A 271,419-nucleotide genomic window follows, 5' to 3' on the forward strand; every position below is an offset into this window, starting at 1 on the left:
GCCAGAACATCTTCGCATTTGAATGGAGAGACCCGGACTCTGGAATGACGGGGCAATTGACATGGACCCGACTTCCACAGGGGTTCAAGAACTCCCCAACCATCTTTGATGAAGCCCTCTACCAAGACCTAGCTCACTTTCGCGCCAGCCACCCTCAGGTAACGCTCCTACAATATGTAGATGACTTACTACTAGCTGGAACGACAAAGGAAGAGTGCCATCGGGGCACAGAATTGTTACTGGAAGAGCTAGCCCGCTTAGGATATCGAGCCTCCGCCAAGAAAGCCCAGATCTGCCAGAAAGAAGTAACGTACCTGGGTTACACCCTAAAAGGAGGGCAGAGATGGTTAACGGAAGCCAGGAAGCATACTGTGACTCAGATTCCAGTTCCCCACTCGCCCCGCCAGGTGCGAGAATTCTTAGGGACTGCGGGGTTCTGCCGCTTATGGATACCGGGGTTTGTTACTCTGGCAGCCTCCCTCTACCCTTTGACCAAGGAAAGCACTCCCTTCGAGTGGGGTGCCAGCCAACAGCGGGCCTTTGACAACATTAAAAAGGCATTATTATCAGCCCCGGCCCTGGCTCTACCAGATAAAACAAAGCCCTTTGTCCTATACGTAGATGAGAAGAGAGGAGTGGCCCGAGGGGTGCTGACGCAGCCTTTAGGGCCATGGAAAAGACCGGTAGCATACCTCTCCAAGAAATTAGACCCCGTCGCTGGTGGTTGGCCAGCCTGTCTGAGGTCTGTGGCGGCAGTAGCGGTACTGGTAAAAGATGCAGACAAATTGACTATGGGGCAGAAGTTGACAGTCATTGCCCCCCATGCCTTAGAAAGCATCATCAGACAGCCCCCTGACCGGTGGCTGTCCAATGCCCGCATGACACATTACCAGAGTCTCCTATTAAATGAAGACAGAGTCCAGTTTGGCCCGCCTGTCATCCTCAACCCGGCTACCCTACTACCTGATACCTCTGTCCGGGAGGATGTATTACACACATGCCAAGAAGTACTGGCTGAGGAGACTGGAACTCGGAGAGACCTCTGTGATCAGCCCCTGCCGGATGCCCAATTGACCTGGTTCACTGATGGGAGCAGCTGCATAATAGAAGGTAAAAGGGTGGCCGGGGCGGCGGCGGTGGACGACAAGCGGACCATCTGGGCAAGTAGTCTGCCTGAAGGGACGTCGGCCCAGAAGGCCGAGCTGGTCGCCTTGACCCAGCAGAAGGACAAAAAGTTCACATATACACCGATAGCAGGTATGCTTTTGCTACAGCCCATGTCCATGGGGCCATTTACAGACAGCAAGGACTGTTGACTTCAGCAGGAAAAGAAATTAAACACAGGGAAGAAATCCTAAGTCTACTGGAGGCTGTTCACCTCCCTAAGAGAGTGGCCATAATCCACTGCCCTGGACATCAGAAAGGGGGGTCCAGAGTTGCCGAGGGAAACCAAAGAGCCGACTGAGAAGCTAAGCGGGCGGCTCAAGGGCTCAACATCCTACCGCTATATGAAAACACTTTAAGGCCTAGCCTTAAAGAAATAGCACCCCCCCTTATCAAAAACTTTAAATATTTGGAGCGGGATCTCGAGAGAATGGACAGATTAGGCCTCCACCTAGAATCCCCAGAGGGGATCCGAGAAACCCCGGAAGGGAAAAACATCCTCCCTGAGGAGCAGGCAATCACCTTTCTCAGGCAACTTCATAAATTAACCCATCTGGGCCCCAAGCATCTGAAAACCATTGTTCAGTCCTCTCCATACTATATTATAGAATTAAGTAAGCTGGTTGATGCAGCTGTAAAAGAGTGCAGACCTTGCCAATTAGTAAACACCCAGCCTAGCACACTACCTCAGGGAAAACGACTCCGAGGGGATGGCCCTGGAAGCTACTGGGAAACAGATTTTACAGAGATTAAGCCGGCTAAGTACGGATACAAGTACTTGCTAGTGTTCATAGACACTTTCTCAGGATGGGTCGAAACTTTTCCTACAAAGAGGGAGACTGCTGAAGTTGTGGCCAAAATAATATTAGAAGAGATTTTTCCAAGATTTGGGCTACCCAAAGTAATCGGATCCGACAACGGTCCCACTTTCGTTGCCCAGGTTAATCAGGGTTTGGTCAAAATCCTGGGGCTTGAATGGAAATTACATTGTGCTTATCAGCCCCAGAGCTCAGGGCAGGTAGAGAGGATGAATAGAACCCTAAAAGAGGCCATGACTAAATTATCCTTAGAGACTGGCATTACTGACTGGACAGTCCTCCTTCCCTTTGCCCTGTTCCGTGTGCGCAACACCCCTAGTACTCTCAAGCTGACCCCCTTTGAAATCCTATATGGAGCTCACCCCCCGCTCGTTGCCATGCAGCACCTCCCTTCCCCAGAATCTTACTCCTCTCAATCTCTGTACACCAGATTAAAAGCCCTTGAAACTGTGCAAAAGGAAGTGTGGAGCCGGCTGATCGAGGCCTACAAGCCCGGAGATCTGCAAATACCTCACCAGTTCCAGGTTGGAGATTCAGTGTACATCCGGCGCCACCCGACAGCCAACCTTGAACCACGGTGGAAAGGACCATACCTAGTACTGCTCACAACCCCGACCGCAGTAAAAGTTGATGGCATCGCAGCCTGGATCCACGCGTCTCATGTCAAACCAGCACCGCCGCCAGACTCCGGGTGGAAAGTGGAAAAGACGGACAACCCCCTCAAGCTCCGCATCCGCCGCAGTAGCCCTGCTCCTGCTGATACAACTCCCGGTGATAAGTAGCTCTGGTCCCAATCCCCATGCCCCCCAGAGGTTAACCTGGCAGGTTCTCTCTCACACTGGTGATGTAGTATGGAGTACTACAAAAGAGGACCCTCCTTAGACCTGGTAGCCGTCCCTCACCCCAGATATTTGCGCCTTAATAGTAGGGCTAGATAATTGGGATATCCCCGATGAGACCTTTAAAGAGGTTCCATCGAGCCTTGATCACCATTTAGCAAAGCGCTCACTTACCCAAGGCTCCACATCCCAAGGCCAGTACGTTGCAGATGCCCCTGGCTGTGGCAACTCGCCCGCCCAGCACCGGATGCGACAAACGGAGTTCTATATCTGTCCCTGGGATGGGAGAACGAGAAGCCAGGTCAACAGATGCGGGGGGATAGAAAATTTCTATTGTAAGCAATGGGAATGTGAAACGACTGAGCAGGCCTCCTGGCACCCCATTTCCTCTTGGGACTTAATAACAGTACCTTTGGGCCCTGCATTTTCAACCGTATAGTCACCTTCGTCCGGGAGAGAGTAAGTGCTGTACAAGTGTTAATGCTCAGACAGCATTACCAGTCTCTCCGCTGGGACGATAGCCCTGAGAATGAATACATAGAGCCAGAAGTTTCATGATTAGAACTTCCCAAAAAACAAATGGGGGAATGAAGGAAAGTACTACCAAATCCAAAAAGGGGGGGGGGACCAGATATGTAGCAGCACCCCTCGCCCCCTACCATAAGAATGTGACCTTTTGTAACTGTCCTAGGAAATAGCCCCGAGCTGAAGCAGATAACCGGTAACTGGTTCTGAAAGAAAAAAGCTAAGCAAATGTTTAACTGCTGATCTTGTCTTAAGACAGATGAGTAATGAACCAGAGTTCTTTTTATCTGGAAAAGCCCCTATGTCTGCTACCCCTCCCTAAAGCCCCTGCTATGTCTGCTACTCCTCCCTACTTTATGGTTTTTACCTTTATAAGCTTGTAAAAACTGCTGTTCAGGGCTTGACTCCTCGGCTCCTAAAAGAGTTGCGAGTCAAGCCCCAGCATGCTGGAATAAAATCCTCTTGCTGTTTGCATCAAGCGCCGTCTCTTGCGGTTGATTGGGGTTGTCATCGCTCAGGGCAGAGTGGGGGGTCCTGCCCCAAGTCTTTCACAGGCATGAGCCACCACACCTGGCCCTTTCAAAACTTTTTAAAAGGCCACATAATTATGAATCTATGAAATAAAATGTGACTGTGAAACCACATTAAGATAATGTATAACTCATTAGCAGAGGTTTTACCAACGTGCAATGCAAAGTAGTACAACAGAAAGAACTTTGGGGCAGGAGATCAGCTCGGCCACTGTACACATAACAATGCTACTTCTTAACACCTCAATGTCCTCATTTGTGATATAAGGGGTTGGCTGGACTGCTTGCTAAGATTCCCTTCTATTTTCACATTATGTCATTTTTTTTTCTTTGAAAGGGTGCTACTATTTTTAAAAAGATATAGAAGTATGCTATAAATGCATTTTATTTTAAAACATTTAAGTAATATTATAAGGTGAAAAAAATAAAATTCCCCTCTACAACCATCCTCTTCCCATCAGTACCTTTCCTCCCCAAATGTTACAACTGGTACTATACGTACAAATAAGTATATGTTCTTCCATTTTTCCATTCTTCCAACTGTATGTTCTTCTTCTTTTTTTTTTTTTTGAGACAGAGCCTCAAGCTGTCGCCCTGGGTAGAGTGCTATGGCATCACAGCTCACAGCAAACCCCACCTCCTGGGCTCACGCGATTCTCTTGCCTCCAACTCCCAAGTAGCTGGGACTACAGGTGCCCGCCACAACACCCGGCTGTTTTTTGTTGTTGTTGTTGTTGCAGCCGAAGTTGTTTGGTGGGCCCAGGCCAGCTCAGGTGTATGCGGCTGGTGCCTTAGCCACTTGAGCCACAGGCACCAAGCCTTCCATTCTTTTTCTATGCTTGCATAATATGTCCAAATACAAATGTGCAATTAAAAATAACACTAATAGGATCATATCATATGTATTACTCTGAGGTTGCTTCTCTCCTCCCATTTCCCCACAAATGTGATACATCTTTAGGGCTCTTTTCCAAGTTAGTACCTGGAGATTGATTTCATTTTGACCATATGAATGTATCATTGATTATCTAACTATTCACTAACAATAGGTATAGTGAATAGTTTTACACTATAGCTTTCTAAAGACACTATAGCACTGTAGCAAGGCTACAACAAATATCCTGTACTACATAGGGATAGTAGTTAAAAGCATGAACTTTGGGATCAGTCTGGCTAGACTGCAGTGGCATCAGCCTAGTTCACAGCAACCTCAAAACTCTGGGCTCAAGATGTCTTCCTGCCTCAGGCTTCTGAGTAGCTGGGACTACAGGCATGCACAACCACACCCGGCTAATTTTTCAATTTTTCTTTGTTTTTGTTGCATTTTGGCCAGGCTCGAACCACCCTCGGTATATGGGGCCGGCAACCTACCCACTAAACCATAGGCACCACCCAATTTTTCTGTTTTTCACAGAGAGCCTCTCACTTTTGCTCAAAGCTGATCTCAAACTCCTGAGCTCAACTCAAGTAATCCTCCTGCCCAGGCCTGTGTGTGAACCCTGACTCTACCACTTTGTAGCTGTTACTTAGCTTGTTTGCAAAATGAGGATTGCTACACCATGTTACCACCATGTTATGTTTGTTTGTTTATTTATTTATTTATTTTGAGACAGAGTCTCACTATGTCGCCCTCCATACAGGGCCATGGTGTCCAACTCTTGGGCTTAAGTGATTCTCTTGCCTCAGTCTTTCAAGTAGCTGGGACTACAGGCTATTATTTTGTTGTTTGGCAGGCCTGAGTGGAGTTCGAACCTGCCAGCCCTGGTGTATGTGACTGGTGCCCTAGCCGCTGAGCTACAGACACCAAGCTGCCATACTATTTTTAGAATTAGATTAATCAGCATAAATGAAGTTCTTGAACTGTGTTAGGCCCATAGCAAGTGTTAAATGCTTATTGTCATTATAATTATTCTACATAGCATTTTTGGGTACATGTGCAAGCATTACTGGGGAGCTGAATTTTAGAGGTGGAATTGTAGGGTGGAAGTTATGCTTTATTTAAAATTTTCAGGGCGGCGCCTGTGGCTCAGTCGATAAGGCGCCGGCCCCATATACCGAGGGTGGTGGGTTCAAGCCCGGCCCGGGCTGAACCGAAAAATAGCTGGGCGTTGTGGCGGGCGCCTGTAGTCCCAGCTACTCGGGAGGCTGAGGCAAGAGAATCGCTTAAGCCCAGGAGTTGGAGGTTGCTGTGAGCTGTGTGATGCCATGGCACTCTACCGAGGGCCATAAAGTGAGACTCTGTCTCTACAAAAAATAAAAAAATAAAATAAAATTTTCAATATTTTGTCAAATTGTCTTCCTAAAGGGCTTTAATGATTTTTTTTTTTTTTTTTTTGAGACAGAGTCTCAAGCTGTCACCCTGGATAGAGTGCCGAGATGTCACAGCTTACAGCAACCTCCAACTCTTGGATTTAAGCGATCCTCTTGCCTCAGCCTCCCAAATAGTTGGGACTACAGGTGCCCGCCACAACGCCCAGCTATTTTTTGGTTGTACTTGTCATTGTTTGGCAGGCCCGGGCTGGGTTGGAAACCGCCAACTCAGGTGTATGTGACTGACACGCTAGCCGCTGAACCAGCTTTAATGATTTCTACTTCCATCAATTAAGGTTGAGAGTACCAGACATCTTACAATCTTGATACTCCAAATTTAATATACATTTTAAGCATTTGCCCTATTATTTAGATATCTATGCACTTTTCAAAAGGCTAATTAGCTGTTGTCATTCTTAATGTCCTTTACTATCAAAACTAAAGTGTAACATTCCTGGTAGTTATTCAGATAAGCTTGGCCTATTAGCTTTTTACCAGGGCAGAAAGAGATTAGAGATTTTTAGGTTGTGCCTTGTCAATATCCTCCACCTTCTCTTCTTAGCAGAGTTCACGTGCCCATGAACGTGTATGGTGATTCTTTCCTGCTGTGTGGTTTATGTAAAATATAATTACAATCTTGTATTTTCCTTTAAAACTTACAAACAGATTAATTACGAAGCTCTTGTAACTGGGTTATGCAGTATAATCAACAGTCCAATTTAGTGACTATGTGAAAGTCTTAGTCCTTAGTGCATTCTACGTGAATCCTCTGACATTTAGACTTGATTTTTGTTTTTTCAGATTTATTACATTTGTAAAGTATTTTTGCATATCGAGTCATTGTTGTTTTCTAAAGTATATGCGTGGCACAAATATTTTTCCACACATTTATTATATTTACAGGACTTTTAATAAAAAATATGATTTTAAATTTTAAAAAATCTTGTATTTTGCTCAAAAGAAGCTAAAAACAAAAGCAGAACACAGAAGTACCAGGAGGTTGGTATACATTGTCAAAGGCTGAAGATTTAGCAGAACATCACGACTGAGGTTAAGGAAGTAGTAGACCTTGGAGAAATGTGCCCGAGCTTGTCCTTTAGCAAAGCGCGGAACAGCTTCTGAGTCAGGGCAGCAGCTGCGCCCCCGGGCTAAGGAATGCTTCAGGCTCCACCCAGCCCTTTGGGATTGGGGCCCTTCGCCAGCCCGAAAGCTGTCCAGTGCCCTCCTCTGGCCAAATGAGGAGATACATACTTCAAGGAGCTGTTCTGGTTATCACCCTACTGTTTACAAAGGCAACGACAGGGTTGAGGAGGAAAAAGTTAAGAGTCTTAAGAGAGGAAAGTTATTTGAGAATAAATTGCTGATCCGGACGTTTATGAATACACGTTTATTTGTTCTATGGAGGAAACCAAAATGAAAAATAAATACAAGTATATTTCACAGCCTCCTCTTGTGTGCATCTGCAAGCAAATCTCCACCATACAAAACTTCCAAAATTCCAAAATCCCCAGATGTATTCAATATGTTTTATGACCACTGTGAACCTTATTTAAGTCTTTATGTAGGCAAATATGAAAATAATATGTGAGTACTCAAGACTTTCTAAAACTGTAGTTACTCCTTCTCTACCTAATGTTCCTTATATCTGAACTGTACTCTGGGAATGATTTAGTGATAGGGAAAACTTTCTTTCCTTTGTAGCTGTCAAAGGCCAAGCTTTTCCTCCTGACCTCCTTTGGAGCTTTACTCAAATTTTACCTCATGGGCAAGACCTTCCCTCTCTATAATCTATATAAAAATTGTATCCTCAGCTCCATTCGCCCAAATGTCCTCATCCCTGCTCTGCCCATCCTTCTCCTTATTTTATTATTCTTCCTAACACTTAACTATCATTTAACATACTGTACATTTTACTTTTTAAAATTGAGGGATAATGCACATACCACACAATTCACCCATTTAAAGTATATAAGTCAATGGTTTTAGTTCATCCCACAATTAATTATAGTACCTTCTCATTAGCCTAAAAGAAACTCTGGACCCATCAGCCCCCAGTTCCCCTCAAATGCTGCCCTTTCTGCCCCACTCCCCATCAGCCCTAGGCAGCCACTAATCTACTATTTCTCTCTATAGATTTTCCTATTCTGGACATTTTATGTAAATGGAATCATGTTCTACAAGCTTTTTTACACCACATTTTGTTTGTCTATTATTGGTTGATGGAGGTTTAGGTTTTCACCTTGGGTTGCTATAAATATTTCTGCTATGAACATTCATGTATATGGTTTGGGGTAGATACAAGTTTTGTTAAAATCCTGATAGTATTACTTATAAAAAACCATATTTAGGCTGGGCACAGTGGCTCACACCTGTAATCCCAGCACTTTGGGAGGCAAGGTGGGAGGATCACTTGAGGCCAGGAGTTTGAGACCAGTCTGAGTTTGAGACAAGGTCTTGCTCTAAAAACAGAAAAAAATTAGCCAGGTGTTGTGGTGGGTGCCTATAGTTCCAGCTCTTCAGGAGGTTGAGGCTTGAACCCAGGAGTCTGAGGTTGCTGTAATCTAGACTGAGGCCATGGCACCCTAGCCTGGGCAACAGAGTACAAAAACAAAAACAGAAAAAAAATCCTGCTTATTGTCTGTCTTTAGTGCCAGCTAGTGCCAAATACTATGTCAGCATAGGTAGTCAATAGGAATTTGTAAAATTAAGTAACTCCTCTCTCTCCCCTGTGGAAGCTCAAGTCTGCTGCCAATGGGGTCTTTCAGTTCCTCTTAATTCTGGTCCCAACTTTTACCTAAAGCCAAATTAGTGGTCACCACTAGGATAAAGGGAAAGTAGGTCACTTCTTTCTCTCCAGTACACCCCCATTCCAGAGCTGATTATGTTACATGCTAGCCCCTATTATAGTTCTGTTCTTACATCAGGTAAATCTGCCTTGCTCCCTACCCCAAGTCACTAGTCTAGATAATAATGAAATATCAAGTAAACTCTGAGTCTGGGTGGGCCTCTGAAATGTCAGTGACTTATCTATTTTTTGTTTTGTCTAGGTCCAGCTGTTATTACTTATCCATGTTTTGTTCTTTCCTTCTAAAAGAAAAAAGACCTCAAAAAGTTCTATGCTCAGGGATCACGGGGTTGAAAGAATTTATAAGCCTGCTTTCTGCTTCACAGTGAACCAGGAAGAAAAGAAGTTTTGATCAGAAATATTCTTCTGGTAGAAAATAATGAGTTATAGTTTAAAAATAAGCATTTTTAACTTAGAATATTTGTATGGTGGAGACAGCCTGTCAATTTAACTTAGAACTCCCCCAAATAGCCCAACCTAAAGATATCAACGGGGTACAAATATTCACACTGATGTAGGGAATGTAGCACATATCTGGTGAGAGCCCAGAATGTGACAGCTCTGTCTTAAATAAGATGAGGAGAACCTGATTCTTGCACCAAGAAACTAACACCCTGGGGGTGGGAGGGAGAAGGAAGCATACACATTTTAGCCCAAAATTTGGGAAAAAAAAAACCAAACACTTGCCATTTCCCCATAGTTGTACCATTCTTAGACCTTTCTCATTAGATTAGATGCCAAACATTATGTTAAATACTGAGGATAAAAAATAAATACGAATATTACTATCTCTGCACATGAAGTGCTTCTGGCATCGTATAACAGTGTGTAGAGTCCTCTGAGAATATGAAGGAGGGAAAGTTTAGTTTTGACTAGGGCCGTGTATTGGAACCCAAACTAGAAAGTTTTCAACAGGTGGAGACAAGCAGAAGGGACATATCAGGCGAAGAAGGCCTGAGCCCCAGGGCCCACACAAGCCCTTGCTACCCACGCCCCCACTCAACTACCCAGCTCACGCATCCTACCAGTCCCATGGCAATGAAAAACCAATTCAAGGAAAAGCCGCCAAAGAAGAAAAGGAGAAATGAATTTTTTCCTTAATATACACAGCAGAGCTAGCATCCTTTAACCTTGCTAGTTAGAATCATTAATCAAACACGAGAATCACCTTACCTGCTTATAGAAAGCACAGACTGACTTGACATTGACGGAGTGCCTTGTCCTGTAGCACTGTTACATACATTGCACTTTACGGACAAGGAAACCAAGGTCTTAGAGAAGAGAAACTTCTAGTTACACCCTAGCCAAGCCACTGACCCTACACAGGCTGACCAGAGTTCATGCTTTCCATCATTCATTCATAATATGTAACTTCAGTGAAGGAAGGAACCGAGAGGAAGCACTAGAGCAGGCATCCTCAAACTTTTTAAACAGGGGGCCAGGTCACCGTCTCTCAGACCGTTGGAGGGCTGGACTATAGTTTAAAAAAAAAACTATGAACAAATTCCTATGCACACTGCACATATCTTATTTTGAAGTAAGAAAACAAAACGGGAACAAATACAATCACACCGCCTCATGTGGCCTGCGGGCCGCAGTTTGAGGACCCCTGCACTAGAGGATAGGAGAGTCTAGTGAGATCAGCTGTGTGAATGTTCAAACTTTTCAAGTCCTTTGCACGTTTCTATCCTTAAGTCAGTTGAATCCCAGACTAAGGGATTGGGTGATGAACACTGTGTAATCTAGTACAGTTGCCTTTTTTTCCATAAATATACCCAAAGGTAAGGTGAAGTGACTTCCAGACAATAGTCACAAATGTTGGCACTAACCCTGGCTTCTGGGTCAATAGCTCAGATGAGTCAGCATTGAGTTCACTTTGGTAGAGCTTTTTTCTACTTTCTAGAACATCTTTCTTCTTCTGAGAACTGCGTGTAACGGATGTTGTGCTGTGCTGCCTCATTCTCCCTTTTGGGTCATCCTTGTGCAGGGGCCATGCTCATCTTCTCTATATTGTTCCAATTTTAGTATATGTGCTGCCAAAGCAAGCACCCTCATTCTCCCAAGCCAAGACGTTCACTCTCCCAGCCACTGGCAGTGTTGGCTGCTGAAGACTCACTGCTGAATCCCTATCTGGGAGTTACCTTCGGTCAGAGAGATCTACCACAACCAAGGTTGTGCTTCTTCTCAGGCAGCCCATATCCGGTGATCAGCAGATATAGAGAAATAAGGCTGCACCCTTCCTTAATGTTGGACAACTTCCAAGGGCCAATGCAGTTCAGAGCTTCCAGTAGGAATGGCTGAGGACAAATGCAGTATAGTTCAGTAACTCTTTACCCATTCTTGTTTTCTATTCCCTTACAGGTGTTATTCTCAGAAGCACTGTCCCAAAACCTTTTTCTGCAAATTCCTGCTTCAGAGTCTGTTTCCTAGGACCTTTAACCACAGACAGGCAGTACGGAAGCAGACTATAAGATACTACTTTGGAGCTGGCTCACCTGTTAGCCACTGTGAATGAGGATACGGGGTCACTGGAGATATATTACCAATAGGTCCTAGCATGCTATTGCAGATGCATTTATTAAAACCTTTGTAGTCAAGGAAAGGCAAGGCAAGGCAGTGATGGCATAATATCTCAGGAGTTTGAGAAAGTATGTGCAAGTAGTAATTATAAGGACTATGAAATCAAATGTCTCTTGCTGGGTGTTATTAATTTATTGGCAAAACGACAAAGAAAGGATAAGGTGGTTCATCACCAATTTAAGGGGAACTGTGAAAACCGGAAGGTCTCCACTGTAATACATAAAAACTCTCATTTCCTGCTTGTTGGGCAGAAAAACCTGTTTTCCCAGGTTTTTATAAGGATAATGGTGTTCCAGAAAAAGGTGAGTTCTTAGTCTGAGCAGGCCAGTTACACTTAGGTCAGGTCCTGATGGAGGAAGGCGTGGGACCCTAAGATGTGAGGGGGACATCTTAATTAATGCACTTGAAAAGATTGAATTCCCAGATTCCCCTGACCCTCTGAACTCACTTCTTCCCACTGAAAGCTAGAGTCCTCCGTGATTGAAGATTCTGCTTGCAATTCTGAAGACTACATGCACCACTTCTGAAGACCCACCCCTGACCAATAAATAGGGCTAAGACACAACGTGGTCCAGCCAGGGAACCACTGATTTGGCTAAGGGAGGCAAAGGATTGCACACTGAAGGAGCGGGTCATATGTGCCGGCAGGTGCTGGGGTAGTTTATCTGGAACGAATACTGAGGGCACAGGAACAGGGGGTGAAACTAAATTAGATAAGGGAGAGTTTATCAATATTTCTAGAATTCAACTTCTTAACATAATAAATGTGACCCTTTGTGATATGGATTTTGCATATCTCTCCAGCCAAATTTTTGGCCCAATTTGTCCTCTATTCCAGTCATACTAACGTACTAAGGTCAAGTCTTCTATTTCTGTAAAACCGGCGATTATTAACCCTGCTTGGAATGTTACCCCTACTCCATTCTGCCCTGGCCTTACGTAGCTATAGTTTACTTCTCTTTCAAAACTCAGCTAACCAAGGATCTGCTAATGGAAGTGGAAATTAATATATCCCTTCTGAGAAATAATTGGGCAATAGTAAGGGCCTTGTGATGTTTATACATCTTGATTCAATCCCACAGTCCCCTAGGGAAAAATCTAATGTATAAGAAAATACTGTGCATAAATATATTCAAAATGATATAGTTGATATTATAAAAATGAATGCAACCAAAACACTTGAAAATATGGGATTATACAAATTATGTGCTTAAATAATTTGTAATTATACGAAAATGCTTAAAGAAAACCAAATTTACAACTTAATATGATTTAAACTTTGTAATAACGTGAGGTAAAAAAATATTGAAAGAAAATATACCAAAATCAGGTGGTGTCTGTGACTCAAAGGAGTAGGGCACTGGCCCCATATACTGGAGGCAGAGGGTTCAAACCCAGCCCCGGCCAAAAACTGCAAAATAAATAAATAAATAAATAAATAAAATAATAATAATGAGTTTTTGGGCAGCACCTGTGGCTCAGTGGAGTAGGGTGTCAGCCCCATATGCCAGAGGTGCAGGTTCAAACCCAGCTGTGGCCAAAAACTGCCAGAAAATAAAAAAATAGAAAATACACCAAAATCTAACAGTAGTTGTTGCTGAGCATTGGAATTACAGATGATTTAGTTTTTTTTCTTTCTTAGACTTTTCTGTCTATTGCCCAAATCAGCTCAGAGTATGGGCATTGCTTTCAAAATAAATACAAAACAGTAAAAGTTATTTTTTAAAAGTCTCAGCTTAAGTATAACTTCCTCTGGGAAGAAAGGTCTCTTTCTTCCAGAAAATATACTTAAAAATATGGGTGTATACACACAATATGTGTTTTTAATTTATATATAAATAAAATCATGGTCCTTATTAAACAATCATCTACTGATCCATCTGTACCTTTCACTAGGAATATGAGGACGGGAATTTTGTCTTTTATCTTTATAACTTTGGCATCTACTATGTACTGTCTGGCACATAACAGGTTCCTAACAAATATTTGTTTGCTTTTTGGGACAGAACAGGGTGTTGTTTTTTAAACTTTGGGCCAGGACAGGTGATCCTTATTATTGTTAACAATTAAAAAACCCATAATTTATTAAAAACAAACTTCTGTGAAGAAACACTACAGCAATAGTTTTTAGTTTAGGTGGGTGAAATCCGTATAGTGAGGTATGGTTTTCGACAAAGTCCAGAACTCTTGACAAAAGGAATAAACTGAGAAGAGAGCCAAAACATGATGCATGCTGTAATTATTCCCTGAACCGCAGTAACATGACATTAATACTAATATTTTCCTCAAAATAAACTTGGAATTTCACACAGTGTCCTTCCAGATGAGTGTGAAGGAAGGCAGGTGTTTTCCCAGTGCGGTTCTGGCTGCGAGCTGTCAGCGCGGTGCAGGATTTCACAGCGAGGCGGTAAACAAACCTTATTCCAACTGGCTCGATGTACATTCAATAGCAAAATACCAGAAATGAGTGGTGTCTGTTCTACTCCAAAATGTATTATCTCGGGTAGACTTTTACTGTGAAAATGTTCATTGTTTGCTCTCATTACTCCCAGCCGGGAGTTTGCATCCAGTCTAACAGTTACATAATCCAGTCTTTTATGTAAGAATTTTGAGACATGAAAACAGATTAAACTGTCCTTGTATTACCACATCAGGGCAAAAAGTGAGCGTCCTGTTTGAAATGGAAAGGAAATCTTAGGGAAGCTGTCAACAGGCAGGTGGGGAATGTAGGTGGCTGGCTTCGTCCCTAGGGTTTCCTGTAGTGACCCCCAGAGGGTTCCAGTTATTATCACCCACCAGTGTGAAAATTAATTATCTTTCAGCTTTTGTTTGTACGAACACGCGCGTGTGGAGGGCTAGTTGGAGCGTGTGTTAGGTCCCGATGACCTGGAGGGTGATTCGCAATCACCCCGAAACCTACGTGCCCCTCAGGAAATCCCTCCTTGAGAGGGAATTCTGTTGCTGGATGGTTCTGAGGAGACAGGGCCGGGGTTAGAGCAGGGGCCCCGCGGCTGGGATGGCCCGTCCGGGGTGGGCACTGCCCTGTGGTCAGCCCGGGCGTCCGCCGGCTCCAGCGCCGCTCTGACCCCGCCCCCCGCGCCGCGCCCTCGTCCCCCGCCCGCCACGCCGCCGGCGGGGCCCCCTCGAGCCGCCGCGCTCGTTGCGGGCGCTGCACGCGCAGCGCGGGAAAAGTGGGTAACGGCTGCGGCTGCTGTCAGGGCCGCGGAGATGGCGTCGGGGGCCAGGGCTAGCGCAGCTGATGACTCTGTCCGAGCCGTCAGCCCCGGCAGGGCAGGCGACAAGGTGGTCTCCGCGTCCCCCGGGGACACGGCGGCGACCGCCACCCTGAGAAGCACCGCGTCCGGGGTGCGCTCGGTGGTGGCCTCCCCTCGCCCAGTGAAGGGGAAGGCGGCCCGGGAGGCGACCCGGCGGCGGCTGCAGCTCCAGCCGGTGTCCCAGGCCGAGGGGCCGGGGGAGGCGGCCGAGCAGGAGGAGGAGGAGCCGCTCCTGTCTGTGCCCGAGGAGGAGGAGGACGAGGCGCAGCCCCTGCCCCCGGTCTGCGTGTCCCCCATGAGGGGCATGTGGCGGGATGAGAAGGTGGCGCTGTATTGCGACGCGGTGCTGCAGGGCTGTAAGGTGAGGAGACAGAAAACGGACGAGTCCATCCCGGGGCCTGAGAGGAGAGGCACCGCGCTGGACAGTGACCGTCATCTCGGGGTGACAGGGATGCGAAGGGCACAGAGAAAACCCGGGTTCACATTTCATCTTAGTGGAGACACCCAGCTCCCGGCCTGGAGGAGCTGAGATTAGACCTGAGGAAGTGTTTTCTGAGAGCCGCTCGGCTTTATCATTACCCAGGCAAGCATCTTGGTGTTTTTATTTATCAATTTGTGCCCAAAAGTAAGGGTGACATTACTTAGCCTTGACTTTTACACTTTAAGAGTGGTTCTCAGAAGGCAATCTAGGATGCGACATGACACTTTGTACAAAAAATACCTATTAACACTTAATAAAGCAAGTATTGCATGTTTTCTAACCTACCAATTTTGTTTATTTAAGTTATACCAGAGGAATTTGTGTAAAAAGATAGTCATTGCAGCAATATTTATAGAAGATTAAAAAGTGGGAACTGAGTTTCCAACAGGGGCAGTAAAGGATTTATAGTGCCCTCATATAATGGAAAACCATGCAGCTGTAAACATCATGTTTTCGAGAACTATAGATTTGCTCATCCTACAATTAAGTTAAAAAAAAACAGGAAACAAAGCAAAACATGATCTGTATGTATAGATAAATATATACATAGGAAAATACTGGAAGGGAATACATCAAAATATCAACAATGGTTATCTCTGGCTGCCAGGACTAAGGGTGATTTTTGTTTTACTTATATTTTCTGAAAGTTTATCATATTTTATAATCAGAAGAGAATGTTATTTTAAATAACATTTCAGCCAGGCACAGTGGCTCATGCCTGTTTTCCCAGCACTTTGAGAAGCTGAGATTGGAGGATAGTTTGAAGCCAGGAGTTAACAAGCAACTTGGGCAACATGGTGGGAACCTATCTCTACAAAAAGTAAAATGATTGTGGCGGACGCCTGTAGTCCCAGCTGCTCGGGAGGCTGAGGCAAGAGAATCGCGTTAAGCCCAAGAGTTAAGAGGTTGCTGTGAGCCGTGTGACGCCACGCACTGTACCCGAGGGCGGTACAGTGAGACTCTGTCTCTACAAAAAAAAAGTAAAATGAAAAATTACCCAGGCCTGGTGGTTCACACATGTTGTCATATCTACTCCAGAGGGTGATATAGGAGGATGGGTTGAGACTAGTAATTAGATGTTACAGTGAGCTATGATCCCCTGGGCAAAAGACACACTCTGAAAAGTGGGGAAGGGGAAGGGAGAGGAGGAAGGGAGAGGAGAAAGAAAGAAAGAACACCATTTCCATAAAACTAGGACAGTATTGGCTCCGTGATTGTAGCTCAGCGGCCAGGTAGCCAGCCACATACATCAGAGCTGGTGGGTTTGAACGCAGACCGGGCCTGCCAAACAATGACAACTACAACCAAAACATAGCTGGGCGTTGTGGCGGGAGCCTACAGTCCCAGCTACTTGGGAGGCGGAGGCAAGAGAATCGCTTAAGCCCAAGAGTTTGAGGTTGCTGTGAGCTGTGACACCACGAGGGCCACCAATTGAGACTCTGTCTCAAAAAAAATAAAACCAGCTAGGACAGTATTAATGACCACCCTACCACATCTGATAATGAGGGTTGGAGAAGGCCAGGTCTATTATAGGCAATGGAAAAATGTTTATATAAATTATTGTTTTTAAAAATATTTATATAAATTACTGTTTATATAAATTATTAGGCAGTATCTAATGACCGACTTACATAATAATAGCTAGATTATTTATCATCAAGAGGTAGATGAATTTATTTATTTATTTTTTTGTTTTTTTTTTTGGGTTTTTTTTGGCCAGGGCTGGGTTTGAACCCGCCTCCTCTGGCATATGGGACCGGCGCCCTACTCCTTGAGCCACAGGCGCCGCCAGGAGGTAAATGAATTTAAATTAAAAAATCAAATGGCAAATATTTATCAAATGCTTACTATCCTTGTTTGTTTATAGTATGGAGTGCTATTTTAAATTGTTATGAACTGAATATGTTTTAAACAGATTATTACATCTTTAAAGTTCAGAAAAAATAACTATCTGTTTTTCAATATCGTAATTACTAGGTTTTTAATTGGTATAATTATGTTTATTCTGCTCAGTGAACTAATAAATTACTTGAAGACATAAATAAGTGGCTGTCTCATCTCTGAATTGCTCTATTGAATAAATAGACCTCTTTAAGTTTATTCTAATTTTTTTTTTTTTGAGGCAGAGCCTCAACTGTCGCTCTGAGTAGAGTGCTGTGGCATCACAGCTCACAGCAATCTCCAACTCCTGGGCTGAAGCGAGTCTTCTGCCTCTGCCTCCCAAGTAGCGGGGACTACAGGCGCCTGCCACAACGCCTGGCTATTTTTTTTTTTTTTTTTTTGGTTGCAGCTGTTATTGTTGTTTGGCGGGCCCATGCGGGATTTGAATCCGCCAGCTCAGGTGTATGTGTCTGGCACCTTAGCTGCTTGAGCCACAGGTGCCGAGCCTATTTTAATTTTTTAAAGTTTATGGTATTTTTCTATTAAATATAGTTTCAGTTAAAATGTATAATTTTCCAGATTTGCCATTATTTAAGGCCAAATTGTTTCCATTTTTCAATAGAAATGTAAAAATAGTTATACATTTATAATATAAGGTATTCATATGTGCACATTTTTTCCCTCTGTTTAGGCAGAAGATGCTGATGAGGCCATGAGTAAATACCTATCAGAAAAACTAAAGTTGAAAGACAAATGGTTTGGAGTCTGGAAGACTAATCCTGAGTTATTCTTTGTGAAATATGAAGAAGCTTCTATACCTTTTGTTGGTATACTGGTTGAGGTAAATAAATTGCATTTGATCTTTGTTCTTTTTGAATGAAGTGATCAATTCTTTCAAAGACTGAAATATGGACCTTATTCCTTTGGAGTTTTGGTACTTATACAGGGGTTGACAAGAGTATGTTTCTATTTTAGGTTGCTAAAAAATTAATAGTGTAAAAAGAAGGTAAGGAGTTATCATTAAGTGGAATATTTCTTGCTCACATATTCAAAATGGCAAAAGTACATTTCTTAAAAAATTAGTGAATTTGTCTTTAACAAACTTGAGCCTTCTTTTTTCTTTTTTTTTTTTTTTTTTGTAGAGACAGAGTCTCACTTTATGGCCCTCGGTACAGTGCCGTGGCCTCAAACAGCTCACAGCAACCTCCAACTCCTGGGCCCAAGCGATTCTCTTGCCTCAGCCTCCCGAGTAGCTGGGACTACAGGCGCCTGCCACAACGCCTGGCTATTTTTTTTTTTGGTTGCAGTTTGGCCAGGGTCAGGTTTGAACCCGCCACACTTGGTATATGGGGCCGGCGCCTTACCAACTGAGCCACAGGCGCAGCCCGAGCCTTCTTTTTTCATCATTTTTCCTTAATCTTATCTGAATTAATAAGGTTTAGTTAGTTCAGACAAGGAAAGAAAAAGAAATGGGTCAGAAAACTGTTGGTAAAATTTGAAATTTTTTCTTTTAAAAGGTACCCATTTAGTATAATAACTTCCAAGCCTACATTTGATAAGATTTTGCTTTGTTAGGTCTATAAGCTAAATATTATGGAACATTTGAGTCCATTAAAGGTTAATTATCTGGCTTGGCATCTGTGGCTCAGTGGTTAGGGCGCCGGCCACATACACACAGGCTGGCAGGTTTGAACCCAGCCCAGGCCTGCTAAACAACAATGACAACTATAACCAAAAAAAAAAAAAAAAAAAAATAGCCAGGTGTCGTGGTAGGTGCCTGTAATCCCAGCTTCTTGGGAGGCTGACGCAGGAGAATCGCTTGAGCCCAAGAGTTGAGGTTGCTGTGAGCTCTGACTTCACAGCACTCTACTGAGGGTGACATAGTGAGACTCTGTCTCAAAAAAAAAAGATTAATTATCCTTACATAGAAATGAATGTTTATAATCACAAATGGTACCCCTGCGTTAGATAGGTATTGTAGGGCGGCGCCTGTGGCTCAGTCGGTAGGGCACCGGCCCCATATACCGAGGGTGGCGGGTTCAAGCCTGGACCTGGCTAAACTGCAACCAAAAAATAGCCAGGCGTTGTGGCAGGCGCCTGTAGTACCAGCTACTCGGGAGGCTGAGGCAAGAGAATCGCTGAAGCCCAGGAGCTGGAGGTTGCTGTGAGCTGTGTGAGGCCACGGCACTCTACCGAGGGCCATAAAGTGAGACTCTGTCTCTACAAAAAAAAAAAAAAGATAGGTATTGTAAGTCTGTAGTTTCAGTCACAAGAAAAACTTTTATTTGAAACTCATTACATTATACACTACTTGGAAATAATTCAAAAATACATGTATTGTGGCAAAGTGAGTGGCAGTTTTATAGATAAAGAATGGAATATTTGGCGGCGCACGTAGCTCAGTGGGTAGGGCGTCAGCCACATAAACCAAGCTGGCAGGTTCCAACCCAGCTTGACCATTTAAAACAACAATGACAACAGCAACAAAAAAAATAGCCAGGGGTTGTGGCGGGCATGTGTAGTCCCAGCTACTTGGGAGGCTGAGGCAGGAGAATTGCTTAAGCCCAAGAGTTTGACGTTGCTGTGAGCTGTGACACCACAGCACTTTACCCAGGGCGACAGCTTGAGACTCTGTCTCAAAAGAAAAAGAATGGAATATTTTCAGTCATAGAAATTATAAAGGAATATAAAGAATACTTGGGTTTAGTTAATTTTCCAGTAATACTCTTATTTTTATTTTATTTATTGCTATTATTTTTAATACTCTATTTTTAGTGTTTCTTGGAGGTTTGCTCAACTTCTGACTTTGAGTAGCTTTTGCATGGATCTTTTATAAGTTCTCTGGACATTTTAAATCTGGATAAAATAAAGGGAGGTAGACGATATCAGTGGCTTTAATGTTTTGTTTTAGTAGTATAAATTTGCAGTTTTTTTCTTTTCTTTTTTTTTTTTTGTAGAGACAGAGTCTCACTTTATGGCCCCCAGTAGAGTGCCATGGCATCACACAGCTCACAGCAACCTCCAACTCCTGGGCTTAAGCGATTCTCTTGTCTCAGCCTCCCGAGTAGCTGGGACTACAGGCGCCCGCCCCAACGCCCAGCTATTTTTTGGTTGTAGTTCAGCCGAGGCCGGGTTTGAACCTGCCACCCTCGGTATATGGGGCCAGCGCCTTACCGACTGAGCCACAGGCGCTGCCCAAATTTGCATATTTTTTTCAATTAATTTTATGTGGAAGCTCAACACATACAACACATTGAAACAGAACATTTATGATGGACGTGAGGAATGGTACCCTAGCAATTGCTTGTCTTCTCCCTCGATACCTCATGATTCCCCTCCATGCCAGGAAACTTTTTGAGCTCTGTATAGTCCCGTTGATTAGGTTAACCTAGAGTCATATCAAATTCCAAGGTGTTACATGTAATACATTAATTATTTAACTGTCTCTGCCTTCTTGGAGAATAATAAATAAAATGACAGATGATAAGATTACTTTAGAATCCTTTAGCAGCTACTGATGTCCTTAAACAGAAGATGAAACAAAAAGGGGAAACAGGAAAAAGTAGAACAAAATATAAGCAGATTCTAGTTCCTTCAGTTATTCCTTCAGTGAAACAAATGACACAGTACCCCTTGAGACCTCTTAAGACAGTGCTGCACAATTCACACTTTGTTGTTTTGTCTGCTTCTGCTTCCTTAGTCTTATTTGAACTGAAGTATCAACAATGCTATATAATGCTCTGTGTTCTGAAGTCATAATAATTTATTCCTGTCAACTCCAGTCTTTTTTTCTTTAAAACGCTGTATTAGTTTTCTATTGCTGCCACAACAAATTACCACAAACTCAATGGCATAAAGAATACAAATTTATTTTCTTACAGCTCTATAGATCAGGAGTCTGACAACAGGCCTAACCGAGCCAAAATCAAGTTGCCAACAGGCCTAACCGAGCCAAAATCAAGTTGTATGTGAAGCTGCATACCTCTACAGAGGCTCTAATGGAAAGTCCCTTGTCTTCCCTTTTTCAGCCGCTAGAAGCTGCCTGCATTCTGTGGCATGTGGCTGTCTTCCCCTATCTTCAAAGTCCTTCTCATAAAGCATCTTCTGCAGGCTGCAAAGGTGCTCCGCTTTCAAAGAACTCATATGATTAGAATGGGTCCAACTGGATAATCCACTATAACCTTTGCAACTCAATGTCCTTAACTATGATTACATCTGCAAAGTTCCTTTACCATGTAGGATAAACACAATTCACAGCTTCCAAGGACATCTTTGGGGGCCATTATTCTGCTTATTATAAATTCACCCAACCGGGCGGCGCCTGTGACTCAGTCAGTAAGGCGCTGGCCCCATATACCGAGGGTGGCGGGTTCCCCGGCCCCGGCCAAACTGCAACCAAAAATAGCCGGGCATTGTGGCGGGCGCCTGTAGTCACAGCTACTCAGGAGGCTGAGGCAAGAGAATCACTTGAGCCCAGGAGTTGGAGGTTGCTCTGAGCTGTGTGAGGCCACGGCACTCTACCGAGGGCCATAAAGTGAGACTCTGTCTCTACAAAAAATAAAAAAAAAGAAAGAAATTCACCCAAGAAAGCTTGGAAACATAATACTGTTGATCCTTGAACAATTTGGGGGCCTGTGCAGTCAAAAATCCATGTATAACTTTTGACTCTCTCAAAACTTAACTACTAATAACCTACTGTTGACTGAAGGTTTATTGATAACACAAATTGTCAGTTAACACCCATTTTGTATTTTGTTTGCATTATGACTGTATTCTTACAATAAAGTAAGCTTGAGAAAAGAAAATCTGTTAACAGTCTCAGAAGGAAAAGACAAACAAAGCATCCACAAAACAAGAACTGGAACCTATATCATGGGAACATTCCAAGAGAGAAAGAGCTTTGGAAATTAAAAATATGATAGCAGAAATGAAAAACTAAATACCAGAATGAGAAGCATTGAGAGATAATGTTGAGTGAATCTCTCCAGAGTAGAGCTAAAGATCTAAGAAAAGGAAAGAAAAAAAGGAGAAGAATTAGGGGATCTTATCTAACATTTAAATACATGTTCTAGAGAGAGGGGGAGAAAGGGAGAGAGAATGAAGAGGAGGAGAGAGGGGCAGGGGATGGGGAGAAGTTGGTGGCAAGAACGAAAGCAGAAAGCAAACTGTCAAATTGTGAAAGTTACCAAGAACCAAAGAACATGAATTTCTAGACTGAAAAGGCCCCACTTAACATCCAGCGTATGGTGAAATTTTTTAGTGCTAGTCTCAAAAAAAAAAAAATTTTTTTTTTTTTGTTTGAGACGGTCTCACTTTGTCACCCTGGGTAGAGTGCTGTGTCGTCACAGCTCACAGCAACCTCAAACTCTTGGGCTTAAACGATTCTCCTTCCTCCACCTCCCTTTTAGCTGGGACTACAGGCCCCTGCCACAAGGCCCGGCTATTTTGTTGTTGTTGTTGTTGTTTCAGTTGTCATTGTTGTTTAAGCTAGCCCAGGCTGGGTTCAAACCCACCAGCCTCTGTGTGTGTGGACCTCAAAATTTTTTTATTCTATTTTCCTAGTTTTCTTCTGTCTCATAACTATTTATAAGGATAGAATTTATATTATTATAAAATTTGTATTTCAAAGGTTGCTTAGTAAGTAACTTCTTATAGTTAAGAAGTATCATTTTTACATTTTTATGAACAATAATGTGAATACTGTTATATAGGCTGATGATGCTGCTGATACTTAAAATGTTTTTTTTCAAGCTAACTATACCTAAAAATAATTGTATTGAACGTGTACTTAAAATTTTTCAAAATTGATCTTGGAAGTGTTTGTGTTAATGTTTGATTTTGTGCCAATATTTTAAAGTTTGCATTAATATAATTTATTAAATTTTTGAAACATTAAGTAATGTTAATCTGGTTCTGAAGCACAGATTTTTGGCAAGTGCTGGAGATCTCATCATTATGGTGAAATAAGGTAAATAAACAACATGTTGTTTATAAAGCTAAATTTATTCATCCTAAGGACTTTATTCTTTATGTCCTTTCTACTTTCTTCTGGTATTGGAATAGTCTTTCTTTTCTAAGTAATGTAATATAGATAGTTGAATTTTTTTTTAAAACATGCTTTGATGCCAAAATTAGTTCAAAATTCTTCAAAAATACCAGCCAACCAAGTGCAGTGGCTCGCGCCTGTAATCCTAGCATTCTGGGACGCTGAGGCAGGAAGATTGCTTGATTGAGCTCAGGAGTTTGAGATTTGCCTGAGCAAGAGTGAGATCCTGTCTCCACGAAAAATAAAAAAGCCCAGGCAGGCATTGTGGCAGACACCTGTGCTCCCAGCTATCGGGGAGGCTGAGGCAGGAGGATCACTTGAGCCGCAGAGTTTGAGGTTGCTGGGAGCTATGATGCCACTGTACTTTACTCAGGGCAAAGAGTGAGACTCTGTATCAATAAAGCAGAACAAACAAACAAAAAAAAACCCAAGGCAACTACAAAAATACCAGCCTGGCATATTGGCATGCTCCTGCAGTCCCAGCTACTCAGGAGGTTGAGTTAGGACGATTGCCTGTGGCCGGGAGTTTGAGTCTGTGGTGCACAATGATCACACCTTGGAATAACCACTGCACTCCAGCCTGGACAACAAAGTGAGGCCTCTCTGGCAACTCACACTTGGAAATAAATAATGTGGTCAATGCCAGAATTCCTTCCATGAAACTTAAAAAATAATGTGCTTAAGAAGTGGGATTTTAAAAACTATATTTAATATTGATCTGTTTATTCTAAATGTTGATTGTTGGAGAAGTCATAAAAAATTAAAAAGAAGAAACCTCATAATTAGCTCAGTTATGAGAAAGAAGTCCTTATCTCTTACCTACATTTGTAATTATGTGTCTCATAATATTTATCTTAGGTAACTTGTAAGCCAAGCCAAAACTCATCATCTTGTTTCAAAGTCACTGTTTCTGTTGCTGATCCCTTTTCTTCCAACATTGCGAATATTCCAAGGGATTTGGTTAATGAGATATTGGAGGAACTGGAGCACAGTGTGCCTCTCTTGGAAGTGTATCCTGTGGAGGGACAAGATGCTGATATACGTGATATTGCTCTGGCCTTGGAGGTTGTAAGGTATTAGGGCCCTTTGGCTTCTGAAAATTAAAAGAATCACATTCAAAAGTGAATGTGTACATTTTGCTCATGTGAATATTTTATAAATATTTATTAATTTAACTCTTGCTCACTTCTGGATTGTTTATCCATTTAAAATTAACATGTTATTTTTGTCTCAGTTGTAGAGGCATGTTAAAAAAAAAACGACAAAGCACCATATTGTATTTTTAACTCTTAGTTGCAGAATCACAGAATTATAGTAACATAGGTAATGAAACATTTATCATTTTTGATCCTGCATTTTGTGAAAATTGAAAAAACAAGTTCCAGAAACAAATAGTGTTAACCTCTCTTCATACTTAAGCAAGTTATATATATTAGAATTTATTTTTCACATTTAAAGACATTACAAATTCTATATATCATCATTTACATTGTGATCGCTTCTTATAAGTTCATACAATTAGAAGGAAGGTATTGATAAAATATAGACTATTTTATGGCATGCTTTTTTTTTTTTTTTTTTTTTGTTGTTGTTGTTGCAGTTGTCATTGTTGTTTTAGCTGGCCTGGGCTGGGTTCAAACCCGCCAACCTGGGTGCATGTGGCCAGCGCCCTACCCACTGAGCTATGGGCACTGCCATGTTTTTGTTTTTCTAATGCTTCTTTCTTTCCCAACAAATTTGGTTGTCTTTTTTAATACATATTATTTCTTTGTTGGACAAAATCATAAACAAAATCTATGTAGTTTAGAACCTAGATTTTACAATCATTTAAAAATATGTTTCTTGGCTTGGCACCTGCAGCACAGTGGTTACAGTGCCAGCCACATGCACCGAGACTGATGGGTTTGAACCGGCCCGGGCCAGCTAAACAACGACAACCACAACAAAAAATAGCTGGGCGTTGTGGTGGGCACCTGTAGTCCCAGCTACTGAGGCAAGAGAATTGCTTAAGCCCAAGAGTTGGAGGTTGCTGTGAGCTGTGATGTCACGGCACTCTATTGAGGGTGACATAGTGAGAGTCTGTCTCAAAAAAAAAAATATATATATATATATGTTTCTTAAGATTTATTAATCTGAGAATTCTGACATGAAAATATCATTTTAATTCTAAATATAGTAGTGGCTGGTTTTGATTACCATCGTCTTAATTTGTTTTATTGCAGGTTTTTTTATGACTTTCTTTGGAGAGATTGGGATGATGAAGAAAGTTGTGAGAATTATACTGCACTTATTGAAGAAAGAATTAATTTGTAAGTATAGTTTAGAAAGTACTCAGCACGTTACAAAAGATAATCATTGTAATTACATTGATACTTTTCAGGTGGTGTGATATACAGGACGGAACAATACCTGGTCCTATTGCACAACGTTTTAAAAAAACTTTGGAGAAATATAAAAACAAGCGTGTTGAGCTCATTGAGTATCAGAGCAATATTAAAGAAGATCCATCTGCAGCAGAGGCCGTTGAATGCTGGAAAAAATACTATGAGATAGTAATGCTCTGTGGATTATTGAAAATGTGGGAAGATTTACGCCTCCGGTAACAATTTGCTATATTTTAAATAGAAACAAAAGATTACAGGGTTATTCTTTTATCATCGCACTTGTCATAAATGTTGGTCTGATTAAAATAGATTATAAAATTAGATGTCTAACTTATGAGGTAGGCACAAGGTACAACTATCATTATTGGAAAATTACTTTTATATTATCTGAGATCATTTTTTTGACTCCCAAAACCTTATTAATCCAGTCCTTTCCTTATCTTTCATCTTTATCTTTTTGTGATTTTTGTCAAAGTGTAGGAAAAGAGGAGGTAGGTCTCCTCTGCTTAATATATGATGTTTTAATTAAAAAGAGAAGCTAGTTTCTCCTGAAATTTATATTGTAATTTCTGCTTTTCCAACCAACATTAAGTTAATAAGTTATTTATGATGATAAATAAAACAACGTAGACTTAATCAGCATCATTGGCCAGAATGCTTAAAACTCTACTGGAATATTTTTACATTACTATGCAGTAAAAAAGTATTTATTTCTGTCTCTGTTTTATATATAGGGAAAGAGGAATTTTTGTTCATGGTCCCAAAATTTTTTAAGAACTGTACATGAAGCCAGGTGCAGTGGCTCACAGATATAATCCTAGCACTTTGGGGGGCCTAGGCAGGTGGATCTCCTGGTGGGCACCTTTAGTCCCAGTTACTCGGGAAGCTGAGACAAGAGAATCACTTGAGCCCAAGAGTTGGAGGTTGCTGTGAGCTATGACGCCACGGCATTCTACCCAGGGTGACAAAGTGAGACTGTGTCTCAAAAACAAAAAAAAAATAAAAAGAAAACTGTATCTGGAGCCAAAGGACATCTGATTATTTCATACTAAATTGTTTAACCCTTGTCTTGTTTTCCACCTTTACTTATTCTTTGCCCTTAATAAACAATTACTTGATGAACAATTTTTGGTTGCATTTTTTTCTTTTTGTATTTTCCTACAAATTTGACCTTTTTGTTTTTTTTTTTTTTTTTTGTAGAGACAGAGTTTCACTTTATGGCCCTCGGTAGAGTGCCGTGGCCTCACACAGCTCACAGCAACCTCCAACTCCTGGGCTTAAGCGATTCTCCTGCCTCAGCCTCCCAAGCAGCTGGGACTACAGGCGCCCGCCGCAACGCCCGGCTATTTTTTTGTTGCAGTTTGGCCGGGGCCGGGTTTGAACCCGCCACCCTCGGTATATGGGGCCGGCGCCTTACCGACTGAGCCACAGGCGCCGCCCTGACCTTTTTGTTTTTAACTTTTTTTTTTTTTTTTTGAGACAGAGTCTCACTATGTTGCCCTGGGTAGAGTGCCGTGGGGTCACAGCTCACAGCAAACTCCAACTCTTGGTTTTAAGTGATCCTCTTGCCTCAGCCCTTGGAGAGATTGGGATGAGGAAGACTACAGGTGTCCACCACAATGCCCGGCTATTTTTTGTTGAGGGGGGAGTTGTAGTTTGTCATTGTTGTTTGTCAAGGCCCAGGCTGGATTCGAACCTGCTAGCTCCGGTGTATGTGGCTGGCACCCTACCCGCTTGAGCTACAGGTGGCGAGCTCTTTGTTTCGATCACTAAGAATCTCATTCAAGTGACTATTTTTGATGCTTTATTTATTTATTTATTTATTTATTTTTGAGATAGAGCCTCAAGTTGTCGCCCTGGGTAGGGTGCCATGGCGTCATAGCTCACAGCAACCTCCAGTTCCTGGGCTCAAGTGATTCTCTTGCCTCAGCCTCTCTCAAGTAGCTGGGACTACATGTGCCCACTACAACGCCTGGCTATTTTATTTTTTTGGTTGCAGCCGTCATTGTTGTTTGGCAGGCCTGGGCTGGATTAGAACCCACTAGCTCAGGTGTATGTGGCTGGCACCTTAGCCGCTTGAGCCACAGGCGCCAAGCCGATGCTTCATTATTATTGGGATTTCTATGGTAAACCTTAGATTACTTTGGGAACCCAATATGGATAAAAGTTTTAAAATCCACTTATCTAGATATCCATGGATTCAGCAAGTTTGATTTGAATACAAATGAGCATCACTAGACATGAGATTCTTTATTTTTATTTATTTATATTTTTGAGATGGAGTATCCCTCTATCTTCCTAGGTAGAATGTAGTGGCATCATCACAGCTCACTGCAACCTCAAACTCCTAGGCTCAACTGATCCTCCTTCCTCAGCCTCCAAGTAGCTGGGATTACAGGTGTGTGCCTCTGCCCCCAAACAATTTTTTCTGTTTTTAGTGGAGTCAGCGTCTTGCTTTTGCACAAGCTGTTCTCAAACTTCTGAGTTCAAGCAGGCCTCCCTTCTTGGCCTCCCAGAGTGATAGGATTATAGGCATGATCCACTGCCCCTAGCATAGACTTTAGATTTTAATGACAAAGAGCAACATGGAGTTCTCTCATCTTGGGAGTTATAATTGCTGAGAGTTTAGTTCCCAGAATAGTAGAATGAGTTGATTGTTCAAACTGTTTATAACATAACAATTATAAAACCTGAACAAAATATATTAGTAGTGTCAAAAAAAGGAGGAAGACATGTCCAACTCTTTGAAATCACTTTTATTTATTTATTATTTTTTTTTTGCAGTTTTGGGCCAGGGGCGGGTTTGAACCCACCACCTCGGGTATATGGGGCCAGCGCTCTACTCCTTTGAGCCACAGGCGCTGCCCTCACTTTTATTTATTTTTTAAAATGGGATCTTGCTGTGTTGCCCAGGCTGGCCTTGAGCTCTTGAACTTAAGCAATCCTCCCTCCTCAGTCTCCCAAGTAGCTGGGATTACAGATATATATACTGCCGTACCTAGTTATGAAGGCATTTGAAAGTGACCAAAAGTAGGCAGCAACCAGGAAAATTTACCCTTGAAATTGATTAATCCTTGGAATGCGTAGGAAAAGGGAATTTGTGGCTTTTTGGTCTGAGGATAATTCCCAGTTCTTGTACCTCTGACGGCACAATATACAGACTTGCTGTTTGAAAAAGACAAAGAACAGAGTTTGGGACTGGCAGAGTGGCCAGAAATTTAGGGAGAATAGTCTGAAAGTAACAGAACTGCAAAAGGGGTGAGGTAAAAATTTGAGCATAAACTCTGCCCAAATCCCATTCAGAGTAGGGAGAGAAGGGAAGGAATCAGGGAACCACACTGAAAAAGGAACAGCTGGAATGCGAAAGAACTGAGCAGCAGCATACTGCAAGGGAAACCATTTACAGTTTGAGGCCAGGCAAGTTAACTTCCAGCTAGAATACTCGTAAAACACTAGCAATCCTCAAAAGAACATAACATAGTCGCTAAAATGTGTTACCTAAAATCTCCAGTTTTTAAAGCAAAAAGACAACTTCAGAATGAGAGAAAATATTCGCATGCTACACATCCAACAAAGAGCGGATAACCAGAATCTACAAGAGCTCAAGTAAATTAACAAGAAAATATCAAACAACCTCATTAAAAACTGGACAAGAGACATGAACAGAAACTTTTCCTATGATGACAGACTAATGGCCAACAAATGTGAAAAAATGCTCGTCATCTCAAATCATCAGAGAAATGCAGATCAAAACCACATTGAAGGGCGGCACCTCTGGCTCAGTGGGTAGGGCGCCAGCCCCATATACTGAGGGTGGTGGGTTCAAACCTGGTCCCGGACGAACTGCAACAAAAAAATAAATGGGCCTTGTGGCGGGTGCCTGTAGTCCCAGCTACTCAGGAGGCTGAGGCAAGAGAATCGCCTAAGCCCAGGAGTTGAAGGTTGCTGTGAGCTGTGTGACATCACGGCACTCTACTGAGGGTGATAAAGTGAGACGCTGCAAAAACAAAACACATTGAAATATCACCTAACCCCAGTGAGAATGGCTCACATCATAAGGTCCCAAAGCAACAGATAGTGGCGTGTATGCGGAGAGAAGGGAAAACTCCTACACTATTGGTGGGATAGCAAGCTAGTACAACTGCTATGGAAAATAGTATGGAGACTCCTTAAGAACTAAAATAGACCTATTATTTGATCCTGCAATCCCACTACTGGGCATTTACCCAAAGGAAAAAAGACATTTTATAAAGGCACAATTCACAATTGCAATGTCATGGAAACAACACAAGTACCTTTCAGTACATCAATGGATTAATAAATTGTGGTATACGTATACTATGGAATATTACTTATATCTTTTTTTTTTTTTTTTTGTAGAGACAGAGTCTCACTTTATGGCCCTCGATAGAGTGCCGTGGCCTCACACAGCTCACAGCAACCTCCAACTCCCAGGCTTAAGCGATTCTCCTGCCTCAGCCTCCCGAGTAGCTGGGACTACAGGTGCCCGCCACAACACCCGGCTATTTTTCGGTTGCAGTTTGGCCAGGGCTGGGTTTGAACCCGTCACCCTCAGTATATGGGGCCGGCGCCTTACCGACTGAGCCACAGGCGCCACCCTACTTATATCTTTTTTAATAACCTGGATGGAATTGGAGACCATTCTCCTAACTGAAATATCACAAGAATGGAAAGGCAGACATACTGGAACTAGCATAACAGCACCTTAATGCTCACATGTGAGAATAGTGCAATGGAGTTCAAGCGGGGGCAGAGGGAGTAAGGAATGGGTAAATTCCCACCTAAGGGGCACATTACACAGGTATATTGCACAATTCCTGGATGAAGAACACAACTACAACTTGGACTTTAGCTTTACTAAAGCAAACGATATAACCAAATATGTACATTTATCACAATCTGAAGTTTCAAAAATCTCCAGTTTCCATGAAAAATTAATAGAAATGAAAAGAAACCAGAAACTTTGATACATGGTCAGGAAAAAAGACAGTATAAACTGACTTTTGGTGGGTCCAGATATTGGATTTATCAAACAACAGACTTCAAAGTAGTTGTTATAAATGTGTTCAAAGAATTAGAGGAAAATATGATTACAGAAATAAAGGAAAATATGGTCTTAATGAGTAAACATATAGGAAATCTCAGTGGAGATATGGATATTGTACTCTAAAAACCCAATTCCAGATGAGCTCTGACATGTAAAGAGCTCATGAGGCATCACTCCCATTGTTACCATAAGAAAAAAGCTGAACAAATGGAAAATGACTTTATTGGACCCATTAGAGAATGGAGGTCAGAGCAAATCCTGAAATTTAGAGAGACAGATGAATTCAGAGAGTCCCAGCCCAGATTGGCTTACCTGGCACAGAACCGACTAGAGCTAGAACTATTAACCCAAGCCAACATCTGAGATGAAAATCTCAATGGAAGTTTATTAAACCAAGATTTTCAGGAAGTTCCTGGGAAAAAATCACAAACTGCAGATAAGCTGTGGCTGTTTTTCTGAAAGGAATCTTGGAAACTTCCGGCATTTTAAAGGCATGCAGAGAGAAGGAAAAATGTGGGTTGACTGAGACATGAAATAGCAGAAGACATTAACAAATGGAAGAACATGTAATGCTCTTGGCTGGGAAGAATCAACATCATTAAAATGTCATACTACCCAAACCAATCTACAGATTTAATGCAATCCCCATCAAAGCACCAATGTCATCCTTTGAAGAACTTTAAAAAGTAGTACTTCATTTCATATGGAACCAGAAAAAACTCTGACTAGCCAATACAGTTTTCAGAAACTGGTTAGCCACGTGTAGAAGATTGAAACTGGACCCACACCTCTCACCATTGACAAAAATTGATTCTCACTGGATAAAAGATTTAAATTTATGAGATGAAACAATAAAAATTCTAGAAGAGAGTGTGGGGAAAACACTTGAAAATATTGGCCTGGGAAAAGATTTTATGAAGAAGATCCATCCCCCTGGCAATTGCAGCAACATCAAAAATAAATGAATGGGATTTGATCAAGCTTAAAAAACTCCTGCACAGCTAAGGGCACCCCAATGAAAGCAAACAGCCTTCAGAATGGGTGAAGATTTTTGTATGTTATGAATGTGACAAGGGCTGATATCTAGAATTTACAGAGAACTCAACAAGAAAAGAGTAAACAACCCCATTTATAAATGGGCAGGAGACTTGAATAGGAATTTCTTTTTCTTTTTTATTTGTAGAGACAGAGTCTCACTTTTTTTTTTTTTTTTGTAGAGACAGAGTCTCACTTTTTATGGCCCTCGGTAGAGTGCGGTGGCCTCACACAGCTCACAGCAACCTCCAACTCCTGGGCTTAAGCGATTCTCTTGCCTCAGCCTCCCGAGTAGCTGGGACTACAGGTGCCCGCCACAACGCCCGGCTATTTTTTTGTTGCAGTTCTGCCGGGGCTGGGTTTGAACCCGCCACCCTTGGTATATGGGGCCGGCGCCTTACCGACTGAGCCACAGACGCCGCCCAGGAATTTCTTGAAGATGACAGACAAATGGCCAACAAACATGAAAAAATGCTCAAATGTCTTTAATCACAATAGAAATGCAAATCAAAACCACTCTGAGATATCACCTAACTCCAGTAAGATTAGCCCATATCACAAAGTCCCAAAATTTGCAGATGCTGGCATGGATGTGGAGAGAGGGGAACACTTCTACACTGCTGGGATTGCAAACTAATACAACCTTTATGGAAAGAAGTATAGAGAATTCTCAAAGAACTACAAATTGACCTTCCATTTGATCCCTCAATTCCACTATTAGGTTGCACCAGAATGTTTCTGCAGCCCAATTCATAATTGCCAAATTGTGGAAACAACTCAAATACTCATCAACCCATAAATAGATTAACAAACTGTGGCATATGTATACCATGGAGTACTACACAGCCATAAGAGAAGATGGAGACTTTCCATCTTTTTTTTTTTTTTTTTTTTGTAGAGACAGAGTCTCACTTTATGGCCCACGGTAGAGTGCCGTGGCATCACACAGCTCACAGCAACCTCCGACTCCTGGGCTTAAGCGATTCTCTTGCCTCAGCCTCCCGAGTAGCTGGGACTACAGGCGCCCACCACAACGCCCAGCTATTTTTTGGTTGCAGTTCAGCCAGGGCTGGGTTTGAACCCGCCACCCTTGGTATATGGGGCCAGTGCCTTACCAACTGAGCCACAGGTGCCGCCCGGAGACTTTCTGTCTTTTATGCTTACCTGAATAGAGTTGAAACACATTCTTCTAAGTAAAGTATCTCAAGAATGGAAAAAAATCTGGTATACTCAATACTAATATGAAACAAATATGTAAACAATTACACGCCTACACAAACAATAAAACACAAATATAGTTTAGCAAGGGAGAAGGGAGCAGGAGGGTGATTGGCAGGAAGACGAAGGACAATTGATGAGATCTTGCCTAATGTGCACAATGTGTGGGTGTCAGCACGCCCCTTGGGCGAAGGACTCAAGTACAACTTGAACTTTGTTTTTTTTTTGAGACAGAGTCTCAAGTCACCTGGGTAGAGTGCTGTACCATCACAGCTCACAGCAACCTCCAATTCCTGGGCTTAAGCAATTCTCTTGCCTCAGCCTCCCAAGTAGCTGGGACAACAGGTGCCCTTCACAATGCCCGGCTATTTTTTGGTTGTAATTGTCATTGTTGTTTGGCAGGCCTGGGCTGGATTTGAACCCGCCAGGTCTGGTGTATGTGGCTGGTGCCTTAGCCACTTGAGCTACAGGCGCTGAGCCTTGAACTTTATTTTGGAAGTGAGAACAGTGTAACCTAAAAATTTGTGCCCTCATATTAATTTGAAATTAAAAAGAAAAAGAAAAAGGTAGGTTGAGCTGAAGAGGCAAAGTGGTTACATGTTTGTGAAGCCCAGGAAATTTACATTTTACTTAAAATATAAAGGTGGTGAAGGAAGTTATCAGTTATGTAGATGGAAGATTACCTAATTCTGTTTTGTCTCTGGCTCTATCTCCTGTAAGAAAAACTTGCATTCGTTGTTAGTGTGGAGTCAGGCTTTGGGTTTAGGTGCTAGACGTAGGTACAACTTGCAGGTCCTTGTTTGTGGGAGCTAAACAAGAATTTGGGGGCCAGTTTCCACAAATGCCTGAGACTTTTTTACCTTCTCTTTCGCATAAGCAGTTGGGGTGGGTGGTGGCCCTGAGATTTTGATTTTCTTTTTTACAGGACATTTAAACAGTAATTTTGATAAATTGGTACAGATTGAGTGTGGAGTGGTATTAGAGTAAGAAATGTCTATGTGGCTATAGCATTAAAGAAACCTCCCCCTTTGTGGGTTTTTACCTCAAGGAGACTCAAGACAGATGAAGAGCCAAGGAAAATCCCACAATGACTCTGGCTGGTGGGGGGAAAGTAACCATTATGAAATACACCCAGAATGTTCTCCATCACACAACCGTGCTCTCCAGGGGGAAAGACTGTACCTGAATCATATCTCACTTAGAAGGGCATTTCCTTGATTCTAGTCCCGTCTAGAATTCCCTGGAGAGACTAAAAAAAAAAAACCCTGCTTGTCTTCCAGGGATGTAGGCCCTCTGAGACCTGGTTATAAGATTATAGAAGACTTCCCGTTCACCCTGCCTTCCAACCACATCAAAAGGGCTCCAGTATAATAGCTGGATTATAGTTTAAAGAGTGGCAGCACACGGAAACTTCTGAAAAAGTTTTTTTTTTTTTTTTTGTAGAGACAGAGTCTCACTTTACTGCCCTCGGTAGAGTGCCGTGGCCTCACACGGCTCACAGCAACCTCCAGCTCTTGGGCTTACGCGATTCTCTTGCCTCAGCCTCCCGAGCAGCTGGGACTACAGGCGCCCGCCACAACGCCCGGCTATTTTTTGTTGTTTGGCTGGGGCTGAGTTTGAACCCACCACCCTCGGCATATGGGGCCAGCACCCTACTCACTGAGCCACAGGCGCCGCCCCTGAAAAAGTATTTTTAAAAGAAGCACAAAGAAGGAGAATGAAACAAGGAAACTAGAGGAATTTGAAGCTTCTGGCACCTACAGTTACAGCAAACATTAAACACAGCCAGACTTCATCAGTTTTTTTGTTTGTTTGTTTGTTTTTTAAGACAGAGCCTTACGCCTGTGGCTCAGTCGGTAAGGCGCCGGCCCCATATACCGAGGGTGGCAGGTTCAAACCCGGCCCCGGCTGAACTACAACCAAAAAATAGCCGGGCGTTGTGGCAGGCGCCTGTAGTCCCAGCTACTCGGGAGGCTGAGGCAAGAGAATCGCTTAAGCCCAGGAGTTGGAGGTTGCTGTGAGCTGTGTGAGGCCATGGCAGTCTACCGAGGGCCATAAAGTGAGACTCTGTCTCTACAAAAAAAAAAGGACGGAGCCTTACTCCTGTTGCCTGGGATAGAGTGCCGTAACATCATAGCTCACAGTAACTTCACATTCTTGGGCTCAAGCAAATCTCTTGCCTCAGGTTCCCAAGTAGCTGGGACTAAAGGTGCCCACCACAACACCTGGCTATTTTTTGGTTGCAGTTGTCATTGTTGTTTAGCAGGCCCGGGCCCCGTTCGAACCCACCATCCCTGGTGGCTGGTGCCCTAACCACTGAGCTACGGGCACTGAGCCCTCAATATTTTTAAGATGTCAGTTCTTCCCAATTTGATTGGCAGATCCAGTACAATCCCAGTGAAAATTCCAGCAAGGCATTTTGTAGATATTAATAAACTGTTTCTAAAATTCTTATGGAAAGGCAAAACCCTATCTTAGTCAACAAACTGGGAAGACTCATATGACCTCATTTTAAGACTTAAATATAAATCATATATAGTAATCAAGAGAATGTGGCAAAAACTTGCATTTGGCAATGAGTTTTTAGATACAACAAAAGTACTGCATGATATGTGAGATTAAAAAAATCTATAATTTTTTCCCTGGACTTCGTTAATATTAAAAATTGCTCTGCAAAAGACACTATTAAGAGTATGAAAAGAGGCGCCTGTGACTCCGGGGTAGGGCGCCGGCTCCATATGCTGGAGGTGCCGGGTTCAAACCCAGCCCTGGCCAAAAACTGCAAAAAAAAAAAAGAAAGAGAATGGAAAAAGAAGCCACAGATGGTGAGAAAATATTTGCAAAACTTATAAAAGACTTGTACCCCAAATATTCAAAGATCTCATAAAACACAAGCATACTAACAAATAACCCAACTAAAAATGGGCAAAAGATCTGAATAGACACTTTGAAGATACATGGATGGCTAATAAACATATAAAGAGACACTCACCATCATTTGTCATTTTGAAACTGCAAATTAAGACAACAATGAAATTCCATTAGGTACCTGTGAGAAATGGCTGAAATTAAAAAACAAAAACAAAAAAAACCCAAACCTGGTAATACCAATTGCTGGTGATGGAACTGAGCAACAAAAACCCTCATTCATTGTTGGCTGGAATACAAAATGACCACCTCTTTGGAACATTGTTTGGCAGTTTCTTGTAAAGCTAAACTAGTTTAACCACAGGACTTGACAATTACACTCCAAACTGGCATTTACCCAATGAATGTGAAAACATGTTCACATAAAAACCTGCACAAAAATAAAAAGGATATAAGGGAATGTTACAAACAATTCATGCCAATAAATTAGATAACCTAGATTAAATGGGCAAATGAGTAGAAAGACACAATATACCAAAACTGATTTAAGGAGAAATACATTATGAATGGACTTATAACAAGTAAGTAGATTAAATTAGCAAATAAACTCACAAAGAAAAGCCAAGAGCCAGATATCTTCACTGGTTAGTGCTAACAAATGTTTAGAGAATAAATATCAATTCTTCAAAAACTCTTCTAGAAAATAGAGGGGAACACTTTCCCAACTCATCCTATGAGACTAGTATTACTCTGATACCAAAACCAAAGCTATCACAAGAAAAGAAATTTACAGAGTAATAATCCTAATGAGTATAGATGAAAAATGTTCAACAAAATATGTTCTAGCAACATATAAAAAGTATCAGACACTATGACCAAATGGGATTTATTCCAGGAATTCAAGTTTGGTTTAACATGGAAATCAATGATACATAATATTAATAGAAAACAAAAGCTGCATGATTATCTCAATAGACAGAAAAAAACATTTAACAATTCAACAGACTTGCTTGATTAAAAACTCAAAAAACTTGGAATTGAAGGGATTTTCCTCAATCTGTTTAGGGCTGTCTATGAAAAACTCACAGCTAGACTCATCATTCTTTGTGGTGAAAGAATAGAGATTTTCTTCCTACGATTAGTAACAATAGTGCATAGTGTATTATCCATTTTAAAATTCCATTAAAAAATTCCAAGAAGTGTGGGATGTTAGAAACTCTCATTCATTGCTAGTGGGAATACAAAATGGTACAGTTGCTTTGAAAGATAGTTTGGAAGTTTTTTACACAACTAAACATATTCTTCCCGTATGATCCAGCAATCATGTTCCTTGTCCAGATGAGTGAAAGCCTTTTGTCCACACAAAAACCTGCACATGAATGTTTATAGCAGCTTTATTCACAATTGCTAAAACTTGGAAGCAATCAAAATGTTTATTAGTAGGTGAACATATAAATAAATGATGGTATCTTCATTTGTATAGTGGTTGAGTAAAAATTTAAAAATAGGCTGGGCACAGAGGCTCATACCTGTAATTTCAGCACTTTGGGATGCCAAGATGGGAGGATCACTTGAGCTCAGGAGGTTGAGAACAGGAGCAAGACTCTGTCTCTACTAAAATAGAAAAATTAGCTGGGCATAATAGAAAAGAAGAAAAATATGGTGGGTGCCTGTAGTTCCAGCTTCTCAGGAAGCTGAGGCAGGACTGCTTGAACCTGGGGGCTTCAAGTTGCTGTGAGCTAGGCTGATGCCATGGCACTCCAGCCTGGGCAGCGGAGTGACACTCTGCCTCCAAAAAAAAAAAAAAAAACCAAACCATTCCCCCCAAATTTATAAATAAATAAATAAACTATGGTACATCCAGACAATAAAATGATATTATTCAACACTAAGACCTATCAAGCTATGGAAAGATATAGAGGAAACTTAAATGCATATTACTAAGGGAGAAAACAATCTGAAAAGTCTACATGCACAGGGAGGGACCCTGACAATAAAGAGATTGGATCCTAACCCGCTCTGAAAAAAAAAAAAAAAAGTCTACATACTGTTTGAACCCAACTATATCACATTCTGGAAAAGGCAAAACTGTGGAGGCAGTAAAAAGATCAGTGGTGGTCAAGGAGTGAGGAAGGGGTGCAGAGCAGAGGATTTTTAGGGCTGTGCAACTATTCCGTATGATACTATAATGGTGGGTACATGACATGGTACATTTGTCTAAACCCCTAAATGGACAATACTAAGAGTCTACCCTAATGTAAACTATAGACTTCAGGTGAAAATGATTGGATGTATTGAAGGTTGGGGTGGCTGAGGCATTGGTTATAGTAGGGTGCATGCAGATTTCCAGGTGTAATCAATTTTAAAATGTAAAGAGTTTCGAGTTTTTGGGTTTAGACACACAGTTATCTACAAGATCTTAATCCCTGTATTTCTCTCAAGTCGCTCAATGCTCTCAAAGAGGGATTACATTGCTCACGCCTGTAATCCCAGCACTCTGGGAGGCCAAGGTGGATGGATTGCTTGAGCTCAGGAGTCTGAGACCAGCCCGAGCAAGACCGAGACCCTGTCTCTAAAAAATAGCTGGGTGTTGTGGTGGGCACCTGTAATCCCAGCTACTCATGAGGCTGAGGCTAGAGAATCACTTGAGCCCAAGAGTTTGAGGTTGCTGTGAGCTATGACGCCACAGCACTCAACCCCAGGGCAACTGAGACTGTCTCAAAAAAAAAAAAAAAATCTATTTAAAAAAATTCCAAGAAAGGGAAATTTACAATGACAAAAAGCAGAACAGTGGAGGATTAACTGCAAAGATGCATAAGGGGAGTTATCAGTCTGGTGGAGATTTCTATTTCTTGTTTATTGTGATTGAGTTAAAAAAGTATACATACCTGTGAAACCTGATAAAAATTAAAAATTATTTTTTAAAGCACTTATACACACACATATATTCCTTTGATTTTAAAACTAGGACAGCATGATAAACTCCTGTGATTTCCCAAATATTTAGGATGCTTTACTCTTAGAACAGGTAGTTATCTGGTATAAAGCCAAGAAAACGTATGAGTGGTTCTCTGTGTCTCAAGATCAAAAAACCACTTGCTTAAATAAGTATAAAAATGCTGAATGGATTTGATTTTCAAACATTTAATGAAACTTTTGGAGGACCCTGCTAATATGTTCAAATTCAAATTTTAGTAACTTGCACGGAAAATTATTAGAAACAGTTCCCTGAAATCTTTTTTTTTTTTTTTTTGTAGAGACAGAGTCTCACTTTATGGCCCTCGGTAGAGTGCCGTGGCCTCACACAGCTCACAGCAACCTCCAACTCCTGGGCCTAAGCGATTCTCTTGCCTCATCCTCCCAAGTAGCTGGGACTACAGGCGCCTGCCACAACGCCCGGCTATTTTTTGGTTGCAGTTTGGCCGGGGCCGGGCTTGAACCCGCCACCCTCGGTATATGGGGCCGGCGCCCTACTGACTGAGCCACAGGCGCCGCCCGGTTCCCTGAAATCTTAAGCTTCACAAAGTATTTCTTAACTGAGATACAGCTCAGACATCCTGGTACACGCAGTAAACCCGTATGTCCTTAGCATCATGCAAAAACCAGAATGCTACAAAGAACCCAAATGATTATGTCTAAGGGGATCACTGGTCAATCTACATCTGCTGGTAAAAGAGTGTTCATTTTGACTGAGTAATAGTAAAAGCCAACAATTATACTGAGTTTTTTTTCTCTGACTTTCTTTCGGAGACACTTAAATGGTTAAGAGACAAGAAACAGGAAACATAAAGAAAAGCAGAGGGCGGCGCCTGTGGCTCAAAGTGGTAGGGCAACAGTCCCATATGCCGGAGGTAGCGGGTTCAAACCCAGCCCCGGCCAAAACCCACAAAAAAAAAAGCAGAAAGAAGACAAAGAGTAGATGTGCTGAATAACAGACAATATAAAAACAACTGAGAAAGAAGCTGGAATAGTTCTGGGGAGCCAATAGCCAACTATTTTATGGAGACCATATTCTTTGAAACAAAATAATCTGTTAATTGAAATAGTATCTAAAATTAGGCATGTCCTCAAACATAAGAATATGCCTCACTATCACAGACATAACCCATTTCTGCTTTGTGTGAGTCTCCAGTCAATTGTGAAAGCACAATCAGGAAAGTTTTGGAAGGTTGAGGTGGGTGGGGCAATGGTGGTTGAGGGTTGCATGCAGATTCCCAGGTGTGATCCGTTAAAATGAAAAGATTTTAGAGTTTAAGGATTTCAACACGTTTACCTAAAATATCTTAATCAAGATGTTGAGATCTTAAGTTGCTCGTAGCTTTCCAGGAGTTTATAATTAATGAAACCTGTTTCTCAAAGAGGCTTAATACAAAGTTGCTATTTACCAAGAATGGACGGGTTGAGCCTTTTTCATGTTAATTTAATCACAATTAAATATTTTCAACTATAGAGTTCATGGACCTTTCTTTCCAAGAATTCTGAGGCGTAGGAAAGGAAAAAGAGACTTTGGGAAGACTATAACACATATTGTAGCAAAAGTGATGACTACTGAAATGGTAAGAAATATACTCTGTTCTATTTGTTCACTTAAGGTTTACGTGCATATAATCAGGGAAGAATCTCCCTGAAGATAGAGTCCTTGTCCAACTGACTCTGTGATGTATTATTTTCCCTATCACATCCAGTTTGGTTATTGATATATTAAAGGTAATAAGTAAATAAATACTGACAACTATTTACTGAGAGCTAACCTTGCTGCCAGGTACTATGCTAGCTCCTGTGGTGAGGGTAAAACACAAATGTGAGAGATAATGTTGAAGCAGATCCCCGGACCCCCGCCCAGTCTGGCTTCTTCATACATTTGACGGATTTCAAGTGTGATAGAAATACAGACAAGTAGGGCGGCGCCTGTGGCTCAGTGAGTAGGGCGCCGGCCCCATATGCCGAGGGTGGCGGGTTCAAACCCGGCCCCGGCCAAACTGCAACAACAACAACAAAAAAAAATAGCCGGGCGTTGTGGCGGGCGCCTGTAGTCCCAGCTACTCGGGAGGCTGAGGCAAGAGAATCGCGTAAGCCCAAGAGTTAGAGATTGCTGTGAGCTGTGTGACGCCACGGCACTCTACCAAGGGCGGTACAGTGAGACTCTGTCTCTAAAAAAAAAGAAATACAGACAAGTAAATAGCAAAGTACATTTATAACACAGAGTGATAAGTACTGAGATAGGGGTATGTACAGGGTGCACAGAGGAAGGGTCTGTAAGACACAACTGGGAATTAGGCAAGGCTGGCTGAAAGAAGTAAATCAGCTAGAACCTACAGGATGAATATAAAGCAGCCCCAAAGCAAAAAATGTTCTAAGCCACAAAGGAGATATTTCTATTTCGTTTGCTCTCTCAGTAGCGTTTCACAGCTCTCTCATTGAAATATTCACTTTCCTTGTTTCATTTTAATAGACATTCCTGGCTTTCATTCTGTCTAGTTTCTTTTGTTTTTTTCCTCATATACGCGAAATGCCTGGTACTTGTGTTTTCTCTGTACAACATTATCCCTAAATGATTTAGTTGCTCTTACTCCATAACTTTGTTGACGTGTCCAGATACTTACCCACAGTTTATGTCTGCGGCCCAGACTTTTGTTCTAAGCCCAAACCTATATATATGTCCAACTCATCACCACTTGATTGTCTTGCAAGCACTTCAACTCAGACATCTGCGATTAAGTTCTTGACCATACACATTGACTTGCTTATAGTCTAGAGTTCCCTGTTTCAGTAAATGGCACCTGGTTGTTAATTAGAAATTTCTGGGAGTTATCTTAATCATGTCCCTCATCACCTTCGGACAGTCACTCTTCTCTCTCACTAAACCCACGTGTTAGATAAGCCATGTTGTTTCCTCAGCCTGCTGAGCCACTGCTCATCCTTTCGGTCAATTTGAATATTATTTCCACAGAAAAAGGCCTTCTCAACCTATCAGAATATATTAGACTGCTATATACAAAGAGAGCATTCCATGCTTTATTGTCACTTTCCCCTATCATGAGTGTATCTAATGCTTTCTGTGGCTGTCTGTTGAATATCTTTCTCACTAGAACATGAGCTTCTTGAGAGCAAGGAGTATTTACCACCCAATCAAGTCACCTAGCACGATGCCTGGCACATGGTAGGTGCCCAGTGGTTTTTGTTGAATTAATAAATGAATGTTGACAAAAGAGGATGCAACATGTGAGGAACTGAAAAAAGGCCACCACGGCTGGCGTTTAACCACTAAGAGGAGAGTGGTGAGATAAAGCTGGCTTATTAGACTGGTCTTGTTTGATATTTTACCCACTTTTATTAGTCTCACCAAAAATTTAATGTTCCTTTTAATTGCTTATTGGCTCAGATTATTCAATAATGTGAAGTATTCTACCAGTATCTTTTTTTTTTCTTTTTGCAGTTTGGCCAGGGCTGAGTTTGAACCCGCCACCTCTGGCATATGGGGCCGGCGCCCTACTCCTTTGAGCCACAGGCGCCTCCCCTACCAGTATCTTTGTTAACATCTTTTAAAACATCCTTATAAAAAGTAAGGTATAAATTTTGCTTTTAGTCCCAGTATCCTTATGTCAGTTTTAGCTTTAGCTCTCTGTTTTACTTTTAAATATGTTCTTGTTTTATTTTCTTCACTTTTCCGGTAAGACAGTGAGAAATTTGTTTGATTCTTATCTCGTATTGTGCCACCCTATCTTCATTTGTGTGATTATCCCTTATTTTTGGAGGCCAGCATAATGAGAGGGAAACTGCTCAAAAAAAACGGCAGCAGTATCAACTTTCACTTGGACCTTTGATCTTAGATTCACCTTTGAAGTTAAGAAAATATTATTATAGTTTTACAGGTGTCGTAGGTATGCAAATAACCTTTAACAACTTTCTCAGCTTTGCAAATTCTTTACTCTGAGTTCTCACTGTATGCTCTTTTCCTCTTCAAACAGTCTTATCTATGCCCATCACCTTTATGTTAGTGATCTTTACAAGTAGTGTAGTAGAAAGACATAGACTTTGTGGTTAAATACTCAATGTTCAAATCCTCTATCTGAGACCACCGGGTAACTACGTAATCTTCTGCAAGATGTGTAACCTCTCTGAACCTCAGTTTCCTTGTTTGCAGAGTGCTTTAAAAGAGAGAGACAAAGAGAGAGAGAGAAATTGTGTAGTGTGCTGGATAAGAGTATGCACCCTGAAGCCAAATGCCTGGATTCTTGGCTTTGCCACTTACTAGTTAGGTGATTTTAGACAACCTATTTAATCTAGCTGTGCGTTAGTTCCTCATATGTAAAAGGGGGATAAATGCTATGTCAATATTTACAGAGCTGTTGTGAAGGTTAAATGAGTTCATCTTTGTAATGTACCTGTCATAATGCCCACCATATAGAAAGTGCTCAATAAATGCTTACCACTTATTCCAGTGCCTGAATTGAAGTTAAACATCAGTCATTCACCAGATCTAGGAGATCCAAGGATCTCCAAGGATGTTTATCCAAGGATATTTGATTATTGAGAATAGTGTTGCTATGAACACTCATGTACAAGCATTTGTTTGACCACTTGTTTTCAATTCTTTGAGGTATAATACCTAACCTTAGAATTCCTGGTCATTACCAGTGATTGTTGATCACAGGCCTCCATGCTGTTCCTTCTTTACGTCTGGAGACAATACTAGTGTGGTGGTGAAGAATATAGGCTTTGAGGTCACAAAAATCTGTGTTTGATTCTTAATATTGTCTATTAATATTTATATAAGATGAAATACATTAATGGTTTCTCTTTTATTTCCTTATCTATAAAAGAGATTAATGAAGTCTATCCCATAGGGTGTTAGGTTAAAGTGAAAAGATTTATATAAACCTTTCAGCAGAGTGCCCAGCACATAAATAAATATCAACTGCTATTATTATTACTGTTTTGTATTCATATCCCAGTATTATAGTCATCATTGTTGTCAGATTTTCCCTGTAGTACTATGAATTGTGATAACCATTTCTGAAAACATACCAAGTACAAAGAAGAATTTATCCAAAGTCTCAAACAATAGAAAACTAATAATTATAAATAAAAATAGAAGATAATTTCAAAAAAACAGATCATGCCAAATCTTATAGACAATAGAAAAAGAAGAAATACTTCAAATTCATTATACTTCATCTGGATATACCTGATATTAAAATTGGAAAAAATATATTATTATAAAGGGAAATTACAAACATATTTCACTTATAAATGAGGATGCAATATCCTAAACAACATATTAACAAGTTAAATTAAAAATTATTGTTCAAAAAAATTATTGTTCAAATAATGTACTTTGGTCAAAATTAAATCCAATTTATGTGAGAATTAGTCACATAAATGACTGAAAAAAAAAATCCTCCCATGACTTTGCCCTTTACTTTTCATTTGCACAAAGTCCCCATTTGTCTAGAACGATGAGACTTCTCTCATTACTTTTCATTCTGAGAAAATTCTTGGCAACTATTGCTTGCTTATTTTTCGACAGAAGATTTAGAATCACTTGTTCCGATTCCTAAAATAATCTTATTGTTTGTATTTAGATCTTATGAAACCTCTAGGTTAACTTAAAGAGATTTGAAGTCATTATGATGTTGAATCTTCTCATGTTAAACTATGGTGCTGCCATTTGCTCTAGTCTTACCTGTAGCATAGGAAAGTTTTTTCTGCATATTAAACTTACTTAATTCTTATTGATTATATGCCTAAATATTTTATTATTTTATTGCTGTCATAAAGGGAGATTTTCAGTCTTTGTACTTTCTAATCCTATTAGTGTACAGACGCTGTTAATTTTTTGATTAAGTTCATGTACTGAATTATTTTACTAATTGTGGTTATATTTTAGTCAGATTTCCTTTGGTTCTGGAGAGATAAAAGCAAAATAATCTGTGTACAATTATAATTTCACTTCCTTCTTTCCAATTTGTATACCTGTATTTTCCTTTTCTTGCTTAACTGCTTTGCATAAAGCTTTTGAACAATTAAAAAAAAGAAGAAGAGTTTAATCAATTCCCTCCCACCTTTGCTACAGATTCCATTGTCACCTGCCTTCCTAAAGACATTGTGCTATTTTTTCTCTTTCTTGTATCTTTTTTCCCTTCAAAAAAAAATTGAGGTTAGATGTAGGGTTCATGCCTATAATCCCAGCACTTTAGGAGGCTGAGATGGGTTGAGGCAGGAGTTGGAAACCAGCTTGAGCAACATAGCGAGACCCCCATCTCTACAAAATAATAGAAAAATTAGCCAGGCATGGCGGCATGTGTTTATAGTCCCAGCTACTCAGGAGGTGGAGGCAGGAAGATCACTTGAGCCTAGGACTTTGAGGTTGCAGTGAGCTTTGATGGTGCCTCTGTACTCTAGCTAGGGCAACAGAGCAAGACCTTGTCTCCAAAAATATATTTCCCTGTATATATATTTGTATATATATTTGAGTTGAAATTCACATTAAAAAAGTTTTTCATTTTCAAGTGAAAAATTCAGGCTCAGCGCCTGTGGCTCAAGCAGTTAAGGCGCCAACCATGTACACCTGAGCTGGCAGGTTCAAATCCAGTCCGGGCCCTCCAAACAACAATGATGGCTGCAACCAAAAAATAGCTGGGTGTTGTGGCGGGCGCCTGTAGTCCCAGCTATTTGGGAGGCAGAGGCAAGAGAATCGCTTAAGCCCAGGAGTTGGAGGTTAATGTGAGCTGTGATGCTATGGCACTCTACCCAAGGCAACAGCTTGAGGCTCTGTCTCAAAAAATAATAATAATAATAAGTGAAAAATTCAATGACATTCAGTACATTCACAATGTTGTGCACCTCTTTCTAGTTCTCAAACATTTCATCATGGCAAAATGCATAAAACCTCTTTTTCTTCTTCCTTTATCTCCTGACAACCAGCAATCTGCTATCTCTATAGATTTGCTGATTCTAGATATCTCATATAAATGGACTTATACAATATGTGACATTTTATGTATGGCTTCTTTCATGTAGCCTAGTGTTTTTAAGATTCATCCACACTGTGGCATTTATCAATACTTGATTTTTATGACTGAATAATACTCCATGATATGTGTATACCACAGTTTGTTTATCCATGGATGTTTGATCACTGAGAACAGTGCTGCTATGAACACTCATGTACAAATTTGACCGCTTGTTTTCAATTCTTTGGGAGTATAATACCTGACTATAGAATTATTGGGTCATATGGCATATAATTCTGTGCTTAACTTTATGAGGAATTGCCAAACTGTTTTCCACAGGGGCCGAACCATTTTACATTGTGACTCACAATGTATGAGAGTTTTAGTTTTCTCCAGTACTAATTGACACTTGTTATTATCTGTTTTTTCAATCACAGTCATCCTTGTGTGCATGAAGTGGTATCTCATTGTGGTTTTGATTTCCATTTCCCTAATAATCAAGTTTAACATCTTTTCATGTGCTTGTTAGCCATTTGTGTATCTTTTTTGGAGAAATGTCAATTTATGTATTTATTTTGTAATTGGGTTGTCTTGTTGATTTTAAGAGATCTTTACATATTCTGAATACTAGACTCTTACTAGATGTAGGTTTTGCAAATATTTTCCCATTCCATAGGCTTTTTCACTTTCTTGATAATGTCATTTGATGCACAAAAGTTTTTAATTTTGAAGAAGTCCAAATGGTTTAAATATTTTTGTCCCTTCTCAACTCATGTATTGGAAACTTAATCTTTAATACAACAGAGCTGGAAGATGGTGCCTTATGGGAGGTGTTTCATAAGTCCTCACGAATGCATTTTATGACCCTATAATAGGGCTTGCATGAGTGGGTTCTCTTTTTTCTGCTTTACTGTCATTGAGCATGCAAAAGTCCTCTCCAGAGTTCTTGCCCTTCTGATTTCTGCCATGAGAAGATCCAGGCAGCATGCAAAGTACAATCTTGGAAGAATATAGCTTGCTGGCCCTTGGACCTTAGACTTCCCAGCCCCTCAGGTTCCTCAAACTTTTTAAACAGGGGGCCAGTTCACTGTCCCTCAGACTGTTGGAGGGCTGGACTATAGTTTAAAAAAAAAACTATGAACAAATTCCTATGCACACTGTACATATCTTATTTTGAAGTAAAAAAACAAAATGGGAACAAATACAATCACACCACCTCATGTGGCCTGTGGGCCGCAGTTTGAGGACCCCTGCTCTATCTAGACTTAGAGCTAATCAATTTGCTCATAAATTACCTGGTCTGTGGCATTCTGTTACAACTTCACAAACAGACTAAGACAGAAATGTATCTATGCTTCTTTTGTTTCTGATCCTTTTATGTCATAGCTAAGAATCCACTGTCAGATGCAACGTCATGAAGGTTAACCCTTATATATATATATTTTTTTTTTTGTAGAGACAGAGTCTCACTGTACCGCCCTCAGTAGAGTGCCGTGGCGTCACACGGCTCACAGCAACCTCTAACTCTTGGGCTTACACGATTCTCTTGCCTCAGCCTCCTGAGCAGCTGGGACTACAGGCGCCCGCCACAACGCCCGGCTATTTTTTTGTTGCAGTTTGGCCGGGGCTGGGTTTGAACCCGCCACCCTCGGCATATGGGGCCGGCACCCTACTCACTGAGCCACAGGCGCCACCCAACCCTTATATTTTCTTCTAAGAGGTTTATAGTTTTAGCTCTTATATGTAGGTAGTTAACCCATTTTGAGTTAATTTTTGAATGTGGTGGGAGGATGGGGTCTACTTTTGTTCTTTTTCATTTAAATATTCATTTGTCCCATTCAATGGGTTTGGAACCCTTGTTAAAAATCAGTTGGACATAAGTAGGTTTATTTCTGGACTTTCAGTTCTATCCCATTGCTCTGTCTGCCTATCCTTATGCCAGTACCACAGACTGATTAGTATAGCTTTATTAGTACCTTCTTTTCTTTTTTTTTTTTTTTTTAAAGTCAGTTTTGGTAAAGTTTGGTCAATTTTGTTTTTCAAAAACTAAGTTTTAATTTCATTGTTTTCTGTTCTATTTCATTGATATCTTCTCTAATCTTTATTATTTTTTTCTTCTTCTGGCTTTCAGTTTAGTTTGTTCTTCATTTTTCTAGTTCCTTAAGATGTAAAGTTAGATTGTTGATTTAAGATATTTTATTTAATTAATTATTTTGAGACAGAGTCTCATTTTGTCGCCCTTGGTAGAGTGCCATGGCATCATAGCTCACAGCAGCCTCAGACTCTTGGGCTCTAACAATTCTCTTGCCTCAGCTTCCCAAGTAGCTGGTACTACAGGTACCTGCCACAACACCGGGCTATTTTTAGAGGCAGGGTCTTGCTCTAGCTCAGTCTGGTCTTGAACTCGTGAGCTCAGGTGATTTGCCTGTCTTGGCCTCCCAGAGGTCTGGGATTACAGGTGTGAGCTACCGCGCCTGGCCCTGACTTCAGAACTTTTTAATTCTGGCATGTACTGTTACAAATTTCCCTCTGAGCTCTGCTTCTGCTGCATCCATTAAGTTTTGACATACAATGTTTTCATTTTGATGCATCTCAAAGTATTTTCTAATTTTCTTTGTGTTTTTGTCTTTGATTTGTTGGTTGTTTAAGAGTATGTTGTTTAATGTCTAAATATTTCTGAATTTTCCTGTTTTCTTTCTGTTATTGATTTCTACTTAATTGCACTAGGGTTAGAGAAGTTATACAGTAGAACCTCTGTAAATTGACCACCTAAGGGACTGTAACAAACAAAGGTGGTCAACATAAGGAACTGGGCCTACTGTACTGATATGTGCATGTGATACATATCCAGTCTATGAAAATTAGTTCAGGAGGCGGAGCAAGATGGCAGCCAAGTAACAGCTTCCTTGCATCTGGGCACCGTGAGTTGGGGGAGATAGGACTCCAGGCATCTCTGGCTGGTGGGAACTGCCCATCATCACTCCTATGAGGCTACAGGGAGTCAGCGAGAGACTTCTGGACCCCAAGAGGAGGACTAAAACAGTGGAAAACCGGCAAGTGGTCGCGTGTGTTCAATCCGTCTAAACCCGCCCACAACTTCCACAGGCACAAGATCTTAAAGAGCAAGAGGAAGTGAAAGGAAAATTAGGGCAAGGAAACAGATAAAAGAAATCACTCATGAGGAAGAATCAGCAGAAAACTCCAGGCAACATCAAGAACCAGTCCAGAACAACCCCGCCAAGGGACCATGAGGTAGCTACTGCAGAGGATTCCACCTATACAGAAATGTTAGGAATGACAGAAAGGGAATTTAGAATACACATGTTGAAAACAATGAAAGAAATGATGGAAACAATGAAGGAAACTGCTAATAAAGTGGAAAATAACCAAAAGGAAATCCAAAAACAGAATCAAATCAGAGATGAACGATACGAAGAATATAAAAAGGATATAGCAGAGCTGAAGGAAATGAAACAGTCAATCAGGGAACTTAAAGATGCAATGGAAAGTATCAGCAACAGGTTAGACCATGCAGAAGAAAGAATTTCAGAGGTAGAAGACAAAGTTCTTGAGATAACTCAGATAGTAAAAGAGGCAGAAAAGAAGAGAGAGAAAGCAGAACGTTCACTGTCAGAATTATGGGACTTTATGAAGCGTTCCAACATACAAGTTATAGGAATTCCAGAAGGGGAAGAAGAATGCCCTAGAGGAATGGAAGCCATACTAGAGAATATTATAAAAGAAAATTTCCCAAACATCACCAAAGATTCTGACACACTGCTTTCAGAGGAATATCGGACCCCAGGTCGCCTCAACTCCAACCGAGCTTCTCCAAGACACATTGTGATGAACCTGTCCAAAGTCAAGACAAAAGAAAAGATTCTGCAAGCTGCCAGGAGTAAGCGCCAGTTGACCTACAGGGGCAAATCCATCAGAGTGACCGCAGACTTCTCTAATGAAACTTTCCAAGCAAGAAGACAATGGTCATCTACCTTTAATCTACTTAAACAGAAAAATTTCCAGCCCAGAATTCTGTACCCTGCTAAGCTAAGCTTCAAAATTGATGGAGAAATCAAATCATTTATGGATATACAAACATTGAGGAAATTCGCCACAACAAGACCAGCTCTACAGGAAATACTTCAACCTGTTCTGCACACTGACCACCACAATGGATCAGCAGCAAAGTAAGAACTCAGAAATCAAAGGACAGAGCCTAACCTCCACACTGATGCAAAAGATAAAACTAAGCAATGGACTCTCACCAAATAAGACGAATAGAATACTACCACATTTATCAATTATCTCCATAAATGTTAATGGCTTGAATTCCCCACTGAAGAGACATAGATTGGCTGACTGGATTAAAAAACACAAGCCATCCATTTGCTGTCTGCAAGAAACACACCTGGCTTCAAAAGACAAATTAAAGCTCCGAGTCAAGGGATGGAAGACAATTTTTCAGGCAAATGGAATTCAGAAGAAAAGAGGAGTTGCAATCTTATTTTCAGATACATGTGGATTTAAAGCAACTAAAGTCAAAAAAGACAAAGATGGTCACTTTATATTGGTCAAGGGAAAACTACAACAAGAAGACATTTCAATTCTAAATATTTATGCACCCAATTTAAATGCTCCCAGATTCTTGAAGCAGACCTTACTCAGTCTGAGCAATATGATATCTGATAATACCATCATAACAGGGGACTTTAACACACCTCTTACAGAGTTGGACAGATCCTCTAAACAGAAATTAAACAAAGATATAAGAGATTTAAATGAGACCCTAGAACAACTATGCTTGATAGACGCATATAGAACACTCCATCCCAAAGATAAAGAATATACATTCTTCTCATCACCCCATGGAACATTCTCCAAAATTGATCATATCCTGGGACACAAAACAAATATCAACAGAATCAAAAGAATTGAAATTTTACCTTGTATCTTTTCAGACCATAAGGCACTAAAGGTGGAACTCAACTCTAACAAAAATGCTCGACCCCACCCAAAGGCATGGAAATTAAACAATCTTCTGTTGAATAACAGATGGGTGCAGGAAGAAATAAAACAGGAAATCATTAACTTCCTTGAGCATAACAACAATGAAGACACAAGCTACCAAAACCTGTGGGATACTGCAAAAGCAGTTTTGAGAGGAAAATTCATCGCTTTAGATGCCTACATTCGAAAAACAGAAAGAGAGCACATCAACAGTCTCACAAGAGATCTTATGGAATTGGAAAAAGAAGAACAATCTAAGCCTAAACTCAGTAGAAGAAAAGAAATATCCAAAATCAAATCAGAGATCAATGAAATTGAAAACAAAAGAATCATTCAGAAAATTAATGAAACAAGGAGTTGGGTTTTTGAAAAAATAAATAAAATAGATAAACCATTGGCCAGACTTACTAGAAATAGAAAAGTAAAATCTCTAGTAACCTCAATCAGAAACGATAAAGGGGAAATAACAACTGATCCCACAGAGATACAAGAGATCATCTCTGAATACTACCAGAAACTCTATGCCCAGAAATTTGACAATGTGAAGGAAATGGATCAATATTTGGAATCACACCCTCTCCCTAGACTTAGCCAGGAAGAAATAGACCTCCTGAACAGACCAATTTCAAGCACTGAGATCAAAGAAACAATAAAAAAGCTTCCAACTAAAAAATGCCCTGGTCCAGATGGCTTCACTCCAGAATTCTATCAAACCTTCAAGGAAGAGCTTATTCCTGTACTGCAGAAATTATTCCAAAAAATTGAGGAAGAAGGAATCTTCCCCAACACATTCTATGAAGCAAACATCACCCTGATACCAAAACCAGGAAAAGACCCAAACAAAAAGGAGAATTTCAGACCAATCTCACTCATGAATATAGATGGAAAAATTCTCAACAAAATCCTAGCCAATAGATTACAGCTTATCATCAAAAAAGTCATTCATCATGATCAAGTAGGCTTCATCCCAGGGATGCAAGGCTGGTTTAACATACGCAAGTCCATAAACGTTATCCACCATATTAACAGAGGCAAAAATAAAGATCACATGATCCTCTCAATAGATGCAGAAAAAGCATTTGATAAAATCCAGCATCCTTTTCTAATTAGAACACTGAAGAGTATAGGCATAGGTGGCACATTTCTAAAACTGATTGAAGCTATCTATGACAAACCCACAGCCAATATTTTACTGAATGGAGTTAAACTGAAAGCTTTTCCTCTTAGAACTGGAACCAGACAAGGTTGTCCTCTGTCACCTTTACTATTCAACATAGTGCTGGAAGTTCTAGCCAATACAATTAGGCAAGACAAGGAAATAAAGGGAAGCCAAATGGGAGCAGAGGAGGTCAAACTCTCCCTCTTTGCTGACGACATGATCTTATACTTAGAGAACCCCAAAGACTCAACCACAAGACTCCTAGAAGTCATCAAAAAATACAGTAATGTTTCAGGATATAAAATCAATGTCCACAAGTCAGTAGCCTTTGTATACACCAATAACAGTCAAGATGAGAAGCTAATTAAGGACACAACTCCCTTCACCATAGTTTCAAAGAAAATGAAATACCTAGGAATATACCTAACGAAGGAGGTGAAGGACCTCTATAAAGAAAACTATGAATTCCTCAGAAAGGAAATAGCAGAGGATATTAACAAATGGAAGAACATACCATGCTCATGGATGGGAAAAATCAACATTGTTAAAATGTCTATACTTCCCAAAGCAATCTACCTATTCAATGCGATTCCTATCAAAGTACCTACATCGTACTTTCAAGATTTGGAAAAAATGATTCTGCGTTTTGTATGGAACCAGAAAAAAACCCGTATAGCTAAGGCAGTTCTTAGTAACAAAAATAAAGCTGGGGGCATCAGCATACCAGATTTTAGTCTGTACTACAAAGCCATAGTGGTCAAGACAGCATGGTACTGGCACAAAAACAGAGACATAGACACTTGGAATCAAATTGAACACCAAGAAATGAAACTAACATCTTACAACCACCTAATCTTCGATAAACCAAACAAGAACTTACCTTGGGGGAAAAACTCCCTATTCAATAAATGGTGTTGGGAGAACTGGATGTCTACATGTAAAAGACTGAAACTGGACCCACACCTTTCCCCACTCACAAAAATTGATTCAAGATGGATAAAGGACTTAAATTTAAGGCATGAAACAATAAAAATCCTCAAAGAAAGCATAGGCAAAACACTGGAAGATATTGGCCTGGGGGAAGACTTCATGAAGAGGACTGCCATGGCAATTGCAACAACAACAAAAATAAACAAATGGGACTTCATTAAACTGAAAAGCTTCTGTACAGCTAAGGAGACAATAACCAAAGCAAAGAGACAACCCACACAATGGGAAAGGATATTTGCATATTTTCAATCAGACAAAAGCTTGATAACCAGGATCTATAGAGAACTCAAATTAATCCACATGAAAAAAGCCAACAATCCCTTATATCAATGGGCAAGAGACATGAATAGAACTTTCTCTAAAGACGACAGACGAATGGCTAACAAACACATGAAAAAATGTTCATCATCTCTATATATTAGAGAAATGCAAATCAAAACATCCCTGAGATATCATCTAACCCCAGTGAGAATGGCCCATATCACAAAATCTCAAAACTGCAGATGCTGGCGTGGATGTGGAGAGAAGGGAACACTTTTACATTGCTGGTGGGACTGCAAACTAGTACAACCTTTCTGGAAGGAAGTATGGAGAAACGTCAAAGCACTCAACCTAGACCTCCCATTCGATCCTGCAATCCCATTACTGGGCATCTACCCAGAAGGAAAGAAATCCTTTTATCATAAGGACACTTGTACTAGACTGTTTATTGCAGCTCAATTTACAATCGCCAAAATGTGGAAACAGCCTAAATACCCACCAACCCAGGAATGGATTAACAAGCTGTGGTATATGTATACCATGGAATACTATTCAGCCATTAAAAAAAATGGAGACTTTACATCCTTCGTATTAACCTGGATGGAAGTGGAAGACATTATTCTTAGTAAAGCATCACAAGAATGGAGAAGCATGAATCCTATGTACTCAATCTTGATATGAGGACAATTAATGACAATTAAGGTCATGGGGGGGAAGCAGAAAGAGGGATGGAGGGAGGGGGGTGGGGCCTTAGTGTGTGTCACACTTTATGGGGGCAAGACATGATTCCAAGAGGGACTTTACCTAACAATTGTAATCAGTGTAACTGGCTTATTGTACCCTCAATGAATCCCCAACAATAAAAAAAATAAATAAATAAAAAAATAAATAAATAAATAAATAAAAAAAGAAAATTAGTTCAACTTAAGGAGGTGGTAAGTGTAGGGAGATGGTCAACTGTGGAGGTTCTACTGTATTTATTGAGATTCGTTTTGTGGCCTAATATATGGTGTATCTTGGAGACTATTTCATATGCATTTAGAAGAATAAGTATTTTTGGTATGTGGAGGGTCTATATGTGTGATCAGTCTGGGTGGAATACTATATTGTTCAAGTCCTCTATTTCCTCATTGACTTTCTGTCTAAATGTTCTAGTCATTTTGAAAGTGTGGTATAATTCACCAACTATTATTGTAGAACTATTTCTCTCTTCAGTTTTGTCACTATTTTCTTTATGTATTTTAGGCTTTTGTTTGGTGATGTATATGCTTATTTCTATATCTTCTTGATGAATTAACTCTTTTGTCAAAATATAATGCTCATCTTTGTCTCTAGCAACAATTTTTTATTAAGGTCTATTTTGTCTAAAAGATCCCACTTTTGTTTACCGGGGAATGACAATTTCTTCTTCATTTTTTAAAAGAATAGTTTTGCTGAATATAGAATTATTCATGGACAATTATTTTCTTTTAGCACTTTATATGTGTACCATTCCATAGCTTTCTGGCTGTCATTCTTTCTGATGAGAAGTCATTTGTTAATCTTATTAAAGCTCATTTATACTCAATGAATTTGTTCTCTCTTGCTGCTTTCAAGATGGTTGTTGCCTTTCAACTGTTTCATCACAGTATATTTTTATATTTCTTTGTGTTTATCCTACTTAGAGCCCATCAAGTTTCTTGGACGTGTAGATTCATGTCTTTCATGAAATTGGGAAAGTTTCCTGCTATTATTTTTTTTAAATAGTCTTTCTGCCCCTTTATCTTTTTCCTGTTCTCTGACACTACCATAATAGGTATATTGCTATGTTTGATGGTATCCTACTAGTCACTTTGGCTCTATTCATTTTTCTTCACACATGCTTTTATTTTTTCTTTCTGCTTTTCAGACTGGATAATTGCTATTGTCCTAACATCAAGATTGCTAATTCTTTCTTCTGCCTGCTCAAATATGCTGTTGAAGTTCTCTAGTGAACTTTTCTTTTTTTAAATTTTAGCTATTGTACTTTTCAGCTACAGAATTTCTTTTTTTTTCTTTTTTTTGTAGAGACAGAGTCTCACTTTATCGCCCTCGGTAGAGTGCTGTGGCGTCACACAGCTCACAGCAACCTCCAACTCCTGGGCCTAGGCGATTCTCCTGCCTCAGCCTCCCGAGTAGCTGGGACTACAGGCGCCTGCCACAATGCCCGGCTATTTTTTTGTTGCAGTTTGGCCGGGGCCGGGTTTTGAACCCGCCACCCTCAGTATATGGGGCTGGCGCCCTGCTCACTGAGCCACAGGCGCCACCCCAGCTACAGAATTTCTATTTGGTTCATTTTTATCTCTTTGTTGATATTCTCTGTTTGTTCATACATTGTTTTCTTGGTTTCCTCTAGTTTTTTGTCCATGGTTTCCTATATCTCTTCGAGTAAATTCAAGACAGTTAATTTAAAGTCTTTGTTAAGTAAGTCAAAAGTCTTATCTGTTTTTCTTTCTTATTCTTTTTCTTTTTTTGACAGAGTCTCACTTTGTTGCCCTTGGTAGAGTGCCAAGCATCATAGCTCACAGCAACCTCAAACTCTTGGGCTCAAGTGATTCTCTTGCCTTAGCCTCCCAAGTAGCTGGGCCAAGTGCCTGCCACAATGCCTGGCTACTTTTAGAGGTGGGGTCTTGCTCTTGCTCAGGCTGGTCTTGAACCCATGAGCTCAGGCAATCCACCCACCTTGGCCTCCCAGAGTCCTAGGATTTGATTTATGGATTTTATTTATTTATTTATTTATTATAGAGACAGAGTCTCACTTTATAGCCCTCGGTAGAGTACCATGGCATCACACAGCTCACAGCAACCTCCAACTCCTGGGCTTAAGCGATTTTCTTGCCTCAGCCTTCAGAGTAGCTGGGACTACAGGTGCCTGCCACAATGCCTGGCTATTTTTTTGTTGCAGTTCAGCTGGGGCCAGGTTTGAACCCTCCACCTTTGGTATATGGGGCTGGCGCCTTACCGACTGAGCCACAGGTGCTGCCCCCAGAGTGCTAGGATTACAGGTGTGAGCCACCGTGCCCAGCCTTATCTGTTTTTCTTGAGGATAATATCTGTCATTTTTCCTTTTCCTGTGAATAGTTCATACTTTTCCTATTTCTTTTATGCCTTGTAATTTTTTGTTGGAAACTGAACATTTTGGATGTCCATTATAGTGGTAAATCTGGAAATTGGATTTTACGCCCTCCCCGGGGTTTGTATTAGTTGTTGAAGAATGCAGCTGTCTGTTTAATGCCTTTTCAAAACAACTTTAGTAGAAACTGTATTCCTTTTTTTGGTGGTAGCCGAAGTCTCTGTTATGTATCTCAGCAGGAGAGAGAGAAAGAGAGAGAGAGTATTTTATGACGATTACTCAGAGACCTGGAATATGACCAGAAATGAGCCTGTTTTGTTGATTGTGCTTTAGTCTCAGAACTGGTATACCCTTTGGGAAATGTACACAGGGATCTTGCAATAGAGTCAGAATGTCTTCCATGTGATCTTGGTTTTGTACCTGAGCTATTCTGCTTTTGAGATGAACTTGATTGTGATTTTCATTGACATGGACCTCTTTTGTAAGGACTTGGACCTTGACCCACTTCTAGAACCAGAACTCCTTCTTGGAGTTCTTGACTGCTTTGCTGAGGTAGACCACCTTGGTAGTGATTTGGAATGAGATTTAGAATGGCTGTAAGAAAATCACCTGTGTGGAGACTCTTTAAGACTATCAGAACTTTGCCTCCTGTTTCTGTCCCATGAAGAACTCCTACTTCTAGTTCTTCTTTGGCTGGGGCTTCCTGATCTCCTATGATCACTTGGAGATCAAGGATGACTTTCTTTTGATTTCATTTGGCCTGGTGTTTTGGGATCACGTTGTGCAAACTGTATTTCAATCTGACGACCAGACACCCACTTTCTATTGAAGTTATAAAGAGCATCTTCAGCATCTTGAACATCTTCAAATATGACTAGTACCTTCTTTCAGATAAAGGATCCATCAGATTTTTCACCAAATATCAGCATGCAGGAGCTTTTATTCTCAATGTCACTTGATCTTGAACCTTGACCTTAACTTGCAAGATGGACTTTATAAGAGAGGAAGAACCAACAAAATCAGACTTGGCTTTGACTCTGGAGCTCTGAGTAAATGTAGGAAAGCTGAGTCTCAGCCTGGTGTTGGCTTTGTCTTTTGCTTGGTAAAGACTTCCCCTCGTCCAGGTCTTTAAATCTGTGTCCACCGTCCCTCTTTACTCCTTGATGCTTGAACTTTAGGTGCTTTTTGTCTCGGTTCATGCTTGGATCCTAGCTAAAAAGTTGGTTCAAAGCGGTGGGCGCTTGCCAGCTTCAGTGGACTGCTTTAGATTTTCTAGTGGCATCCGCGACGTTTCTGACGAACAGAGGGGTATTGCGGGTGCCTACTGTAGCGAGACATGACTCCGCCCTCCTCGTCCTCCGCCGGTGGCCCTTGCCGCCGCCGCCGCTGGAGTTCCGCCGGCCCCGGCGCGCCCCGTCCCCGCCAGCGCGCAGCCGCAGACTGGGGGGTGCGCGGTGCGAGTCGGTCCCCGCGGACCGCGGGGCGGGGCTGGGGGACGCGCAAGGGCGGCGGCGCGGGGTGTGTCCGGAGGGGACCCGGGGGCGGAGGAAGAGGGGGCTCTGCTAGGACGGCAGAGGGGTGGGGTTAAGCTCCATCATACACTTTTGACTCTCGTCTGTTTTCTGTTTTCGGTGAATAAGACAAACATGAATGAGAAAGGTTTCAGAGTTCTTCCAAATTACTTATTATTAGAGGTACATCTGCTTCCAAAGTATTTAGAGTATGTAGTGTGTAATACCAGCATAAATGAATTGATAGGTTTGCTGATTTAATAAGGATTATAAGAGCTTTACATATATCTAGAAAAAAGTGTCCACTCTCACTTATAAAATGAATGTTGGCTGGGCGCCTGTGGCTCAAGCGGCTAAGGCACCAGTCACATATACCTGAGCTGGCGGTTTCGAATCCAGCCCGGGCCAGCTAAACCACAATGACGGCTGCAACCAAAAAATAGCCAGGTGCTGTGGCAGGTGCCTGTAGTCCCAGCTACTTGGGAGGCGGAGGCAGGAGAATCGTTTGAGCCCAGGAGGTGGAGGTTGCTGTGAGCTGACAGCACTCTACCCAGGGCAACAGCTTGAGGCGCTGTCTCAAAAAATAAATAAACAAATAAAATAAATGAATGGAAATGAAAAAAAGGCATAGAGAGGATTTTTGTCTATTAAAGTGGCAAATGTTTTAAAAATTATAAAAAAAATCACATGTTGATGAATTTGTGGTGTTGTCCTCAGAACTAGATGCTCAGAGTCAGAGATAGCACTGCACACAGAATGATTATCACGAGGGAGACCAGGGCTCGCTCAGGCCATTGGTAACTTCCCACATTTATTGGGTGTTTTTATACACAGCACTAGTCAAAAGAAAAAAAAAGGTATAGAAATAGAAAAAGGAACATATAATGGTGAAATCATAAAGACTGCTAAGAAATTCTTTGTTCAGCACATATGCTGCTAGACACATACATAGTTCTAAATTGAGACCCTTTGCTCAACACTTTGCTGAAGGCTTAACTACCAGGGCTTCTAGCTGTCTTGTTCTTGATTGATTAGTTCCAAGGCGAATAGAGCAGAGCACTCTTCCCGCAACCTCCATAGGTGCCCAGCCCCCAGCTGCAACCGTGCGAAGCCCTCTGGTAACTTTCCTTTCTGGGAACATTATTCTTACTAGCCGGGGCATGTCCACAAAGAAAGAAGTTTTTCCATCTTAGGGCAACGTTCCTCGGGGAGCACATGAAGCCATGTCACTTGCTTTGGTTGGGGAGCCAGTACCTCCCCAAATTTGCAGCAAAATGAGGATTCTCAACCCATTTTTTCACCCCTTCCCTTCTCTCCTATCAACCCATTTTTTAATTAGCTAAACTTCTCTAAAGAGCAGCTTGGAAGTATATCCATCCAAAAGGTTAAAAATGTTTATATCTTTGACTCAGTAATTTCCTGTCTGGAAGAAATAACTAGAAATATGCATATGAATTTATTTTTGGTGGTATTTTTCATGTTAAAAACTTGTAAACCATCTAAATGAAAGTAATATGAATTATAGTACATTTATATATGTAATTGTTAATAATTAGGCTTTGAAAAATATTTAAAGATATGGGAAAGGTGATGTAATGACAAAATCAGGACATAATTGAACGTTATAGACAATGTATGGTGTGATATATTAAAATATAAATGTCAATATATATGCATGGGAAAAATACTACAAGAAAAATCTATTAAAGAGATTTTATTTAGGAAGAATTTACAGGGGCGGCACCTGTAGCTCAGTGAGTAGGGCGCCGGCCCCATATGCCGAGGGTGGCGGGTTCAAACCCAGCCCCAGCCAAACTGCAACAACAACAAAAAAATAGCTGGGCGTTGTGGTGGGTGTCTGTAGTCCCAGCTGCTTGGGAGGCTGAGGCAAGAGAATCACGTAAGCCCAAGAGCTGGAGGTTGCTGTGAGCTGTGTGATGACACAGCACTCTACCAAGGGCGGTACAGTGAGACTCTGTCTCTACAAAAAAAAAAAAAAAAAAAAAAAAGAATTTACAAGTATAGCCGGGCGTTGTGGCAGGTGCCTGTAGTCCCAGCTACTCCGGAGGCTGAGGCAAGAGAATCGCCTTAAGCCCAGGAGTTGGAGGTTGCTGTGAGCTGTGTGAGGCCACAGCACTCTACCGAGGGCCATAAAGTGATACTGTCTCTACAAAAAAAAAAAAAAAAAAAAAAAGAATTTACAAGTCAATTTTTTCATTTTTATTATTTCTTTAACTTTCCATGTTTTTTGTAATAAACGAGTACCACTTTTATAATAGGAAAAATTACATATGAATGATAATATGAACGATAATACTATTTCCATTGGAATAAAACAAGCATTTGTTCAAAATCTATTTTTAGTTTTCAAAATATATATTGAAAGTCTTTGTTTTTTTAGACAGAGTCTCACTCTGTTGCCCCGGCTAGAGTGCCGTGGTGTCAGCTCAGTCTCCCAAGTAGCTGGGACCATAGGCACCTGGCTAATTTTTTTTTTCTTTTCTTTTTTTTTTTTTTTTGAGACAGAGTCTCAAGCTGTTGCCCTGGGTAGAGTGCCATGGCATCACAGCTCACAGCAACCTCCAACTTCTGGGCTCACGCGATTCTCCTGCCTCCTCCCTCCCAAGTAGCTGGGACTACAGATGCCCACCACAACACCCAGCTATTTTTTTTTGGTTGCAGCTGTCATTGTTGTTTGGTGGGCCGGGCTGGATTCGAACCCGCCAGCTCAGGTGTATGTGGCTGGTGCCTTAGCTGCTTGAGCCACAGGCGCTGAGCCTAATTTTTCTATTTGTAATAGAGATGAGGTCTTGGTCCTGCACAGGTTGATCTCAAACTCCAGAGCTCAGGCAACCCTCCCACCTTGGCCTCTCAGAGTGCTAGGATTACAGGTTTGAGTCACTGTGCCCAGCCTGAAGTCTTCACTCTTCATGGCACTAATAATGAAGTTCTCTCTCCTTTTCAACTCCCAATGCAAATTCTTGGTACTTTTTGTTCTTAGCTCTAGAACCTTTAATATATACAATTTTGTTGATTTATCAAAATTGGGGGTGTCACTCTGAGTTAAACAAAGTAGTACACAAGGAAGGGCATGGGCTGTTCCAGGTCTTTTGTCATACTGACCTAGAACAACTAACATTTGGTTTTGCTACTCCTAAACTTTGTGTAGTCAGGCAACTCATTTAATCTTGCTGCAATTTACTGTCCTTCTCTTGTAGCAGAGATAATACCTATCTTGAAGAACAACCTGTTAGGAGGCTTAGGAGGTAATATGCAAAGCTCAAAATATGACTTCTGACACATAGCACATACCCAGTATTTGATAACTATAAAATTATTTGTAATTGTAAAGAAAATTTCATTTCATCATTACCTTAATTGATGGACTGATACTTTGAGGATTTAATAAACAGATACTGTATGGTAAGTCTTTTGGGAAAAGCACTTGTCTGATAGCATTAAAATAATATGTTTCAGTTTAACCTGTTGTTGAAGGTACACATTTTATTTCTTCTGTTTAGGTAAAGGATTTATCTTCAGACACACTTCTGCAGCAGCATGATGATTTGGATTTGGCTTTGGATAGTTGTTATAGTGGAGATACAGTAGTTATTTTTCCAGGAGAATATCAAGCTGCAAATCTTGCTTTATTGACCGATGACATCGTTATAAAGGGTTAGAAGGGCATTTTTTGTAATAACAATATGTACTGGACAAATTGTGTGTTTATAAATATGCTTAATGGAATTATGAGAAATTAGAATAGTTTATTGTTTCATAAAAATCTCTTATGTGCCTTTTGCAGTTAGCACCTGTTCATCCTATCTTCTATTAGCTCAAGCTCTATTGTTACTCAAACTACCTTTTTCTTATCTATCTCTACGGCTCTTCATATCACTTAGTAAGAAAACCTAGATGTAAGGCTATATTTTAATATACTCAGCGTTGGGCCATGCCTGTAGCTCAAGGAGTAGTGCACCAGCCTCATATACCAGAGGTGGCAGGTTCAAACCTGGCCCCAGCCAAAAAACTGCAAAAAAAAAAAAAAAAAAGTTTATATACACACATACACACACTCAGCATTTTCTCAGAAAAAGCGAATTTACATGCTAACTCATTAAAACAGAAGTAAAAAGCAGTTTACTAAGTCCCTTTGAGATTCTGAACATATTTAGTAATTTTCTACACTTTTAACTTTGAAGTAAAACAACAGTTGACTTAAACTTCACCCATCAGAAAATTGGGCAACATTTTTACTATATTTTGATGATGTAATCAATAGTATTTTGCTGAACTAACATGGGTAATAAGGATCAAATATGTAATTCAAAAAAATTATAGCCTTCTTCAGAATCAACTCATTCCTGACATTTTTAGATGATTGCTTTGACTACTCTAGAGCAAAATCATGGGTATGATTAACCTAAATAACTAATTCATCTAAGTTAATTCAAGAGTCTCTGCTAGTCTTTTTATAGTTTTTTTTTTTTTTTTTTTTGAGACAGAACCTCAAGCTGTCAACCCTGGGTAGAGTGCTGTGGCATCACAGCTGACAGCAACCTCCACCTCCTGGGCTTAAGTCAGCCTCCCAAGTAGCTGGGACTACAGACGCTTGCAACATCTGGCTGTTTTTTGGTTGCAGCTGTCACGTTGTTTGACGGGCCCAGGCTGGATTTCAAACCTGTCAGCTCTGGTGTACGTGGCTGGTGCCTTAGCTGCTTGAGCCACAGGCACCGAGCCAGTCTTTTTAGTTTTGAAGCCAGATTAGGGCATGGTATTTTTTTGTGTCTTACACACTTTGTAAACAATTGTTTATTATACGATTTAGGGAAATATATGTAACACTACTCAGGAGGATGAGCCTGGAAGATGTCTTGAGCCAGAGTTTGGGGCCAGCGTAAGGAACCTAGCAAGATTCCATTTGTTAAAAAACAAACATTCAAATTGATTATAGTCAGAGGTTTTCTATCATAGCATCAAAATAAGGACAAAAGACTACATTGTAGTTAATTATCGACTTAATTACCAACTGAATAATTACGTATATTGTTAAAAAATGTGCCAGGAAAAATTTAATATTAGCAAGTATTATTGAATGACTAAAGGGCTTTAAAATTTTGGATTATTGATTTAATTATGTATTTTTATCCCTATGAATCAGGAGTTGGGAAGAGAGAGGAAATTTTGATTACTTCTGAACCTTCTCATGACAGTTTTGTGGTATCCAAAGCTGACAATGTGAAACTAATGCACCTATCTTTGATACAACAAGGGACGGTTGATGGTATCGTGGTGGTGGAATCTGGCCACATGACTCTAGAAAACTGTATTTTAAAATGTGAAGGAACAGGAGTGTGTGTTCTTACAGGGGCTGCTTTGACAATTACAGACAGTGAAATAACTGGTGCCCAGGTATTTCATTCTATGAAAAGTAGAGCTTTATATGACTAGAGACAACTTTGAGCAATCTTTTGTTCTCTACATTACTTTCAAAATACTAAGGGTATAAATGTTTTTATTACATGGATATGCTGTATAATGCTTATAGTTTTTTTAGTGTGCCTACCAACAGAAAAGTGTTCATTTTAACCAATAGCTAAGTTTTTATCCCTCACTCCCTCCCCACCCTCTTGTTTCCATGCCCTTTGTGTCTTTTTGTGCCCATTATTTAGCTCCTACTTAGTAGTGAGAACATGGGGTGTTTTTCCATTCTTGAGAAACTTCATTTAGGATGATGGTATCCAGTTCCATCCAACTTGCTGCAAATGACATTGTTTCATTCCTTTTTATGGCTGGGTAATACTCCATGGCTTATATAGACATTTTCTTTTTCTTTTTTGAGACAGGGCCTTAAGCTGTCACCCTGGGTAGAGTACTGTAACATCACAGCTCACAGCAACCTCCAATTCCTGGGCTCAAGCAATTGTCCTGCCTCCGCCTCCCAAGTAGCTGGGACTACAGGAGCCCGCCACAACACCCAGCCATTTTTTGGTTGTAGCCATTGTTTGGTGGGCCCAGGCTGGATTCAAACCCGGTAGCTCAGGTGTATGTGGCTAGCCCTTTAGCCGCTTAAGCCACAGGCGCCAAGCCTACATTTTCTTTATTCACTCATATATTGATGGGCATTTAGGTTGGGTCCATCTTTGCAATTGTGAATTGTGCTGCAATAAACTCGGGTGCAGGTGCCTTTTTGATAAAATGATTTCTTTTCCTTTGGGTTGAGTGATACTAATATATATACAATGGTTATTTCTTCATCTTTGAATGGAATTATAATTAAACTTAGAAGCTGGTAGAAACCAACAAAATGAAGACAGGTACAAGAGAGTCATAGTGCACTTAGGAAAAGTAAACTGCCCAACTCCCAAATAAGTAATTATTAGCTTTAAGTGCAGTTTTTTTTTTTTGAGACAAGTCTGTGTTGCCCTTGGTAGAGGGCCATGGCGTCACAGCTCACAGCAACCTCTAACTCCTGGGCTTAAGCAATTCTTTTGCCTCAGCCTCCCAAGTAGCTGGGACTACAGGTGCCCACCACAACACCCGGCTATTTTTGTTGTTGTTGCACTTATCATTGTTGTTTAGCAAGCCTGGGCCAGTTTCGAACCCTCCAGCCTTGGTGTATGTGGCTGGTACTCTAACAACTCAATCTGGAAATCAGTGGCTAAAGAACCAATCATTAGTCAGTTTCAGGATTTATTTTAAAAGTGCTTATATGCTATTAAATATTGCTGTTAGGAATTGTTATTTGTTCCAGGTATTTCATTCTATAAAAAGTAGAGCTTTATATGACTAGAGACAACTTGGAGCAATCTTTTGTTCTCTGAATTACTTACGAAATATCAAATATAAAGAGCTAAATAATCGGGACATAGAAAAACTGAATCTTCGGGGCGGCGCCTGTGGCTCAGTCAGCAAGGCGCCGGTCCCATATACCGAGGGTGGCGGGTTCAAACCCGGCCCCGGCTGAACTACAACCAAAAAATAGCCGGGCGTTGTGGCAGGCGCCTGTAGTCCCAGCTACTCAGGAGGCTGAGGCAGGAGAATCGCTTAAGCCCAGGAGTTGGAGGTTGCTGTGAGCTGTGTGAGGCCACGGCACTCTACCAAGGGCCATAAAGTGAGACTCTGTCTCTACAAAAAAAAAAAAGAAAACCTGAATCTTCAAATAACAATCACAAGTTCTTCAATGGGAGGACCGAGAGAATGGAGTGAGAACAGATTAAACGAAAACATGAGAATCCTTTTAAAAAATGACCTTTTCTTAATTTCTACTAAAATGAGGAAATATACTTTAGTACTACTATTTTGAGAGATTTACCATAGATAGAAATTTTTATAACTATTGAACCATTTGCTTAAAGAGGCTTTAGATTCTTTTCTAGAAAATTCATTTGGGTAAGAGTAAAATGATCTCAACCTTCCTTCCAGGCTTAATGGTTCTCTGAAAGGTATTTAGTTTTCAGCATTTTGAAACATTCTCTCTACAATAAATTGTTGCATGCCTTATAACATATTTTCATGTAACTTAATGTTTAGATTGTTAATATAGATATACATTTTCATGCTTAAAGAAATTTTTGGGCCAGGCACAGTGGCTCATGCTTATACTTCCAGTACTTTTGAGGCTGAGGGAAGAGGAAGTCAGGAGTTCAAGACCAGCCTGGGCAACAAAATGAGACCCCTGTCTCTATGAAAAGTAAAGAAATTAGGTGTGGTGGTGCACACCTGTAGTCCTAGGAACTTGGAAGGGTGAGGAAGGAGGATCTCTGGACCCAAGGAATTTGAGGCTGCAGTGAGCTGACTACACCACTGCACTCCAGCCTGAGCAATGAAAACAGGGCCAGACCCTGTTTGAAAAAAAAAAAAAGAAAGAAAAAAGAATTGGAGAGGGATTTATGTGTTTTGTAAATCATTTTACTTCTAAATTTACAGGGTGCTGGTGTTGAACTGTATCCTGGGAGCATAGCCATTTTGGAAAGAAATGAAATTCATCACTGTAATAACCTCAGAACTAGTGACAGTTCAAAAAGCACCTTAGGTGGAGTTAATATGAAGGTATTCTCTTATTTCTTAATGTAGAATTGTTATGTAAGGATTGTAAGTAATTATTAGATAAGCATTAAAATATGAGTTTCAGTCTAAAAATTTAGCTTAATGTTACTGATTTGGTATACAAGTCATAATTAAAATACAGTTAAATGAGGGCTGGGAAACAAGTTTAGCCTTGTAATTTATTAATTATTCAATAATTTCAACTTAAAACTTTTGGCAAATAACTTCAAATTTGAAAAGTGTATATATAGGATTTGCTCTTTGCTCTAAAAGCATTTTAGATTTTACATTGATAAGATCTGTAATCTATTTGGAAGGTAAAGCCAATTAAGAGACTATAAGAAACACTATCTTACTTTCAAAGTTATGTAAAATGATTTTAGCTAAGCAATTAAAACATTAACAGCAATTTTCTGCTTCTACAAATCCTATCTTTCTAGGTCCCTCTTTAGGCTTGTGTAGTTAGTGAAGTTTTATTAAAGTACATTTTGTTTCCTCAAATAGATTATGCAAATTACTTAAGCGCAGGATTATATTATATACTACTAGTAGACCCCATGCCTCCCCAAGGATGATTTTGTACATTGTCAGATAATTGGTTGAAAATCAGGCACAAATGGTAAATAGGGGCAATTTTGAAAAACTTTATTTTTCTTAAAACTTTTTCTATTTTTTTTTCTTGAGACAGAGTCTCAAGCTGTCCCCCTGGGTAGTCCTGTGGCATCACAGCTCATGGTAACCTCAAACTCTTGGGCTCAAGTGAGTCTTGCCTCAGCCTCCTAAGTAGCTGGGACTACAGGCGCCCACCACAACACCCAGCTGTTTTGTCTGTTGCAGTTTTCATCGTTGTTTTTAGCTAGTCCAGGCCGGTTCGAACCCACCAACCTCGAGGTGTATATGGCTGGCGCCTAATCCACTGAGCTATGGGTGCTGCCCCATTTTTTCCTATTCTTAAGTATTTTTCTATTTTTTAGTGGTTCTCAAATGTTAGCAATCATCAGAATCACTTACAGAGGTCCTTCCAGTTTGATTCAGCAGGTCTAGGGTAAAGCCTGAGAATTTGTTCTAGTAAGTTTCCAAGTGATGCTAATACTGCTGGTTGAACTCATGCTCTAAAAACCATATTCCTGTTTCTTAGTGTGAGACATGGACCAGCAGCATTGGCATCACCCAGCAATTTGTTAGAAATGTAGACTTTCCAGCCTCAATTCAGACCCACTGAACAGAATCTGAAGTTCAGCAAGATCCTGAGGTGATTTAAATGTAAAGCTTAATAAGCATAGTTTATAAAATCAGACAAGATTGGCCCTTGCCTTTTCCAATCTCATCTCCTACCGCTTCCCTCTCATGCATTATATTCAAGCCACACTGGCTTTGTGTTCTAGAAATTAACTTTGTTTGACTGTTTCCTTTACTTGAAACACTTCGTTGACCTTAAGGTGGCTACCTAATTACATCTTAATGTTAATTGTCCCTCTTCAAAGAAGCTGTAAATGTAAAGAACACTCTAGTTAAGTGGTAATCCCTCTTCACCCAGTTATGCTATCACATTGCCCTGTTTTCTCCACATCACATATTATTTGAAATTATTTTCATATGTATTTTATTTAAATATTATCATAGTTTGTATTACATTAATCACTGTCTGGAAAATAGTACTTGTTCAAAACAAAGAATCTCAGTTGCTTTTAAAAAAGTTTAACCCAAAAATAAGTCCCAGAGTAATTTCTGTATGTTCATTACTTCATACTTTATGTAACTTAAAAATCAGAAAACTAATTTCCTTCAACAATTTAACAGGTTCTTCCAGCACCCAAATTGAAGATGACTAATAATCATATTTACAGCAACAATGGCTATGGAGTAAGCATTCTCCAACCAACTGAACAGTATTTTATTGTAGCAGAAGACGCTTTGAACAAAGGAGCTGCTTCAGGAGATAAAAAAGATGATACAATGCTCTCCAAAGTAATGCAAAATCTGAATCTGGAAATGAATAATAATAAGATAGAAGCAAATTTAAAGGGGGATATTAGAATAGTCACGAGTTAAAGCATTTGGATTAATGTTAAAGTTTTGTGTTTCAGAAATTTAATAGTTCTCATGGGCCACTAAAATGGTAGTTTAAATTGAAAGCTTAATTAAAAAATATTTAAACATTTTAATGCTTTCATTGAATGATTTTCCCTTTCCACCTTCTATCTATACTTTCCCCTATACAAGACTAAATATTATAATTTGTTTTCTTCTGCTGTCATAATAAATGACCACTAATGGCTTATGAATTTATTATCTTCAAGCTCTGTAGGTTAAAGTCTGACATGTATCTCACTAAACCAAGATGTTGACAGGTCTGCATTTATTTATTTTTATTGTTTGGGATTTATTGAGGGTACAAAGAATTAGGTTTCACCAATTACATTGGTTAAAGTCCCTCTTATACTTGCAGCCCATCCTCCAACCCCTCACTCCCCTACCCTACCCCTTGTGTTAGCTTTTCTATTGCCTTCATAGTAGAATTGAGTACATTGGATTCTTTTCTTTATGCTCTAGGACAGGTGTCGTCAAACTGCGGCCCTCAGGCCACATGAAGCGTTGTGAATTGTATTTGTTCCCCTTCTGTGTTTTACTTTAAAATATGTGCAGTGTGCATAGGAATTTGTTCAGTTTTTTCTTTTTTTTAAACTATAGTCTGGCCCTTTTACAGTCTGAGGGACAATGAATTGGCCCCCTGTTTAAAAAGTTTGAGGACGCTTGCTCTAGTTTTGTTTCCTCACTAATTAGAGTTGATAGAATTCAGCTCTTTGTAGTTGTAGGTTGAGATCCATTTTCGTGTTGGTTGTCTGCTGAGTCCCAGTTTCTACTGGCTGATTGTATTCCTGGTTCATGGCCTCCTTCCGCCATCTTCAAACCCAGCAAGTATGACCCACTATCCAGTCTCCTTTGAATCTCTCCTGCCTCTTGTCTCATCCCTTTGACCCACTTTCAGGATTCCTTTTCCACTTTTAAGGATTCATGTAATTAGACTGAGCCCCCCTGGATTATCCAGGATAATCTTCCCATCTAAAAGTCCTTTCCTTAATTTTTAACTTTTGTTTTCACAGATCAGGCTAACCTCCGGGCTCAAGCAATCCTCCCTCCTCTCTTAAGTAGCTGGAACTATAAGCCTGAGGCCCTTAACTTAAATATTTGCAAAGTGCCTTTTGTTATATAAAGTTAAGCATTCATAGGTTTCAGGGATTAGGATGACATCTTTGGAGGACCATTCTGCCTACCTCCTCTATCTTAATCAGTTTTCTAGGTTAAGCCCTAACTCTACTTCTCAAATGAGTTTAAGAAGAGTTTCCACCTAGGCATGGAGGCATGTGCCTATAATTCCAACTACTTGCTCCGGAGGCAGAAATAAGTAACTTGAATTTGAGACCAGCTTGACAACACAGGGAGATCACCCACACCCTCATCTCCAAGTTTCTTCTGCCAACTATCCAATACATAGCTTATATACATTTATAAGAGATTCTAATTAGAACTTAATGGAGAGATGGCTCTGTATTTGTTCTCTTTCCCTTTTACACACATAACCTGGCTTTCCCACTAGCAGGTAAATTTGTTAGCGTAAGTGCTGTATCCAAATTACACCCTGCACTGTATTGGGCAATGCAAATAATTTAAAAAGATGCTAATAGTGGGTCTATGCCTGCAGAAAAGACTGAAGTGAGATCTTACCATTACAATCTTTTAAAAAAAGACACATCACTGGTGTTGGGTATGGAAATGTGAGGATTCTAGAGGTTAAGATTGCACAAACTGAGGTTAGATGTCCTTGGAAGTAGAACAATGGATGAGTCAGAACCGTTTTGCCTTTTGTAATGGGATGGCAGTGGGAGTGATTTCCTTCATTCCATTGCCACAATGAGGAGCAGCAAAGCTAATGTCTCAACTGAAGAGCAGAATGGAAACTATGGTGCTGGAGCCTTTACCAGTTTAGGAAGTAGTAGTGAAAGCAGCAGGTGGCTGAAAGGCATGGCTATGCAGCTTAAGACATATGGAAGTATCTGATTATTAGAAGCTGTTCCTAAGTTGGTATTATTTGTGACCCTAAAGTTGGGAGATACATGCATATTATTTAAGATTTTACAGTTATGTCAGCCAGAAAGCAGTAAATTTGAAGATAAGTGTCTAATTTTCTCAAAGTACTAAAGTGAATAAAATAACTGTATAAATTATACTCAGTGATTGGACCAGTCCAAGTGTTCTTAAATTGTAGTACATAAAAACTGGTTTCAAGAGTCTACCTGAAATTTTAAGTAAAAAATTATGTGGGAGTGGCGCCCGTGGCTCAACGGAGTAGGGCGCCGGCCCCATGTACTGGAGGTGGCGGGTTCAAACTCAGCCCCGGCCAAAAACTGCAAAAAAAAAAAAATTTTTTTGTGCACGTCTTTTGGTGGAGAGTCCATAGCTTTCATCGTATTCTCAAACAATCTTCTAATCCTTTAAAAGCCTATGACCACTGAACTAGATCAGTTATTTCCTTTTTCATATTCTTTATTATTCAATCGTGGCCTAAACAGCTATTTGATTTTTCTTTTTTCTTTTTTTTTGTGGTTTTTTGGCCAGGGGCTGGGTTTGAACCCGCCACCTCCAGCATATGGGACCAGCGCCCTACTCCTTGAGCCACAGGCACAAAATTTGTTTTTTTCTACCCAACGCTGAGATTTAACTGATACATACAAAAACTTTGTAACTCGTATTTTAATACTAAAAGTTAAGCTTTTTTTATAATTTGGTATTTTGCAGATTTTGTGGTTATGTTAAGATGAACATTTATTTTACCAATAAAATTTTTAAGCCATTGGCAGATATCAGGATCCTAGGGTAATTTGGGAAACCTTAGAACAATTTCTAGCAACCCCCCCCCCAAAAAAAATTTAGATCAACAGGATAATGGTAATCCTACTGTGCTTATTTTATTTTATTGACAGTCACCACTATACAAGTGAGGATATGCTTCCTACTTTAGAGCTATAAAAATTTCAATCATTCAATATGACGATAATTACTGAATACGAACAGCCACAAGCATATTATACTCTTAACATGAAAAATATTTTGCAGGTATAACAGTTGAGACATATTGAACACTGAATTATGTAGTCAAATCCTTTGTGACCTTTATCTTAATTTCTAGGTTTGCAAGAAATAGGGAATTTCAAAGACCGAAAATTCCTTAAAAGTACTTCCATTTAAAATAAATACTAGGATGACTAACCCATTCCAGTTTACCTGACTTTCCCAGTTGTTAGCAAATCAGTCTTCGGCAAACTGGGACAAGTTGGTCACTCTAAATCAGTTTCCAAGAAGTACAGATTGATTTACACATTTTCTTAAAAGCTAAATTATAGCTAAGACACTATCATAAAATTCAGGTGATCTTTTAAAGATTCAATAGCACATTCTCCCCACATGGTCCAGAAATCTTTTTTTCTCTCCCTCCGAGACAGGAACTGTGCTCTGTGGCATAGACTAGGCTAGGCTAGATTAAGCGGTGCCATCATTCAGCTCACTACAATCTCAAACTTCTGGGTTCCAGTGAATCACACCCCTCCCCCTCTCTCAAGTGCTAGAATTACAGGCGTGAACCATGCTTTATCTAGAAATCTTTTTGTTACATGAAATAGGACAATCTGCAAATATCAAGGCTAAACAAATATAACTTTTAAAAACTTTCATTCCTGTCTTCTGGACAGTTATTCACATCTGAACATTTTAGGTAAATATGGAATTCAGGAACCATTTTCTCAGTCAAAACCAAAATTCATGTCAGTTCTAATCCTATTAGAAATTCCCTTTTTTTTAAAAACTATTCTCCTGTCCCAATTCTGCTTCCAGATTCAGAGGGAGGGAAACTGCCATTTAGTAAGTGCTTGGCAACAGTGATGTCATCTTTCTAGTTATCTGAACTGACCCTAAGATGGCACAACTACTGATGTTCTCCTGATATTATGACATAGGTGATGTCCAGAGTTTTGAGTGCAGCTTCACAGAATGGGAGAATCCATCATACTGCAGCTACTTGCTCAAGGATAAAGTAACCCACACATTCTCTTCACACAGAATATTCTGCAACATGGCTCCCTGAAACTGACGAGAGCCTTTTCTTCCGGTTAACTTTTGAACATCTCTTTGGGACCAAATTAGATTTTTTTTTTTGTAGAGACAGTGTCTCACTGTACCACCCTTGGGTAGAGTGCCGTGGCGTCACACGGCTCACAGCAACCTCTAACTCTTGGGCTTACGCGATTCTCTTGCCTCAGCCTGCCAAGCAGCTGGGACTACAGGCGCCCACAATGCCCGGCTGTTTTTTTGTTGCAGTTTGGCCGGGGCTGGGTTTGAACCCGCCACCCTCGGCATGTGGGGCCGGCGCCCTGCTCACTGAGCCACAGGCGCCGCCTAGGACCAAATTAGATTTTAATTCCCTTTCACACCATTCTCAGCTGGGCTGTCACTGCCAAAACCTTTCAAGCCTAGAAGTGTAGTAAAGATGCCAACCACAGTGTAAATCAGGGCTGCTTTCACTGCTGTGTGAACTGCAAGAACAGATCCAACTGTCAGTGCCAACTCACTATGACCCCAAGCCCCGGGATGTGTGTAGTAGAAGCAGAAACACTACACTTTTCCACGTATTTTCCCCCTAAATTTTCTCCCCATTTCCAGCACCTTTCCTTTTCTGAATGGCAGGAGTGTAATCAACTCTTGTTTTGGAAGAACTTTCCAGTCACCTCAGAACTGTCACAACATCCTGTAACTTGAATATTGTCTTTGTTCTAGGCAGACAGTAGGGGGATGATTAAGAAAGTAAACACACTGGCTGATGCCTCAAGTTATTAAAGATGACAGACATGTTAATGTAGAGAAATGTGTCAAACACCTGCCCTCTCTGCCCTCAAATTCTAAACTTTATGCAATGCTTCACTTAACCCTTACTCTTCATCTAAATACTTTTTTGAACTTTGTAGATTGATATATATTTTTATGCTGGAAACTAATTTTTATATTGAAAACTAAAAAAACAAAAACGTTAACCTTGGTCTTAAGACTTTTCAAAGACAATGCTTGGAAGAAAGCAAAAACGTTCAGCCTTAGGGAAACATTTACTAAAGAAAAAATACAAACTGTGGTATTTTTATAATAGATTGTTATATTTTACATAATATGAACAAAACACTACTGTAGCTACACACTTAAGTTTCCTTAAACTACAATGAACCACAAAACGAGTGGAAAATGGATTTTCTTTCCAGGTGGCAAATAAACAACTTGGGAAAACAAATCGCATGCTTTTATTTTTTTAACGCCTACGCACAAGCATCGACATAACCAAGCTTTAATAACCACCACCTCCTCTTCCCTGTCCAAAGTAGCCACTTCCATAGCTTCCCCTGCCAGCTCCCCGCTGGAATCCCCCAGATCCTCTGTAGCCTCCACTAGACCCTCTATAGTCTCCTCCAGAGTTGCCTCTAAACCCACCTCGTGAACCTCCTCTATATCCTCCACCAGCACCCCCTCCGAATCCTCCCCGAAAGGAGTTGGAGTTGCCACCGTAGCCCCCACTGCCGTAGCCCCCACTGCCATAGCCCCCACCGCCATAGCCTCCACCGCCATAGCCTCCACCACCGTATCCAGAACCTCTTCTATATCCACTTCCATTGTCATATCGGGACATCTTGGGAGGACGTGGACCATCTCCATACCTAGGAAAAACACAAAACCACCACTTTAGCAAAGCATTCTTAATACTTCTCAGCTACTCACCAAATGTACACATTTAGTCATACCTGAAAATTTAATTCACAAAATAAAGCCAAACACACAAGCACAAACTGAAATTAATCTGTTCTAAAAGTCAACTGTAACCATTAGGTTTTCTAAAGTTCTGATTCAATCTCAAAGGGCTTTTGTTTTGGCAGTATGTTCTCATAATTTAAAGATAATCCTTTTTTATTCAGTTCTACAACATAGTGTTCTAAGACAGCAAGAATTAATAGTATGCCAGGAAGAGGTTTCTAGAAATGGCAATAAACTATCAGGTCTTTATTAGAAAGTACTTTCCTGCATTAACTCTGAGCTATGTTTCCATAAGATGTCTGTTTATCTGTTCACGCTTCAATTTGTCATGTGGCAAACAGAAAATGAGGGCTAATGAAAAACTGCAGTTATTGAGATATCTCACCAATAACAACATACACATCTCCCACCCCCGCTTATTCCTTCTGCGCAACTGTTTGTAGAGGGTAGCACTACTAATTCAGGGCTGCCAGATCAGAAATATGCTCAATCTGTCTGCCTCCCTTCACTGCTCCATTTTCGTGTCCACCACTAATTCATAATGTATCTACTGCAAGCCTGTTGATTAGTAACTTCTCCCCATTTCAATTCTCACCACTGTTTTGGGCCACCATCAAATTTACACATCCTGAACTCTTATTTCACCCTTTCTAGTTTTCTAGACTTCTGCCCCTCAGAGAAGATTAAACGTAAAGCCTCCTTGCTCACCACCCCTCCTGCCTCTCTTCTAAACATCCATGAGCACCTTCAGTTGTACCTGCCCATGAAACTTATTTTCTCTTTGAAGGTTCCTCTTCTCAAAAATTGTTCTGTACATCTGACTGGCTGTAAGGACCAAAGTATGGCACAACAAGAACACTGTTTCAAAAGTCATGCTGCCTGGGTTTGAATCCAGCTCCAGTTACTAGTTGACTGACATGGGGGCTTATTTGTGCCCAGTTTCCCTTTTCATATTAAAAGGTTATGATAAGCTGGACACTATGGTGTTAACCTATAATCCCAGTTACTCAGGAGGTTAAGCCAGGAGAGTACTGCTTGAGGACAGGAATTAGGAGACGAGCTTGGGCAACATAGCCAGACTCTGTCTCTACCTTAGCCAGAACTACTGTATTGTAGTTCTGCCTTTTCTGTAGATACCAAACATTGCCAAAGAAAAAGATAACTATTTGGGCTGTCATGTTCCTGTCATATGACCCACTCTGGACTATGTATGTTCTCTTAAGATTTCTTTCTATTATTAACATGCACTGACATAGATTTATTGTAGACAAAAATAAGTAACATTCATTTGTTCTCAGTGTATTAATGAGAACTAAATTCCATGTTTAGTCTAGAACTTTAAACAATATAGCCTCTATCAACTACCTCTAAAAATTTTAGTCCTGTATATGACTTCTATCCTCTGCATGGTTCAAGGACAGTTAATATGGTACTCACCGTGCATTACTAATCATAAGGTTGATACCAGCAGCTGAAGGCCTAGAGATTTGGCGGATTGTGTTCAGCATCCGTTCATTTACAGGGTCCAACTGGCTGATGATAGAAGGTTGTTTGGTTACTTCAACAACCAGAGCTTCCATGGCTGCCCGGAGAGCAGTAATGCAGGCAGCAGCTTCATGTGACATTTGCAGTTTGATCCTAAGATGGAGAAAAACAATAAAAAATTAGAGGAAGCACATGCAGAAAAAGATTATTTCTCAACTTCACACATGGCAAATCATAGAGTAAGTTAATAAATACCAATGCTTTAAACTACTATAATAGCCCCAGATTTAGGCACACACAGATATTAAGAGTAACAATAATCTGCACTATCCTTTTAAAATCCATGCCTAGCTATTAGGAGTCTTAAATGATAAAGTCTATCCAGCCAAATAAATATAATAAAAATATGTAATATATATAATAGACATACTAAAACAACAAAAAAATAAAGCCTATCAACACAGATCACTCAGACTTCAAGAAATGAAGTAAGAGAGTCAGAATATTGGCATTTTCTAGGTTTGTAAGAACATGGCTGAGCCTATGACTGTCCATTTTTGCCTGCTGCTTACCACTAGTTTCTAATTAATACATACAGCATGTCAAAAGAGGTACCCAAGCTCTAACTCTAATCAGATTCTAATTCATAGTGGCAGACACAGACCAAGTTCCTAATGTATTTACTTCTACTGGTATTGTTAATTAAAAAACTTACTTTAAAATGAACCATACTACCAAAGTTTATCATTCCCCAAGATAAAATGCTATAAAATGGTTATCTGAGCCACAAAATTTTGCCATGTTTGCTTCACAAATTAAGTTAGATTAGCAGCTGAATTCTATCACATCTCAATTCTAAGAAAAGTTTGAGAGTTCACGTCTGAAAATCCATACCAGTCATCCACAAGCACAATCTGCCCATCAGACAGGACTTTCTTGGAGGCAAAGAGAAGTAATTGCAGTGGGGTGACTAAAGTCATGCCCTTTGCAGAGATGGCTCGGGTTCGAATCTGCAGATGGAATAAGAGGAAATATTTGCCATTCCAACCACCAAATACTGCATTTTTTGAGACAGAGTCTCACTGTGTTGCCCAGGTGCGAGTGCAGTGGCACTGGTCTAGGTCACAGCAACCTTAAACTCCTGGGTTAAAGCAATATTCCTGCTTCAACCTCCCAAGTAGCTGGGACTACAGGTGCACACCACAATGACCAGGTAATTTTTCCAAATTTTAGTAGAGACGGAATCTCACTATTGCTCAAGCTGATATCAAACTCCTAGGCTAAAAGATCCTCCTGCCTTGGCCTCCCAGAGTGCTAGGATTACAGGCATAAGTCACCATGCCTAGCCCTAAATACTGCTTTAAAAAGACAAATTAGGCTTGGTGCCTGTGGCTCAAGCAGCTAAGATGCTAGCCACATACACCTGAGCCAGCGGGTTCGAATCCAGTCCAGGCCCGCCAAACAACAATTGACAGCTGCAACCAAAAAACAGTCAGGCGTTGTGGCGGATGCCTATAGTCCCAGCTACTTGGGAGGCAGAGGCAGGAGAATCATTTGAGCCCAGGAGTTGGAGGTTGCTGTGAGTTGTGATGCCACGGCACTCTACCCAGAGCGACGGCTTGAGGCTCTGTCTCAAAAAAAAAAAAAAAAATAATAATAATAAAAATAATAAAATAAAAAGACAAATTAAATTAAAACTCATATTCAATGATTTTAAAGACAATATGGACTGTCAATGTAAACTTTTCTAAACTAATCTTTTCTTACCTTTTCACCAAATACAAAGAAGGGAGATGGGTACTTCATGTCTTGGCTACTAAAAGGACAATTAACAGATGACTTGTGGATAAGCGCATTACGCCCTTCAGTGGTGAGGATCTTTCTTTTTTCCTTATGATAGCATACATTTGGGTACACCCCAAAGGCCAGGAGAGAGATAACAACATCCAAATTATTATCTGGTCCAGTGTTAGTAAACACTTGCGTCAACAAACAGTCTGTTAAGAGAAATAGGGTAAGAAAAAAGGTAACTGACTAGTATTTATTACATGCAAAATTTGAAGAACTGACTCTTTTCCCACCCCTACCCACTTTTCAAATAACCTGTATATAAAACCTCTCTTCTTACAACACTTGCACCTAAAGTTCAAGGAGAAATTTTGCTGAGTCTCCACAATAACAAACTAAAATGTCCATATATTCTCTTATAAATATAAATCAACCATAGTATAAGCTTGGGGGTAATGACTTTTAAAAGCCCCCTATCAGCCATTTATGCTCAGAATAGCAGCCAGACTATAACCATGAAGATACAGTGATAATTTAAGAGGACACCCACTGGAATGAAGTCTGATGTTTTCACCTAAACTACACTTCATGAGTACCTTACCACTAAGTGGAAAGGAAGCCAGGGGAGGGCTAAGAATACAGACATTTTGTTTTACTCAGTCTTACAATTTCCTAATTGAATGAATTCAGACAATTTACAATTCAATGTCAGTTTCATTATCTATAAAATGGAGCAACAATGCCTGCATCTCAGGATTGCTGTAAATATTATACCACATAAAAAAGATTCTCTCCCCTTCCTTTGATTTTTGAGGAAAAAATTAAAAATTCAGTCACCTTACAAAAGAAGAGAACTACTTTCTTTAGTTACATCCTTTAAATATTTACCATCTTACCCAACTAACTTGTCAGCTAAACATAACCTGTTTTGGTTATGTATTTCAGTTGTCAATGTTTTAGGAAATAATTCTGACTCTTAACCTAGTTGGAAAAGTACTAAAGCTCAACTTTCTGTCAAGGAAAAGAAGGCTAATTCTTGGGCGGCGCCTGTGGCTCAGGGAGTAGGGCGCCGGTCCCATATGCCAGAGGTGGTGGGTTCAAACCCAGCCCCGGCCAAAAAACCACAAAAAAAAGAAAAAAAAAAAAAAAAAAAGAAGGCTAATTCTTGTTTCTACATCAAATATCACAAGGTCCTTTGTAATCATCTGTACACCAACTTTAACTTTAAGCCATTTGAAGTTTAATGTGGTAAAATTTACTTCAAGTCTAAACATGAACATATGAGCCTAATGATAAATCACTTCCTAAACTACAATGGAAAAGTTATTAAAAAATTTCTCATTCTGAAAGCTATACCATGTCCACAGATAAAAAATTTAAGAAAATTAAAAAGCCTTCTCTTAATGGAAGCATTTATAATCTATGTACTACATTATAATTACTTTGATTGCCTTTCAGTAACATAGCCTTTTCCTTGTGTAAAGACTGAGTTAATATGAAAAAACTGAGTTCAAAGAATTAACAACACCTGAGAACAAACAGACAAAAGGAGGCCTAGGGTCTGAAGTTTGCAGCTAAAATACAGTGCCTGTCAATTTGCACGTACTGTATAATTGTCAATTCAGACGTATCTTAATAATGGGAAAAGTCTTACCTTCTGGAAATCCAGAATTAATCAGAATCTCTTTTAGCTGAACTTTGGCTTCCCAAGTCATTCTTAGTGTAGCCATACTGAGTCTTTTGTGCTCACAAAAACGTATCTCTGCTTCTTCTCCACCCATTCTAAAATAAATTGGTACAAGAAGTCATTCTCAAAGACCAGAGAACTAGATACAGATCAGAATCTAAAGACAGTTCACAATCTTAGAGTAACTCTTTCAAAACCATACCTAGCATCATCCCAGGCTTGGAATACTGATAAAAGGGCCACATGATCAGAAAATCTGTTCCCAGCAAAATTTCGATGCACATAGCCCAGCCGCTTGCCTTCATTGATGAAAGGTTCCGGAAAGCAGGTTGCAGCAGAGATGGTACAGACAGCATCTCCCACACTGAAAGACACACAATTAAATTCAAACTAGTTCACAATCTTGCTGCCGGCAGCCTGGACAGTGCTATCAAATGTAGGTCAGAGCTGTATTTATTATGACACTGCTTTTATTAGTTTTATTTATTTGTTAAGCCACTGAAATGGGCTTAACAGGAAAGGCACAGTCACTCTCTGGAAGAAGGGGGGAAAAAAAAAAGAACTTTGACATTAATAGCCTCATATTCACTGTAAATTATAACCAGATATATTTTTCCTTTCTTATTCTCTCTTCACCATCATACCACATCTCTAAGTCTTCAAAACTTTCTGATAAAAATGTTCTACATCTCTTTTCCTAGCACTATTCTTTCAAGAAAAAACCAACTCTCCTGGGAGGACCCGTTTTCTTTAGAGAAGTCAGTGCTGTCTTCCCCAAGTTGGGTCTAGACGTCCCATCTACTAGAACTGTTCATTTTTCTCATCTCATACTTCTTTCAGAATCTAGATGTCACTTCTCTTTACTTAAGAATATCTTCTAAGTCCATGCTGCTTTTATGGGGAGAAGATTCTGAAACTATTTTACACCACTTAATTAATTACCAGGCAAAAAACAAAGTACTTACTAGAAAATACACCCCATGATCATCATTTTGCCAAGACGAGGCTCAATGGGGAGTTTAGCCAGGATTCGTCCCAAAGGAGTCAATTCATCATTGGCATCTAATGCATCAAGCTCTGTGGGGGAGAAATATGTGAGCAGAAAACAGCAATGCACAGTTACTTCATTAACTGGGAAAAGAAGAAATACTGCTTTGTAGATTAAGGTTAACACAATGCACTTATGATTTGTTAAGCCACTACTAGCTAGCAATAAGCCCATGGCCAATACTTCTTTTCACTCAAAAAGAGAACAAAACCAAATCTCCAGCACCTTAGGAGGTAATAGAATAAGACCCTCTAGGTTGTAAAGACAAATACAATCCACAAAAAGCCTATAAATAGTTATAATTTATAACAGCAGTTTGTCTATATGCCTTGGTCTGACAGCCATCTGTTAATTATTTTCATAGAGAAAAAAAATGAAAGCTGGAAAAGTCTGAATAGCAGGTGAATGTTACATTTAAAATTTAAATTCAGATCCAATGCCTTTATTTTTTCCTCACTATATTACGTTCTTTCTGGAACAAGTATGGGATGAAAATACAAATGTTCTAAGAGATGCACATAAAAATATTTTAAGTATTAGGATTCATGTTCTAATCTTTAAGTATTGGTTAAGAAAAGACATCTTGCCCTTTTCTTAAGTTTTCTTTTTTTGTCCCCTCCCCCCCACATAAGACTCACATTATCCCCTTCTTCCCTTCCATTCTTCATTATAATAGTGACCATGCCAAGTACCTAAGTACTATGATGGAAGCCTTACCATCACAGCCTTATTGATTTCATTTTAACCCATCTGTTAAGTATTATCTGTCAGGATAAGACAGATGGTATAATTAACATCTGTGTTAAGTAAGTCTGTATTTTAAGTACCTCTAAGAGTGTGCTCTGCTTCAATCACAGCATCCAAAGGTGGAGGTTCAATTGCCTTGGCCAGAAATTGGCCAATTCCTCCAAGACGCAAAAGTTTTATGCTCAAAGCAATTTCATGCAATGGTGTCCGAAACATCTCTGGTGTCATGTGGGTTTCAAGTCTAAGAGAAGCATAAAATAATCATCCTCTTTGTTTATGCACAGATGTAACTTAAATAAAATCTTTGCAGAAGGATAATCAGGCATATAGAGCTACCCTTTCCTCATCCTTCTACTTTATAATTGTCACAGAACCTTTTACTAATTACTACAAAGTCTCTCTCTGGAAAAAATTTAACGTTTGAGTACAGGTTTCTGACTTTACCCTTATAGCTTGATGGCATTTTCAGCTGAGTAAAGGGGAATGAAAAATCACCCCAAGTCTCCAAAGTTATTACCTCCTATGGCTTCTCTATGTCTCACCTGTTAATAATTGTGTTTTAAAAATGGTAACAAGAATTAAAGCAAGAGACAAGAATACTAAAATTTTCTGCAAGCTCCTTACCCAGTCCATATAATTTTAGTGTGATAGGAAAGAATCTTAGGAGATCATCTAAGCCTTTAAAATTCTAATGAGTTAATTTTGATTACAGGGTAGCACCTGTGGCTCAGTAGGTAGGGTGCCGGCCCCATATACTGAGGGTGGCGGGTTCGAGTCCAACCCTGGCCAGCTAAAACAGCAGTGGTAACTGCAATAAAAAATAGCCGGACGTTGCGGTAGGGTACGCCTGTAGTCCCAGTTACTCAGGAGACTGAAGCAAGAGAATTGCTTAAGCCCAAGAGTTGGAGGTTGCTGTGAGAATTAGAGCTGTTACGTCACAGCATTCTACATAGCACTCTACCAAGGGTGACAGAGTGAGACTCTTGCCTCCTTACAGATATGAGGCTTAAAGGTAATGTTTACTGGCGTATTCTGGATTTCAGATCTTTAGATTAGGGACGCTCAAATTGTTATGTGTAACACAAATGCTCCGAAATCCAAAATCTGGAAATACTTTTGGTCCTAAGTATTCTGGATAAGGGATGCACAACTTGGTAACAGCAAACATTTACCAAAAGCATACTAACTTAACCAGCCATCATTCTAAGTATTTTACATTATTAATTCATTTAATTCTCACACAACCCCTATGGGTTAGATATTACTATTTCCTTTCCTTACAACTAAAAAAATAAGAAAGGTTAAGTACCTTAACATGATTTTATTGAATGGGGGCAGCAGAGGTCACATGTTTAAGGTTATGCAATATACTAGAACAGTATTAAAATCCAAACTCTACACTTCCAATTCAGGGGTCTCAAACTCATGAGCTTAAGCCTCAGTCTCCCAGTGTTAGGATTACAGGTGTGAGCCACCACGCCTGGGCTAAAAACTTTATTTTAAAGACAGGGTCTTGTTCTGTCACCCAGGCTGGAATACATTAGCCTGATCATAGCTTCCTGGGTGTTTCTCCTACCTCAGTCTCCTAAGGCACCTGTCACCCCACCCACATAATTAAAAAATATATATTTTGTACTACAAAGCCATAGTAATCAAGACAGCATGGTACTGGCACAAAAATGGAGACATAGACACTTGGAATCGAATAGAAAACCAGGAAAGGAAACTAACATCTTACAACCACCTCATCTTTGATAAACCAAACAAGAACATACTTTGAGGGAAAGACTCTCCATTCAATAAATGGTGTCGGGAGAACTGGATATCCACGTGTAAAAGACTGAAACTGGAACCACACCTTTCTCCACTCACAAAAATTGATTCAAGATGGATAAAGGACTTAAATTTAAGGCATAAAACAATAAAAATCCCCAAAGAAAGCATAGGAAAAACACTGGAAGATACTGGCCTGGGAAAAGTCTTCATGAAGAAGACTGCCATGGCAATTGCAACAACAAAAATAAACAAATGGGACTTCATTAAACTGAAAAGCTTCTGTACAGCTAAGGAGACAACCACCAAAGAGACAACCTACACAATGGGAAAGGATATCTGCCTATTATGAATCAGACAAAAGCTTGATAACTAGGATCTATACAGAACTCAAATTAATCCACATGAAAAAAGCCAACAATCCCATATATCAATGGGCAAAAGACATGAACAGAACCTTCTCTAAAGAAGATATATGAATGGCTAACAAACATGAAAAAATGTTCATCATCCCTATCTATTAGAGAAATGCAAATCAAAACCACCCTGAGATACCATCTAACCACAGCGAGAATGGCCCACATCACAAAATCTCAAAACTGCAGATGCTGGTGTGGATGTGGAGAGAAGGGAACACCTTTTTACACTGCTGGTGGGACTGCAAACTAGTACAACCTTTTTGGTAGGAAGTATGGAGAAACCTCAAAGAAATCAAGCTAGACCTCCCATTTGATCCTGCAATCCCATTACTGTGCTTTTCCCAGAAGGAAAAAAATCCTTTTATCACAATGACACTTGCTCTAGACTGTTTATTGCAGCTCAATTTACAATTGCCAAAATGTGGAAACAGCCTGAATGTCCACCAACCTAGGAATGGATTAACAAGCTGTGGTATATGTACACCATGGAATACTATTCAGCCATTAAAAAAAATGGAGACTTTACATCCTTTGTATTAACTTGGATGGAAGTGGAAGACCTTTTTCTTAGTAAAGCATCACAAGAATGGAGAAGCATGAATCCTATGTACTCAATTTTGATATGAGGACAATTAATGACAATTAAGGTCACGATGGAGGCAGGGGAAGGGGAGAGCCGAGAGAGAAATGAGGAGGGAGGGATGGGGAAAGAAAGAGCAGAGAGAGGGAAGGAGGGAAGTATGGTGGGGTCTTGGTGTGTGCCACACCTTTTGGGGGCAAGACACTATTACCTAACAAATGCAATCAGTGTAACCTAGTTTATTGTACTCTCAATGAATCCCCCATATATATATACATATATGCAAATTTTTTTTTGTAGAGGCAAGCCAAAGTCTTGCTATATTGCCCAGGCCAGTCTCAAACTACTGCTTCAAGTGATTCTCCTGCATCAACCTCCCAAAGAGCTGGGATTATATAGAGGTGAATGAGCCACTGTATCTAGCCTAAAAACATAAAATATACAACTCAGAAAGATAAAAGTTATCTTTAACCAGCAAGTCCCATCCACTAACTTTCCTAAAAGGGCTGTGAGGTAGAACTGGAAATGGGTAAAGAACAAGAGACCTGGATTTCAGTCCTGGCACTAATAAAAATCTTCGTGAAGTCAGTTGAATCCCTAAAGCTTTAGTTTCCCTATCCAAATAATTCTTCCACTTCTCAGGGATATGGTAAGAATTACGTAAGACAAAAGATAACATTTGAATGAAGAAATACTCCATAAATACCCAGGTACTGTTAACTTACATTTTTCAGAAAGTTAACCATTTCATAAGTATCAGTATTCCCAAAGTGTCAAAGGTATATACAGCCAAAATAACGTCCATATATCCTACTTTAAAAAGATTATTTTAGTTATTTAAATTGGTGTATCAACTGTGCCACCACCAATAATTTCTAGTTTCTCTTCATTTTTTCATTTCAATTTCTTTATCCAAGATAAGCTTCCTCCAATATACTTAAATGGAGGCACATATGTGCTGAGTTCATTAAATTCACAGTGCAGGTATGGGGGGGAAGAGAGCGCTCACAGAGAAGATGCATAAAGTGCTTTAAAAAATCTTTAATCTTTATTTAAGAATTGGTCTTACCTCTCAAAACGAGCTCGGCTACAGAGGTGAAAGCAGAATCCAGGCCGTACCCGGCCAGCTCGTCCTTTCCGCTGCTCAAGGTTTGTTTTAGATGCCCATACCGTAGCATAGTTGGTCATATTATTGTGAGCAGTGAATAGTTTCACTTTCTGCCTACATAGGAAAGAGTGGTTAATTCTAAGACTGATACGTACTAGCAATAAGTCATCCATACTTGTGATGTCTACTTGTACAAAATAAGGATCAGTGAGTCGATTGTGTACTTCAACCTACTACAAGGCAGTAACATAAATGTGCCACTGACTAGCTGGACTGCCTTGGCCGTATCACCTCACCTTTCTGTGCCTCTTCCCTCTCATCTGAAATGAGTATACTACTATTACCTACCTTTCGGGGCTTTTATTTGTAAACATTAAATGAATTAATAAATGTAAAGTATTTAAATGGGATCTGGCACATGCATGTAAGTAATAACTATTCAAGCCACTTGTATTTAGTGAAAACTTTTAACTTATCGATGTTCTAAAGCAGAGGTCCTCGAACTTTAAACAGGGGGCCAGTTCACTGTCCCTCAAACCGTTGGAGGGCTGAACTGTAGTTTAAAAACAAAACAAAACAAACAAAAAAAACATGAACAAATTCCTTATTTTCAAGTAAAAAAAAAAAAAAAAAAAACGAGAACAAATGCAATCACTCCGCCACAGTTTGAGGACCCCCTAAAGATTATGTACTAAAATGGAGGATGTGACACATCTCATACCTACTCTAGCCATGCATGCTTGGTCCTTTTGAACCTCTAAACAAATTCAAATTCCGCCAACATTATAGGCAATTGCTACTAAATGATTAAGATTGCCACAGAATGCTATTCATTCCCTATAGTGGACACTGGGCACAAGTGGCCAGATACAAACAAGTTTCAACCTTGTTGTCATCTCTGTGTAGCTGTTTGTACACATAATACCTTCTGGTATATTTCCCAGGCTCATCTCATACCAAATACTAACTCCTTTAACTTTTAAAGGCGTGTCCTTCAGGTAGAGTATTTGTCATGTGCTAAACACTGGATGTCTTCATATACCAAATAATATGCTATTATATGGCAACAGTCAAAGGGAAATGGATAAAACACTAGCAGACAAGAGCAATGGGAAGCAGTCAGAGCAGTTAAACTTTGTTGCTTTCCTCTGGGTTGTCAATCACCCATTACCCTATATAGATGCACAGTAATTCTGAAGGTGTAAGAACATAGGAGTCAAAAATAAGTCTGAGAAGTTATTTCCAGCTATTAACAATGGAACAGGCAAATGAGCTCCCTGGAAACTTACTTGCAGGAGTCAATGACATAAACAACATCATTTATGGTAATGCTTGTTTCGGCAATATTTGTGGACAAAATAACCTGCAAAGACAAAGAAATGATACATGGAAAATTACACTCCAGAAAATATTCCTATTACGTACATGAAAGGATTTTGCTTCTGTATGTAACAAATGGCAATTACGAAAGTCTAAAAACAAAACAAAACAAAAAAAAAAACCCCACCTCATTTGCCCATTGACTAAAGAAAAACCTACTAAGCTCAGTGACAGACTTCTTTTCCCCTCCTCAATTTAGATGAGTTACAATTTTGGGGGTAGCTGTTTGAAGGCCTACAATATTTGCTTAATATTTATGTTACTTCTAACCCCATCTTTGTAATGTTTAATATTTACCTTGGTTACTCCAAGTGGTACTGGTTCAAATACTTTGCGTTGTTCCTCTCGAGGAATCTGAGAATGCAGAGGTAGAATCTGATACCTATGACTTCCTACAACAACACAAAAGTGATTGAAGACTAAAAATAGGAGCTAAAATTGTTCTCCATTACACACACTTTTATTCAAAAACAGAGACAACACTAAATTTTTTCTTTTCACATATGGGCTAGCAAAATATTCACTGCAAAGAATACAAGCAAAATATTCTTTTTCTCTCTTAAATACGTGAGAATTCAAAGACTCATACCAAAATGTGGATTCATTTCTAAATGCTTCTGCATAGTACAAATCAGATTCCAGCCAGGCAAAAAGACCAACACAGCTCCAGGAACATTGAGGGTTTCAATGTACTTAAGTAGAGCTTCGATGAGTTCAAAAGGAGTTTCTTTTTCATTCAACTGAGACATGCTCATCTTTGTTTCTGGACCATATTCATCACCACATATCAGATTGCAATTTGCCTGCAAAAAATCGGGAGATATATGAACTATCTCAATTACTACAGCTCATTAGGTTAGTCTTCTAATTTTGTTCTTTATGTTCAAGTGACATTTAATGTTATTAAACTCTAGCTCACTAGTCATATACTAGCATACAGAAGAAACTGAAATTTCCAAAAAATACAGAATCTATACCAATACAATAACTTTTTCTACTAACTTCCCCCTAGGACCTGACTAAAATTCAAGCATGAACTTTTAAATTTGACACTGAAGCCCTTAACAACACTTTATACTGAGTATAGTCTTTTCCTCATAACTACTTTTTTTTTTGTAATTTTTGGCCAGGGTTGAGTTTGAACCCACCGCCTCCAGCATTATGGGGCCAGTGCCCTACACCTTTGAGCCACAGTCACCACCCATAATTACTAACTCTTGATGTTTTGCATATTATTTTCCTTGCTAACAAGCTACTAATGATAATCTTTGATCATGTTCATCTATTTCTGAAATACTGTGGACCTTATTTTCCAAAAAGTCTACAGTAGAAACAATGATAAACTATGACTTCAGTAATGAGAAAGTTGTTACAACTGGTCTTTTTTTCCTTGCTAAACTTTCTAATTTGCTAATCACTGACACCCTCGCTTTCTGATTAACAACATCTATTCTCAGGTTTTCTATCAAATTCCACACTGCTGGCTGTTTTATAGCATTTGTTCTATTCAGATAGAACACCCATTTTTTATATAATTATTTATTCAACTCTTGAATATTACGTATCACAAAATAAATGTCTTTGTGGTTTCTTCCTAGTACATTTCTCCTTCCCTGATTTAATAATATTCTTGCTATCTGGTAGCATCATACACCACACAGCCTTTTATCTAAAAATCTAGCTGTTTATATGATTTATGGTACACATGGACCACTTGCAGAAGTTGTTAAAACATATTCTTTTTTTTTTTTTGGAGATAGGAGTGCTGTGACATCACAGTTCACAGCAACCTCAAACTCTTGGGTTCAAGTGATTCTCTTGTCTCAGCCTCCTGAGTAGCTAAGACTACAGTTGCATGTCACAATGCCCAGCTTTTTTAGAGACAAGGTCTCCCTTTTGCTCAGGCTGGTCTCGAACCTGTGAACTCAGGCAATCTACTGGCCTCAGCCTCCCAGAGTGTAAAATATATTCTTGATTCAGTGTATCTGGTCTGGAGTTTCCCAGGTGCTATGGCCCACATTAAACACTTTTGAGTAGCAAAATCTTATAAAATGGACTTGTCCTTAACCACGTGTGGCTTTTAAACATCTTCCTCTTTCCTTTTATTCTTGACTTTTTTGCCAGAGATATTTAACTTATGGTAGAAAAGAACTTGTTAATGAACCTGAATTTTTTGGAGTAAATATGTTAATTGATCCAAAACAGATATTATCAGTTTTTTGAAGTTTTCGGTAACTCTAACTCACTGCACGCTTTTTACTAAAATCATTCTATGCATTTAACAATATTCTCATATTGAAAATTCTTTCTTTTGAGACAGAGTTTTATTATGTCGCCCTCGGTAGAGTGCCATGGTGTCACAGCCTATAGCAACCTCAAACTCTTGTGCTTAAGCGATTCTCTTGCCTCAGCCTACCAAGTAGCTGGGACTTGGCCCACCACAACGCCCAGCTATTTTTTTTGTTGCAGTTTAGCTGGTCCGGGTTCGAACCCACCAGCCTCGGTGTATGTGGCTGGCGCCATAACCACTGTGCTATGGGAACGGAGCCGTATATTGAAAATTCTTCATGAAATCTACTTACATCATCATCCTCACCACCTTCTTCATCCTTATCCTTCTTTTTCTTGTCCTTTGGTGGGGGAACAAAGTGGGTCATCTGAATGCAGTCTTCCAAAAAATACTCTGCCAGGGACAATCCAGTCAGGTAAGTAATACCAACTTCCAGCATAAAGCAGTCTTAAATTCATTTGCTAATTCAAGAGTGCAAAATGATCGTAATACCCTCAATCTGTTTTACAGCCAAGAAATGCAGTAGCAATAGCCTTTTTCCTAATCAAACACAAGTGTTTTTTCACTTAGACCTTGAAGGGTAAGGCATTTATACATGCTCCCACAAAGCCAAATGGGCTAACTTCTGTGTACAATAATCAACCAAACATTTATGAAATGAATGCCCATTGTGCATGAACGCTGTTGTACACTCTCTGTACAGTGTGGAAGTTATACACGGAAAGAAATAACTTTAATATTATTTAATACAACAATATATCACAGTCTATCCCACCTCTATCAGGATGCACACATAAAATGGGTTACTTTTGTTTCTGAAGAAGGATCTCAATGCAAATATTGAAGATTTGCTGATCAAGTAAGCCTCAGATTCTTTTAGTGTTTCTATAATCAAAATATTTCCTCTCTATATCCTAAGAGCCCCAACATGTTATTCTCATCATATCATATTAAGGGTACATACTGTCAATGTGACTTATTATTACTTTTTTGAGACAAGAGTCTCACTTTGTTGTCCTCAGTCGAGTGCCATAGCATCACAGCTCACAACAACCTCCAGCTCTTGGGCTCAGGTGATTCTCTAGCCTCAGTCTTCCGAGTAGCTGGGATTACAGGTACCCACCATAACACACAGCTATTTTTTTGTTGTTGTTGCAGTTTGGCCGGGCCGGGTTTGAACCTGCCAACCTCGGTATATGGGGCTGGTGCCCTACTCACTGAGCCACAGGTGCTGCCCCAATATGACTTATTATTAATGATGTTATACTTGATCACTGAGGTAGTGTTTGCCAAGTTTCTCCACTATAAAGTTACTCTTTTCATACTTCTTTAGAAACAAGTTATTAAGCACAGTTCACTCAAGCTGTGCTTAGGGAGTTAAGTCCCACTTGTCTGAGGGAGGAGAATATCATCTACATAAATTATCTTGAATTCTTTTGTGTAAGAGATTTGTCACTGTTCTCCTTTTACTTACTAAACCACTTATCAGTATAGACTCACAGATATTTACTTTAAACTAGGATTTAATCTAATACTATGTTGTTTTTTTGTTCAAACTATTCCAACTTTGGCCATTGGGAACTCTTTCAGGTGAGCTCCTGTGTCCCTTTATCCCCATCATTGTGGGCTTCTTTTAAGCACTTCTTTAAGGCACAAGACGTTCCAGGCTCCTTTTGTATATTCTCTGCCTCAGTCCCAGAATCGGCCATCTCCAAGGATGTCTGGCTCATTTAACTGGAGAATGGTTATTAGAAACAAGATCTGGGTACTGGGCACATGCTACTAGGGTGTCATTGCTTCTACGACCACTCAGCAGATGAGAGGTAGGCAAAATATGCTACTATACTACTGTATACATCACACTTATCTACAATTAATCCTATACTCACCCAGGTATCTTTATTTATTTATTTTCTTGGAGACAGAGTCTCACTATGTCTGTTGCCCTCAAGGTAGTGCTGCAGCATCACAACTCACAACAACCTCAAACTCTCAGGCTTTAGTGACTCTCTTGCCTCAGTCTCCTAAGTAGCTGGGACTACAGGCACCCACCACAATGCATGGCTATTTTTTATTGCAGTTGTCATTGTTGTTTTAGCAGGCCTGGGCAGGATTCAAATCTGCTAGCCTCGGTGTATGTGGCTTGCGCTGTAACCACTGTGCTATGGGCGCTGAGCCCATGCTATCTATATTTAGCCAAACATAAGTTTATACTGCTGTCTCCAACCATAATCTAGTACCATATCATTCATCCTAGCTATTCCCTACTCATCTGGGACTCTAATAGTAAAAAACCTGGCCCCCACAATCTGCCATCCATTTACTTGTTTTTGTAATCCCAGTACACATGTATAGCAATTTTAAAATTATTAACCTGGGGTGGCGCCTGGGGCTCAGTGAGTAGGGCGCCGGCCCCATATGCCAAGAATGGCGGGTTCAAACCCAGCCCCGGCCAAACTACAACAATAAAATTATTAACCTGAATCACTATGAAATACAATGGCTTTTCTTTCAGTTACCCTTACTTGTGCATTTCAAAAATTAGCACCGTGGCAACTTACACTGCTAATCTCTTAGCTTATTTTCATGTCCTCCATTGGATTGTGCTATAATAATTCATCTTTTTCTAAGACAGCTACCAGATGACTCTTATAAAATGGTGATAGTAAAAATCTCCTAATAAACTATAAACTCTTATCAGAAATACTACTCTTAATCTTATTTCAAAATCTGCTTATTCTGAGGATTCAATCATTGTTAATCTGGTTGCTTAAACTTTATAGTACTTCTGATGAATGCCTATAGCCTATAGAACCATAGTGATTTATATGTGATGGTATACTGTAATTTTATAGTTTTTTTTTTTGTACAGAAAGTGTCTCACTGTACCGCCCTCGGGTAGAGTGCCGTGGTGTCACACGGCTTGCAGCAACCTCTAACTCTTGGGCTTACGCGATTCTCTTGCCTCAGCCTCCCGAGCAGCTGGGACTACAGGTGCGCGCCACAATGCCCGGCTATTTTTCTGTTGCAGTTTGGCCGGGGCTGGGTCCGAACCCTCCACCCTTGGCATATGGGGCCGGCAACCTACTCACTGAGCCACAGGTGCCGCCCCCGGTATACTGTAATTTTAAAAAATAAGTTTATCTGTAAGTAAAGACCTGGAAACTTACTGGATATGTAAACTCCTCAAGTAGCAAATGAAAAGGGAGTAGCCAGACTAAAATCACAGGCAAGGAACTCCCCCCAAATGTTATGATGCTGCTCTAAGTTGATACTCTAATTGGGCCAATATTTTAAATATCCTTTATACTGTAACTCCAATCCCAGGATTTAAAAAATCCAAATCCTACTCCATAAAAGATGTTCATCTTCCTACCCGATCCCACAATATTTACCTTGAACTGGAAAAGTCCTCCCATAAACTTCAATGATGGGGCAATTGAAGAAATATTCACAGAACATGCTAGTATCGATAGTAGCAGACATAAGAACAATGCGAACTTCAGGATAAGCCTGAACCACATCACGCAGTACTACCATTAGGAAGTCAGTCTGTTAAAACAGAAAATCAAAATTTTAAAAATTGCATAAAAGTACATAAAACAGATATACCTAAAAGGTTTTTTGCCATCAGTGAAATCAGTATAAGAAAGAAAGGGTTACAGTGAGATACAGTAACAGAAGTCTTGAGAACTATAACCTAATTAACCACAGGAAACGTGCACACTGTCTGAGTATGGGGAAGGGAGAAGAAATAAAACCATTAATGAGAGCAAAGAATCACCTCAAATTTTTCAGTAAAATTTAAATTTGTAGGTGTACAACTTCAGTAGAAAGGGAAAAAAAAAAAAATCACAATAAGCCAAAAATCAGTTATAGTATAAACATCTGCAAAGTTGATTTTTAAAATCTTGAAAAGATCACATTTGGTTCATTCAAACAAAATAATGGCCAAGGCATTTATTTTTTAAAAAATGTAATTCATCCATCAACCCACCAACATGAAAGCTAGAACTCTGACAAGACTTTTATCTGTCTGACTGATGCCCTCTCATCCATATCTCCCTCAACGACCACCATCAGGAACCTCATAATTTTTATTCCTTTCTCATCTCTAACTCATCTATATGAATACCTAAACACACACACACACACATTTTTAGAGATGGGATCTTTCAATGTTGCCCAGGTTGAAGTGCTATGGCTCTTCACAGGCATGACCACAGAATGGTAGTTGCAGCCACAAACTCCTGAGCCCAAGTAATCCTCCCACCTTGGCCCCATGAATAACTGGACTACAAGCTTGTGCTCTACACATGGCTGTATTTTTAAATTTACTTTTTCGTAATTTTATGGGAATGCGTATTTTATGTTATTTGGGCTTTTCTTTTCCACATAGTATAACATTACTAAAATGCAACCATACAGTTATTATAGTCTTTTTTTTTTTTTTTTGCAGTTTTTTTTTTGGCTGGGGCTGGGCTTGAACCCGCCACCTGCGGCATATGGGGCCAGCACCCTACTCCTTTGAGCCACAGGTGCCGCTCACAAGTTACTATAGTCTGTCTGATGACTGTTTAATATACTTGTAAGTGAAGATACCAAGTCAAGTCACTTACTCTTCTAAGTATCTGGGTTGTTTCCAGAATTTTACTAACGTGAACTTTGCTACTGTGGACGTTCTTGTTGATGAAGCCTACTATATACAGTATGTCCAATTTCTATGGATAAGTGGGGGCATGAAATTGCTGAGCTCTATGATTTGTAAATATTGGACTTAAGAAGATAATGTTATCTTCCTTAAGTGGTTTCATTATTTATATACCCCCATGAACAGTGGACAAGAGAGCCTGCTGGTCCATAAGCTCTCCAACACTTGGTATTGTCACTGAAGTTTTATTAATCAAATGTATATAAAGTAGTACCCCACTATGGTCTTGATCTGTACTTTCCAGTTACTCAATGAGACCGAGTACCTACTATTTATCAGTCAAATATTTCCTCTTTTATAAAATGGCTGTATTTTTTTTTTCGATTTTCTGATCATCTGAACTTTTCCTACTAATCTTGTAGGAATTGTTAATATATTTCTATATCAATGTATTGAAATGTTCTAGCTTGTGGTTTTCCTTAAACTATCTTTTAAACAAAATAATCTTAAGTTTAATATAAACAAGTATATACATCTCTCATTTCAAGGTTAGGGCATTTTTTGAAATCCTTTAAAAAGGTTGACAATACTGCCCTATATAGTAGCTATTAGCCTCATGTACCTACTGTGCATATAATATAGTAGCTATTAGCCTCATGTACCTACTGTGCATATAAAATGTGACCAACTGAAATTGAGATGTGCTTTAAGTGTAAAAAATATACCAGATATCGTGAAAAAATAAAATATCTCATTAATATATTTTAGTGTATGTTGAAAGTATTTTAGATATTCTGGGTTAAATAAAATATATTAAAATTAATTAGCCTGGTGCAGTGGCTCACGCCTGTAATCCTAGCACTCTAGGAAGCTGAGGCAGGTGGATTGCTTAAGCTCAGGAGGTTCAAGACTAGCCTGAGCAAAAGCGAGACCCTGTCTGTAAAAACAGGCAGGCATCTCGCTACTTAGGAGGCTGAGACAAGACAATCACTTAAGCCCAAGAGTTTGAGGTTGCTGTGAGCTGTGATGCTACAGCACTCTACCAAGGGCAACATAGTGAGCCTCTGTCTCAGGAGGGAAAAAAAAAAGTCCTCATCTACCTGAAGTTGATTTATGTATTCACTTGGTTATAAAGTAGTGATCCAATTTCAATACTTACCTTAGGGATGGTCATTTCTTTCCCGTTCCATTTACTGAATAGCCCATTTCTTTTCCCACCATTATCTTACATTAAAGCTGTGTATAGCAGTCCACACAAAATCTGCTTCTGTACTCTGCAGTATTCCATCGAACTGCCAATCCATGTGTCACACTGAATTATAACAGCTTCAAAATATTAGTTAAGTCCTATTATCTGTAGGGCAAGATTCTCCATTCTGCTCTTCTTTTGAAGCAGTGGTTATTTTTGGTCATAAACCTTTAAGTATTTATAATCAGCTTATCAAGTCTCATGGAAAACCCTGCTGGGATTTTGATTAGAACTGCATTTGAACTGTGGATCAACTTGGAAAGAATTGATACCTATATAATACTAAGTCCTTCTATACACAAACATGATCTATTCTTTTATTAGCATTTCACAATAAAATTTATTTCTCCTGTACAGGTCTTGAATTTATCCATAGGTACTGGACATTTTGACTATTGCCAATGGTGTCGTCTTTTTAGTTATTTTCTAGTTAGTTAAGTCAATTAGAAAAAAATTATAAATAAAAATTATAAAATAAAAAATTATATATGGCAAAAATTTTGTCTTAATGAATAGCTACATCTCTGATTTAAAAGCCATGAATCTGGGAGGCCAAAGTAGGAGGATCACTTGACTTCAGGACTTCCAAGTAGGCAAAGTGAGATCCCATCTCTACTAAAAAACAGAAAAATTAGCTGGGCATGGTGGTGTGTGTCTATAGTCCCAATTAATCTGAGAGCAAGGCTGAAGCCATAGCATGTCAGCACAGGTGACAGATCAAGACTCTGTCTCAAGTATATATGTGTGTGTGTGTGTATATACACACTTTTTTTTTTTTTTTTTTGGAGACAGAGACTTACTTGGTCACCTTGGCAGAGTGCCATGGCATCTTAGCTCACAGCAACCTCAAATTCTTGGGCTTAAGCTATTTTCTTGCCTCAGCCTCCCAGGTAGCTGGGACTACAGGCACCTGGCTATTTTTAGAGACGGGGTCTGGCTCTTGCTCAGGTTGGTCTTGAACACATGAATGCAAGCAATCCACCCACCTCAGCCTCTCAAGTGCTGGGATTACAGATGTTAGCCACCACGCCCAGCTCCAAAAAAAAAAGCATGATGAACCATCTAAACTATTTTTACTTGCTTTAGACTCAAGTAAGGTCTAAGTTCTGCCAAAACTAAAGATGATTAACTACAACAGCCATAAAAATTTCTGAAACCCAAATACTTTTAGTTAAAAAACAAAACAAAACACAAAAAAAACCCACTGTTAGCTTAGTGACAGTCTGAATGACCAACCTTGGAAAGACTATACTTAACTTGGATATAACGCACAATTATATAGAAAATTAATTTTATACAGGTTTTGTCAAGGACCAAAAGTAGGAGGGATGGGAAATAAATTGTAGATTCTTTCTAACTCCAGCACAATTAGCGTTAACATCTAATAAGATCAGAGCTGCAAATATCTAAAAGAGATAGTCAATTATGTAAACTAAAAATTGTAAAATTTATAGTAAAATCTTCCAATTCACAGAAAAACTAATCGCCATAAAAATTCCACCAGCTATGCAGTCATAAATCATTAAGTTGCTGAATCATGCCAGTTGTCATTGATCACTACAATTGTGTATTACAATGAAACATCTTTTTTAATATGCTGAGAGTTTAAAAAAAAGTTGTTCAACATCTTAGTGAATGACGTTCATTGTTTTCATAGAAGATAAACAATGTAAGCTGTGTAGAATGGGAAAATAAAGCAAAGATACTCTACTTTAACTCTTTCCGTTTAAAAATAGTATCAGTAGCACCTTACTGTAACTATTAATTTACTTACGTTAATGTCTCTTTCATGTATTTCATCTACAATTACATGACTGATTCCTCGAATGCCTGCTTCTAATTTTCTTAGGAGAACACCTTGAAAAGAAAAATCAGAGCAATAACTAGAGATGTTTCTGTGTTAATTAGAGAAAAGTAGAGAGTTATACAGGAAAGTTCAAAGATACCAATTTTTACATAATCAACTATACTTCAACTGATATAACCCCATCATCATTTTAGGAAGTCATCGACTTCAACTGATACAACCTCACTCAGCATCATTTTAGGAAACGATTTCCTGTATGTCTAAATTGTTAAAAAGGCGATAGTTTATTATAAAATACATTTGTTTTTCACTGACTTCATTTCATTTTCTCTAAGTTATAACTAAATAGACACATAATACATAATACTTTCTATGAAGAAAGCGCCTAAAGTCCTATTTAAACAAGAATTCTGAGATTGGCTCATTATTTTCAACCATTCTGTTCTGTTACTAAGTTTCTTTCTTTTCCTTTTTTGAGACTCTCACTACGTCATCCTCAGTAGTGCCATGGCATCACAGCTCACAGCACCCTCAAACTCTTGTCACCAAGTTTTTCTTTATAAACACCATAATACAAGTGCAAACACTAAATGAAAGATCAAAACACATCACTGACCTACAGTACAAAACATTATACTGGCATGAGGACGAGGAAGTATAGATTCAAATCGAACACTATAGCCACAGCTTTTCCCAGGTTCTTCTCCTCTCTCATACGCAACTCGTTCTGCCACAGAAACTGCGCTGATTCTTCTGGGCTGAGATAAGAAAAAATACGTGATTTAAAAACCCCCATAAAATAACAATTACACTTATTAGACTATTAAAATTACTATAACTTGTCCTACGGTCAGCTGAGTAAGTTAACAGGTAATGACATGTTCAGAGATCTCCAAAATTTATTTTTCAAAAATCAGTATAAAAATGTCACTATTTGAATCTATGGCAGATACTCTAAAAAGGCTAATTTTCATCTTGTATGTACAGTGAGTCTATGGTTTTTTTTTTTTTTTTTTCTAGAGACAGAGTCTCACTGTACCGCCCTCGGGTCGGGTAGAGTGCTGTGGCGTCACACGGCTCACAGCAACCTCTAACTCTTGGGCTTACGCGATTCTCTTGCCTCAGCCTCCCGAATAGCTGGGGCTACAGGCACCCACCACAACGCCCGGCTATTTTTTGGTTGCAGTTTGGCCGGGGCTGGGTTTGAACCCGCCACCCTCGGCATATGGGGCTGGCGCCCTACTCACTGAGCCACAGGCGCCGCCCAGTCTATGGTTTTTTTATATAGTAAAATTGTCACTGGCCCCCTTTTTTGGTTGAGGGGGAGACAAAAGTCTAGCTCTGTTGCTTGAGCTAGAAAGATAGTGGCACAACCACAGCTCACTGTAACCTCACACTCCTGGCTCAAAGGATCCTCCTGTCTTAGCTTTCCAAGTAGATGGGATTATAGGAGCATGGCCCCAAGCCCAATTCATTTTTCTATTTTTTGGTAGAGAGGGGCTGTCAAAGTGCGCAAGGATTACATGGGTGGGCCATTGTCCCTGGCTGGCTCTAATTCTTAAATATTCAGAGAATATCCAATAGAAACTCAAATATTCCAATAGAAAAGAGGGCAAAGCACACATAGGAGGATTGTTTTTTTAACTGCCTATCACAATAAAAACATACTTTTCGGAAATTATTTAACTGCGACATATGGAAACCTGGAATGTGAACAACTGCCTTCCTTGCCATATCTACTGTGTCTCATTCACTTATCAACTCATTAATCAAAAATTCATTGTACTTCTGCATCAGGTACCACAGAAAGTGCTATAAAGATAGAAAACCGAATGAAATCACTTCTCTATTTGATGAGCTTACACAGCAGAGAAAACAGAGTGTATATGATTATTTTTGGTAATAAGTGTGCAGAACCCTTAAGAGGAATGCCACAGGTTAATGCTTTAAGTATTGAACCTTGATTTTTAAGAAAAAATTTTCTAAAATGTTCTATATATTGTAAGTGTACAAAATAATCTTTACTTGGTAGGTATGACGGCTATTATGACAGGCTTTAACAGCTTAAGAGGCATGGAAATTTATAGACTAAATGCTTTTAAGTTACCTTGGATTTAATTTCGTCAAAGTTCCTGATTACAGGTTGAATTTTAGGTCCTTCAGAAAGTCATTTCTGAGTTTTACATTAACTTAGGAACCTACATGATACTCCACATTATGACAAGACTATTTAGGAAACCAGAGGCTGTTATCACAAATGAAAATTAAAAACCTGAACAACTACCTTAGAACCACCAATATCTTCTGAACTAATATAAAACATGATTTAGTTCCTGTATCCCTTTTAAGAACCTCTTAGGGGCACTGCCTGTGGCTCAGTGAGTAGGACGCTGGCCCCATATACTGAGGGTGGTGGGTTCGAAACCAGCCCCAACCAAACTGCAAAAAACAGCTGAGTGTTGTGGTGAGCTCTGGTAGTCCCAGCTACGGGAAGCTGAAGCAAGACAACTGCCTAAGCTGAAGAGCTAAAGGTTGCTGTGAGCTGTGATGCTATGGCACTCTACACGGGGCAACAAAATGGGACTCTGTCTCTAAAACAAAACAAAACAAACCAGAATCCCTTAGACTATGGGGCTGCTAATAAACATACAATTTACAGGTGTACAATTACCCATTCATATTTACCCTGCCCATAAACATGAGATTGAATGAAGCCTTGAACTTCATATAATTTTCCTGAGCTTATTAATAATCTGTGGTTTATGTGCTCTGACTTGCTAAAAACTATGCTAGCTTTTACTCATTATCATCTTCACTGTACTAAACTATCTTTTTAGTACATTTATCAAGCAATGGATATCAAGCTACGCCACTGTTTTTAATTACTCAATTTCAGCTTTTAAATAGTAAAATACCAGAAATTCAACACCTGATAATTCAACACCTATAAGCCAAACTGACTGCTTAAATATTGCATCTTATGTATGTACATACTTATCCATCACAGACATAATTAGTGACAACACAATGAGGTACAGACATAGCACTATGCTGCACCAACTTAAATAATAGCACTACGTGAAGGAAAGACATCTGTATCTGTTCATCTAGACAGGAGTTCTGCTACAAACTTCAGTCAGGAAATGTGAATCCAAGATTTCCGGGCCCTTTCAAAAAAGTGCTTATATTCTATAAGCAATAGATATAAATGCTTGACACTCTTATCCCCTTTTTCTATTATTTTTGTCATTCCTGTAGGTTTTTCTTTTTTTTAGTACTTATCACTAGCTTCTAGAAGAACTTCAAATCTATTAGGATAATTGACAAATTGAGGCTACTTTTATGTCTACTATCTTTATAGTCTAGCTTTCTCCTAAAATAAAATGAGTATGGGCAGCAGATGGTCATCTCTCTAAGCAGTTACCTATTTCAGTTATTAACTTGACTACCCCCCCAAATGCCTTACAATCCAAGAAAGCCATGATAAAGGTTACAAATGTAATTTAACCCAATGAAATAATCAAATGAGTGAATAAAGGTATATGTACAAGTATGTTCATTTTAGCATATACATTATCAAAATCTTTTAAACTCCATCATTTAAGAATAAAATAGAAAATCGGGCAGCGCCTGTGGCTCAGCGGGTAGGGTGCTGGCCCCATGTGCCAAGGGTGGCGGGTTCAAACCCAGCCCGGGCCAAACTGCAACAAAAAAATAGCCGGGCGTTGTGGAAGGCGCCTGTAGTCCCAGCTACTTGGACTACTTGGGAGGCTGAGTCAAGAGAATCGCCTAAGCCCAAGGATTTGGAGGTTGCTGTGAGCTGTGTGACGCCACGGCACTCTACCCAGGGCGATAAGGTGAGACTCTGTCTCTACAAAAAAAAAAAAAAAAAAAAGAATAAAATAGAAAATCATCAAACTACTAAAAAATCATACTGGAGGTTGTAGGTGGTATGTATGCAGTAAATCTAAAATCTGAAAGGATAAATGATAAAATAAAAATCATTACCTTTGGGTAAGCAGGATCCTGAGTAGGCTTTGGTTTTAGAAAATTATCCTGTTCTTAACTCTCCCCTTTCCCCCCCCAGGTACATGTATTACTCTTATAGTCAGAAAAGGCCATTAAAAACTTCTCTAATTCTACGATTTTTAGCTCATTATAAATACTCACAGGATAGGTACTTTCTGTGGGATTAACAGCACTGCTTAATGCAAAAGGGTACCAAAGAATGTCTAAACACATGCCACCTGTAGCCTATGAAGATGCCTACTTATGCTTTAGATAATCTACCCTGTTTCCTTCAATCTCTGATGCTTCAATATTTATTACTGTCCCACAGTAAATAAATATAAGGCAAGGTTCACAGGTAAAATATCTACCTACACATGCAGAACTACTTTTTTTAATACTTAACTATCCTTCTCTTAATTATTCTATAGAATACAGAAATTTCTATTCCTCAAATATCTAAAGAAGCAAGACTATACAGACTTCAACAATGATCATAATTAACATTTGTGTAACATGATAAAAACCATGGCTGCATGTATTCTTACTCATGCTTCAGAACAAGAGTACGATCTTTTCCCCCCATTCCAACAGATAAAAACACAAGCTCAGAGAGGTTACTTTGCCCAAAATCATACAAATGACTTAAGATTTACATTCAAATTTTCCTTACTTCCAATCTAATTTTTCTCCAATTATTGTCCCTTTATTGTTATAACTTTGTTGTATGTGGATTATTAATATGTTAAAAATACAACAACTGGCTTAGAAAGCATGGGACGAAAACAAGTGATAAGGTTAAGTCATTCCAAAAGAATTATTCCAATTGTCCTCTAGGATAAGAGATTTTTATTTTCATTACATATATCTGATCTCTAAAGTTTTTTTAATTATTAAAATTTGTTTGTATTTCACAATATTAAGGGCGCAAATGTTTTTGTTACATGGATAGCTTTGATAATGCTTTAATTAGGGCTGTAAGCGTGTCTATCACTTGAACAGTGTTCACTGTACCTGTTTGGTAGGTTTTTATTGCTCCCCTTCATTTTCTCTACAGAATTTTACTAGATTACTCTTGTGTAGAATCCAGCCACAGTAGGAAGTTGTTTCAAGTGATGATTTCTTCTCACACTTCTATTTGGCTTACTTTCATAAATTTACCGAAATATGTAATATTTACTAAGCACTGACTGATATTAGGATGTATCAGATACTGGATAACACTCCCAATACTATAAGAAGTTGAAGACCCCTCTCAAATGGTTCTTTTGTAGCATTCTAGAAACTGTGTGTTTGACATATACCTCTTGACATTTACCTAGAACTATAGTAATTTCTTATATGTCAGGGATCTTCAACTAAAGGGACAAAGTAGATGACTAAAGGAAGCTACTTTGCTTCTCTTCTTCTCACACCAGAGTAATAAATACATGGCAATGGAACTAGGCCACAATAAAATACTTTAGGATCCTTTCAAATACAGATACTACAAAACATGTGAAGCTCCACCACTATCTTCTAAGTTCTAAGCTTATTTTATATTAGGGAAAGCTGTACTCTGAAATGATAGCACTATGGGGTGGGTATAGGATTATGATACTTACAGAAAGATACTAATTTAACATGCTTGATTTAGATCTTAATAATCATAATTTATCTCTTTCAAACTTCAAAATCAGAAAATAACTATATCCTATTTTAAAATTTTCTGCATGCAGTCCAGGAATTTTAAGTGGCTTGGGTGTGCACAGCCACGGCACAGATAGAATTCAATGAATTTGTTTGAGAATTTACACTAAGGCTGGTAAGAAGGTTGAGGGCCATAATTTGGGCTATTTATTCCAGTCCATTAAGTCTAAATTTGTGGTCTGCAACTTGAGACAATATACTTAAACCAGGAGCATAAAAACACTTTCTAAAACTTAATGACTTCAAATGTTTTGTCCTACAGATGCCTACAAGCAGAAGAAAAAGGAAAAATGATTTAACAGCAATAAGCACTATAAAAATTACTAATGCTATTTCAGATTACATTAATAGAAGTATTATACAGTATTTAAAATACGAAAAACTATCCTATAATGACCAATCAATATGCTCAGACCTATCTTTCATTTCATAGGTAGGATGCTGATATATTTGAATGTGGTTAACTAAATCCTATATTACCTTATTTTCATGGCGAAACTATTATGTTTACAGATAAAACTTATGAACTGTAAGTACATACTAGGACGTTATACAGGTTTTCATATTTTTGAAGCTATAGAACAGAACATACAATGATAGTCTCCCAAAATTAGAAGACACAGGCTTGCTAAATAACACATTTTCATGCCACAGCAAATTCTTATGCACAAGTTCTTATGAGCATTTCACCCTGGGCAGGAAATGGAAGTAATTTTCTAAAATGTTTTCCAACTTCAGGATTCTATCATTTTATAAAGGAATAAAGACAAATGAGGACTACTGGATAAACAAAATCTGTTTTCATATGCCACAAAAGGAGTAACATCTGACCCACCATTCTACCCTGTAGAACGTACGTATTTCTCCACATTCTATAAATGAAACCATGGAAATGCCCAAATTATCTGGGATAGGGTAGATAATAAAAAAAATTATAACACAAAAGCCACTTATACCTGACTTGAACTCAGCTTTGATAAGCTGAATAATTAAAAAATGTTTTCACTTGGCCAGGAATTAGTTTTATCCTACTTGTGACATGTAGACAATTTCTAAGAACATCTGAGAACTAAGAACATGTGTCTTTAAGTAATTTGCTAAAGTCATTTCTGCCTTAACATGCATGAATTGCTTTTGAGGTTAAAAATGGATAGTTGCAGTAAGAGAAGGGGCAGAGCAGAGGTCAAGGTTTCTCTTCTGTAAAACAGCGCCCTCTTAAACAATATTCCTTCTAAAAAGATTAGGTGAGGATTAAGAGCAAAGACATTTTATTGGATCATGGTACTTGGGGTTGGAATGCTCACTGTAAGATAAAGGGTTCAGTTTGGGGGATGAGAAGGAAAATCAAAGAAAATTTTGAGAACAAGAAGTGAGGGATCTTTTCCTAGAAAAATGTGGATTGTATTTTTTCAAGTCTAAGATGCAACACCGATTCTTTCAATAACATAGGCCCCAAACCCCACATAAAATATAGATACCAATTATAAAAATGTATTTCAATTTCAGAAATAGACTATATATACATATAAACGCACAAAGATGTTTTGTCATTTCACTATGCATAACCCCCCTGAGTATTAGTTAACACTCCCCAGGTAAGAACCTCTAACTCTGGGGGTGGCGCCTGTGGCTCAAAGGAGTGGGGCACCAGCCCCATATACCGGAGGTGGTGGGTTCAAACCTAGCCCCAGCCAAAAACTGCAAAAAACAAAAACAAACAAACAAAAAAACCTCTAATTCTGGCTTGGTGTCTGTAGCTCAAGTGGCTAAGGCATGGGCCACATACACCAGAGCTGGCAGTTTGAATCCAGCCTGGGCCTGCCAAACAACAATAACACTACAACCAAAAAGTAGCGGGGCATTGTGGTGGGTGTCTGTAGTCCCAACTACTTGGGAGGCTGAGGCAAGAGAATCTCTTAAGCCTAGGAGTTGGAGGTTGCTGTGAGCTATGATGCCATAGCACTCTACCCATGGCAACAGCTGGAGGCTCTGTCTTAAACAAACAAACAAAAAAAATCTCTAATTCAAGAACTGAATGTGCCTGAGAGGTACTCACTTTTTTATTTTAAGTGCTAACAGGGTTAGAGCCAATGGAACTACTCTAATCTGAGAATGCTTCAAAGAGCTAATTAGTTCTCTAAGGGGCAAATTTGTAGGCTGTGATGACTGCTAGTAAGGTAATACAGGCAAGCCCCCAGTTTATGAACATAGGTTCTATAAGTTTGTTCTTTTTTTAGTAGTAAGATAGGATTTTATTAGAAAGGAGTAAGAAGCACCAGAACTTCTGGCAAAGGGAACTTCTTCCAAGTTGGAAGTCTCCCACAAGAGTTCCTTTGTCTAGGTTCTTAACCTTCCTAAAGCTGCAACACTTTAATATAGTTCGTCATGTTGTGGTGACCCCCAACCATAAAATTATTTTCTGTTATGAGAAAGAAATATAGAAGGAGTAAAAAGCACCAGAGCTTCAGGAAAAGAGGAAGACCCAAGTAGGAAGTCTCCTAAGTAGGTTTGTTCTTAAGTTGAATATGTAAGTAAGCCAGAACAAGTACATTTATCTATTACCTGTAATAGACTCCAATTATAAGTGAATTGTAGGTTAAGTTGGTTATTTGTAATTCAGGGACTAACTGTACAATGTTAGTTAAAAAAAATCCTGAGGGCCAATTATTTGCTTTTGAATCCTAATTCTATCACCTACTATGTCAATCTTAGGCACTAATTTAAGAAATATTCAATACAACAATACTTTATGAAGTTGGAAGAAAAACTTGTTTTTTAAATCTGGCAATACAAGCATGCAGAATAAATTAACTACTTGTTTTGCTGGCTTGCCTATTCTGGATGAGACTTATTTTTACTCAATAGTAAGGTGATAGAAAAGATGACCAAGATTTGTATGTCAACTTGAGGAGGAAGAATTCTCAATCTTGATTCTAGGTCCAAAGACTCCCTATAGCTTCGATAAAAAGAATCCTCTACTTGGTCCAATTTAGCTCACCAATGCAGACACTAGAGATTAGAAAAAGACCTAAGGGGAGGTGGTGCCTGTGTCGGCAAGGAGCAGGGCACCGGCCCCACATACCGGAGGTGGCGGGTTCAAACCCAGCCCTGGCCAAAAAATAAATAAGTAAAGAAATAAAGAAAGAAAAAGACCTAAGATAGACAGCAACATTTATTTATTTAAAAGGAGTTAATGCTCCAACAATCTAAGAGCTACAAAGAGAAGCTAACTGAAGAAAGAATTAAATCTCTGGCCTCTAGGTACTTCCACCTCTCAAACACTATCCATGCCAGACATACAATTCATAGTTGCTTTGCTACTTACCTGAGTTACAACAATATTACATTCTGCGGCTCTGTCAGTCTGGATAAACTCATCTAGAATGAACTGGGGAACCTGTGTGGTTTTACCACATCCAGTAGCTCCTCGAATAATGACAACTGAATTTTGACTAATTGCATCCAGAATCTCACTTTCAAATTTCTTCACAGGCAGTAATTCTCTCTCCTGCAAGATCTGTATTAGAAAAGTTACACGCTGTCAAATTTTCTATGAACATCATTAGTAGCACTCATAATCCTTTAAAAACACTAAACAAAAACTCATCATCTCAATAACTTATTCCTTTCTACCAACTTACTACTCAAAATATTTTTTCATAAAACAGATGTAATTTATATCTCTAACAAAAATTTTTTAATAAATTTCTGAAGAATTTATCTTGCTCATACCTTTATTTTTTTTGTTACACAAATTCCCTTTCGCATTTTAATATTTGAGAAATACTATAAAACAACAAAAAGTTATTATTCCAAGTATCTCCACTTCCATTAAATTACATTAAGAAGTGAAATTTCTTCCTAGGTCCTCAATTCATACCAACTACTCTCAGAGATAATTAGGATTAGCAGTTTGTTACATATCTTTTATGTATTCTCCTAAAAATGGCAAAACATATTCACTGCCATTTTGCCCACACCCAGAATATTCTGAAGCTCTGGGCACCATACATCTAAATACTTCATAGACTTACTGCTTGCAAATCCTGATCCTGTTCCAGTTGATACATTAATTCACTCTTGAGGTCCATACTTATTTGTTCTGGAGTAGCCTACAGAATGAAAATGCAATACAGTCAAACAAAAGCACCTAACTCAGCTTCAGAAAATGAAATCCATATTTTAGCTAGACATACCAATGAAATATACTTAAGAGAAAAACAAAAAACAATATTAAACTCACATAAGCAAGGGGCCCCTCATCAATGTTGCTACTTGTCCAAGGATTCCAGTTGGATTGTGGAGGTGACCAAGGAACCACACCCACTTGGTTTTGTCGCTGAGATGGTTCAAAGTGAGCCAATTTGCCAATATTGAGTACAACTGGCACAGAAGGATCATCTGGCTATTAAAATATAAGAAAAGTAGAAAAAAAGTATGAGTTACTTGCCTGATGAGAGAAGCTCTATACAAACATGAACTTAACAACTGTATGCTTACTGGGGGCGCAATCTCAAGATTTAACTCTTGAACGACGTTTTGCAGCTGATGCTCTAAATCTTGAGAGAGGTTAACTTTGTAAGGCTCCACCTACAGAAAAAGGATGACCATGATTATCATGTAACACATACATGAACATTACTCAAATCAATTACAGTGGTGCTAAGAGTGTGTAGCTGACACACTAAGGCCATAATATTACTAAACAAATAGAGCCAGTTCCCTTTGGTGAGAGAATTATTACTTCAAGTGATCAAATATTTACTCATTGTCCAATATGAACATAGTATTACACAAGACACAGAGGTCATAGGTAGGGCCATTTTCATTTCTTTTTTTTTTCTTTTGTGACAGAGTCTCACTATGGTGCCCCAGGTAGAGTGCTGTGGTGGAACAGCTCACAGCAACCTCAAACTCTTGGGCTCAAGTGATTCTCTTTTTTTTTTTGTGGTTTTTGGCTGGGGCGGGGTTTGAACCCACCACTTCCGGCATATGGGACCGGCACCATTTTCATTTCTTGAGGTAAGATTCCTAGAAACTACATTTTATATTTTTTACCCAAATACCAGAAAAAGCTAAATGGAATCTTACTGGGCTATTAAGTCTAAAGACTCACCGTTTCTCCTTCTTTCTTCTTGGTAAGTCCAGAGTAAGCTTCTATAACTCCAAGATGGTAGAGCTGTCTGACAAGTGACAGGGCACAGGACTGTGCTGCTAATTTCTTATTTGACCCATGTTCTCGCGCAAAAATCCCTATAATGAAAGGTCAGAATTATTAAAGACAGAAGGATAATCACCTGAGCAAAGAAATAGCTCATCCTAAGCAATTAGGGTTTAGGTACAAAAGCCCTAAAATACAGAGTAGGCCATGGATTCTACTTTCTTTTCATTCAGCCTACCAATCAAAAATATTGCCTAACAGCTTACTAACTAAATAAATAACCAACCATTTCATTACAGGCTAAGACACACACAGAAATCAATGCTATGAAAGCAACTAATCTACTTCAACAAAGCTGTTATTGTTAATTTAGTATTAAAAAGGGAAGAAAACAGAGTTATACTTTTGAAAAGTTAAGAGTCAAAAAATAAAAACCAATCAAAGAAATAGGGTCTGAAGTAGTTACACCAGTGGTCAGGAAACAACTTCAATTAATAAATAAATACAATAGGCTTTGCCAGCCATGTATTCTGTCACAACTTTTGAACTTTTCCTTTAATTATGAATGCAGCCACTGACAATACTTAAACTAAGGTTTAACACACTGTAAGACTGGGAACTAAGAATGGATTTTATGTTTTTCAAGAGCTGTAAAAATAAATCTAACAATGTGTGATATACATGACCCAGAAAGCTTTTACTATATAGTCTCTTACAGAAAAAAGTTTGTGGTCCCCTGACATAAAGGCATGACTGTAGCTATGGTCCAATAAAACTTAAACAGGCTGGACTTGGCCAGAGGGCTATAGTTTGCTGACTCCAGAATAAATTGAATCTAAGTTATTGATGTTCTAAATAAAATTCTAATAGAAAGTTTTCTCTCCTCCAGGATGATTCAGCTTAAGGACACATGACTATAAAGGCAGAAAAAGAATACAATGATATCATTCTGCATAATTAACCCAGTCAAATTAATCCTGATGATTAGATCAGTGGGCTGACAGAAGTTAGCCTGCCTTTATCCTCTTTTCCTTCTTATCCTCCCATCTACTCAAAGTAACTTATCTTTAAAAATCTGAGGTAAGAAATTCAACACTATCTCCTGATAGAAACAAAAATTTAATTCTATTAGGAAAGTCATTCAATGGCTAAACTTAAATCATTAGTGTAGAAATCTCAAGCCAGAAAGAATCTTAAGCCATTTCTCTCAATTTGCAGGTAAGAAACTGAGTGCCAGTGATTTAAGATGATGGTTTATTCAAGGTCACAAAACCTGTCAGTAACAAAACCAGGTACAAAGGCTAATTCCTTATCTTTAGTGCATAACATACTTCTTGCCTTAAACTTACGGCCTAAGAATAAAGAATACAAGGCATCATGTCTTTTAGCCTTTTTACTTTCTCAAGTTACAACCCCAATTTATTCATTCTTGCTCAGGGTAACTTTCTCACATTTTATTTCTTTATTCCATGACTCTTTAAATGCCATTTTAGGTATCCAAACCTAACATCTGATGTACTCCTTCCTAATTTCACCATAGCATAGTTTTTACCTGAACTGGAAGGACAATTTTATATCTAAAGATGAAAAAAATAAAGTTCTCAGGCAAATTCCTAACCATCCAACCATATCTTATCTTTGCAATATCACACTAGCACAATCTTTTTCTACATGCAAACTGAGATTAAGCTGCTAACTAATATAATTACTAATATTCTAAAATATAACCTAGATGCTATCTTACATGTTCTTTCAATAATACAGTTTTCATACATGTGGCTCAAGACTTTAATGTGACTATTTCTTTTATAAAAAGTTTAGATCAGGGAAGCAATAACACTTACTTCTGCCCATCTGCTTGATATAAATGGTCATTTCTGCAATAAAGCTCCTGCAACAACATATACAAATAAGGTTAGGAATTTCACTGTTAAATATTACTAAATCCAGGTGTCCCAAGTCAGGCAGGCTTTCCAACTGCTTAGGCAAATCACAGAAAAAAAAAGACCAATCCACTGTAAACATTTATTCTGTCCGATCCTAGAACAAATGAAGCATATAAACCTCAAATAATACACAACATGGCATGAGATAACCGTAATCAAAGTTGATGAGCCAATTGTTCATGAAAGGAAAATGTTAAGGCTGTAGATTTTATATGTACTTACTTATTCCAAAGGTTGGAGTCTGAATAGCTAGAATACATTCAATAAAAAGGAATTTTCCTCTTAGCTTGGAGCCAAAAAAGTAGGCCCACAGCTCTTTATAGTTCTGATTATCTGGAGACTCCTATGTGTAGGGTCACCCATGAATGAGTGCATTCTGTTAAGATAAGCTAATACATGTATATGCAAACTCACAAGGGAACATACACTTTGGGCACATCAGTGGCTCCTGAGGCAGAATTTTCACATCTGCCTGCAGTTGGAAGCAGCCTTTGATAACAAAAAAATGTAGCTTACTTATATTACATTTATTTAAATCTGGTCGTGGAGAATAAACTGCTAGCAGATTTTAGGGAATGAATTTACAAGAAAAAAATGTCCTCTGAAAACTGTGCATTCTAGTCCTTCTTACTGCTCAGTACATTCTAACCTTAACTTTGCTCTGTAGATAAAAGGTTAGGTGAAGCTTAAGAAAAAAAAAATGTTAGACTCCTTCCTATACCTCTTGTGAACTGACCTTCAGGCACAGCGGCTTCAGGGGTCAAAGGCCACTGGCTTTCAGGGGAACAACATCCACCCTTTCATTAATGACACCGATGCCAGTATGTTTCTCAGCCAGGCTTAAAGTCAGCACTCAATCTGTTTCTCCTCCACCTAGGGGGAACAGCGACACCAGAAATCAGTTTACAATAGTTTCCCATGTGATTGCTTAGTTCAGCCTAAGCAGCAGCACATGTGTGTATGAACACAGACCTCTGGTGTTGCTGTCTGTTATGCCTTTAAATAAAGGACATAGGAGGAGCGATGCTGTCATAGCTTCCCCAACTGTCTATGCCTCCCACATCTTCGTGTCCTGAATTCTTCACTTCTTTGTATCAGAAACCAATAAGATACCGATAATAAAAAATGTTTGCAACTATGAGCTTCAAGCACACTTAGATATCTTATTTTTAAAGGCACTAAGTGCTACCAAGCTCATTCAGTTGTGGACAAAATATTAAAGAAATTACTGACAAATTTGTCTTTCCCATACAATCTGAGGGTTTGAAAAAGTCTTGATAACAGAAATAAAATATGTGAGAATTCAGGATTGAACAATACAGTGGGAGGCAGGGGAACCATGCTCTGAACATCATTTTGACCAGAGTGACCAAGTTTTAATTTTAGTAATAATTATTTTAGTGATGCTAGGATGCTAGATGCATCCAAGGGACAATACTTTGATTTTCAAGGCAAATGTTTTTAATGTAATTTGAAAAATTTTGAATAAAGATAGCAAACTGAAATCATTCAAAAGGTTTCCATTACAATTTCCCCTCCCTTCCAATAAAAAATACACTGCCCCCCAGAAGAGTCTAATCCATATGAGCCTTCCTGGGAGTAATAATTACTACACCCTGGAATGCTCTCAGGAAGAACAGCAAGCAGGCTGAGAAACATACTGTCATTGTTACACCCTTTTAATGGAGTTTTACATTTTAACAGAAAAAAGTATGCTAATTTAAACCACATCCAAAGACTGAGGCATCCCTCTTCACCTTTGTAATAAGCCCTTGTATTTCAAAAAGACCCTTATGAGAGCTGGCAACTTTCAAACTGAAGTGAAATCCGGATCCAGAGGCAATATACAATCTACCTTTCACACTCTGAAGCTTCAGTTTCTATCTAACCTGACCAATTAAAGAAACAGTACTTAAATCTGTTTCTAACAATACCAAAGCAAACAAAATCACATTCTGGCTGTTTTTTGAGTCAATTAGGGTCAAACCACTCCACAACAACTGTGACTTTTGACACTCAGATTCAAACGAGAACCTTCAAAGTCTACCACCACAAACAGCAGATTTTTGCTGAACTTCTTACACAACTAAAATCACACAAATGAAAACCACGGACATAGCACGTTACAAATCAACAATTCTTCTTATACAAAGTAATAAATCTTCTCCCAAATCACTTCCAAGCCACACAATGAAGTAGATAATGTACACAAACAGAACACATTAAACAGCTAATATCCCAAACTGCCCTAATTTATTATAGAAGGAGAAGAGCAAAATAAGCAAACCTGTTGTGATCAGGACCCACTTGGGTGTATTTATATTCTCCTTGAATCTTTTCTTTTTGGAAATATTGGTTTAGACGAGCCTTAGCATTTTCCAAGGTCCAGTTTCCATGAAGCCCAGCATTTAAGTCCACCTCTTCTGACTCTAGAGTCTGTGGAATCAATGATAATTAAATTTGGCTGTGCGAATTTTAGTTTAGTTATGCATACATTATGGTACAGAAATTTATAATACCTTCTTTTAAATCATCCTTTATAATACAAAAGCTGTTTTTAATAGTTTGTAGTCCTAGTGCAAAATGCAATCAGAATTATTTTCTGCATCTAAAAAGTCCTACTTCTTAAACAAGGTATTAGTTAATATAGTCTCTAAACTGCTCATAAAAATCTTTGACAGGGCCGCGCCTGTGGCTCAGTGAGCAGGGCGCCGGCCCCATATGCCGAGGGTGGCAGGTTCAAACCCAGCCCCGGCCAAACTACAACAAAAAAATAGCCAGGCGTTGTGGTGGGTGCCTGTAGTCCCAGCTACTTGGGAGGCTGAGGCAGGAGAATCGCCTAAGCCCAGGAGTTGGAAGTTGCTGTGAGCTGTGTGATGCCACGGCACTCTACCGAGGGCAATAAAGTGAAACTGTCTCTACAAAAAAAAAAAAAAAAAATCTTTGACAGTTTTTTTGTGTTTATCTAACATACTAAATACATTAAGTGAAAAATAAGCCATATAATTAAAGACATTTTTACTGTAAGTGCTCATGAAATGAGGTTTCTTGAGAAAATTAAATTTCCTAAAGCATGAGAGACCTTTTTATTAGCAGGAAAAAACACTTTTTTCATGGCCAATTTGAATGGCCAGATTTAATGGGTAGTTTAAGTTTGTGGTGACTTGCGTAAATAAGGAAGTCTCAACCAATTAAAAGCAACACCAAATTACTATCTTGTGACTACCTTAAACTTCGCTGTGAACTAAGTCCCAAATCACATTCCTAGAGATGTGTTAACTCAGGGTGCTAGCTTACCGCCTGCACTTCTTGTTCCTCCTTTTTTGAATAATAATCCTTCAAGTTGGCTCCCCGGTCCCAGGTGGGCCCAGGAACACCATAGCCAGAGGCTCCAATTGCAGAATTATTTTCTGTTGAAGAAAGAAAAGGATTGTTGTCTTAAATTGTGGAAAAATTCTAAAAATCTTAAGGAATTATTCTAATTTAGATTTTGGCCTTCTAAGTGTAGAAATCCAGTTTCACTTATTCAGAAAGGGGCCTGAATTAGTGTCCATGATTTACTTAAAATGTGTTTTAGTATATGTAAATTGGACATTCCAATCCTAATAGCAGGAAACATCATCATTAGTGAAAGACACTACCAATGGAGTTTTGTTTTAAACTTATTACATATGTAACAACACATTAAACAATTTCTTTCCTAAATATGACCCTGATTGGAAATAAAGAGAAGCTAAAGAGGTGGAAGAAAGTGATGACTCCTGATTGAGAAAGCAGAATAACATAAAACAGTAGTTAGAACTGATTCATCATTAACCCCACTAAGCCTATTATGTACATTAAAAAATTTTTATTTTTCACAATAATCCTACGAGGTTGATACTATTGTGGTTTAAGATCTGAGATGTGAAAGCAATATGACCAAAATCCTAGCTAATCTAATCTATAATAGATACCCCAATAAAAGTTTTGACTAAATGCACATCAAATCCATAGTTACTGATTACTGAAGGTTCTTGGAAACCCAACTTTAAGTGAAACAATATATAATGAAGCCAGTTTTTTCCTCAATGTTTTAACCAAAGAATCTTGAACTAAACCGAGTTATTTAAAATTATAAAAGTCATCACTGTATGATGACTTTTCACATAAAAGTCACAGTTTCAAAGAACCTATGAAGTGAAGGCTTAACTGTATACAGAATTCAGCAGTGGCTTGGGTTCATACTATAAATAAGTTGAAATACATTTGGTAATAATTTAAAGATAAAAAAAGGCAATCCATAAAACCTTTTAACCAAATTGTCTGGCCTGTGCAAAATTTATTCAGAGATAAAAAATTAGTAGAAGCTAACAGGTTAGTAGACAGCAAACAATTATGCTGTCGCACAATTTCTAAGAAAAATTAAATGATCTGGTGGTATCTGCAAACTTATAAAGCCTTTGTATTGTTTCTCTTCAACTCAAAAAAGTTTTACTGCAGTTATTTCTACTAAAAAGAGAAAAAAATGGTGATCAACAAAATATATCTCAGTTATGTACACACATTCAAGTCCCTTACCTGCTTGGATAGCCAGATGGGGAGGAAGAGGTCCTCCCATGGATGTTGGTAAACCTCCTGCAGCATTTGCTGTAGGGTCAGATGTATCAGTAAATGTGGGTGGTGGAGATACTACCTGTAAGAGTAAAAGTCAAAGCAATGTCAGTGCTTTTCATAGGAACCAATAATTTCTTTAATTTATTTATTTTTACATATACATGTGTTTACTAGGTTTCCATTTTTTTTGCCTTCACAAAATTAAAAAGGCTTAAATTTTAATAACAATAACAATGTTTAAAATAAGGACTAGAAACAAAAACCTTGTAAAGAACGAAGATAAATACATTCAGAAAAGGAATCAGACAATTGCTACATCGAAATATTAAGCAATAATAATAATGCAAAGAAAGTGACATTCATATTGTCAAATAAGAGTATGTCTATTATAGAATGCTTTGACTCTGAGGTTCAGTATGGAGTCATCAGTTAACTTATTATTTTAAGTCTCAAAAAATAGACAACTAATATTTATAAATAAAGGTAACAGATAATTTCGAAAAACAGATCAATAGACACTAGAAAAAGAAATACTTCAAAATCATTCTACTTGATCTGGTACACCTGATAAACCTTTGGCTAGACTAATTAGAAATAAAAAAGTAAAATCTCTAGTAACCTCAATCAGAAATGACTGAGGGATTGATCCCTGTGAATCGAATAGTGACTAATTCTCACATAAACTGGATTTAATTTTGACCAAAGTACATTATTTAAACATTAATTTTTAATTCAACTTGTTAATATGTTGTTTAGGATACTGCATCCTCATTTGTAAGTGACGTATGTTTGTAATTTCCCCTTTATAGTAATATATTTTCTTCAATTTTAATATCAGGGACCAATAAATTCTTTTAACACTTAAAGGAGATCCATGTGTCACACTTCCTTTCCTCACAATATTACCATCTTTATTTATAGTGATTATGAAACTATTCAGTTCTCATTTCAGGAAGAAAAAGTTAAGGGCTATAAAAAGTATTCATAATCCTATTATCTGGAAACTATACCTATATATATAATAATATGGACACATAATTTTTGCATGAGAAGCATAAGAACTGTATAGTCAATTTACTTTTTCCACTTAATATCTCCATGAGTACATTTAACAAGTATCTTTTAGCAGCTTCCATGCTAGCTTCTGGGTGCTTAATGATACAATAATGAACTAAACAGACATGTTCTTTCCTCACAGAGCTATATTCTAATAACTATACAACAAATGAAGAAACACGTATGTCAATGTCAAGTGGTGGTAAATACTATAGAGAAAAATAAAGCGGTGAAGTAGGGACTGTGAGAATTTCTACCTTTTTATTAAATACAGCAAACAGAGAACGCTGCTCTTATAAGGTGACATTTTAGAAAGATGTGAAGCAGGCAAAGACCTAACCAAGACAGTATCTGAGAGAAGAGCATTCCAGAGAAAGGAAACATTAAGACCCAAGACAAATGTGCAGTATTTTCTGTACATCTTCTACTTTAAATACAGATCAATAATTTTAACGACTTACTCCTCCATTTTCCCATATATACATACTATATACATAATACACAATACCACATGGATGAACGTTTAGACTGTAGTCAACTTTAAACAAATTAGAAAACAATATTGCTCTGAATACTCAGTACTTCGGCATATTTCCCTTAGAAGAAATTCATGAAAGTCAAATTCCTGGGTTAAAAGGTAGCGAAATTTTAAAAAGTACCACTATGGCACTCCACATAAAGCTTGGTGACTTAAATACACCAGCACTACCCATGAGAACCTATTCTCTACTTTTCTAATTCTGGGCATTATAGTAAGCACTTTACTGCTTTACCAGTATTGGTGCTGCTTTTTGCTAAAGCACTATTGTTTCAATTTATATGTTCTTTGCTCATTATTCTACCTGGATATTCACTACTCTCACTAATTTCTAACACTTCAACATTTTGTGCTATTTGCCCTTTGCTATACAAGTTGCAAATTATACGTAGCCGTTTCTTTTCTTTCTTTTTTTTTTTTTTTATTGTTGGGGATTCATTGAGGGTACAATAAGCCAGGTAGCCGTTTCTTTTTTTAAACTTTGTTAATGCTGCATATTGTCCTAAGGAAGCTATTTTGTTTTGTTTGTATCGCTAAATCTAGTTTTTGCCTTTGGATTTTACATAAAATGGCCTTTCTTATCCTAGTATTTCTGCATTATATTCTAGTATTTTGGTTTCTTATTTTGGAGCTAGCATTTTACAAATTTAATTACTATAATCTTAAGACAATTAAAATTCTTTATTAATATGCAGTAGGAGGGCGGCGCCTGTGGCTCAATGAGTAGGGCACCGGCCCATATGCCAAGGGTGGAGGGTTCAAACCCAGCCCCGGCCAAACTGCAACCAAAAAATAGCCGGGAGTTGTGGCGGGCGCCTGTAGTCCCAGCTGCTCGGGAGGCTGAGGCAAGAGAATCGCGTAAGCCCAAGAGTTAGAGGTTGCTGTGAGCCGTGTGATGCCACGGCACTCTACCTGAGGGCGGTACAGTGAGACTCTATGTCTCTACAAAAAAAAAAAAAAAAAAAAAAAATGCAGTAGGATATCCTTTTAAATTTCAAATTCTTGGTTAGTCCAACAATTATTCTTCCTGATTTAACTTTTTTTATCTAATTTCCCAAATATGTTAAAACTCAATACAATTTGTTCAGAAAACTGACTCCCATATAATGAGATCTTACAATAATGTAACCTTCCATTCAGAAATAGGGTAGTATGGCTCTAAATCTCATCAAGTCTTCTGTTTAGACAACTCTCCATAGAATCTTGTGTTTCTCTTTTTTTTTGAGACAGAATCTTACTATGTCACCCTTGGTAGAGAGAGTCCCAGGCATCATAGCTCACAGCAACCTCAAACTCTTGAGCTTAAGCGATTCTCTTGCCTCAGCCTCCCAAATAGCTAGGACTACAGGTGCCTGCCACAATACCTGGCTATTTTTTTGTTGTGGTTGTTATTGTTTAGCAGGCCTGGGCCGGGTTCAAATTCGCCAGCCCCAGTGTATGTGGCTGGCGCCCTAACCACTGAGATACAGGCGCCAAGCCTGTTTCTCTAACTACTCTTGTCTACACAGTTTTTCAAAAATGTCTGAATGCCAAATAGCCTTGAAAGATAAGAGATATCTTTCTCCACGTAAAGGGCAGATTTAATGGGTAATAAATATAGGCGGAAGGATTTCCAGGTGCCCCCTTTTAAGACTGAGACTCAAGGTTCTTTAGCTATGATACACTGCATCCTCTGCACCCATCAGGGCCTGTTCCACATTGTCATCAAGGGACTTGGAGACAAAAAGAAGGGAACCAATTGCTATGTTGTCAGTAATAGCATCCTCTGTCTCAGACTCAGAAAGCTTGTGCCTTCTGCCAGCATCTAACGAAATGGTGGCAGACTAAATTCTCAGCCTCTGTGACACAATCGTTCAAAAATCTGCTGCATTGTTATTACAGGTCCTACAAATTACATGTTAAACTCTTTAGTCTTTATTACTGTAATGAATACGGTATTTTCCCAATTAAATTCTTCATAATATTTGCACCTCATTTATTTTTCTTCTCATATTACATATTATTTCTTTCTACACTGAGTAATGGTGATGATAGTGGACACTGTGGTTTTGCCTTAACTTTAGAGAAAATTCTCTACACCACTGTGTCTCAATCTGCAATGAAGAACCAGCCAAGTTTCCCCCCTAATCCACTGGGAATATTTCTGTAAAATATGCCAAAAGTATTGTTAGAAATAAGAAAAAGATACATAAAATACAAGTTCAAGTTTTCTAATTACCAGATTCAACAAACGTAAACCTGCTGTTGCAATACTACTAAGCATTTCTAAATGCTCACTCATTTCTTTAACTACCCCCTCACAAATTATAAAACTCTGCTCTGCTGCTCACTTTTAGTTCAGTATTTACTATTTTCTTTTAAAAATATTTAATTTCAAAATATAAGGGAATACCAGTGTTTTCATTATGTAGATAGCTTATGTAGTGCTTAAGAGCTGTTGGTGCACTCATCACCAGCTTAGTGTTTGCGTTCACTGTATCCAATTGTTAAGTTTTTATCCCACATCCACTGATCCACCCGCCCAGTTCCTTGGGTTTCTTATGCCCTTTACATACTCCTACTTTTAAATGATACCTTTTAGTATGTCAAGGAAGTATTTTTTTCCTACTCTATTTCCTAAATACTTCATTGGTAGCAAGTGTTTACTTTTTATCAAAATTGCTTTCTTAAAGCCTCTGTTAAGATGATCAGAACAGATATTTTATAAATTCTTTGATATGATGTATTAAGAAAAGTTTCATCAGATGGTTGCCAAAAATGTGCTGGAGGTGTTATACAAGATACAATGTATGTACTGCTCTCAGAATCTGATCACATAGGTTTTAGAAAAAAGACTGAGAATCCTTATCATTTACTTTTTTCTGAACTAGATGCAATGAGTTATTTTCTCTTAAAGAACATTTAAATAATTTTTCTGGGCTGGGCATGGTCGTTCATGCCCTAGAATGTATTCCTAGCATTCTGAGAGGCTGAGGCAGGAGGATCACTTGAGTTCAAGACCAGCCCGAGTGGGAGCAAAACCCCCGTCTCTACTAAAAATAGAAAAATTAGTCAGGCATTGTGGTGAGTGCCTGTAATACCAGCTTCCTAGAAGGCAGAGGCAACAAGCTCACTTGAACCCAGGAGTTTGAGGTTGCTTTGAGCTAGGCAGACACCACCACACTCTAGCCTGGACAACAACAGAGTGAGACCCTGATTCAAAAAAAATTTATCATTTTTATTTCCTTCACTTTCAAATTCACCAAATTCTGACTTTATTTTTTGCCATTTTATTTTTGACTTGAAAGCTTATTAGTTCCTTCATTTAAAAAGCTTTCCTGTGTAATAGTGAAAGTATTTAACATTCTTGAGTATATCACTCCAGAATTTTGATAGATGCTGTTATCTCTATAGTATCTAATCATAATTTAAACTTTCTACTTAGATCTAAGTATTCAAATTCCCAAAAGTTAAAGGTTTCTGGGTTACTTTTTCACTTTACTTTTGCCAATATATACAACAGCACTTCTGAAGGTGGATTATGACATTGTGAAGTGATTGTCTTTTCTGCTTCTTTTGATATTACTATTCCTATTTTATTCTATACTGCATTTGGCTAATCACAGCTTTACCCCTGCCTGTACTTGTCATTTTATACAAATAACATGTAGCTTGGGGGATAGTGCTCCTCCAAAGTTAGGGTTATGGAGGTAAAGTAGAACCTACTACAGAGACAGCTCTAATAACCACTCAAAGGAAAAATTCAGTGGGCAATACTAACTTTTCTTCATCTTGCTGCTACCTTTGTCCATACCAGCGCTACAATTCCTGTCTACCTCTATCTGCTACTTGATGAATATCTATCTGTAGCAGATATTTGAGTGGGATAATTTCCATTTACAGCATTTCATAATGAATTAAAATATGTGGGGTAAAATAAAGTATTAAAAATTATGGCTAGGTGTGATGGCTTGTGAATGTAATCCTAGCACACTGGGAGGCTGAGGCAGAAGGATCATTTGAGCTCAGGAGTTTAAGACAAGCCTGAGTAAAGCAAGACCTATCTCTACTAAAAATAGAAAAAAGAGGCTCGGCACCTGGAGCTCAGTGGTTACAACAGCTGAGCTCATGTGGCGCAGGCCACATACACCGGGACTGGCAGGTTTGAACCCAGCCTGGGCCTGCTAAACAGTGACAACTACAACAACAAATAGCTGGGCATTGTGGCAGGTACCTGTAGGCCCAACTACTTGGGAGGCTGAGGCAAGAGAACTGCTTAAGCCCGACAGTTAGAGATTGCTGGGAGCTGTGACGCCCTGGCACTCTACCAAGGATGACATAGTGAGACTCTGTCTCAAAAAAACAAAACAAAACAGAGAAAAGAAAAATTAGCCTGGCATTGTGGCAGGTGCCTGTAATCCCAGAATACTAGCTATTTCAGAGGCCAAGGCAGAAAGACTGCTTGAATCCAGGCATTTGAGGATGTTGTGAGCTAAGCTGAGGCTAGTACTCTAGCCTGGTAACAGTGAGATTTTTGTCTCAAGAGAAAAAAAAAAAGCATAGTACATAACCTTGGTTCTGCCCAAAGAAGAGGATTTAGTAATCTGGGAAAATAATTATGGTTTTAAAAAAATGGCTTATAAGATAATTTATGCAATATATACATATATTATCATTTAAAAACACATTTAAATATAGAAAAGATACAGATTTTAGCAACATTATAGTTCAAAGTTTTTGTTTGCCAAAATGGCTGCAATTAATATGTATTGTTTTATTAATATGATACCTTTTGAAATGTAAAAGAATATATAGTAACGAGCGGCGCTTGTGGCTCAGTCGGTAAGGCGCTGGCCCCATATACCGAGGGTGGTGGGTTCAAACCCGGCCCCAGCCAAACTGCAACCAAAAAATAGCCAGGCATTGTGGCAGGTGCCTGTAGTCCCAGCTACTCGGGAGGCTGAGGCAAGAGAATCGCTTAAGCCCAGGAGTTGGAGGTTGCTGTGAGCTGTGTGAGGCCACGGCACTCTACCAAGGGCCACAAAGTGAGACTCTGTCTCTACAAAAAAACAACAACAACAGCAACAACAAAAAAAAGAATATATAGTAACACAAAATACTGAAAACAGTAAATCCTCAGTAGTGGTGGTTGCAGGCCAATCTCCCATTCCCCCCCAAACTGCACATAATCAAGTCCCACGGTTGACCTGGCAGTACTACATATAAGTAAAAGCAACTCTCTGAATGTACAGATTTTGTAACCTCAATGTACTTTTAATCCCTATCTGGTTGAAAAAACAACTCATTCATCCTTTGTCAGCAAATAAGGTTGAAAAAATATAACTACCAAAACTGTAAGTCTATCAATATAGGCACTCTAATATGCTGAAAATGTAGATGGTTGAAGCATTTTTTTTTCAGTTGAAGCATTCTGATACTGCAACATTACATCAAGAAACATATTCATCAAGTAGCAGATACTCAATAATGCTGACAGACTGAAGTGACTAACCTCTTACCCCAGACCAGTGACAAAACTAGTTCACTATTTCGGAGGGTTTATTGTTCCTATGAATAAATCAAATAAGATCCCCATCAAAAACCAAATGAGTTTTATCCAAAAATAGAAAGCAAGGCCAGGAAAATGGCTCACTATACATAAAGTAAAAATTCCCGTTTAGGAAAGGAGGTAAGTTGCGTAGGGAAGTTTTAAGAAATCTTACTACTCCCTTTAAAAAGTGCCTATTTATTTAAAGCTGATCTGTTGAGACTAAAGTATTGATGTATTCCTTATAAAAAAATATGTGAGTACCTCACAGAATACTCAAGCTTACAAAGTAGTATTATGTATGGAATACTTATATACTCAAGGATATGGGGATATGTTTCCAAATCCCCAGAGAGCAGTGGTTCTCAACCGTCCGAATGCAGTGATCCTTTAATATAGTTCCTCATGTTGTGGTAACCCCCAACCATAAAATTATTTTCATTGCTACTTCATAACTGTAATTTTGCTACTGTTATAAATCGTAATGTAAATATCTGATATGCAGGATGTATTTAGGCGACCCCTGTGAAAAGGCAGTTCGACCCCCAAAGGGGTCATGACTCATAGGTTGAGAATCGCTGGTCTAAAACATCTCCGGACATTGTCAAATGTCCTCTGGAGGGCAAAGTTCATAAAATAATCAGAAAAATCTTAACATTAATTGGATATTTAATGATAATAAAACACTAGTAGTAAATTTTTCTTTTAGGTTTGACAATGGTATTGTTACGTTTAAGAATTATCTGTTGATACAAATGCAAATATTAACAGATAACAGGATATCTGAGCTCAGCTCCAAAATAACTTTTAAGGAAGGGGAGTAGAGATGAATCAAGTCTGGCCATGTTTGAAAAGTGTTGCAGCCAGATGATGGAAATAGTAGGGTTCATTGTATTATTCTTACTTTTATTGTCCATAGCAAAAAAAAAAATTTTAAGTGTCCTTTACATGGATCACTTTTAGCAAATGCAATTTATGGAGTGAAAGGGCAAGTGGCAGATGAAATTAAGTGATAGAACAAGAATTTACCTGGGATAAGGAGGTAACACGAAGATGGTGGCTAAAAGTAGAAATGGTGGCTAAAAAGTAGAACAGTACTGTAATTTTTCTTTCAAATTTATCCATTCATTATTCAACCAACCAAAAAAAGTTTAAGTGCCTGTTATAGACCAGAATCATTCCAGATACTGGGGACACAGTAACAAATTAGACAAAAATCCCTGGTCCCCATTAACTTGCGTTCTAATACCAGGATCCAGGAAACAAAAATAAATTAGGTTAAAACAAGGTTTCTCACCTTGATACAACCGACATTTTAAGCTGAGTTAATTCTTTGTTGTGGGAGGATACCCTGTGCATTGCAGGATATTAGCAGCCATCTCCAACCTCTATCCACTAGATAGATAACCAGTAGCTTTCTCCAGTTTTAACAAAACGTCTCTATACACTGCCAAATATCCCTAGGGGACAAAATGGTCTCCAGTTAGGAAGCACTGGATTAAAAGTTAATAAACCAGCGTGGTGCCCGTAGCACAGTGGTTAGTTACAGTGTTGGCCACTTGCACTGAGGGTGGTGGGTTCGAAACCGGCGGGGGCCAGCTAAACAACTGCAACAACAACAAAAATAGCCAGGCATTGTGACAGGCACCTGTAGTTCTAGCTACTTGGGAGGCTGAGGCAAGAGAATCGCTTAAGCCCAAGAGTTTTATGTTGCTGTGAGCTATGATGCCACAGTACTCTACTGGAGGCGACAAAGTGAGTCTCTTATCTCAAAAAAAAAAAAAAAAAGGCAATAATAAATGCTACGGAGAAAAATGAAACAGTGAAGGGGATTTAAAGTCATGGAGGGTGATAGTGAATTTTCAATTTTAAACAGGATGGCTGGGGAAGAGTCTTCCAGGCGGAAATAAAAGCACAAAAGTTTCTAGGCATATTTTAGCAACTATAAGGTCAGTGTAGCTTGAACAGAGGAAGGTAGGGAGAAAGCAGAAAATGCATGGTTGAGGGCATTTAATGGGAAAGATCTGACCATGTTAAAAGTAGAGAATTGCTTCTGGATAGCTAAGTTCCTACCACAGATAACAAATTTTAGAAACACCTCCCCTCCCTGGACGCATTCCCAAAGGGCAAACAAAACTAGGCAGATTGTAAAGGGAAGTTAAAATGTAGTAGCAGGGAGTATCAAAGGTCTAATTTGTTTTTACTGCAATTGGCTTTTAGCCTGAGGTAAGCCACTGAATCCAGCCTGACTCATCAGAGAATAAGAGTTTAGAAAAACCAAAACTGCAGCAATTGAGGGGGTGATTCTGGAAAGGAAAGAACCAGAAGACGACGCCCACAGTGTGTATAAACTCTGCCCAAATCTTTGGCTAAAGCCTGATCCACACACATAAAAGGCTGACTCAAGTCACTTAGCAAAGTATTAGAAAAGTGAGGTGAGACTAAACATCCAAAAGACAGTTGCAGTTTTGAGTCCAACCAACTTAATCATCTGACAAAAAAACAACAAAATCAATACTCTTTGTAGGAACATTAATTACATTATTCAGGTCTACAAAACATAGTATTTCAATGCGCAAAATTACCTGACAAAGAGGAAAATGTGATACAATCTCAAGAAAAAGTACAATCAAGTCCAACCCTAAGATAATACAGATGTTAGAATTAGCAGCTATTAGGGTGGCGCCTGTGGCTCAAAGAGTGGGGGCACCAGCCCCATATACGGGGGTGGCGGGTTCAAACCCAGTCCCAGCCAATAACCGAGGGAAAAAAAATACTCCATAACATAAAGGAAATCCATATTCTTATTGTCAGTACGTGCTTAGAAAGGATGAAAACAAATGCCATTAGAGAAATAAAACCTGTACATGGGCGGCGCCTGTGGCTCAAAGGGGTAGGGTGCTGGCCCCATATGCTGGAGGTGGCGGGTTCAAACCCAGCCCTGGCCAAAAACCGCAAAAAAAAAAAAAAAAAAGCCTGTACAAAAGCATCAAGTCGGAAATTCTAAAAGTGAAAAACACAGTATCTGAAAGAAATAGTTCACTGGATAAAATGAATTTGACAAAACTACCAGAGATTTTGGAAAAAAATCAACAGAAATTATTCTATTTGAAGAATAAAAGCCTCAAGAACCGTGAGATATCAAAAAACTTAAAGTACAAGCCCTAGAAAGAAGAAAAAATACCTTAAGAAATAATAGCCAAGTCTCCTAAATTGGTGAAATACGTAAACATATGAATTCAAGAATCTCAGCAGACCCCAAGCAAGGTTAAATACAGAGAAAACCACAACTTAATATTACAAATTTTGAAAACCAAAAAATTATGAAAAAAGGATCCTAAAAACATTCTGAGAAAGCTAGACATCATATATGGGGGGAAATGATTCAATTACAGATGACTTCTTACAGCAACAGTGGAAGTAGAAAATGCCACATTATCTTCAAAGTACTTTGCATTGGGTCTTTGACCCCATTTCCTGAACTACAACTCCTAAAAATCTTTAGAATCCTCAAAGTGGAGCCCTTTTTTAAATATGCTAATAAGTTAACTGATGGCAGCCTATAGGTAGCTTCAGAATGGAAACTGGTCTGCTGGAAGTCCAAAGCCTGATTAGAGGGCTGGGGCTCCCAATCCCCACCTCTCAAAGATTTAATCAGTCATGCCTATTTTTGAAGCTTCCATGAAAACTCAACGATACGGTTAGGAAAACTGGACAGCTAAACATGTCCTCTGAAGGTTCCCAGAGAGCAGCCAAGTGCAGGTAAGGCATAAGCTGCTCATAATGTTGCCACATGCACCTCTTCATTTGTAATATACTTTTATAATAAATCGGTAACATAAGCAAGCTTCCCATAGTTTTGTGAGTCATTGTAGCAAATTAAACCCTGAGAAAACTCTAATTTGAAGGTTCTTGATATCTGAAAAGGAAGCAGCCTTGTGGCAAGGAGCCCTCAACCTGTGGGATCTGAGGCTATGGGTATCTACAGGTAGATGGGTCAAAAATGAACTGTAAAGATACCCAGTTAGTGTCTCCAACAGAACTAACTGCTTGCTTGGTGTGTTGGAGAAAAATCCCAACCACATAAGGTCACAGAAGTCTCTGTTGATTGTTGTAATATGAAAACAGAGGAAGAGGAGCGGCACCCGTGGCTCAGAGGAGTAGGGCATTGGCCCCATATGCCGAGGTGGCGGGTTCAAACCCAACCCTAGCCAGAAATTGCAAAAAAAAAACCACACACACACGCAGAGTAAGAATATGTTTTTCATGCTTACAAGCTGGAAAAAAGAAAAATAATCTGGCACTCTAGAATTCTACATATAGTAAAAATATTCTTAAAGAAAGGTGAAATAAAAACATTTTCAAAAAGAAAATTAAAGAGAAAATTAAAAACATTACAGAGGTTGGTGCCTGTGGCTCAGTGAGTAGGACACTGGCCCCACATACCGAGGGTGATAGGTTTGGGTTCGAAACCGGCCCCAGACAAACTACAACAAAAAATAGCCGGGTATTGTGGTGGGCGCCCGTAGTCCCAGCTGCCCGGGAGGCTGAGGCAAGAGAATCTCCTAAGCCCAAGAGTGGAGGTTGCTGTGAGCTGTGACGCCACAGCACTCTACCGAGGATGACAAAGTGAGACTGTCTCTTTAAAAAAAAGTAAAGAGGAAGAGCCTATAAGATATAGAATAGGTTATAATACATGGAGATTCCGGTGACTTCTAATAAAAGGTATTTGTAAAATTCTTTTCTTAGCCAGAAAAAAAATCTTCAAAATCATTTTGCCCAATCTCTTCATTTCATAGATACGAAAACTTTTAAGATTCTATAATTATATAGCAATAAATCTACTAGAAAGTCTCTTGACACCCAGGTCTAAACAATGGAAAGAAATAAAATGTATTTTTACCACCATAAATAAGTCAGAATAAAAAAATTCAGTTAAAGACCCTTATTTCAATTGGTATAGAATATAGATATTACAAGTGAATGTTTTATAAAATCAGTATCTTTCATTTTAAGTTACTGAAGGGATTTGCTTAAATCATGTAAACTTCAATGTAAAAAAAATTATATTTTTGTGAAAATTCAAATTTTCATCTTTTGAAAAATAAAGCTTATTTCTTAAGAACTACGAGAGCCCAGCATAGTGACATGTGCCTATAGTCCCAATTACTTTGAAGTCTAAGAGAAAAGGATTGTTTGAGGACAGGAGTTAAAGGCTATATATAGTATGAGCTATGATCTCACCTGTAATAGTCACTCTACTCCAGCCTGGAAAACAGTGAAACCCTGTTTCAGAAAAACAACAAAACACCCACCAAAACCCGCTTGAGAAGGGTGTTTGCTGCATATTTCAATACAAGTAATTATGGTATCAAAACCATAAAAAACGATACTCCATTAGAAAAAAACATTATTTTCTCCCTGCTATATAAGAAGTGTCAATGAAAGGTATCAAAAATGCTGACTTTATATTCTACTTAAAATGTTATCTTTAGGCCAGGCAGTGGCTCATGGCCTGTAATCCTAGCACTTTGGGAGGCTGAGGCAGAGGGTCATGAGCTCAGGAGTTTGGAACTAGCCCGAGCAATAGCAAGACCCTGTCTATACTAAAAACAGAGAAAAACTAGTCAGGTATTATAGTGAGCACTAGCTACTTGGGAGGCTGAGGCAGGAGGACCCCTTGGGCCCAGGAGTTTTAGGTTGCTATGAACTAGGCTGACAATACCATATTTCAGCCTGGGGGCAATAAAGACTGTCTCAAAAAAAAAAAGTTATCTTTGAAAGTGAATATAACATAAGCGCTGAAAAAATCTGGTGTACGAATGGATAAAATGTATAAAATTACAAGAAATATCTTAAAGGCAATGTCAAGCCCCCAAAATGAGAATGTCCCAAATCTTCAGAAACTTATCCCGATGCTCAGAGAAAACAAGTTGCCAACATTCATTATGAAATATAGCTGAAAACAGTGAAAAGTTATCACCATGGGTCTCCATATATATCAGATTTGCATATAACCTTACAACACAGATCTCAAGTGCTTAGCTCTAAGTACTTACCCCAACAGCTGGAACTTCTTCACTCTTTATTTCATTTATTCGCACCAAATAGTTAACAAAGTCTCTGGCAGCATTGCTTTGTGCATCTTTTTTATTGGTGGAATTGCCCATGCCAGTGTAATTAAAGCCTTCCACCTGAACCTTTAACAGTCAAAAAAAAAAAAAAAAACGTATTTAAGAGACTGACCTGGGTAATTCTGAGATTAAAAAAAAATCGTAATTCAGGACACAATTATAACAGGGACTTTAATCGAACAAATGCAATCACTGTAAACTAATTTTTTGTACCCTCAATGAATCCCAACATTAAAAATTCGTAATAGTCCAGCAAGAGATAAACAGCTAACTTTTGGAGACATACTCTATAAATACACAACTAACATACCTAAAACAACGCGCTACCTGAAGAAAAAGTTCTAATTATTTTCTCCACTGATATAAGCTAACACAAAAATAAGAATATTTACTTAAGCAGCTCAGATATTCTCCTCACATAACAGAATATACACACTAAATCTGATTTAATAATATCCAAGAATAAATTCTATTTGTACTTAAACAAGAATTGTTCTACTTTCTAAAGGTGGTGGTAAAAATCCAAACAGCTGATTCAACTTTTTGGATTCTCTACTTGTACTCAGAAAGCTAAGAAAGATACAGGCTCTAATGATAACTGACATTATCAAGATTGTTTTAAAAGTAATGTCCATTTGAAATGATTCATAATGAACTAGAATATTAGTCAAGTCACAATAAAGACTACTCTTCCCCAATATGCAATACACTAACATTTCCACATAGGAAACACTCTTCTCTTAACCCAAAAAGCCTTAAATCATAAATATAAACTGTATTCATTAGTACCTCACACATGAACTTCTGCCTGTTTTTGTTCCCCACAGCTCTGATTTCATAGCTTGGGTTCAACTTCCTTTTTCCACACCAGGCATACAGAAAATTTTTAATGTCACCCATGATTGGCGTATCTTCGTCAGATCTACAAAAACAAAGGTTAAAAACAGCATTATTTATAATAGCAAAAGCTGAAAATAACCAATCCCTGGAAATTACTAAAACTCTAGGTTAAGTATACATCATTCTATCATGCTATTAAAATTGGCTGTAAAACAATTTTAAAGGCATAATTGGAAAGTCTGACATATAAGAAAGCAAAACATAAACTGTTATAATTTGAATTACATCCAAAACTACACAAATCAAAACTGGAAATACCTCCCCAAATGGTTATCTTTGGAATCTATGAGTGATTTTTATCTTTGCTTAAACGTTATGTAGGGCCAGGAGTCGTGGCTGATGACTCTAATTCTAGCACACCGGGTGGCCAAGGCAGGTGGACTGCCTGAGCTCACTGGTTCCAGACTAGCCTGAGCAAGACCAAGACCCCTTCTCTAAAAACAGCCGGGCACTGTGGTGGGTGTCTATACTCCCAGCTACCTGGGGGGCTGAGGCAAGAGAATCACTTGAGCCCAACAGTTTGAGGTTGCTGTGAGCTATGACGCCAGAGCACTCTACCAAGGTCAAAAAAGTGAGACTAGTGTCTTAAAAAAAAAAGAAAAAATTGTGCACAATGTTCTATATCCTACAATGGGTCCCTCAAATATATATATATGTGTATATATATATATGTATTTTTTTTTTTTTTTTTGAGACATGAGTGTCACTGTGTTGCCCTGGCATCACAGCTCACAGCAACTTCTTGGGCTTAAGCAATTTTTTGCCTACAGGCGCCCACCACAATGCCTGGCTATTGTTTGTAGTTGTTGTTTGGCAGGCCCAGGCTGTATTCCAACCCGCCAGCCTGGGTGTATGTAGCTGGGTGCCCTAGCTGCTGAGCCCACATATTTTAAACAACTCTTTTATTACTCACAACAATGGCAGATATGATATTAACTTTTTGTGGAGTGCAACATACCATACTTGTTGGCACTTTCCTTCTAATGCAGTTTTTTTTTTTTTTTTGCAGTTTTTGGCCGGGCTGGGTTTGAACCTGCCACCTCTGGCATATGGGGCCTGCGCCCTACTCCTTTGAGCCACAGGCGCCACCCCTAATACAGTTTTAAAATACCAAAAGATACGGAGTTCATGAGTCTAAAACCTGTCTAAATATATTTAAGACCAAATTTAGAAGCAGAGAAAATGTGCTATGAATTTTCTTTGCTGTAAGAAGAAATTCCATCACCAGCATCAAACCTGTCTTTTCTTCATATTTAAGTGCATTTTCTTGGCACCTAAATCAATGCCATCAAACTGGATCCAAGTATAAACGTGTTAGGTTTATTGTGTGGCCAAAATCTAACCACTGTCAGTTATTTTGTTAAGAAACTATTCCGTTCAATGAATCCCCAACAATAAAAAAAAAAAAAAAAAAGAAACTATTCCGTTAATGGAAAAGTGGTAGAAAGATGAAGATATCTGAAGAGTCCACACCCAAATAATTAATTTAAAAAACAAACCCTCAGGGTGAATGAGTAACATGAAATATGAGGGACTATAATATCATATTCTTTTCTCCCTAGTCCCATTAAACTCTCTAATATTCAATACCAACTGCGTGCAAAAGATGCTCAAATATATACTGAAAGTTCAATCCTTTCTCTTTAAGCTCCAAAATCAAGTTCATACAACTGTGACAACACAAACGTGCCCACTTGCATGCAACCTTGTATCTCAGTCAGAAAAGAATTTTAAATCCCCCCCCACCAACTTGTTCACCCCCTATTCCTGCATTCCCGTCTCCATAAATGGCACCACCAAGTTACTCAGGTCACAACTTGAGGCTCTTCCACGCCCTGAAGATCATCCACAGCTATCCTTTGTAGAAACCTATGTACCACTCAGTATGCTTAGTGGATCACCTTCGTCATTTATTTCGCTTAATCCTCATAAGGGTATAGATAAGATTCACTATTGTCCCTCCACACATAAGGAAACTGAGCCAAATAACTTGCCCCTAAAGATAGAGCTAATTGGAGGAGCCAGAATCCCAAGCAAAGTAATCTGAATCCAGATCTAATGCCCTCCGCCACTATGCAGTCCCGTCCCCCATCCATTCGCTTCTCTCCATCACCACTCCTGTGCAGCAGCAGCCTACGTGGTTTCCCTGTTTCCACTGGTGCCTCCCTAAATCCATTCTTCTCTTAAATCCTCCTCACCACATTGCAGCCACATCGCCTTCCCTCAGCTCCTGTTCAATCTCCGGCCTTAAGCGGTAACTAATCCCTTCTGCCCCCGCCGCTCGGCTTTTCCTCCACATCTTTGTAGCTGACGCATTCTCGGCCTGAAAGCCGAGGTTAGCAGCTCAAGGTCTCTCACCCTCGCCACCGTAGCCAAAGTAGCTCTCTCCCATTATACTTTCATTCCCATCTTCCACTGACACCTGGAGGCATTCATTTTCCCGTAACACGGCACCCAACCCCCACTGCCGATCACAATCTGAGGGAGGAGCGCAGACCGTGCAAAACCCGCGCACTGCTCTTTCCGCTGCGCCCGCGAGGCGGCACCAAACATTTGTTCGCGAATAAAGGGCCTCGGGCTGGTGTAGCGTCCACCAGGCACCACCCCACACGGTTCATCCCCTTTCCTCAGCGGTCACAGCGCCGCCAGAGAACACTGGCCGGAGGAGGAAACGGGTTTTGGCTGCTGTGGAGAGAGCAGCGGGAAAAGCTGAGGGGCCACGAGGGCTCAGGCCGCGCAAGCGCGCGGCGCCGCACACGCAACCGCAATCCTGCCTCAGCCAGGCGGCTCGTCCCTTCCCCCACCCGCCGCCGCCGCCGCGGCCCGCGCTTCTCAACAAAGCCGGCTGCAGAGCCGCGGCCCACGCCTCCCGCCGCCCCGCACAGCGGCCAGAATGTTTCTTACTTACCCGCCTCCGCTTTCTGGTGCCAGAGAGCACAGGCCCTTAGGAGCGTCGGAGACACCAGGCCTTCTCACAACACAGACAACGGAGAAACACGCAGCACCCTCACAGGCGGCGGCAGCGAAATGGCTCCTGCCGTGGCGCGAGAGGGGCGGGGTCAGTGTGCGTGCGCCTGCGCAGAAGGCGAGCGAGGGGGCGGGGCGAGGGCGTGTGGACCCAGGGAGCGGGCTCTGCAACCTGGCGCCACCTAGCGTCACGTCGCCTAGGAGATTCGCGGCGCCCTAGTCTCGGTTCTTCCGGTAATGAGCTTCCTTTTTTGAGCATTTTAGTGGGTTGAGGGCATTTATATGCAGCAAAATGTTTCTCAGTTTCTCTCATAGGGCTCTCTAGTGAAAGGAGGTGCCCTTCGATAGCAGAACTGAAAATCTTGCTAACGTAAGTAGCGTTACTTGATAATTAAATTTATGGTGCGTAGGCCGGGAAAGCAGGCAGTGAGACCAAACGGCATCGTGACAGCAACCCCCTCCTCACGCTCCTGAAATGCTTTAGGGCACGTGTTCCTGGGAAGCATCAGGACCTCCTACCCTGGTCCTGGCTGGCACTAGAGATAAGTCCTCGTGTAAGATCAACATCTTTTGTAGAAGGCAGTAATTCTAAAATCAGTCTCAGGTACAGACAGCATCTTTCACTCTGTAGGAAAGATGACTTCCCTCACCTCATGATCCCCGCCCACATTCCAACTGCACTAATAAAAGTCTCTGAAACTGTGTGAGCTGAGCTGATTTCTGGTCAGACTCCATTCTGGCCTTTAAAATAAAGCCTATCCTTCATCCCTGAACTGGCCTCCTCTCCTTGCAGACTATGGCAGGACTCTTATCACTAAACCTCTCATAAATGAGATGGCTGGCATATGAGGGGGCTTAGTTCAGTATCTGGCCTGTAATAGGTGTTCAATTTCAATAGGTGGTGTATTGTGTTGTTGTTAGATAATTTGAATGACTTTTTGAAGAAGCTCTGTGAAGGCCGGGACTCCTACCGGGCTAAATTCATTGCACTTACTGCAGTGCCTGGAACTATAAGTGCTCAGTAACCTAGTTCAATGTGTGAATACGTAAAACCTGCAAGGTTATTTATTGCTTAAATTGGATAACTATGTTTTCTAAGGTTTTGAAATAATTTGTATTCTTATTACTGTTAAATTTTGAACTTCCTAGTGTTTCCCAGGAAGGCAACAATACAAAACATTTCAAGTTGGGGTTGTTCCGGAGAATTCAGACTAATCATCTGTCTACTACCTCTGTCTGTCCTTATTTTTCACCTCTTTGATTACATTTTTCTTAAACTTTCTGGCTCATAGTGATCAATCCATTTACTCTGAATCTTTTACTCTTAAAATCTGAACAACACAGTTACACATTTACTCGTCCTTTTATTTTCTTCATGCAATTGATCTCTTTAAGAATAAAACATTGAGAAAGATGATAATGTTTTATACTCTTCAGGGTATTGAAAACAGTAAGCGCCTAGGAGACATTACAGCTCATACCAAAAAAATACAAAGGATCATTGGAAATTATTACAAATAACCTTATGCTAACAAATTGGAAAACCTATGAGAAACATAAATTCTTGGATACATACAACCTACTGAAATGGAACCAAGAAGAAATAGAAAACTTGAACAGACCAGTTATGAGTCATGAAAGTGAATCAGTAATAAAAAGTCTCATATTGAAGAAAAGCCCCGGGATCTATGACTTCACTACTGAATTCTATCAAACATTTAGAAAGACTAATACCAATTCTTCTCAAACTATTCCAGAAAATTGAAGGGAAGGGAATTCTTCTAAACTCATTCTATGAAGAATTACCCTGATACCAAAACCAGACAACGAAAAAGAGAGAGAGAGAGAAAACTATATGCCAATATCCCTGATGAACATGGAGTTAAAATCCTTAACAAACTACTAACAAACCAAATACACCAGCACATTAACAAGATCATTCACCATGCTCAAGTGTGATTTATCCCAGGGATACAAAGATGGTTCAACATGTGCAAATCAACAAAAGTGATACATCACGTCAACAGAAAGAAGGACAAAAACCATATGACCATCTCAATAGATGCACAGAAAGCATTTATTTATTTTTTTTGTGACTTTTGGCCGGGGCTGGGTTTGAACCCGCCAACTCCGGCATATGGGACCAGCGCCCTACTCCTTGAGCCACAGGCGCTGCCCCACAGAAAGCATTTAATGAAAGCATTTTATCTCTTCATGATAAAAACTCTCAACAAACTAGGTAAAGGAGTATACCTTAAAACAATAAAGGTCATATATGAAAAAATTACAACTAATATTATACTGAATGAAAAAAGCTTAAAGCTTTTCCTTTATAGCTTTTAAGAACTGGAACAAGACAAGGATAATGAATTATAAATGTTCGTAGTAGATAACAAACACAACAACAGTGTCAACAAACTAAGTGTAAATAATCGTTCAGAGGTGGATCTTTAACTCCAGAGATTAAGGAGAATTTTGCTATTGAGTTGGTTCTTAATTTGGACTTTTCACTTGAGACCTAGAGTCCTCTGGAGATTGGGCCCCATGACTGGCATTATCTTTATAGGTTGCTTCTAGCAACTAGCAGCCTCTAAGGCTTCCATTTTCCATTTGCAAATGAAACTTCCATAAATGCTCCAGAAGTACAAAAAGTAGGCAGATTTCAATACAACTATTAACCTATTCCTAGTAGATGACTATCTTGATGATTTCAGAGGTTAGCAATAAAAGACAGAGCAGGGTAGGAATTTTTTTTTAAGCTTTATAAGAAAATAGGTAAACATCTTCCTACCTAAGAATTTGGAATGGAGTCCACAGGTCACTCATAATGACCAAACAATGAAAAGTTTGTTTCAGATGGACTACTTAACATTTAACATTTACTTTTTGGGCTAGAAATAATTGATGAAAGAATTGACTTGGTTTCTGAGATTGGTAGAAAATAAAAAATATAAAATCTTAAATTCAGTCTGGACTGTATGGGGATACTGACAAAGTTTCACATGTCATTTCTTACTTGTGCCAATTGAGGCTGAGGCAAAGTTTCTGATAAAGAAGATGGGATGGTTATTACAAACACCTAATAGTTGAAATGGATGTTAAGAAATGGGGGAGGGGGCGGCGCCTGTGGCTCAGTAGGTGGGGCGCCAGCCCCATATACCGAGGGTGGCGGGTTCAAACCCGGCCCCGGCCAAACTGCAACCAAAAAATAGCCGGGCGTTGTGGCGGCCGCCTGTAGTCCCAGCTACTCGGGAGGCTGAGGCAGGAGAATCGCTTGAGCCCAGGAGTTGGAGGTTGCTGTGAGCTGTGTGAGGCCACGGCACTCTACCGAGGGCCATAGAGTGAGACTCTGTCTCTACAACAACAACAACAAAAAAAAGAAATGGGGGAGGTTGTCTTGGTTCATCTCTCTTCCTTTGTCCCTCAGCTAAGCAAATAGTGAAAGGTTGGGAGATGGAAAACATAACTTTCTCAAATTTTACTTATTAAAGGCAATATTAGTATTGCTAATTATTATCCTAGCTGCTAGCAGCCTCTAAGGTCTTCCATTTTTACTGATAATAATAGGCTAATATTAAAACCCTATGCTTCTATATTAATTTCTTTTTTTTTTTTTTTTTGAGATAGAGTCTCACTTTGTCGCCCTTGGTAGAGTGCCATAGCGTCACAGCTCACAGCAACCTCAAACTCTTGGGCTTAGGCGATTGTCTTGCCTCAGCCTCCCAAGTAGCTGGGACTACAGGCACTCACCACAATGCCCGACTATTTTTTGTTGCAGTTGTCACTGCTGTTTTAGCTGGCCAGGGCCATGTTTGAACCCACCACCCTTGATATATGGGGCTGGCGCCCTACCCACTGAACAACAGGCACCGCCCTATATTCATTTCTTAAGAAGTTACATGTTAAAATATGTAGAGCTACGCTCAGCCCTGGTCATTTTTTTTTTTTGTTTGTTTGTTTGTTTTTGGCCAGGGCTGGGTTTGAACCCACCACCTCCGGCATATGGGGCCGGCGCCCTACCCCTTTGAGCCACAGGCGCCACCCAGCCTTGGTCATTTTTTTAATCATCATATTGTTCTTTATGTTCACAAGATCGCATTATCAGTTTTAAAAATCCTCTTAAGCATCGACCCCATGAAAGCAAAAATAGAAAAATAGTTCTTTGCTTAGGTGAATATCCAAAATTAATTTAAAAAATTAAATTTGGCTTTAGTACCATTAGTAAGAGTATCACATCCTCAGAACCAAAGACTAATAAAAACATCTATAAAGGCAAAAAGAGGTGTGAGGGGATATAAATGTAAAGCTTTTAACTAGTTGACCAATTAAAGAGAGGGTTAACAAAGCTAATTGAAGTCCACTGATAATTTCAAAATTACATTTTGAAGAAGTTTTTCATTTGAGGAGATAAAAAATAAGGAGCAAAACTGATGTGTATTTCAAATTATTTTCCTTTGCTAATGAATAAAGCAATTAGAGACAAAATGAAAAAATTTTTGGTAATTAATAGATTGGATAGGTTTAAAATCAGTAAAAGTTGACTGTCAATACACTTTGATATTAGAAAGCATACACCAGGTTTTGTTAGACAGCTGGTGATGTATTACAGAGGAAGGAAAGAATAAAGGAGGTATGTCAAGAAAGCTATACCTTTTTGGGGTCCTCTTCAAATCTTCTATCACTAAAGGAAAGTAGCTGCTTGGAAGTATGACAGAGAAGTAATAGTAGCTTCTGGGCTTATCTCAGAAGGGACACTGGCTTTGATTCCAATAGTTCAGGGCACTGCAGGATAGACACTATCTTCTCAGAAGAGGGAAGGAAAGTTTGTGGTACCCAAGAGCAAGGGCCCTTTGGTCCTTACAAACTTTGAGCTTTGAGAAATCCTCTGTACCACAAGAATTGAAGACTTAAATTCATCTTTGTGGCAGGCCTTTTCTTCATTATGAGAAAGCTACCCTAAAGGGCCCTTTCGTTATAGGAACTGAAGAAAGTCTTCATCTGATCCAATGTACAGGGGAAAAACTGTGATGTCATAATTATTCTGAAAGCATCCATTCTAGAGCAGCCAGATGAGCTGGTATGTCAGTAGTAGTTGTACATAGTTGAGCCAATTTTTAATTTGGTATTAGAGTGCCTACATAAGTGCAGTAGCTCAGAGTCTTCGTAGATTCCAAATGAATATTTATTAAAATGAAAGTACAGTATAGTGATTTAAAATTAGAAAACTTGAAAATAGGACTAAGAACAAGAAATTAAGATAATGAGAACTCCCAAAGGCAGATAGAATCAATCAATTACAATTTTCCTGTCGATTCCATTTCATTCATGTAAACAAAAATTTCTCTACAAAAAAAATTTCTCTACAGAAATTTAGGGAAATGAATGACTCCTTCTCATCTATAGCCTTTGCCCCTTCATAAAATTAAACTTTTTTTAAGGCTCAGAGTAAGTACTTAAGTACTTGTTGATTGATGTGAGATTTTATTTTCTAAGAGTTTAAGTTCATCTAAAATGTCCCTGAGAAAAAAATGCCTATTTGATGTGAATTATGTCTCCATGTACACACCCTGATATGATAGTAGTGCACTAGCTACAGGTTTCCAAGTTTCTATCCTTTAAGCCAGTGAAAGAAAGGAAATCCAGGCTCTTCAGTTTAGCTTCAGCATGATCAGTAAACTCCCTGGAGGCCTTCTGCAGTGGAAGCCGGGGTGGGCCCATTGGAATCCCAGAGACCAGAGTCATAATGGCTTTCGTCTGTGATACTCCAAAACCTAGACAGGAAAAAGAAATGAGGAAATGTGACTGGTGCTGTCCACTTCTCCAGAAACATCCCAAAGACAAGACCATCTGCTAACAGCAACTACTACAATAGGATAAGGTTAAAATCTAAGAATATTTCTGGTCGACATGACAGATTGAGCAGACATAGCAAATCCCTTTTTCTGCATCAAATCCATAGGGATGCTAGAAAATTTTAACAAATCAACAAATGGTAAAAACAAAGGCTCATTCAATTTTAAAACCAAGGAAGCACCAAATGTGCTTCCTTCAGGAATAAAGAGGCCAGAGGGATGAGGAGAAGTGAAGCCAAATAGCTCTTGAGGATAATCTGATTTAGGAATATACTGTTGTTAATCAAATGATGTTGGACTTCATTCAGAATTTAGTTCAGTGTCATTGAGAAATGCACCATTTTAGATGGCTAATGACTCAATGCTGCTGTTTTAGTACTGAGGTCAGGAAGCTGGCATAGAGGGAAGGAACATGAAGGCTTGGGTCTGTGCATGGTGAGAAGCTGGAATAAACCCCCTGTATAAAACTGGTAGCCAGACTTCTATGAAAAGCAACTGAAAAAACCCCAGGCCATTGGTTTGGGGATAGAGAGACAAGGAAACTGGACTTGTGCCAGGTCTTTCTGTGGAAAAAGACCTCATGAAAAAAAATCCCAAGCCCATGCCCCAGGGGAATGCTGGATCCAAATTTGCATTATACATTTGATATAGGCACCAGACTAAGAAATTAACTAAATCCTGGTCAGAACTGGTGGAACTAAAGTGTCCCAGTAGAGGCAAATGCAAAATAGAGCACCTGACAACTCAGGGTACAATGGATTACTCAGAAAACAGCAATCTCAGAAGATGAGCTCAGAGGTACAAGTATAACACATAGAAAAAGGAAAAGACCACAAGGAAAAGAGAAGAGAAAAAAGAAAGCAGCCAGCATATGCAAAAATGACAAAATTCACATCCTGAAAGCAGATGACAGAAAATTCTGAAAGAGACTTCATGGAGATAAAAGAAGGAATAGAAGCCATAGTTATTTTTTTAAAGCCAAAGAGAAATACTGAAAATAAAAAATATATATTCAGAGAAATTAAATTTAACTGTAGAAAACATAATCAGTGATTTTTGAAGGTAGAGCTAAGGAAATAATCTAGAACCAAGCATAGAAAAATATATTAAATATCAAGAATCATTAAGATACAGATTTAGAAGACCCCAAATATATCTACTGTGCTTTCAGAATGAGAAACTTGAGTGAATGCAGTCAAGAACAATATTCATAGAGAATAGCAGAAAAAAATAACCAGAACTGAAGAAAGAGAGCCATTAGATGAAACAGATGAAAAAGTAGGCACACTGTTAATATGTAAAAAAATAACTAAAAATGACTCATCATAATCCTCAGACTCCATCTTCTAAAATATCTGTGATTTGTTTTCTTAGCTGATTTCTTTATTTCTTTTTTTTTTTTTTTGTAGAGACAGAGTTTCACTTTATTGCCCTCTGTAGAGTGCCATGGCCTCACACAGCTCACAGCAACCTCCAACTCCTGGGCTTAAGCAATTCTCTTGCCTCAGCCTCCCGAGCAGCTGGGACTACAGGCGCCCGCCACAACACCTGGCTATTTTTTGGTTGCAGTTCAGCCGGGGCCGGGTTTGAACCCGCCACCCTCGGTACATGGGGCCGGCGCCTTATCAACTGAGCCACAGGTGCCGCCCCTTAGCTGATTTCTTGCTTTTAGATGAAAGATATAAATGGTAACTTTCTTTTGCTAAGTTAATTTAGTAAGTTACAGTAACAACTGAGCATTGGGAAGGAAAATACTAGCATGATTAAATATACAGTAGTCCTGCCTTACCCACAGTTTTACTTTCTACAGTTTCAGTTACCTGTGGTCAACAGCAGTCTGAAAATAGCAAGATATTCTGAGAGAGTGAGACAGCCAGAGGTCATATCATGTAACTTGTATTATAGTACATTGTTATAATTATTCTATCTCATTGTTATTGTTTTTTAAAGAATATTCTTAGTCTCACATTATTATTGTTAATCATAGGTATGTGTATATGTGAAAAAACATACTATTCTCACCACAGTTTTCAGGCCTCCGCTGGAGGATCTTGGAACATATCCCTTACAGACAAGGGGGGAACTACTGTACACAGGCAAACTTTTAGTTCTTTTAAAATTTTAATAGTGCAATATCTATTTTAATGTACTTTAGGAACCTATAATTGTCACACCAAACCCACAATTTTGTGAAAAATAATGCTTAGGACAAGAGAATAATAATAGGTAGTTAACAGCACTCGTGGCAAACAAATATGACAAAAATCATGAAAATAAAAAGGTTAAATGTTGTCTTTGAAGGGTTAAGAGAGCTAATTGAGAGCCCTGTGAGAATGGGAGGCTTAACAGGGAATAGGTGCTTAGGGAGAGGGAGGGTTGCCAAGGGGAGGCAGCAGGGCTTTAACAGGAAGATGGGAGGCCTGCCAAGAATTAACCTAAAACTTTCCCTGCACTGACCCAGGTTCAATGGTCCAAGGGCCAATCTTTTGCAGAAGAAGAGTGAACGGTGGCTATCTGTCATTTGTCATAGAATAAGATTTAAGAAGCTCTGGAGAGGTTCCTCTACTCAAATTCACTGTATCCCCTCCCCCCAGTTTTACTTTGCCATGTTATCCAAACCCCCATTCATTTGAGCTTACTTTCATTAATAAACTCTTTTATATTGTAAATACTCTTGGGAGAGCTGTCAGTCATTCACAATTTAGTAAGATCTGTATTTAGACTGCCTTCCCCCAAGTGCTTAGGCTGAAATCAGACATGTGACTTTGTAGAATTTTAATGAGCAGAGACAACTAAAGGGAGGCAGGGGTGCTGACAGTGTAGGAGAAAAGGAACAGAATATGGGGTGTGTGTGCTAACATGGGAGAGATTTATTTTAATAGAAGGCTGCCAAAGATCTTCCAACTAGGTTTACTTCACCATTTTGTATGTTTGGCCCTGGAGGTTAATACTGGAAACAGAACACTGCCTGCAACAGATCATGAAAAGGTGTTCTAGTTGAACACCTAGGTGTTCATTTCCTTTACATTTGCCAGCAGCAGATGAAGGCACTTACCTAGTTTGACCACAAAGTTGATAAATCTCTGGATACAAAACTAGAAAGAAATAAACAGTTTTGTAGTCAGTATTACTGAACTATGAAAACAATACATATGAAGAATTTAGAAGTGAAATTACAGAGGCCCTAAAAGGTCCACATACCTTAGTTTTCAGAAGGTCTGTTGGAGTGGAGAAAAATATAAGAAAATGCCAGGAAGGCTATGTTAACCAGTGTGATGAAAATATGTCAAATGGCATATAAAACCAGCATATGGTGGCCCATGGTCACATTAATGTACACAGCTATGATTTAATAATAATAAAAAAAAAGAGTGGAGAAAAATAGCAATGAGGATGGTGAGGACCCATCCAGGATAAAGTAAGATCTTTTCATACACATAGACTTTACAGAATGGGCTTATGCAGAAAAGATGCTCCAATGAGGGAACTGTACAAGAGATTAAGTTGGGTAATGTACCCCTTATCCATCTAGCTTACGTAAACTTACCAGCTAATACAGTGGCTTTCAAACTGAAGCTAAGTAGCTCTGGGGTGCCTTCCAAGATGCCTAAGGGGCACTTGGCAAAGGCTAAGATTTATGAGGATCAATTTCTAGATCCTCAACTTCCATTAAGTGCTATTTTCTAAAATTGATCAAGAATTTGCATGTAAGGGAGCTACAGATCATCCTTTTCTATTTCCCTCTTTTTTCACCGTTCTTTTCCTGGTTTTGAAAAAAAAGACATATGTCCAATATCACTGCCTTAGGACACTTCTTGGGCACCAAAAAGGGGCAAATTAAGATGTTAGTACTGGCATGATAAAGAAAGTGACAGTGATTCCTCCAATTGGTGGATAACAAGTCCTCTTGAAAATCAGAAGGTTTTCAGTTCTTTGCTTTCAGCACTGCTACTCACATTGACAGCTGAAAATCATCAAATGATTAAGCATTCTGTGCTTTTGACATGTGACTCACAAAATGCTCAAAGAATTGAGTGATTATTATAACAAAACTTTTTCCATTCTTATCCACTAATTTATAGAAACATGGTTTTGTGGTACTTATTTTTCTAAAAACAAAACAAAACTGAGATAGTATTGATGGTGAACCTTAACTCATCCTGGCACTAAGTAACATTCATCCATGAATTTTGTTTTTATATCCATTTCTTCATGGATAAAAACAAAAGTCACCTCTATCTCATTAAAGAGACACTTTTTCAATAACATTTTATAATTCTTTTATGTTGAAAAGTATTTAGCAGAATTAGAAGATATTTATGTTGTTTTAATTGACTATATACTAGAAATAAAATTCAATGTAGAATACAACTTTAATACTCAGGGCATTGCAAATATACATGTGTATGGTCTTCCCCCATACACCAAAACTATAGCATATTATGTTTACTATTCTGCTTTTTTCTTTTAAATATATCATGTAGATCTTTCCAGATCAGAATATATAAAGCTATCTTGTTCTTTTAAAGGGCTGTATATAATTCCATTGCATAACTTGATCATAATGCATTTAACAGTTGGCTTATGGATAGATACTTGGGCTGTTTTCGTCTTTTGCTATCATGAACAAATCTGCAAGGAGTGTTCCTGTCCGTGTAAATATAGCAGATGTCATTTAAGTCCATGAGAGGGAATGAGGTAGGTTTAGCTCTATTTTTTTTACTTGTCTGTTTCTTCACTTGGGGATTGGACCAGCCAGTGAGAGAAGCCATTAGGTGGAAGGGGCAACAGTACAGGTGCTTCATAGTTTACTCCATCTATGATTTCCCTGTCCTTCAGCTCAGAACAGGTTAGAATTTTCAGAAATAACATTTCAAGGCAACTAAGGAGGAAAGAAACTACGAGTGTCAGGAGATGGCAGAGTCTGCACAATTCTGACTTCTTATCCTAATTTTAACCAAAGTCTTGTCAATGTTGAGTTCTATTGACAGAGTTTCCTAAATCCCCACCCTGTGCCTGCTCTTAGCTTTACCTGCTCTGGAGACAAAGGTGGATATTAGATATAATCTCTAAACATGAGGAAGCAGATGTATGCTGGCTTGACTTTGAGGCCTAAGGCTGAGGAATAATTATGATTAATTATGAATGATTTCATAGATACTGCTTCCTTGCGGTCTCTCTGGGTTGGAGCTGTAGGTCACTCCCTCTAACCCCCAAGGATGTTTTCCACTTCTGCTCTGTAATCTCTGATTATCCTGTTGGCAGCTTGTCCTGTTCAAAAGTTTCCATCTCAGAGCTTTATTAGGACAAACCACTCTCACCAATCTTGGTTATGCCCTCCCATTCCCACTTATTTTCCTGGGATACTCCTCTCAGCTGCTTATACTGTTCTGAAACTCCCTTTGCTTCACAGCCCCCAAAAGTGCCTTTCCTTTCATTTCATTCCATTTACACTTTAGAACCAGCTGTTGAGACTAGTGCTAGCCTTCAGCAAGGCTCTTCTCGATGTAACGTTAACAGCAGCCACCATTTCCTCTGGGGTCTTCCCTGTAACATGTCAGTGTCTGCTGTTTTTCTATCCCTGTTTCAAAGCCAATGTCTCCTTTTGGATCACCAACTAGGCCCTTGTGTCCTGCCCAGTGGACGTTTCCAGTTCTTAGCACATTTCCAGGGTGAACAGGGCTGACTTGCCCTGACTTTGGATTAAGCCTTCTCCATTTTAAGTTACCAGCTTCATAACTTCCTCTGTCCTCTGATGACTCAGGGATGATATTCTCAAGGGGGCAGCATTTTCCCCAAAAATGTATGACCACTATTTTATAATCACAAAAGTACTTTGAAGAGAGCATAAAAATAAGATCCTGTCTAGGAGGAACAAAGAGAAGCATTCCCGTATGAGGCCTATCCTGATTAGACATGTAGGGTACTAGACAATGGGGACAGGTTGGGCTTTAAACAGGGAAAAGTAAGAAACAGAAAAAAGGTAAAGAAAGAAGTGGCTTGAAAGTTTTAATGTGAGCAAATGTGGTATATAACTGTTAATAAGAGGGGAAAAATATAGAATCAAGTGGGGAAGGAAAAAGAGTATGATTATGGGAAGGGAAGAAAATGTTTACCTGATAGTTCAGGGCTAAGGAGAAGTCCTTTTGTTCAAAAGCTTCCAACATCTGTTTTGTCTTCTTTCCCAGGTAGTTATAGGTACTGGCAAGACAACAGAAAATATTGCAGGTTCAATAACTCAACAGGAAAGTCCCAGATTCCAAACCTTTTATTGTTTAAAAGGGAAAAAATATGCCCAGGTCTCCTGAAAGACTTTTGGGTTCTAATCTATTAGGGGATCAGACTGTCTTCTGTTCTGAGTTTTTTGGCAATACTAAGCAATGTTGCAGATAAGGCACAGAATACAAAAGTGGATAAAGGAAGAAAAATGGGAAAAGAATAAAATTAGAAAGAAAAAGCAAATGAAAGATAGAGATATATTTGGTAGGGAGAAATTGAGGCCAACACCTGCCCTAAGCACACACAGAGGCTTAATGCTAGATAAGAGCTGTAGACAAAATGTAGCATCTGCCCCTCTCTGTAGCTGGAAGAAAGTAAAAATAAAAAATATAAATTACAAAAATATGGCATCTGAGATGAGTCCTAAAAACTTTATGCTGAGAAATTGGGACAACGGAGTTATAGTAAAAGGAGAAAATCTGAACAAATACTTACATTCCTTGCCAACTTATATGTTACTTAGAGACTAGTTTCTATACAATAGTATTAATAATGATGATAATAATGAAATGAAGGACCATTTACTAAGTGCTTATTATATTACAGGCGCTTGACGTAAATCATGTCTAATCCTCTCAAAGCCCTATAAGCTAAGCTGGTTTCTATTTTGCTCAAAGAAGGGATGCAGAGTTGCCACAAAGATTTCCATCACTTCATGGTTCTATGACAAGTCAATAAAAATGAAGTTGAGAGTAGTTATTCAATCTGATAAAATGTTCTCACAGACTTAAGAAAAATATCTACAAATAAAGACAAATCTTAGACTTATCACAGAATTCTTGGAGAAATCAACAAGGTAGAAGGTTATAGAAATTTTTGATAAGGACATTTCTCCAGTTTCTTTAAGGATGAAATAAAAGTCAGTCAGTATCAGAAGATGTATTTATCTTGATGTACCAAGAACAGAAATGTCATTGGTCCTTGTATATGTAGACCCTGGCTCAATAGCAAGGGATTCCAGGAATGTGAAGCTCACATTATCTTCTGGTAAGAAAGTAAGGAAGAATAACATCTGAGGAGTTTCAGAAAACTAAAATTTGAATTGCAGTGGTCTTTGATGTAACCTCAGTTAGATAGGAAGGTGATTATAATTAAGACAAAATGAAGTCTAACCAAATATGCTTTGCTTATAGATAAAGTCAACAGAATTAAAATGCCTAGCATGGTCAAAAAAGTAAGAATTTCTAGGGGAAAAAAGGTTCCATGGTCAGCAAATCCAGAATTCAGGCTTCCTTGGTAGAAATGACCCTGAAGCTATAAAGGATGCCACAGGCCATCTTGGTTAGGTGAACAAGTCATTAAGATTATCAAGCTCAACCTATCTTCCTCAAACCTATGCTCATCAAGAACATGTTATGAGTGTCACTTTGCTTCAGTTAATGTAAAAATCAATCTGCTTGCAAGCATATACTAATGAATTAGGTTGACATGTGCAATAGATACGCTAATTGAAATTTTTCTGCCTTCTGAGTAGCCACTGTGTGTTCACAGCTGGTTGAACATGAGGCAGACACGTGACTAGGCAGTATTATGATAGATGCCACACTTTGGCAGCCATCATTGGCCAACTGCATATTGAACCAGAGAGAGCCCATCAGGAAAAAGAGAAAGAGATGAGAAATAAAGAGGTGTATAGAGAGACGCAGAGGTGAGAGCCTCTGGAAGATCACAGATGGAGGATGATATTCCTTGGCTATTAAGAATTTTGCAGTTCCTAGTTTTCATCCTCTTTGAGGCCTGATTACACATCCTTTTCTTGGATTCTAAGTAATTTGCCAGTATTTTATAACTTATCTTCTTTTATTTAAGTTACTTTGAATAGGTCTCTGTTATTTGTAACCAAATAATTTCAGACAAAGACAGTGTGAGTCCATCTGTGAGACAACGATCACCAGGGCGACAGCACCAAGGGTCAGCTACTGCTAAGTTATAGGGCTGTGCATGCCCTCAGCTCATGTGCTCCCATGTCTTACCTCTAACTGCAACTGATGCTTGTAGACAACAGCGACTGAGTTTCTAACAGACTGATAAAGCCCTACTTAATTCCCTTTTAGTAGACAAATGTTGGAAAGAGAGGCAACTTCTACTGGAAAGGATGTACATGCAAGAAATGCAGCTATTTTGGTGATAAATGTCTCCCTGGGGGACTTTAAATTTATAATCATTGGGGAAAATGAGTCATGCTTACCTGCCCACTGCTCCAGTTGCTCCCATCACCAGGGCACTCAACAGTTGCTAATCAGAAACAGATAAGGAGTATTCACTTTTATGAAAAAAAGAAAGGGAAGAGATGCTACTACTATATAAACAATTACGGAAGTTGTTTTAGAGGGAAACTGACCTGCTGCAATATGCTAAGAGGTGACTTACCTCATCCACACCAAAAAGGAAAGCAAACTGCTGCTGGCGATTCTGATCAACACATTGCCCGAAGTCTAAGAGATCTGTGTCACTGAATTTCAGCCCTTGGAAGGAGGGGATCTTTTCCTGAATGCCATCCAACAACTCCTCAGCACGAACTGCTCAAAACAATAAATTCTCATTAATCTGTAAACCTCTGGGAAATATGTGTATGGAATAACATCTCATATAGCCCTACACATCTGCACTGAGCTGCCATGGGCTAGTGTCACCTGGAGCTTACTGCAGACTGGGCATAATCACTCGCCCTGCCTAGTAACTCTTATGTACTTGTCAACTTATAATCCTAAACTTTGCATTCCTTAAAGACAGTAGATAGATATTTGTGATATATTTGGTCTTGGCCCACAGTTCCTGAGACAGAGCTCTTACAACCCTTGTAGACAGGGGTGCTAGAGCAAATACTTTGCTCTATTCTTTGGTCTTCGATCCTGGTTCCTGACATAAAGCTCCTAAGACTTGTGTTATATTGTAAGTAATGGGAACATCTAACACAAAGCTCCTAAATCCCTTGGAATCTCCAAAGTGGTAAGAGCCCTTCTGTACACTATTGTGTTGATGAAGGGCTGGGTCTCTGGGAGACCTCCAGGATGGGGGCTGGTTGCTAGCAGAACCAACTACATGATTAGAGGGTTGGCACTTTTGATCACGCCTTAACCTCTGGGGAGGAGAGATAGGCTGAAGGTCGAGCTGATCACCCACAGCCAATGATGTAATCAATCATGCCTACATAACAAAGCCTCCATAAAACTCCAAACTGCGTTTGAAGAGCTTCTGGGTTGCTGGATAAATGAAGGTCCTTGGAAGGGGTTTGCCCAGAGAGAGACTGACATATCCTTCTCATATACCCAAGCATCTTTTCATGTGGTTCTTTATCTGTATCCTTTATAACATCCTTTGTAATAAATAGGCAGTAGTAAGTAAAGTGTTTCCTTGAGGTCCGTGAACTACTCTAGCAAATTAATCAAACCCAGGGAGGAAGTCGTGGGTACTTGGCAGTTGGTCAGAAGCCCAGGTCACTATTTGGGACTTGAGACTGACATCTGAAGTGGGGGAAGTCTTGTGGGACTGAGTTCTTAAACTGCAGGATCTGATGCTAACTTCAGTTCAATAGTGTCAGAATTAAACTATAGGACATCCAGTTAGTCTCTGGTGGAGAACTGGTTGTTAGTGAGGGGGAATCCCCATATACATTTTGGTGACCAGAGGTGCAATGTTTTGTTTGAGTGGTGAGTATGAGAATAGAATGCAGTAAAAAACAGTTTATCTTTTCCTCAGAAGGTTAATAAAGCATAGCCTCCATTTTTTCTTTTATGGAGTTTAGAATAATGGAATTAAAAAAAATCTCTAAGAATTTTCATCTAATCATAAAAACTTCTCACTGGGGAAATACAGTAATGACAAAGAAAAGCTAGAAGAAAAGTCAGAAGAGATCAGAGTACCTTCCTATGTGTTTGGCACTGAGAGAGTAATAGGTACCAGGTAGACATGGTCTTGCCCTTAGAGGGGCTTACAGTCTTGAGTCTTCTCACAGAAGTAAGGAGGTGTGTGTGACAGAGACACAGGCGTCTGCTACACGTGCCTAGAGGTCAGCCTTTACTTCACATTTAGCAACTTTCATTATAAGGTGGTGTGAATTATTGATAAGGGCTGGGATATTAGAGTAATATTTAGAAGCAATTGAAACAGCTCAGTCAACACCCAGCTATGCTTTTGGGGTAGGGTGCGTAGAGTGGGAGTTTCTTAGTAAAATAGGATAAGATGTGAGAGTTGGAAGGAAAGAAATATCAAAAGCTGCAGCACTTACTCTTTATCCCTGTCAAAGCAGGAATGTGATAGTAATAAAATGGCAATGCAGGGGCAGCAGCAGCCACCTCCTTTAGGAAATTGACCAGGACGTCTGAAAGAACAGCATAGTGTAAACAAATGTGAAACAGCGGCTTTCCCTGGTGGAAAAAACAAATCATGTAAAGAAATGCAACCATCCTTCTCAGAAACTGAAAATACCGGTTTGTTTTTTTTTAATTTCAGATTACTATGAGGGTACAAATGTTAGGTTACATCGTTTTCATTTCTAAGGTAAAGTTCAAGTTGTAGTTGAGTCCTTCATCTGTGCTGAATACCATCACATTGGGTACATTAAGTGAGATCCCTCCAATCACCTTGTCTCCTCCTACCTCCCCTTTCCTTCCTCTCCCTTCTCCTTTGCTAGACTATACTTGTGTATTTTCTTTTGTGTGGGTGTGTAGTTGTTTATATATTGGTTTCATGTTAGTATTGAATACACTGGATACTTTTTCTTTCCATTTTTGAGATACTTTACTAAGAAGAACGTGTTTCAATTTCATCCAGGTAAACTGAAAAGAGGTAAAGTCTCTATCTTTTCTTATGGCTGAATAGTATTCTATGGTATCCATATACCACAATTTGTTAATCCATTCATGGGTTGATGGGCACTTGGTTTGCTTCCATGTCTTGGCAATTATGAATTGAGCTGCAAAAAACATTCTAGTGCAAATGTCCTTGTGATAAAATGATTTTTTTTTTCTTCTAGGTAGACATCTAGTAATGGGCTTGAGGGATCAAATAGGTCAAGTGTTAGTTCTTTGAGAATGCTCCATACTTCTTTCCATAGAGGTTGTATTAATTTGCAATCCCACCAGCAGTGCAAAAGTGTACCTTTCTCTCCACATGCACACTAGCATCTGCTGATTTGGAATTTTTTGATGTGGGCTAATCTCACTGGAGGTAGGTGATATCTCAGAGTGGTTTTGATTTGCATTTCTCTGATCATTAGGGATGATAAGCACTTTTTCATGTGTTGGTTGGACATTTGTCTGTCATCTTCAGAGAAGTTTCTGTTCAAGTTTCTTGCCCACTTATAAGTGGGGTTGTTTGCTGTTTTCTTATTAATTAATATGAATTCTCTATAGATTCTAATTATCAGTCCTTTGTCAGATTCATAGCATGAAAATATCTTTTCCCATTTCAAAGGCTGTTTGCTTTAGCTGTGGTACCTTTAGCTGTACAGAAGCTTTTTAGCTTGATCATGTCCCATTTGTTTATTTTTGGTGTTGCTACAATTGCCAAGGGGGGTCAGTCTTCTTCATAAAATCTTTTCCCAGGCCAACTTTGTCAAAAGTTTTCCCCACACAGAAACTGAAAATTTTCGACCTCTCTTACCATCCTTGATATTGTTAATGCCATGTTTTTACAACTCACTTCTTTCAAAGTTTTATTTTCCTTTCTGTAGAAAGGCCAAACTAAAATGATTATTTGCCTATCATACTACACTACTATTAAAAAATCAACTATCATAAAATACTCTTATAAAAATCAGAAGCCATCAGGTAGGACTCTTATCTTCTTACCCGAGAAAGACTAAGTTTGGACAGTAACCAAGAGGGACTAGTAGAGGTTCAATAAATCAGAGTAATAAGGTTGTAAAACAGAAAATTCTACAACAAAAAGATGAACAACATCTGCTTCAAGAAGAAAGTTGTAAGAGTAGCAGCACATTTCACATAAATTCAACCAGAGTTTGGTACTTTTTCCTTTGGGAAGAAATCCAAATACATCAGAGGAGAATACATTCCGGTTTACTGAGATGGGATTTCCTGCTTTCCAATGCAAGTTCCAATTGCAATACTGCTGCAGATGACAGATAAATCCAGCAGAGTTGTTTATACTTTGAATGCCACTGGATAGTGAGGGAGAGAATTTTATGTACTTTATCTGAATACTGTGATGATATGTTCAGTCCATGATAAATATTTATGGCAAATTAGTATGTATAATTCATCATTTCTCCTTTGTTCATCTTTTAGGAAAATATTAATGTAAAAATTTATAAAACCTTGTGAAAAAACTTTACAAATGTTCATTTTAAATCCTTGAATTAGCAATATTTAAATTACCTATCTACATTAACAACCCTTTTCTATCTACCAACAATAGGGGATATTTTGGCCTCTTATACATTTACTCATGGATTTATTTAATCATATATGCGCATGACATCTTGTCTGTTGCTATCCTTTTAAAATTTTATTTCATTTTTTACTAATCAAAAGGACTAAAAAGACCTGGTATACTTGGACACCATAAAAAGTTTCCACAGAGAAAGCAGTAGAAAGGAGAAAGCCATACTATGATATTTTAGAAATTCAGAAGACAGTATTTCTGTAAAATCTCTCTAACTCTGCACTCATTCAACCTTGACTAGGATGTATAATCTCAAAATTGCCCATCACTTATACTCCTTTCTTTTGAGAAAAATGGTCCCATGTTTTGCTATGTCACTTTGTCACTCTACACAATGGACTCCTAACCAAAACACAGGCATCTACAATTGACCAGGGGCTTGGTGGATGACCCAACCAGATTATTTGGCAAAATAATCAAAGTACTTTCATGTGGTCACTTTTCTGAATCCAGGGAGAATAAATGTTCCAGAGGACCACTACACCATCACAACTTCAGGCCTCCAGTCCATAGGACTTTGCTTTCCTGAATTAAGTGTAACCATTTTAAATGGAGGCAAGAAGCAGTAGATCATGTGGGGTACTGTACATTTAGACCTATCTACTGATTACCTTTGTTCCATGGCTTGAGAAAGAAAGGTGCAATGACTGCAATGCCATCAGCTCCTATTTCTGCTGCATGTTGGGCCTTTAAAGGAAGAGAGAATACCATACTGAAATAAGTGATTTATTACAGTTACCTACAGCTTAGATACTAAAGTTCACTAACAAGCTCTTCAGGTCTGCCAATCGAAACACCACTGGAGAGTAGAAAAATGAGCCAGATTTAATGATAAATATCATTGTCAAGAAAATCCCAGGTTGCAAAGCAGGGATCCCAGGTGAAGGTGAGCTGTGCACTTAATCTCATACTTCTCCATAGTTTTGTCAGTACAAAAAAAAAAAAAATCTTGCTAAGGAGACAAGTGGTTCATTCTGATAAATGATAACTGCTCATAGAGATGCCTGCTGATATAATTTCTCTTCTGCTGTTCAGCCTACTGGATTACACTGTATTTTCTGTTCAATGATACAACAGTCATATTTTAAAATTTGTCTAAAAGATTGTATGCATGGGGCAGCGCCCATAGCACAGTGGTTACGGCACTGACCACACACACGGAGGGTGGCGGGTTCCATCCTGGCCTGGGCCAGCTAAACATCAATGACAACTGCAACAAAAAAATAGCCAGGCATTGTGGCAGGCGCCTGTAGTCCCAGCTACTTGGGAGGCTGAGACTTAAGAGACTGACACTTGCTTAAGCCCAAAAGAGTTTGAGGTTGCTGTGAGCTGTGACACCATAGCACTCTACTGAGGGCGATATAGTGAGACTCTGTCTCAAAAAAAAAAAGATTGTATGCAGTTGGGAAAGGTTGCACCATGGTTCTTAGTTTTTTCAAATTCCTCCAGAAACAATTAACATTTCCTCTCACTGGCCCTTATAATTCAAGTAGAGTACCTAAACATAACACATTGTAAGACAGTTGTGTATGGTGACTGTCCTCCAACTGGGGTGTGAGTTCCCTGAGGGGAGGGGTCAGATCTTGTTCACTCCTGAGTTCAGGTCCAGGTCAATCATGGTGCTGGGCACAGGCAGGCGCTCAGTAGATGCTTGTTGATTATTTCAGTACATGCCCCCCCTACCGAAAAGTGGGACAGGGCTTCCTGTTGAGACTTTAACTTGTAATATTTGTATCAAATAGAGGTGATCAACTTTCTGCAGAAGTAAACTAGGACAGTTAAAAAGAGAACACTGAGATATAGCCCAAAGACCAATCAAGACATTGGGTATAATTTCATTAACCTAGAATCAGAATGAGATATATTTGAATCATTTGTTTAGGAAAAGAGTGGATGGGCAACCTAAGCTGAAAGTAAGAAAAAAAGGAAACACCTAAGACAGCTGCTAGCAATGTCCACTCAAACATCATCTGATGGAGAGCAAGGGCTATACAGAGGCTAATGTAATTGTCTCCTTGGCAACACTATCCCATATACCAGAAGATGATCCTTACACCAGAAGACTACCTCTATTTCAAGATTACCTCTACTATTCTAGTGTTCAGCCCAATGAATAACATGGCCTTTCATGTCATGACAAGACAGTATTTTAAAATTTACATTGCACATTGGAAAAGAAAGCAGTTGAAAGAGAAGAAGAAGAAAAAATATTCCCTATACCATGCTACCTTTGTTGAAAGACCTTTTGTAAAACGATCAAATCAAATCCCCAAATTCTGATTCTAGGCTTAATAGTCTAGTAATATGTCTTCCCTTGTGGCTTGCCTAAGAGCACTGAATTGCAATTTTTTAAGTATGTTATACATACCATTTCTAAATAGAAATAATAGGAAAAACCATCAAACAAAACCCATCAAGATGATGTTGGGCTAGATAAAATCATTTTACACTTTCAAGTTAGACTATCTAAATTCTGGAAACATGGTCAGTTTTGTAGCAGTCCAGGCATCAGACCTTCTGGTAAACAGTTCTAAACATCTCTGTGCCTTCTTTTCTTAACCTTGTCACTTACGCCTCAAAACTGCCACACCATCTGCTTTTCTGTTAACAACTTTAACTCCTTCCTTCCTAGCTTTTGCACATCTTAACTTGCTAATCCCTCAATTTAGAGCGACCTAATTGTCTGCATTCTTGTTTCTTTGTTCTGGCTGAAGAGTGTACCCAGAAAAAAATTCCACAACTGTGTTGCATGGTGATATGACAGATTTATGACTTACAACTTTAGTTGGTTTTCAGTACCACTAAGCAATCCTTTCCTGTTTTAGCTCTCTCATCCTTTTTGTCAAGGTAGCATATCAGCTTTAACCACTCAAGCCATTATTCTTTTATCCCCTTTGTGTCCAGCAGATGGCCGTGCCTTCTACTTAACAGAGAGAACTGAAGTTGGATCAAATTCTGCAAGTCTGTCCTTACAAGCAAACTCAGCTACATCATTCCTTGGAGGAAGGTGCCTTGTCTCCTGTCCCACGGTACCATCACCTTGGGCTACAGCTTCTTTGTGGCACAGTGCCTGCTTCTAGACAGTAAGTCTCTGAGGCCCCACACCTTATCTTTTCAGGCACTGATCTACCACATAGCAAAAGTGGTCTTGATTTTAACTTCAGCCTAAAAATGGAAGCCCCAGGTGCCCCGTTAATGCAGTAGGTAGCGCATTAGTCTCATAAAAATGGAAGCCCTTTGAATAGTCTCTCCCAGACAGATTTCCATACATACCAGTTCTTGTGACTCCTTCAAGCTCAGGGCCCCTACGTGAATCACCACCTGATCCAGCCTGCAAGAGAAAATGCTGCTGCATCCCTTGAAGTGTAGAGGAACACAGGAGGACTGGTTTCAGCACTTAGCTGATGCCTTTTAATCTCAATCTCAAGACTATTAAATTCGATAGTGATCTATTTAAAATTAAGCTAATTAAAAGGTGTATGGTGATATTTTTAATGTAGGCCACCAATATCAAAGTCTAATCATGTTACTGAGAGGCTGGTTGTGATTACAGAGCTCCTAGGATGATTTAATCCACAGCAGAGAAGGTCTTTAAAGACAAAGTTAAAATTGTACTTCATTTCTTCTGTACTGTAGGAATGCAGCCATTCCTGCAATGCTTAGTTTACAGCCAGTGGGAAGGTGGTATGTTTACATAGTGTCATGGGGGTTTCATATTGCCAGCAGGAGAAATATTTGCTAAAAACATGCACAGAAATGAGGTTCATCTCTCATGAAATTAGAGGCAGAGGATCCCAGGGATAACTTAGTCCATGCTCATTATCTTATAGGTAAGTATACTAGGGTCTGTAGAAATGAGTCTTATATACATGCTTAAATACAAAAATGGCTTTAGGCTGTGATGAAAGACATACAAATTAAAAATCAATTCTAATGGAAACAAGTGATCTGCTTTAATAATGTTTAAAATCAATAATTTATGTGTCAGACCTTACATACGGTTTTTGTAAATAAATGATGTTGCATATATTTATATAAGAGTGCTTTGCACATATATGGGACTGGCTAAATCTTATTGACCTAGATCAAATGTAAATTTAAAAAAAAACCCAAATTACAATGGTGAATCTATCCCCAGAAAAAAATATGACTGGAAGTTGGTGCAGTATAGATGTTAAGAACTTACATGCCAGAATTAGACAGTCCTGAGCTGGGATCCTGACTCTGTTACTGGCTAGTTGTAAATCTCTCAGGAAAGCCCTTAACCATTGTATGTCTCAGTCTCCTGCAACACTTCAGATAATAACAGTACCTGCCTCATGGTGCTGAGGTAAGGATACATGAGTTCAGACATGTAAAACATACCACCATATGAGCACACAGTAAATGCTTAATAAATATTAGCAGCTATTACTATTAAGCCTAAAGAGTAGAGCCTTAGAAAGATGTAAAATATGGAAAACAGCAAGGACAGGAATCGTTAGGGATTAAAAAACATACGCCCAGGGAATAGAATTTAAGGTCCAACCAAGCAGAATTTTATTCATTGATTCATTCATTTTTATTTATTTATTTATTTTTTGAGACAGAGTCTTACTTTGTTGCCCTCGGTAGAGTGCTGTGGCATCATACCTCACAGCAACCTCAAACTCTTGGGCTCAAGTGATTCTCTTGCCTCAGCCTCCCAAGTAGCTGGGATTACAGTTGCCCACCACAGCACCTGGCTCATTCATTTATTTTTTGAGACAGACTCTTGCTCTGTCACCCTGGTTAGAGTACAGTTGCACAATCATACCTCATTGCAGCCTTAAACTCCTGGGCTCAGACAATCCACTTGCCTCAGCCTCCTAAGTAACTAGGATGACAGGCACCCAGCACCATGCCCAGCTAAGTTTTTAAATTTTTTTTGTAGAGACAAGGTCTCACAATGTTGCTCAGGCTGGTTTGGAACTCCTGGATGCAAGTGATCCTTCTGTCTCAGTCTCCCAAGGGATGGGATTACAGCCCTGAGCCACCACGCCCAGCAAGCAGTAGAAAAATAAAAGCAGTAACTGGTTAATCAGTACGTGAGTACTTACTGTGATGAAGCACTGTCGCAGATGCTGTATTTGGTAGTATCAGGTGCATGAAGATAGGTATGATACTGAGATACTTTTAGTTAGAGATAAAAATGAAGAAATTCCTCAAAGAGTACAACCAGGAACTAGTCACATGAAAAACAAAATTCACTGTAAAAAGCTAGTTCCTATCTTGTGAGTCCTCAGAATTTGGCCAACAGAATATTCACTCTGAGACCCCAATGCTCACTTCTGAGGGTGCTCCATAGACCCCTCTGGGGTGAGGCCACAGTTGGGCTTGGCCTTATCAGGTGGGGTTGGTGATAAAGCTCAGCTGTGAATTCTGTCACCCCATTGAGTCTTCCAAGGGACTCTGAATGGCACATACAGTGTCCTCATGAGATGGAGATGCCACCTGAGTCCTTCCATGATTCTTGGCTTGCTACACTGTGGGGAAACTGGGACCTAGCTGGGAAGTGACATAATCAAGTTGGTATTTTTAAAGGATTAACAGAAGACTTCTGAATGGAGAAAGGAAGGATGACTGACCCTGTTTAAATGTCACCAGCTGCTGCATTTTTTTTTTTTTTGAGACAGAATCTTGCTCTGTTGCCTAGGCTAGAGTGCCCTGGCATCAGCCCAGCTCACAGCAGGCTAACTCAGACTCCTGGGTTCAAGTGATCCTTCTGCCTCAGCCTCAGGAGTAGCTGGGGCTATAGGTGCCCACCACCACACCTGGCTAATTTTCCTATTTTTAGCAGAGGTTGGGTCTTTCTCTTGTCCAGGCGAGTGCAGTGGCATCATCATAGTACCTGAGCCCAAAGGATTCTCCTGTCTTGGCTTCCCAGAGTGCAGGGATTACAGGTGTCAGCCACCAGCTGCTCTGCTGCAGGACCTCCTTAAGCCTTTAACTACACCTTTCTCCTGGCTTGGATGAGTTGGATGAGATGAATCATACATTGACTCCTCGCCTCTCCTCTGGGCTGTTGTTAGGCATCACTACCCTATTGGACTTTAATAAATATTTCCCAGTAATTTCTCAGTTCAGGAAGTGGCTCCAATAAACCTTCTGGCTATCACGATTCACTTCCCTTTCCCATTCTCTGCAGTGGCTACTCCAAATCTTGACTGTTTCTATCCAGCTCTAAATTCCACCCAACTCCTTGTTCTGGGCAGAAGTTCTATATTCCCAGATACCAAAGATAAAGATTTCACATACAGACTCTCTTACTTCCGTCTTCTCTACCTCTCTGCTTAGCCATAACACCATCTACAACATTCCTCCCAGCTTCTTGGCTGTCTTCTAAAGCTACTCTGTCTGTTCTGGGGGATATAGATGATCCCTGAATTATGATAGTCCACCTTTAAATGATACAGAAGTGACATTCAGTAACCCCTCACTTCTGACTTATAATGGGGTTATGTCCAGATAAACGCGTCATAAATTAGGAATATCATAAGTCAAATTGATTTGTGGTGGCTTTATAGGGAGGTGTCCCCATTGTAAATCAAGGAGCACCTGCATTTCAACCCCCCTCTGAGACCTTCCATCAAAGATCAGTTTGCCATTTCTTTCTGTATCTGTACTCTCTTCCCCCATGGCAGTGTTCTTTCAGCATAGAAACAAGCTAAAGACTTCCCCACTTTAAGAGAAAGAAACTACCCTCCTTTTAGTCTTATCTCTTCCTCCCTAACCTACTACTCCATCTCTCCTTCCCTTCACCAGAAAACTACGTGAGAATAAGCTGAATATCCAGCCCCCACTTCCACACGTCTGCTGCGTTACATAGCTCACTGCGATGTGGCTCCTCTGCCATTACTCACTGGCTCTGTTTTCTTTGAGGCCATTGGTGACCTCCTATGTGTCAGACTAAGTGGTCTTCTTAGTCTTTCATCTACTGACTTTCATGGCATCTGATAATTATAACAAATACTATAACAAATGAATCTACTTAAAATAGTTACAACCAATTCTTATATTATAGCACTTAATGTTATGTTCCAGGCACTGTTCTAAACCTCAGTATGACCCCATGAGATAGGTACTGACCCCATGAGATAGGTTCCTATTTTATGGATAAAACAGAGAGAGCTTAGGTGACGTGCTTGCATTCCTAGAGCTAACAGGAGGAAGAGACCAGAACTCAGGCAGGCTGGCTGCACAGTCCGTCTACACTGTCGTGCTACACTGACGCCCTCTCAAATCATTCTCCTCCCTGGCTGCAGCCCCAACCTCCCTCCTGCTCTTGGAGGACTTTCTGTCCCTGACCACTTCCCTATCACTCATCATTTCTGTTACTGTTCCTAATGTTTATCCTTAGCCTTCCTCTCTCTTCACTGTGCCCATGATCTTTAATCGTTCAGATTGTGACTTACTGAAAGATGATGGATCCACCAAAAAATGCTGATGTGGATATGCATTCAAACTTTGTGAATAATTTCAGAGTACTGGAGGTGCTCTGAAGCTATTTAAGGATTCCTAAGGAGATCCTGGGCTTCACACTGACCACCTCTGCTCCAGGCTCACTTGGGACTTAACTTCTAATCTTTGCCTCCACATCAGGCAACATCAATCATTCTCTTTTTCTTTATACATTTATCTGAAGGGGCAGTGTTAGCTTTAGCATCTGACATCCCCACCAGCTGGTAAGCAACCTCAGAGCATTGACGCTACCTGGATGTGTCTATGAAACCGATACTGTCCTGTTTGTTTTGCCATGGCATTAATTTGGTGTTATAACAAAAACATATCATTACATTTAGGGGATAAAGTCCCCCAGTAGCACAAAGGGAAGCGCCGTAAAAGAGCATTGGAGTCATAGGCACAGAGAAGACCTATAAAGAAAGTAGTGAGTTGATATAAAGCACATGTATCAGGCACTCATCCCAAGAGGGGTGTGAGGTGCTCAGTGGAAGAGCCGTACCCAGCAGAGTCAGTCACCATCTCCCTCTCTCTTATCCTCCACCTGAAAAAACAGATAATCCTGAGGGGATTGGCTTTGTAGAGGGATAAGAAGTAGTTTCTGATGGAACCTCAGGGGACCAGGCATGCCTTGCAGCATGGCTGCCCTTCTACAAAGAAAAGAGGGGTGCTCCCTATTGAGAACCTGGCTTCAAGTCTGGCCTCTGACCTCAAATCAGGGAGCCTATGTCAACTGGGGAAGAGGCTCCCTCAAGACAGCTCTTGCCAATGGGTTTTTTTTATCCTGGTGGGGCCACTCACTTGTTCCTCCCTTTTGTCACCCATTCCTCGGCAACCCGGCGACGCTCTGAGATGCTCAGGGATAGGCCTTCTCCAGTTGTGCCATTCACTGTTCCAAACAAAGAGTCAGTCAGTGGGACCAACAGGCACCTTCTGCTCCTCTAAGTCTGATTCTGGAAGAGCAGGGTCATGAACCCCTGTTTAAGAGGAAGCAACACAGGGAAGTACCAGAGGATGGAATTGGGAGGGGAAAACACCATGTTTCCATTTTCACTTCAGACTCCATCTTTATTCCACCTTCACCTTATCAAAAGTAGTAGGAAAGTTATTTGCCACTTGTAATTACAGATCTGTCCTTGCTGTCAGGGACAGATAGCAAATATTTTAAATGGAGACAGACATAACTGCCCACATTTGGGGCCAATCTCCAAACACCACCAAGTTCTCTATCTGGGCTTAGATGGGAGGAAAATCAACAGCACCCAGTACTGGAATGTCAAAGAGGCCGTAAGTGGGAGTTACAATGTGCTCAATTTTGTACACAGATCTCAGACTACCTCTGTCCGTAATCTGACATGATCACACTAGGACAAGCCTTTTTTAAAATGACATTTCATAAATAAGCACAAAGGCTATTAATATTTCTCACATCAAGCACTCTCATATACTCACTTATTCTTACAACAACCCAGAATAGTAGAAATTATTATTCTTATTTACAGGTGAAAACATGAAGTCTGAAACACTAAATAATTTAAGTTTTAATCCAAAGCTGTAAGATGCGAATGCGCATCTTCTTTCTTCTTTCCCTTTTTCTACAATCTCTTAATGGATCACAGAAAGATGCCAGGGGCAGCAGGACACATACTGAGCCCCATGTGGATGGCAGCACTGTGTCTCCATGCACAGAGCACTGGCTTGGAATAGTGGAGGTCAAGGAGGTGAGAGGGAGTGGGAAAGTATGTCTACCACTCCTCCGGGGGCCTATGAGACTTCAAATATGCTCCAGTTTGTAGGGATGTTCCTGCTTCTTCCCTATATCCAGGGGTGATCTGTGGTCCTTTAAGGAGTAAGAATCTGCCTGGAGCTATAAGGGACACTGAGCAGTTATGTAATCTTGGTTAGGACCTGCAGCCCAGGACACCTTTTCACACGTGTTTTATCACTCTGCTTATGATCATGGTACCTCTAGCACTGCAGGTTCCTTGCAGGTAGAGCAGCAGCTCAGAGCCAAGGTGTGACATCCTCGGAACAGTCAGCTCAATTGCAGGTTAAGTATATTTGTCAGGCTTATCACATTCAAGGTGTGAATTTTTTTTTAACTTTTACTGTCTCTGAAATAAATGGGGATAAGTGCTAGTCCAGTGAATCCTTTGTCTGCAGTATTTAGGGTCTTTCTTCCATTCACAATTTGAAAGGTTAGGTGAAGAAAGAATAAAGCCTATTCTTTTTTTTTTTTTCTTTTTCCAAGACAGAGTCTTGCCCTGTTGCCTCAGGCTAAGGTGGAGGGGTGTTATCCTAGTTCTATACAAGCTCAAACTCAGGAGCTCAAGTGGTGCCTCTTCCTTAGCCTCCTGCTTAGCTGGGACTACCTGTGCTTGCCACCAAACCCAGCTAATTTTTCTATTTTTTGCAGAGATGGGGATCTTACTATGTTTCTCACACTGGTCTTGAGCTCCTGGCCTCAAGTGATCCTCCTACTTCAGCCTCCTAAAGTGCTAGGATTACAAACTTGAGCCATTATGCCTGGCCAGACTAGAACTCATCCTTAAGAGAGAGAGAAGAGCCTTTACTTGGTATTAAACGTCTTGGCTGAATGGCCTTTGGCAAGCTAAAGAGGATAGCTGAATTATAGATTTTCATCTCTACATGAAGATAAAAAAAACGATACCTTATCTAGATAATTTGCACATTCTCAAATATTTGTAAGTCAACAAATTTACAAATGTTAGTTGGCTTAGCCAGGCTCCATGATAACCTGGGACACAATGATGCTGACCTTTAGGCTAGTATCCAGGCAAGACCTCCATTCTAAGGACTGAGCTAGAGACTTGCAGAGAAATCCCCAAAGGTGACTTACCAAAAATGTTCTTCACTCCCTGTTCTTTCACAAGGTAATCCACATACTGACCAATTACTGAAAAGTTGATTTCTCTAAAAGATACAGGAAAAATGGGAAAGAATGTATATTTAGTCTTTGTTTTATAGATTATTCAACTAATCCCCAGAGGTATAAACTGCTCTCTCATTAATAGTTACTAAAAAATCTACTTAGTCTGTGAGATTCTTAGCTTGCTCTGAATCATGACTGGGATTTTGTTTGTTTGCTTGGTTTGGTTTTTCTGAATCTGGCGCTTTCTCCACTCTGCCATGTGTGCCTCACTTAAACGAGCATCTCTAATAGCTATCAACAAATGATTTGTTTTTAAATCTCATCACAAATAACATTTAAAAAGTAGTTGTTTATCTTTTGCCTGTTTGGGGGAAGAGTGATGGTCATGGGCACGGCTAATTGAACGCTTTATGTTTTCCATTTGGTAAGAGACGATTGTTTCTTAGGCTTATAAGACAAAAATTCAATCTTAATAATTTAAGAATTTTAGCACTTAATATTGGTGACAACATATGAAAGCTTAAACCCATCTGTATTTGCTCTTTTTATATTGAAGAAGATTAATAGTTGGAAAGGAACTTTGTGTTACTTTGCCTCTTGAAGGCAAAACACGTAGCCTCTTGGGGGGAGTTCATTAGAAGTACACAGAATCCTGGCCCCCACAGCCCTGCCCACCTAGAATCTGCCTTTTAATGAGATCCCCATGTGATCTGCATACATTGAGCAGTTTGAGGCATCCTGACCTTGTAAGGATCTAATGTCTAAGGTTAAAGGCTCTTTTCTTAAAATCGTAATGATTTTTAAATCCAGAAGCTGACTCACAAACTGCATTAAGCAACCTGTCCTCAGTCAACATGCAGGTGGGGAGGATGGGTGATAGACAGTGAAATTTATTTATTTATTTTTATTAAATCATAGCTGTGTACATTAATGTAATCATGGGGCACCATATGCTGGTGTTTAGACTGTTTAATACATTTTCATCACACTGGTTAACATAGCCTTCCTGGCATTTTCTTAGTTATTGTGTTAAGACATTTATATTCTACATTTACTAAATTTCACATGTACCTTTGTAAGATGCACTGCAGGTGTAATCCCACCAAACCCTCCCTCCGCCCATCCTCCCCCTCCTTCCCCTCCCTCTCCCACTTCCCCATAAAGAAAGATGGAGACTTTACCTCTTTCATGTTTATACATGGATGGAGCTGGAACATATTCTTCTCAGTAAAGTATCTCAAGAATGGAAAAAAAAGTATCCAATGTACTCAGCCCTACTATGAAACTAATTTATGGCTTTCACATGAAAGCTATAATCCAGTTATAACCTAGACAGTGAAATTTAAAGGAAAGCTGTGCAGCCAGTCTGGGTTAAATGTTGCAGAACCCAGTGCTGAGAACACAAAGTACCAGCTGGCTGCCATTAGCACTTTTGTCAGTGGGAGCCAGAGAATCCTAATTTAATTTTAGCCTTATTAACATTCTTTTCATCTTTACCTACTGTATTCCTTAAACGACAAAAATAAAACAAAAAAAGTCTGATGCATTTAGGAAACAAAGACATCAAAGGGTATTTGTCAAAAAGGCTAGAAACAAAAAGAGATGGACTAGAAAACAGCTGACTGGGATTAAAGGGAAAGATACTAAACACAAAAAATGCACAGGCAATCATAGCCCAGAGCTTGCTCAAAGAAAAGACAGCTAGGACCTGAGCCTGCCACTGTGAGATTTAATGCAGTTGTAGGGCCTCCCAGGGTAGCAAACTCCCTCCATTATGGTTCATGCCCTCATATCCTAACACTTCCCTTCCTGCCCTGGTCTGTGCCTGGCATACCACAAGTGCTCAACAAAGGGGCAACTTAGATGATAACAAAATCATGATTTCTGCCATTACAAACAGCTTAGCACCACACTTGCAAGATATTTTGAAATTTAACTATTACTTTTTTTTGAGATAGAGTCTCACTCTATCACCCTCGCTAAAGTACAGTAGTGTCATCATAGCTCACTGTAAACCTCAAACTCCGAGGCTTGAAAATTTTCCTGTCTCAGCCTCTGGAGTAGCTGGGATTACAGGTGCTGGCCACTGTGCCAGGCTAATTTTTCTAATTTTTGCAGAGATAGTTTCTTGCTCTAGTTCAGATTGGTCAGAAATCCTGACCTCAGGCAATCCTGCCTCAGCCTCCCAGAATGCTAGAATTACAGATGTGAGCCACTGCACCCAGCCTTCACTATTTCATTAATCAAATAAAGGAAATAATGTATATAACAAAATTGAAAGGAAAATACGATGAACCTATGAGTCAAACATTAAGTGTTTGGGGGTTTAGAATAGGGACTGACAAATTACAGTTAGGGAGGCTGGAAAGGAGATGTCAAAGGAACTGGATCTGGAAGAAGAAACAGGACAAAACCTTATAATCTTCCTTCCCTCCAACATTCTTGAGAGATGCTATTCTCATCTTTCTAGATGGCTGGACACTTAGATTGAGGCCGCTGTGTGACACTGGAGGCTCCTTCTTTCCTCAGTGAACTTCACAGTTTCAAGGCCTCAGGGGGTGGTGCTCCCACCTACGTACAGTGAGCTATGACACCACTATACTTTACTCAGCCCCACCCCTGTCACATTCCCTCAGGCCTTGCTGGGTGAGGGAGAAGGTACTCATCTGACGATCTCACTCAGGTTAGGAATGCTAATGAGTGATGCATTATCAGTTCCTACAAGAAAGGAGAAAGCAGTTTGCTGCTGCTTATAAAATGCCCCCTCACCTACAGAAATGACACTAACTAATGGTGAAATGTGGGAGTAGGGGGGCAGGGATAGTGTCACCCAGAAAACATCTTTGGATTTAAGGTGTTTTGGCAGGTCCAAATCTCCTTGGGGAGATCACCATTTGAAAAGGGGTTACCTCTAAATGTATTTGTTTGAATTGACAATATCAAATATTCTTTTCTTGTTAAAAAAAAGAATGACTTTATTTGAAAATCCAGAATATGTGACAATGCTTGCAAGAACAATGGCCACCCCTTTTAGAGGACCATTGGTCTGCAGGCACTGTGGGCATGTCAGATCCCTGCCTGACTTTGCAGTCCTGGACCAAGATGCTGGGCAGCTCCGGGGATGAGTGGGGCCCATGGGAGCATCCAGAGCTGTTACCATATTTGTTACACAGGGGCCCAAAATGGCAGGCTTAGGTGGCTGCTAATAATTACTTAGGTGGCTGCTAATAATTCTCCTTGGGGACTGTGTTCTCTTCCTGGTTTCCCACTCTACTCCACCTGCTCCTGGTACCTAGGTCCATTTTCAATTATCAGGAAGTCACTAGACAGAATGGAAATGATGAGATTGGATAGTTCTCTCCACCACTGGGTGTTTGGAACTTGGTGCTTGCAGATGTGACACATGCCAGTTCACTTGAGGAGGCTGCACTGATCTGCTTTTCCTCTGTGAGCCCCAGAACACATCTAACCACTGGGCTGCTTCAGGGGACAGTGGCCCAGAACCAAATCCCAGGCTATTGCAGTCATTCTCACACTTAACTCCAGTTTAATGTTTTAATTTCAATTCCCTGGGTTCAGATTCCTTGCCTTGGGTCTATGATTTTTGCTGTGTGTGTGTGTGTGTGTGTGTGTGTTTTTAAGATATAAGATCTTGCTATGCTGCCCAGCCTGCTCTCAAGTGATCCTCACACCTCAGCTTCTTAAGTAGCTGGGATTAGGGCTATAGGCACACACCACCATGGCCCAGGACTTTTTTTTTAAACTTTTTTCTATTACAGAAGCCACATAGTTTATTTTAGAAAGTACACAAAATAAAAAGGAAAACAACCCCCCCTGAGGATCTCTTTGGTGATGATTCCTCTTATAGTTTGATATTTTTCTATTTACATATACATAATATATTTTTTTGTATATTTACCCATTATATTTTTTCACTTAGCATTCTGAATTAAACATTTTCCCACATTTTTAGATACTCCATTACTATACTATCTACAGATTCCATTTCATAGATGAACATTATGAATTTACCTAATCTTTTATTACATTTAGTTTATCCAAACTGTATTATAGGAAGAAACTCATATTATCTGGACCACAACTTGAGGTCTAGTGGGTGTGAATTGTGAAACTTCATGTAGATTCTATAACTCTTCTCTTAGGATCTAAGGATAATAGAATTTTTCCCAAGTGGCTTTTAAGAGAGAAATCCCTATTACTGTCTGTTCTCTCTCCTGGTGCATGACATACCATGAAAGATTTTCACTTTACTTGAGAAGACAGAATCCACAGCACTGAGCAGGCTCTTTTCATAACTGGCATGATGTGGCACACCTATCAGAAAATCTGACTTTCCATTTTCTTTTGCCTTTTAAACATAACTATCAGCATTCAAAAATCATATAGAAGTTATATGTGCTTTTGGCACAATAACCACTTAGTTACTTCAAAACTCCTTCAGCAGAGAATCAGGTTGGCACTAAACTTCCCACCCTACCGGAGGTAGAAAATGTTCTGTTCTAGAAGTTTGGGTCACTTGTGTCCCAAACACTGTTAGAAAGACAATAATTTATGCTGCTCTAAATGTAGCAGGCCAGGTCCTTTCTCACTGGAGAAGCAAGTTTGTTTTTATCAGAGGACGTTGTGAAGATTCTTACGGGGAAGCTAAGGTCATGGAGGAGGGGGAACTATTTTCTTGACATTTTTGGCCAATGAGAAATGGATTTTCTGTTCTAACAACTGTGCACTATTTTTTTTTTTCTAAAGGAAAAAGCGACTTCTTTGAATAACTAAGGAAATCAAAAATCTTTCGAATGCAAAAAAAAAAAAGGGAGTGTTAGGTAGAGAAAGATCTCCCTTTCTAACTCTGTAGTTTAGGGCAAGTGTGCTAGCTTTTAGGAACTTACTTTCTTCAACTGCGAGAATAGTTATAACAGCTCTCTCATGGAGCTGTTATCCAGAGTTAACTTGGAAAATGTAAATGAAAATGCCCAGGCTAGTGAATGACAGCATTTAGTCAGCGTGAGCTTCCTTTCCAGCACCAGTCATGCCTTTCATAAACTTACTCAAGAAATAACAGAATTTATCGCACCCATGCTAGATGCTGAAGATGCAAAGATAAGTAAGATACATGTTCGTTCTTGTACAGTGCTTGGCATTCAGTAAATACCTGTTGAATAAGGCTAAGTAGCTCAAAGCCTGCTGGAAGAGGTAGGCAAGTAACAAAATGTTATTATAACAATTACCAACAAATAATTTGGATGCAATGCAAAAAGGCTGTTGATAGATTTCATAGGAAGGATCCTCTAACTCGTTTTATGAGAAATGGGGAGGAATTGCCAGAGGATGGTTTTGATGCATCAGTAGAAGTGTTTGACTTAAGAAAGAAGAGAATAGAATGCTGGAAGAAAAGGGCAGAGGAAACAGTGCATAAAGACACAGAGGGAAGAACGAAGTGAAGCAGGAAAGGTAGATTGTGAAGGACTTCCTATGCCATCCCAGGGAGTCTGGGCTTGAATTTTTAGACCAGTTCATGTCACACGTCGATGTGCTGAAGAGTCATCTGGGGACACTGTAAAATGCAGGATCTGATTCGGTGGTATAGGGTAGGGCCTGAGAGTCTACATTTCTACCAAATTCCCGTGTCATGTTGGAGCAACTGACCCACAGGCCATACAATGAGTAGCAAGCTTTGAACAAGAGGGATTCAACAGAGATTCCTAAAGAGGAGAGTGGCATGATCAGATTTATTTACCAGGAAGGTTGCTGGGCTATAGTATGGAAGATGGACTAGAGTTACTCCTCTAGAGTTACTAGAGCTACTTTATACATACTTATTTAATGGTGATCACCATAGTAGCTGTAATGACATACACCAGAGGACTATAGACTGCAGTTGGAATGGGTCTTGGAGACAATGTAGTCGAATGCTTTCTTTATAGAATGTGAAAGAGAACTCTTAAAAGGTGACAAGACTTTCCCAGGATCAGACATCAAAACTGGGGGTCAAGGACCCAGATACTTTAAGATCTATTCAACCAATTAAGATCTATTCTGCCAACATTCTTGGTCCAGGACATCAACTTATATTCAGAGCGATAAATTGTTAGTGAGTATTCATTGGAGTTAAGACAAAAAAAAGGATGCAGGGGAACAGTTCAGCTATTCAGAACGATGGTGGCTGAAGTATAATGTACAAGCCAGGTTAGGAAAACCCCCACAATGGTAGGTCACAGGGCTGTATTTCCAGGTATTAGGTTCCGTGTGCCCCTTCCTTCCACCTTGTCTCTTAGAAACATCACAGAAGTACAGATTTCCTTGTAGGAAAGTAGGTTGATGCCTATCTGCTCTTGGTGGCCTTCCAAAACTGCTTGTACCAGGCAGCACCTGTGGCTCAGTGGGTAGGGTGCCAGCCCCCTATACCAAGGGTGGCGGGTTCAAACCCGGCCCCGGCCAAACTGCAACAAAAAAAATAGCCGGGCGTTGTGGCAGGTGCCTGTAGTCCCAGCTACTCGGAAGGCTGAGGCAGGAGAATCGCTTAAGCCCAGGAGCTGGAGGTTGCTGTGAGCCGTGTGACGCCATGGCACTCTATTGACGGCAATAAAGTAAGATTCTATCTCTACAGAAAAAAAAAAAAAAAAAAAAACTGCTTGTACCTATAGGAGTGTTTGATGGAGCAGGTGACGGGAGAAATGGCAACTAACATACCCATTACATGCTACACACTGACGTGCACTATTTAATTTAATCTACCGATAATTTAATTCTTACAAGGCCTCTATAAATAATGCATTCTTATTTCGATTTTATACCTCAGGAATGTGAGGCTCCTAGAAGAGAAAAGGGAATTGATGAAAAAACAGAAAAGGGAATTAATGAAAAAAGAGAAAACAGTGAAATAGAAGCAGCAGGGCCAGAGGTATTTGGGAAATGGAACAAGATCCAGAAAAGCAGACTCAGTTTAATTCTAATACATGGGGCCTGGCCTTCCAGGAAAACAAAAGAATAGGGCAGAAGAATACACTGGCACTCTCAGTGGGTTCTAGATGAACAAATAGGAGTTTAAGAAGCCATTTCCAGGCTAAGAGGGATCTTACTGAAAGGTTAAAGTGACATGGGCCAGATGTACGTGTCGTGCTGAGAGACAGCACCTCACTGCGACAGGAAGTAAATCCTGCCTACTCATGCAGTCACATGGCTTCCGTTTTATCTCCCCAACAAGTGCTGATGCATGGAGAAATAGCTGATTTTGGTGTAAAGACAGAAGTAACAGGAAAACAAAATAGTTATTAACCAGCTGAATAATCTAAACGCCATCTCAGCAAGTCTTATTTAGGCCTAGTAAAGATGTGATTTTTCATGAATCTTAGAAGCTGGGAGTCTTGAACTCAAATGATCTAAGGGAGATTTGTGATATGGGCAAGTCTGAATGAAAATACTAAAAATCAAGAAACTTCTACTTTAAATGGGTATGGTGAAGGCTTACAAATTCAGCAACAGAAGACCAAAAAAGAGGCCTTTAAAAAGGTATCTTACATATTCATCTTCCATTTTTCCCTGTCTTATGCCATATAGCAGCTCAAACCTAAGTGTATACTGACCCTGTGCTGAGCACTGTTGTATAGATTATCTCATTTAATATTCATAGTTCATGATGTAGGTATGCCTATTAATATATTTTACAGAGGGGGAAAGGAAAAACTTAAAGAAGCCGGCATTCTGTTTTGGCAGTCTTAACTCCTCTGACGGGTAAAAAACACTTTCATCCAGGAGGTGGCTAAATCCCCTTTTTGTTAGTGGCAATGTTCAAGGAGAGGTTATACACAGTGTGTGGCCAGCTATGGTTTATGACCGTAATCTGATGGTGCCAGCAGAGGGATTGCTATATAGTATTCATCTGAAGTCAAAATACTTGCTTGGGTAATGATTACTCAATCATTTGTTGTTACTTCCTTTCCCAATACTCAACACATGATCAATGTTGGAAACGAGGCTGTAAACATGAACAAAGGGTCCAGCTTGCAGATACCCTCTCACTTTCCTCGGGGTAGGACATTTTCATCAAGTCCATGAATGGGCTGGGGTGGAATCATGCAGATGTCTAAAGACAGGATCCCGAGAGGGACCAGGACAATGCTTGATGTCAAATGGGATTGTCTATAAGGGGATTCTCTCATCCAACCTCTGCTGGCCACATCTGGGAAAGCAGGGCTCTGGTGAATTTCCTTTGAGGAGCTACACACACTGGCAGGAAGGCAAGCTGCCATGTCTCACCTCTTCCCTTTCTGCACTGTGGCATAGTACTTCTCTGACTTGGGGGTCAGGGATATAGTCCCTTCTCTGACTTGGCGGGGTCAGAGACAGTTCAGAGGGATGACCGACAGAACCATTTAGCAACAGTACCACAGAGGAGCAGAGTCCTAAATGATTGTTACTACAGAGAACTTCTGTCCTTTGTGCTTGAATGAGAACAGATCCCTTTATACTCCCAAAGGATAGTTACCCATTCTCAGTCATTGGCGTGATGGTAGCAGCAACAAGACCCTGAAGTTTCTTCTTTGGAGAGGCCATGGAGCTGCTGGAAAGTCTGGAAAACATAAAACATCATTTCTCTCTTTCTTCAAGGAATGTCAATTAATGATTAAAACTCCTGGGTAAAGTCCATTTTTAGTTTAGAACTGTAAAATGTGACTATGAGTACACAAAGAGAGCAAGCAAAAGAAAGTAAAATTTCTTAGTTCTAATGGGGAGGAAACTTTAAGACAGCAGAGGTTAGACCTGGGAAAATACTGTGTAGAAGGCCTCTCGTTTTATCTATCTAGAGAATAGAGGTAATTGGAAACCTCAAAGGGTAGGGGCAACAACAGCAGACTCAAGAAAGAGCTTGAGCTTAACTCAAGTAAGTCAAATATAACAAGAATTATAGTTGTCCTTCAGTAAGTACAGGGGGTTGGTTCCAGTGTATTCTGCCACCCCATGCTACTTATCCCCCAAATCTCCACCCCTGCATATACCAAAATGCATACTCAGGACTCACAGTTGTCTCATCCCACGTGGGTTTTGCATCTCAAATACTGAACTTTCTTTTTTGTTTTTTTAAAGACAGAGTCTCACTTATTTTCCTTGGTAGAGTGCTATAGTGTTCCAGCTCACAGCAACCTCCAACTCCTGGGCTTAGGCGATTCTCTTGCCTCAGCCTCCTGAGTAGCTGAGCCTACAGGTGTGCCCCTCCCCCCCAATGCCCAGCTATTTCTTTGTTGCAATTTGGCTGGGCTGGGTTCCACCCCGCCACCCTTGGTATATGGGGCAGCGCTGTACCCAATGAGCCACAGATGCTGCCCCAGAATTTTCTTTTTTAGACAGGGGTGGGGCCGTGGGCGGATGCATCTCACTCCTGCCCAAGCTGGAGAGCAGTGGCATGATCATAGCTCACTGTAGCCTTGAACTCCTGGGTTTAGAGATTCTCTTGCTTCAGCCTTCAGATAGCTGAGACTACAGGTACATTTCCACCACACCTTGCTAATTTTTTTCATTCCTTTTTTTCTTTTTAGAGTTTTGCTATTTTGCCCAGGATGGCCTCAAACTACTGGCCTCAAACAATCTTCCTGGTGGCACAGGCCACCATCCCCAGATGAATACTGTATTTTCCATCCACATGTGGTTGGAAAACAATCCACATTAAGTGGACCCATGCAGTTCAAACCCATGTTATTGAAGAGCCGACTGTAGTATTACTGAAACTAATGGTCATAAAAAAAGAAACATTCTTTTCTCTTTTGAGATCTTCATTCTTTTAAACTGGAATCTCACTGAAAATCAGCACTTGAAGTCTTTATGGGTTCACTATGACTTACATATCTACTTTTGAATTTACCTAACTATTCTCTCATATCTTAATTTTTCCCAGCTTTGCCCAGATTTGCTAGCTCTGGTTAACCATATAAGCTGCATATTTGCCTCTCTTTTTCCTACTAGAGCAGGCTCCCAGAACAAGGAGTATTTCATTAGCCTTTGCTTTCCCTGCATTGAGCCTTCCGATTGACACCTGATACTCAATTTGAAAGTGATGAATGTGTGGGTGACCTAATGAGATGATTACACTATGGCTGGATGGTGACTTTCACAGACAGGGAGCTCATTGCTCAAAGAGTCAACCTATACCACTCACTTGTAACCAAAGAGTCCCTTGTCATCTGGTAGAGAATGTACCTACCCATAATCATTTAAAAGACCCAACATTGGCCATGAGAGACAACAGAGCCGACTGGTTAACAGCCTGGGTTCCACAGGTAGACCGCCAGCTCTGATACTTGCTAGGTATAGAAGCATTATTATTTTGGGGGGCTGTAAGACATAAAATGCCATATATGCCATTCAAAACCACAGGTGCAATGTCTAACAATTGAAGATAGTAAAATATAATCATTCACTGTTGGTGACAATTTTACAAGAGATAGTGGGCTTAATATCAAATACAATGATGTCTATAGGTGATCAGCAAGAGGTGTTATGCTATAGTTCTGACACGACCGGCACATCCAAAACCCAATGCCTGCAATACTTCATTTGAGCCACATGATGCATGAATAATAATTATTAACTATCTCATTTTGTTTGCTCTTATAACTGTCAACGTTATCATCCCAAGCAGAAGAATAAATTTCTGTAGTACAGAGAACATATCTTCTACTCTTTCTGTTTCCTCCAAGAGTCCTGGCTCAGATGAGCCCCTGAGAAACACTTACTGCTTTTGTGGAAAGCCACCAGGATACCTTCCCTTATAAACAAACATGGTCCCTGCAGGACTTGCTCCTAAAATCAAGCTCAAATCCTGCCTGTAGCTTTGCTGTATAATTAAGAGCAATAAAGGGGAGTCATAGGATACTAGGATTTCTCTGATTTTTCCTACTTCAAATATGAGGTTAAAAGTTTAGAAAGATGAATGCAATCACCTGGCTCATGGTGCAAACACAAGATAAGGAATCATATGACCACCTTGATAACACGGTCAGCCACTTAGTCCTTCAGCCCTGGAGGCCAATAACCTAGGCCCTATCTACTTGGAGGAATGTCTGACCATCAAGTGAGATTAATGATATGCCTGCTATATATCTTTATCTGGCACTCCTACAAATGCGTCAGCTCAAGATACCCAAAGGGAACCTGCCATCTCATCCTCTAAATGATTTCCTCCTCTGTTCCTTATTATAGAGGGGTTGAGGGGGCCAGATCTGGAATCAGGCCTCATGGGTCTGCATCCTGGGTCTAACACTTACCAGCTGGGTGATCTTGGGCCTATTACTTGACCTTTCTGTGCTTCAGTTTCCCCTCTGTAAATGAGGATTATAGTAATTGTATTTCCTAGGGTTGTTGAGAGAATTAAACAAATTAATTCATGAAAAGTGATTAACAACAGTGTCGGGCACGTAGTATGTACACATTTAGTGCCCTCCATGGAGTCTTGTCTGATGAGTAGAGGATGGAAGTATAATTTATTTACCAGTATCATTTTCCCAGTCATTGCTACTCTATTGGCGGTTCCTTCCCAACTGTCACTACTTATGGCTAATCAAGGATGAAGCCATTTCAATTGTTCTTTCCCTGCAATCTTTCCTTTCCCCCTTACTGTCCTTGTCACACTTGCCTCTTATCTAGACCAATGGGCACAACCCCAAGTGCAAGGACCCAAGGAGGTTCACGTGATAAGAGTTCAGGGAACTTTAGTCGGCATTAAAAGTCCCCTAAATCAAATGCTACTGGGCTTCTCAGGCTAAATAGACTCGTGTGTGTGTGTGTGTGTGTGTGTGTGTGTGTGTGTACGCTTTTGGCTGTATTTATTTCATACTCATGGCAGTAACGCTGATATTCTTAGCATGGATTACCAGTTTTATGTGTGTCTTTGATGAAAAGAAATCAAATTAATCACCACTTAAAGGCAGTTTGATTAGTAAAATATTCAACTCATGGGGCCCATGGGAGGAGTATAGGATGTAGGATGGGAATCACTGTCCTGACCCCCCCACTATCTTTTTTACTCCTTCAGTCCACACAAACTGTCAGATTAATCCTCCAGTAACACTGGATCTTGTTTTTGTTGTGTCCAGAAAACACCAGAATAAAAACTGCACTCTCTGGTCTGGGTGTCTATTCAGATCTTCATGCCTATAGTGCACTTCCCCAGTTGCCTAGTTGAACTCACTGTTCTGTTGCTCCTGCCTCCCATTCACTGGCTGGCTTGCCTTTGTTCTTGTGGTTCTCCCACTCCAGTCCCTTCAGTCTAGCCAACTTTTAAAGCTCAGCTCACTTTCAGATCCAGAGAATTCTGTGATTCCTCAAACTGAAAATAATTTCTTAACCCTCGGATTGCCCCAAACACTTGGTTTTCGTAAAAGACCAATATATTAAATAAGTAGTAAAGTTTGCCTGCTTTGTGAACTGTGAAAGTCCCATAGGAAGGGATGGGTTAAACGATGACAACAACTTGAACAGAGAATGACCAATGTTTTTAAAAATTCAAATTTTAAATAAACTTGAGAATGTTAATGGTTTTGAAACTCTTTATAGCTTGTGTCAAAAGCAAATGGTTAAAATGATGTTCTCCAGACTAAGGCTTTAATGTGAATTTAGAATGTTATTACTGAAATACTGGGGAGGGGGTGTTAACTTTTCAAATATTACACACATATCTCCATCCACAGATAAGAACAACGTGTGCAAAGAATTAAAGTTGCCTAAATCAAATTCTTTTTATAAGGGCAAGGTTAAAAAGGGGTGGGGAGGAGAAAAAAGAGGAAAGGGAGAGGCGGGGAAGGAGGGAGAGAGAGTGTAGCTGAGCAAGGAGAATGACTTTAGAGAGAAATACTTGGAGAAAAAGAAATGAAAATGGAAACACTGGGGCAAAAACGCAAAGCAGAAGTACAACCAATTTCGCCTAAAATGAGGATTGTGTGTTGCATTTAATCGTTAAGATCCCTTCCGCTCAATCGCTAACTAATCTTTTCAATGTGGAGAAAATCCTTAAAGACTATGCTCGGTGGAGACTGGAGGGGAGCGTCCCTCTGGCCCAGGCTGTCCCAGGCAGGGAAGGTGTCGCATTCACACCTCCTCCCGCTGCGTTTCCTAGTGTGTCTGCCTCCCCCTTTACCTCCAGGGTGTCACCATCTCACCTACCCCCGAGGCAAGGCCCCTGCGCCCCTCTGCCCAAACGCCCAGGTGGCCAGGCTGCTCGCGTTGGTCGGTCCTCCCCCGCGCGTCGCGGACCGCGCTCACCAGGGCCCGCCGCTCCGCGCTGTGCCGCAGCTCTCCTTGGCCACCTGCGGGCGCTCTTTATTGCTGGGGCCGCCGGGCCCGGGACCACGTGCCGCCGCGCGAGGGGAGCCTGGGGATTGTAGTTCCGCGACTCTCCCCAGGCGCGAGCAGAGTCGCCGGCTCAAAACCACAAGGCGTTTACATACCTGGAGACACTTGCCTGGTTGTTACCAGGATGGTGTGGGCGCACGACCGGGCTCCTCGAGGGTTGGAAGCGTCTGAACTTGCAGCTGGGGGCCTCGGAGCGCGTGGTTTACCCGTGCCTCCCGCGTCCAAACCTCTCCCTGCCCCTTCTGCATAGCCAGCCTTCCCGCTTGCGGACGTTGCTGGGGGTTTCCCCGTCTTAGCTTTTCTCTTGCCCGGTGTCCGGCAGTACCGGGTATCTGGCGGTTCTGGCTGTTGAGTTTTGCGCTGCTGTTTCAGAGGCGTTGAGAACGCCGGCCAGGCTGTCTCCATGTCGACGCTGCTACCCAGCCCTGTAGGCTCAGAGACAGAGAGAAGAGAGAAGTGGCTATTTATTTATTTATTCATATTTATTTATTGAGACAGAGTCTCATTTTGTCGCTCTCGGTAGGTGCTCTCGCGTCATAGCTCACAGCAACCTCAAATTCTTGGGCTCAAGCGATTCTCTTGCCTCAGCCTCCCCAATAGCTGGGACTACAGGCGGCCGCCACAACGCCCGGCTAAGAGAAGTGGATTTTAAAGTGGTTTAGCTACCAAAATGGGAGCTCATGTGCTGTTTTCTGGAGAATAATTATTTTAACTAAAAATGTCTCTTTTTGCAGGAACATCAAGAGTCTATTTTCTGAGATCACGTATTAGCAATAGAGCCAAAACAAATCCTCCTCTTTCTAATGTAATTTAACCTCAATGTTCCATAAAAAGTGATGGCTGATGCTTATTATTTTTCATTTAGAGAAAGTAGATTTTCCAAAGGGCTTTCCAGTTTGTAAAGTGCTTTTAAATGTATTACAATAGTTCTTTCACTGCACACAGCATCAGAGATAATAGCTAATCATTTTAAGTGCTGTATTCAGCGCTTATTCTGCCCGCATGGTTTTAGCTTAGCTATTTTAACTTTTAATTCATAAAACAGTCCCCTTATTGGGTCCTGTTTTTAAGTAATTTATATATTACAGATGATGAAGCATCATTCCATTCTACAGATTGGAAACAGAGGTTTAAAGAGCTTATGTAATTTGCCAAAGGCCATAGAGCTGGCAAGCTGTGGAGCTGTGGTTTTATTTCAAAATTTCAAATCATTTAGGAGGTTATGGTTTTAACAACTACTCTATTATCTTGCAGAGAAAAAAAAAGAGAGAAAGAAAGACAAAAAGAGAAAGCCCTAGTTACATAAAATAAGCATATGTATGTATGTATATGTAAAGCATATACATATGTAAAGCACAGGCTTTTTGTTGGTTGGGTTTTGTTTTGGTTTTGTTTTGTAGAGTTTCACTCTGTTACCCAGGCTACAGTGCCATGACATCATCATAGCTCACAGCAACCTCAAACTCTTGGGCTCAAGTGATCCTCTTGCCTCATCTTCCCAAGTAGCTGAGACTACAGGCATATGCCACAACACCTGGCTGTTTTTTTCTATTTTTATTAGAGACTGGTCTCACTCTTGCTTAGTCTGGTCTCTAAATGCTAAACTCAAGCAATCCACCCACCTTAGCCTCCCAGAGTGCTGGGATTGCAAGCGTGAGCCACTATGTCCGGTGGTTGGTTAGTTTTTTTTTTTAATGTTAACAAGAATATTATATCTTAATGGGATAATGTAAGTACTTTTTTTCAAAATCACACTTAAATATAATAAAAATGTCAATACCCCAAAGGTATAGGTAAGTAGACTTAATGTTGTTGACCAATAAACCTATATTCTAAATGCGTAAACAAACTATACATATGTCAGTGTAAAGCAATTCCTTATAATAACATGTTAGGGTTTGCTAAGAAGTTTGCTAAGATCCTAAAATGGGATTAGATATGCAAGAGACTTACTGGGGGAGGGAGCCAGAGAAAGCAGGAAGTCTTGGGCTGTGATACAGGGCTGACACCTGTGGGAAGAGGTGTTCCCTCTACACCTTTAAGAAATTCAGAGCCTTGCTGTGAAGTGTGGGGGAGACATTGATTGTTAGCAACATAGTAAGTGCAATGGTAGACCTACTCATATAGAGATATTATAGGAATACTGAGGGAGACTCTAATCTGAGCTGAGGGGCATTGTGTGTGTGTGTGTGTGTGTGTGTATGTGTGTGTGTGTGTGATGAGGCAAGAAAGTGTTTTGGAAAGGTCTTTCTGGGAGAGGTTATTTAGCCAAGCTAAGTCTCAGACAGTGAGTAGGGCTTAGTAAAAGGATAGGCGGCAAGGTTCAGTAGTGGATTGCAGCCCTCAAACCCTTTTCTAAGTTGCAGGGCTGTGATATTTCTTTTATTGTTATCCGGTATTAATTAATCATCACTATTTAACTCATCATGCTATTTTCTTGCCCCCAATTCCACTGCAAGGCGTTCCAGGCAGACACCAAGTCCTATTCTTTTTTCCCACAGTGGAAGTGGGAAAGTGCAGAGTGTCTGGCAACATGGTGGAGTTTGGAGATATCATTCCCTTCAACTCTCCTTTCACATCAGATTTTATTCACTACTATGCAAGTCTGAAACCCAAAACGATTCAAGTTTTGGTGTAGGGAAAAGAGCTTAGGAGATGTGGTGTACACACAGTTTGACATTGGTCAAACTGGCCACATGTTCCAGCCTTGGAGTAGGAAGTGGAGCCCCAACCCAGGTTCCTGAACTGACTGTATGTGAGAGGTGGTCCCCCAGCTTTACTAAAGGAGAGGAAACAGCTGAAACACTGCCACCTTGAGAAACACCCATGAAGGGAAAAGAGAAGTTGGATTTGGAAGTGTTGCTATCCATCATAGGCCAGTAAAAGATCTGTCCATAGGTGAGCAAGAATCTTTTCTATTCAGCGTAAAGAATGTATAACCAGGTAATGGGCACGTATAACCAGGTAAAGGGCATTGCTTCTGGAAATTCTAACTTAAATAGGTATGTCAGTTGGGCTGGTGGAAAAGGTAGGGTTTATTTTTGTATTAAGGTCTAGAGATCTTCAGGGAGGAGAATGGGCCATGAGCAGAAGTTGGAATGATATAGGTGGTCCCAAGACAAAAATCTTTGAGAGTTTATCTTCTGAGGATGAGTGTCAACCATTAGAGGGATATCTCCTGAGTAAAAGTCTTACACATAAGCTGGTTTTAGGGAATGCTTGGGGGTCCCAAAGAGTCAGAAGGAAAAAATGAGTTGAACAGAAGAGACATACTTCCATATTTGGTGTTCTTAACCTGGGATTGTGACTTTAGATGTTTTGAAATAGCATCTTTATTGAGATATAATTCACATATTAGGCTCGGCGCCTGTGGCTCAGGCTGTTAAGGCGCCAGCCACATAGACCTGAGCTAGCAGGTTCGAATCCAGCACGGGCCTGCCAAACAATAATGATGGCCGCAACCCAAAAAATAGCCGGGTGCTGTGGTGGGTGCCTATAGTCCCAGGTACTTGGGAGGCGGAGGCAGGAGAATCGCTTGAGCCCAGGAGTTAGAGACTGCTGTGAGCTGTGATGCCATGGCACTCTATCCAGGGCGACAGCTTGAGGCTCTGTCTCAAAAAAAAAAAAAAAAATTTCACATATTATACAATTTACCTATTTTAAGTATACAATAGTTCAATAGTCATTAGTATATTGACAGAGTTATACGATCATTGTCACAATCAATTTCAGAACATTTTCATCACTCCCTCAAGAAAAACCCATTCCCCATTTTTATCCCCTATTCCTAAGCAACCACAAATCTCCTTCTGTTTCATATAAGTGGAATTATACACCGTGTGGTCTTTTGCATCTGGTTTCTTTCATTTTGTATAATATTTCCAAGATTTATTGATATTGTAGCATGAATCAGTACTTCATGCCACTTTATAGCCAAATAATATTCCATTTAAACCTGAAATATTGTAGCATTCTTTTTTTTATTTTTATTTTTTTTGTGGAGTTAGTTTTTAGCATTCTGGGTCTCTGTTCAGTTCCTCAGAAATTCCAACTTCTTACCAAGACTGGGGCTATTGCTTGTGCCCAGGATGCCTTTTTACCCGGCTGACTTCTACTTATTCTTTAGATCTTGGCTAAAATGGAACTTTTGCACAAGAACCCTCACTCAGATCATCCCAATATAGGTGACACCCTCCTCCTCCTAATACCAGTGAACACACCCTTCTGAATTTGACTTCTTGGTACATTTCTGGTCTGTTTTTCCATTCCATGTGACCATATAGTGCCTGCACTCCACAAATAGATGAAATAGTATGGCCTTCAGGGTGGATGCTGATAACTGAGAGCAGTGTGCTGGCTCTGTGGCCTGAATATAGACTTTAGCACCGATGGGAGGATGGTTCCTCCCTGTTGACTGGGGTTAATACAATAGTAGGGACCCTGCTGGCCAAAAGAGATGGGAAAAAAAGTGGGAAACCAGGGAACACTTGAAGACACGCTATGGATGAAGAGCACTACAATGTCTCTTTGAGAGGAAGAAGGAAAGATTCCCGGCATGGATGGTTTCAATCTGGGGAACATGACCTCATTGCCAAGTTTGTGGCCCCCTCTTCCTGAATTGTTATCTCTAGACTAGTACAGCCAGAGATTGTGCACATTGTTTGGCCACCACCTAAAAATGGAGAAAACCTTTGAAAATAGGCCTATCATAGGCCTACTTTGATAACAGCTTGAGAACACTAAGGGTACCATAGGTTGTAAACAGAAGAGGAAGTTAATAATGTTAATTTTGCATGACAGGGCTTCTTTGACAATATTCGGATAATTACAGAGGCAAAACTTCCCCTGAAGGATAGTCAGTATTAGCTATTGCCTGCATAAACATCAGCCATTCAGGAATCCACAGGTGAGTTATATTATACTTAACGACTATACTGTAAAAGGTTCCCCAGAGATCTCAAAGAGGAATAAGCATGTCTTCTGCAGTTTAGCAGCTGCATCTCAAAGTTTTAGCAGCTGCTTCTATTTTGAGTAGGGTAGGAAACTCACCACTAGGTGGCAGTATGAATCCTTTCTGGACTGAAAGTTTCTATGAGAAAACAATAAAAATATTAGGTGATAGTTTTCTGTTCTCATTTCCTTGTCCTCCTACTCCAAAAATTCATGCACTTTACATCTTCAATTTTAAACGTTCTTCTTCCATCTCTCTTTCGTTAATACTGACATTTAAAAATGGATATATAGAAACATAGAAATTAGACATGGAAAATTAATTCCTCCTCCAAAATACTGGTTTTTTGGGTTCAGAAGATGAACTTATCTGTAAGAAGAGGACACCTAATGGTCTTGACTTTTTTGGTATGTAAAGTATACTTAAAAAGAGTGTTCAAGTATTTTCTCTCTCATGAGTAAAACTCTATGCTTCCTTCTGCAATTGAGGTAAACATAGGACAATTAGGAGAAATATATTTTAGCTCTTTTATGAAGAAATTCATTTTATGCCCCCTTTGAATGAAGGAAAAACTCCCTGGAAAAAATTCAGTGAGGTAAGTGAAACTGAAATTTAACTTGCTTCCACCCAGGGCTGGTATGATTCTGGGTAACCATCTGGGCTCTGGGAGGCTTAGGTCTCTTCTGAGAAGATTTGGTTGGTCTTGTTGCCCTTATCTCTCCTGCCTAAGCCTTCAAGACATTGAAGCTGGACTAGGGTGCTCAGATTTCAGCTTTCAGAGTTATTTCCCCGGTCTCCACTGGCTAGGTTCATCAGGGCTTAATGGAAAGCTCCCAGAGGTTATTCCAAAGTCTCCCTCTTTATTCCTATGCTCCATTTCTCAGATTAGATGTCTTAGATATAGCCTAAATTATGTTATCTCCGCAAGAAAAATATACAATCTATGTTTAGTCATGCATTTAAACGTGGACCAAGTAGGCACAAAAAAAGCAAAATGTAGAATAGTATTTATTCAGTTCTTCTACTTGTATGCAAAAGAAAAAAAGAGATATGTGTAGGGAAATGCCTCGGTATGTGCAAATATTTCTGGAAGGATACCAGTGCTGTTCAGACTGTTTAGCAGCTGGTCCAGCATTGCCAGACAAGGATGGATACTGGCTTTAGAGCTCCAGAGATCTTGAAGGTCTCTTAATATCTATGCTTTGACTCTTCAATGATAAATGAAAACTCTGGGAGCAGCACTCCAGGGGCTTGGAGCAGGGGCTATGTACTAATCTATAGGAAAGTGCTGAAATATTTTAACTACCTGTATGTGCCCATATTGGTTCATGCTAAGCAGCTACCAACCACTTCTCTGGGCAAGGGGACTGAGAGCAAGTGGGACTTGGTTTTTAGTGTGCCCTGTAGTGCTCTTGGAAATGGTTTCTTGTTTAAATTCTATTTAACTATGTGCATGTAGGTAGAATTTCATTTTATTTAGCTTAAGGGCTAACTCTTATTTTTAGATTTTGATTTTGGACACTTCTGTCTAGTTATCTGACTTCAGTTTATCTCCATCTCAAAACCATTTCCTTCATCCATCTTGTCTGACACTCCTGGAGAGCTCACCTTAAGCTCTTGGCTTGTGGGGAAGGAGAGGCCTGGCTGAGTTCCCTCTCACCATCACTCAGCCCTATTAAACCCCAATGTTGGTCTGTATCTCCTTTTTTTCACTTACCTTCTTGTCTCTCTACCTACCAAACCTCAATTCCATTATCCAACAGTGTAAACATCACTCTGCTTAGTCTTGTGACCAGAAAACAAATGCTTTTTTGGTGTGTTCCCCCAGCTTTTGTATATAGAAACTTAGCCCTAAGAGGAAGAGTTATAATAGTGGTAATAAATCACGATGCTTTGGCTCAGGCCTCTGCCTAGTGCAGAACCACCTCTCCCTTCAAGTCTCCCCATTCTTTCTGGGAGGCATGATACAGTAATACCTCCAATGAGCTTCCTCCCATTCCTTCTTGTTCTTCCACTTTGAGTACCATGTTGATGTCCCTGTCGTGAGGCCAATGGGGGGCAGGCAGTGTCTCATCTCAGCCACTTTCAGCCAAGGATGTTCCCCCCCACCCCCCTCCGCCCCCGCATGCTCCCAAGGCCATCAGCCACACTGTCCCTAATGTTGTGGAGAGAAGTCCCTTTTTTCCCACTTTCTTTCACATTTTTTCACCTGGGCCCCAGAAGCAGCCTGACTTGGGTCCTGTCTGCCTGAGCCCATTCCCTCTCTACCCACAGGTTCTCTCTTTGCGGGGCTCAGGCCTGAGTCAATGGAACTATTTGGGGACAGACCATCATTTCCTTCTCATTTCCCCACCCCATTCCAAGACTGCCCTTTCTCATCCTCCTTTCTCTACCCCAAGACAGCCACAAAACCGTCTTGGAGCAGTGCCCTTGCCTTCAGGTTAATCAGCACCCACAGCCAGGTTAACTGCTCCCTTAGATCTTTGGACCAAGTTGACTCTATGGAGGGCACACAGGGCTCAAGCTGATATGCTGCTCATACTTATCAAGTGTGTTCTGTTCATACTTATCTCACTGTGTGGTAGTTGTCTGTTGACATATTTGCTTCCTCTGTTGGCCCATGGGTTCCTTAAATGTGAGTCCCTAACTGTGCGGAATTCATCACTATATCTCCAGCATGCAGTCTCCTGCCTGTCACACAGCTGACCTTGATGAATGTTTTTGAAAAAATAAATGAACACTGCCAATTAGCAAAGATATGCAAAAAAGAAAGAGCTCATCTTTGCCAAAGGGAAACTCAGGCAACACATGGAAAGGGAGGGAAGCAATTCTTAAAGGAAAGCGTCTATCTTGTAAAGTAGCCATTCAGTGCTCTCTAGGATCCCTGAACTCTCAAGGGTAGAGAATCCCCATGGTTAGAGCAGCACTTCCAGGAGAGGCTTCTTTTTTTTGAGACAGTCTCACTTTGTTGCTCTCTGTAGAGTGCTGTAGCATCGCAGCTCACAACAACCCCAAACTCTTGGGCTTTAAGTGATTCTCTTGCTCAGCCTCCCAAATAGCTGGAACTGCAGGCACCTGCCACAATGCCCAACTGTTTTTAGAGATGAGGTCTCCCTCTGGCTCAGGCTGGTTTCAAACCTCTGAGCTCAAGCAATCCACCCACCTCGGCCTCCCAAGTGCTAAAATTGCCATCATGAGCCACCATACCCAGCCTTCCACGAGAGGCTTAATTAATCTATATTTGAGAGACTAACATGTTGAACAACTATTTGATCGGTTACATTTTATTGTGGACCTGCCAGTTGAACAAACAAGGTCAAAAACATACAAAAAAAAAAAAGAATACACCATGGCAAAACATATTGATCAGAAGGGGAAAAAGCAGATGACACTCAGGGACAGAACATTTTGTGTCCTCCCAAATTCAGAAAATAAGATTACTGAATGTTGCCTTCACCTAAATGTTTCTAGCACAGGTGAAAGTGACAGACGGAGGCATGGATTTCTTAAGGCTGTGTATTGGGTGTTTCTGCTCTTATTATTTACTAGAAGTGAGACCGATGTCATGTAATAGATCATTATGTGTAAATGATTCAACCAGGGAAGATAAATTGTGTAACTCTCGCTATCTTTATTTCCCACACCTACTGAGAAGCAAACCCTGAATCACAGCTTATGCAGAAGCCCTTCAAGTAGCATGTAAGACAAATAGACCCAGTAATTATATTTATTATGGTAATAATAATGCTTAACACTTTCTGCAAGGCATGATGGCCAAAGAAATTGGGGGAAATAAGAATAATCCAGCAGGCTTATGCTCAGTGACAGTATCATAAATAATCAGTCATTGGAATAATTTCAGAGATGAGAGATGTTGAGTTTACTTTCAGAGAGAGAGAGGCAGAGAGACAGAGAGGTTAAATGATTTGTGGAAGATCAAGCAGCTGGGAAGAAGTATCTCTAATTCCAAACCGTGACTTCTCTTCTCTACACATCAGTGGCTCCCCAACTGGAGAATGTTATCATATAAAATCTTCAGATGAAAAATGTGAATTCATGAGATTTTACAGTGTTGTCTGGCCACTTGTTCTGGTTTCCCTGTTCTACATATAGTCATGCACCACAAATGATGTTTTGGTCAGCAGTGAATTGCAGGTATGACAGTCATCCCATCAGATTTATAATGGAACCAAAAGACCCCCATTGTCTGGTAATGTCATAGCCACCCTAATGTTATAGCACAACACAGTCCTGTGTTTGTGGTGATGCTGAGATAAACAAACCCACCGCACTGCCAGGTGTGTAAAAGTACAACACATACAATTACATACAGTACATAATACTTGATAATGATAATAAAGGACTATGCTACTGGCTTATGTATCTACTATACTATACTTTTTATCATTATTTTAGAGTGTAGTCCTACTTATTTTTTAAAAAGTTAGCTGTAGGTAGGGGCAGCGCCTGTGGCTCAATGGAGTAGGGCACTGGCCCCATATGCTGGAGGTGGCGGGTGCAAACCCAGCTCTGGCCATAAACTACAAAAAAAAGGTTAGTTGTAGTTGGGGCAGCACCTGTGGCTCAGGGGCTAGGGTGCCAGGCACATACATCAGAGTTGGCAGGTTTGAACCCAGCCCGGACCTGCCAAACAACAATGACAACTACAACCAAAAAATTGCCAGGTGTTGTGGTGGGCACCTGTAGTCTGAGCTGCTTGGGAGGCTAAGCAAGAGAATCGCTTAAGCCCAAGAGTTTAAGGTTGCTGTGAGCTGTGATGCCACCACACTCTACCAAGGGCAACATAGTGAGACTCTATCTCAAAAAAAAAAAAAAAGTTAACTGTAAAACAGCCTCAGGACCCAGTGTGGTGGCTCACATCTGTAATCCTAGCACACTGGGAGGCCAAGGCAGGTGGATTGCCTGAGTGCAGGAGTTTGAGACCAGCCTGAACAAGAGTGAGACCCCATCTCTGAAACTAGTCCTGTGGTGGGTGCCTGTAGTCGCAGCTACTCAGGAGACTGAGGCAAGGGAATCACTTAAAGCCCAAGAGTTTGAGGTTTCTATGAGCTATGACACCACAGCACTCTACTGAGGGTGACAGAGTGAGACTCTGTTTCAAAAAAAAAGAACCCCTCAGGAAGAGGTATTCCAAAAGACAGCATTGTTATCACAGGAGATGACAGCTCCATGCGTGTTAAGTGTTACTGCCCTGAGGACCTTCCAGTGGGACAACATATGGAGGTAGAAGACAGTGATATTGATGATCCTGACCCTGTGTAGACCAAGGCTAACGTGTGTGATTCTGTCTTAGTTTCCTAAAAACATTTAAAAAGTAAAAGAGAAAGAAATTAAAGAATAGGAAAAAGCTTATAGAAATAAGGATATAAAGAAAAATACTTTTGTGTGGCTGTATGGTACACGTTAAGCTATTATTACAACAGAATTAAAAAGTTAAAATAATTAAAAAGTTTATAAAGTACAAAGTTACAGTAAGCGAAGGTTACTACTTATTGAAGAAAAAAATATATTTTTAAATAAATGTAGTGCACAGTGTTTATAAAGTCTGCAGTGCTGTATAGTAATATTCTTGGCCTTACCATTCACTCACCCACTTAACTAGAGGAACTTCCAGTCCAGCAATCCATTCATGGTAAGTGCTGCATACAGGTGCACTATTTTTAATCTTTTATGCTGTATTTTTACTGTCCTTTTCTAAGTTTTGATACATGAATATGTACCATGATGTTACTATTGCCTGTAGTATTTAGTACAGTAACATGCTATCCAGGTTTGTAGCAGTAGGAGCAGTAGGCACAAAGCACTTGTTAGAATGTAACCTTGTCGTTAGGCGATGCCTAATTATATAAAGAAAAACTCTGGTAGAGAGAAACTAAATGACTTGCTAGGCAACAAAGTAGGTTGATTAAAGGCTGGGATGACCCTGCTGCCCACGTCTCCCCTTACCCAGCACCTTATCTATTTCCTACTCTAGGTTCCAGATAACTCAGCCTACTTAAAATCCATCAGAAAGAAAGCCAATCAACCCACTCATCCACCACCCCCCAAGAACCCCACCAGTGTCTGTTGGAGATTTGCTTCGCTGTGCCTGACATGGTGTTTGGTGCTGTGGGGAATGGCAAAGCAGGACCAGACAGGGTCTCTGCCACCCTGGTGCTTGTAATCTAGTTGGAAAGATACGACAAAAATACATGACACAATTACAGAATCTGACAGAATGTAATAAAGTGCTAAATTGTGTGGTACAGACAATTAGAGAACAAGACAGTATATAATAAAGTGCTAATTGTGTGGTACAGACAATAAGTATAATAGGAGTTCAGTGAAGGGATGGATGAGTGTGGGCTGCAGTCTTCAGGGAAGGCTTCTCAGCATGTCATTGCTGCCGTGTTTATCTAGGGCATGACGGGAAATGGAATGTGAAATAGAAGATGGGTTAAGAGCAGAATAATGGTGCTGCACTGGGGTGTCTCTTCTCAGTCTGGATGAGGATGAAAAGAGACAGAGCCCATTGAGACATAGTTTTTGCTACTAAAAATGTCAGATAGAGAAATACCTCATTTTCTCTGCTAGCTGTGTTAAGGAAAACGTCCACAGAAACTTAAAATCATATTTTAAATTGAATAATGTTTCAAATGTACTAGGAGAGCTCACTGTTTAAAGGAGCCATGTTATAAGTTCTTTTCTTAAATGAAGAATGTTTTTGCATTTTAGATAATCACTTTGTTTATCTTATCTTTATGTGAAAATTTTCAAAGCACATAGTAAATAGATGCTCTCATATTCTGCTGTTGGGACTGATAAACCTTTTGCAAGGTAATTTGGCAATGTACCTAAAATCTTGGCAACATACATATTCTTCAGCCTGTCATTTCACTTTTGGGAATTTATCCTAAGGATGTAATAATTCTGGCTAATTGCAAGAATAACTTTTCTACAAGGATAATTATCACAGAGTTAAAATAAACTGGAGAAAATGTAAATGCCCCAAAATAAAGGACTGATGAAAAACACATATTTATAAAATGGAGTGTATGGTCACCAAAATGGTTCTGTAGAAAAATATTTAATATGGTGGGAGATGTTCACAATATATGGATAAATGAAAAAATCAAATTCTAAAATGTGTAGGGTGTGATTCCATTTTGGTTACACTTGTTTCATGCAGAAAAACATGTTTTATTCACAGAAACATATCTGAGAGGTGAGGTGATATGTGATTTCCACTTCTTTAGGCTTTTGTGAAATTTCCAAATGTTTTCCAAGCTACATGTTTTTGTTTTGTTTGTTTTAGAGATGGGAGTCTCTGTCACCCAGGCTGGAGTGTAGTAGTGTGGTCACAGCTCAGGGCAGCATTGAACTCCAGGGCTTAAGCAGTCTTTCCCTGTCAGCCTCTCAAGTAGCCAGGACTATAGGTGTACACCCCCATACTCGGCTAAAAAAATTTAGAGGCAGGATCTCATTATGTTATCCATTCTGGTCTTGAATTCTGGGCCTCAAGCAATCTTCCTGACTTAGTCTCCCAAAGGGCTGGATTACAGGGATGGGCTACACATCCAGCTTCTAAGCTATGTGGTTTCTTTTGTAATAAAACATATATTAAGAGTCTACTGTTCTTTAATTTAATTTGCTTTGAAAGTTTGGATAGTCATAATTTAGACTGTCATCCAGTGCATTCTTTTAGAGTGGGAAAATGCAGAGGGAGTAATTATATTAGGAATATTCCAGACCTAGGCGGTAAGGATGAGTTAGAGCCAAAGAGATTATGGAACTAGTTGTTAGAAGAATTATTCCATTCTCTTTTGAATTCCTATTACCAAAACGTATACCTTCTTTCCTTAAACTCATGCCCATGTGGGAATTATTTGGGAAGGATACACACTCTTTAAGGCTTATACAGCATGAAGTTTTAGTAGCAGAACCTACCTAAGGGGGGTGGAAAGCCCAGGTGATGCATCAATTTTTAAGATGTCTGGATCCTCAAAAAAATATGCAAATGTTCTGAAACACAGTTTCAAAAATTGTGATATATATAAAAAGTTGACCAAATCGATACCGTCATGTAAAGAATATATGAACAGAAAGTAAAACTTCATTGTGAGATGATGTGAAAGGCTTTAACTGGAGATCTTGGTAAATATGGGAGCCAGACCAAATTAGGCTCTGCCTGGAAACCATGTGGGTGATGTGGAATTAGTGAAAAAAATCAGAAAATATGTAGAGAGGATTTTGGAATTTTCAGTCCAGGGGATTTTCCATATCTAAAGTAAAAATGAAATAGTCATTTTCTCTTCCAAGAACTTTATTTAGAACTGTTTTGAAAGGGGCCTTGCTCTGAAACATGTCAATACAATAACCATTCTACTTTCTCATTCTATGATGTGGCATCTTCCATTTATTAGGTTTTGACTAATTTAAGGTCTTAAACATGTTTCAGCCCCTTGTAGTGAATAATTTTCTATTTAATCTAGCTTCTCCTCTTCTGGTTAGCCTGGAGAAAATAAAATGCAGCAGGTCAGAATTTTACTTCCTTTCCTGTGCCCAAAGAATTATAGGAGATCCTTGGATGCCTAGGTTTTGGAGAAGTCAAACCTTAGCTAAAATGGGGGCATGTGTGCTTCTCTTTGAAGAAACCATCTTATAGAAAACATTTTGCTGAGCTGGGCAGCATTCCTGAATATTTCTTTGTCTCCAATTATAATAATTTGTGTGATTTAAATTCTCTGTCCCTTAACATCCATCCTATAGTTCTATGTGTTTCAAGGCAATAGTGCTCTCCCAAAGCAGACTTCTACTAATAAAAAGTTATATCTCATGCAAATCTTTAAGCCTGTTGTGCCACCTGAATTCTTTTTTTTTTTTTTTTGTGGTTTTTGGCCGGGGCTGGGTTTGAACCCTCCACCTCCGGCATATGGGACCAGCGCCCTACTCCATGATGAAAAGGAGGCAAAGACAACTCTATTGGCCTCCAGTGGAGAAGAAGGAGAGGCCTGTGTTCAGGGTGGCAACCCTTTCCATCCTGTGTGAATCCTGTGTGAAGGGCTTTTTCCAGCTCTATAAGATCATCACTTGCATTTATTCAGCACTTTTATAGTTTATGTCATTTGATTCTCCATTTTAAAGAGAAGAAAGTAAGTTCATCACATGGAAGAATTGAGATTTGGTTCTTTGATTTCTAAGTCTGGTGCCTTCCCTGTTGACCCACAGTGCCTTCCCAGGTGGGCGGAGCCTTCCCTGGCTCTCCTCTCGCATTCCAGTTCAGGCAGGATGTTGTTTTCTTTTTACTGCCAGGAATTGTCTTATTTCATCATCTTTTTCTCACTTTCACAAGGAGAACTTCCGTTGGCTTTCAATGGACTTGCTATTTTCAGTGTCTCCTTGGATCACATTCCTGCCAAGGCCCCTCTCTTCTGCAGATTGACTCTGACTAACCACTTACAAATCTCCTGGGAGCTGTGACATGTCCCATGTCCCAGCAATGCTGGAAGGATGCAGTGCTTGAGAGCTGCCTGAGGAAGCTTTAAGGTTCCTCTCAACAGGTGACATATGCTGGTCAAGACACCCTGCCATCCCAGCGATGACATTTACCCAACTCTGTTAGTAGCTCTAACAATGAATTTTTGTGATTTAAGTGATCACGACACAGGCCTTGAGACAGCTTAAAACCTTATCTCATTTGGTTTGGGACGCAACCATAGTAACAGCCATCACTCAACAGTTTCGTAGAAGGAGGCGAAAATACGGAGTGCATGGGAAGCTTGAAAAGCTCAAATAGCACTTAATTAATGCATGCATACATTAACCAATATTTGCTGTGCATCTGCCATGTTCACAGCTCTCTTTTTAAGCCTGAAGACTCTTAACAGTGAAATGGCTGATTTTATATTCCTCATACTTTTTGCACAGTGGCAAGGCAGATGTACACACTGACAGTTGTAATTGAATACGACATATACAACAGTGGTGTCAAGTACAAGCATAGAAGATGAGGTGTTTAACTCTGCCCAGGGGAATGAAATAACCTTCACAAGGTTCTTCGAAGATTTCTGTGAAGCTGGTGCTAGGATTTGAAGGACAATAATGACACCAATTGTATAATGCTTACTATTGACCAAGAACTGTCCTATTCTACACATTTTCCAAATATAAACCTGTTTAGTTTTTCAAAAACTCCATAAAGTTGGTGCATCATCATGCCTATAGTAATCCTGAGTCACAGAGAGGTTAAATAACTTGCCCAATGTCACTCATTCTGGGAAATAAGGAGCTCTATTCTACTATGACTTGCTGGGCTTCAGGCCATGGGTTGGGTAGGAGGAGTGGTGGACATTCTAGGCTGAGGGATCAGTATGGGAAAACCCCCAAGGATGTGAAAAAATATGGCATGTTTGTTATTTTTGTTTTGAATTTCAATGGGAAGAAAACATAGAGGCATTGACTGTACATACAATGATTGATCATTTTCCTTTCATCATAAAAGTTTGTCTAGCGATTATCTGGAAAGTGATTTATCAACATCATTTCTTGAAATTGGAGTGTTTTCAAATGGCTGCTGTCCAACTGATCATCCTGTTGAGTTGTTGGCTTGGGTTATTTTAATTATATCCCCAGAACAAAGGCTATAAACTTCTTGATTTCCCATGATTCCTGGAATTAATTTATTCCGATGCTGCTTGAGGCCAAAATTGCGAGATTGATTCCCACAGAAGACAGCATTTCCAGAAGAAAATTCTTTGGCATGACCACAAAGCATATTCCTGATCATGGCCAAAGTTCCTGCTAATGTCAATTATAGGTCACCAAGTGTAATGGCATTCAAGGCTTCGTGTGGTACATTGCTAGTGTTCCAAAGTATGTGAAAAGTCCCAGAATGTATGTGCGTTAGTAGCACAAAGAAAGTATGACACAATTCAGAATAGTGCCTTAGAATAGTGCCTAAATGGAGAATAACCTGGCTGGTTTTATATTTCTTGCATAATTTTCTCTCAGTGGACTAGAGGGTAATTTCTTTCCTTCCTTCCTTCCTTCCTTTCTTCCTTCCTTCCTTTCTTCCTTCCTTCCTTCCTTCCAGCATTTTCCAAGTGCCAACTATAATCAAATCCAGTAATAACATTTAACATTTAATAGAGAGCTTACTATGTGACAGCTACTGTGTTAAGCACCTTAAACTTAACACAGTTAATCCTCACAATAACCCCATGAGGTAAAGATAACATTATCTCCCCACCCCACCCCCACCACGAGGATATCGGGGGATTAGGAAACTTGTGTCATATCACATGGCTGACTGAGCGGACAGAACTTGGTTTCCATCCCAGACCAGCCGTAGTCCAGAACCTGTCTACTTATGCACAAGGTTCTAAAGTAGGCCCTGTCACAGATACAAACAAAAAACCATAATCAAATCCAAATGAAACAGGTGCAGAGAACCAGCTCTTAGCTCTTTGCCCACTAAAACATAAGCCAGCTGATATGCTTGCATGAGATGCATTCTTTGGGACAATACCAAAACTGGGACATGCATTCTTTGGGATGCATTCTTTGGGACATTCTTTGGGACAATCCCTTTCCACTCTGCCCCAGGAAAGCATATTGGAGAACATGTGAGCAAGAGTGACATTATTATAGGAATGACATTGAATCAGTACTTATTTATAGAAGGGATAAATCCTTTGAACATTTTTGTACAAGAGAATGGTGGTGTGCATAAATCTTAGGACACAAATGAAGGTATCCAAGAAATAAAACATTTCCTTTGTTTCTATAAATCAGTTTAATTTGGCTCTGGACACTCAGCCTTTAGGGCTGGCAGGAAGTCTGGCCTCTGTTATTCTGGACTAATCTCCCACATGCCCTGTGAACTTGTGCCAAGATCTGGGGTCTCATGCAGGGCCAATGTGCTGGACAATTGTCTATGCTGGCTCTTCTGGGACTGCTGCTTTCCCTCATAAGATCCTTTTGGCCCTTGGAGCTCTGAAACTTTATGAGGAGGCTAGCTGCCCTGGGCCCGAACCCAGCTCTGCAGCTTTTCTGAGGCTGTGTGTGGCCTTTTCTCCAAGATACCTCAGGTCTCTTTTCCCACTAACCTTGGGCTTTTTCTGTTTCTCAAAAGGAGATCCTTTGCCCACTTTCTTTCTGAGGCACTTTCCTCTTCATCAAACCCTATTCTTCTCAGTGGGTTATGCTCTTTGGAAAAAGGAAAGAAAGCTGTAAACTAAAACGTATATTCTCTGTTCTCTTTCTTGCTACAAACTTTGCAAGGCAAGTAAGCAAAAATCTCCGTGAAAGAGGAAGAGTGTAACAAAAACAATAATAATTTGTCTTTAGAGTAGAGTTTACCTAGAAACCTATCCTTCATTTCTTCTTCTTCTCCTCTCCTCTTCTCTCCTTTCTTCTTTTCTTCTTTGAGACAAGGTCTCACTTTTCACCCACACTGGAGTGCAATGGCATTATCATAGCTCACTGTAACTTTGAACTCCTGGGCTCAAGTGATCCTCCTGCCTCAGCCTCTGGAGTAGCTGGGGCTACAGGTGCCCACCACTGTGCCTCTGCTTCTTTGTAAATAATTCTGTTGTTAATTATGAAAGATGCCATTCTTCAACTTAACAGCATAATAAAGGAAACATCAGTTTGGTACATATATATTTTAGACTTTATTTTTTACTATGTATATGTATGTTTAACAATAATCAACAAATATTTATTGAATGCTTACTGTGCCTTTCAAGGAAGTTTGATTTTATTTAAGTGTCAACCTGTTGGAGACTTTGCAGTCCATAACCTGATTTTCTTTATGTGTTTTCAAGATCCCAATAGCTCTTGAAGAAGGGATTGTAAGGACAAAAGACTTTTTTTGTTGTTGTTGTTGTTGAGACAGGGTCCCACCCTATGCCCCTGAGCAGAGTGCAGTGGGCGTGGTAGCTCACGGCAACCTCAGACTCGGGCTGCGGGCACCCCGCTGCCTCAGCCTCCGGAAGCTGCTGGGATTACAGGCGCTCGCCAGGGCGCCTGGCTGGGTTTTTCCATTTTTTTCATGAGTCGGGGTCTCACTTTCACTCAGGCGAGTTCCAAACTCCTGAGCTCAAGCAATTCTCCCTCCTCAGCCTCCCACAGTGCTGGGATTACAGGTGTGAGACACCGCACCCGGCAGGACAAAAGACTCTTGAACAGTGGCCAAGATATGAGATGATAATGTTTGAGGTAGAGCAGGAGTCATGGGGGTGGAGAGATGAGCAGGGATTCTGGATCTGGCTGGGAGAGCAAATAGAACTGGCTGGGGACTTGGCACAGAGGCCACAGGCAGTTAAGGAACTGAAGATGATTTTTCAATTCCTTGGGGCTTGAACACCTTTGTGGATCATGGGTGCAATCTATAAAGAGGGGAGAGGCCAGGGGCGGGTGATATACTTAATTTCTTAAAATTCTTCTCTAGAAGAAAACTTTCTAACTTCCAGGACCTTCTAGGGCCCTGAGTGGTGAATCTAGGGGATGAATCCTGACCAGGAGAGGCACAGATGTTCCAATGGGCTACAGGAAAAACATTTAAAACTTCTATTTAAACTTGTTTTTCTTTTCATCATTCTAAACTTCTTTTTGTATATGCCTTACAATATGCATAGTAGTACAGTTTTATTTATATATGTAGATATATGTATAGACATATACAAATATGTATACTTTTTCTTTGGTTTAAACCTTTTTTTATTGTTTGGGATTCATTGAGGGTACAAAGAATTAGGTTACATGGATTGCATTTGTTAGATAAAGCCCCTTTTATAATTGTGTCCTGCCCCTAACAGGTGTGCCATACCCTGCTGGGTTGGGATTTTAAAGCTCACAAGAATCCTTCAGGGGCAGGTCTCAGATTGCCCCCTGATTCCAGTTCCTGTGGGATGTGGGAGTCACTCAACCTGTCCCAAGAGTTCTGATCCCAGCAGGTGAAATTAAGATGGCAGTGATTTAGGCCTCTGCTCAGACCTTCTCACAACCTTCCCACCATGGCATCCCCCTGGCCCTGAGTCCTTCTCAGTATGGCTGCCTCACCAGCCACCAAACCTATGGCAAATCTACTCCAACTCCACTGTAACCTAACCCAACTGGCATTTGAATCTGGTTGCTGTGTACTGTTCAAGTCTACCCACTCTTCCAAGCTTTCCACTGAAAGCTCAGCTTCCTTCAACAACTGAAAACTCCGGAAAGGTCTCATGGGGGACCAGTCTATCCCAGCCAGTAGTAATCACTTGCCTAATTCAGAATATTTCCACTGTTCCGGATCATACGCTGTATCTAGCTCACCACCTCCTCACTGGGCTCCCTGAGCTATGACTCTGGGTAAGGTGTAGCTGAGTTCTCCCTTTTTCCCCCAGTCGTTCTAGGAAAGCTCAGCTGAACAATCCTTCTGGTCCACCATTTTGCTCTGCCCTCTAAAACTCTCATTTTTTTCTATGTATACTATTTATAAATAAATAAGAACAACTGAATAAAGAAATGAGTAAACTGAGAGTGTGGCCAACAGCTAGCTGTTCCCCCAAATCTGTCCTTCCTTCCAGAATATACTATTTTAGGCACTGATATGCTGTTGCCTGGCCAGAGGCAACTTTGCTTGTGGGTGTGATTGGTTCTCTCCAACAGGAAGTGAGTGGAATTCAGTTCTGGACAAAAGCTTTTGAGAAGCAAGCATGTGTCCTTTGCCCTCTTTTCCCAACTCCTGGCTTAGAAGCAGAAGCTGGCCAGACCTTAGGGATGTTGGAGGCCTGAGATGGAAGGAACCTTCGTCTCGTCCCTGAAACCTTGCTGGGACAGAACTTCGCATTTACTGGGAACATCCACCTCACGCTATCACATGAGCAAAAAATAAACTTCTGTGTATTTCACTTATCATGTGTGTTTTAGTCTCTTTCTGTCACAATAGCCTACCACACAGAGGACATGCTTAACATTTTTTATTGTCTGAGTGCATATGCAGAATATTTGGAAGTCACTATTTTAAGCACTTGCCAAATGCAAATAAAATAGGGTTGTCTTGTCTTGTCCCACTCAGGGGACAGCAGTCCACCATTTCTAAGCCATCTATTTCTGTAATCAAAAGCTATAATTATCATGGAATCATGTTTAAGTTAGCTGAGTTTTAATTTTGCAATGCTTAAAATGGTGAAAATTTTAGGACAATTCACAAATTTACATTACTGTTAATTATAAAAAATGACTAGCCTTATTGGTAATTCAAAGGTCATCTTAGAAAATGTGGAAATGTTTGATGAACGTTATTGGCAAACATCAGTGAAATTCAGGAATACACAATATTTGTTTGACACAGATTTTGCTCACATTTGCAGCTACTTTAATGTCTTCAGACTTTAGCTTAACTTGTCTTTTTTCAAGGCCCAAGGAATTTTAAAATAAAAGTGCTTCCAGGTACCTTTGCAAATGAAGTCAGTGTTGACTGCATTTCTCCTACCCTCCTCCCTGGGGTTTAGATGTTGAGACTCAGAAAGCCTTCCTTGGGGCATTTAGCTTAAAGAAGGAATAGAAAGATTCACCAAGGCAATATTCCTGAGTGTGAGCTCAACAAACCAGGATTAAAGTTATATTGGCTGAGACTGCCACACCAGTGGCTTGTAACCAGTGGCTTGTAAGATGATGGATATCTTACTGTTATCTCCACTGCTTTCCACGATTTATCAGCAGAAAAGTGGGGAAAGGTTAGATTTCCTAGACTCTAGGAGCCTCTAGCACCTAGAGGTTCCAAAATCCTCTTTGTAGCAGTCAGTAGGAAGGGCTTGGGTGTCAGTTATGAATGAGTCACTGGGCATTTGTGTAGAGCAGGGAGGAGTGTCAGAGACTTGGCACTCTAATTAAGGGCAGCAGGAGCAGCTGGGCAGAGGTGCGAGCGAGGTGTTGAGAGGGCTTGCATTGCAGAACCATTCATCATCCTTACCTGAGAAATTTAGCCAGTTATTGTTGAGGGAGAACTCAAGAATATAAGGGAAACAAAATTCTGTGGCCCTCAGTCCCTGTAGAGAAATGAATGGTTACGGGGAAGGAAATCCTGCTGGTGTTCTGCAGTGAGGTTTGAGAGTTCTGGCCTCAGGGAACTGGGAAGGGCTGTGTGGGTTGGGATCCAGGAGTAGCTTCCTAGGGAAGCAGAAGGGTGCATTTGGATCCATCATCCTGGGCCTAGATGCTAATTTCCCTCCTCTCTCCATCCCTCTCCTTTCTGCTAGTAAGTGAGCTAAGAATAAAGATTCTGAAACCTGCTGTTTTATTTTTCACTCAAGAAACTGATTAATGAGGGCTGCTGGGTTTAATCAATGGTTGTCTATTTCAGCTTAGAAAACACTATTTGTGGGAGTGGGGAAAATATTGGCAATCATTCACCTTGTGGAGAGCTGCATTATTTTGCAAGTAGAGAAACAGTCTTTGGCATTAAATAAGGGGGGTGGGGTTGGGATATGTGTTCCTCCACCTGGGACAGGATATTTAATAGCTAGCTATGTGACCCTGAGTGGTTTCCCTCACCCAGGAAATGGTGATAATAATAGTATGTGCCTCTTAAATTTGTGGCAGAAATTGAGCAAAAGCCTCACGTACAGTAAATGTCAGGTAAATATTTACCTCAGTCCATTCCCTACATTTCTTTTCTCCTTTCATCTTTTCAAAAGTAAGATAGAGAACATATTTGTTTATGAGTGTATTAGTTTTGAGCCCCTGCTCCTAGTTAAATTTCCTGCCGAGTATTTTCTGAACTTCTGCTCATCCTTATTGAATCTGGAGAGTTAACATCACTCCCATTCATTTCTGTCTGGAGCAATCCCCTCTCTTTTTTTGCCTTAGAAAGTTAAAAATGAACAGAAAATGAAGGGAAGTTTGCTTTAATTTCCTGAAGAGAAGCTGTGGAATAATATTTTTAATAGTTATTATTTGTTGAACCTGGTCAATGTTAGGCCCCCTTATGTGTAGGTCGTATAAAAGCACCTTTTCTGTCTCAGGACTATGTAATCAAAATAAATAACTCCAGAGGCACAAAGTCAGCTTCATGTTTATAGACAAGGTACATTCATATCCAAGATATTGTATCTGATTTGTATGAACTTTAAGCACTGAACCACTTTAACTTCTTGTACTTTGACTTTACTCTGTACCTAGAAAACAGAGAGAAATCAGCCAGGGCTTAGTCTAGGAAGTGGAAACTACAATATTTTAAATGGAGGGGAGATTAATATAGGAGATTAAAGCATAGAAAATTGTTGAAAGGGTTACAAAAGAAGCTAAGAATGGCTCCTACAATACTGCAGAACTGACCCACAAGGGAAATGACCACTTCTGCCCCAAATAGGAAGGACAGTAAAAGGCTGGAACCATTAACTTTAAGAACACAGGCACAGCTATGATCCAGAGCTCAGAAAGACGGCATTAAGAGGCTGTGCTGCTGCTCCTCCCCCTAATTGGTCTGGGTGGTGGAATGTGAACTCTAGTGACCTCCTTACCCAACCACCTCACAACACCCATGAAGACTGAGAGTGGATGCTGACAACACAAAAATCTTCCCCGCTCACGGAAAACAGCAAAGGCAGCAGAAAGACAGCTTCTGCCCCACTTCCATCTTTTAAGTCTCTGATGAGTGCATCTAATTGGCAGAACCTAAGTCTTATCCAGTCCCCTAACTAGATTCCTGAAAATGTAACTTTTTCCTTCCAGCCTTTGCAGTACTGGAAGGCACCCTGGAAATAGATGGGAACGTGCGCTGAGGTACAATCAGCCAAATCCTGCGCACCGTGCCACCAAAGTCTCATTACCGTACATTGAACTGTCTCTAATTCGCCGACAAACATTCAGCAAAGCCTAACAAATTCACCGAGGGAGAGAGAAAGAGTGAGATTTGAATGTGGGGGCAATTGTGTTGAACATTCCACTCAGGGAGTGAGCATCAGACGTGGAGGCAGTGTGGGACGGAGACACGGATCTTTGATTTCCTTAGCTGATCTTAGCTCCTAGGCACCTCTCACGGAAGCCTCCTGTCTGAGTCTGTATATTCTGGATAAGTGTGTAGAGCAGTTAAAGAGGCAAATCTTTGTCACAACCTGGCCTCCGACATGAGGCCAAACCCTTTGTGTTTGTTTATAACATGGTAAACAAAGAATATGCTAGGAGTGTAATTAACAAAATTTTTTTTAAATGACTTTTTGCCTTCCCTTACCCTCCATTCTGCCATAAGATCTAGTTTCACTGTACTTCACTGAAAATTCAGTGAGACTCAAATCAAATGAGCATTCATGCGAAAGGATGTTTTGAATTGTAAATTCTTATGGAATATCAGGTGTTTTTTCATACATAGTGCCTTACATGTAATGGGTACTTTTAACACCGTGCCAAAAGTGCTTTATCATTTTCTCTCTCTATGTATATATTTGTGTAGGTATATATTCGCCGACATACATTCATATATATATTTTTTTCAGAACATTTGACAAGTTTCAGAAATTATGCTCCTTTGTCTAAATACGTCAGTATATGTTTTCTTCTTATTTCCTTTTTTCTTTTTGTTTTGAGACAGAGTCACACTCTGTTGCCCAGGCTGGAGTGCAATGGAGGAATTCATAGCTCACTTCAGTCTCAAACTCCTGGATTCAAGCCATCCTCCTACCTAAGCCTCCCAAGTGGCACGCACAGCCTCCCAAGACTACACAGGCATTACGGTCTTGCTTAGGCTGTTCTGAAACAGCTGACCTTAAGTGATCCTCTCATCTCAGCCTTTCAAAGTTCTGGGATTACAGGTGTGAGCCACCATGCTTGGCCTCAGTGTGTATTTTCTAAGAATATTTACTCAGAATACATAACATTGATACATTATTACTTAATGTACAAACCTTACTCACATTTTCCAATTGTTTCCGTAATTTTTTGAAATAGTAATGCTTTTTTTTTTTCTTCGTCCATCCAGGATCCAGTCCAGAAGCATACACCTGAAAGATTTTTCTGGAATTACTTTGATTTTCATAACCTTGACATTTTTGAAGAATTTAGGCCAGTTATTTTTAATAATATCATTCAAATTGGGTTTTGTCCAATGCTTCCTTATAATTAGAGTAAGATTATACAATTTTGGCAGGAATATTAAATAAGTGGTTAATGTTTCTCTAGCTAAATGAAAAACACAACCCAGGGTGGATTCACTAATGGTAGTTTCAAGATCACTGGACAGGGAGTCAGCCCATGTCAAAGCCCAAAGACTAGACCGAGTGCTGCCATTACCCATGTGATATTGAGTTATAATAATAAAAACAAGGGTACTGATAATACTAATAATGACTTTAGCAGTATGCAGTGTGTTTTTATATGCATTATCTCACGTAATCCTTCAACTACCTGTCTCATGAGGTAAAAATTATTCATATTTTATGGATAAGGAAACTGAGACTTGGGAACTTAAGTGCCTTGCTGAAGTCCACATAGGTGGAAAGTGGCAGAGCCGGGGGTCAAACCAAATTCTGAAGGTTGTGCTTCCACATGTTGGAGTGGAAGTCACAGTGCCTTGTTGGGACTTCATCTCTAAAAGGAGAGGAGCAAATAAAAAGAAGTGCATACTGTAGTGCTTTCTACTGTCTGGATGTCACTGAGCAATAAAAATAACTTTTAAAGTTGAGGGAGAAGCTCAAAGCTTATAATACTTTCTACTACCAAGTAAGGATATTAAAATACAAATACAAAGTGTTATCTAACATCAGTACTGTTTCATAAAAGAAAGGACATTTTAATACAAAAAATAGGAAAGCCATAATCTCAAAAAGGAATAGAAACTTCTCTGAAATTGGATGTACTAGTTTTGTAACATACTTGGTACCTTGTCATTAATTTCCTTTCTTCACTGGGACCTTGTGAAAGACCTGCCCAGAGCAGCTCTGACCTGTGGCCTGGGCTTTGGTGTCTTCCTGCTTTAGTGTCCAGCGCCTTTATTCTAAATGAAAGAGATAGTCACAAGGAGATAGAGCAGCGTTGGACTAAGGAGGGGAGGGCTTCTTTTGTTCCCTCTTGCAACTTACTGAGTATCCTGATTTCTTTTCCTCCTGGTTTCATAGTTCCTTATTCTCTACTTCCTGCCCAATGTGTACTTCTCCCATCTTTTTTTTTTTTTTTTATTGTTGGGGATTCATTGAGGGTACAATAAGCCAGGTTACACTGATTGCAATTGTTAGGTAAAGTCCCTCTTGCAATCATGTCTTGCCCCCATAAAGTGTGACACACACCAAGGCCCCACCCCCCTCCCTCCATCCCTCTTTCTGCTTCCGCCCCCATAACCTTAATTGTCATTAATTGTCCTCATATCAAAATTGAGTACATAGGATTCATGCTTCTCCATTCTTGTGATGCTTTACTAAGAATAATGTCTTCCACTTCCATCCAGGTTAATACGAAGGATGTAAAGTCTCCATTTTTTTTAAGGGCTGAATAGTATTCCATGGTATACATATACCACAGTTTTTTGTTTTTTTTTTTTTAAACACCTTTTAGTGTCTCTTCTCTAGCTCCTCTGCTTCTTAGCCCTCACTTTCAAGAAATGAAGAAGAGTTAGCAGGTTATCAAATACAACATTATTGTTTGGGTATGGTAGGAATAGATGTCTGTTCATATCTGAGGGCTCAGCGTAGAAGGTTCCAGAAGAACACTTTTGTCAGTTAAGTTAGGCACCCATCTTGGCACAGAAGTATTTTTAAAAAGTTGTGTGTGTGTGTGTGTGTGTGTGTGTGATTTCTATTCGTTAAATAACCGGATTTTTTTCTTTTTTGAGACAGATTCTCAAGCTGTCACCCTGGGTAGAGTGCTGTGGCATCACAGCTCACAGCAACCTCAAAAGCTTGGGCTTACGTGATTCTCTTGCCTCAGCCTCCCAAGTAGCAGGGACTACAGGCACCCGTCACAATGCCTGGCTATTTTTTTGTTGTAGTTATCATTGTTTTAGCAGGCCCAGGCTGGGTTCAAACCTGCCAGCCTTGGTGTATGTAGCTGGCGCCCTAAGCACTGAGCTACAGGAGCCACCTAAATAACCAGATCTTGACATGGTTCTAATAACAACCATAGTTTCAAAATAGTGAGGATTGTAAATAATACTTTGGAATATTACATAAACGACAATATGATATTAAAATAGCTGTGATGATTATAAGTGACAAAAATCACAGGTACTGTTGCTACTACTGAAGTGTGAACCCTATAGTCATAATTGAAGGAAAAACACAATTTCAGTTGAAGATGAGTGAAAATCAAGATGTATTTTCCCCATCCGGGCTCATAGATTCCTAGACTTCTATCCTAGGTCCCTTGGTGGGTTGACAGGGAGCAGGGAGGGACAGAGGAATTTGAGGACCCCAGATTAAAATAACCATTAAAAAAACTTTTACTTATCTTCCATTGATGTCACCATTTTATGATCTCTCAAATATCTATGTATAAGGGGAAGCAACTTTTTGTAATATGGTTTTTGCCTGCATGGCCCAGGGTCACTATTCTCATCAAAGTCACCAGCATTCCCCTAAATTTGAAAGGCCTTTTCCCATATCCTTATTACACCATCTCTGTGCAGCCTCCAACACAAAACCATTCCCTCCTTGGAACTCTCTCCCTTCTAGGATTCTGCAATATCCTTCTTCAAGCTGTGACACAGTGGCTTTAAGCCTTCATAATGGTAAATTTCTAAAGGGAGCTTTTTCAAAACATAGATCTGAAGCTCTGTCCTCTGGGTATTCTGAGGGAGAAGGTTTGGGGTTGAGGTCCAGGCATGAATTTGATGCTACACAAGTAATTCCGGTACATACCAAGTGAGAATCACTGCCTTGGTGATATATGCGTGCTGAATATACACTTTACACCCACAGCCATAATCCTCCTCATTATGAGGATAGCCTTGACTTCGGTATTTTTTCCTCTCCCACTGAGTTTCAAAGCACAGCTCTCGTTTAATCTTTTCTTGGCCTCCTTTCCCACTTTTACAACAATTACAAAAACCCTACCCTCTTCAACAAGGAGGTATATATATTAATGTTTGTAATGTCTGGAATCAAATGTATTTCATAAGAATAAAAATCATGATTTTTTTTTTTTAGAAGCAAATAGGGAGAATGCAGAGGTAGATTATAAATTCCAGAGGTGGTTTTCAAATTACTAATTCATTGGCAATGGGAAACAATGTTAGTCCATGTCTGAGGATGTAAGACAAACAGGAAGTGCTTGCAGGTGTGCATTTATAGCAAGCAGATCAAGATAGCAGAGCATGGTCATAGAATCTTAAAGAAACATTGACGCTGAAAATTAGAAGGATACTTGGAGTCCTCCATCTCCATCCTTTATCCCACACTTGAATCCCTGTGATCACATCCAGTCGGGGCCACATTGTGACTCTCCAGGGCCCCAGGAACTTTTGCTTTTGTAAGTCCTTTGTATCATAACAATATTTAAAATTGTATTTTATGACTGGAGAGGTATAAAATCAACTATAATCTAGGCTTGATTTATTATTATATATTCATCAGTATTATGTTTGTTGTTCTTCTGATTTTGAAAATATTTTTGCGACTCCTACAAGAATCATGAGCCCTCATACACTTGCTTCCTGTGCCTGATAGAGAAGTTGGCCTCTTGTTCAGCGAGGAGACAAACTCTCTTATGAAACAACCCCTTTTCATGACTGTTTGACAATTGAGTTTGTGAACTTGCCATTATCCTCTTACATTGGTAGCACTGTACAAACAACTTGATGAGGTTTCATGACCTTGGTTTATCAGTCTCAAGCTTTGGTCATGTCGACGTGTGGAGGTGTCTTGCTGAGTGGTGTTCATTATTGTTACATGTTTTTGTGTGTCATTGCAAGAATGTCAGTGCTTGAATTAGAGCAATGAACAAACATTAAATTTCTTGTTTAACTTGTCAAGAGTGGAAGTGAAATTAAAGACATGTTAGTTCACGTTTTTGGAGATAGTGCCATAAAAAAAAATGTCAGTGTATAGGTGAATTAAATGTTTTACTGAGGGGAGAGAAAGTGTCACTCGGGAAGAGAGGTCAGGGCTACCAACAATAAGCAGAACTAACTAAATATTGCAAAAATTCATTGAATTGTACATAAAAATCATCATCTGACTGTAAGAAGCATAGCAGACCATGTAAACATTGATAGAGAGACTGGAAAATCTTAACTGAAAATCTTGGCCAACAACTTATGGCTCTTGGATCATGACTCATGCACCAGCTTATAAGGCACTGTCTTTGAGGGAGTTTTTAGCCAATAAACAATTAATTGTATTGGAACACCCTTCCTACTCACCTGATCTGGCTCTAGTGACATTTTTCTTGACATGAAGATAAGAGGAATAGTGAAAGGAAGACATTTTGGTGACATTCAGGATATCAAAGGTGATATGACAACAGCTCTGAAGGCCATTCCAGAAAAAGAGTTTCAAAATTGCTTTGAAGGTTATTCTAGGTGTTGGCCTTAGTGCACAGCTTCCCAAAGGGAGTACTTTGAAGGTGACCATAGTGATATTCAGCAATGATGTATGTAGCACTTTTTCTAGAATGAGTTTGTGAACTTAATTATTAGAACTCCTATTTCCATTTAAAGACCATTTCAACAGATAGGAAGTTCTTTCTGACTTTGAGCTGATTTACTTTTTATTTTTACAACTTTCATCCTTCTTTTTCTAGTTTTTTTCCCTAGAGACAGTTGATTCTCTCTTTCTCATGTCCCATGTACTATAGCCTGGCTTTGCAAAGTGTGGCTGTGGACCAGAAACATTAGACTTCATCTGGAGGGTAGATAGGTATGTAGCATCCCAGGTGTCACCCTATACCTACTGAATCAGAATCTGCATTTTAACAAGCTCCCCAAGCCATGTCACTCGGGAAGAGAGCAACTTTCATATTGACATGAAAGTTGGAGAAGCACTGTACCAGAGAGAATAATAATTGCAAACATTTATTGGGTGCTACTCTGTGTTGGACGTCATTTTACATGCTCTATATGGGTTGTCTAATTCATCCTTACAACAGCCTTCTTTATTTTCCCCATCTTATAGATGAGTGAACTGAAGTATGAAGAAGCCAAGTGACTTGTCCAAGGTTTACTCAGCAAGGGCACGGTGTGTAGGAATTCAAAGCAGGCAGTGTGACTCCAGAGCCTGGGCTCTTTAATCTCCATACCAGTCTGCCTATCCTCCTGTGCCCTTCTCCTTGGAGGAAAAAAATTGCTTTTTAGAGAAGAAATCACAGCCCAGATTACCAGGGTGGGAGGAATGTTTTCACACCACTTAACCTCACCCTCTTGTTATAGCTGGTTGAAGGACAGGTGGATCCCTGATCCATGGCAATCCATAGCTATTCAGCAACCTACCACTTATGAAAAAGATAGTAAGCCAAGCCACTTGGATTCTCACTCAGTGGTATTTAAATGGAGCAATTGGGAAGAATTTGCTACTTGTTAAGGAGCAGGAAGAAATGGATGGGTGGCCTGTAGATGAGTCATGTTCAAAATAACTTATCTATAATAAAGGCATTAGAGCTTCTGTTACTCTAGTACCTATAAAACCTTCACTCCAAATCCACTCTTCCACTGATTTCTCCAGGACTCCCAAGCCTATTATGTCTGCATCTTTTGAATTTCCCTGGGAGTCCTTTTATTGTGCCATGAGAAGCCCTACAATAATTTCACTTTATTTGTGCTAGCTCAAATGGGTTTCTATTTGTTATTATAAATGCCAAATTTTAGGAATACACATTCACATATTTAAAAGCACCTGTGATCTCCCTGAGTCATCCCTTCTCTAAGGGAGCACCCCTGTCCTTTCAGTCCATCCCCATGCCATGTGTGCCATATTTTCACTCCCCATCTTGGCCCTTCCTTTCTGGCCACTACTGTCATATCCTTTGGAAATGGACTAATAACGTAGGCTGGAATTAGAAACTACTTGTATGGAGCAATTTGATGGGTAAAGAGTGGGCCTACCAGCCTCAACAATTTATGCCTTCTCTGGAGCCTTCCCCTAGGTTTTGTTTACAAGAGGGGCACAATGCAACTGGGGTTATGACTGAGAGCAAGGCCAGTGCAAAGGGTAGGAATAGGCCCATTGAAGAAAAGCAGCAGAAATCAGGGGTGGGGACAAAGGCCAAAGGGGAGTTTTCCCCAAGCCCGCCCTTGCTTGAAGGCATTTCAGAGGAGAAACCCCTGGTGGAAGACTGTGTCTCCCAGACTCCAGGGAAGGAACAGTGTGAAAACTGGCAAGCGACTAGCTTGTAGCAGCCTAGAGGAACTCCAGCCCATTCCCCTTGTGGTTGCCATGTTCAGGTCAGCACTAACTTTAGCTCGGTAGTCCTTGAATGGGGACAGTCCACTAGTGAATTAAATCCTTCTTAAACAACTAAGAAGCTTTTTGCTAGAGTTCAGAAGAAAGGAAAGGAAATTATTTCATCTCTTCTCTGCCTGGTGCATGATGACTTCCGGGGAAGCCATTCTCCAGTATTTTGTAGTATAATAATATTTTATATTCATATAGCATTGATCTCCCAGGAGCTTGAAGTTCTCCCCAAGCATTTTATCAGCTAATTTCACCTGGAGCCCTGGGATGGAGGGAGGAAGAAAGGACAACATTTACTTTATTTTCTTCCTGACAATCATTCCTTTAACTGAGACCTTTGCCCCTCTGAGAGAGGCATAAACAGGCTTACAGACTTGTCCCTCTGCTGGCTTAGTGCTGAGTGTCCAACATTACATACCACAAGGTAATAATCCCCATTCCATCATTTATTTGTCTTGTTTCAACTTAAGACAAATACCTTCAGATTAGACTGGAGAAACTGAAGCATTGAGAAGTTACACAGGGCGACCAAGTTCTGATGCCAGGCCATTGGTGAGTCTGAAACAAGTGTTATCAAATGTTAAGCTACCTTTTTCTTGCCTGCATGTCCCTCTATCTTTTTTCTACCTGCAGTGAACAGGAGACAGGTGGTCTATGACTCTCCTAATCTGAGGAAATTTGTCCTGAAGCAAGTTGTGGATCAAAGACATGTACATTTGAGCTGGAAGCCCTGACCCCAAGTTAGTTGACTGTCTTTCAGATGCGGCTTTCCTGGGACCCACATCCTGTGTGGTACTCATCACATCAGGCTTCCTCTCTGGAACTTGAATATTTCAAACAGGATCTGAAGGGCCTTTCAAATAGTGCTGGGACATAAATAGCTTCTCAGAAGAATGTTGCCTCAGTGATGCTACGACTGAATCAGCAGCACTTTGAATTAGCAGCAATCTGGTGCTCAGGGTAATGGAGTGATGGTAAATGAACATTATTACATTTTTACCCTGTGAATGAGTCCTTAATAAAAAAGACAAATGGCTTCCAGGTGTCTTGCCACAAATTTCAACAACTGAGTCACTCAAGCTGGATGGAAGAATAAGAGGCAGCATAGAATCTCTTCATGATTCAGTGGCCGCCAACTTGGATTGTCCCCTGTTCCAACTTTAGCATCTTTCTTTAGTCATTCTACTGCACAGTCAGTTCCCTTGTGTAGATGCACAATAGGAGGAAATTCTAATGAAGGGGACAAAGCTGCCACTGTCCCAACTGACCAAACAGAGAGAATAGGCAACCTATGACAGGAAATACTGTTCCTGAGAGGAACCACCTGTGGCTGGTGCAGGGTCTTGAATTATCGGCCATACCAAAGCAGGACTGATTACTGTGCTGACTCCTGTGGTTGCCAAGGATGGAAGGTAATCCCTCAGGAATGTCCCATCAGGTGGCCCAGCCCAGCCTCTCTGGCATGAGGTGGGATGGAGTAGAGTAAGTAATGGCTTATATGTCTTGTCTCTGTCATCTGTGTGACATCAGGTGGGCTAGGATCTCTTTGGATCTTGGTTTTCTCATCTGTAGGGTTGAAGACCAAGAAAGAGTTGGGCAAGAATCAGATGATAAACTCAAGTGTCTCTGGCCACAAGATATGGGATATAAATGAATGAATTGCCTGGGCATAATACGATAGGAAACTAGAGAATCAGTACCTTGCCTGAAGATATTCAAATTAAAAAAAATAGTACCAGAACTCCATCATGTAGGCCAATACAATGCCAGGCAGCCAAACTGATGGCTATAGTTTCCTGCCTCTTCTGGAAGTGTGTTACTAGTTTTAATGATCCAGCTTTTATCTGGAAGCATGTATTCTTATATATCAGAATTCCTAATTCAATTCTATATGTAATATATATTTTCAGATGTGAGCAAGTGCAAGTATTTAATGCTGGGAAGAAAGCTCAGGGGAAATGTAGACCAATATAGGCTTTTATAGGGTAAACCATAGCAAAAATCATTGATTTGAAGTTATTGGTTAGAAAACTATATAAAATATAGATGGTAGGATATGACTCAGAGACCATTTGAGTTCCTCTGAACTAAAGCTCTGGGAAGACAGGGAAAATGAACCCTTTTTATCACACACTCTTGTTTAGAGCCTAATAATTAATATCTTTCACTTTTATTTGTACATAGGCCCATGTGCAGAGATGGTGTCTGTCTCATTAAACATCATACATGACCCTGCTGCTTGATCCTTAACAGGGGCTCAATAAATATATGATAAAATAATGATTGAATGAAAATAGTAGCAGGCTCTAGGTTTCAGTCTCTTCTCTTTTAAATCATCCAATAAGCTGCTGATTGCATAATTTATTTTAAAAGTATAGATGTAATCATGCCAATTCTTTGCTCAAAACCTTCCAAAGACTGCACATTGCCTCCTCAACAAATCTCAAACTTGTTAGCAAGGTCTTCATTTCCCTCCATGTTCTGATCTCTTCTGGTTTAGTTCTATCTCCGAATGGTGCTGTTCTCCCAGTCCTGCCATATAATAGCCCAGCTTAACTATTCTACTTATTCTTCAAAGCAAGTTCTGTAATTTTCATGGCATTCCCTCTATGATGCCCACTCCTTCCATCAAAATATCTACTGTCCTTCAAGATGCACATTTCTACCTTCTGGGAAACCTTCCTTATTTGGAAGCCAATCAGAAACAATTATTTTCTTCTATGCTTTTTTGTGTATCTCAGTTACACATCTCAGTGAGTATTACATTCCGCCTTGAGTTATAGCTATTTATGTACCCATGTCCTCTAGATAGTGAACTTCTTGAAATCACAGACCATAAATTGCTCTCTTTAGTGTGTTTAATGAATGTGAAGGCATTCAGTGCATTTAGGTCAAATGATAAAACTAAAAAGTCTCTATTAGTTGTTTTAACTGATGAAGGAATTTTGGGGCGCTATCAGTCCACATTTAGAGGAATCCCCAGACAGGTGTGCTATGTGAAAGAATAAGATACTTCAAGGAAAATGTGTTACTTTTGGGGACTTAATTTTATAAAAGTATACAGAAAAACTTCAGAAGCCAAGATATAGGGAACAGACTGCCACTGAGCCAGTATCTTCCTATTGAGTATAAGGAAAAATCATCTGTGAAATCAGAGACCTGAGCTGTCATTGATGGAGGGATGGGTGGGTGTTACAATGACAAGTGCCAGAGAAGGGTGAGGGTCTGCACAGAGCTTGAAGATAGAAAATTTGAACATGGAAACTGTCACCATATCTTTATAGTTGTCCAGAAAAGAAGGCAGGCCATTCCCACTGATGGTTTCCAGTTCTTCAGACAGAGTAAAAAGAGGCAATTTATTAGGCTTCATAGCCCAAAAGAAAGAAGCCTTAAACATGTCCCATACTCATGTCCTAATTCTGCATTTACTGAACCATTTTCTGAGTGGTAATTTGTTCATTAGTTTTTACTAGCGAGCACCAACTATGTGCCTGGTCCTGGTGAGTATATTTTATGTAGAGTATCTTACCTAAATGTACACAACTGTTGGAGGTAGGTATTAAAAGCCCCACTTTAGATGAAGAAAGACTGAGGTTGGTTAAAGTAAGCTCCTCAATCACCCATCAGAAAATGGTACAGCTGAAGATTCAGTGCAATCTCTATCAAAATGCCAATAATATTTAGGAAGAAAAATCCTAAAATTCTTGTGGAATCACAAAGGACCCCAAATAGCCAAAGCAATCTTGAGCAAAATGAACAAAACTAGAGACACCACACTAACTGACTTCACAGTATACTACAGAGCTATGGTACTGGTATAAAAACAGATATATAGATTAATAGAGCAAAATAGAGAGTCTATAAATAAATTCATGTTTGAAAAAGGTATAAAAGCACACAATGGGGAAAGAACAGTCTTTTCTTTTTCTTTCTTTCTTTCTTTTTTTTTTTTTGCAGTTTTTGGCTGGGGCTGGGTTTGAACCTGCTACCTCCAGCATATGGGGCCAGCGCCCTACTCCTTGAGCCACAGGTGCTGCCCAGGACAGTCTTTTCAATAAATGATTTTGGGAAAACTGGATTGCCACATGCAGAATAAAATTAGACTCTATCTCTCACCATATACAAAATTAACTCAAAATGGATTAAAAAACCAAACATAAGACTTGAAAATTACTGTAGGAAAATATAGGGGAAGAAGTTTCATGACATTGGTGTGGGGAAGAAGTTTTTGGATAAGACCTCAAACACACAGCTAACAATGCAAAAGTAGACAAATGGAATTACATCAAATTAAAAAGCATCTGCACAGCAAAACAAACAAACAACAGGATGAAGAGACAACCTACAGAATGGAAGAAAATATCCACAAACTATACATCTCAGAAGAGTTTAACATTCAAAATACAGTATATAAGGAACTTAATAACAAAAAACTCTAACACAATTTAAAAAATGGGTAAAAGACCTGAATAAACATTTCTCAAAAAAGACATAAAATGGCCAATAGGCCCATGAAATAATGCTCAACGTCACTAATTGTTGGGGAAATGTGAATGAAAAACCACAAGGAGATATATCCTCACTCCAGTTAGAAGCTAACAAATGCTGACAAGGATGTGAAGAAAAAGGAACCCTTATACACTGTTGATAGGAATGTAAATTATGCAGCCATTGTAGAAAACAGTATGAAAGTTCCTCAAAAAATGAAAAAGAGAACTACAACACGATCCAGAAGACTGCTGGGTATATATCCAAAGAAAATGAAATCAGTATGCCAAAGAGATACTTTCACTTTCATGTTGATTGCAGCACTATTCACAGTCACCAAGATATGAAATCAACCTAAGTGCCCATTGACCGATGAATAGATAAAATGTGATATAGAAATACAATGGAATACTATTCATCCATGAAAAAGAAGGAAATCCTGCCATTTGCAACAACTTGGAGGACATTATGTTAAGTGAAGCAAGCTAGGGATAGAAAGACAAATGCTGCATGATTGCATTTAAATGAGGAATCTGGAAAAAGTTGATCACATAGAAGTAGAGAGTAGAATGGTGATTGCCAGGGTGGGGGTGATTAGGGTAGTGGAGCATGGGAAGACGTTGGTCACAGCAAAGAAGGGTAAAATTCAAGAGATCTATTATATAGGAAGGTGACTATAGTTAATGATGATATATTCTTGAAAAATGTAAAGAAAGTGGATGTTATGCACTCTTACAAAAAAAATGATAATTAGGTGAAGGAATGCATTTGTTATCTAGCTAGATTTAACCATTTCACAGTGTATGTGTACTTCAGAACATCATGTTGCATGCCAACAGCATATAATGTTAACTGTCATTTAAAAAAAATTAAGAAATAAAAAATACACAAGAATACAAAATAAAAAGAGCCAGAAAAAGATAAAAGAAGAAACAAACAAGAAAGAAAATGGTAGGGACACAACTATAAGAGGGACTCTACCTAAATAATGCAAACATTGAAACCTAGTTGTATCCTCACATTAACTTAAAAGAAAAAAAAAAAGAAAAGATAGAGCTGTGATTTAAACATTACTTGGACTAACTTTCAATACTTGCTTTCTTTTTTGCATGCTATTACTTATTGCAGTATTTTTCAACCTTTTTTGCCCTGCCAAAAATAGGCTGACAGTTCTACCCCTTATTTTAGAGCACTGATTAAGCACTGAAAGGACTTGTGAAAAAAAAACCAAACATTCTTTGTGTGCCATCTTTAAATGGGAAGCACACTGAATTTTACCTTTTCTCCTTGAAAAAGCTCCAAATTAAATGGATTAAAGTAGCTTGGTATTACTGCTTTTGTTTTCGCAGTTGCCAAAATAGCTCTGGCTCTCCTGGTTCAATTTGTGATAACCTGAGCTGAAAGTACATGTGTCTAAAGATAGGAGATGCAGGTCAGAGATACTAACTGGATATTGTCCTGGGTTTAAACAGGATATATGCATTTTAGCTCAAAGTAATTCCTGACCACAAACGAATATGAAAAGTCTACAGAAGTTCTAAGTTGGGAAGTTTTCGTTTTTGTACTCTTAACAACATCATATCTACAACGGGTTGTGTTTACATTTAAAATGTTATTTTAGCAATTAACAGGAGGCATGTATGGCCCATTTCTCATTTGAAACACATTGGGAAGTTTCACAGTTTTTACATGCCCAGATTGCAAGTTGGTGCTGAGGGATAGAAATGAATTGATGAAGAATCTGCAAATCAAGCTGTGAGATGGCCTGCGGCCTATTTAGACCAGGGGAGAATCCTAGACAGACAAGAGGGTCTTCAGATATTTGAATGACTCAATTGCCCTGGGCAGGCAGAAATGGACTTCCTCTCTTTTACCGTAGAGGGCAGAGCTTGGACTAAAGAAGGTCAGTGCAGGGAGAGAGTCATGTACATGTGGTGAAATCTTTAGGATACTTGGGAGAGTTTATTAGAAACAACAGTCTTTGAACATTAAAGTTGTTTGGAAGGTTGGTGGAGGCTGCCTCTAGTAATGAATGATGTTCTTCCTATCTTGGGTGCGTTCAAGCTGGGAAGCTATGGCAGAGATTTCAGTACTGAGTGAGAACTTATACCCAAAGGTCCATCCCAGTTCTAAGAACTTCATTCATGGTTTAACTCACACCCTCATATCGTTGCTCTTATATAAATGGCTTAACAATGTTTGTTGGAGAAGAGTGTATCTATGCATTAGAATCATACTGATTTAAAATAATTGAAGGGGGAAGACTGGTTGATGAAGTCACTTATGAAATAATTGTAAATAATAAAAAACAATTTTATTACCTTCAAGCCCATGGATGTGTGGAATTAATGTCTACCAAGATTGCTTGATCAATTGCTTGATCAAAGTCTTAATGAATAGAGAATTGTTTGAAATCAATGTATCAGAGTATCCAGGCTTTCTAATTCATAGAATTTGAAAACAGTTGATTCTCTTAAGTAAGTAAACAGGCCCTTTAGAACTTCATTTTAAGTGTTTATTTGTTCTGCCAACTCTTGTTTTTTTCTGTTGATAGGGCAAAGGAAGCTTCTATTCAACTCCTGTCAAAAAGTCACAGTGAAAAAAAAAAAGAACAAACAAACAAAAGCACACCACAAATAAATGAGATTTCTGCTGTATTTTGGCCAGACCAGTTCTCTGTCTCCTAGATTATATGGTGGATTATTCAAAACTCTTCAGTAGGAAACATTCTGAAAGGCTGTTTGCATCTAAAGGGTGTGGCAAAAGATAGGATTTAATAATTTTTTCATTCACCAAAATTTAATGTTCTAAAGACCATATATTTATAATTTTGTTTATATAAAATGTGCAGAATAGGCAAAGCTATAGAGAAAGTAGACTAGTGGTGCCTAAGGTGTGGATGGGGAGTGGTACAGTGACTTAAGGAGAATTGCAGAGCAACTGCTAATAGGTGTGGCTTTCTAGGATGATGAAACATTCTAAAATTGATTGTGATAATGACTGGACAACTCTGTAAATATAGCCATGTGTTGTTTAATGATGGGAACATGTTCTGAGAAATGCAGTTAGGCGATTTCATCTTTGTGTGAGCATTGTAGAGTTCACTACACACCTAGGCTATATGGTGTAGCATATTGCTCCTGGGCTACAAACCTGTATAGCACATTACTGTACTGAATACTGTAGGCAATTCTAAAATAGTAGTATTTGTGTCTTTAAACATATCTACATACAGTAGTACCTCCATAGCTGACCATCTTCCTATGTTGACCACCTCCTTAAGTGAACCTACTTTCCATAGACTGGACACGCGCCACATGTATCTATCAGTATAGTAGGCCTAGTTCCTCATGTTGACCACCTCCATATATTGACCAGTCTGTTATAGTCCCTTGGGTGGTCAACTTCCAGAGGTTCTACTGTATAGAAAGATATACAGATCTTGTGTATAGATATGTTGTGTTACACTGTTATAGTGGCTTTGACGTCACTAGGCAATATGGAGTTATTAGCTCCTTCATAAACTTATCACAGTCTTATATGTAATCTTTTATTGACCAAAATATCATAATGCAGTGCATGACTGTATACTAAATACCACTGAATAGTATACTTTAGAAAGATCTGTTATACGGTGTGTGAATTATATTTCAATAATTATATGTGTTATACATGTATACATGTTATAAGTCAGGAACTGTTCTGGACCCTGGAACTATAGTATAGAACAAGACAAACTCCTGGCCCTCACAGAGCTTACACTCCAGAGGGGGAGTGAGGCAAGAAAGATGTGAGCAAGTATACAAAAAATAAAACCAGGCGGTGCCTGTGGCTCAAAGGGATAGGGTGCCAGTCCCATATGCTGGAGGTGGTGGGTTCAAACCCAGCCTCAGCCAAAAACCACAAAAAAAAACAAAAAAACAAACCAAAAAAACCCTATAGTTTTAGTGAGAGGTAGAACTCTGAACAAAAATAAAGCAGGGTAAGGAAATAGTGATGTGCGTGTGGGCATATATACATACGTGTGCGTATGAGGATGGGTATATGTGTAGAGCATGCCTATAGGTACACGTGTGTATTGTGTGCATATATGTATGCATGTTTATGTGTGTGCGTACATTTGTGTATACATATATGTTTTCTATTGTAGATATGGTGAATTGAGAGGCCCTTTACAGGGAGTGTAACTTTTCAGCAAAGATCTGAATGAAATGAAGGAATTAGCCTAGGGATAACTGGGAGTGCAAAGACCCTCAGACAGGAATATTTTAGCCTGTTCAACTACAACACACAGAACTAGTAGGAAATGGACTTGGAGAGGTTGGTAGGGATCATATTATGTGGGTAATAACTATGCTAATATCTATGAATTATTTTAAGGGTTTAAATAATCACCACTAATATTGTATGACATATTACACAGCCCATGGTCCTTTTCATAACACTGCCTTTTTTTTCCTTTTTGGGACAAGGTCTCACTCTGTTGCCCTGGCTAGAGTGCTTTGGCATCTTCATAGCTCACTGCAACTTGAACTCCTGGGCTCAACTGATCCTTTTGCTTCAACCTCCTGAGTAGCTAGAACTATAGGTATACACTACCATGCCCTACTAATTTTTCTATTGGTGATGGGGTCTTGGTATGTTACTCAGGCTTGTCTTCAACTCCTGGCTTCAAGCAATCCTTCTGCCTCAGCCTCCCAAAGTGCAGGGATTACAAGTGTAAGCCACTGCACCTGTCCACAACACTACCTTGTTGGATGCTCACAACAATGCTAACAAGTTTCTAGTAGTTTTACTAGTCTACCTATAAGGAAAATGTGGGAAATTATCTACAATTCTCTCTGCTTCATAGGCCCATGACCCACTTGGGACATGGCGTAAGTCTGATGATCTTGTTTCCCCAAATCCTAAGTCAGTATGTGGTAAAAGACATAGGCCTAATAAATATTTATTCAGTTGGCTTCTTTGAGATCACAAAGTGAGTGGATAGTCTAGCCAGGTCTCAGTTCTGGTCATCTCACTTCAACTCCCACACTATTCACACTGACTCATAAGGCCCTGTCGCCTTTCTCTTTGAATCATGGAATGATGAAGATGACAAGGTCGTTAGGGGTCATCTTCCCAGCAGGTTGGCTAATCCTAATATCCTCCCAGGCCTGTGGGTGTTTACACAGTTTTTCAGGATTCTGCTGAAAGAGATTGATTAGCCTCTCTTGTGATCCCACTTTAACGAAGCATACGTTTTTCTTAGTAAACTCCATTTAGGTGACTTTTGGGTATTTAATTTTTATTCTTTGGTTCTTCTATTGTGGCAATTTTCTTTTCTTTTTTTTTTTGTAGAGACAGAGTCTCACTGTACCGCCCTCAGGTAGAGCGCCGTGGCGTCACAGCTCACAGCAACCTCTAACTCTTGGGCTTACGTGATTCTCTTGCCTCAGCCTCCAGAGCAGCTGGGACCACAGGCACCCGCCACAATGCCCGGCTATTTTTTTGTTGCAGTTTGGCCGGGGCTGGGTTTGAACCCGCCACCCTCGGCATATGGGGCCGGCGCCCTACTCACTGAGCCACAGGCGCCGCCCTATTGTGGCAATTTTCATCTCTGCATTACTATCCAGGCTCCCTCTAAGCAAATCCTACCATCTTTCGCCTTTTAACTACATAATAAAGCAGTTAAGAACATGAATCCAAATCCTGAAATAAGTTCAAATTCTGGCTCTGCTGTTAATAGAGGTAAGACCTTTGATAGTGACCTTGAGCCTCAGTTTTTGTTGTCTGTAAAATGGAGGTAATGATAGTGTTGATCTCATAGAGAGGTTTTGAAAGTTAGATTTATCTGTATAGTGTTCATCACAAAGTAATAGACTAGAATAACATCAGTAAACTTAAACTCTTTTTTTTTTTTTGGGACAGAATATTACTTTGTCATCATTGGTAGAGGGCTATGGTATCGTAGCTCACAGCAACCTCAAACTCCTGGGCTCAAAACATCCTCTTGCCTCAGCCTCCCAAGTATTTGGGACTACAGGTGCCCACCACAACCCCTAGCGATTTTTAGAGACAGGGATTCCCTCTTCCTCAGGCTGGTCTTGAACTCCTAAGCTCAGGCAATCTACTAGCCTTGGTCTCCCAGAATGCTAGGATTATAGGCATGAGCCACTACACCTGGCCCTAAACTTAAGCTCTTTTTTTTTTTTTTTTTTTTGGCCGGGCCTGGGTTTGAACCCGCCACCTCCGGCATATGGGACTGGTGCCCTACTAAACTTAAGCTCTTATGCTATTACTAGCTAATATGCTGATGGCCCCCTCTCTGGTAGCACTTACTGTAGGATTGTGGCTAGGAAGGCCAGAAGTAAGGTCATTGCTAGTCAGTGCTTCTCAGTACACAACATTTAGGACTCCATTATAACAGGACAGTTGGGTGGTCAAAATATATCCTTGAATTGGAACACAACGTGTGCGCAGATGGAAACTAGGGTTCTTTAACTCCTGAGCATTCTACAGTAGAGTTGGGGGTGGTGAAAGTGATTGTTGAATCTCCCTAAGTGCATTATTCCATATGAATCTCCGTGGCTGTTACTGAACTCTCCTGTTGGAGGCTACTTTTACCAGGGGATGATAAAAATTGAGGGTTGGAGTTGGAGGAAGGAAGGTGTGATTCAGTAAGCAGTATGGATGAGGATGAAAAGCTGTTGATAAAAAGGGCCATTTGTTGTTCTTCCTTTTCCAGCTTAGATCTGGAAGAGGCAGCTATCTCTGGTCTCTACTGCTGTGATGTTGTCACCTGATTGTTGCTGTTGCCAGGTAACTGGGCCAGCTGCCTCTGGCTGGAGGTGTGGGAGGAGGTGTGAGTAGGCCAAGGCCAATGCCAAAAGTAATGGAAAGACAGTGTCTGCATGCACAAATCTAGGCTTATGGGAGAGGAGAGGTCTGAAAACATGGAGATAACAAGGAAATCCTCAAATAAAAAGCCAATGAATATTTAATACTTTGGAAAAGGAATTAACAATTTTGTTTGTTCTAATTTTCCTTTTTTTTTTTTCTTTTTTGGCCGGGGCTGGGTTTGAACCCGCCACCTCTGGCATATGGGACCGGCGCCCTACCTGCTGAGCCACAGGCGCCGCCCTTTTTTTTTTTTTTTTTTAATTGAGACTGTGTTTCACTCTATTGCTGAGGGTGGAGTGCAGTGGGGGTTATCATAGCTCATTGCAGCCTCAAATTCTTGGCCTCAAGCAATCCTCCTGATTCAGCCTCCCAAAGTGCTAGGGTTATCACCAAATCCAATCACTTTTCCTCTTAAAAGAAACCTTAATTCTTCATAAATTCCAGGAAATTCCAGATCCCCATTCATGAATCTGTCATGTTTTTCTCTCTGGATATATATGACTGCTGTGTACCTTTAAAACCCGCCATCCAAAGGACATCACTTCTTCCATCTCAGTAAGGGTCAGGTTAAGTCTGGTGAGGGTAAGCAAGGGAGTAGCTAAGGGTGGACAGCAGGAACTGAATTGTAAGTAGGAACCAAATTATGGCTAGCATAATATGGTGGGAACATACGTAGTAAGGATTTTCCAGTGATCTTAAACTGACCTAGAGCTCATTGCTATCTAATGCCATGGGCGGATCTTTGTGAAGGACTGTGAGAAAGAGAAATTATTATAACCACCTTGTTATGTAATCTGTTATATGACCCCCAACCTGTCAATTAGCCCAAAAGGTGGGAAATGGCAACCAATCCTGTCAGGAGAAAGGCAGGACAGACTAGTGGGCTTATAAAAGGCAGGTGTGCTCAGACTTTGGGTCTTTCTCGTGGATCTGGCATGTTCTTTACTCTCTGGATGTATTTTTATTTATTTATTTATTTATTTTTTGGCCGGGGCTGGGTTTGAACCCGCCACCTTCGGCATATGGGACCGGCGCTTACCCCTTTGAGCCACAGGCACCGCCCGGGATGTATTTTTATTTTATGTAACCTCCTCTTTACTTTCATTCTTTCTTTTTTGTGATTAACTGTTTGTGTAAATCTGGTTTGTGTCTGTGATCACTCTGCCACAGCTCCCCTCCGTACTGGTACTCATTCTTGTAGCTGGGGACTGGAGGACCAGGGAGCATATGTATGGACCTAGCAAGGTGCCCGGTGACATGTGCTGTCATTGTTAGGGAGAAAATACATTGTCCTTTCAAACTGTGCAGAGTTGCCTGTCAGGTTTTCTCTCGTTAAGCACTGATTCTCTTCCTAAATGAGGAGTAACATGCTGACACCAGAGAAAGCAGAAAGTGACACCAAATAGCAACTAACTGTAACCAGCATATTTTATTGTTCATGTGCAAGCTGACTCTCTCCCAGCACACTCTCCCATTTTTCAAAAGACAGAAACCATGAATGTCAGCTGGAAGGGCCCTGAGAGATGATCCAATAAGATTCTTTATATCAGGGATGAAGAGAGAGCAGAAGTTAAGTGCTTCTCAAGTTCAGGGATGAGGTTGCAGACCAAACCTTCTCCCATGAGAAAGAGAATGTCTCTTTTGTTCTCTAGCTTCCGTATCTTTCAATGTCCTCACCATTAGCCTTCAGCCTCTTGCCCCACAACATGTTTCTGAAAGTGTACCCTCAGGTGTCCACATGATTCAGCCTCTTCACTCTGCTCTAGTCACTAAACGACCTGCCATCAATAACGGAACTGTTTCCCAGACTTGTACTTGACTTCGAGGTCCTTTACTGGCTTACTCTTGTTAAGCGATTATGTCATTTCTCTCCATCATGTTTCACTGACCATAACTAAAACAATTTGGTTTTGATTTCTTTATTTTTTCATTTTCTGATGTCATACTTTATATTAATTATATGATTGGCCATAAAAAGGGTGCCCCGAGTACAGCTGGCATGGTCCATGGAGATAAAAGAGTTCATTGTTAGATTCTTTTCATTTTTTGCAACACCAAATAATTGACTGTAGGCAAACCAAAATTTCATTTAAAAAAAACTATGGAGAAGTCTAAAATCCATTTCATGTCATTTTATTTTAAAATATATTTTTTCTTAAGGTACACAAAAAAATATAATTATTGTTGAGCATTTGCTACATGCCAGATCCTGAAGTAGGTACATTACATTTGCCATTTTATTAAATATTATCAAAAGTACAATTGGAAAAATGTCATTACCTCCATTTGCCATTTTATTAAATATTATCAAAAGTACAATTGGAAAAATGTCATTACCTCCATCTAACACAAGTGGACTCAGAGAAGTTAAACAACTTGCTTAAGGTTGCCCAGTAAGTGGACTTTTCCCAACCAATAGCTTGTGCTCTTGTTAAGGTACTAAGTTGTCTCCATTCATTAATAAAACAGTTTGGGCTCAGTTGTCCTCTTAGATATGAACACAAGATAATGAATTAGCATTTTATGAGCCTTAAGCAAAGCAATCGTTAGTTATCTGTTGCTGTGTAACAAATTATCCCAACACTTAGTTACTTAAAAAAGCATTTTTTTTCACAGTTTCTATGGATCAAGAATTCAGGCATGAACAGAAAGTCCTGCTTGCTCCCATCTAGCCTTTTCTTATTTCCTCTTCCTTCAAATATTTATAATATATACATAAGCAAAAGTAAGAAAAAAAAAAAAGAATTCAGGCATGGTTTAAGTGGGTTCTATAGCTTAGAGCCTCTCCTAAGGCTGTGATTAGGGCTTCAGCCTCACTGCAGTCACCTCAAGGCTGGACTGGACAAGGATCTGCTGGCAGGCCTCTGCTCCTCACATGACCTTTGAATCCTTCCTAGTTGTGGCCAGGAGTCGCCTGTAGTGGGCTGAATTATGGCCCCCCCAAACTTGGGAGTCCTAATTTCTGGACATCTGTGGATGTTATCTTATATGGTAAAGTTAAAAATTCTTTTTTTAACTATAGTAAAATACACACAAAATTTAGCATATAGTAAAGTTTTTACCTATGAGATTAAATTAAAGCCTTCGAGATGAGATCTCCCTAGACTATTTGGGTGGGTCCTTTAAAGCCATCAGGAGTGTCCCTGTACGAGAGAGGCAGGAGATTAGACACAGAGAGGAGGAGGTAGTGTGAACACAGAAGCTGAGACTGGAGTGATGCAGCTGCCAGTAAAGGGATGTGGCAGCCACCTGAAGCTGAACAGGAACCATAGATTCTCCCCAGAACTCCCAAAGGAAGCATAGCCCTGCCAGCATCTTGATTCTGGCCCAGTGAAATGGATTTCAGACTTTTAGCTCCCAGAACTGAGAGAATAACTTTCTGTTGTTTCAAGCCACCAACTTTGTGGCAATTTGTTATACAGCCACAGAAAATAATATACCACCCTAGTCCCTTACCACGTGGCCCTCTCTCAGGGGCATCTCACAGCGTGGCAGCTGGGCTCCTGCAAGTGAGGAAACACAAAGAGCCAGAGAGGGGAAAGTGAGTGAGGTGGAAGACAGTTTCAGAACCTAATCTCAGCTGTTACATCCCATCACTTTTGCTGCTTCTGTAAGTCCGAAGCAAGCCTCAGTAGGAGTTTAGCTCACATTGCAGGAGAGGGGTTTATACAAGGGCATGGATGTCGGAAGGTAGGGCCTACTGGGGACCATCTGAGAAGCTGTCAACCCAGAAATCTACAGTATGTGATTTGAGATAGAAAAAAAAAACAGAAACAAACTGTAGACGGGCTCCTGCTGAGAGTTGGTTTGTTTGTTTTTGACTCTGGCTTAGTCCATTGCAGAAGCAGTGTTCACCTGGAGAACTCTTGTTAGGAATAACCTTATTTCCTATAGGATCCATTCTGATTCACTGCACTTTGCTGAAGGAGTCCAATCCCATAACCTCTCACCCTCTTCTTTACACCAAGTTCAAATCTCATGGCTTTCACATACAACGTCATGAATTAGCAGTTCAAGATAACATGGAAGTTTTACATAGATCCCCAGTGCTCTAAACATAATAAACACATGACCTTTATCTTCGCTGAAAGAGGAGGAAAACCAAAAAGATCCCCCACAGAAATATTCCATCTAGAGCTGATGTATGTGGTTTATTTATAGTCATCCTCAGGGAGATGGATTTTGTTGCTGGGTTTACGCTAAAGTGAATGGATTGTTGCATTAAGCCTTGTTCATCTGGAAAGGTCCAGCCCAAGGTACAATGGAATTGATGGAGCTAATCTTCAAATCCCTGCCTCTTCCCTCCCCTCTCCTCTATATTGCAGTTCTGCTACTACTTCAGGGCTATTATCCATGGTGTAGGTTCCCATTGGCTTGTGGTTTTGTGTCTCAGAATTTCTTGAAGTGTGTTTTGCTGACCCACTAAATCTTAATCACACAAAGAGCTTGTTAAAAATGCAGATTTCTGGGCCCAACTCAATTCTACTAAATCTGGTAAAAGACCCAGAAATCTACATTTTTAAATAAATTTCTCAAGTATTCCTGTGCACTGTAAAGATAAGAACTCCGACCTAAATGCTAGTCCCTGCTCAAGCAGTTTTCATAGCTAACTACCATTTGTAAATGCTAGATATCTACTCTCTGATACGCATGTTTTAGCTTTGGGGGGACAGTCCCCTTAATCCAGTATTTCCTAATTAGTAGCAATTATACTACTGGTGGTAGGCAAAATGATTTCAGATGTTATATATGTAATCATTTAAAATTATAATTGTTATTTTCAGAATAACTTTCTATTTATGGAAAATCACATTGGTTTTACCGTTTAGTAGTGATACAGAGTTTCTTTAATAAGTGTATTTTTGTAAAAACACAGGGGAGTAATTTATTCAAAGAAAATATATATATTTTTTTTTTTTAATTTTTTTATTAAATCATAAGTGTATACAATGATATGATTATGGGGCATCATACACTCTCTTCATAAACCATTTGACACATTTTTATCCCAGTGGTTAACATAGCCTTTCCGGCAAAGAAAATATATTAAGCAATGGTATAGTGATATACAGATATGGCAAAAACAATGATAGTCATAATTAAATAATTGAAGTTTGAAAAACATTGTCCTAACCCCAAGGAAGGCCCTCTATGGGCTTCAGGCATCACGAGACACGCTGGGGTAGAAAGACCCTGAACAGGCCACCGAGGTTATGGCCTGTGCCCTTGTGTGGAGCAGGCCCTGGTGATCCGTCCCCATCATGAAGCTAGATGCGCAGATGACCCATGCCTTTGGATATGTCTCTTGTGAATATATAAAATAAAGGGCCAGAACAATACATAATCACAAACCAGCGCAATCAGGCTGTGTAGAAGCATAAACATCAAGACTGGTTCTTGGCAAAAGTGTAACGAAGAAGACCTGCCCTGCCTCCCTCCAATGGGGCCTCTCTCTGTCCTTGGCATAGCCTCCTGCAGCTCTTTTCCTGCCCTTCTCTCTTTCCCCTTCCTCTGTCCCACCCTGACCCCATCAAATTTTGCTCTCAGGGCTTTCATTATTTTCAGAGCTGTAAATGACCCATGTCATCCCAAAGCATTGACCTTCAAGTTCTGTTGGACTGAAGGCTTCTACCACAACAATGAACTAATGGATATCTTCAATCCTTTTTGTTCTTGATTTTTAGTTTTCAGTTTTCTCAACATCAAATATTCTTTTAAAAATATAGTAATGACTTTTCTTTAGTTATAGAAGATTGTAACACAGATGATTGTGATGCTCCATAAACAATTTAATAAGATATAGGTGAAAAAATTTTGATGTTTTTGAACATTTGACCCATCATACCATATATTCAATTAGTGCTATTTTCCTGTTTGGAATTTCACTACCCATTTGAAATCTTAGGACTGCACTGCCCAGCATGGTAGCCACCAGCCACATGGGGCTGAGTACTTGAAATGGGGCTAGTCTGTATTGAGACAGGCTGTCAATGTAAAGTACACATTGAATTTCAAAAATGTGGAATAAAAATTGTAATACAAAATATATTATCAATAACTTCAAATATTGATTAAATGTGGAAATAATAATTTGGTTATACTGTATTAAAATATACTATGAAAATTAATTTTACTTATTTCTTTCTAGTTTTAATGTGGCTATTAGAAATTTAAAATTACCTACATGGCTCACATTCTATTTCTATGAACATCATTGCCTTAGAAAATACTAAGTTCAGCTTACAGCAATTGTTGACCTTTTATTGACTAGACACTAAGTGATGAGAGGCTCTGAACCTCCCAGCATCTCCCCTGTGCCGACAAGACAGAGTTATAACTCATTGGTTCCTAACTTGGGTATTTAGGTCAATTCCCTCACCTCCTTTGTTACTATTAGTAGATTCTATTACAGGAAGATTGTCTTGGTCAAGCCTTATTTTTACAAAATCGTACCTTATAATGAGACAACATAAAAATGCACAAAAAGTATTGGGATCAGCTATAAAGTCAAAGAAGGACACAGGAATATTAGGATCTTGAAAATATGCTTACAACAATCACAAAAGTCTTTCAATTATTCTTTCTATACTTTATTGGTGAGAATTTTCTAATCTTTAAACAGGACCAGTATGACATCTTTTCAAGTGGGGTGTTTTCTCATAAAGCTGTTTTCTGCTGCAGCTACTGTATACTATGCACTCAAAATCATAGCTGTCATCATTATGATTGAGTTCCGTAGTTTCCAATTAATACCCACCTATGAACAGAGAAGATCAGATCATATTGGGACTGGCCTGCTTTTTCTTTACCCAAATCTGAAGTCAGATAATTTGGCATCTAAGGCTCCATATTTTTTCTTTTGATTATGCCATTAAACGAAATACTGTTGATTTCAAAGGTCTTTGTTAGCCTGTCAGTTTTAAGCCTGCATATATTCCCTTTGCTTGTTTGTTTCCTTTGGTAGAGACAGGCTGGTCTTGAACTGCTGGCTTCAAGTGATCCTTGCATGTCAGCCTCCCAAAGTGCTGGGATTATAGGCATTGCCCATATTCCTGATTCTGTGGACAGTGTAGGTAAATACTGGAGGTGGATCTGCCTGTGTCTCCCTTCATTACCCCTTACCTTAGACCAATGGTTCTCAACCTGTGGGTCGTGACCCACAGGAACTATAATAAAGGGCCACAGCATCAGGAAGGTTCAGAACCACTGCCCTAGACCCCTGCCAGTCTTGACATCATCCTTATATCTTTACTTGCTTTTCTTCCTCAATCCTCAATCTGTCCCCACCTCCTGGTGCTCCAGTGTGGCATCTGATTTGAGATATTGTACAATTGATAGCCACTCCAAGGCATTGTTCTAAGCTGGTCCTGGATCAATTTATGCTGAGGTCCAAATTTCAGTCCTAGTTTAGCTCCTGCTCACAGGCTGTATTCGTTCTACCCTATTGGGGTTGTTTGATGCCTGATACTCCTTGTCAGCTAACAAATTCTAGCAGTCAGCAAAACCAACAAACACGTAGTAAATTAACTTAAAATGCAGCATCATAATCTCTGAGAATTTTTATGAATTCCTCCAGATAATTAATATTCTGGAATATTGAGCACGGCATACCATTTCTTACTCGATATATCCTAGTATCTAAAACATGGACAAATAATCTTGCCGCAAAATTGTGTTAAGATTTAATTAGCAGGGCGGCGCCTGTGGCTCAAAGGGATAGGGCACCAGTCCCATATGCTGGAGGTGGTGGGTTCAAACCCAGCCTCGGCCAAAAACCACAAAAAAAAAAAAAAAAAAAAAAGATTTAATTAGCAGACAAAACTATAGGACACGTGCATGAGGCCCTAGGCAGGCTTACTGCAGCTAAATACGCATTTGTATATGTGGGTATCCTCAGTTGTGAAGTCCATTCATCTCATTCATAAACTTTGACATTTAAATCCTTTTTCAGAGCAGACTACGAAACCATGAGGTGTGCTTGCTTCTGTGTTCAGGCTTCCTATAGGTCCTATGCATTAGGTATTTTTTAGTTCCCGGAGCAATCATTCATTCAACTTGTTTGCATCAAGCTGTGATAGCTGCACTTCGTGATTTCTGGAAAGTCATAACAACATTTGGCTATCTAAACAGGACTCTACCTGAGGCATTTGCCACAAGAAATCATCTTCACAGTTGCCAGGGTAAAGGACTTTTGATCCTTTGTACTGTGGCTGCCATCTGGCTTTTGTCCTCAATCCTCCAGGGGCTTTTACTCAATTAGCCCTTCTTTGTCCTTCTAGAGCACATCCTTATTTGTCAATCACTATCAACATAACATATTCAGTTTCTAGTAATAAAATTATTTCTAGCCCAGATACTTCACAATGACCATTATAACTCTTAAGTGTACTGCCATCTGAGTAAGTCTGAAAAACATTTTGCTGAAGCCATCTCCTTACTAAGAGATTATGGCCAAAGAATTTAAATTTTATTGATGAAATTTTAGTGTTTGCTAGCAGGAGAAAGAATTTGGAGTAAATGGTAGGAGTCTTTCTCAGGCTCTTAAAATCCTGCCATCTAGTTTCCTTATTTGCTCATTTATTCATCTAATAAATATTACTATTAGAGAGGTTCTGTTTGAGGCATTGGGAACGTAGGTACCTATAAGATGATAGCCTGATACTGCTATAGTGGGGGGCAGATGGTGTTCATGTGTGTTAGAGAGGGGGAGACAGAAAGAGAAAGAGAGAAAAAGTGACACAGCTCTGCAAATCTTATAGCAAAACTTTCCCAGATTTATTTGAAGATGGGACTCATAGTTTTTGTTTTGTTTTGTTTTGTTTGAGACTGAGTCTCACTCTGTCACCCTGGGGTTGAGTGCCGTGGTGTCATAATCTCACAGCAACCTTAAACTCCTGGGCTCAGGTGATCCTCTTGTTTCAGCCTCCCAAGTAGCTAGGACTACAGGCATCTGCCCCGATGCCTGGCTAGTTTTTCTATTTTTAGCAGAGACAGGGTCTTGCTTTTGTTCAAGCAGGTATCCAACTGCTGAGCTCAGAGATCCACCCACCTTGGCCTCCCAGAGTGGTAGGACTACAGGCGTGAGCTACTGCTCCTGGCCTGGGATCCATAGTTTTCACAGAATGTTAGCTAACATCCTGGGTGTTAGCTTTGACACCAAGTCAGACAACAGTCTAATGTCCTGGGTATCTATTCCTTTTTACTCCCAATGCCACTAACCTAATTCCACCCTTTGTCAGTCAGCTCACACCTGGGCCTTTGCAATAATTTTCCAACTGATCTTCCAGACTCAGTATATCCCAGTGCTATCTGCAGTCATACTGATAGCTTTTTATTGAGCAATCTGCTTTGGTTGGAATCAAGGCTCAGAGATACTAGCTGACACAAACAAGATCACAAGGTAACAAGTGACAATGATGAGAATTCTATTATACTAGTATTTTTTAAACTGTGATCTGTAAAACCTGGAGGTCTAAGTACATTCTCAAGTACCCTCTGAGGATTGCAGACTCTGTGGCTTCGTGTAAATCATTATCCATTAACCAAGAGCAGATTCTACATTGCCTGAATGACTCTCATTGCTGAGTATCAGGCCACAGTTTCAAGGTATCTATTTGTGATTGTTGTAATGTGGAGACCAAGAAATGTTACATTTTGGGTTGGGATGGGCTTTTGAGAAAAAAGCAGATTGAGGATTTTGTCAACAGTGATTTTAAGGATCTTGATCTGAAAGAAGACTTTTCCATATTTTTTTGTCTCTAAGGAGATATTTTTACTACAATTGGTGGGTTTCCTCTCTGGCTTTTGGGCAGGGTGGGTGCAGTTATGGGTGAGGCAAGGCTTGGGGAATAGGGAAAGGGGAATTAATTTACTATATCAGATAAGCAACAAACAGGATGGGATCCAACTGTCAATTGCAGTCAGCCAACAAGCAGCATTGGAGAAATGAGACATACCAGTAGGGAGTCCAGGCACGTTGTGTAGTAAAGTTTGTAGCGGCAAAAAGTGCAGGATTATTGGGCTAATTTCTAAGTTCTGCACAGACCGCCGATGTTTTTCTGTACATTGGAAGGGATTGCCTTGTGGCAAGTACACTAACTGTGCCTATGCTTAGGAATGAAATGATCCTTGAGAGGTTTCAGGAACAAGTCAAGGGTTGAGGAGAGAGGGAAAGTATTAAGGTTAGAGAAACTTTTTTATTTAGAAAAGCTGATAGATCTGATAGATCTCCTGGCAGCAGGAAGAAGTGGGAGTGTCTTTAACCCTGTAGCCTTTCACTGCAATGCGGTGATTTTTAGATGTGGGTCAGGAGAAGGGTTACATCAGAATTGCATACACTGCTGGTTAAAAATGTAACTTTCTGGGGCTGAATCAGAATCACAGAATTTTAGGAAATAAGACTGGTCAATTGTAGTGTTCCAGAAAATTCTTAATCATGTTAAATGCTGAGATCTACTGATCTAAGATTCTTTGTGTGAGGTGGGAGGTGAGTTGCTGAAAGGGCTCTAAACATTTTCTTTTTTTTTTTTTTTCCTTTTGCAGTTTTTGGCCAGGCTGGGTTTGAACCCACCACCTCCGGCATATGGGGCCGGCACCCTACTCCTTTGAGCCACAGGCGCTACCCGTAAACATTTTCTTTTTTTTTGTAGAGACAGAGTCTCACTTTATGGCCCTCGGTAGAGTGCTGTGCCCTCACACAGCTCACAGCAACCTCCAACTCCTGGGCTTAAGCAATTCTCTTGCCTCAGTCTCCTGAGTAGCTGGGACTACAGGCGCCCGCCACAATGCCCGGCTATTTTTTGGTTGCAGTTTGGCCAGGGCAGGGTTTGAACCCGCCACCCTCGGTATATGGGGCCGGCGCCTTACCGACTGAGCCACAGGTGCCACCCAACATTTTCTTTTTTAAAACCTGGCCAAACTCTTTGTCAGAAAAGCTGATTACCTATTAGTAGGATAGGGAGTTCATGTTTTTAAAATTTACTACTTCATTGTGTGGGCTAAGCATTGCTTTATAAATTCCTCTAGGAGAGACAACCCATTAAGTCTTTACGAGTTAGGGTGAATGAGTTTCTTATGGATAGCAGAAGAGATCTGGGCTTCTTAGGAAGTCATGTTTAAAGATTACTCAAATTAAGGAAAATACAGAATTTGAAACTTCTAGGACTTACTTGTTTGTTCTCCCTCTAAGGCCCTTTGCTAATTATCCCCATCATCGTTTTCAAAACTGATCTTTATATGCTGTGGCCCTGAATTTAGGGAAACTTTCTTTACCAGCCCCTTTTGGATTTATTTGGAATTTTGCCTAAACAAGGTCTGCCAAACCTGGCCTGTGTTATTTTTAGTATCTCCTTTGCATATGTGCCCCGAGGAAGTGGGATCCTCCCTGAGTTCTTTCTTCTGAGAATATTTGATTGGCAACCTTAAAATTTTTCTTTGTGTTTAAATTATAAACTCACTGCAAGCACAAGGCACCTTTCACAGTCTTTTAAACTACATGTCAATATGTGTTCTTGTAGAGCTGTAATTACCTATTATTTCCTAGCTTTCTGAATTAAATATTCATTAAACAAAAGCCGAAAATAGTATTAAATCTATGTAAAATTTTTAATGCATATGAATTACTAATCAGCATATTAATATACCTTCATCAGGATTCACTTAGATGGCAAGGAAGGACACTACACTTTTCAATAATGCTCCATTCACATTTACAGAATAATGCACATTTTCATGTAATAATGACTTATTATGTGACTGAGAGAGTTACTAAATGTAAATGAGAAATAACTTCACTGTGCTATCTTTGGAGAAAGGATGTGATTTTTAAATAAAAATGGAAGTTTCCCACTTTTGCCAATACTAAGTTACCATCATTAGTGGAAGGTAGGATACCGAGTAGATATGGGCAGAAGAGCTGCCTTCTCTTATCAGGAGAGGGGAAGAAACTCCTCTGGACTCACCAGCCCAGACTTCTGTCATGCACAGTGAGGTATTCTGGGGTGAGGAAAGTTGAAGTACCAACACCTTTAAAACTCAGTCAGACATAAACATCCTATGAAAAAATGTCTCTAATCCAATCAGCCATTTCATTAAAAAATTTTATCCAGATAATAAATGAAATTTGCATTTTAAAAGATTATGCAGAAAGCCTTATAAAAGAAGTAAGTATCTTGCCTTATCACATTTCTACTTGCCGAAGGCAACTATCTTTAAGCGACTCTGTTTTTAGAACTTTTGGTAGTGACTTTCTATTTCTAAATAATATACTTGTCCTGCTAATTTTTGTTTGATTATTTTGGGATACTATTGATTCTCCCTTATTAAATATGAGTATTGCATTATTTTCTTTCTTTCTTTTTTTTTTTGTAGAGACAGAGTCTCACTGTACGCCCTCGGGTAGAGTGCCATGGCGTCACACGGCTCATAGCAACCTCTAACTCTTGGGCTTACGCGATTCTCTTGCCTCAGCCTCCTGAGCAGCTGGGACTACAGGCGTTTTCTTTCTCTACAAATTTTTAATGTAATGATTGTTAGTCTTTCTGTTGATTGCCTTTGTTGACTTTTTAAAGAAAATCCTTAAATCTCCATTTCCTGTTCCATCAACTTTAGACCTTCCTTCTTTTTTTTTTGCGGTTTTTGGCCAGGGCTAGGTTTGAACCTGCCACCTCTGGCATAGGGAGCTAGTGCCCTACTCCTTTGAGCCACAGGCACCACCCTAGACCTTTCTTCTTAACACCCATCATTTAAATAAGGATTTTAATGCACTGACTCTTCCTTCAATTTTTTGTCTTCCCTTTTAGCTCAATGAAGTTTCTGCTCTTGGATTTCATTGACATTGTCCAGATTGCTCAGTGTTCACCCTTATGCTAAACTTCTTTCACCTGTGCTAACAAGCGTGGGTCTCTGTTCTTGAGAATCCCAAGAGTTCATATGAAAAGGATTTGGATCGTATTGTTTATATAATTAAATATCTTATATTTTATGTACTCTAGGGTTATCATGAGCACTTTCCTGTATCTTTCTTTTTTAGAGTATCATCCTTCACAGTTGCATATTTTTCTGTTATATTAGTGGTGTGTTGATATACGGCTTTGGCTTTGGCATTCAACCAAAATAGGCTATTCAGTTTTGGTTCAGGCTTAGTCTTTGGAAGCCCAGATAGATGAATGCTTGCTTCAATATCATTTGTGACATTCTGAACCTGACTGTGAGCAGTGATTGTGTAATCATCTAGTTTACTACCACAGAATATCAGTGTAACAATTTCTACAAATGAACACAGCATGCTGTTTGTATTTGTTGTTAATATTGGAGTATAAGAATATGGGGATATTTAAATATATATATCATATATTATATATATATTCAAAGTTATATTCTAGATGTAAATCAGAATGAAAATTCTCTTTATATGTGTTTTGTTTAGGTAAATCTCTCAGTCAAACGAAGTGTAAACATATTTACTGTTACAAGAGTAAAATTCTGTAATAATTACCATGATTGTGAAACTCTTAGTTTTTATATATAAAAATTACTAAGAACTTTCAATAATAAATCGGGAAAGAATGTAAATTAATGTGCATAATAAGAAAGTACATTAGCTATATTCCACTAGGAAAAACTGTATACTTTTTGATATATAATATATACAAAAACAAACAAACAAAAAAAAAATAATATATACAAATAGGAAATATTTATAACATTAAATTAATTATAATACAAAGATAAATACAGAACAGATGATAAAATTCTAATCTCTATAGAATTATTTGGAGTTCTAAAATTAGTAACATTAAATAAAATAACCTGCAAGAACTGTATTTCGTTTTTAGTTATCTAATTCCATTTAGGTCATGAGTCATTCAAGAAAAGGTTCTATTTGGAAATCCTTCACATTTTATGAGAATGAATAAAGAGCCAAATGTCAGTTTTACTCCCTTGAAATGTCATGAAGAGAAAAACTCCAAATCATAAAAAACAAAATTCATCAGAAACTATGTTTAATCCAGACACAGTGTTAGCCAATATAATAAAAAATTGTACGTATTCTGTTCCAGGCATTGTTGTACATGGTCTTTCTATATTAACTTCTTTAATTTTCCTACAGTCCTATGAGGCATGACTTTATTAGTTCATTCTACAGATGAAGAGCTAAGGCACAGACAGATTAAAGTATTTATCCAAGACTGCACAGTTAGGAAGTGGTAGAGCAGGATTTGAACGGAGCAGTCTGACTTGAGTGCATGCTCTTAACCATAGTATGATCTCTTAAATGACATATACCTAGGAAATGGTTAGATGGAGTTCCTGACTGGTGGTAATCATCCATTAAAAGCTCTGGTGGAACTGCAAATTAGTACAACCTTTTTGGAAGGAAGTATGGAGAAACCTCAAAGAACTCAAGCTAGACCTCCCATTTGATCCTGCAATCCCATTACTGAGCATCTACCCAGAAGGAAAAAAATCCTTTTATCATAAGGACACTTGTACTACACTGTTTATTGCAGCTCAATTTACAATCGCCAAAATGTGGAAACAGCCTAAATGCCCACCAACCCAGGAATGGATTAACAAGCCGTGGTATATGTATACCATGGAATACTATGCAGCTATTTAAAAAAATGGAGACTTTACATCCTTCGTATTAACCTGGATGGAAGTGGAACACATTATTCTTAGTAAAGCATCCCCAAAATGGAGAAGCATGAATCCTATGTACTCAATTTTAATATGAGGACAATTAATGACAATTAAGGACACGGTGGGGTTGGGGGAAGTGCAGAGCAGAGAGAGAAAGAAAGAGGGAAGGGTGGGGAAAGGAAGAGCAGAGACAGAAGGAGGGAGGGGGTGGGGCCTTGGTGTGTGCTGCACTTTTGGGGGGCAAGACATGATTGCGAGAGGGACTTTGCTTAACAAATGCAGTCAGTGTAAACTGGTTTCTTGTACCCTCAATGAATCCCCAACAATAAAAAAACAAAACAAAACAAAACGGGGGAAAGAAAAAAAAGCTTGCTTCAGGCTTGGAGCCTATAGTACAGTGGTTATGGTTCTGGCCACATACACCTAGGCTAGAGGGTTCCAACCCAACCTGGGCCAGCTGAACAATGACAACTGCAGTGGCAGGCACCTGTAGTCCCAGCTAGCTACTTGGTAGGCTGAGGCAAGAGAATCATTTAAGCCCAAGAGTTCGAGGTTGCTGTGAGCTGTGAGGCCACCGCCAAAAAACAACAACAACAAAAAAACCCTTACATCATCAGTTGCTGGAATGGCGGTGGGGAATGTTGGAATGAGAGGGAGGAATGAGTGAGTTATTTGTTTCTCATGGTCCCAGCCTCCAGAGGGTGAACATGGTCCCTTGAGGCCAAGGAGCCAGCTGTAGCCAGGAGGGTCCAAGATAACAAAAGCCTATATCAAAAACCTTGTGGCTGTCACAGCTACGGGGGTCTTTGCAGCAAGAGACTTGCTGTAGTGCACAGGTAGCTGTGGCTGACTTCCGGCATGGGTTTTCCTTCTCACTTTGTAAAACTGTCCATGAAGATGACTGTGACTTTCCAGTTTCATTAACAACATCAGGTGTGTTACTTCTTAGCTTTGCTTGGGAAGACTGTGCTGGAAACGCACAGTATCAGAGCTTGAGGTCTGCATAGACTTATCTCTACCCCTGGAGGAAAGAGAGTGACATAGGGCTACTTGGAGGATACCTGTAAATATTCTGCAGAGAATAGCTTAGTAAAGCCTAAAGTAGTTTTCTTTAAAATAAGGAAGTTTTGGAAACCTGCGGATTTTTCTGGGATTGGCATCACATAGGCACTAGCGAAATTTTTTCCCCAAGGGCAATGAGTGCCAGCTTACTGCAATTAACTAAGAACTGCAAACCGCAAGCTCCCGAGAAGCCCCTAAGTAGGAGTACTGGGCGCAGATGTTAAAGATCCAGAGGAAATTCAAACAGTGCTAATAGCAGTTATGGAAGCTGAGACAGCTGCTTTACTTGTGCCTAAGTGTTTAGAACTTATTAACTATCTTCTCTATACAGCATCCTTTAAAATGTGTGCAAATGTTAGTTACTTATGAATTGCTAACATTAACGTTTTGTTACTTTACTGGGGTTGTGTTTTGTTTATTTTTAAAGCCCAATTAGTATCTTTCTTTTGCCTGTATTGAGGGAAGTCTGGTCTGCTGAATCACACTGCTATTATCTCAGGCACCATGGGTGTGGCTGAGCCTACCTAAATTTTAGATGTAGAATTTAGTAGAAAACACACTACCTCTAAAATATCAAGAATACCAGCCTTACAAACGCAAACCTATAAAATGGTGGCATGTAGCACCAAGTTCCAGCACCTCCTCATGTGAAGTGTTATTTTTGTGTTTCTGTCCCACAACTCAACCTAGTTCTTGTCCCCATGTCTCTTTCTGGTGTGTTCTTTCTCATCAGGACCCTGGTGGATGGCCATCTGGCTTTGCTGATGTCAAAAGTGTGGGAATGGTTCAGATGCTCTTCTTGGTCTCAGAAGTGTATGCAGAAGCGTTACAGCTAGTCTGGGTCCACAGGAAGTTAGTACCATCCCTGCAGGGAGTTTTGTAGGCATCTGCTATATTTCGGGGTCTATTTTAGTAAGTAACTTCATGGCATACTTCTACAATGTTAAACATAATTATGGGAGGCCATTGTTTTGGACTGAGCTCATGCACTAGGACCCAATAGATCAAACCAAACTAAAATGGAGTCATTCATGCTAAATGCCCTGTAATCACATTGAAACTTTAAAGAAACAGAGCCCAAAACAGACCAGTTTTTCTTCCCCTCCTGAAAACCAGAGTTTCTACCCACTTTAACCCTTACAAAAAAGTAACCTGAAGTAATCTGATGTTAACCAATCAATATTTTTTCCTGTTGTTTTATATCCTTGTTGCCATCTTACAAAACGCACTGTTCTGCTATTTCCCAATAGAATTTGAGGCAAAATAAGTCCATTTATGATGGTAACAGAGTGATATGAACGCCAAAACGGGGGGATTAAGTTTGGCCTAAAATAGCCTCCATCCATATTTGAAGTTTGTGTTTTTTGCTCCAGACATGGTGAACTGTGTAATCCAACTGGATGTGTAAACAGACTGTAGCCTACTTTTGTAACAAGTAGCCAAGTCTCAGCCAATCGTAGCCTCCATACTTCAACCATTCAGGGGAACCAACTGTCAGATCATGTTCAAATAAGGCAAATGCCAGGCTGTAACCAATTCTGCTCTGTCTGTACCTCACTTTCATCTTCTGTATATCACTTTCCTTTTTCTGTCCATAAATGTTATCCAACCATGCAGCAGCCCCAAAGTTGTTCTGAACCTTTTCTGGTCCTGGGCTGACTGAATCCCTTTGCTCAATTAAAGTGTTCGATTTAAATTGTCTAATGTTTTTCTTTTAACAATAATTCTTATAACATTTGGACTCATCAGAGTTTCTGAGTAAAGTGAAATTTATCTGGAATTCAGGTATGCAAAGGAACAATTCAGATGCATCTAAAAAACCATGGCCATGATACATTCAGCAGCATAGTTTTTGTGGTGGCAGCCTCCAAGATGGCCCCCCAGGACCCAGGCTTGCTGGTTTTCACACTCACATATAGTTTCCTTCTAGACTGTTCCAGAGCTGGTTTGTGGGATCAGTAGCACACCACACAAGTATTGGTGTGTCACTGGTTAGCTGAGATTATAAAAAGATTGTAATTTCTGTCTTGGGAACCCTCTTGCTCCCTTGCTTATTCATTCTCTCTCTCTTAAATCCCTGTTTTGGGTGAAGCTACCATCGTTGTCATGAAGAAACACATGCAGGCTATAGAGCCAGGCTCATGTAGAGGTACTGAGGCCTCCACCAGCAACCTGAGAGGAACCAAGGCCTCCAACAACTTCATGAGTGAGCTTGAAAGCAGTTTCTCTGGCCGCAGTAGAGCATTGAGATCAGTGAAGCCCTTACCGACAGCTGGATGGCAATTTGTGAGACCCTGGACTAAAAACATCTAGCTAAGCCACTCCTGTATTCCTCAGAAAACATGATGTATTGTTCTAGGATGCTAAGTTTGGGGATATACAATTGGTTGAATAGTGTTCTCTTTCCAAATTTATGTGCACCCAGAACCACAAAATATGGCCTTATTTGGAAATAGAGTCTTTGAAGAGGTAATTAGTGAAGATGAGGTCTCCCTGGAGTAGGATGAGTCCCTCAATCCAGTGGCTGGTGCCCTCATAAAAACAGGAGAGGACACATAGAGACGCAGGCAAGAAGGCCATGTGACCACAGAGGTAGAGAGTGGAGGGATACAGCTATAAGCCAAGGATTGTCAGGAGCCCTTGGCAACTAGCAAAGAGGGGAGCCCAGCACATTGATTTCTGACTTCTAGCTTCTCAAACTGCTGGAGACTAAATTTCTGCTGCTCTAAACCGTTCACTTTGTGGTAACTTGTCATGGCAGCCCTAGGAAACCAATATAGGGTGATTTGTGAGGCAGTGATGGACAGCAAATATAATTATGTAATCAGATTACTCTTTTCTAATATTCATTGACTTTTCAATTAGTAAGTATGTAAAAAAAAAAAACATTTGTTTCTTTAGGTCATTTTTTTCCCTTTGGCAATTTTGCAAAATTTTGTCTGGAATTACCTTTCTCAAAAGGGGCAAGTATGCTAACACATCATACACTGGGACGCATAACATACAGAACCTGAGATGCTCCGGGTGCCCTGCAGCAGGGCAATTCTGGTATGTTTGATTTTGTCTATCTCCATCAGAGATGGGGGAGGAAAAGTACACTTGCGCTTTTATGATTTTATACACTATGTTAGGGGGGTTTACACTTTGTCTAGACATTTTGACTACATATTAATGAAACCAGATTCTCTGCTTGGAACTTTACATGTATGTGACTGGAAGAATTTTCCATAGACTAGCTCCCAACTCTGTGAGCTTCCAGCCTCCCTGTCCTCCACTGCCCACGTACTTTCAGTGCTGCTCATTTTCATGTCACGAGATGAACTCTGGCCCTGTATCTCTGTGTTGCAAAGCTGAGTGAGTCATCATGGTGGGCGACAGAAGTGTTCCCAGAAACGATTCCTGCACCAGCCTAACTAGAAATGACTTAATATACATTAAAATGACTAATGGACACTTAGAGAAGCTCAAAGTAAATTTCCCTGGCTCAATTCACCTTTAGCAGATACCTGAAATGCCCTTTCCCTGGGAAAGAAGCTCTGTCCTTTAGTCAGTATCATTGGTTCTGGAGTAACTGAAGCATAGTAGTCAGAAACCCTGCTTGAGGATGATGCATACCGAAGAAAAGCAAAATTAAAATCAATACTTTGGGAGTGAGAGATAGTATTAATTTCTGAGGATATCCCTAGATCCAGGTGAAAGAAACCAAATTTAGCTTTTCAGTTCCACAAGCCAATATATTCCCCTCCCCCTATTTTTGCTTAACTGAACTTGAATTGTCTTTCACTGTGGCATCCTAACTCCTAGAACTTGGCACACGATAGGCATTAAACAAATATAATAATACATATTTAATGGTTTATCACTTTTTAGATGAAATTATAAAAAGATTGTAGTTTCTGTGTCAAACACTCTCTTACTCCCTTGCTTATTCTCTCTCTTTCTGTCTCTCTTGTTCTGGGTGAAGCCAGCTTCCATGTAGAAGGAAGCCATTTTAATATAATATAATATAATTCTAAATAGTATTTATTGAATGAATGAATGAATAAATTGGTGTTTTATCATTTTAGCAAAGAAGATCTTACTAAAGCAAGGAAATTAGAATTATATATACTTACATGTGTTCAGTATATAATATACATATACAATCCTATTTATAATCAAGGTAGCATTGGAGTGATGCAAACCAGGTGCTAGAGGTAGGATAGTGACAAGCACAAGTGGTTAGATAGAGAGGGAGCATGTTATAAACAAAGGTCTAGATGGGGGAATGCACTGGGCATGCTCAGGACATGGAAGTTCAGGGGTCCTGTGGAATGTGGTAGTGAGTTTCTGGAGGTGGTTAATAGGATGATGCTGAGAAGGAAGAATCGGTCCATCTCTGAGAGCTTTAAATGGAAAGTTGAAGAACTTGGAATTTTTTGGTAGCCAGTGGGGAACCAGTGGATGACTTTGAGCAGAAAAGTGAAATATTGCCTCTTCCATGGATAGTCTCATTTTAACAGAAAACCCGAAGCTTCTACCTGAAAGGAAATATTCTTACATGGAAGGAATTTGGGGTCATTAAGAAGGAATTTGGGGTCATTAAGTAGGTTAGTGAAGATTTTTGCGGAAAATATTTCAAATTACATCATGTAGTCCACTGCCACCTTATGACTGGTCATTTTCCTATGCTAATCTGGTGCTAAATCCAGTCATTTCTGAGAAACCTATTTGTAACTTCTGCTACTCCAAAAAAGAAATATAAAAGCCTAAAGGGAGATAAAGGAAACAAAAACAAGAAAAACTAAGAAAAGGGTTTTTAAAAAAATCTTTAGGTACATTTTATCTTTTGGAAAAAATTGAAATGACATACAAAATATTTAAGCCAAGTCCCCAGCAGTGATAAAGTGACCAGATGATTTAGAAGAGAAACATCTTTTAAACATCTTTCTGAAGAAGCAGAAATTGTGTAAATAGCTCAGAAACTAAGGCCAATTATGCAAACTGGTTGGAGCTTAGGGTAGGTAAAGATTAGACTGAAAAACATAGGGTGTAGTCAAATTAAATAGGGATCTTGGACATAAAAATGATAATTTCGTAAGAAATCCAAGTTAGAGGACTTGACGTATTAAAATATGTCTTAGGTATGAAAGTAACTATAAATGGTATAAACGTGTTGCCTTTATTTTGATTGCTCTGCAATGTGTTTTCCTTTTATGTTTCTGGAAATTTTGAAAATTTCCAGAAATTTCACGTTTCTAGTCTCAAGGTATCCTCCTATGTCTCTTCCATTTACATCAACTCCTCCTCCTCCTCCTCCCCCTTCTTCTCTTTGTAAAAATGCATTTATCACTTATAAATGAATTTTTAGAAAGAATCTAATTTTTAATTCCTCTCACTTAAAATTGTTTTTCTCGACTGGATTTCTGTGATAGAGGGGAACAATGATCATGAGTGTCAACACTCCCTTCCCGGAGGAAGGGCACCGTTTGCTGCTCAGCTCCCGGCCTTTGCGGCTAGAGAAGGTGCAGGACTGGGTGTGATGATGAGCGACCTGGGGCTGAGAGGGAATCGGCTGCTGAAATAAGAAAGAAATGGGGGAGCATGGGAGGATTTTAGCCTCTGATGGAGGTGGTTGGGGTAGGCAAGCATGATTTTTAATGCAATTTTAAGGAGCTGTTTATTTGGGATAAAATGTGTCATATCTATCTCCAAATCCCTTAGACACTTCCATGAAAATGTTCCATTTCCATTTGATGCTATTACAGTCAGGTTTGTGCATGTACATGTGTTTTTCTCATTTGTCAATGTGTTGAGGCTGGATTCAAGGTGAGAAGAGAGTTCCTTAAGATGGCCCAGTTTTATTTGAGTTACTTTTTTTTTTACAGCATGCCATATTATGGTGAACAAAACTATAAAAAGAAGATTTCTTGTAAAAGAGGGTCAAGACAACAGCCAGAAAACAGTATTTTTGTTCTGTAGTCTCTCTTAAATTTTCCTCATATTGTTCCAGTCTTCCCAACTCTGCATTGCTTAACATGTGCTCACTAACTCATCCTCTCTGCTGTCATGTGGACCTCACCAATGTTCTCCTGAGGTGGCTGCACTCGTGGACAGTGTTATGTCAGAGTCATCCACTCAAGTCTCCATGGCTGACATCTACCAGGGTGCAGCTGGTTTAGTAAATGCTGTTAATGCCAAATGGAGGTGTTGCTCCCACTGGCTTGTGAAGATGTTTCAAATGCCTCTGAGAATGCCATGGTGCTACCCACATTTGGCATTGACCTTGGCATTTCTCTTTATAGATGCACACATGGTTGTCCACTGTTCCACCTGCTGAATCTACTCTGTTCCCTTTGGGCTCTATCTGAGTCCTGTCTCCCTAGGACTCAGATGTAAGTTCATGGTTGTAGCACATTCTGGGACACAGAACCTGGATTGCCTAAAAAATACTCCTTAACACTGGCTTGTCCCTGGCACCTTCCTTAGATGTCTCAACTTTCCCTTACCTTAGAACACTCTGTCCCAGAAAGCACTTTGCCCCCTCATATGAAGCTCATCACACCCTCAGTCATGCTTAGACCTGTGTACATCCCATATCCAAGAAAAATTCCACCTTGATAAAAGAAATGAGCTTGTTTCTGCCATTTAATATCCATTCATTTATTTCCTCATTCATTCAACATATTTAATTAGTAACTACTGATGCCAGAGACTGTTCTAGGGATTAAGGTCATACCAAAGACCAAGGCAGACAAAATTCTTCTGGGAGTTTACCATCTTATGGGGTAGACAGACAATTAACAAGTAAACTGACATTATAATTTTAGATGGTGGTAGTGTAACCAAAAGTTTGGCACTTACCCTCGAAGCTGCATCAGAAGAAGGGACAAAAGTTCTGAGGAGAAAGAAAGAGAAGTTTATTATTTTGCAGGAAAAGAGAAAAAAGGCAGATAGGTAGGGCACAGTGCCTCATGCCTGTAACCCTAGCACTCTGGGAGGCTGAGGCGGGTGATCCTTTGAGCTCAGGAGTTTGAGATCAGCCTGAGCAAAGGGAGATGCTGTCTGTACTAAATAGAAAACTTAGCTGGGCGTTATGAGTGGTATCTGTAGTCCCATGTACTCAGAAGGCTGAGGAAGGAAGATTGCTTGGGTTCAGGAGTTTGAGGTTGCTGTGAGCTATGATGCCACAGCATTCTAGCCTGGGCAAGAGAGTGAGTGAGACTCTGTCTCAAAAAAGAAAAAAAGAAGGGCGGCGCCTGTGGCTCAATGTGTAGGGCGCCAGCCCCATATACTGAGGGTGGCGGATTTAAACCTGGCCCCAGCCAAATTGCAACAAAAAAAATAGCCGGGCATGTGGCGGGTGCCTGTAGTCCCAGCTACTCGGGAGGCTAAGGCAAGAGAATTGCCTAAGCCCAGGAGTTGGAGTTTGCTGTGAGTTGTGTGGCGCCATGGCATTCTACAGAGGGCGATAAAGTGAGACTCTGTCTCTACAAACAACAACAACAAAATGCAAAGGAAAAGAAAACAACCTACACAATGGGAAAGGATATTTGCATATTTTCAATCACACAAAAGCTTGATAACTAGGATCTATAGAGAACTCAAATTAATGCACATGAAAAAAGCCAACAATCCCATATATCAATGGGCAAGAGACATGAATAGAACTTTCTCTAAAGATGACAGACAAATGGCTAACAAACACATGAAAAAATGTTCCTCATCTCTATATATTAGAGAAATGCAAATCAAAACAACCCTGAGATATCATCTAACCCCAGTGAGAATGGCCCACATCACAAAATCTCAAAACTGCAGATGCTGGCGTGGAGAGAAGGGAACACTTTTACACTGCTGGTGGGACTGCAAACTAGTACAACCTTTTTGGAAGGAAGTATGGAGAAACCTCAAAGCACTCAAGCTAGACCTCCCATTTGATCCTGCAATCCCATTACTGGGCATCTACCCAGAAGGAAAGAAATCCTTTTACCATAAGGACACTTGTACTAGACTGTTTATTGCAGCTCAATTTACAATCACCAAAATGTGGAAACAGCCTAAATGCCCACCAACCCAGGAATGGATTAACAAGCTGTGGTATATGTATACCATGGAATACTATTCAGCCATTAAAAAAAATGGAGACTTTACATCCTTCGTATTAACCTGGATGGAAGTGGAAGACATTATTCTTAGTAAAGCATCACAAGAATGGAGAAGCATGAATCCTACTCAATTTTGATATGAGGACAATTAATGACAATTAAGGTTATGGGGGGGGAAGCAGAAAGAGGGACAGAGGGAGGGGGTGAGGCCTTGGTGTGTGTCTCACTTTATGGGGGCAAGACATGATTGCAAGAGGGACTTTACCTAACAATTGCAATCAGTGTAACCTGGCTTATTGTACCCTCAATGAATCCCCAACAATAAAAAAAAAAAAAAGAAAGAAAAGAAAACAACAATTAAAAAAAAAAAAAAAGAAAGAAAATGGCTGATAATAATCTCAAACTCCAAATTCTTGCTTCTGAGCAGAAGCAGAGAGTTTTTAAAAGTTCTGATTCCATAATCCTGTCTTGGACCAAGACAATCTCATAACCTCTGACCAGATTCATCCCATCTTTGGCTAAGAGACTGTTATAGAGATTAAGGTCATTCACACCCATGATCAAGACAGACAAAATTATTCTCTTCTTGGAGTTTACCATCTTATGGGGGAAACAGACAATTAAGAAGTAAACTGACCTTGTGACCTCCACCCATCCCATTTTCAGCTAACAAGATCTTATTACCTGCCCCCCAGATGATTCCCTTGAGCTACCTCTGTGACACAAAGAATGAAAGATAGTCTCTGCCCCTCCTGACCATTGGCCTCTGCCCCTCCTCCCAGGCAGGGAGGCAAGTTTTAGTTTCCAAAAAGTTGGGGAGACAGAAAATGTTTTTGCCATTTTTTTCAGTACATTCCCTCTGCAACAGTAGGTTCTCTGAAGAAAATACATCAGGTGAGGAAATCAACAGGACAGTGGGTACAGGGTGGGGGACATTTTTTCAGATGGGGCAGTAGTTCTCAACCTTCCTAATACCGCCACTCTTTAATACAGTTGCTCATGTTGTGGTGACCCCCAACCATAAAATTATTTTCGTTGCTACTTCATAACTGTAATTTTGCTACTGTTATGAATCATAATATAAATATCTGATATGCAGGATATATTTAGGCAACCCCTGTGAAAGGGTCATTTGACCCCCAAAGGGGTCGCGACCCACAAGTTGAGAACCACTGAATTAGGGAGACTGGTGGACAGGCTTCTCTGAGACTGTGAAACACCAGACATTTATTTCCTTTAATTGCAGGTAAGTCTCTTCTGGGATTTCATTGATAAAATGAGCTGGAGAACTTATTATATCCATGTACTAAGGTTAGATGCATCATCTTATCTTAAGAATTTCAGGTCAGACATTGGCATGTAAAGAGAAGGAGACACTCTGTAGGCTTCAGGAAGAAAACTGAGCCTGATTCCTTTCCACAGGAAAGTGATTGATGTTTCCAGTAACCTCTTCTTCCTCTCCATCCTTCCCCCAATCTCAGCCTCAGTTTTCTCCTTCTGTTGGGATTGAAGAAGAGTATAACTTTTGCTTTTTTATAACAGGGCATAGTACAGCTTTCACTTAACTGTATGCTGGGGCACGTTATTCAAAGAAAAAAGTGAAATGTGCCAGGCCTTTTCTCAGAACCTATTTTATTTAGTCTTACTATCTATTCTGTAAGCCTCTATAGTCTTATAGATGAGTGTCCTAGGTCACAGAGCTGCTTATATTAATGAGAGCCACTCATATTGACATTACTATGAGTCAGGGACAGGGCAAAGTGTTTTACCACATATTTGCTCCAAATTTCCTGTGAGACAAGTATTAGCGTGTGGAAGGAGGTTGAAGTTGGATAGACTTGCAAAGTCATACAAGCACTAATTGTGATTTCACTCACTTTCCACTAAATTGTGGTAGTTCTCAAGGTGAACCTAAGGGGTGGCATTTGATAATGGATGATGATCTGAGGTGCAGATGAGTGGCAGGGCTAGAATTAAAATTCAGGTCCCCAATTTGCATCATAGCTGAGAATGTATGCCATGGGAGTCACACTGATCTAGGGTTAAACCCAGGCTACAGAACTTACTAGCAGTACAACTTTGGATAATTTCTATAGCCTTTCTGATTTTCAACTTTCTGATCTATAAGTGGGCACAGTAAGTACTTACCTCAAAGGATCATTTGGGAGCGTTAAAAACACATACAGTTGGTCCTCCATAGCTGGCGGGTCTCATATCAGCAGATTCAACCAATTGCAGATGGAAAATACTGTGTTCTAGAAAGGGGGAATAAACAACAAAACAAAAATAAAAAATACAAATTAAAAAAATACAGTATAGGCTTGGCGCCAATAGCACAGTGATTATGGCGCCGGCCACATGCACCGAGGGTGGCCGGTTCGAATCTGACCCTGGCCAGCTAAACAACAATGGTAACTGCAACAAAAAAAATAGCCAATTGTTGTGGCAGATGCCTGTAGTCCCAGCTACTTAGGAGGCTGAGGCAAGAGAATCACTTAAGCCCGAGAGTTGGAAGTTGCTGTGAACTGTGACACCGTGGCACTCTACCAAAGGCAACAAAGTGAGACTCTGTCTCCAAAAAAAAAAAGTATAACCACTATTTGCATGGCATTTACATTGTATTAGGTATTATAACTTATCTAGAGATGATTTAAAGTATATGGGAGGATAGGGGCAAGTTATATGCAAATACTACCCCATTTTATATAAAGGGACTTGAGCATCCATAGATTTTGGCATTAGGGGTCCTGAAATCAACCCCCTTGGATGCTGAAGGACCGCTCTAATTCTGTTCTTAGAGCAACTTTTGGTGCATTTGGAGCTCTCGATACATTCTAGCTGTTATTCTATTTTTCTATGGCCTAATATTGCCAGCAGCCACCCTATTCCTTGCTAAGAAAGCCATGATTCTGCATAGCTCTCAAGCAACCAAGATACTTGGCAGGATTGGCCCCTTTTCCCTCCCCAGTAGGTGTGTTAGGTAGATTGTGAAGACTTCTGGCTCTCCTAGAGACAAAGGTGGGCACCAGTCATTGGTGCTGCCTTGAGTAACTGCCACACTTGGGGAAGAAGGACGAGGTTGGTCCCCAACTTGTTGTTGTCCTGTCCCGGGCAAGCTCTACCAACCTGCAAAAGAATGTAAGGAATCCCCCAGCTACCAGGTCAGGTGGCCCAGGCACAATAGCATCTGGAAAGTGACCTAGAGTAACCTAAGGCTAATTATCATGTCGTTAGCTGTCCATCAAAGTGGTTTGATGGTTATATTGTTTAGATTGGGCCCGCCCAGAGACCATACCCAGAAGCTCTTATTAAGATGGGGGCTGTTCCTTGTCTATGGCAAAAGTATCTTGCTCTTCCTCAATAAATTTCATTTCATGCTTTACTTGCCTTTGGTGTATCTGGTCATTCTTTGGCCAAGAAGACACTGAGAACCAAGAACAGATTGCCAACTCAACAGGTGTGAAAAGCAGGTGTAGTAAGAATAAGATGGAGTCATTCCAGCTAGTGCTGAGAGGACACAGCTGGTCAGGCTGGCTTAAGGTCCTATGGGATCTTAACCTTGTGTCTCTCATTCTTGCTGTTTTAAAAACTCAACTTTAACCTAAAAGTGTGTATCTTGAGTAGTTTAGGGGAATTGATTTAGGAAATTAACCTTTGAATTGGAATGTTGACTGGGGTCATGAGTAATGTTGATTATTATTTATTATGTGTCATGGGTTATGCCAAATATTGTTAAGATAAAGATTAACATGATTTGTACTTTGAACTTTGTACTATATATAAAACTCTAATTTTGGAAATACCAGAATACAGCAGTCTTAGAAAGGCTACTGTCACTGTTCTCCAGAATTGGTGGCCTTCTGACAAAAAGAGGTTGGTGGACCTATCCCAGTCTCTGCATATTGGCTGATAGTGACAGGCAGCCTGACCCTCTTCGTCTGGTGACAGGTGGATCATGATGGGTCTAAGTCGGAGCTTCTGAAAAGGTGGCCCTGGGATGAGCAGCATCAACATCATTGGCAACTTATTACCAATGCAAAAAAATCAGGCCCCGTCTCACCCCGAATCAAAAACTCTGGAAGTAGAGCCCAGCAATCTGGGTGACTCTGGGTCACAGTTAGGTTACTCCAATATGGGCTAAAGTTTAGAAATCAATGATCTAAACCAGCCATTTCACTTTCCAGTAATTAAGCCCTAGTCTTGGGCTGCGCCTGTTGCTCAGTGAGTAGGGTGCTGGCCCCATATACCGAGGGTAGCGGGTTCAAACCCACCCCGGCCAAACTGCAACAAAAAAATAGTGGGGCGTTGTGGTGGGTGCCTGTAGTTCCAGTTCAGGAAGCTGAGGCAAGAGAATCGTGTAAGCCCAAGAGTTGGAGGTTGCTGTGAGCCATGTGACGTCATGGCACTCTACCAAGCGTGGTAAAGTGAGATTCTGTCTCTACAAAAAAAAAAAAAATTAAGCCCTAGTCTTAGCCTATAGGACACGAGAAGAAGTCAGAAGAGGAAACTGCTAGGGTTTTCTCTGCTAATTTAAAGAGGTGCATGAAAGTAACTGCCTTCTTTGCAGGATGCTATTTGTTGTGTGACACCAGAATTGTTTCTATCATTTTGAAACTGAAGAGAAAGATGTTTTTTAAGAAGAGCAGAGCATAAAGTTGGAAGGATGGTCTGTCTTTATAGTGAAACGATAGAAAAATTATTAACTCATAGTTTTTGAAGGATTAACATCAATGTCACTCACTACCTTTCTTTTCCTTTCTCTCGCTGGTAGGCACCCAGTTTTCTGTTTTCATAAACCACCTGAGAAGCCCAGCAGACAAAAAGGAAATGTAAATTTTCTTGACAGTGGCTAGACACATTGACTAAATCTGCCTTTTAGAATTTGTTCTTGTAGCCTCTAGTGGTTCTTGACGAGGCTTCAGATGAACAATGTGGCTGTAAACATCAGGCCTCCGCATCAGAAACACCTGTAAAAAGTCTGTCTTCAACCTTTCTGGAGGAAAGATAGATACAGCATTCATATCCACAATACCTTGGGAATTTGGCTGCAATTACCTTTTTCTCTTAGTCCCCCTTAAATTCAGCTAGCCACTGGACCTCTGGGCTTTCTTCCTGTCTTTCTTAGGATGTCACCATCTCCCTGTGCTTTTCTTTCTCTTTCACTCTTTTTTTTCTTTTTTGTTGACACAGAGTCTCACTCTGTTGCCATTTCTTTTCCTCTCTCCTTTAATAAATTGTGGTATTTGTACACCATGGAATATTATGCAGCCATAAAAAAGATGGAGACTATATGGTTGGAGCTGGAAAAATTCTTCTTAGCAAGGTATCCAAAGAATGGAAGAAAAAGTACCCAATGTACTCAGCCCTAATATGAAACTAATTTATAGCTTTCATACGAAGGCTACAACCCAATCTCAGTACAAGAATATGGGGAAGCGGGCACGGGAGGATAAAAGAGGGGGAGGTAGGGGAAAGGGAGGGTGATTGGTAGGTCCACACCTAGGGTGCATCTTGGAAGGGTGCAGGTGAAGTTTACTAAGTGTAGGGTACAAGGGTTTGAACACAATAATTAGGAAAATGCCATGAAGGCTATGTTAACCAGTTCGGTGAAAATATTTCAGACTGTATATGGAACCATCACATTGTACCTCATGATTGCATTATTGTACTCAGCTATGATTTAATAAAAAAAAAAGAAAGAAAGAAGAAGATAAAATTAAGTTTATGGTTTTATATCCTAGTCTTGGTTTAGAGAGTCTTTTCTTGTCCCGAGTAGAGCACCCTGACCCTGAGCTTTCCACCCTAATGGGTCTTTGCGGATGCTGCTGAGCTGCCGAAGAAGCCGACCCCCAGACTTCCCTCGCATATTGTAATAAATACTATTGATGGTTAAGCCACTGTCACTAGATTTTCTGTTTGCAGCTGAAAGAAAATTCACTGATATTCCCATACAACAGCTGTCTCATATAAATCAGTGCTCTTTGGAACATAGCAAGATTATGGTACATTGAGAACACGTGGGCTTTAATCACACTAATTATTTGTTTTCATTTTCTCTCTGTATTGGTGAGGTAAAACATGCATTTCTTTTTTTCCTTTAGAGTCTGAATGAGCCCCAAAACCCCAAACATTTGGATGAAAGATATTCAGTTCTGTGTCCAAATGATCCGGATGTTTGGCTTCTGAAAATGACACATCTGGAGCATGAAGCAATGTTTTCACTTTTCAGTTATATTTTGGTGTTATGTGGGGACCATTATTAAAACCAGGAAGCAAAGATTTATGTAAAAAGTAGGCTCAGCCTAGAGCATCACTTGCAAAGCTGTCCTGCCCATATAGTAACTCATTCATTCAATTTTTCCTTATTCAAAAGAAGTAAATATTTGCCTCATGCGTGACATTGTGTTTCAGCAGTGTAATCATGACTTCATACGTAAACATGACTCTTTAGACTTACAGGTAGTCTTTCATCCAGGACCATACAGTGGTGTGCAATTGGTATAATAAAATAAGTTGACATGCTTGAGAATGGTGAGGTGTTCATGAGGGCATGAAGAAGGGTACTGTCATTCATTTAGTTATCCAACACATTCATTGTACGTTAAAGGATGCTAGATAGTGTTCAGGCTGTGGGACTACAGTGATAAGCATGGACAGCCATGGTCCCTACTCGCAGGGATCTTGCAGCCTAAGGGGAAAGATATGGGTGCATAAATACACAGATTATATCCAATTATAAATTTGGATAATGCTATGAAAGAAAAGGACAGCGTGCTATCAGAGTAACTGGGGTGATGTCATTTACTATGGGGGTCAGGAAAGAACTGTCTGAGGATGTGACATTTAAGCTGAAACCTGTAGGTGAGTGGGAGTAGTGAGATTAAGTTTGGGGGGATGAGGGGGAGGAAAGGTTAGAAAAGTCTTCTTATAGGAAGTGGCATTTGAGCTGAGTCTTAGATGTCAACTGGTGTGGTAGAAAATGTCTATATATGTGCACGTAAAGAAGGCTGTAAAGAATACAAAAAAATGCTAACAGGATTCTATTTCTGGTCATGGGATTATGTATACTTTTAATTTTCTTGTTTCCTGTTTTCTTTATTTAGTATATTTTCTGTGTACTTCTTTTGTAGTCGAATAGTTCCTTAAGATATTCATAAAAGAAAAGAGAGATAAATGGGTGTTTTTCAAATAGGCAGTGTTGGGGTCAGGGTTGAGGTGCACATGTATCTGTGGGAAAGGTGGTGCTTTCAGGTGAAGTAAATGGCCTGGGCAGTGACTCGAGTGTTTAAATAACTGCTAGTTACAGCCTCTGTGCCTGTAGCATAGTGAGTAGGGCGCTGACCACATACACAGAGGCTGGTGGGTTCAAACCCAGCCCGGGCCAGCTAAGACAACAATGACACTTCAACAAAAAAAATAGCTGGGCGTTGTATTGGGTGCCTATAGTCCCAGTTACTTGGGAGGCTGAGGCAAGAGAATCACTTAAGCCCAAGAGTTTGAGGTTGCTGTGAGCTGTGATGCCACGGCATTCTACCCAGGGCAACAGCTTGAGACTCTGTCTCAAAAAATAAATAAATAAATAACTGCTAGTTAGAAATAGCTTCTTATAACTGCAGCATGGGCTGAGAGATGAGACAGAAAAGCAGGCAAGAGAGATAAAAGACGAGAGAGGGATAGGCTTCAGGTTCACCCTGTAGTCAGTGGGGAACAGATAATCAGATTTATATTTTAGAGACATCCCCCTGGTAACAGTGTGGAGATATATAGGACAAGGCCAGTCATTAAGGTGAGCAATGTCGGGCAGGGCGGGCAGGACAATGTTTCTTTTTTAAAGCAGTATTATATTCAAGGGAGTGACCTGGCATCTCTTGTTCTCTGTGGCTCATTTGGGGACAAGTAATTAGGCAATTCTTACATCTGTGTAGATCGCTTCGGCTGACTTGACTGATTAAGATACTAAATTCAAATGATTAATTTGACCTGTCCGATGCCAGAGAAGTAGGTGGGTAAAATTCTTTGTATTTCAGCTGTATATTTCAGCCTAGCACAGCTGAATATCCCCGTTAGAGGGTCACTGCCACGAGTTCTGTGTGGATTTTAAAAGGAAGAGAGTGTCTGTTCTTTCCTACCTTAGTAAGAGATTAGGATGAGGTAACATCTGTAGATTGATTTCTCCAGACACAAATACCATTGAAATATAAACTGCTAATATTATTTGCTCTGACACCAACTTTTTGTGCAGGTTTTAATTTCATCTGTTCCTTTCAACCAAATCTGAGATCTCCATGACTACAATAGAAGAGCAGAAGGAATAGAATACTTCTGTGTTGGAATGGTTTATTGTAAAATATGAATATTTAAAAAGATGCCCACATTTTTAAAAGGTGTAAATGCTGTTCATATGGTGTTCCAAGGCAGAGACATTTTTATGCTCTGGCCCTGGGTGATGTAAGCACATTGGAAAGGCATATCAGTCAGGATTCTAGAAACAGACTAAAAAGATAGCTGGGTTTTATGGTGAAATTCAGACGAAACAAGATGTGTTTACTAGGTCTCTAGGGCAGGGCCTGGGTTCTCTGTGACCTGAGTGTTGAGGTCAAGTTTGGCCACAGATTGGCATCCAAGTATTAACAGTTGTATGAGTTTACATTCAGAATGTCTGAGTAAAACTTCGGGAAAAACTGTCACATTTTTATGGATCCTTCCTGGATATAGGGCTAGCTTGCTTAGCCTGATTAGAAAATGATGATACGACCAGCACCTTTTCCAAGAGGCAGTGAGTGTGTTTCAGGCTTTGGAGTTAGATTGGAATTCCAGCCCTGCCATTTGCTATCTGGGTGACTTTGATTTCCCCACCTGTAGAATGGAAGTAACAAAGTCTACCTTGCAGGGCATTGTTAGGGGATAAATAAGAGAATATTTATAAAGTTCCAGACATTTAATAAGCTATCAAAAATTGTTGTCTTTGCTGTTTTTATTATTCACACTCTAACACTCGAGAGGGCTATGATTCCTAAACACCATGAATTAGAAGCCGAGGGTGGTGGAAAGCAAAGGAGGGCACTAGGGATTGTGGGCGGGAAGATCAGGTTAGGCTTTCCTGCTGTTCAGGGAGCTGAGATGCCAGGCCCTGTACAGCATCAGGAAGGTTTTGGAATTTAGCTAGTTCCAGGGCCAACATATTCTAGACTGTCAAGACAAATGCCCTGGCCGGGCACAGTGGCTCACACCTGTAATCCTAGTACTCTGGGAGGCCAAGGTAGGTAGATAGCTTGAGCTCAGGAGTTGTAGACCAGCCTGAGCAAGAGTGAGACCCCATCTCTACTAAAAATAGAAAAACTAGCCAAGTGTTTTGGCGGGTGCCTGTGGTCCCAGCTACTCTACTCAGGAGGCTGAGGAAAGAGGATTGCTTGAGCCCAAGAGTTTGAGGTTGCTGTGAGCTATGATGCCACAGCACCCGGAGTGACAGAGTGAGCTCTGTCTTTAAAAAAAAAAAAAAAGACAGATGCTCTGTCCTTGGTCTCCGAGCAGACAGAGGTTAGGGCAATACCAGAATGCAGAAACATCATTTCGTTGGATGTCTCCACAGCGCGAGATGGGGATGATGCTGGCTGACCCTGGTCCACTGAGTTGCTGTCTCAATGTTTGTCACTGGTGTGTCCCCAGCCACTCGTCAGCCCTCCTTTCCTCCCTCCTGGGCCTTGCCCTAGTCAGGTGCTCTGCTTCCAGTCAGGTAACACAGTCTGTGTCCTATTTTGGTTCTCATCTTAAGGAGAACAAACCTTTGTAAAGGTAAAGTATTTGCTGACAAGGTGGGATATGTGTCATTTTGAAAAGGACTCTTGAAAACTAGAAACATTGGGCGGTGCCTGTGGCTCAAGGAGTGGGGCGCCGGTCCCATATGGCGGAGGTGGCGGGCTCAAACACAGCCCTGGCCAAAAACCACAAAAAAAAAAAAAAAAAAAAGAAAGAAAGAAAACTGGATACATGACATCTTAATGGCAGAATGACAGAAAACATGTTGATATTTGGGGCCAGGGGGCTCTGTCTGGCACTTGTGATTGAGATTCATCATGATGCAGTGGCCACATTATCTACTCAGAAGGCCAATTCTTGCCAGAAAGTACTTTTGACTGTCACCTGAACAGGAAAATAATTAGGGGAATGTTCGATACAGGAGGTGCTGGCTCACCTATTCACCTCCCGCCTGATGCATTTGAGGCTGACAGTGACTTTATTTGCAGAACTAGGTGCTCGTGTGATCCACTGTTTGGGTCTCACTCACCTGCCCAACTCCAGATTCCATGAACAGAGGTGTTCCCTACCAGTGTATTTGCATTTCTTATACTGGGACCCATGCCTGTGGGTGCCTTAAAGATGCCATTGGTTCCCGGATGCTTGTTGCTCTGCGCTGCCAGGAAAGTGAAGGGGAAAGGTTGCAGGGAGGACCAAAACTACTCTATGAATATGAAAAATGGCACAAAGGGACGTTTGCTTTCAGAGATTTTCTTGAATTCTATGACAGTGTAGAAATAATCTTACTGCTATCTATGTTTTTAGATCATTTTCTCTTTCTCAGGCTACTATGTTAAGCACTTTGCACGATGTATGGAATGCCTGTTGTTTTCCATTGTCCTGTATTGCTCTTCCCTTGATTTTCCTTTAGGGACCCATTGCATGTAACCTCTGGGGGCCTTTAATTTAATTTTATTTTCCTTCTCTTGGCCTCACTGGTGGGTGAGGGATCCTTGCTATAGGGTTAGGGGAATGGCTGGATGCATGGCCGCTGGCACTGGGCACATGAGGTCATCAGTATCTTCTTAGTCATATATACTCACAGCCTGGGGAGAAGGACTCTGCAGGTCACAAGAAGGTTGTATTTGGGAATAAAATGAACAAGCAGGGGCTATGGGAGACATACTTTGTAGTAACAAGAGGGCAGGGTGTCCCATTACCACATGAGGATGTTATTTGGTTGTTTAAATAATTCCATATCCAACAGGGAGCTGAAACCCACTGCTAAGGGATACCCAGGATTTGTACCTTACTTGTTTGATAAGGAGGGTTGTTTGTCTAGGGAGCAGAAGAGGAGAAGAATTTGCAGTCAGGTCCTGCCAGGTCTTCCCTATTTCTCCCAGATGTCTAGGCATGCATAATATCAGGCTGTAATTTTAGGCCTCATACTACACCTGTGAATTCAAAGTTCTGTGCCCTCCACAGATGAAGAGGATGGGTATGTGACCTATGCTAGACCAAGAAAGCTCTCTCTCTTGGAAATATGAAACTTGAGTTGAGATAAACAGGATGGGAAAATGATTGGAGTTGATTAATTCTGACAGGGCTGCCCTGGAGAAGTTGTTCTTTCCTGTAACTCAAAATCTTCAGGCTTTCCTGGTTCCTGCCTTCTCTGTGGCCTGAGATTTCATTTTTTCTCTTGTGTCTGGGAGCTATTTCATTGCTTACGTTGCTCAGAATTGGATTCTTTGAAACCAAGAACTATAACTGTTTCATATTTATTTGACTAAGGAACAGGTGGTTATTATTATTCCAGCTTTACAGATGAAAAAAAAAACTGAAGGAAAAAGATGCTAAGATTGCTCATTCATGAAACAAGTAAGTGGGGAGAGATGAAAAACAAGAATTAGCTTCACAGTGGCTAGCAACTCTGCACATTTTTCTTAACGACCGGAAATAGAGATAGCCTGTCAGAACTTTAAATGCTACTGAGGCAGGGGAGAGCCAATGAGAAATAGTGTCATCCAGGGAAATACCCCTTGGTATCTGCTCATCTCTGGCCTTATGGAGTCATTTATAGTTCACCAAGAGCTAAGGAAACTCAGTCCCTGAGTTCTAAAGATGATTTGATGTGAGGTGTCACATTTTTGTTGAAACCATATCTAGAGAGAGAAACATCATCATCTTCAGCTACCTCTGATGACATTGAGCCAAGAGTATTCTAGCCTACGTGGGAATGGGAAAGCTGTGTGTGTGTGTATGCACACATGTGTGTGTTTGACAGAGAGAGAGAGAAAATATATATGTGCATGTACTTGAAAGATTCTTGAGTCTTTCCTGTCCATAAGCACTTATGTCAGGACTTTGGTGAACAAGACAAAAGGCCTGAGGAGAGCAAAATTGGTTACAGTGAAAATTGTGACACTCAAGATTTCCCCTCTAAGGAATATGACCCATAAGACTGGGAAAGTGAAAAGAAGGTGGACAGTGCTTTTATCCAAAACAAAACCCCACACATACTAGAAGCACATCCACAGAAGTAGAAATCCACACTACAGAAAATTTGGATGGTAAAGCTACTAGAACTAAAAAGAGAAAAGAAGAGAAGGCATGTGAAAAATGAGAAGAGGCACTTTGCTGAAGCAGTTCTTTCCAGGTCAGGGGCGTCCACTGTCTGGGCACCTGCACAGGTAGTGCTGTCTCTTCCCCTATCTTAGAGCTGCTCAGGGCATCATCCATCCTTGAGCAGATGTTGGGAGCAGCAGTGTCTCCCTGGATGTTCAGAGGTCACTACCTCATGGCTGTGACTAAGGAGTTAGTGGTGTCCTGCTGACACTGCAGGCCTGGAGCATGCAGCAGGATCTGGTGGTGGCCCTGAGCCCCATTCCCCATGAAGCTCATATTTACTCCCCAAACTTTGAAGTCTGTGGTTCATGGCTGGACCTGAAGGCCTCAGTGCAGAAGGACACGGTCAACCCGGATCTGGGAGCCAGCCTAGTGGCAGGGGAGATGGAGCCATGCTAAGGCACACAGAGCTGTAATTATCCTGCCCTTATTTCTGCTGCGGAGAGACGCATGCTCTCATGTGGGAAAGTTGGGAGTATTATGCTGTCAGTCCATTGATGGCTTCAAACCCTCGTCTGAGCCACTGTTTCTTCAGAGGGGTGTGGGGAGCCCAGGTGCACCTCCATGGAGATGGTTGCTTCTCACTTGGCACAGGGCTGACAGCAGCTATGAGCCGGGTCTTCCTCTCCCTCCTGCATCTCCTTCAAGGACACTGCAGGGCCTACCCCAGGGTTTCCCTTCTTGCTGCTCCCTGGGAGGTCGTATGGAGGGGGCATTCTTTTATCAGGTCCCATTGTGAAGGGATGAGGCCCTAGTGGAAGGCATACATGGGGAGGCAAACCTATTCCAGCTGATTCCTTGGGTGACTAGTACTTCCTCCCAGGGGTTGCTGCAGCTCACCTGATTGGTTAAGAGTTTGGAGTCAGATTGCCTTGGCTGAATTCCAGCTGTACTACTTAGAAGTCATGTCAAAAGCGTGCTGTAACATTAAACACGGGGTCTTCAGTGGTCAAAGAATTAAAAGACACACCATCAACAAACACTAGAACAGAGGAGGGTGGGCTGGAATGACCACCCCACCCCCGCCCCGGCTTAGGACCACTCCTTGTGACAAGAGCCACCATCTCCCATAGGAAAAAAAAAAGCACAGAGAAAAGCCTTGATTGCCACCCTCTGGGTCTACCAACCACCTGCCTCCCCTTCAAGACACACCAGAGAGTCCCCTGGCTAGAGTCTCTCAATTGAAACACCTCTTCCAAGCGTACAGGACAACCAAGATGAAATAGAAAGAGAGACACACTACATTTAAACACTCAGTTTATTGAAAGACACAAAAAAAGCTCTACAAAGTTAAGACAAAGCACAACAGTAGAGTGTTGGCAGAAATGGCTCACCACCCCCTACTCAAATTTTTAATTCTTTTTTTTTTTTTTTTTTTTGTAGAGACAGAGTCTCACTTTATGGCCCTCAGTAGAGTGCCGTGGCCTCACACAGCTCACACAACCTCCAGCTCCTGGGCTTAAGCGATTCTCTTGCCTCAGCCTCCCGAGTAGCTGGGACTACAGGCGCCCGCCACAACGCCCGGCTATTTTTTGGTTGCAGTTTGGCCGGGGTCGGGCTTGAACCCGTCACCCTCCGTATATGGGGCCGGCGACTTACCGACTGAGCCACAGGCGCCACCCCAAAATTTTTAATTCTTATATATCCTACAAACTATCATCTATTTGTAACATTTTTTCTTAATCTTTATTTTTTATCTTAACTGCTCCCTGTGGGGTGGTCAGTACCGGCACCATCTGACCCATGGTTCTGCCTGCCTGCCTTTAGATAAGTTCCTCTCTATGTTGAAATACCAATTTTCTCTTGCTCAATGGCTCTCTACTTGGTTCTGTTAATTTTTTTTTTTTTTGTGGTTTTTTGGCCGGGGCTGGGTTTGAACCCGCCACCTCCGGCATATGGGACCAGCGCCCTACTCCGTGAGCCACAGGTGCCGCCCGGTTCTGTTAATTTTTAACTGTTTTATCAGGGCTACTCTCTGCTTCTCAGAGATCCCCTTCAATGTGACCGTGGCCCCTTCCTTAACTCCTCTAAAGCCTTAGTTTTTTTTTTTTTTTTATCTTTTTTTTTTTTTATTGTTGGGGATTCATTGAAGGTACAATAAGCCAGGTTACACTGATTGCAATTGTTAGGTAAAGTCCCTCTTGCAATCATGTCTTCCCCCATAAAGTGTGACACACACCAAGGCCCCACCCCCCTCCCTCCTTCCCTCTTTCTGTTTCCCCCCCCATAAACATAATTGTCATTAATTGTCCTCATATCAAAATTGAGTACATAGGATTCATGCTTCTCCATTCTTGTGATGCTTTACTAAGAATAATGTCTTCCACGTCCATCCAGGTTAATATGAAGGATGTAAAGTCTCCATTTTTTTTAATGGCTGAATAGTTTTCCATGGTATACATATACCACAGCTTGTTAATCCATTCCTGGGTTGGTGGGCATTTAGGGTGTTTCCACATTTTGGTGATTGTAAATTGAGCTGCAATAAACAGTCTAGTACAAGTGTCCTTATGATAAAAGGATTTCTTTCCTTCTGGGTAGATGCCCAGTAATGGGACTGCAGGATCAAATGGGAGGTCTAGCTTGAGTGCTTTGAGGTTTCTCCATACTTCCTTCCAGAAAGGTTGTACTAGTTTGCAGTCCCACCAGCAGTGTAAAAGTGTTCCCTTCTCTCCACATCCACGCCAGCATCTGCAGTTTTGAGATTTTGTGATGTGGGCCATTCTCTCTGGGGTTAGATGATATCTCAGGGTTGTTTTGATTTGCATTTCTCTAATATATAGAGATGAGGAACATTTTTTCATGTGTTTGTTAGCCATTCGTCTGTCGTCTTTAGAGAAAGTTCTATTCATGTCTCTTGCCCATTGATATATGGGATTGTTGGCTTTTTTTCATGTGCATTAATTTGAGTTCTCTATAGATCCTAGTTATCAAGCTTTTGTCTGATTGAAAATATGCAAATATCCTTTCCCATTGTGTAGGTTGTCTCTTTGCTTTGGTTATTGTCTCCTTAGCTGTACAGAAGCTTTTCAGTTTAATGAAGTCCCATTTGTTTATTTTTGTTGTTGTTGCAATTGCCGTGGCAGTCTTCTTCATGAAGTCTTTCCCCAGGCCAATATCTTCCAGTGTTTTTCCTATGCTTTCTTGGATGATTTTTATTGTTTCATGCCTTAAATTTAAGTCCTTTATCCATCTTGAATCAATTTTTGTGAGTGGGGAAAGGTGTGGGTCCAGTTTCAGTCTTTTACATGTAGACATCCAGTTCTCCCAACACCATTTATTGAATAGGGAGTCTTTCCCCCAAGGTATGTTCTTGTTTGGTTTATCAAAGATTAGGTGGTTGTAAAATGTTAGTTTCATTTCTTGGTTTTCAATTCGATTCCAAGTGTCTATGTCTCTGTTTTTGTGCCAGTACCATGCTGTCTTGAGCACTATGGCTTTGTAGTACAGACTAAAATCTGGTATGCTGATGCCCCCAGCTTTATTTTTGTTACAGAGAACTGCCTTAGCTATACGGGGTTTTTTCCGGTTCCATACAAAATGCAGAATCATTTTTTCCAAATCTTGAAAGTACGATGTTGGTATTTTGATAGGAATAGCATTGAATAGGTAGATTGCTTTGGGAAGTATAGACATTTTAACAATGTTGACTCTTCCCATCCATGAGCATGGTACGTTCTTCCATTTGTTAATATCCTCTGCTATTTCCTTTCTGAGGATTTCATAGTTTTCTTTATAGAGGTCCTTCACCTCCTTCGTTAGGTATACTCCTAGGTATTTCATTTTCTTTGAAACTATGGTGAAGGGAGTTGTGTCCTTAATTAGCTTCTCATCTTGACTGTTATTGGTGTACACAAAGGCTACTGACTTGTGGACATTGATTTTATATCCTGAAACATTACTGTATTTTTTGATGACTTCTAGGAATCTTGTGGTTGAGTCTTTGGGGTTCTCTAAGTATAAGATCATGTCGTCAGCAAAGAGGGAGAGTTTGACCTCCTCTGCTCCCATTTGGATTCCCTTGATTTCCTTGTCTTGCCTAATTGTATTGGCTAGAACTTCCAGCACTACGTTGAATAGTAAAGGTGACAGAGGACAACCTTGTCTGGTTCCAGTTCTAAGAGGAAAAGCTTTCAGTTTTACTCCATTCAGTAAAATGTTGGCTGTGGGTTTGTCATAGATAGCTTCAATCAGTTTTAGAAATGTGCCACCTATGCCTATACTCTTCAGTGTTCTAATTAGAAAAGGATGCTGGATTTTATCAAATGCTTTTTCTGCATCTATTGAGAGGATCATGTGATCTTTATTTTTGCCTCTGTTAATATGGTGGATAACGTTTATAGACTTGCGTATGTTAAACCAGCCTTGCATCCCTGGGATGTAAAGCCTTAGTTTTATCATCTGTGCCATGACAAACTTACCTCATGGGTTGTTGTGATGACTGAAATTAATAATCACTATAAAAAGCTCAGCATTATTCTGGCATATATTAATAGACGGTATCTAATATTTATTGATTGTGGTGATGACTTCTAAGATGTCTCTGCCCCTGAACTTTTCTTGGCCACACCATGGAGATCATCTGGTCCCAAGTTAGGGGGTTATTGGGATGATTCTCCCAGCAGTGGCTGGAGAGGCAGGAAATGAAGTAAGAATGATTTGACAAACATTATTAATAAAGTAAAATCCTGGTGCTTCAGGCACACCCTATCCTGCTTTATACTTGGATTTAAACTTCTAAATTGAAAACCAAAGTCAATGGCCAATGTTCTTAGAAAGCTGGCTCAAACCACAGTTGGCTGCTCTTAGTGGGCAGGAGGCCACGTTGCTCAGCTGGACCAGCTCCGAGAAGAGCAAAGTAATAAAGGCTGTCTGTGCCCTTTGGCCTCCTTCCTTGCGGCTCCTTTTATTACAGTGGTTTTGTCTCAGGCATGATCTTTTTTGTTCCTATCAATACTTGGTTTTAGAAAAGAATCTAAAATGAATTCACGTTGAGGTATACATGACTGAGAGCCTAAAATGTTCCCTCATTGGGGGTATTTAGATTTTTATATAAAATAATGTATTTCCACATTAATAATTAGGAGTTATCCCACAGGTGAGGAAATCATGGGGAGGGGGGCACTGAGTCTTCCTACCTGGATGGTTAATACCTGTTCTATCTGGTCTTCAAAGTGCTCCTCAGTGGCTCAGTCCTGGCAGGTGGCAGGATGAACAGCACCAGTCAGACACATGTATCTCCTTGTTGTGTTGATTTATAAGGTGCATCTCCAAAAAATGTCTCTGGGATACTGGGGAATAGAATCTGGCTCTGAGGAGAGGGCCTGTTGTTCCAGTTTCCTCTTCTCCACATCCCCTCCTTGCTCCCCAAACTCTGCATTTATAGGAGAAGCTATTGAAGTAGACTACTGCTGACACCCTGATGAGTTGGGAACCAAGAGGCATTTCTGGGAGTGTGAATCCAATTACAGGAATCTGAAGGGACTGACAATTCTCCTATATACATCTTTGTTTAAAAAGGAACTTCTTCCTACATATTCCTTATTTTTTAAAATGTATGTTGTTGTCTGCTTGTATATGATGCAAATATTTACTGTTACCTTATTATTGATTCAGAAGGTATTATGGGATCATTCCTAAAACTTTCTGCTTCATGTTCACCCATATCAATGCTGCATGTTCTAGGTAAAGTAGCTTTTATTTCTCTAACTCTTGTGATTGTTAATTTTCTGGGTCAACATGACGGGGCTAAGGGATGTCCAGATAGCTGGCAAAACTCCTGGGTGGGACTGAAGGTGTTCTGGATGAGACCAGTGTGAATCTGCAGACCGAAGAAAGATTTTCCTCACCAATGTAGATGGACCATCTGATCCACTGGGGGCCCAAATAGAACCAAAAGGCCCAGAGAGGGTGAATTTGTTCTCTCGTTTGAATTGAAACATCCATCTTCTACTCTCACACACACGTGCTCCTTGTTCTCCAGGACTTGGGCCAGGACTTATCCCATTGGCCTCTGGTTCTCAGGCCTTCAAGTTTGGACTAGTCTCTCCTGGGCCTCCAGCTTATAGGCAGTAGATTGTGGGACTTTCCAATCTCTATAATCACACAAGTCAATCCCTCATGATAAATTTCTTTTTATGTCTATTTATATAAATCCTGATGGTTCTGCTTCCCCACCTGAAAACCCTAATACCACTGTGATATAGAGTAAGAATATACATAATGTATATGTAGTTTCATGAAACAATGCTTATTATATGTCAAAACATTATTTGACCTCTGAAGCTGATTTCATAGATCACAGCTTACAGTTAGGAGGCCCGTTATATTCACACCTGGCTTGCACATGTACAGATGGGCACACGCGGCATGACTATCTCTGCTGATGGAGCTGATGATGACAGTGTTGGTCATGGGGAAGCCTGGCTGGAGGTGTTGCGGATAAATTCTTCACTCATCCCTAGCATAAGTCCCCCTCCCAGCAATATGTCAAGGACACCTAGGGTCTGACATGGTCTTGCCAGGAGTGGGGACAGAGAGGGTGGATCTGAGATTCACACCCAGCAGGTGACACACACACAATCCATATCGCTGATTCCTCTCTCCATAGTGGAATTGGCAGAGAGGGAGTCGGGAGGAACCAGTTTCAGGGGGAGAGGTTGTGTGAAGGCTTAGTACTGTGGATCGACATTTTGTCCCACTCTGCATGTAGGGCCAAGATGGCCTCCTTGTTCCTGCTTTTCCCAAGTTGGCACATTTTTCTTCTGTGGTGGAATGAATTCAGGAAGACTCTCGCCCTGGAGGGGTAGTGTAATGTGGTTTCCAGGCACAGAGATAAACCAAGAAAGACCTGTGTTAGGGCTGGTCTGGGAATGGTTTAACTGAGGATAATGACAGACGTTACCTGTTTCCTCAATACATTCAGACATGTCCTCTCACGGTGAAACCTCTCCCACCCATAAATTCACTTGTACCCTGGGAAGTGATTATTTTGCTATTTTATTTATTTTTTTAATTGTTAAATCATAGCTGTGTACATTAGTGCAATCAAGGGGTACAATGTGCTGGTTTCATATACAATCTGAAATATTCTCATCAAACTGTTCAACGTAGCCTTCATGGGATTATTTTGCTATTTTATGCAAGCTGAGAAACTTATATTTTATAAAAGTGGGGAAACACAGAAAATTAGTTGCAGTTATTGGAGGAATCACTATTTATCCAAGTCCCATTAGGTCAAAAGCAACCTGGGTCCTTTGGATATTTGAGTTAAAAACAGTGCTATTTAGCCTTATGGGAAAACTGTAGTGAATTGTATAAATTGTATAAATGTAAAGTTTTATGCATGTTGCAGCTTCCTGAGAAGATGGCAAACTTCTTAAGGGCAGAAATGATCTCATTCCTACTTTACATCTCCTGTGAAATCAAGTGCCACGTTGTACCATTTGTTGATGTTTAATAAATGCTTCTTAAATGAATGATACAATTTGTGGTTTAACTCCAACAAATTTTTATCTTAAACTAGCTCTTCACAACACTCAGCCCACTCCACTTTACCCTTCCCTGACTTCCCAGGGTGTGCTGAGGGAATGCAAATAAAATGTAATTAGGAAGGTGAATCTACTTTGAAATGCACTTGAATAAACAAATGTAGGCCAGAGGCAAATTTAAATGATTTTCCAAATTGTCTGTGGTGACCCTGTGCTGGCCCAATTTTTACAGATAATCAGGTTATAGTTGATATTGGTTTTGTATTTCCATTTTAGAACAGAGATAGAAGGTGGAAGAGCGCTGTGAGCAGGAATTAGGAGAAAATAAAGTCAGACAAACCCTGAAGTTGTGATGAAGTTGAAGACAGAGAAACAAAATGATGTTATTTTTCTTAGCTGAGGTCTATGCAAATCAAATTTTCCTTTAGGCCCTCACCCTGCAAGCTCTAATTCTATTTGCTCTTCAGGTTAATTCAGAATTAGGGGTGGTGTGTGGGTGGCAGGTAGGATTTGTGGGTCGGATAGTTTGTTATTCAAATTAGCATAATCTCTGACTATTTTCCCAGTTCCCAGGGGAGGTTTTGGGTTGCAGCTTTTGGTACTACACAAGCATCTCTCCCTGAAATTTGGCTTGCAGGACTAAATGCTCCTTTCCCTTCAGAGGACATGTGCAGGGAATTAGTAAAGGGTAAAAAAAAATTTGCAAAATTTAGGTCAGGGTACTGGCTTTGAATTGCACATTCAGATAGGACTGTCCAGAATTCTCTATCTCATGCGGCACACAATGGGTTCTCAAAAAGCATAACTTGCTGGCTGAATGATTGAATGGGTGAGTGTATAAATGAGCTTGCTGGAATAAATCAAAAGGTTGCTTTGAAGCCAGAAAAGTGGCCTACAAGATAGAGTCTGAGAAGCTAAGCTGAAGCAGTACAGCTGACCTCGTCTGCTCAGCCTTCCCCAACGTACTTCATGATTATCTCGTTAAGGCTTCACTGTGATTGTGAGGATGTTTGTCTCAAAAGACTTTGGAGAAGGTAATTACACATAGACAATAAATATTGTTAGAGCAAATGTTACTCTGATGTTGTTTCCTTTGATGATTCTCTTAGCTATTTTGTTAGGGTAAAGATTATCTTTTTTTATAATATTACTGGACTGAAGTTTACTCTTATTACTATATTGTTAGAGCGAAGGTTACCTTTCTGGTGTTTAAACATGTTACACTGTTAGAGCGAAGAGGACTTTGATGTTGTTTTCTGTCAGATAAAGTTAAAATTTTCTAGGTTTGTTTCCTTGTATTTCATTATAAAAATTGTTAGAATTAATATGCCCTTCATGGTACCCCATCTCTAGGACATTCTCGGCTCTGTGTGTTCAGTCCCTCAGGAACCATGGACCTTAATTTACCTTGCTGAGTTCATACCTTCTCTTCCTTTCCTATCCTCAGCCCATTTTCCTGTTCTTCTTATCCTTCGATACTTCTGCAGCCTCCCATTTGTGTTCAGCTCTCCCAGCAGGCCTCATTGTGCGCGGAGACTGTGGTGGAGGCTGTGCTTCCTCCCTGCTTTCTACCTCCAGGGGGTGTTGGATTTGGGGATAACCTTGGTGAGAGTCTCACTGCTTCTGGGTCTCTTTTTGGCCCAAAAACTAGACCTATAGAATTGGATCACTTTTTTCTTTTCTTTCTGGTGAAAATAAATGGTTTTTCAACTTATAAAAATAAATAAATAAATAAAAATTGTTAGAATTATAATCAGGCAGAATAGAATCCAGAGGCTACCCTTGCTGTTCTCCAGAATTGCCGGCCTTCTAATAATAAAACTTGCTGGCCTGATCCCCGTCTCTGCGTTTGGCTGACAGTGACAGGCAGCCAGACTCTCTTCATCTAGTAACACCTTTCCTGACCTTTTGTCATTGCTCACACATTACAGTGTCCATTGGACTTCCCTTTAGAGGTGATGACTAGCTGGGACATACACTTGCAGTTAGGCAGACTGTAAATCTAAGTATGGTAGGTGGGCACCTATTTGGTCTAAATCAAGGGCAAAAGTTTTCATCTCCTTCAAAACATTGTATGATCTCCCAGTGACCTGTGCCTTTGTCCTGGCTTGAAATTTCCACCATTATTGTCACTTACAAGTTAGATGATAATGTGAATAATTGAATCTCTTTAAGGAGGCCATGGATACATGTAATTTTTATATATTTAAGAAGTCATGGTTAATGCAAATAATTAAGATTATATCTTTAACTTCTCTCATTAGTTTATCAGGTTGGCTGAGTGATTCCTTTGTCAATAAGTATATGGCGGATAAGGTAAGATTTTTTTTTTTAATTTTTTTTAGACAAAGTCTCACTGTCACCCTCGGTAGAGTGCTGTAACATCACAGCTCACAGCAACCTCAAACTCTTGGGCTTACGTGATTCTCTTGCTTCAGTATCCCTAGTAGCTGGGACTACAGGTGCCTGCCACGATGCCTGGCTATTTTTTTGTTGTTGTCATTGTTGTCTAGCAGCCCCGGGCCAGGTTCAAACCTGCCAGCCTCGTTGTATGTGGCTGGCACCCTACCCACTGAGCTACAGGTACCACCAAGGTGAGAATTTTTAAAACAGAGAACTCAGCAGTGAAAAGGGAAGTTCTGAGGGTAGATGGCAGCTCAAGGATTTCAGCTCAAGATTGACTGAGGCTCTGAGGAGAGACCCTTTGCCTCTGCCCATTTAGACAAGGTCTTGCTTCCCAATTTCACTAAGGCAGGCCCCATTCCTTGCTGGAAGTCAAGATCCTTTGTGAGTAGCATTCAGTTTTTCAGGATGGAGCTGTAACACACAACTTGAGATCAACCCTGTAATCTCAGTTCCTCCCAGGAGTGGCTACCTCTTGTGTAAGAACTATAAAGCTTTATGGTATACTTTAAGGTACAAAAGATGCATTTATCTGAAAGGAAAACTGGATATGGATGTAGCCTAAGGGAGCCGATGACTCTGATCTGCTATTTCCTCTGAGTCTTATGTCTTGCTAGCTGAAGAGGTTTTCTAAAATGCTGCTGTTACGGTGTCACAGTTCTGCCCAAAGACATCCAGGAGTTGGCGATTATCTGTCAACTCAATCTGCAGTAGTCTACCTCGTGTCACCAATTTCAGTTGTCTTATTTGGGATAGAACTACGGGTAGGCAAAGAAGAGGAACATAAATGTCACGTTTAACACATTTAGTATGTTTGTAAGAAAACATGACAAACATGTAGGGTGAATTCATATGATGAATTTATTATAATGATATGTGATATATATAATTTATTCATTAAAACTGGAAATCTTGGAAAGAATATTGGGTTCAAGAATATTAAATCTTGAACTTAAATCCCAGTTCTGCTCTATTATTCACTATAAATCCTTAGTTAATTAGTTTCTTTCTGATGCCGCCATATCCTCTTAGGTAAATAGTCCACTGGAGTGTTGTGATCACATTAGATGATTGTAAAGAGTGCTTTTGTATACAAAACATCAAAGTCAAAGCACTTAATAAAATTTAATCAGTTAACAAAAACTAGAGAGTGCATTCATTTTTGAGTGAAGTGCTATTTCAGTTTTGTGTATTTAATAAAATCAGAAATCTAACAAAAAGCATTTGGCCTTCCTAAGACACCCATGACTTCTAGTAACTCTGCTATTTCATGAAGGCTGTAGAAGTTAGAAAATAGAAGAACCAACGAAATAAAAAAAAGTAGATCTATCCCGCATAGTCTACAGCCAGGGTCAGCCAAGGCTGAACTCAGGGTGTCGTCTGAATAGCACCCTGGCTTGCCACTCACTTTCTCTTAAAAAGGAAGCCAAGAAGAGTGATGCTGTTGGTTACATTATAGGGGAGGAAGGCTGAGGCACGGGATTGGTGCGCTCATTGAAACCCACAGGGCCACAAACCCACTGAGTTGTAGAGTGTGTGTGCGGGGTATTTGGGGGGTCAGGTTGGGGTGAATGGTTACACCTGCTTCCTTTCATTTTCCAGGACAAATGGCTTCAGCTGCTGCCCAGCAACAGCAGTTTCATAAAAGCCTCTGAGAGTAGCTTTGAAAATGTGTCAGCCAATAGCAGAGCAGGACCCAGCCAGACAGCTGAGGGATCCCCTCCCCCCAGTCAGAGCAGAGAAGCAGATGGAGGCCTTTCTCCCCTTGCCTGGGCTCACTGGAGCCTCAGAAGCTGAGACCAAAGCAGCCTCGTCATAGGTTTTGCCTTGGTCCAAAGCTCAGGAAGGAGTATTAGGAGCCTCTCCTTTGTGGGATGTGAGGTGCCAACTCTTATCCAGGACAGACGCCCTGTCAGGGTTCCTGCTCCTGTTAAATTTGCCTCAAGTCATCTCATGTGTCATTAATCAAACAACTGAGCTGAGCTGGCACTGCTGGAGCACAGCATTCATTACTGTCCCTGAGGGGCAGCTTTCTTCAGTGCTCAGAACTCTGGGCTCCAGGAATAGAGATATCTGTCCTGGCAAGAAGGCCTCAGGCCTGTGCCGTGGTGCAGGCCACTCTAGGGGCTTTCCCTGCATCCTCCCTGGGATTTGAAAGCCCCATTGCAATCCCCAGGGCTCTGTGAATCCAGTGGGATTCCCAGGGTTCTCACAGCACTGAAGCAGACTTTTGGGATCCACAGCACAGAGAGAAAAGCCCCCCACAGGGATCTGTAAGGAAGTTTCTGAGGACACCCCTACAAGGCACGTGTCTAGGCTGTTTTGTAAAACGTTTTCCACTTTTCCTGTGGTGAGTGTCATTTCCCAGGAGTTGAGAGTTTGGAAAGTCCTGGGCTTGCTTCTTTTGGCTCCCTGCTACTGAGGCCTGGGTCCCTGAGCTAATCTTTGCTCCCAGGAAGACAGGAGGAGCTGTCTGCCGAAGCTCATCTCCTCTCCTCTCTCTACTCCATCCCCTTACACACTTACATACACACACACACACACACATGCACGCACGAAAGTGCCTTTGATTTCTAAATACAGATACTTGCCGAGAAACACCTGTTCAGCCATGGCTCCTCTTTCAATGACTTTAATCTCAGAATAAATAAAATGAATGAAGCCCTGCCTCTATGCTGATATGAAAACTCCTCTGGCCCAGGGATGGAGATGTGCAGGGTGATGAAATTACAGGAGGAAAGGTGGCTTTTAATATGGAAAAAAATAAATCAAAATGTGCAAGTCATAACTGTCTCTATGCAGTAACCTATCTACTGCCTTAACCTTTTCAGAATCATAAAAGCAGTCTAATTTCTTCCAAATAAATAGCTTCATGTCTCTCTAGGCTCTCTTTTTCACAGATGTACATACGGTAGGTCTCTGAGCACGTACACAGATATTTATCACAGAGATGTATACACATGTACACACACGTTGTTCTAATTCTCCTTGTTCTAATTGACAGAGTGAAGTCTGTGCTTATAAAGTAAGAATGACTTCAAGGTTAAACAAAGTAATGATAAGCACCTGACTATCTGGGATGGCCATGCCCTGTTCTCAGGACTGGTAAAATCTTGAACACTGCAAAAGGAGTATGTTCAGTAGTAAATTCACCCATACCTAAATAATATTGCTACATTTTCTTCACCCACAAGAACGCAAAAGTCTTGGAGAAAGACATATGAGGCTTTAATCTTAGGGTGGGAAAAAGCATCCAGAAGGTACTTTAGGTTAGCATCCAGAAGGTACTTCTAGGCCTTAAAGGAATTGTTTTGTTTGGCTTTCCAGAGAAGAGAGATTTATTTTGCTTTGAGGAAATTTTAAGTAGAAAAAAAGAATACATTATTGAGCAGATATTTTTGTAAATGTAAAAATACCACCTGATTTATGGCCCCTGTTTTACAGATACAAAAACAGGCACAGCAGGGTTGTCACTTGCCTGAATCCTACCACTTGAGCTGGAGTTGAAACCAAGGCTCTCGAACCTGCCCTCTTAACTATTGTGCTGGACACAACAAAACAGACCAACCAAAGAAAGAAACCGCATGATGACCAGTTGATGCCACATCCTTATTCAAAGGCTATTGACCAGGCTGTAGATTTTGCCTGGCTTTGGCCTTTTCCTTCTCCCTAATTTTACCTTTTTCTCCATTCTATTGGCCAGTGGCCACCATGCCGGATGACCCAGGGAAAGGAGGCAAAGGGGAACTCAAATTCATTCACTGTCAAAGGCTGCCATTCTAGTAGATATCATCTAGTAGAGGAAGATGATTGGTCATTTGTGTCATCCTCCCCAGTATGGCAAATATTACCTCTAGGCCCTCAAATTAGAGACATTAACACACTGAAGCTTTTAGAAGCCCTACCCATTCTCGTGGCCATACTTTTCTCCTAGTTCAGTTTAAATCATTCTAATAAGCACTCAGTTGGCATTTGGCAATGAAGAGTGGTGGGTCGCTATTGTTTTAAGAGTCCATCAATTGAAAGATAAATTGTGCTTTTAATAGAATTTTACTTTTGGAGGAGGTTTGGTCAGGGTGAGGTAGTCACCAACCTTACTTCATTTTAATACACACTGATCATAAGATGTCTTGGCTGTAGAAGTGTGAAAACATGAAAAAATGTGTTTTAGAACAGAGAAAATATAGTATTTTATTTCTGTCTTTCAACAAGAATTGAACCTTGTTACAGTAGCATTTTATAAGGGTTCTTCTTATGTGGTCTGCCCTCTCTGGGTATCAGAATTTTGATTACAGTTGTCAGCTGGAGTTCAGCCTGGTTCAGATGTCTATTTTTAACAATAGCTGAAGGGGTTCTTTTTCTTTTCATGACAAGAGAAAGATTACTTAAGAATAAGGGAACTGACTCACGGATGGGTCTGGGTTTTCTTCTTGTTAGGAAGGGGTTGGCTTCAGAGGTTGCCCCCTAATAGGCTAGAAATTGAATGGAAATTCTCAGCTGAGTTATCAGGGTTAGAAAAGTCAGAGAGATAACCAGGTTTGGCATTATCAGCGAAAGCTCAGAGTTTCCAATTCTAGAAATAAATTCAAGTACCGGGATTGTGGTAGATCCATCATACAAATGGCTCAAACCCTCTACCTCTCCTTATATCCATGCTTCTATGTGGTGACTTTGCAGCTTTTCTCATCAAGATATGGATGTACTTTCTTACCTCTTGAAGCTGGGCTGAGTTTATAGCTCGGTTTGGCCAGTGAAATGTGGAAGAGTGAGGTTGTGTCAGTTCCAAACCTGAGCTTCAAGAGGTCTTTGCACTTCTTCCATTTTTCCTGGGACCCCTATCTCTGCCATTAAAACAACAACAACAACAAAGACACTTTGGCTAGATGATAAGAAGCATGGGGCCCAGCCAACAGACAGCCAAATGCCAGGCATGTGCATAAGACCTTTTTAGACCAGTCAGGCTCAGCTCATCCATCAGTTGACTTTGGATTCATGTGTTGACCCATTAAAGATCAGCCATGTCTGGCCCACATCAGCAGAATCAGCTAAATGACTCAGAGATACATGACCAACAACAAATGGTGGTTATTTTAAACCATTAAGTTCTTGAGTGGTTTGTTACACAGCAATAGCTAACTGATGCAAAGACAGGATTGAAATCATGGTTTAAAGTTAGAGACTAAGTTTGGAGCAACAGCAGTTCAGAAATAAAAGAGAGGCTTAGAAGGCCATTGTTGAGATTGGCTTTGGGATATCTGTTGAGCAGTTGGTGAGTTCTTAGAATGAATGGATTCTGAAAGACATAGACAGGGTAGGGAGAATGAGAACTAGAGAAGAAACTAAGATTGTTTCATTCATGGGATTAGTCCTACCAATGGTATCTTTACCAATATGCCTGGCCCATGAATAGGAGATGCTATGTAAATATAAATTGACTGAGTTAAAAAACAAATTCTCTCCCTGGAAGAATGTTCATTCATTCATTTATTCATACATTCATACATTCATATTTTTAACAAAATTTCCATTGAACACCATATAAATTGAACACCATGTATGGGTGCAGAAGCTTGTTAAGTGGGCAGATGTAAATACAGGATTCTGTGCAAGTTTTGAAATTCCACATATACCAGGCACAGAATGTGTATGACTAAATATTTATCTTAAGTGTATGCATGTGTGCATCAAATTGTAGTGTGTTACAATGTTTTCCTCCAATCTCTCATATCTAAAGACTAGGTGAATGCCACAGTTGGTGTGGGTTGGGGAATGTCTCTTTTGTTCTTACTATCTCACTTCTTTATTGTCTATTGACCACTGCTGTATCTCAGACCATTCATGTAAAATATTACTCTGATTTGGAGGGAATGCTTTCTTAAATGGCTATTTAAGAGTGATTGCAGGATCTGATTTATTACTGCTAGAGGCTCTTCTCTCTTAGGAAAGTTGGCCACCTCTCTACTTTTCTCTTCTTAAACCATTAGCATTGATTGTGTTCCCTGTGACAGATGATAATATATGGGACAAAATTAAGAAGGCCTTCCTCTGACTAATTAATCAGAGAGATAAAAGTATTTTTGCTGGAAGTAGGATATGTTAGGAAGGGAAGGAATCCTAAAAGTTACTTAAAAGTTAGTTCAGACATTCACTTGTGGGGGTGTGTATATGTGCATGCATGTGTAACATACTCAACAAGAAATATTAAGACTGTACATGTCACTAAAAGGCAGAGTCCATCTAGTTTCTGATACTGATTTTTCAACAATCTTCTATATCTCTACATTGTTTATTAATATTTATTATCTTTTGCTTCTTGCTCTCTCCTAAATGCAAGACATACCCTTGCTACAACCAAGAACACCCCCTCTGTGTTAGTTTCCTGTTACTTCCATGACAAATCACCACAAATGTAGTGACATAAACACCGAATTTATCATCCCACACTTTGTAGTTTGGAAGTCTCACTGGGATGTATTCCTTTCTGAAAGTTTTAGGGCAGCATTTTCCAACCTTTTATGTTTTTTTTCTCTCACAGCACACTTAAATTATGTTGATCCAAAAAAAAAAAAAAAAAGAGTGATTCTATGAAGCAAATATCACCCTCATACCAAAACCAGGAAAAGACCTAAATAAAAAGGAGAACTTCAGACCAATTTCACTAATGAATATAGATGAAAAATTCTCAACAAAATCCTAGCCAATAGATTACAGCTTATTATCAAAAATTAGTCATATACATCATGATGAAGTAGGTTTCATCCCAGGAATGCAAGGCTGGTATAACATACACAAGTCCATAAACATTGTTTACTATCTCAACAGAAACAAAAACAAAGACCATATGATCCTCTCAATAGATGCAGGAAAAGCATTCAATAAAATCCAGCATCCTTTTCTTTCTTTCTTTCTTTTTTTTTTTTTGTAGAGACAGAGTCTCACTTTACTGCCCTCGGTAGAGTGCCGTGGCGTCACACGGCTCACAGCAGCTTCCAGCTCTCTTGGGCTTATGTGATTCTCTTGCCTCAGCCTCCCGAGCAGCTGGGACTACAGGCACGCGCCACAACGCCCGACTATTTTTTTGTTGCAGTTTGGCCGGGGCTGGGTTTGAACCCACCACCCTCGGTATATGGGGCCAGTGCCCTACTCACTGAGCCACAGGCGCCGCCCGTTTTTTTTATAATACTTCTTTTTTTTTTTTTTTGGCCGGGGCTGGGTTTGAACCCGCCACCTCCGGCATATGGGACCAGCACCCTACCCCTTTGAGCCACAGGCGCTGCCCTCCAGCATCCTTTTCTAATTAGAACACTGAAGAGTTTAGGCCTAGGTGGCACATTTCTTAAACTGATCGAAGCTATTTATGACAAACTCACAGTTAACATTTTACTAAATGGAGTAAAACTGAAAGCTTTTCCACTTAGAACTGGAACCAGACAAGGTTGTCCTCTATCACCACTACTATTCAACACAGTGCTGGAAGTTCTAGCCAATACAATTAGGCAAGACAAGGAAATGGCATCCAAATGGGAGCAGAGGAGGTCAAACTCTCCCTCTTTGCTGACGATATGATCTTATACTAAGAGAACCCCAAGGACTCGCCACAAGATTCCTGGAAGTCATCAAAAAATACAGTAATGTCTCAGGATATAAAATCAATATCCACAAGTCAGTAGCCTTTGTATACGCCAATAACAGCCAAGATGAGAAGCTAATTAAGGATACAATTCCCTTCACCATAGCTTCAAAGAAAGAGGTGAAGGACCTGTATAAAGAAAATTATGAAGCCCTAAGAAAGGAACTATTAGAGAATATTAACAAATAGAAGAACATACCATGCTCATGGCTGGGAAGAATTAACATTGTTAAAATGTCTATACTTCCCAAAGCAATCTACTGATTCACAGCCATCCTTATTAAAATACCAACATTGTACTTTTAAGACTTGGAAAAAATAATTCTTTGTTTTGTATGGAACCAGAAAAAAACCCATATAGCTAAGGCAGTTCTTAGTAATAAAAACAAAGCCAGTGGAATCAGCATACCAAACTTTAGGCTATACTACAAGGCCATAGTGGTCAAAACAGCATGGTACTGGCACAAAAATAGAAACATAGACATTTGGAATCAAGTAGAAAACCATGAACAATCAAGTAGAAAAGCAAGAACATACGCTAGAGGAAAGCATCCCTATTCAACAAATGGTGCTGGGAGAACTGGATATCCACAGGTAAAAGATTGAAACTGGACCCACACCTTTCTCCACTCACAAAAATTGATTCAAGTTGAATATAAGACCTAAATTTAAGGCATGAAATGTTGCCTTAAATGCTCAAAGAAAGCATTAGGAAAGACACTTGACGATATTGGCCTGGGGAAAGACTTTATGAAGAAGACTTCATGGCAATTGCAACAACAACAAAAATAAACAAATGGAACTTAATTAAACTGAAAATCTTCTGTATAGCTAGGGAGATAACAACCAAAGCAAATAGACAACCTACACCCTGGGAAAGGATATTTGCATATTTTGAATCAGACAAAAGCTTGATAACTAGGATCACTAGAGAACTCAAATTAATCCACATGAAAAAAAGCCAACAATCCCGGGCAGTGCCTGTGGCTCAAAGAGTAGGGCGCTGGTCCCATATGCAGGAGGTGGCAGGTTCAAACCACCTTTTTTTCAAGCCCTGGCCAAAAAAAAAAAAAAAAAGCCAACAATCCCATATATCAATGGGCAAGAGAGATGAATAGAACCTTCTATAAAGAAGACAGACGAAAGACTAACAAACATATGAAAAAATGCTCATCGTTCCTAATTATTAGAGAAATGCAAATCAAAACCACCCTGAGATTATCTAACTCTAGCAAGAATAGCCTACATCACAAAATCTCAAAACTTCAGATGCTGGCATGCATGTGGAGAGAAAGGAACACTTTTACACTACTGGTGGGACTGCAAACTAATACAACCTTTTTGGAAGGAAGTATGGAGAACCCTGAAAGAACTCAAGCTAGACCTCCCATTTGATCCTGCAATCCTATTGCTGGGCATCTACCCAGAAGGAAATAAATCCTTTTACCATAAGGACACTTGCACTAGACTGTTTATCATAGCTCAATTTACAATCGCCAAAATGTGGAAACAGCCTAAATGCCCACCAACCCAGGAATGGATTAACAAGCTGTGGTATATCATGGAATACTATTCAGCCATTAAAAAACATGGAGACTTGGCTCTGTGCCTATAGCTCAGTGGTTAGGGCACCAGCCACATACACTGGGGCTGGCAGGTTCAAACACAGCCTGGGCCTGCCAAACAACAATGACAACTACAACAACAACAACAACAACAAAAAATAGCTGGGCGTTGTGGTGGGCACCTGTAGTCCCAGCTACTTGGGAGGCTGAGGCAAGAGAATTGCTTAAGCCCAAGTGTTTGAGGTTGCTGTGAGCTGTAAGGCTATAGCACTCTACTGAGGGTGACATAGTGAGACTTTGTCTCAAAAAAAAAAAAAAAATGGAGACTTTACATCCTTTGTATCAACCTGGATGGAAGTGGAACACATTATTCTTAGTAAAGCATCAGAGTGGAGAAACATGAATCCTATGTACTCAATTTTGATACGAGGATAATTAATGACCTAGTACATGGTGGGGATGGGGGAAGGGAAGAGCAGAGAGAGGAAGGAAGGAGGAGGGTGGGAGTCTCAGTGTGTGACACACCTTTTGGGGTCAAGACACAATTATAAGAGGGACTTTACCTAACAAATGCAATCAGTGTAACCTGGTTGCTTATACCCTCAATGAATCCCCAACAATAAAAAAAAAAAAAGAGTAAAACAAAAAAATATACTTAGTATGCTTTGAACTTCTTTCACAAATAATTTAATTAATGATCTTTAAAAAATTTCGTGGCACACCTAAGATCCTCTCGTGGCGCACGGGTTAAAAATCACTGGTCTAGGGGGAATATCTGTTTCCCTGTTTGTGTGGGTTGCTGGGCTACCCCCCATTCCTTGTGATTGCAGAACTGGTGCCCCGTGTCCTTGGTGGATGTCAGCTGAGTTGGTTTCTGGCCTCTAGCGGCCACTGTATTCCTGGGCTGCTGGCCTTCTCCCTCCATTCCACAGCCAGCAAACATGGGGCAAGTCCCTCTCATGCTTTCAATCTCTATCCCCTTGTTTTCTTCTTGTCTCTGACCCTTTGTTTTGTCCTTTTTTTCCACTTTAAAGGATTCCTATGATTAGATTGAGCCTGCCCAAATAATCCAGGATATTCTTTCCTTTTTGAGGTTTCTAACCTTCATCATCCCTGCAAAGTCCCCTTTGCCACGGAAGGTAACGTGTTCCCAGGTCCCAGGGATTAGGGTGTGGACATTTCGGGGGCCGTTATTCTGCCCACCACACTCTCCCTCTGCACTCTTGCTCCCTGGCCTTCCCCAATTCTTCATATTTTGCCTCCTACTCTTACTTTTCCTCCCTTCTTTCCTCCTCATCTCCTTTCTCCCCCTTCATTCTTTCCTTCTCTCTAAAAAACAAAGATGATTTTTTGGGGGTAGGGGGGACCATTTACTATGAGACAGGCACTTTATTTCACCAGGCATTGGCAATAAAAAGAAGAGTTAGTTATAGGCTTTGCCCTCAGATAGTTTACAATTTAATGGGAGAGAAAAAAGACAAGGTATTAGATCATATAAGTTTCTCATACATCCAATCTCATCTCTTTCTCTCAATACTCAAGTCTGCTCATTCTAAAATAAGTAAATAAATAAGTAAAGAATAAACACTCCAACCTAAATATTAGCAAGGGAACTAATTAAAAGTATTTGCACCATAGCAGAAGTTCCTAAAGCCCTACGTCTACCAAACAACAGTACATGTACAGCTCAGAAAATACGTATTGTAAGTCTATGTAGATGGACTATAAACTACAGTGTGTCTGCTATTTCCTCCAGTCCTTCTTCATTAAGGAATTGGCGAAATTCCTTGACCAGGAGCAGGTGAAGAAATATTTCTTCCTTCTTAAACTTGGAGTATTTTTTCTTCTTTATTTCTACATTTTCACCATTTTCTGTGTTGGTTCAATTGATCATGTGTTTTCTGCAGGCAACAACTTCTCCCTTTTCCTTATCAGCCAAACTACTTGGTGCTATCAGACACCT

General features: G+C 40.0%; 3 protein-coding genes, 1 non-coding gene and 1 pseudogene across 9 annotated transcripts; 1 reads left to right on the forward strand and 4 right to left on the reverse strand.

Moving 5' to 3' along the window:
* Positions 1-10,973: 10,973 nt before the first annotated feature.
* On the reverse strand, positions 10,974-11,080 carry LOC128597890 (U6 spliceosomal RNA). Its single transcript, XR_008383444.1, has one exon. It is a non-coding gene; the product is annotated as a U6 spliceosomal RNA (small nuclear RNA).
* Positions 11,081-14,744: 3,664 nt separating this feature from the next.
* On the forward strand, positions 14,745-68,051 carry SHCBP1L (SHC binding and spindle associated 1 like). Of its 2 annotated transcripts, XM_053605734.1 has the most exons (10): positions 14,745-15,247; positions 17,940-18,089; positions 24,153-24,367; positions 25,517-25,603; positions 25,675-25,893; positions 40,318-40,423; positions 61,364-61,517; positions 63,004-63,254; positions 65,772-65,894; positions 67,692-68,051. In XM_053605734.1, exons 1-10 carry the CDS (start codon positions 14,840-14,842, stop codon positions 67,941-67,943), a joined length of 1,965 nt encoding a protein of 654 aa, XP_053461709.1. In that variant the 5' UTR covers positions 14,745-14,839; the 3' UTR covers positions 67,944-68,051. The 2 variants fall into 2 exon arrangements, with proteins under 2 accessions (XP_053461709.1, XP_053461708.1); XM_053605733.1 differs by lacking the exons at positions 61,364-61,517; positions 63,004-63,254.
* LOC128595608 (serine/arginine-rich splicing factor 12-like) lies at positions 56,564-57,101 on the reverse strand (annotated as a pseudogene).
* A 4,981-nt stretch (positions 68,052-73,032) lies between the features above and the next one.
* Positions 73,033-130,329, reverse strand: DHX9 (DExH-box helicase 9). Of its 2 annotated transcripts, XM_053605728.1 has the most exons (28): positions 130,212-130,329; positions 127,193-127,325; positions 126,329-126,469; positions 113,113-113,227; positions 111,850-111,962; positions 110,840-110,988; positions 108,451-108,497; positions 106,562-106,698; positions 105,946-106,035; positions 105,689-105,850; positions 105,480-105,557; positions 104,771-104,962; positions 96,365-96,506; positions 95,716-95,798; positions 91,437-91,593; positions 88,334-88,434; positions 86,341-86,554; positions 86,049-86,143; positions 85,661-85,734; positions 84,333-84,485; positions 80,572-80,732; positions 79,662-79,773; positions 78,899-79,060; positions 78,664-78,791; positions 76,989-77,218; positions 76,116-76,231; positions 75,174-75,374; positions 73,033-73,642 (listed from the first exon to the last, which is right to left on the reverse strand). In XM_053605728.1, exons 2-28 carry the CDS (start codon positions 127,301-127,303, stop codon positions 73,276-73,278), a joined length of 3,831 nt encoding a protein of 1,276 aa, XP_053461703.1. In that variant the 5' UTR covers positions 127,304-127,325; positions 130,212-130,329; the 3' UTR covers positions 73,033-73,275. The 2 variants fall into 2 exon arrangements, with proteins under 2 accessions (XP_053461703.1, XP_053461704.1); XM_053605729.1 differs by lacking the exons at positions 110,840-110,988; positions 111,850-111,962; positions 113,113-113,227; ... (1 more) ...; positions 127,193-127,325; positions 130,212-130,329 and adding an exon at positions 109,289-109,425.
* A 5,105-nt stretch (positions 130,330-135,434) lies between these two features.
* Positions 135,435-172,487, reverse strand: NPL (N-acetylneuraminate pyruvate lyase). Of its 4 annotated transcripts, none has more exons than XM_053605740.1 (12): positions 172,448-172,487; positions 167,682-167,765; positions 159,146-159,219; positions 157,087-157,174; positions 152,080-152,137; positions 149,418-149,493; positions 146,630-146,722; positions 144,772-144,920; positions 144,590-144,636; positions 142,239-142,323; positions 139,178-139,217; positions 135,435-136,041 (listed from the first exon to the last, which is right to left on the reverse strand). In XM_053605740.1, the coding sequence occupies exons 2-12, from the start codon at positions 167,747-167,749 to the stop codon at positions 135,857-135,859; spliced, it is 963 nt and encodes a 320-aa protein (XP_053461715.1). In that variant the 5' UTR covers positions 167,750-167,765; positions 172,448-172,487; the 3' UTR covers positions 135,435-135,856. The 4 variants fall into 4 exon arrangements, with proteins under 4 accessions (XP_053461715.1, XP_053461713.1, XP_053461714.1 ...); XM_053605738.1 differs by having other exon boundaries at positions 172,349-172,486; XM_053605739.1 differs by having other exon boundaries at positions 172,345-172,470.
* Between the last annotated feature and the right edge of the window lie 98,932 nt (positions 172,488-271,419).

This window comes from Nycticebus coucang, chromosome 10, assembly GCF_027406575.1.
Source record: "Nycticebus coucang isolate mNycCou1 chromosome 10, mNycCou1.pri, whole genome shotgun sequence".
In the NCBI taxonomy this organism is placed as follows: Eukaryota; Metazoa; Chordata; class Mammalia; order Primates; family Lorisidae; genus Nycticebus; species Nycticebus coucang.

Bases quoted from the DNA above. Each gene is read 5' to 3' on its own strand.
- NPL (XM_053605740.1), bottom strand. From the start codon at position 167,749: ATGGCCTCTCCAAAGAAGAAACTTCAGGGTCTTGTTGCTGCTACCATC. The intron at 142,324-144,589 runs GTAAGCATGACT...TTGTCTTGCCAG, and splicing joins GCAACTGGAGCAGTGGGCAG to TACCTATAACTACCTGGGAA. The intron at 139,218-142,238 runs GTAAACATTTTC...ATTTCTTTCTAG, and splicing joins CCTTAGCCCTGAACTATCAG to TTTTGTATCCAGAGATTTAT.
- SHCBP1L (XM_053605734.1), top strand. From the start codon at position 14,840: ATGGCGTCGGGGGCCAGGGCTAGCGCAGCTGATGACTCTGTCCGAGCC. The intron at 18,090-24,152 runs GTAAATAAATTG...TATTTATCTTAG, and splicing joins TTGTTGGTATACTGGTTGAG to GTAACTTGTAAGCCAAGCCA. The intron at 25,604-25,674 runs GTAAGTATAGTT...GATACTTTTCAG, and splicing joins ATTGAAGAAAGAATTAATTT to GTGGTGTGATATACAGGACG.
- DHX9 (XM_053605728.1), bottom strand. From the start codon at position 127,303: ATGGGTGACATTAAAAATTTTCTGTATGCCTGGTGTGGAAAAAGGAAG. The intron at 104,963-105,479 runs GTAAGTCTATGA...TTTCTAATACAG, and splicing joins AGGATCAGGATTTGCAAGCA to ATCTTGCAGGAGAGAGAATT. The intron at 95,799-96,364 runs GTCAGTGATGTG...TTTCTTTTCAAG, and splicing joins TATAATGTTTTGTACTGTAG to GTGTTCTCCTAAGAAAATTA.